The sequence below is a fragment of the Hippoglossus stenolepis genome, chromosome 19 (genome assembly GCF_022539355.2).
Source record: "Hippoglossus stenolepis isolate QCI-W04-F060 chromosome 19, HSTE1.2, whole genome shotgun sequence".
Taxonomy (NCBI): Eukaryota; Metazoa; Chordata; class Actinopteri; order Pleuronectiformes; family Pleuronectidae; genus Hippoglossus; species Hippoglossus stenolepis.
In genome coordinates this window covers 17,722,037-17,976,023 of record NC_061501.1, presented here as the reverse complement: position 1 = coordinate 17,976,023, position 253,987 = coordinate 17,722,037, and the positions used below count along the sequence as shown (strand labels likewise).

Below are 253,987 nucleotides of genomic sequence, written 5' to 3'. Positions count from 1 at the left end.
CTTGTTCAGGTGGAGTTCATCAGCTAATCAGTCTCTTAAGACCATTTGCTGTTGTTTAGCTCGGAAGAGAAGTTGTAATAATGCTGCTTTAGAATAGAACAGAATGGAATAGAGTAGAATCTCATAGTCTCACAAAGTGGAAAGACAGACAATCCTAAAAACAAGCAACGATGACAAACATACAGTCATTAAAACAGGCGACAATAAAACAGGCGCGTGCTCAGGGTAGTGTTGCACGAAAAGAGTTCTCGTCACGTCACTTTTCCGATGTGAAGTGGTGATACGATTTCTAAGGCGTGCCAGATAACTATCCTGTAAACAAGTCAAACATCTACAGGGTGAATTGGAAACAGATTTAATTTGGATGTGAACAACTTTCCTTGAAAATCCCTGATTTCATTTTTATTTCATATCTATTTCACTAACGTCCCATGATCCTTTGCTGCACTTTGTGGTTCGTTAAGATTCATTTTGATGAAAACAGTCTTTCACTCGTTACAACAAGAGGATGTGACCACTAACCCCCTCCCCCTCCTCCCTACCCTGCTGTTTCCACTGCACTTTATGATTCACCCAGTCTAGTGGCACTTGGCTGCATCGACAGACCAAACAGAGACATCCGCACCGACAGGGGGAGGTGGGTGTGGGCGCGACGAGGGGTGGGGGCAGTCGTCCAATGCATAAACATGAGTGAACTGGCACCGTGTGCTGGAGGAGCCACCCTTACTACACACCAGGGCTAAAAGAGAAGTGATGGCACTGTTTGTGTTGGATCCGGTTCAGCCCTGCGTGCTCCAGTGAGCAGCCCTGTCCACTCTCATTGTTCACTTTGCTCTCCGGCCTGTTTACCGCTCCACTAAAACTAAAGACTCCCAATAAAATCCCCTTCCTCCCATTATCCATCGACAGAAACATCAGCATTTCAAAGAGTTATTGTTTTCCGGTTGTGAAATGTGTGCTTTTTGGATTTTTCTGACTGACACCAGTCTGAAGCGAGCGTAGCTGTCACAATCCGACAAAGACGAGTTGTCACCGCGCCTTTGGAATCAAACGTCCCATTGTTGCAGGCACTTCACAATTTGTTTAGAGTGAAATGAATGAACGCACGACACAGAAAGACCACTCTTTGTTATTAGTTCTCAGTTTGCCGGGGAACCAGGCCTCCGCGCCTGATGAAACCCTGTATTGCTACCGCGGTTGGGGATTACGCCGCTGATACATATGGGCGCTTTAATTAAAACCAGTCACTTTCTATTATGCTGCATCTGAGGTTCTTTTCTCAGAGTGTTTATGCATGTGAAAATAAAGCTGTCACCGCCGCTGCCGAGTGCTCTCTAAGCTGACAGCCTCGCTTTGCGGCAGCGTGCTGATCTCCGGGTGCAAAGCTGCAAACATCCGCGGTTCCGCTAACCTTTGTTAACCCCGTTAATTATGGAGGAGCAGCGGTGACTTCCCAGGAGACGCTGGCGTGGAAGTGAACACCGCAGCTCTCCAGGAACATGTTTACTGAGTGTCGAGCAACGATCAAGACGTTAACTAACGTAGGAACAGTGATGATAATGAGCAATTTGCACTCAGATGCCAGTTTATTAGGTACACGTAGATAGTGTCAATCTAATGCTAAACAACAGAAAAGGTTTTGTACTTTGATGGCGCTTGAAATGATGATTTTGTTGTGTTTGGAAATTGTTGATGCTGAATGTGTTTTCTGATGCATTGTTGTGCATGTGAAGACGGGGGGGGAATTAGGCCCCTTTTATTTCCTTTGTGATTCGAAACCCAGCGATGACACTTCTCAGCCGAGGTACAGGAGCAGCTCATTTACTCGGAAATCACTTTAAGAAGTGGCAGCTCCCGAACACAACGATATCTGTGGCGTTCCACGGGGCTGAAGGGGAACAGGGTGAACGAGGCAGCGAGGGGATAAAGAGCATTGTATTTTCCCTTTGAAGGAATTACATCAAACTTCAGCGGCGAAGCAAATGTTTTAAATCCATCCTTAAACTTTTTAAAGTCCGTGTGTGGAAAATGTATTTATCGTTGTGCTCTGATGTTTTGTCTTTATTTTCTAACTTGTTGCTGCTCGTCAGTGTTGGAAAAATGATTGTTTCTTTAATTTCTGCTCATCCAATGGCTGAGAAGACATTAAGGACATTTGGAGACACATAGTTCTTATTATGACTTATTCATAGACTTTATATAAAAATGGACGTAGACTTTAAATCATCAATAACTTTTTCCTCAAGATGCAGTTTTAAAGCTTAAACCCAAACAAGCTGTGACGCTTCCACAATCTTCACAAGCTACTTCCAGAGTCAAAGAACTGAAACACAAGACAGATGATGTCATTTTAAAATGTATCACCTCCCCTCGCAGCACTTATTGCTTTCTTTCCTTGAAACGCACACATAGAGTTATTATTTCAATATCTGGGGAAACAAATATTTACAGACACAAACCCAGACAAGGCAAGTTTATTTGTTTTGCACCTTTCAAACACAAAGACAAGACAAGTTGCTTTTCGTCGGGGACGAAGAAATGTGGAGACAGAGGAAAATAAAACAAAACAGAGGTAAATAAGATCTGAAAACAAAACGTCTCAGATAAAAAAAGTTTGCTTTAGCGATATTTTGTGATTTACCGAGCAACAGACAGTGTTATGTGTCAGAATGTGAGCCCCGCCCCGACTCGTCTGTAGCTCCTGGATGTTACGGCTGCAGGTGACGGACGGGACTGGAAACAGATGCATTAAACATGAAATGCTTCAGCAGCTCAGTTCTCTGCACCAGTCGTTCACACACAGGACGACAATAGGAAGTGAAAACAGAATCAGTCTGCAGGAAATACAGCTGAATCCTTCCAGTAACATCTGCCTCTTACCTCAGCTCGGAAACAATTATCTCACAGTTCTGCTCCTGTTTCCCTGAATAAATCACAGGTATTAAACGTGTGACCCTCCTCGGGTTTAAAAAGTGCTACTGACGAGGCGGAGAAGTGAGTTTGACGGGTTCCACTGGATGTGATTACAGAACAGTTGGTTCTCATAAACAGCAAAATGGGAAAATTGATGCCACTTTGCACGTTATTCACTTTACTTCCACCGGGGAAATGAAAGGTTGCCACTCTGCGGATGTGTTCATGCAACGATTGAGGAAATGTGACTGTAAAACAGGAAAATAAATATATAATCGTTTGCCATTAATTTAAGAGAATCTACTTATTTGTTCTCTGACTGAAAGAGTTAACGGTGATATTTTCTGTTATTTCAGGTAGTTTTTAATCACACTGATGTAAGTTTGGTTTTAATTACTTATTTGATGATATAGAAACAAAACATGTTGAGGTGCCTGGTGAGATACAAATGTGCAATTACTATAAAAAAAAAAGGTTAAGAAAAAGGGATTCTCTGTCTGCAGTCATCATCTCACTCATTCCCTCTTCACATTTATCTATTTGGAGGGACTCCGGCGTGTTGCCTCGCTGTAAAAACCCTGAAAAGTCCTGATAAAGATACAGGATCGAGCTCAGGATCCACATTCAACACGTTCAGCTCAACGAGGATTCAAAGTGCAGCTCTCTAACATCTGCACCGCTGCTTATGGACATGTTGGTGCAAGTAATCTGCCGAAACTACAGCAAACAAAACCCAAAACGAAGGTGCTGTGGCTCGGAGGAGGCAGATGTTCAGACCCAGTAACAACTTACTCATGTGTGAACAATCAACCGAGGGCAAACCACAGCGTTAACTGCTGTGAACACCAGTTGGCCTCATTATCTGTGCTGGAGGTTTGTGTGGGAACCCTCGTTACCGAAGCACCCGGTCCGGACGTGGATCTGCTGAGAGCTTATTGAATTCAGCAGAGCGTCTCTCAGATGCCCTGAGATTTCCTCCCAGCTCCGCAGCCACAGTGAATGATTCGGCGTGGACGAGGCAGATCCCTCGAAAAGATTTGACCACAGATCTGTGAAATTGAGCAGTTTTCTGATGAACACTGGAAAGCTCCCACACAGAGAATGTTCCTCTGCTGAAGCTGCATGAGCCTTTAACGCTGCTGTTTTAATAACGCTGTCTGGGAATATTGGAATTTGTTGATTCCAGTTGAAACACCGATGGGAGCAGCCTCCACTAAACGTTACTATCTTTAAACCATCAACACGATTATTCTCTAATCTTAACTAAGTAATTATTTTGAACCAAAACAATGATCTTTCCCCTCACCGAGACACCAGTAGCTAAATCTAACCAAACATTTACACAGAACTTCAAGAGAAAATCTGGATCGGAAGAAAATAAACATAAAGATGCAATAAATACACCCAAAGTATCTCAGAGAGGAGCCATTATGACGTCATGGTTCAGAAGAAAACATCACTTCTCGTTCACCACATTCTGCAAATGAACAATAAATATTCCTGTCGTCACAGTGAGGCAGAGAATCTCAATCCAATCTCTTTATGTGAAACTCAGCGGATTTCCTCTCTTGCTCGATGCCTTGAGATTATTTATTTGCCTTATGCATCATTTTTCTTTATCTCTCCGATCCTCACTTTGACTTCCTGCACCTGAAGGTTTGTGTCAGGTGGAAACGTGAAGTGTTGAGACACTCGATTTGCTTTGGACTGGATTATTATTCTCATTTACTGATCATCTAATAATAATAATAACTGGAATGGCACCTGGCAGAGAACAAACCTTGAATTCAGTCAAGCTGCCTTGTCTGGATCTTGTTTGGCTCATGTCTCATCCTTCCACCACGTTTTGTGAAAATCTGTGAAGTAAGAGTTGCGTCATTCTGCTGAACAACAAACAAACCAGTTGAAAGGAGCGAACACAAACCTCCCTGGTGAAGGAAGAACTCGTGTGTGACTCTCACGTTGAGTTCAGATGTGACTGCTGTTCACCTGCTTTAGTAGAGAAGTATATTCTCTTCTGTTTGTTTCCTGCAGGTTCATATTTCCATGTTTTCTGGCTGTTTTAATTTCATCTCCTGCTACAGGCAGACGTGATATTGGTTCACGTCAATATTCAAACTGCGAGAGATTGAAAAGAAGATTTGAAGTAGTATGATGGAGAAGCTGAAATAAAAACGTAATGGAGGCAGATTGTGTTTATTTGAACTGTCTCTTTAAAGGCTGGATGAAGAACCCCGATCACAATCGTCATGGTAATGATGTTTTGAAAGTAATAATACATGATTCTTTGTGTAAAGATACAAATAATAACATGCTGTGAATTTGCTGAGGTCCACGTCCACCGAACAAACACAAGCTCTATTGAGAAACAACCCAAATAACATTTCTATTATAATAGGGTGTAATGACGCCTGTGATTATCCTGTGAAATGCCACCTTGGCCACCTCCATTCAACTCCGGCTGAAACGTTCAGACGCTCTGAGCTAATGTAGGTTCCAGCCCAGTCTGGGAATATAACCAGGCAGGGATGGCTTCCCTCAGGGGACTCGTGCCGTACAGCAGGAAAAAAACAAACAAGCGGTGATAAATATTCCACTTATCCATTCTACTTCTGCTTCACAATCCTGAAACAAGAGTCTAAACACGTCCAGATTCCTATTGGTCTTCAAAATGTGAAATGTCTCAGTCCCTTCTCACATCTCTGACCTCCCGGCTCCTTATTCCCCTGCGAGAGACCCGGGGTCGTTTGGCCAGAGGCTGTTGTCTGCCCCCTGATCCAAGACCGAGCGAAGAGGAACTTTCTGCAGTCGCTGCTTCAGTTCTCTGGAATTGTTCTTCCTCCTGCTTCACATTTATTTAACTTTCATTGAAAACCTTCAAGTGTCAAATCAAAATTAAAGATTAAGTTTGTCTCGTTGCTTTTGATTTAATGTTTTCCTTCAATAGAAAGGACTTAAAGTCAGTTGCTTTTGTGTGTAAAGTGCAGTATTAATAAAGTTAAATCAGGCTGAGACGAGGGAAACTTTTGGTATAAAGTATTTTCATGATCATAATTAGACACCGAAAAGAAATGCAGCTGCGATATATTTTATTACTAAACCTGAGACTCTTGAAAAGTATTTTATTCATTCTCATCTATGATAAATCATACTTGACAATAATTTAGGCAGTTTATGCAAAAACTCAAATCTAAATGATGTATTCATACTGATGGGAAAATGGACTGAATGGTTAAATTGTGTAGAATCTAATGACGTGTAGATAAAGTATAATAATAATATAATAATAAAGTCAACACTTAGATCAGTGTTTATTTGTACTGCTGCAAATAAGAGTTAACTGCTGTCTGACTATATGATCTAGTGTTTTATAATAATAATATCAATATTACATATATATATATATATATCACTGTAATCATAAACACAAATACATCAGAAATACCACTTAACAGACTGAAATTGAAAATAAGTAAATTCACGCACGTGCTGTGATGCTGGACTTCTCCAGGACTCACACAGAGACGTGACAGGTTTGTTTTCCTGCTTCGTGTCACAGTGGAGACGTGACACGTGATGTCCACGAACAATTTGATAACAGTAATTATGTTTTCATCCTCAATCTGGGACTCGAGCAGTGACAAGAATCTTTGTCCCGACTCTTCGGTAAACACAGACATGTGATTTAAAAAACAAACAAAGTACGAATCAGAGGCACTTTTCTGGAATAAACTTATTTTTTATTATCAATTAACATAGTCTTTTTTGTGTGATTTTATTTATATATAATATTTGCAATTATTCTTATAACTTATTATTATTATCAGTGTTGGATTGTACCTGTGGATTTTCACATTCTACCGTGGTGCAATCAGATCAAGCTCGTTAACAGCCTCACTAATGACCAATCAGATCGCTGGATAACCACAGTAATAATCCCTGTGTGATCCCGACGGGAACAAAAGAGTTTCACAATCAACTGATCAATACTAAAGATGATAGATTGTTCTCTCACTGATCAGTGGAACTGTTTGAAGCTTCCGGCTCTGATTCGTGTGTCTGCCAACAAATGAATGAATAATAAATAAATGCACAGTAATTATTTTAACTTCACTTTAATTGAACCAAAGACTCTTTGATTCCTGACAGCGCCGCCGTTCTCACTCGGTTATTCTATCGCCGCGGCTCAGAATAACACGAGCAGATGGAAATGAAACACTTCACCAACTCTGATGTCTTTTAATAGAACATTCATGCACACGCTCTTAAATATTATCCCATGATTATAAATGAACATTTCAGTCATGTTGACCTCGTCAGACATGAGTTTGGTCTCCGTCACATGAAAAAGTAAAAATACTCACAATCAGAAATTATTTAAACTTTATTTTTAGCTTTTTGAATTAACAGCTGTTAATTATTTTAAGCGTGTGATTGTATTGTTTATATTTCACCTAATTGATTATCACCCTAATGAAATGTAGCTGCTGGCGTCACCTTGGATTCTATTAACAGCTCCATCTCTTCCATATCCACACGTAGTTCGTAGCTGGATAATATGAGAGGAGAGAGGGAGGTGATACCTTCCCTCACAGTTCAGGTGATCCAGACAATATTAGGCCCAGCGAAGCCATGTAATGAAAAGAAATCCTGGGCATGTCGAGCTCGCCTCAGTCTTCCTCCTCATTTCTTTCTGCCCTCAGTCTCCTCGTCGTGTCCGTTCCCCAAAGCTGAGCTGCGACTGATGCCTTTGTCTTTTCACTCTCGTCCGTGTCAGCAGAGAAATCGATCACACGCGGTCAGGTGATATTTATATGTAAATTTCACCAACACCCGCCAGGATCATCTCAGAATGAAAATATTAATGTGGGATCTCGTTTTTAAAAAGGCGTTTCAGACCTTCAAACAAACTGAAGTGTATTAGTCTCACACTGGAGGGACGAAATCGACGTTAGCTGTTTAGATCACTCGGGTGAAACTAACCAGCCGGCATCGTGATGGATGACCGCACAGGAGCCGATGGTCTGATAACGTCTGGGGGATGAGAGGTATCGAACCACGAGCGCTCCACCGGTTCATGTGTCCGCTTCGGTGGATTCGGCCGCCCGTCTGGTTGGTTCACATTAAAACAGAATCAACGTGTTGGGTTAACATTTCGTACGTTTCACGCCACCGACACACACACAGGCGCTGAAACCAGGGATCACATGAGACAGTGGATTATCTCAGTGAAATACAAACCGAACCCTGATTCAGATCATTAGCTGTGAGAAAACAGGTTTTATTTGATGTAGTTTGGATCAATTGCAGGAAGTTGAGGCGACATAAAACAAATGAATTAATACATTTAATCCCACATGCAGTTTTACGCCTCTGCTGTTGTTTTCTATGAGTTTAAATCATTTGTCTCATTAATCAGTCCTTTAAACTTGACTGTGATACTTTGGTGTCATCTCACACATCGCGACATGTTTGCAACCTGCAGGATTCCTTCCTGCCTCCTTCACCAGTTCACCTGAAGTCACTGGTTTCCTGTGTCACTGTGTCACACTCTTAATTAGTATCTTGTTAAAACCTTGTGTGTTAAACTAAATGAGATTCTGCAGGAAGAAGCTGTGAACTTGAATCTATGACAGATTATGAAATCAGGTTTTTATAACTCATTGGTTTCATATGTATCTTGTATTTAGGTCGGGGGGGAAAGAAATTTGGAGACTTTCCCTTAAACTGTGTGAGAAAACAGCAGCAGACAGAAGCACAAGATCAACTCTAATGACTTTGCCAAAAGCAGCTCCATCGCTGAAATAGAAACTCGCTGAGAGAAAATGAGGAAACTCATGACCCGTGTCAGTTTTCTTCACTGATGAGGAGCGCACTGCACTTACTCAACAACCACCAGGGGGGTGGAGAGAGGAAGGAGAAGAGGTAATGGAAGAAATTATTTAGTAACCATAAAATTGGCCACTTCATTCAGGTGTAAATGCAGACGTTTACAGTGTGATTCTGTTCTGCACGAGGAAACTCTCGTTATCGCTCTGGTTAAAAGGGAGGAAACTAATTCTTGATGCCGAAACCAAGATGGTTTTAAAACCTGAGCAAACAGTGCGTCCTCTGCAAACCACCTCGTTGGAGACACTGGAGGGGAAAAGCAAATGTTTGTGCTGGGATGGGAAGTGACTTATCCCACTAAAACCACCACTCACTTACTTTACAGTGGTTTGTAAACGTTTGCTTCTAGAAACAAATTATTGTTAATCTGTTCTGTACTTGTGTGATTATTGTGACAAGGGTTAATTTAACATCTAGCTCCAGATTAATAACAGTGCGAGTTCTTATTGTCTGAGCAGATGAGGTTGGTCGACATGTTTTCCTGAAGTTTTTGTCAGTGTACTTAACACTCATGTTTAATAAAATTAAAAGAACAAAATGAAAAGTTTGATCGAGAAGACGGAAACATAATCCTGTTTGAAACGAGCACAGCACAGCTCGACCTCCACGACATTAAAACACACAGCAAACAGCTGATTTACCGCTTCTCTTCTCCCCTTCACGTCACTGAAGGGACTCCTGAGGAAATAAGCAGCCCGACACCTTCGTAATGCGGAGGAGAACAACGAGGTGCCTTTGAAAGCTAAGACGGAGACGAACCAACGTGCATAAATCTGTTGTGGGCAGCGGCGCTTCGCCGGCCGCCCCCTGAACGTCAATTTCAGAATCGGATCTTCCCTTTGATGTGACCAAGGTTGTTCGGGGAGAAGAGGGTTGTTAGGCCGGGAGGTAAGATTCAGCCAAGCCCTGTTTCCAAGCAACAAAAATACACTGAGCGTCTGGACCGGTGATGCTGAGTGGGCGGGGGGGAAGAGCGGTAATGAGCAAGGTCACAACATGTGAACTTGTGATAAATCAAGGGATCTAATTGGTGGTGAAGATGTCCTGCAGTCGTACTGAAATGGAGGAAGCTGTGATTAAAGCTTTATTGACCGTCGTATTACGGCACTAACTCGGTACAATATGACCTCATATTTTCTGCGTGGCTGCGTAAAGCGGTTTTGTCAAATGGCCGGTTGTGGTAGAGAAGTTCCCTTTCTGAGAAAAGAATATAGGAGGTGGAAAATATAAACTAAATATGATATAGAACAAAACCAGGGATGAAACGATGTCCCTCTGCTGAGGAGACGAAGCCAGACAAGCACGGCTCTACGATTCATTTCCTGAATGAATCCTCCATCCCTGTGCAGCCAGTGTGGTTATAAAAAGGACTGAGTCACTGTCGACCACTTTAACCTGAGAGTGTGTGTGAAGAGTTATTATCGTCAGGATCTAATCTAAAGCTCTGTGATGCGTCAGGTTAATGTTATATTTGGTTGTTAAATTTCACTTACTGTCCTGCTACTGTTCACATTAATTAACTCTTACATTAGAGCCCATTAGAGAAGTGGAGCTCGGCCACGTCCATCACGTCCCCTTGTCCCTGTCGTGACGGAGTTAAGTTTAGTACTTTCTTAGTTTTGTGGATTTGTGTCTAGTTAGTTCTCCCTGAAGATAAATGATACTTTGAAGACAGGCAGTAAAAGATTGAGAACTTCGGAACAAAACGATTCCTCATATTTAGTTTTGTTTTACTCCCCTTTCCCCCCCGGACCGACGCGGGGGGGGGGGGCCATAACTCAAGTAGAGTAATTTGTTTGTTCTCGCTCTTTGTGACGCCGTCGAGTATCATCTGAATTTAGCGCCGCTCAGCGTCGGTGCATCCACTTCAGTGACGGAGCCGCCGACGAGTTTGAGGCGCGACATGACGACGAAAATGCAGAAAAATCGTTCATCACAACTTTCACTGTGGTTAAAAACTTGTGGACTTCCACCTGAAACTAAGTCATTTTAGTTTATTACCACTACGGAGGCAGTGACAGCCTCGTATATAAAGTCAGCGTAGAGGAAACCTATGATTTCGTGACTTTCTCCTGCCTGGTTGAGCTGTGAACCAGCGTCGACTCCACCAAGACTGACGGGAAAAGATAAAACCCTTCCCGTGCTTTTTGATCCTGCATCAGACCGCCCGTCTGGCTGCACACAGGTATGTGTATTGTATGTGTGGGCTATAAATTCTTTATGTCAGGAGTTTACCATTTTTCATTCTGCCAGCTCTACTTTGGTAAATTCTCCCTTTTCACAGCAAAGCGAGCTAACGCCGACGGACTGATTGTTTCCTGTGGAGACGGCGCTGGGGAGAAGCAAACAAGTACAGGGGCGCTCTACTTTCCACAGTGTTTGTTATTAATTCCCCAAATGGGTTTCATCCTCTACGATACTTTGTCATAAGTCTGTAAACACTTTGTGAAAAGTGGGGCGCCTGCAGTGAAGCACTGGTGGGTTGTTGTGAAGGGTCAGACTGGGTCAAACTTCCTGAGACAATCTGTCATCGCAGAGACAAATCAGACTGGAAATAACTGTGATTTTCTTCTTGAGTTGGAAAAGATTTTGTGTTCGGGATGTGGTTTGTTATCATGAGCATCACAGCAAGGACCTGAACAGAGTTAAACATGAACAGAGTTAAACCCCATCAGACATCGGAAGATATTGTATGTTAATTACAAACAGATGAATTCGTATCAGGGAACCCAAAACAGAATTAATCTCCGTGTTTGTTCCTTTTAAGCGACAAGTTGCACGAGGTCCTGAGAATAGTTTGTAATCACCACATCCTCTCTGGGTGCAGACAGAAATATCCTGTTATCATCACAGATGCAAAGGGTTTTCTCTGTCTCACAGAAACATTGCTACAACAAAGCAAATGTTAATTGTTGTATATAATAAAATAAAGTCTCTATAAAGTCTCTGTGCTCATTAAACCGATTCCCAGTAAAATGTCTTCGTGTAGATTAAATTGCTTGTGAGCCAGCATTTATTGGCCGCCTCCTACTTCCTGTGTACCAGTGAACTAAGTGTCTGCAGTGTGTTTACCTGCAGAACAAGTTGCACCAGCAAATCTCATCATGCATGCATTTGCTTCCGTCTATGCAAAACCACTTTGTAAACCAGTGGAAAAACAACACTCCATTATATTCCGTAGAGTTGGTTTCTTTCTTCTCCAAAGCTTCATGCAAATCATCTCATTGTGCGATAACAAGCAACTGCAGCGTTATCAGCGTGCACGTGTGCCCCGTGCGCTCGGGCTGCCACCTGGGTGTTTTAGGTGTGGATCAGTGCAGGAACACAAGCTTTGCCCGGCGTCACTCGAGCATGGGAGTAAATGGCAGATTATGCATGAAGCCCCTTGCAGCAAAGCAGTAAGACAAGGTGACCCCAGAGAAGGAGGCTGTGTTTGGTAGATATGGAGATCAGTGTGGTCATCCATGACCGCCAGTCTCTGACTCTGCACACGCGCCTTTTTTCCAATTCCAATCTAACGGCTGGATTTAAGAAAGGCTGCATCCACATGTTTGGCATTTTGTTCATACACAGATGGTTATTTGCCTAATGAAGAGAGAGACACATTTAGGATTATAATTATGGTTTAAATCCCACTGAGACAAGCTTTTTGCAGAGAAGCATGTGAGGAATTAAGTTTATTTAAGACCCGTCTACGCACACACGATTAAAACATGTTTACATTCACCGCATTACAGCCGCAATGTTTTCAGTCTGAAATGTTTTTCAAAGTCACGAAGGCCGGAGGCTCCAGTCATGTGCTGCCAATGTGTTTGCCGCATTGAAATGAAAAGGTCGAACTAATGTGGTGCATATGGCAGAATTAAACACGCATTACCGTTTCCAAGTCATTAGCAGAAATACAGTGGGAGTGAAACAGAGAATTTACCTCTGACAACAGCTGGGAAACAATTTCACAGTCATACAGGGGAAATTACAAGAGGTGCATTGAGTCGGTGGAAAGTAGATTTGAACCTGAGTCCAGTGCCGTGTTTGATTATCTGTTTCTTTCTGGACTGTTTCCATGTTTTATCTTTAAGTTATTTACATATTCAGCATTTTAGTGGATTCTTATGTCGTCAAATTCAAGACAATTGAATACAATACATGATACATGATCATAATTATTACTGATATTATCACCATCATGGAGCAGAAACACTATTTTGGACTCAAACCTTGAATAATATGAAAATTAACAGATGAATCGACAACAAAGGTTTCAACATTTGACTTCAAAACACTACATTTCACTGAGTCGAGAACAGAAGTCAGTGGAAATGCTGGAGCCTCTCTCAGAGCAGTGAACAGCGTCGGAGTCTGTACAGTGAACATCATTGAGTGAGATGTTGTGTTTATGCTTTTGGGCAGTTCTGTAAATCTCAGTTAACCATCGACAACACTCAACAGCCGACGTGCAGCTCAAAATAGCAACAAACTTTGCAACAGCCCCTCAACTTTTATTCCTGCCTTTGTTCCGACACCTCTGAGAGATCATTTCTCGTGTTTCTGCTCCCTTAAGATGCCTCCCGAAATCATGTCAGAGTGTTCAAAGCAGCTCCGGCTAATGCTGCCCTATTTCAGTGACAAGACAGGCAGAGGAGAAGTGTTCCGCTCAAAAACAATGAAGCGCCGTGGAGGCACTCTCGATACACTGTCTTTTTGTGGGTTGCAAAGAGTGGATGAGCGTGCAAGAGTGGATTCACTGGCGGCGCGAACAAAGCCGAGCCTCAGTGAAATTTAGACGTGAAGACGGGATCCCCTCACTCGACTGACAACCTTTGATAGTGAGGTTCTTATCCTGCTCTTTTGTTGGCTACTTAGACCGCAGCCCCGCTCAGTCAGACTCTGCCGAGCATCCACACACACACACTGAGAAAAGTTAAACCACTTTCTGATGCGTCATCAAAGTCCTCTCCCAGACCTTCACCTGCCCGACCCCCGTATTAGTCTTGTCTGAAAATCACCTTATTGCAGTGAAACTCACCACAGGCCACCCGCTGACACTCTTCTCACGCAGGAGGGAAAATTAACAACAGTCCACTCTCTGCCTTCAAAAAGCAGCTTTTAAAGCCAAGTAATTATTGATGGAGGTACGAGCCAAGGGCGGTCGCCTCCCCGAGTGAAGTCGGCTCGGGGTACACGGCGTGCTGACCTGCGCCGCTCGCTATTATGCAGCACTTCCATTGTGTGGAAATGGAGGCAAAGTGCTGCCGTGGTTTCTGTTTCAAGATGTGATGACAAGGCCACAGACCCTGGAAGAATTAAATATCTCCAAAGTACAGTTTGCTGAATTAAATTATGAACTCAAACTAAAAAAACATCCAACGGGGCTAAAGGCTCATTTTGCTCACTGTTGCATACATTTATGGAAACAGACTTTACAGACAAGTTTGTGACAGTTAAATCGTTGGAAATGGACGTTTCTCTTTTTGCTTTTAAAGGCAGCATGAATGAGCCTTAAGCATTTAATGTATCAAATGAAATTCATCCCTATAATTGTCTATTTATCTGCTAAATGCTCCATTTCCAGTGTCAGGTAGGTGCAAGCTATTCCCTTAGTTTGCTTTCAACGGGTTGATCAGCTGTTCTACCCGCTGCTGTTAGCGGGGGGGATAGAATGAAACACACAGTGGGTTAAACATGTTGTAAAAAACAAAACTAATGAGTTGAAATTTCATGGAAAAGCTCTTTTTGGTTCTTTCTTCAATTTTTTCTCCTAGTGAGCAATTAAAACGTGGTCCATGTCCCGTGAAGCCAAATCCTGAAAGTAATCACAGTGATTCTCGTGTGTGGAGTAAATAAACTACTCGAAGTTTAGAAGATGAATTGATGATTAACCTGTTTTCAGATAAGAGGCATTTCCTGGATTTCTTTTGTCTCGATGTTCACGTGTTGCAGCTGCAGGATTTAAACTAGTTCTGATACGATCACAGAACGGCAGCTTGTTGTAATTAGTTGTTAAACTCTGGAAACAGAAGCTTTCTCTGTAACACAGCATTTTTATGTGATTATATTCCTCTTCTTCCTGTAAGATGTCAGATGGTTTAGGCTGCATTGGGTTTTTAGCAGCAGCATTTAGGCACTTTGGGAAATACACATATTTAGTGTGTGTGGAAGATGCATGAGAGGAAATGGACTTTTCCTACAAGAATCCCTAAAGCTCACTAATGAGCAAACCTTAACTTGTGTCTTCTACAAACTAAAAGAAAACCAGATGCATTAGAGATGTGTCTGTGTTGATAAATTCCATCATTGTTATAACTGTGAATCAAAGCTACACATCTAAGCTGTCGCTGGTATGTGCATCCTCAGGGCCTTTGTGTTATTTACTCTAAACCGAGAGGCATTAAAGAGATCACAGCACAGAAGGCAGCATGCAGGGACGTATATGATGTTTAACAGAGAGATGATCCATCAGATATCACAGAGAGACTGAAGTATCAGAAACTAAAGTCAACGCTAATTCTGCATTAACTGTAAAGAGGAAAAGACAAAGAAACATTGTCAGAGGAAATCTGTGAATGTTTAAACAGATCTGTGAGGATGCATATGTCTAAAAAGAGGAAGGACACCAATGCATGAAGGCAGGTTCAGATACCTACTGGTTGATATGCTCCATAAAGCCACAGCTCTTCAGGTCTGACCTGAGAACTGTTGCACATCATACCCCCGTCTCTTTAACATCTGCAGGGATCAAAGAAATCCATCCAATAATGATGTCAGTCGAGTGGTTCAGGGATCACCAAAGTTCACAAGGTTTATTCTCTGCAGACGATGGAGTCTCTGGACAAACCTACATGCACGTCCATCAGAGTTGTGATATTTAAATCTGCACCAAAATGGCAGACGATTGATTCACCAACTTATAAACAAACAGGTTTTCATTCATTCCAGTGGAAACTTGATGCAGATCAACTTCTCTGATCATCAGGCAGCTGAACTTCACTCTGCACTTTACAGAAGAGATAAAGCAAAACACTGAACTTTCCTTTCCGTCCTCGTTTTGGAGATTTGCGAGCAAAAAATAAATCTCATTTCCTGGCCATTCTCGAAACCTTTATTGCAAACACGAAATAATTATAATGAAACTTTTGCGAGGACACATCTTGTCATTGTCATGCCGACATGCGATGAGGCAGCTAATGGGATTTTGGAACCCACAGGTCCTGTAATGGCTGCGTCTCCAACAGTTTTGGCGCAGCCAGGAAATTACCTTGCCGTGAGGTCTGTACTCTGCTGAGCTTTGATTTCACAATCAGCAAATCCAGCACCTTTCTGATCTCAGCTCCTCTGAACGATCGCTGCTGCACAGACACGACACTCGACTGGTTTTGTTTGCTTGTTTCACGCTGTTTCAGTGCATAAATGTCAATAATAGAGAAGGTGTTTTTTGGCTTTTATTTAAACTCAAAGTGGTGTTTCATGTCCTTTTCAACTCAAAGGGAGATCAGATAAAGCTCTCACATCATGAAGGGGCCAAACTGATTGTTGGGAGTGGATGAAAATACTATGAACGTGTCTCTTATGCATCTGTTCCTTCCATATTTTGGAACATTTTTCTTTCACCTATTATTTAATGTATAATTTGTCGTAGAAAGATACAAAACTCTCATTCATGGCTAAGCGGCAATTTTTAGATAGTTCACGTCAGGTCTGTTTTGGTGAAATCCTTAATTTTTAAGCACTTATAGCAGTAAAACAATAACCTATCTAGAATTATGCCCCAAAAAATGAGTTGACCAGTGTTAAGAAGCCCAAACAAATCTATAAATCCTCCTCTTCTCTTCATTATTACAAACGTTATCCATAGGAAACTTTCTCCTGTATCCCAGTGTTCAGTATGAGGAACACAATGTTTCCTTCGCCACTCAGGTTTCCTCCGTTCTTCCCTTTTCTCTGGGACGTATTAAATATCTAAATGAACACTGAAACTCTCCACAGAGCTGTTTTGCAAAAGTGAACAAAATTAAAATTCGCCTCACTGTGGACAATAATTATTCACTGAGGGCTTTTCTCTGAATGCCAGCCGCTGCACAAGCGGCCTGAATTCAAGTTGATTCAAATGAAACTGGTGTGCTGCGTTTGTGTGAACGTGCCAAGAACATTTTTTGAGATATATACAAGAGGACATGTTACTGTAAGCTGGAAAACAGGCTTGGCATTCGGTTTCTCTCTCAAGCTCGATTCTAATGTATTCAAGCACCTTAAAATAACATATAGGGGGGTGGACATTATAACATGGAGAGATTATAAAACAATCCTACACAATAACCTCTTACTTCACAAATCTGCAGCTTTGTGAAGTAAGAGGCGTCAGTTTTTCTCATGTCAACATCTGGTGCATTTTGTTGCCGTACAGTTTGTATTAGATTGTATTTCATTGCTCATTCTGTTAGTTGGTCCATGTTCTGTAGGTGGACATGGCTGCCAGTTCCGAGTCCGGCACGCCGCCCCCACAGAACTCCTCGGGGAACGAGGTTGTGAACGTCTTGAAGATCCACAGAACATTTCTGGACTGGATTAGAAAATTCCCCTGACGTGAGCATTGGAAACTGGTCCAGACGTCAAACATCGTAAACGTTAAGTAGTTCTGACCCATTCATCCTCAGCTCTCAGTCGTCATTCCTACGTTATTACTTCCGCCAAAAGGAGGTTACGTTTCCGCCGCTCTCCGTTTGTTTGTGATCGGGATAAATGCTGAAAAACTACACATCAGATTTTCATGAAACTTTCTGGAAGCGAAGGGACTGTTGGGCTTTGGAGGAGGTACCACACCTCCTGACTGTATATTTCACAATTGTGACTCTATCACGTTGAAAAAATCCATCCACAGACATTGACTAACGTTGAAAATCGTCCTCTGTGGCGTCTCCAGAGACACATTATCACCAGCCATGCTGCCACAGCTGGTGGTTAAGGAGCAACACGGCCTTTGACCATGTGAAGGCAGAGTGAGAGAACCCACAACCTCTTCATCTGCACGTCAGCTGACTTAATTGTCATTCAGACATAACAGCCTGCGGTGGAGCATATGGGTCCGGAGGAACACCGTGCAGAAGGTGTCGACACATGGGCGCTTCATGAGCCTAACCAGCAGTAAATCTCACAGGAACCTGGGAAATGTGATTGCACTAAAACTGACAGCTTCCAGGCTTATGGAGAGAATTCAGGTCTGTTTGACCAGCGATTACACAAAGGCACTTCTGAATATCCTTGTGATTGAAAGGAACTGTGTGAATAAACCTGCCTTGTTTTAAGTGTACTGTGTAAAATAGCACATGTATAAAAAGCTGATATAGACGCTGACATCACAGTGAACATCTGTGCTCGATGTGTGTTTGCTTGCGGGGGATCTCCACATGCAGGAACCGATACCCGGGGCAGTGAACACACAACTAATGAGATCTTACCTGCATCGCCTTGGGCTCTGCAGCTGCACGAGACTTCCTGCAAGACTGTGAATTATGTGTGTGTGCACAATATTACACGTGTGAATACGCACAGGGTACCGAACCCATATGTTGGTCATCGTAATTAGAATTTTTAATTGGAGCTGCAGCGTGTTGCAGAAGGGATGCAAGAGGTTTTTGGCAGCAGATTAAAATTAACTCCATTCATCTTTTTTTTAATTTTATTTCCCTGCAAATACACGTTGAAGTTGTTGATTTGACGGAGGAGTGAACGCCGACTGGATCTGTTCCCATTGCAGACAAAAGCCAGATGTTGTGACTCACCAGTGGCAACAGGGTTTTTAGTCTTTATCCATTTAAAAGATAGAATAAGAAGAATATCTCTGTATAAACATGACTCATAATGTGAGTAGGGTAGTAAATGTCTGCTCATTGGATTATTTTAAACCTTAAACAAGAGCTAATGATGATCATGAGTCACCGGCTGCATCTCAGTCATTTAAATCGACTTCCGAAATGATTATCGAGACCGTGAAAGTAAAAGAAACGACTGAAACGCTCACATTTCGTCTTCGTTCAGGACGTATGAGCTAATAAGAAAAAAGTTTTCATTATGACTCGCAGGCACAAAACTAGCGTCAGACTCACTTTTAAATAATAAAAAACTCTTATTCCAGTAGAAACTTGAATGATAATACGAACGCATCACGTCGACAGGAGCGTTACCGACGTCGTCCCGGAGCTTTGTTTTCAAACGTCGAGATAAAATATCCCGCAACAAATTAGAGTTTTTGTTGGACCAGACCGGGACATGACTTAATGTGTCCCTCACACAGACTCGGCGATTCTTCATTTCAAAGAGTGAACCCTGGAGATCTTAAATAATGGAGGAGCTCTTACTATTTCAAAAGGATCTTTTCACGGTTCATTTCACCGAGATACGTCAGAGAGGCGGCGCCGTGTCAAAGACGTACATTTTTTATTAACTTTCATTAACTTGATTGAATAATTCAGCGATCGCTTTGATGAAAGCCAAAATCCTTCCCGTTGCTCTGGTGGTTGTCAGTTTCTTTTCTCACCCTTTGTCTAAATAAGATTCCCCCCCCGAGTGCATTATGCAACACGCATGTGACAAATCAGCTTTTTCATCCTATTGTTTGCCCTATTTTTTTTTTCATTATGCTTTTCATTAATTGTTCAAATGCAAATATTTGATATGTCCATCAATTTCAGATGAAACAAGATTTTTTGTACTAAAGAGAATGAAATAATATTTGTCCGTGTCTTGTTGGGTTGTGTCTTCCAGCTCGGAGGGAGGTGCAGCAGATTTCTCAGAATAACTCTTTTGAAAGATGAGGATCCATTAACTGGTGTTTCCAAACATTCAGCCCGTGTGCTGGTCATTAGAATTTCATACATCCTCTTTATTGGCTCATATTGATTTGTTATGCATTTATATATCCAGGCTTTCTCTTTAAATATAGATTTTTTTCCCCCTCGCGACATATATGATGTATTTTTCTCCCTAATTAATTTCCCGATATGTTTTCTCAGAAATAGAAAGGTGTAAAGTTGAAAGTGTGATGCAATTTATTCATAATAATCTTGTGTCTGTAGCAACCTGCCAATTATTTGAAATGATGTGAAAGTGTTTTGCTGTTCAAGATTTATCCTCTGATTCCTTTTGCATTTATCGAAAATAAACAAATCCAGCTTTATTATTAGTGCAGTGCCCGTTATAAACATCCCAGTTGTCATTAGTGAGTCCTCCTCAAACACTTTTATTTTGTTTAACTTTGTCTTTACTCTACCTAGTTTATCTGCAATGAAGATTTTATAGTAAATGTTGTTTCATGTTTTTCACGCTTTGTTAAAAAGACAAATTGCTGAAAAGGGAGTGACTCTATGAATGTTTAAATTATACAGCTGTAATCTTGAACTACAAAACAGTTGCCGACCAAGCCTGTAATTCATCTGAGGACTTTATTGTCGTTGCTGGATTACGTCTGAGTGTGAAAGTGACGGCTCCTGTATCTGCTGTACGATCCAAACTTGATTCAAAGTTTCCCCCTGTTTTCAGTTTCTCTTCTTTGACACATATTGGCAGGTTGTGTACAGGACAGTGTAGATTGCGTTAGAGAACCTGGTCTGTCCGATCCAATAAACCAGCCAGAGGAGCCTCTGCAGTGGGGGGGGGGTGCATGTGTGAGAGTCCAGCTGTGACCTGGTGCTGCACACAGAACTATTCAGCGTTCGTCTCTAACTTGATTTTTTCTCCAGACCGGTCGGAACGAGCCGGTGTCGTGGCTGCGTCAGTTCACCGGCGGTGTGTGACAGATGGCCCCGCTGCTGATTGAACGGATTCACAAGTGCATTTCTGAAAGGGACAAATGGAGTTTGGAGTTCGACCAACCAGGAGAAAGTTTAAACTGTTTTTCAAAGTCTTGAAAATTGCCATTTTTTCTGTTGTATTTGTTTACAGAGGAAGTTGTTCGTTCAATAGCTGCAGTCATTTCCACCTTAAGTGTAAAGGCTGAACAGAAGTGCTTTCTGCTACACAAACATAATGAGGGTGTAATTAACCTCGGCAACAACACACAATTTAAAATATTTGCAGTAGATCAAATATACATTTCAAAAAAGCAATTTCACCAGCAAGCTTTTCCTTTTTCCTTTTTTTTTAAATACAGAAACTATAAACTAGAGTATCGTCACATTCAACAGCCACTCCTTCACTCCGGCCTAATGAAAAAGAAAAGGGGGAGGCTGAGAAATGAAATGCAATTTTAATTATTTTGCAAACTGCTGAATGGAGCTAAAACAGCGCTCTCATTATCAGGCTGAGTGATGCACGGCGCACGCAGAGCGGCGATCTGCTGCAGTCGCTCACCAGTTGAAACTCTCCGAGCTGTCTGCTTAACGAAGTGCCTGCCGCGGCCCCGCCTCAGTGCTGGGGAAAGGCTCCTGCTTTAATGGATCTTTAACTCACAGCCACCGCTCGGCCCATAACCTCCTAATATCACCGGAGCTCTTAGCGCTGCAGCTTGGTGGAGCATCTGTTTGTGGATGGAAACATGAGGATGTATTAGTTGAGCAGCCTTGAAACAGGAAGCGTTAGAAAAGAAACCATTTTGGTCTTTAATGCTCGACTCGAGGCCAAAGTGATGATTTCTGCGTTTGAGCAGCAGATGATTCCAGATCAAAGGTTTTATAAAGTCGACTTTGATGAGCAGTTCACACACTCACAGTGAAGGATTTCCACCGTGGGGAGAAGTGACTGTGGTCAAATCATGGAGTGTAACTAAAGATGGACGACACATCTCCACTTCCTGCGACAGCACAGACATGAAGCCAAAATGTCGCCTACAAACGCCTCCATCTTGTGCCGGTTGTGTCGTTTGGAGCCGGGTGGATGTCGTCATGTCAGTCTCAGCTGTCAATCATGACATTTCATCAAGTTTTTATATCCTCAGAAAACTTAATTAAACCAAATTTCACTGGAATGATTTGGTAGAAAATAGGATCCAAGCAATTTGTCAAAAATTCACAAAACTAAAAAAATGCATCAAACACATGCTCTTGTTATGTAAAGTATCCGTTAATACTATGATAATACTTTGATTGTGTCATGGAATAATAATATTTATTAAACCTTCCATAACTAGAGACAATTTCCTGTAAGCAACATCTGGAAAAATCTCATCTCTCCATCCACTTACTTCTTCTTATAAAAACTTACTGCATCTTTTTTTTCTGCTTCGATCTAAAGAAAGATTTATTTCCACCGAACCGATTCTCTGTGCTGGATTTTCCCGGACGGTGCTCGAGGTGTTGCTAGGAGATTTGTAAATGCAAATGCAGAGTCTGTATATGAACGTGCTCGCAGAGCTCATGTGGAAATATTAACAAGTGATCTGTGAGGATTCAGCAGCTCTGAGGTCAGATCAATATAAATCTAGTGAACGCAGGAAGTATCCAAACCGCTTCACTGTTTTCACATGAATCTCTCCTTCATTCATCCTCACTAAATATCCCATAATGACAAAGAGAAACAAGATTTGACTAATTTAAAGGAAACTGAAATCCCACATTGAGATAAGTATCCGGAGCCTTTGCTCAGCTGAAGAACCTTCGGCAGCGATTACAGCCTCCAGTCTCCTCGGCTGCGACTTCACAAGCTTTGCACAGCTGGATTTGGGGGATTTTCCGCCATTCTTCACCGCAGATCCTCTCAAACTCGGCAAGGATGGTCGGTGGGCAGCCGTTTCCACGAGTCTCCAGAGATGTTCCGTAGATTTCAGGTCGGGGCTCTGCCTGCGCTCACTCAAGCACAATCACAGTTTTATCTTTGCAGCTTTCAGCAGATCCCGGGCGGCAGCTCTGCAGGAGACCTCGTAGTTTGGTGTTTTACTTTGATATGCACCATCACCCGCGGGACGTTTTGCACACGTGCGTCCCTTTCTACGTCCAATCAGGGGACTTTACCACATGTGGACTGACGCGTGTAGGCTCCACTCTTTGTTCAGGACATTGGGTAAAATAACATGTGCACATGTTCCCTATCTTCCTGCACACACATATGAATATTAAGAGCCTGACTCTGCTGAAAGTGACCTGGACATGAAGAACATGTGATTCTTTTCCTTCTGATTTTAGATTTTGTGTAAATGTGAAAAGAAATATATCACATACAATATAAAATATGAAATGTATAATGTATTTCTTCTCTGCTGGGAGACTTTATCAAATAACACCTTGATTTCAGTCAATTGAATGTGTGGATGGATGTCATGACAACCCCTCAAAAGTGAGGCCAAAGTGTGTTGAGCGCCCCCAGGTGGCTGGTCATGGTACATGTCATTAATCCAGCCTCCTCCATGTTATCTGACAGGACATGGAGCAAACTAAAAAGTCAAATGCATTTTTCTCAAAGATGGTTTCTGTATTTTAGGGGAGTTCTTATCACAAGTATTTCCCAGTAAGTTGGATTTTAAAAATGTGTTGAGACCTCATGATTGACAGCTGAGACTGACTTGCGATTGGTCGAGCGTGTGTGTTGGCGGGACCTCGATACTGCCGGTCCATCCCCTGATTGCTAAAACATAGATTTCGGATTCAAATTTTATCGGATTGTAGCGTTCGTGTCTGGGATGTTTTGGCCTAATTTCTGCATTCATGCTCAAAACTTCAATAAATATCCTTTTGTGTTGTTTTTCGTTTAGTTCCTGAACTCATGGTAAAACCTGCTTTGTGTCTTTGCTGCTCAAATGACGCCTGAGATTAACAAACAATCAGTTTGACAATCTGTGGTTAGTTTACTGTAGAAACAACAAACATGTCTTATTTACCCAAATGAAACACTTTGTGAATTCAGGTGTTTTGTGTGTATTTGCAGAACCTTCGTCGTCAAATTGCAAAAAGAGGTTTTGTTAATTTGCTCGTCTTCGGTCTTTATGCTTGTCTGTTATCTCCAGTTGCAGAGCGTCGAGGTCTCTGGGCAACATTATCCGTCTTCAAACAGAACAGCCCGAGCTTCTAAAATTTGCAAGCCGGGTTAATAATTGATCCGTGAACCAGGTGTGGCTCTTTCTGACTCCGAGCCGATTGCATTTAAATGAAAGAAGAATGAAAGATGTGCATCAATGAGAGATGATGCCCAGCAGCAGCAGAATTTATCAGAAACATCCATGAGACATTTAAAATCAGGCCTCAGTCATTTGCTCATTAAATTTACATCTGGAGAATTAAAAATTGAAGAGGGGAAGACAATGGCCTCGGGGTGAACCTTTACCTTGGCGTGACATCATCAGTGAGCTTCCCCTTGTGCCTGGAGCATGTTTGTATCCCAGAGAGCCTCAAGGAAACGCTGCTGATTCTACATGTGGGAGCGCTTCCTCAAACAGACTCTGTTCTCACCGTTTCATTATTTACCTGATTCCCATCCCGCAAGACAAAATCTTCTTAATCTCAAGCAGAGGCAGCGGAATTTTAAGACGGAGCAGAGGATTTTATCTTCAAATCAGGTTTGTGGTCAATATTTCAGCAGCATTTATTATTTCTTTTACAAAAAAATGTCTCTTCTCCGACAAATTCCAAATGTATTGCACTTAAAAAGGGTTATTTTGATTCCTTTAAGCAAATATCTTTTGCAGAAGAATCAATTAAAGTGAATGAAAAGAGTATTTTTTTTTTATCTATGCATAAGTTGATTTATTAAACATATGTGACCAGGGTGGCTCATACAAAAATTTAGAAATACTGTGGTTACAAAACAAACAAAGGCAGAAGCGTCTGGATGTAGATTTATTTATTTATTTTTCATCAAATGACCAAAAACAAAAGAAATTGAATCCTTCAAAATCTGGGAAGATTTTATTTTTGGCAACATAAGAAATATATATATACTGTATATGTGATATACACAAGACATGTATCATTGTATTCTGTCGTGTTAATTGTATTTTGACCTTTGTAAGTGACCTTTCTGTCCTTGACCTTTAGCAGATATTGTCAGACCAAGACTCTCGGTGACCAGATCAACAAGCAGGATTTTTATCTTGGATATTGAAGCTCTTCCTTTCCTGGTAAATAAGATGAAGATCTGGGCTCCTGCGCACACAGGCATCAGTGAAATGCACAGTATTCAAGCAGACTGCAGTTTTCTCAGGGACATGTGTCTCCTGTGTCTATGTAGGACAGATGTTGTGTTGTTGGTGTTTCCGGCGGCTGCCAGCGCTGCATCGGCTCCGTCCTTGCACACCGAGACAAGGAGGGAAAAGGTCACACACGAGTCCCAGGTGAGAGCGTCAGTGGCAGGCTGCGTTTGTGCAACACACTGATGAAGCGGGGAGGGAAGGAGTCAGACGGAGGGGGAGTCAGACGGAGGGGGAGGAAGGTGGAGGGGGAGGAAGGTGGAGACATGTGGGTGGAGGCGGGAGCTGGTGTGACCTCTCTTGTCCCTGAGAAGCTGCAGTTCACCTTGTAATCCCCCCCACACAACCGCTGAGGGGACGTTCACGCTGCAGCTTCCTGCAGGAATAAAGGCCACAGTGGAAATATCTTGTGCTCAGCGGGTTAAATGAGCGATCGCTGCTCATACATCTGAAATCAGAAACGATCAGAATCCTCACGAGGAGCCCAAAGCCGCAAATAGAGAAGTGCACTGTGCTTGCGTTGCACTTATGGCAAAGGATACTGGGTAATTGTGTTTCGATCAGCTCTGTGTGTGTGTTATTATTCTTGTTTAGTAGAACCTTAAAACTAAAGCGCAGGCTAATGAAAACCCCCTCAAGCTTGCCCGTAGCTAATGATGGGTACTGCACGGTGGGCCGGTATTTATTCAGCCACTTTATTAATGTAAGGGATTATCGTTCATGGAAGCTGCACTGCTTTAGGTTTGTGTTTCATTTAGCTTTTGGTTGAAATTGCAGTTTCCTTTATGAATTTGGACTTTATCAGATCTCAGCTCCTGGCACGAGATGTGACAAAAATAATCTTTAGGAACAGATTCTGTGAATTTGTAAAACCTATAGATCTTAGGGGTCTGAAGTCTTTTGACCGATCACGTTTGGTTCCCCGCAGGTAAACAGTCCATTCACAGAAATGCATCAGCAAGTATCTTGGTATATTGTTTGTTTACAGTCTGACTAGTCGAGTAGAGTCTTGACCTGGATGTCCGCTATCAAGCCCCAATATATTGGCCGTTGCCCCCTGGAGGATAATTCATCGTAAAAGCCGACGGGCTTTGAGTTTGTGGCAAAAACAACATTTCTAGAGTCAACTGCAGGGAAACGCTGAGGAATCCGGCAACATCAAGGTGTTGCAGTGAGATATCAGAAGACCCGGCGAGGTCGATATGCTGTAGTGAGGAGAAATAAGAGAAATCTCTCGCAGCAGATCACATCGGTCTCGAGCGGCGCAACCCCGAGAATCAGCTGAAAGAAAGAAAGAATGTCAGAGCTGGCAACTTGACATCAAAGTGGAATCTCCCCCTCAGATGTTTTTCTCCTTTTACCTCAAAGGCCACAAGATGTTCCTCCTGTTGGAATGAAAAGGAAAGTTGGCTGAAGCTCGCCCAACTATTGGAAAAAGCAACAGAACGCACACGGTGAATCTCAACCCGATCACTCTCCATGAGATTGGATATTGATTCCTCTTCCAAATTGACCACGACGCGATTTCTCTGCAGATGATTAGGTATTTATGCTTCATACTATTATTTCCTTTTCCTCTGTGCCGACCGTCAAAGCATCTGAAATGAGCTCATGGTGTGGAAATCTGCATTAAATATATTCAATACAAGGATTCATATTTTTTTATCTGTTCTCATATTTGTTTGTGAGCCAGAAGCTTTTAAGCACCGTACAGCATCAGTGAATTCAGAGTCTGATGGAGGATTTCAAGCACAGCGCTGCGACCCTGGAGCTTTTCTGATGTTTAAATCTCATTTCTTCAGCCGCAGGAGGATTTACTCTGGACAAAGTAGTGTTGAAAGATGGTCGGTCACTTCAAACGAGGAGCATCCACGAAGCTGCACATGCGTCGGCGCTGAAGAAGTCTCTGTGGAGTAAAGGATGTTTCTGCAGGAGGAAACACCTCAATACCCATAACTTCACTTACTGCAGGTGAGTGATTGTCTGACTGACTGACTGAATAATATTTGCTTTCTTGCATTATTTGATTTACTATATGCAAAAGAAGCCACCCGACGCTGGATATACCTGCCCTTCAGCTGCTTGCATATTATGAGTCATGAAACATTTTGGCAGGTAATTCTAAGAGACCTAAGGTCCATACATTTTTCATAAGATTCATTTTTCCTGCAGCGGCCTGGTGTCTAAACAAAACAAATTGCTCTCCTTCAAACTTTTTTTTTTTTATGCAGTTTTCGAAATCGAAGCACGAGGCTCGTATCTGGTTCCTTGTTTCCACTGAATGGAAAAAAGGAAAATCACAAACACAGGTTTTTTAATATGTGATCAAATATTTGCATTTAAATTAAAATATTAATCCTTTTTTTGTGGTGCACAGACACACAAATTGTTGTCTATTTTGCATAGCTCAGATTTGACTGTAGTTGTGTCTTACAATGTTTGAGGAGGCTGAATATTGATATTTAATTGTACACATGCTCGTCTTTCATCAGTTTAAACTTCCTGATGTGTGTTTTCACCTGTTGTTGTTGGATAATGTATTATACTTGTTGTCTTTTGCTGTTGTGATCATTGAAAGTCACCCAACCGAAGCCGTCTTCATGCTTTTACTTCGCCCATATAATATCTCGTTAACGATAATTTTCTCCGTGATGATAAAGAGCAGTCGCCGCCTCCTGAGCAGATTACATTCTATATGCTACACGCGGCGTGGCTATGCTAATGATCCGTGCTAACTAGCTGCTGGTGGTCATGCAGGTTTCGAGTGCGCTGCGCCCGGAGCTGCAACAGCGAGTGTGTCTAATCAATCATTTAATTGCGCCTGTGGGTAAACAGACATTCATACGAGAAAAAAAAATAAACCTGGCTTTTATTTGCTCATTATTTAAAGAGGTAATTTTGGTTATTCTGTGATTTACGGACTTGATTCTGGTTTTTCAGGTGATTTTTTTGCTGCTCGGATGAAGAGACGGTTTGGGTTTGTAAATAAAGACCAACTTCTTCTTCTGGACTATTTAAATTTACTGCCGCCGGTTAGAAAAAAAGGTGACACCAGACAACACGGGAGACGGAGCCTTAGTTTCTCTTCAATTACCCAAGACCACCTCTCCACCACGTCTCTGCACCGTCACACCAACATTGATGAATATCCTCAAGCTGTTTTTTTGCAATTTACTTTGCTTATTTATTTATTTATTTACCGAGCAGCAGATGCACAGGTATGATGCGTGGGTCTGAATGGAAAATGATGAACGTTAAAACAATCCCAACCCCCCCAGGCAGAAAACCAGGTGGTTTACAGAGTGTGTGATAATAGACATTCATCCAGGTGGCTTCCTCTGCAGGGGAAAACAAAACACAGTTTGACTTTCCCAATAAGTTACAGGGAGATACATCTTTCTTTTCACCTTTTATTTCATTTATTTTTACTGTCATATTACTGCTCTAATGTGACATAGCTCTATATTTATTCCTTTAATTCGAACACTTCCTCCTCGTCTGGCCTCCTTGTCACATTGCATCTCTTACAGTATATTTACTTGTCTCGCTTTGCTGTCAGAACACTGTGTAAACACTGTTTTTAAAAAGTGCTTTATTAATATTTGTTATTCTATCCATTGCTTAAGATCTTACGGAAATTGTCTCGTTTCTTGTACCTATTAATAAAAAACGAGATTTAAGTGCGATAAGATGAAGATGCGAAGAAACTCCCACGTGGAGTTTAGTCGTGGAATGAATAATACACCAGGAGTGGAGTGCACATACATCTACATACAGCTGCATGTAACCATATTCACTCAAAGCGTAACATGGGAAAGATGCTCGTGTTGCTCTTGTGGGGTCAGGTCACTAAGAGGAAAGGTAAACGGGAGGTGAGGTGGAAAGAGGCCATTGTATGAACTCACTTTCACATCCGACTCCCCCCTCACACAGCTTGTGTGTCACACCCCCGTACAAATCTGGTTTAGAATCGCCCGTTGGCACCAAACAGGAAACCTCCAGCCTCGGATTACATATGAAACCTTGGAAAAGAACCGTATCAGATCCCAGTGATGAATAAATAGAAACTAGAAGCTGCTCATTATTCACTTTGGAGCAGTATCTTATTCGGTGGGAAGCCAGTGCACAGCGTGGATTGGTGGGGGAAGGGGGGAATCCCAGGGAATATCAGCCAAGCAGAATGTGGATTTGAAGCAAGGAGCAGGGAGACGGATCCGTGACTTTCCAACTATATCCAATACCCACGATGAATAAATATGGACCCTGGTATTCTTACATTCTATACTTGCTTTCTGCATGAGGAGGTTTACTGTGTACGAACCATGACAGGGACAAGAACATGTTATTACTGGAGAGGAGTTATATATATTCAAGACATTTTCTAGAAGTCTATGTGGAGTGGCCACATATAATGATTAATACAGTATATAGTCATGATAAATACATATATTTAGATTTCTGCATGTTGGACTGTAAAGGCTTTAAAGCATCGTTCAATTTTATAGAAACAATTGAGTAAATAAAACATCCAAATGTATAAAGGTAATAAAAAAATAACTGGTTTTCTAACTGGGGGATACTTTAATGGATCTGGGAGTTAATTTACTAAATAATTAACCACTGGTTTTGATTGGCTGCGGCCATTTTATGAATCTTTCAGTCTCACCACGTTAGCTAATCTGCCGTCGAGATATTTCTCTGTTGAACCAAATGTTGCACCTGCAGCCTGATGGACCAGAGAAGTGACATTTCTATCCCTTGAGCCACGCCACAAGACAAGTCCTGTATTATTTAATACCTTTGAATCCTGGTCAGGTAACATCTCATGTGGGATTTGGACCCTGAGGATGATATGACACCTTTGCGCCGCGACAGTTTTTCCAACATTGCGTCAGGACACAGTCTGTGGGGTGATCTGTGACCAGCATGTCCACGAAGCAGTGTGATGGTGCGTTTCATGCCAGTTCCTTTAAAAGGGAACATCAACTGAGGAGGTGGGGTGGTACCTCCCCTTTGGGACGCCCAGGAGGTTGATTGGTTGACATCTCCAAAAGGCACAGACACTTCAAACCTCAGCACAGATGTGTTTTACCTCATAAAAGGCAAACAGTCTCTGGAACCAAGAACAACAAGCTACAAGAAAAACTGAAATACCAAGAGCACGAATATTAATCTGCAAAGAAACATTGAAAAGCATTTCCTTGTGAGCCAAACAACATCTGTATCTTAACTCTTTCCACTTTAATTTATCATCAACCTGTTGATCTGCAGGACAGTGAGGATGTTCTTAAACGTTTTTTAGAGACTGTAAGAATCCAAGTTTGAACCCGACCCTAACCATCCCGCCTGTATCAGTAAAGCTCACCTTCGGGCACCTTCAACAACCTGCCCTACTTTCATTAATAAGCATTTGCCCCAAACAAACCGGTGCCACGTTCTGCACCGACTCTGGAGACTCGCCACTTGCCTGGTTCAGGCGACAGGAACCAGGCAAGACAGAATTAAAACGTCTACCGAGGTGTTGGAAAGAAATAATCAGGAGCAAGGGGACAGAGGCCCGGGTTGATTTTAGGTCATCGATTGCTGGGAGGTGCAGATGGATGTCGGCTCGTGGTCACGGCTGAAACGAAGGTGAATAGCCAGTGGACCGGTCAACTATTAATTTCCGGGGGCCACGGTACCACCTGCTTGATGATATCCTCCATGTTGGATATTCCCCAGCCGCAGCCGCCACCTGCCCGCTAAGAGGAGCCGCTATGCATAATAAATGAAGTGGCCCACAGCCACACAGGCTGCGGGCCGAGCATCCAAACTGAAATCTCTCTGCAGACCCTGAAAGGCAGAGGATCTCATTCTTTAGGAGAGTGGGAGCTGAGAGTGAAAACGAGACGTCACAGAGATGAGTCCTGCAGCTTTTGGCCCCTGTAGATTGAGCACAGTCAGAAAAAAAGATCTTCTTTCACAAAGATGTTCTTTCTGCAAGACCCCTTAAGTGTATTTTTTTAATTACTTGAGTTTGGCTTTTGGAGTTTTACAATAAAGCTTCTGTTTTCTACGTATTTCTATAGAACATTTAAAACGATATAGTTTTTTTTTCCATTTGTGTGCGACACCTGAACCAGACGCCCACTGTTGATGTTTTAAAATGACAGATTTTATTTCTGCTGTGGAACCGCAGCCGCAGGAAAAATCTCAATCTCAGATAAGAAAGAAAATGCTACACGGAAATGGATCAAGGAATCTAAGGTGCAGGGTGCTATCGCTGTTTTTCTTCCATCTCTACGTTCGCAGAGTCTCACTCATGGAAAAACGTGAACACACACAACACAGCACAATTGCAAAAGTGACAACACAGTCACAATAGCCACGACACAACTACACAAGTCAGGTGATTGGCTCTTTTGACCACAGTGAGAAAATCTGGTAGTTTCATTGTCATCATCCGTTTTTCTCTCTCTTCCGTTGTGGTTTTGTTTCCGTTGTGTGACTTTTAAAATTGTGTTTGTGGCTTTTGCGGTTGTGTTCTGGCCTTTGTAGTTGTGTAGTAGCTTTTGCCATTGTGTTGGGGTTTTCCTGTTTGTGTTGCCTTTGCTATTGCAGTTGTTTTTTGGCTTCTGCTGTATTGGCGGTTGCGTTGTGGCTTTAACGGTTGTGTGGTGGCTTTAGCAGTTGTGTTGTGGGTTTAGCAGTTGTGTGGTGGCTTTGGCGGTTGTGTTGTGGCTTTTGCGTTTTCCGTTAGCTCACTCGATACTGTCCAGGTTCAACAGTCCGACATGCATAATCCATCTTATTGTTTCTGCACTTTATCATCTCATGGTTGTTGCATGTAACTGAGCTGTCAAACGCTGAATGGCGTTCGTTGCATAATAAAGTGCGAGGGGAAAGGATGCGGACGTACACGTCTGCAGATCCGTCTCTGGCAGCGGAGGCTCAGCTTGTGGCCTGTTCCGCGGTGATAAAGAAGATACCGGCGTCACAAAGACTCTCAGTTCTGGCTCCGGCACAAAGATTAACACTCGGCGAAGACGGTCTTTACAAACGCTGCCCAAAAAAATCCTGAGTGAACGCATCTCAACATCTGACAGCGCTTCCTGCGCCGGTCTGGAGAAATGCTGAAAATTTCAGGTGTCACTAAATTTTTTATTTATTTGCATCATGCCGTCGAGCTCGGTCCCGAAAAAAGCTTCTTCAGGAAAACCTGTGATGCCTGAACAGTTCCACTTCTGATAGAAATCCCCTTTGAGCTCCAGGTACTATTTTTGAGGGGTGATTTAAAATGTTAATGGTTTTGGTTTTTGATGGCAGAATAAAATGACGCAGACCAAAAGGAACTGGAGGTTCTTTGTTCTCCACCTTGACAGCTTTATGTTTATTTGATGAGGCTGAACTGAAGTAGAAAGAAACAGAGACTGTGAAGCCGGACTGAGGTTCGTCGATTCCTCTACGACCACGTGATGCAGAGCAGAGCAGATGAGGCTCAAAGCAAATGAAGCAATTCAATTTATATTATTGTTCAACCTTCATGTTCACAAGGATCAGACTCTGTAACAGGATGAAAGATGGATCATGTGAAATGTTTGATCCAAACAAAATCATTCCAGAGACGATGCAAACGTTTTAAGACTTAAGTTTATTATTACAAGTCACTTCACTGATTATGACGCTTTGCTAAGTTTTAGCCTTTTAGCTTCATTTCTTCAAATGTGAGAAACCTGGATGTTTTTCAGAAGCAAAACTTTTTAAACTTCTTCGCCAGCGTCGTTTGAAGGCTGTTTTTGTAATTTTTGGCTGAGAGAGACTTGGCAAAATGTTAAAAGTTAGTTCTTTATTAATCTAAAATATTCAACAACAACAAAAAAAATGAACTCATGATGTATTTCTATGCATTTGTTTTTGTACATATTTCCTTACTTTTATTTAATTTTAATCGATTTTATCAAACTTTACTTGAAGGTGCACAGAACTAAAACTTTAGATTATCTGCCTCTGTATTTAATCAGGTGTATAAAGTTAGTATTTTCTCTGCAGGTTGTATATTTGTCCCTGAAGTTTCTGTAATAGAACTGATTGTTTTTTTCCCGAGCGAGTTCACGGGGTCTCACATTTGAAAAACAAAACTTTTTTTTAATAATGTATCACGACACACTTTCGGATTTTGTCTCCACAAATTCTTTTCTCAAGCAATTTCTCCGTTGTGTTGTTCAGTGAACTGAGGCTCATTTAAATCCACCGCGAGGACACGAAAAAAACAACCCAAAAAAGGAGCAAAGACTTAAATTAGTGCGACCGTCCATCAGCCACGTGGCCCAGATTCAAACCCCCGTGACGGCAAAGCGTCCGACCGTCCTTGAACAAGATGCTAAATCCCTTTGAGGAGCAATCAATGAATTTGCTTCTGTATGGTCTCATTTTTTCTGAAGAAGAAAAACAGCAACAAAAACACCTTTGAAAAATTAATCATCGCCCCCTGGGCATCATCAACATCAACAGAGACATGGAGTTGCACTCTTTAAAAATAAAACGTGTAAAATCTTTCTGATGCACTCTCAACAAAAACATTCACAAAACTAGGAATAAGTGGCTTTTGAGTGTTTTCCTGGTATTTGAGTTTCACGCCATCAACCCTTCCTCCTCGTATAGCAGGTGTCAGCGCGTCTTTTCAAATGGTCGCTTTGTCTCGGTGAAAAGTGTTCATGTGTCGTATCGATGGGGGTGGGGGGTGGGGTGGGGAACTCTACCTGGCTCTTTCATTGTCATCCTGTCATCCACCTGGAACAAACATGTTTGCTCTGAGCAGGATGACCCGCTGTCACCTCTGTCACTCACCAGGAACCACCGAGCTCCCACTGTTCGTTTCAGGAGGAGCGGATGCACCGTGACACTGGAGGGACTTCTGCAAAGAGCTCGCGCTGCCAACACTTTGTGTATTCTGCACAAAAACACAACCCCGGCCCTCGTGTCTCATATACATTGGCTCGGAGCCGGTATATCTCGACTGCGCAGGCCGACTGTTCCGCGCACTGACACTTGGAAGTCAGACCTTCACAGATGGTGGCTCATGTTTAAAGCCTCTGTGCATTACACTGATCCAACTTGGAGAAACTAAGAGAGAAACGTGGAGGCTGTTCTCCCCCGGCAGATGTTTGTCCAAGCTGATTTAAGGTGGTGTTGCATTTGAAATATTAAATCAAACATATTAGATTTTATGTTGTTCGACAGAGGCATTAAAAATGTGCATTTAACTTTTAACACAAGAATCTTATTTTTCCACTGCACCTGTGTTCAACCCCTGAAGCGAATGTTTCTTTCATGAGCTCTTCCAAAAAACCCAGACGCGATTTTTATACCTTCTGACATAAAAAAGGAGGAATACGAGAGAGGCTACAGAGAAACAAAGGACGGAAAATGAAAGACACACATTCTCAGTTAGTGGGTCATATTTACTGACTCGTCTGTTATCCTCATCCAACTTGGGAACACGTTCTTTTGATTCCCAGCCAAACTGCCAATATTATACGGGAACTATAGTTTAATCCAAAAGAGAAACTCCTCAAACATGTCTTTTCTGGATGAGAGGAGGTAGAGGAAGAACGGGTCATTCATTAACCAGAAGGTCAATGGTTCGATCCCCGGCTCCTCCAGTCTGGTGTCGTTGGGCAAGTTATTGAATCTAAAATCGCTCCATGACGGCGTGTGTGAAAAAACAACACGACACAGTATCGCTGTATAAATGTGGACGGGTGAACGTGGCTTGATTTGTAAAGATGCTTTGAGTTGTGGATAGAGACGAGAACTTTTTGTGATTTCACAAGCCAAACTAAAGTTCTTGTTTTCATGTTGGACTTTAAAGAGACATTTGCTCTTATGAATCTGCAGAAGAAAGTTATTTTAGCCTGAATGTCTTAATGACGCCGTCTTGTTTTCAGGGGCCGTGCAGAGAGAAGAGACTGAAAGTGCAACATAAACACAAACACAGCCTCCATAATGGGCTCTTAACTGTTATATAGAACCAGTTATAGGAACAAAGTGGTCTTGTAAATTCTGTTTCAGGCCAAAATAAAAATGCACCTAATTGCACAATGAATCAGGGATGAAATACAGCTGATGTTTGAAGAGGTGAAGTGGAGCCGAGAAACAAATAAATCAGGAGTTTACCACAAATAGTTTAGCAAGAAAAAAAACACAGTAACATTAATATTGTAGTTTGTTTAAAGAAGAAATTGTTCCATGGATGTTGTTTCTCTGGAGGAAGTTTAAACCTCTGACTTTTTGATAACATATTTATTGTTGTGCACACATTAACAAGCCTGGTGTCCTTGCACTAATTACCCGGTGATTACATAATCATTCAGTAAATAGCTTTTCTGTGTGGGAAGTTGTTTATCGCTTCAAATGTGTTAAAAATAATTTCATCATGCACATCAGAATAAATTAAGTCATTTTGAGGTCATTTTTACTGGAGAAGCATGTACAGTGTGAACAGTGTATTATGTTCTGGCCCGTGTACACAACGCAGACCCAGTAGAGGAGCTGGCAGTGGAATGGTGCAGCTCAGTATTCAGCCGCAGCACTGACGATGCTGCTTTCTACCCCCCCTGCAGGAATGATTGATTTACATGGCGAGCCGTGCATTCAGAGCATGTCTCCCTCCACACAGACAGATTTATGATGGAGCAAATGTGCGTAGAGGTAAAAAAAAAAAGTGGAGATACAGAGATGCAGGCGTCGTCGGAAGCTTCGTAAACATCTCGACGATCATAAAAGCTTCAGAGAGAAGTGTGATTACGACTCCGGGCCACTCTGCGTGAAGCCAGTTGTGCTGGGACACATCAGACATCTGGTTAACTGCTAATTCCAGAAATACAGATTGTAATTACTGTGCATGAAGGAGATTAGAAGGGCCCCTCTTCAGGAAACAGTAATGGGACAGTCTCGTAAGGAAGAGAGTCACAAACAAAACACGAGAAGTGTCCTGGCAACAGATTCTTTATTTTCATGGTTACTGAAGTGTCTCTGTTCATAATGGATCATAATTTATACAATAAATAATTAAAATCCAGTGTAGTCGAGCCACCTTTAGCACCAACAGTCACTTTTATAATTTAACACAGTTTTAGTCTTGCATCTTTGCTGGACTTTCAAATAATCTTGTTAAATTTGATGAGGGGTTTTGTAAAATGACTCAATATCAATGCAGAGAAACGTTCAAAATAAAAGTTAAGTAAAACAAAGTGAAATGCAAAAAAGTTGACCAATGTCCAGCATGGTGCTGGTTAAAGAACATTAACATTGGTCCTCAGGGCGGCTTGAGTTGGTTTCTGCCAAATAAATAAAGTTGTCCGGGCGAAAAACTGTTAAACGTCACCTGAAGGCAGCAACAGCGAATCACCAGGCAACCAGCAGACAGGCCGCCGGGCAAACACGATACTGCAATACCTGGTAATACGTGGTCCACAAGATGATAGCTTTGATTCATTATATATATATATATATATATACTTTTTAATTCATAGCTAACTCTGTGAATTTGATTTGTTTTGTCATAATTCAAATGTTTCACATATTTGAAGCCGTTATATGAATTTGTATTTACATCTCAGGGGGATTCAGCCCATGGGAAACGCATGGAAACCATAAGAAACACTAAGTTTTTTAATTCTTTGGACAGTGAGCATGTATAATATATTTTATTATTTTCTTCCAATATGAGCTCCATCACAAATACAAACCCCACAGATCCAATAATAAGACATTTATGTTCTGGTTCATTTCGGTGAATAATCTCAACGCATCGCGTGACGTGACGAAAGCTTCTCCTGAGACGACTTCTCTCTGTGAAGGAACTTCTCATGTTGGCAGCTGAACAAATGCACCCGGAGGGAACTTGTTTCAAAGCTTTTAACCTCGATCCCCAGAAGTCGTGTAACTTGATATCAGCCAACTGCACCAGTTTCCCTCCTGTGATCAGGAGGAGGAGGAGAAGGTCTAAAGTGAGATGGAACAGATAAAGTATTTATAACCAATGACAACATTTGGGTAAAAAGTCTCATTTAGAGAAGACGAGAAGCTTTTAGACCCAATAACCTCATTTGAAAACAGTGACTAGTAAAAAAATAAACTAAAAGCGCTGAACCACTACATATTTTTACCGGTTTACTCTTATTTCACGTGTAAAATGTGCCAAGTTCAGCTTTGACGAAGACGTGAAACTCAATTTGATTAATCGGGATATGAAATACATTCCAAAAATGCTGATCTCACCCCGAGAAGAAGAAGAGTGATTTATATCTACAGTGCAGGGTAGCCATCTTTGCACACTGCAAAATTAATTATCCTCTCTTGATTGTACAATAAAGAGAAAATTGAAACCAGCGCCAAAAAGAAGCGCAGGATGATTTATCACCTGGATGTCTGTTTTTTTTTTTTATATGTGTGCGCCGGGAGAAATGCTTTCACGATGATGCTGCAGGATAAAAACCCCCTTTTCAACTCTATTGAAACATCAGGCCGCTGAAGCCGTGCGGCTAAGTGCAGCGCTCGCGTTGATGTGACAGTTAATTCACACGGTTTGTAGAGTTTATTAAACGTTGCGACGCATTAGGCCTCGGACGGTTTGATGCCGGGGGAGCCCGTGTTCGGCGCCGGCGAAGAGGAGGTCAACTCAACCTGACGATTTTTCTGTTTCGGGAGCAAATTATATGAACAACAACGGATCCTATTGAGCTGGAGCTTTCTGATTCTTACTCTCAACGCTCTCATCACAAAGTCTCATTGGCCCCATTGCCGAGCGGTTTGTGATGCATTTATGCCGTTTGTCTCCTTTGTTTTATTATCCATTATTGTTATTTAGTCTTTTTAAAGCGTCCCCCATCTTTTGTTTTCCTTTCAAAACGTCTCTTGACAAGTCTGTTTCAAGCGCTCTGGGATTGGATCTGACCCAATTGGACTTGTCTTTCACGCCACGCTCTGCATTTAGCTCCTCAAATCAGAGGGAAACAGTTCGTTGAAGGATAATAGCGCGTGAAGATAAACTTCTATCGCTGTTGCAGAGGTTTCACCATCTCTGACTTAAAGCAGGAATTGAGTTGTAGGTTTATTCAGGTCAAGAGTCTGTTTGTACTGTTTCTCCTGAGTCTTCTTCGTGGATGACCCGCAGCCTGTGATACCTGGAAGCAGCTGTAAAAAGAAAACGATAGAGAGAAGTGAAAAAGAGGAGAAGATGGAGCTGGACGCTTCTGATGGATTCAGATTGTTTTTGCCTTAAGGTCAAGTTGCCAAGATGAAGATGCAAACACTAGAAATAGTCAGACTTTGATGTGAAGGCTGGACTTTATACTTTTGAGGTTTTGGTTGTGGAATATAAACACACGTACTGAATAAACTCTCCTCTATGTTTAAAGTTATGATGTATAAACTTCTATTATCAGGAAATAAAAGTGAAGCCTGTTCCTACTTTTCTATTTCTTTTTTATTGATGCTGTCGGGAGAATTTCAACAAATAAAATAAACAGTGTTTCAGAAACAAATTAGCAACTTTCTTTTATTTATTTAAGTTTGCCTTTTTATTATAGCTGATTAGATTTGTGTTGTATTTCAGAATTGGCCTCTGATGATATATATGTGGACGGGAGTGGCAGCCTCATAAAACCTATTCCAAGTTTCTCCTGAATAAAACTATATGAATATTAAAAATACATCTACAATGTTAAACAAGAGCCTGTTCAATGAAATAAAAAAATAATTGAGCCTTGATCTCAGAGGATTTGGAATAAATCTGATACACGATACCGAATTATCTTTGTCAGGTGGGCACAGTGGGCAACTGCGAACAATGATACGCCAATTCAGCTCCATCCTCTTCCTCGGTGCTCCGTCATAAGCAAGTGGCTCACAGAGTCCCGTCTAATTTTCTTCTTTGAACAAATATCCCGCAGTGAGGAGAAGAAAGGCAGAGGCTTTAAAAAGGGTGGATACAGATTCTGCTCTGTGGCTCTGAAATTGTCAGCCCGCTCCAGAATGAAAGCTCGTTCGTCTCTTGACACTTTAATGCGCGTCTCGAACAGGTCTGTCATAAAGCCGCTCTGTGGAATAAAGATGAGAAGCAGCAGAAATCACAATGTAAACACAAAGGAATTATACAGAGGATGCGAGTGTGCACCGCTCCGCCCGCTCGCAGCCTGCGAATGTGATATCCAGCGGAAAAGCAGGGATTAATTTTGAGGGTCAAGCGTCGGGTTTAAAGTCAATATCGTCTGAATATGTAAATCCATGGAAGCGATAAGTTTTATAAAAACAGCCACTTTTGTCCTAACTAACTTTTGAAGTTTAATTCCTCCCAGTCAGAGATGTTGCAGGTCAGTGTTTGAGCCCTGCAGACAGAAACTGATAATAAGCTGAGTGCATATAAAAGTTAAAAGCGCTAAACCCCTTGATGCATTTCTTAAAACAAAGTCAAGTTCATCAGGAGGTTTCGTCTTCACCTCCTCAGTTTGTTTGTTGGTTGTAACCAAGATTACACAAAAACTACTTGACAGGTCAACGAAGTGAACTTCAATCTCTTAAAGTTGAGTTTTTTAACCTTTTCCTTGATTTCTCTAAGTACACAAGGACATATCGTGTAAGATCCAGAATAATAATGCAGAATAAAGTTGAGTTGAATATTGCACCTGACCTAGAAACACTTAAAAAAGATAAAACACTAAAAAGGATATAACAAATAAAAGATGAAAAACTGAAAGTGGCATTAAAACCTACAAACCAGAGTGTAAAATGTGTCAGAGGTTTCATGAGATACATGGTTTGTTTCCTGGTTTCCTGTTCCATGGGGGCATCAGGTGATGTGGTAGTTTGCATTGTTGCCTCACAGTAAGAAGGTTGCTGGTTTGAATCCCGGTTCAACCAGGGTCTCTTTGTGGAGTTTGGGGACTAGATCGATTGGATCTGGTGCAGATCAGAGACGAATCCAGATGTGGTGAATTTAAATGTGTTTTCTTTAGGGCACTTCTGTTCCTGCACAAACAGAATCAATAGTTTCTCCTCTGACCAAAGACGTTCAGGTGCTTTGAGTTCATTCAGGTGAAGTTTGTGTGTAAACTGTACCAGCAGCTTTGAAATAGAATAAAAGAGAGAGTTTGGATCGGTGCAGTTTTGACAGATGCGTCTCTCGTGACACGGGGATTCTTTTTGCATGAAAGGTCAAGTTGCCAAGATGAAGATGCATCGACTTCGCAGAAATAGTAAATCCAAGCTTGAACTTTATTGTTGCTCTGTTTGATTTCAGTGTCACGTTTCTTTTTGTTGCATATCATTCATTTTTTTATTCCTTTCAAATGTTTAGTGTTATTTCTCAGCAGAGAGCGTGTGTAAACTATAAAAACCAAACGTCTCCGGCTGCAGGCTACAACCGAATCACAACTTTAATTCCCCTTGATAAACAAATCATAAGAACTTAATTAAAAGTATAAACAAGCATGCTAAATATAATCTTACTCCTTTATTATTGTGGTTTTAAATAATGATTCGTTTCATTTCCTCAACAACAGTTTGTGGTGAGAGGTGAAGGAGCTGCACACCCACTCATGCATAAACTGATCCGTCTAGAAAATCAAAAACAAATCAATGCACTTTTAGGAGAAGAATTTTAATTGTTCCACTGGATTTGAACATTTTGGTTTCTCTCGAAAATACTGAAGATGAACGAGGGAGAAGCTCAGCAGAGTCTGAATCCTCTGATGTACGTGAGCTGTGAGTAAAGCTGAGAGCCGTCTTTCAATTCTTATCTTCTCACATGACCAAATAAAAGCAATGTACAGTAAATTTGAATCATACATCATGTGACGATAGAGTGGACACCACATTTCTTGAGCAGAGATATCTAAAACACACGATATTTGACTGGGAGACAGCCACAGCAGCTGTCAATCACGTCCCTGCAGCCTCTCTCCGTGCAGCCTCAGTGGAACAACCGGCTCAGTGCAGCGTTTTCTTTTTAACGCCACTTTCAATTAAAGTCCTCCTCATCCAACGTGGGCCTTCCTGCTCCCGGTGCCTGGATGTGCCTGTGTGTTTAAAATACACAAAACCTCGGTGGCTAAACAGCTCTAGTTTTGTTTTGAAATGTCTGTAACTGTGCATTTCCTTTGTGTGTGAAACGAGTGATGACATCAGGGAATAAAAAGCAGAAAAGCAAAAGGAGGGAAAGAAAAGCCAGTAAATCACTGGCTGCTTCAGTGTGGAAAAACAATTACTGATCAGTCGGGTTTAGTGTAGAGTCTCATAAAAAGGATGGATCTGCTTAGCCAAAGAGAAATGTATCTTCCAAATTAAAGAGTTGCCCCGACAGTGGGTATATTTGATTATAAGCTGAAATAATCCTACACCTCATCTAATTCTGTTTGAAATGACTTCACCTTAAATATCCCCCTCACAGGCTGAGAAGCTTCGATGACAAACTGCATTAACATAAAGAAGAAATATCAATATACAGCTGCCACAAATAATGATTTTTTTTGGGGGGGAGGGGTTCGTGTGTCTGAATTTGCACAATTTGTAATTCCCACTGTCCCTTGAAATGTATATTATGCAGTGGGCAGCGAACGCAACCTGCCAGTATGAATAAAACAACCAGTACATGTGCAGACGTGACAAGACAAACATGCTAAGGGGAAAGGTTCAATCACCTTCGCAGGCGGGGAAATGGATTTTGTCCAGCGTTGCGTGTCATGTATGCAGTTCTCTGTCATTGGTGCTGCGGCGTGACCTTTGATGATGTCATCGTCTCGTTACCCTGGAACAGCGGCCCGGAGGGGGGGGGGAGTCTCCGAGCAGCGAGACTCGACTCTGACGGGAACAAAAGGTAAAGATTCCTCAGTTTATAATTACATTTCTTTGTAAGGGCTCATGTGGTTCTGTCCTCAGAAAACCTGCCGAACACAGAGCAAAATGAAAAATGGTCAAAAAGCCGATAAATATTCCACACACACACTAATTTAGATGATTATTCAGAATAATAAGTTGTTTTTACAGGAAACAAATGAACTTTGAAATGTCAAGTATTCGCAGTGTAGAGTATTTATTCTTTTTTAAAAATTTTTTTGCTGGCTCTGGAGAAAAAAACACTATTATAACCCAGAATGGCCCAATTTTCTCATTGCAGCACTCGTTCATGAATCCAAATTTTTATCTAAGCAGCCGGAAAGTTTGGGAACAACAACTTGTATCATCGACACAAAATGGATCCTTTCTCCCTGAGAAGAGGGAAAGAAATGGCACGGTTGATTTGTTGGAGACGTTCGACAGGTGAGTTAATGATTCAGGGCTGACTGATGCTAATTGTGGGTCCTTATGGATCCAGTGACCTGCTGCTCCACAATGCAGACATTTAATCAGAGGCTGATTTACACCAGAGGAGCAAGGTGATGCAATTATCTGTAATCAGCTACCTGGCAGGATTGGAAATGAACTAAAAGGCACTGCTTTACTTTGACGAGTGTCGTTTACTCTGCTTCTTATTGGATAATACACAGATATGATTCATAAACGTTACATCAGTGCAACAGATGTGGTGCTTGGTTGCAATTACACTTATTAAAAAATCGGGAATATTTATTACTGAACATTAGTGAGTTGCAGACAAACTGAACAATGACTATTTCTCCTTTTTAATTTTAAAAATGTCTAAATTAGACAATTTACTTTTGTTATTGTTGATTGGAATCATTAATAATGGACACAACAAAAGAAGGAAGATGAATAAAACTTTGTCTAAAAGTAGATTAAAAAGTTCTTGTCATTACAACTACACCAACTCTCTGTGCTTAAAAAAAAAACAACAAAAGTAATCAAAGGCAGTAAAACAGTTAATATAATTTCACTTTGGGCTCATAAAGACAAGTGATGAGTGAGCCAAACTAATATTTTGGGTGGAACAGTTTTCGTCCTTGTTCCTGTGTCAATAAAGTTTATGGTTTAAGTCGTGAAAAAAAAAAAGTCCAAAGCAAACTCAGGGGATCAACAAATCAAGCGCACCCTTCGTTGGATAAGGAAGTGAAGTTGCTACAGGACGACACGTTGAGTAGCGTTTGTTTTCTGTCAGAGGTTTTTGGAATGAGACGGAGCTTCATGAAACATCTGGACTGAGTTTTACTGAGGAGACAGTTAAAACAAAAAAGAGTGAGCTGCAGGAGGAGTTAAACCACAGATTGAAAACCTACAGCACAGGTATGAGACAAACTCTGGGACAAAAAAAGATAATTAATGTTTATAACGTGAGCAGTGTGTGTGTGTGTGTGTGTGTGTGTGTGTGTGTGTGTGTGTGTGTGTGTGTGTGTGTGTGTGTGTGTGTGTGTGTGTGTGTGTGTGTGTGTGTGTGTGTGTGTGTGTGTGTGTGTGTGTGTGTTGTTACTTGTGAAGTTCTGCAGCCAGATGTTCCTCCCCTGACAGATGTGCTGTCTTTGAGCTGCTGTGCCCAGTTTACAGACATCATTGTGCCGACATCCTCAGGAGTTCATGTCTGAAAACAGCTTCCATGTGTATCTTGTAGTAGATTCTCTTATCTTCCAAAGCTAGACTGCAGTTAAACAGATTTGATTATCATTATTATGATCAGATTGGTTGTGAATATATATATATATAATCCATCTTTTTGCAATTACTGTCCTTATGAGGTCAGCGTTATTTTACCTAGTCCCCTGGGTCGTAACCAAACCAGTCCAATTTACTTTTAAGAGGTGGAAATACAGTTCGTACCAAATAGTGCAGAGAGCGTTTTAACATCTCAAGTCTTTTTACCTTCACAGTAACGAAAAGAGGAATTTTGAATCGCAGTTTTCAGTGATGCAATAATCTTCAACAGTCGGAAAGCAAAGTAATACCTTCACCTAAATGATGCACTTGATACATGAAGGGAAAAAGATTTTTAAAAGTGTTTTGGACGATATAGAAGCTGGTGTGAATTTTACAGGAGACCGAATTAGTCGTGGTTCAGTCACAGTCGCTCTTTAATGGGGTCACGGAAAAGCCCTCAACTCGTAAATTACCATATCAAGCATCAACTCAAAGAGGGAACAGGAACAGAGCCCGAAACGTGGAGATGTGTGATTTGAAGATGTGAAAATGGTGCAAATGCTTTTATTAAAAAGGTTTTTGCTGGTCGAGCTGGTCGAGCTTGAAGAGTGTGACTGTGTTTGAACACGGCGTGGGAGCAGGGGGTGGTCGGGAATTCAGCGTTATATGAGAAGATGGTGAGATTTTCAAACAGCTGTCGTATCAAATTAGTTTCTGGGAAAAGGTTAAAGCCCTGCGCCTATAGTTTTTAAAGAATATCAAATAGTTTGGGACTTTTAGAATCTGTACACGAGGCTTGAAAAGGTGCAACAAGGTGGTGGTTTGAATGCAAATAGACGTCATGGCGAGCAGCTCCAGAACCAGCTCACACGTCAGTGAGCTGTGGGCGAGCAGCGTGCAGCTCTTATGGCGCCTGAGGAGCTTCTGGGCCCGGGTGCTTGCACTTTAAGTGACGACGCAGCGCCGCCCACCAGTAAAATGCAACGAGAGGAAGCCAATGGGATCGTGTGGAGAGGCCAGAGGGGGGGAACTGTCAGGGAGGTTCACATTTTTATTTTACCTCCGTAGAGTCCAGCGCTCGAAATGAGTATTTTGAGTTTTGGGTGTTGCACATGAGCAGAGGGCGCACTAACATGATACGGCTGTTTTGAGTTGAACTAAAACATTAAGATGCTTTATTATCTAAAATAGGAAGATGTACTGCACATGGAGCTGATGAGATATGAAATCAATATTAGTTTTTACCTTAGCTTCTGTGATAATCGTGTTGATATCACATATCTTCTTCACAATAAACCAACAAATCAGTTTAATGTAACAGCAGCAGGGAAAGGAAACGACCTGAGACGATAATGATGGTGTTTCTGAATCAAAATGAAAAACTCGTATTAACACTAATGTCTGCTGCACACAGGAGGTTTATCAAAACTGATTTTAAAAACATTGGAGACGAAGGAGGTGTCGACAAATGAAGCAGATTAATAATCTTTTATCCTCCTTCTTTGAGGTTTCCCCTTTTAATTTGAATTGTGATGACACCAGTGAGAGACCATGCACTTGGCGTGTAAACATGGAGGTGAACTTCCGGCGCCATCGGGTGGTTGCGCTTATTGTGGCATGTGTGCACATTTATGCTGTAGGCAGCCATGTTTTGATACGTAACACGACGGAGCAGTGTTGGGTTGGTGACGCTTCCCAGGCTGATTGGAAATCAGATCGTTCACGTTCGGGCAGCATCGGTGAAAAGAGTTAAGTTTGGATGTTTTTTATTACCGGCAGAGAAATAAAGGAACAGAAAGTCGAATCTCCTGGAGGAAAAACCTCAGAAAGGACGTGGATCTGAATAAATGACGCACGCGACACGACCTTTACCAAACAAACACCGTTTATAAAACAGCTGAGAATGTGTCCGCTCATACAAAGAACAAATATTATCAAATAATTATAATAATATGCCAATTTAGTTGTGCCCTCAATTTACATCATTTTCTTTTTAAATTGGACGCTCCTCTTTAATTCCAGTGTTTTACATTTCATCCCTTTTTCATGAAACCATTTGTCGGGTCTGTTTTGATGTGAGCACGAGGATAAATCATTCATTACACTCCTGGTATTTTATGGTAATTGATAAATCACTGCTGATGATGCTTTTCTGGTACCTGTGATGAATTCCTGATAACGTGGGAGGGTTGAAGAGCCGCAGTGTGGCAGCTGTAACTCAGGTAACAGAGTCAGTCAGCTATTAACCGCAGGGTCGGTGGTATAATCACATCAATTTACATCAGTTTGCGTGAGCTGTCACACGCAGGGACGCTGTCGTATTGTTGTGTTCGCCATCAGTGGCTGTGTTTGACGAATAAAAGCTGGAATATTCTTAATATAAATCAGGATAATAGCTTTACTCATGCCAGAGCTTCTTCTTCTTCTTCTTCTTCGATACAGATCAACAAGTCCATCAAATACCCCCCACGTGTATTCCCCGACATTTTGACTAATGGACAGTAAAAACTTGGGACTTTTCTCGCCGGGGTGCAGGGAGCAGGTGCGACTCACGAGCCACAAGATGCCCATTCCTGAAGAAACACGACGGTTCACAGGTGAAGCAGGAAGCGTCCACGGGCTCGCACCTCGTATCATTAGAGCCAGATGAGCCTCTGCGGGCCGATCTGAGGCCGACAGCTGAGACAGAGCTCCGACCCTTCCCCGCGGTGACTAATGGTTCAGACGGCGCTCACTACATCTCCCGGGCAGAAGTGTGTCACCCGATCCAAAATGCCTCAGGTTGTGCAAACTGGAGGTGCCGGTGGGTCACGTTACCCCCACTCCGATCTGTGAAAACACCATCAATCCTGGATCTATTCTTAGTGGCGTCGCGACAAATACAATAAATAGAGATGCTGCGATACCATTTCTTTCCTCCCGGATTACGATACCTGGACTTTGTGTATCGACAGATACCGAGAACAAATCTGTCCCCAGTGCATTTAATAGAGTGAGAGTTCACCCTGTATGATGATTGCTATCATTGTTGTGTGGCCTGGCTCAGGAAATACATCTCGGAATACACAACACTGAATTTGAAGATTGTTGGTCATGTTTCTTGCTTTCGTTTTCAATTCATTGCATCGATAAAATCTGGTTTCCATAAATTAGCTGCTGCAGTTTGTCGTTACACAACCGTTAATCCCTTCTTCTTCTTCTTCTTCTTCTCTAGAAACAGCACTTTCCAGTGGCAGAAGAGTGCAACCGCTGTTTTGGAGAGGTGAAGAAGAACATCAGCTCTCGTGACTGGAGGTAAAATCAATAACTTCCCATTCCCTATCATCACTATCCAAACGTAAAACATTAGAAAAAAAGTGGAAACAAGGGAATAAATCAAGTAAAATAACCTGTGGGACACGCTAAAATAAAAATATCATATTTAACTGGACATGGATGCATTAAGGCGTTACCGGGACGAGGACACTGCTCAGTCCAGAGTGAACTATCGATGATTTAGGAGGACTCGTCATAAAACCCAGCAGAATGAATTGTAATAACTCATGTGATGACATTGGTAAACATGATAACTGCCGCCATACTGGCCACAACCGCTTTTATATGCATCTCCCCACAAACCCTCCACAAGCGATCCCTCAATTTCATTTTCTTTACTGCGAGTGTTACAGCCTCACGGAGCCACTGCCACGGCCGCAGACTGTTATTTTTGTCGGTGATGTCTTACTCTTGACATGTTTGCGGGGAGGTCAAGCCTCGCAAAGTGGAAAGATTCCCTGCAGAGGCTACACCCACACATCCTCTGCCGCAGACGAGCCAATTCACTCATCTTGTCAACTTCTGGGACAAGTAAAAATTACAAGAACATCTTTCTCGGCCGTGACGGTAATGATGTTCTGACCTTTCTCGAGCTCACGTGGTTTTAGGGACATGGAACCTTGAGGCTTTCCAGAATTGCTTCAGGTCAAACGCTTGGTGTTTTAATATGAATATTGTAATAACAGGAGGTAAACACAAAATGAAAATGCATTAATATGAAAATGTCATGAAATTCAATTAACCAGGATGTTTAAAGTTGGGTTCTGCGCGGCCAGGTTGTCCTTTCACATCCTGCCGTTATCTTAAAGGGTGAGGAAAGTGTTTCCTCGGGGCAACAGGGCTCATTGCTGCAGGCATTCACATGCACACACGTACAATAACTCACACACGGACATAATGTTTATGGATGATACAATCTCGCCATGATTGAGCCATAGGTAAGGAGAAGAGGATTTAGAAAACCTCAATTAGGTGCGGCTTCAGCGCGGGATGATTCTGTGGGGGAGGATTGCATTTGGAGTCGAGGGCTAATGGTTTTTACAATGGGTCACAAATGGAGAGTAGAAGAGGTAGAAAGAGAGGTAGGTCCCGATGCCACTGATTGGCCTCAATCACGGCGGGTGATTGGGAGACAGGATGATGGAGAGTCCTGCTCCGTCCTCACTCATCGTTCCTCCACCTCGTTTAGATTCATTTATTTGCGTCTGGGACGTTCGGCGTCGCGGCTGCGGTGAGTGGATGTAGAGATGAGGACACAATTTAGGTGGCGTTTTGTCGTATTAATGCAGTGTGGGGTAAACGTAGAGCAGCGTCTACGCGGAGAGAAGCACTAGAGGCAAACTGACGAGAGAGGGAGACTTTACAGAGCGAGTTGACGTCAGAGAACGGTCGAAAAGTGCGTCAGGTTTGAGTCAGTATGTGCAGACAGTGACCCTGATAGTGTCCAGGGAGAGAGAGAGAGCATCCAATGAGCGAGTGTGTTGCTCAGCTTCATCTTCTTAACTAGCGGTCGTGATGCAAGTTAATCGTTCTTCTGCGGTTTAACTGTTCTGACTCACATGCAACTTTAATTTGGAAATATAAAGCAAAGATCCGGTGAGATGTTGTGGAGTTAAAAAAATATTTATTTCCCAGAGTGGAAATAAGTGACTTGATACATTTGTTCATCTGTTCAAAATGTTTGTATTTATTTATTTTAGAGATTCACATAAAAGACTCTTGACAATCTTATCTATTAACTAACTAATTAACTAACTTATTCATTAAGTTGAAGGTTGAAGTAGGAGTGAGAAGAAAATGAGAGTTATTATGGGAATTAGGATGAATTGCATTGTTTACTAAATGTTTCTTGATGATAAGTAGTCATTGTAGATTAAATGCTGTGGGTACACAATGCAATAAATACACAATTTAAGATCTAGCACCATGGGCACACATTAGCTGTTACACTGGGGAACAATGGGAATGACTGTAAAAAAACATAAATTACATATTAACTTCACTGAGTAAGAATCAGATCTTCATGTATAAATATTCCTCTGCCAACAAACTCCTGAGAGTTCACTCAGATTGTACTGATACTATAAAAAGATCCACTTGTCGGCAGCGAGACTCGGTGCAAAGCAAATGTCAGTCGGTTCCCGGCCTGTGTTGAGGATTGGCACAGATCCACTGTCTTTATTTATGATGAGGAAACTGAACAACAGCAGGTCGTCAGAATAATATATCTCACAATCGCATTTATTTGGATCAATATTAAAATTAAGTATTAGAAAGACTAAACCATTTATCTCTACTTGTGTAATTTTAAGTAATGTCTATCAATAATGTTATAGCTACCTACATATTCATAGATTATTGGTAAAGCTGATTGTTGTGGTGTCCAACTTAAACAGGCTTTAAATACAAAATTATGGAAAAGGCTGGAGAAATTAACTATAGATCAACGTCATTGAAGAACTTTCCAGTTGGAGCAGAATATGTGAACCATGTGCGAAACACAGAACAAGCCTGAATACCACAAACAGCTGAAAACTGGGCGACCGTCCCGCTCGTCGTAGACAAAAAGGACAAATCCTCTGCAGCCCACAGTTGCATCACATACGTCTTACGCCTTAATTGTTGACACAGCCAAAAACGGCTGAAGTGGCAGTCGGTAATTGCCAGCCTCTGTTCTCACAACATTTCCAAAACCGTGCAAATTAATTTGGCATCACGTCGAACATTTCCCGGATGCATTGAATGACTGTTTCATCATCCTTGAACGCTGCATTCTAATCCAGAGCATCATCACAGTGAGAGCTCTGCTTCTTGTGACGCAAGGTGATATTCAGCTCTAAAATAGGTGCTGCATTATGCTAATGGGCGAGGGCATCATCCATGTAAAACATTATTTCCTAAAACAACCTCGGGGGTTGTTTTACAAGCGCTGCAAGGCCAGAACACACGTGCCTGTGTCGCTGTGCCGGAGTGTGTATCCCTGCTAGCCGTGCATTATCCATTCTGCTGCTGGATTAATGGGGCAATTGATCAACGGCAGACTTGTGTATCCCAGAGAACGGCTGATCACTCACCTACAGCGGGGCCCGACACAGGAGCGCCAATCGGCACTGCAACAGCCAGAATGATTACAGACGCATGGCTGGGCCGAGCAGCAGAGGAGCCGCCGCCGCCACCGCCGACTCCCTCCTCCTCTGACAGATTGACATTGATAGGGGGAAGGAGCTGCGACGGGGAGCAGGGCAGAAGCTGAGGATAGGTTCAACAAGGCAGAAGCCTAACAGGAACGAAACGCAGGCGTAAAGCTCAATCACGGCGCCGAGGGCCTTGCTCCGAGGGAGACGATTGCTCCTCGGCGCCTTCAATATAATGATGTACACCTGAAGAGGCATCACAGTTGATCGTATGGATCGAGACGAAGATAGAACAGTTCGAGTAGAGCGCGGATATGGGACGACTGTTTCCTCTTCTTGTTGTTCGACGTGTGTCCGACCATCTGTCACCTCCCTCTCTTTTTAACGTGAAGAAAGTGTATAAATGATTTTTTGTGTCTCTGGTACATTTATATTCTCACCAGCCCTTTGTATCTACATTAGCTGCCATGTTCTACGGGAGCCCAGAACAGACAAACTAAATCTAAATCAGTTACCCTGTAGGTTTTCCTTCCCACTCAGATAGGGCTGAGGGCTGAGGTGGGGTGGGGGGGATATTGTTCCTTGCAATCTGCCATCTCACTGCTATATGCTAATCCCACAAATGAAATTTTAAATATTTATTCCATTCAAACATTGCGGCGTTCGCCTCATTGTATAACTATTAAAAAAATTAATAAATGAATACTGATTGATGTTTTTTTGTTTTGTTTTGTTTGCAGTTTCTACAGACAGATAATTACAGACAGTACACGGTTGCCGATGGCGTCTGTCGTTAGTACGTCTGTCTGTCGTCGAGTCAGGTTTGCAGCGTCGGCTTTAGCTCTGTTCCTGTCGGCAGATCCATGGAGACTCACTTCCTTCCCGCTGACTTTAAAGATCAGTAGAAGGGGATGTCCTGGGGTCGGCTTGGGATATTTAACTGGTTAGCAAAAGTGGAAGGTGAAAAAACACAGATATCACATCACTATTTCATTTATCTTCTTATAGTTATATCATTAAGTGTTTGCCACAACACATGAACTCAGATTGTAAGTCACTAAAGCTATTGCTCACACAGAAGCTTATAAAACAGAATCCCACTCATCCACCATGTCACAGTTTCTCATTTTCTTTATTCATGTGTTGTCTCGTCCTTTAGCCATTTCTGCTGTGTCCTTGTGCTTCACTTTGCAGCCGTCACTTGTCTACTACATGATAAAATATTGCCCTGAGATGGACGACAGCGAGCTGGAAGGCTCACAGAGCTCGGCCGTAATGCAGCGCGTGTGAGTGCGTTGAGACGTTCGATCAATGCAGGAAACGATCGCTCGCACCAGTTCATTCTGTTCCACTGTATATTAAAGCTTTCACGCTGAGCACGACGGACGCAGTAAGAGCTGCGGTAATGCATCGTAATATAAGTAACACTGAAACGCAAGAGGGGAGAGGATTCAGGCTGCAGATCACAAAGCCTTCAGTCTGGGTTGGGCAGTGGCTGAAATGCAATCTTTAGATTCTCGTTGATGTTCCAGTTTGACTATATTTGCTGCTTAACAAAGAAATTTGGCTAAAACACATCTGCATTCAAGCCACGTTTGAAGAGAAACCGAGGAGACGATGTTTGAGGAGGTTTTAATGGAGATTTACTCGGGGACGTCGGGGGACCAGTGCGGTTTCTGCCAAACTAACTGACGACCAGATCACTCACAGGAAACTGGCACAGCCCAATTCCTTTGTGTGTTGTTTACTAATGCAGCCAGTGTTTGAAGTTGGTTAGTGAATAAGTGGGTTTGCCAGTTTAAAGCTGCAGTCGTCAGTGTGAAATCGTCAAAATGAAAAATCCACGATAGATTCTCCACAGACGTGATCTTTCTTTCAGCTCCACAGATCATTTCAGCCTCTTTCAGCTCATTGTTTTTGGTTCTGGTGCCAGGACGTCCGTCTGTATGTAGCGTGTGAAGGAGGTTCCCAGCCCCACGTGCGTGATATCGCAGCAACAAGTGGAAGTAAAATGATTTGTTTTAAAAGGTACAAGAAAGAAAAGTGAAACCAAGCAGACTAATGCACCTGCGATATATACAGTGGATTCTATGCTTTGATTTGTATCATCAAAGCAGCAGAGTGGTTGAGTTAATGATGCCGGTGCAACATGGGCCTCTGGAGGTAATTTGGCAGAAGTTCTTTGTAATGTTCCAATAAACATCATCTTCTAGAGCTGGAATTCAAGCCAGATATTTGAGCCTCTCAGGGAAACAACTCTCAACTTTTGATTAGTTACCAGTAAGGTCGACTTTGTTCTCTGCAAATATTCCCTTTTTAAATGAATAGAATCAGGTTTATGATTCAAATCATTCATTTATCAAGATAGGATATTCTTCGGGATACAGAGTGGATTTTCTCCGGCTTCCTCCCACAATCCAGAGACGTACAGATTGGGGTCAGGTTAATTGGAGACTCTAAATTGACCGTGGGTGTGAAGGCTGTTTATCTCTGAGTGTCGGCCTTGTGATGCGCTGACAACCTGTCCAGGATGCACCCCCGCCTCCTGCCAAAGGCAGCCGGGATTGGCTCGAGCCCTCCCCTGACCCCTAGAGGATAAGCAGTGTAGATAATGGACGGATGAAAACAACAGATACGATCTGACCAGAAATTGGAGATAGCCGGCTGGTTCTGGGCCACACTTTACTTTTTTAAAGTTTGCAAACATTTGGAAAACACTGACAGACCCACCAAGCGCTCACTGAGCAGTCAAACTGAAACCACAAGTTAATCAGGAACATAACGAGATTTTCTAGATTCCTTTAAAATATCTTTTAATATCACTCAGCTAGGAATTTAGCCAGAGTAACAGTAAAACGCTGGAACAAACCGATTTACCGAGTCTGGAGGGGGCGAGAGTAAATCGTTGAAGGAGGAGTGCTGGGATATTGAAAGCCAGTTACCATAAGGAGTCTCTGGTATTGATTACCTGGTTAAATGGGAGCCTGTTAGCCACAGACAGAGTGTAAACTGATTAGACAAATCTAGATTGACTCTGCGTGTGTGTGTGTCGTGTGTGTGCGTGTGTGTGTGTGTGTGTGTGTGTGTGCTCGGTATAGGAGGAGGAGACAGCAGTCGGACAAACTGAATTTCTCTGAGCTGGAGAATGGCTTCTTACACTATCTATAATACTCCTGTGCTGTGCCGCTGTGCTGCTTCTCATATAGCAGAACCACCCCCTTCCTCTCCACCGCCTCGACACCACCACCATTACTTCCTCTCCGAGTCTCGCAGATACCCTCTGCTCCGCTCGCAGCGCCGGCCCAGCCCGTCAGTGGACTGTGCCATTTGATCCATGCAGAAGATGATTCACGCTCTGCGATCCGAGGAGTAAGAGCGGCCGAGGAATTCCTCTCTCTCTCTCTCTCTCTCTCTCCCCTACTCTCCACATCCATTATTCAGAATCTGTGCCTTCCTCCTCGCTTTTTTTTTTCCTCTGGTCTCCTTCCTCCCACTGCTTTGGCTGCTGCTGTACTCACTATCGGCTGCATCCCAGCTCAGCATCCACAACCTGAGGTATCAGTCGTCTGGGAACCACCCATCTGGAACTCTAATGTCCAGCTGCACAGGTGAGGACAGAGTGCAACTAAGTACTGCTTTGGCTTTGTGACCTTCAGAGTTTGTGGTGTGTTTTTGTGTGTGTGTGTGTGTGTGAAATGCATCTTTGGAAAGTCGTGGCCGATTCGCTTCCTAACTTTCTGCGTAATTTATTTATGTCAGATTGAAATCTGTTTCTATGGCAGCTTCCTAACGCAGCCTGATAGTTTTGACACATTAGAAGGTGTTTGACATGCACTAAAGTTTAATGTCCCCATACAAGTCGCTAATCCCACTTCTCTCCACCTCACACCCATTCTGCAGGCTGCAATTCTTTATTGTGTCATAAAGAGAGAACAGTGAAGTTCAGTCACTGGACTCTTGGTGGAGCTCGAAGGAATCTGGACTAAACAGAAACTCAGTAACACAATAAAACCTCCTCATTTTAATTCTATGTGGGAAAAAACCTTAATGTTTGCAGCTAAAAACCTTAAGATGGCATGATATTTGTGATGCTCGGAGGTATTCATATTTCCAGCTTAAGACGACCGAGCTTTTATTTCGATTTTTGTGCACGCTCCTCTTTCTCCGTCTCGCTCGCGTTCACACATGTCACTATGTGGCCTGAGATTGATATGCGACCCCAGGCTGAGGGAAGCGAATTGATTTGATACACCGTGGCATACCTCCAAGTTGACTTTCTGTTTCATAATGCAGCGGCTGCAGAGCGGTGGCTGCAGGAGAGAACAGAAAAGACAGAGGAAGAGGAAGAGGAGGGGGGTATCATCTGAGCGAGATGGGCTGTTGATGTGCGGCTACGTGAGAACGTGTCGAGGTGAAGCTGGAGTCTGACGCAAGATTGTCAACACAGCTGGATTTCAAAGAGGCAGGTTTCAGAGTGAGGGGCTGTTGAGCTGCTGCAGGAGGAGGCAGGAGGGATGCAACTCCAACAGGGAGGTTCACTGGGGAAAGGAGAAAGCAGATGAGATATAACTCTCATAACACAATTGGTTTGAAACACATTTTTGTTTTTCGGTGAACCGCGTTGTTTTGATTTTATCACACGGTTCGTCCACGGCATGAATTTCATTTGACTGTTTTTCACCGAGTTGGTGAATATGCAGGTTTTTTTCACTCTGGCAACACATTTGGTGATAACGTGTCACAGCTAAGCTGCTAATCTGTATTTTAAGGAGGTGTTAATGCTTTTCACTTCCAAGAATCTGCTGTCAATCACACTGTGTGGGCAGATATCGTCTCTGCTTCCATTTCCTGTTGTGTTTTTCTGCATTGGGGTCGAAGCCAAAGATGATGCCGGAGCTTTCAATTTGTGCCACAGAAATAAGATTTAGCTTCAGCCCAACAACCTGGATGTAATAACACAACTTCAAGTTTCATGAATATTTTCAGCTGTTGCAAACCTTCCAGTTATGTCACAAAGTTAAAATTAGCCTGTGACAATGACGCAGCAATAAAAACAAACTGTTCTTCGGAGCATTTACTGTTCACCTCGATGTTTTAACTCCAACAAAACCAGAAAGCTGTGAAAAATAATGTTGATGATCTTAACAAATGAATTGTCACGTGTTCCGATGGATAAAGTTTGTTTGCATTATTCTTAGAGCTTCTGAACTGATTCCTGCTCCACTGCAGATGCAGAAGAGGAAGACGTGTGACTCAAAGTGGAACCAACCATGACACAAGTGTCTCTGTTTCTGACTAGTTGTCATTTATCTGTCCAGCTCTCAGAAATCGCTGGGACAATACTTTACTGTCATTTGAAGGGCACATAATGAGCACAGCACCAGGATGTGGCAGAACAGTGAGAAGACTTCAGAGTCACATTGATCTTTTAACCCCGTCTCCTAGAAACCTTTGTGAACGAATGAAGAGCTGCATTTATTAATGGTCATTAGTGGATTGGGGCGGGGCAAACATAGTTCAGGACTGTCCCCCCAGAGACCAGGCTTCATATTCACAATCCTGTTTGTAGTTTGGTTTAAGCAACAAGTCTGTTGGTTAATGTCAGGTGACGGTTGTGATTTAGATTAAATATAATAACTTGTTTTGCCTGAAGACGCATATGAATGTTTTTCTTTTGCAGTTTTGCAAGTGGACAGTGTGTGTGTGTGTGTGTGTGTGTGTGTGTGTGTGTGTGTGTGTGTGTGTGTGTGTGTGTGTGTGTGTGTGTGTGTGTGTGTGTGTGTGTGTGTGTGTGTGTGTGTGTGTGTGTGTGTGTGTGTGTGTGTGTGTGTGTGTGTGATAACAAAATCCATTTTATTGTAATGAAAACATCTGATAACCATATTTGTGTTAGGAGACATGTTTTGGCTCTATATTCCATTTTGCAATGTATGAATAAATATCATACAACATACAGGACATACATGCATTCATGTAACATGTTGACAAATTGGCCTTGCTCAGTTGTGTCTATGCAACAAGAGGAGCAGGAAATGTCATTATGTGAATGAATTCATGAAACGCAGGCTGAGGGAGAAGTAATTCATTAACAACAAGCAGAATGCTGCTCTGGTGTGAATGGGGCCATTAGCACCGGCTGGTCTGCATCTGGCTTTTCGGAGTTAACAGGATTTCTTTGTTGCATCTCTTATAAGGCTGTTGATTAAAACAGCCTCCAGCAGGTTGGTGTGATTGCACAGCTGAGACCTGACTCTGGAACACAATAAGCACGACGGTGGCAAAGGTGCATGTTGGTCAAATGTTCTTTGATTCTTTGTTGTTCCTCACGTCACAAGTGTAAAAAGTTGAAAGGAGACCAGACTGAGGTATTTACGCTTTGAAAGAAAATAGCACATGCTAGGTAATCTTGTGTTTTCACATTGTGTTGTATAAAAACACAACTTCCATTGACAGCCATTGGTCGGCAGCGAAGGTCACATGTGTGTCTCATATGTTCCATATGTACAATATACAACCTCAAGTCTCGTTCTTCAGTCTGTGCACAAGAGATTTCCTTCAGTTTGAAACACTTTCCTCTAACATGTCGAGCTGCATTCACAGGAACTGAAACCTCTCTTCTACACCCAGGTGGACGTCTTCTTGACTCGCCCCGTTTTCTTTAAACAAAATGACTTCTATGGATCTCTCTCTGTCGTCTCTTTAATAATAACACCATCAATAAAAAGGATCCTCAGAATGTCTCTTCACTCTCAGCAGCCGGGGCCCAGATTCACCTTAAGAGTTGAGGGCAAACTGATCATTGACTTTTACCGAACGGAGTGATGCACGGTGGTTTCACTTTCGGTTTGGTAGGAAATACATAAGCTGTGTCTCAATTTAGGAACGGCACGACAAGGCCGTCCCATTTCCAAGATGTATCCTTTCATCCCAGATAAACAAGAGCTGCAGCGGGTGGATCCTCACCTGCCAAACCTGTCCCAGGATTCATTGCACCTTAGTTACAAAAAACCGAGGGGTATTAAAACTGAAGGGGATAGTTCTTTCTCTTCTTTAAAACGTTTAAAAAGTATGTTTTAGTTTTTTAGAATTTACTACATACGGAAAACAAATCTGACAGCGTTAAAATTCATGTTCCAGACTAGATTACCTTGCATAGCTCCTTCCCCCGACCTCTTTAATCCAGTATAAATAACAAGGCATTCAAATCCTGAATAATGCAAAAAAAGTAAATACGAAAAAGTGAGAGAATTACAAACCCCTGCATTGTTTTTCACCTCTGAGGTTTCACTCGCTTTAAGAGCAGATAAGAAAAAAAAGACGTCTCCCCGGGGGATCGAGCGTCGTGGCACCGGAGCCTCTGAGTGGGTGGGGGTGGGGGGGTGGGGGGGTGGGGGGGGAAGTGCCTTTAAAAGAAGACTTTGATGGCGTTTCTTCATCATTTGTCTGCTGGAAGTGAAAAGACTAAAGCTGTGTGAGAGCGAGGGGGTGTATAACAAAGCAACAGCGGTTCCAGGCAAACTGAAGACGCTGCCTTCGCTTTGCAGACACCTCCAGCAGCTGAGCCGCGGTGATTCACACACGTTTGCCTCGATTATAGAGGTTAGAACCACCTGCACATCAATGCACACCAGTTTGCTGCGTTTTTTTCTAAATCCAAAGCTTCACATTTTAATGTTTTCCGGTGGGACTTTTAATTAGATGCTTATTATTCCGCTGTGATACATTTCTGGCCGAGCAAACTGACCTCTGATATTTACAGGCTGCGGCCGCTTTGGTCTGATTTCCATTGATCCCCATTGATTCATTCCACATGGGCCGTCTCTCCGAGTGTGTTTACTTTGATCAATGAGTCCAATGGGTAAATACAGACGTCTGCTATCTCCCTCCCACTTGAGCCGGTCCATACTAATCTCCTCATGTGGTCCGAAGGTGATAAGATTTCACTCAGATACCAAATCGTCTGTTTTTCTTTCTTTCGCTTTCTTGTGTCTCACTCTGCTCATTTCTTCTCGAGACGATTGGCACCATTACCATGATTCTCCTGCAGATTCCACAAACGCAAACGTCTGATCCCTGAAACTCACAGCTTCGAGCTACTAGAGCCCGCGATGCCCTAACGTGGCCAGAGGAGCGGATCCTGTTTCCAGACGTTGACTTGCTGAGAGAATCTTTAGAGCAGATCTCCACTGAGCTGTCGGGGGGTGAATTCAAAGCCAAAAGACAGAGTAATATAACTATATTTACACAGACGTGTGCCGGGGGGGCGGACACAAGCAAATGCTGTCGTCTCAAGTGTGTCGACCACAATAGGAAACAAATATTTTGATCTCTGTTTGTTTCATTAACATTTCACAATAAAAAACAAAACAACGTCTCAAACATTGACAGATTGGGCTCATCCATGAACACAGACTTGTGCTTTACAGTATGAAAGCGGCTGCTGCTGCCGTCCACTGGGGGGGACTCCTCTGAAAGTAACAGTTATAAACACAAGTTTTAGTTGAAGAGCTTAATGAGATACTTTAAATAGTCCAGCTCACCGGGGATTTGATTAAACATTCTCTGCAGCACATACTTTAAAAGGTTTGTTATGAAAGTTAATGCGAGGAGGTAGCGTTTCTTTTTATTTCCAACCGCGGCTTCGCTTATGGAACAAAAGACCGTCCCACCACTTATACCCATATAAACTCCTGAAAGTGGATTTAATGATTATTGTAAAAGATTGTTTTTACGACGAAGCCTGAGACGAAGTTTTTTGATCATCTCACTAACATCACAGGGAAATTTAAGATTCTCTAAACAGGCCCTCACTGGAAAATGTGCTCAGTCTGGGTAAGATCACTAAATATTACATGCATATAGTGCATTTATTTTTATATGCTCTAAAATGAAGAAGCGGGTGGGCATGTGGTGCTTAAGCCGGGCTAACAGACCTTAAAGCTCTCATGATAGGCCTCGGCAGCGTGAGGTGAGTTTTACGTTCACCGCTGACATCTCAAATGCTGCAGTGCTGAGATAAAGTCTCCAGTTTTAAATTGCCTCCAATCCTAAATTAGCTCAGAATCTAATAACTAGCTCCGTGATTTCTTTTCTCCACATGAGAAAAGTCATTATCCGGTATCGGCGCGTTGTGTCAGCAGTATTGCCGGCGGTAGCGATGCAGCAGTTTGGCGCGAGGTCAGGGGGCTTTTGACGGCGTCTGGGTTCGTCAGCTGTCAGTCGAGTCTTTTAAACACTGAAAGGGCCACAGGGGCATTCGAAGACCTCGTTCTTTTTTATTTATTTTTATGTCCTCAAATATGTGAAAGAGTGCAGCGAACAACAAACAGCTGCGGTTGCGGTATAATCCGCCCCCTCAGACCGAGCCAGTTCCCTGAAGGTGACATGGGATAAGTGCATCTGTGAACATGGAAATTGAAAAGGCCGCCTCGCTGAAGGTGAAATGCCCCCCCCCCCCGCCCAAAAAAACACGAGTCACTTTCTCTTGTCCTGAAAAATTACGCTCGTGAACACAAGTGCTGAGTGTCACTTTGTTTCCAAGGCAATTTAATTTGTGTAGAGATTTGTTGTGGATCGATGGAACTCCTGAATCGCGTGAAGTCGCCTCGTTCCGAGATATCGACGTGAACAGGAATCGCCACGATGTGAAAAATGAAGGTGTCTGTTTTTCCCACTTGAGAAGAAGACAACTTGTTGTTTTTTTTCCTCCTCGAGGTTTAATCATTCGGTTTAATTTGACTTGTTTTGAGTTTCTAACACATGTAGAGATCATGAGGAATATACGTTTTACACAGATATATTTTTAAATAAATCTCAAACAATCTGGAATTAAAACATTAAAATGTCTTTTCTCTTAAACTGCTATTTGACAGAACAATAATGCTACTGTGGAAAACCTTAACTCCTCCTTTTTGTGGTTTTATTTTCAACATTTTAACTCCGGTAATTTCACAGGACTGCTGCTACAAATCAAACCCAAACGGCCTTGAGTAGGTGGAGGCGGTTGCATATTCACCGGCGGTGTGTGGAGGTGCAGTCTTTAGCCATGACCTATTCTGTTTGGCCAATGGGAGAGAGAAGAGTGCCAGCATGATTAATGGTCACGATTACCTACTCAGAAAATGTGGTTTTCTGGCCCAGCAGCTTCTCTTTTATGACTTAAACCTGGGGCACGATGCTTCATCATGGGAGCAGAGCTGCTGACAGTGTGTGCTGATGAGTTAACGTATCACTGATAGAGTGTTTACCATCGGAAGCTGAAGCCTCCCGTGGATTGTTATGCGGACACCTGTGGTGAAGTTTCAATATTGGTCTCGGGAGTTTGCAGCCGGGCTGATGCTAAATTTCAGTCTGGCTGTGCGTTGGTGGGTGTGTACGAGGGCAAAGCACACTAATTAAATTACAGATTGCGCTGAGCCAATCAGCCGGAGCGGGGGAAGCGCTCTGAGGTTCAAATGCTTCAGAAAATCTCCTCCAATAGCTGATCTGAGTCTCCAGCACCTGCTTCGTACAACAGGCAAGCTGCTGACCAAATAATAATCCCGCAGAGCCTCGAGGGCTGACAACAGCACAAGATTGATACTGTGCATTTACCCAACGCCTCGCTGAGACTCGGGCTTTTTGGCGTGTGCATGCGAGCAGTAAAGCCTGTGGATCTGTGGGAGCTTGTGAGTGTGTTTGTGCTCGGTGTCTGCAGCCCTCTTGCGCTCAGGAGCTCGCAGACGACGCTCCCCAATCATTAACCTGAAGTTAATTTGTGTCACAAACGCCACCGTGGCCCTCGTTACCGCTCGGCACGGCGCCGCCTCGACCAAACAACTCTCCATCTTGCCTGGGAGCCTTCAAAGGTTAGCCTGTCTGAAAGGTTACGGCGCCCTGTGACATTTCCCTTGATGACTTCTTTGGCCCTTTTGTTCCTGATTAATATCAACTAGCTTGTTGTTGCCACTTGGAATTACGGACTAATTAAGCCATAATGAGGGAATTTGTCCTGGATTAAAGTGAACTGTTAATAAGGGAAACCGTGAGTCATGGAAGGTGTCGCCGAGCGTGCGTCTTGACGGGGGAACGAACGCAGTCTGTGATTTTTGTCAAGCTCTTACAGCACCTGACATAAATATTGAGTCACGTTAATTAGAGTGGATAACGGGAGAGGAAAATACATCACATGCTAAATACAAAGTTCCTTTGCTGTTTTTGGCTCGGTGGCAACATTTCTCGAGGTGCAGTCACAGCATCATCCATCACCGAGCTGCTGGAAATATGAGAGTGGCCGATGTTGTTCCAACTGTGCGGGGAGAGAGTTTTGAAAGTGAGAAATCTCCGTGCCTGGCTCGGTCGCAGCTGACTCACCGGTAATGATCAACAACCCTATCGGGGTCCGCAGATACATCACGGTCATTTTTGTTCTCGGGGACCTTAAAATCTCAGTTAGAGCACCTTTTTAAACCCTTTTAAAGATGAAGGCAGCGTCCATTAAATCCGTCAGCTGAAGCTCATACGCGTAAAATGCAGCTGCAAATTCCTGGAGACAAACGGCAATCCTATCTCCAAGAGCAGAGGGACGGGGGCCTGGCTGCACGGATCCGCCGGCTTCAATCACCGACTTGACTGAAATGCAAATAGGAAAAAAACTATATGTGTTTGAAATATATCATGCTAATGAGGCAGAAAACTACCACGTAACTATGCGTGTATGGATCCAGTGTTTTTTATCAGCAAGCCAACATGAAAGTAGAAAGACTTTGCTTTGGCCTGAGGAAGTAAAAGCACCAATGAGAAGAAGATTATGTCGAAACAAAGGCGCGTCGTGTTGCAGCCTCATCACACATGCAACACTTTCCCTGTAAGACATTAAACATCCTGATAGTGGAGTCTCATTCCATTTGCATCCCCAAGTGAAGCTATTTATAAACGCATGTTTTAAGTAGCTCTATACGATGCATCATAAAAACCTTACGAACCGTGCAAATAGCACGTTACTGCACCAAAACAATTCGGCATTAACGTGTTTAGAGAAGTAATTGAGTGTAAACGAGTAGCACATGGAGGAGTAAAACGTGCCGCGCCTCTCGTCCCGCTGCTCCTGCAGGAGTGAAGCCGTCGATTCAGTGCGGGCTCAGCTGTTCGTCCTAATGACGGGCAGCTCCTGTGTCGCTGCCAGGACGCCGACTGCAGCAGCTCAGCTTCGGCTTTCTGGGCTCACGTCGCGGCAGCCGGAGCCGCGGGAGTGATGGAGCCACTGTGCTTGTGTTGTGTGTGTGTGTGTGTGTCTGTGTGTGTTGTAGACACCACCAGTCGTGTTGTGGTCTCACTCCTTCCAGTGCCAGAGGATCCCAGTTGTCTGCTTTGAGACAGATTTGAGACAAGAGGTTCCTGGTTTAAATCCTTGCACTGGAGGGAGTGAGGCATGTGCTCTTGTGCAAGGCATGCATGCTGTAAGAGCTGCTCGGTAGCTTCAAGCCCTGCAGACTGTAGTGGAGATGTTTTTTTTTCACCAAATAGCTTAGAAGTGCAGTGGATGTGTGATTGCATTGCTGGAAAAGAAAGGAATGCAAACTCAGCAAACCTTCCCCAGATTAATAAATATCACTGTGTTGAGTTGTTTGATTCTCGAGCTCGTTCTGCCTCCGAGTGATGTTGGTTCTGGGAAAGTTTGTTTCTCGTGAAGCAGATTAAAACAGTGCAGGTGAAACCAAAGCTGCACCAGAATGTTTTTTGATCATTTGCTCTAGTGTTCGACAAAGACACAAAGAAACAACCAGAAATCATTTTGTTTAAATGATATTTTCTTGATGAAAAGTTAAAGAAATACAACATTATTTGTTCTGTATCAATCATATTCCTCTTGACTCCTCAACACAATGCACAATACGTGATAAAATACATAAATCATTGGATGTAATTGATGAAAACTGTATGGAAACAAACCTGCATTCAGGTCACATGAACACATTGTCGCTCTTTTGCATTTCGTGCCGACGTGTAATCACGCGTGGGATTACACAACAATCATCTTCTCATTTAAGACCCGCTCTCTCGTGCTTTGGTGAAAGCCGAGCCCACACATCATTGGCTTCCACGTCGAGGGCACATCTGAACAGGTTGTGTGCTGGTGAACATATGCGATGACGAGCATGCGGATGTGGAAAAGAAGGCGTAGATGTTGCTTTAATGTACAGGAGCTCGTGGTCCATCTGTCCCGTGTCTGTTTCAGCCACACTACACGGAGCGTGGCGTTCAAGTCTGTTGGCGGCGTCTCACTGTTTGCGTTTCTCTAATCCCACCGTGAAGCGTGAGCACGTCTGCGGGAGTTCGGCTCATCTGGGGCACCATGTTGATTATGTCTATAAACATGGAAGTGTTTTTACTGCACGATAAAGAATGTTTAGCACCCGCCGTTAATTAATGTTATGATCTAGTGTCAGAACACCAACATGCTATAATCAGGCCTTTTCATAAGAGATCACAAATCTCAAAAATGTCGACATGTCAGGAACTGAAACACTTCATTAGTGTGATTATTCTTCCATTCATTTTCCAATCCAGGATTTATCTGATACATGTGCAGTTCCTGTTCTAATCTCCCCTGTTTTGGAATGAGTTGTGATGATGCTGGTTGCAGCTTTTCTCCCAAAGTTACCTGCAGTAGTTGAGTCACTAGAAATAAAATCCTGCTGCTGCACAAAGAGTTTGTTCTTTATTCAAAGTTCAGCAAAACCCCGAACTCATGAAATGTTGAGGAGCTCCAGTTTAATACTGAACATGTCCCGTGTCCAGTTGAAAAGCTTGAGATATGCGAGACACATACAGAATATTATGGATTTAGTCATTTACACTTTGCACACTTCATTGACTTGTAGATCTCATTTTAAATGGATGAAATCTTTGCACGTCCATCTACATTATTTGGTCGATTCATCAAAAATCAAAAGGTGAAACCTCTTATTTACAAAAGTGTTAATCCAGCATTTTGTAGAAGCCTCTTTGGGGTGAGACTACAGCCGTGACTCCTCTGGGTAAGTATCTTGCTCACCTGGATTTCTGTGGTTCAGCCTGGTTAGATCCTCTGGAGCTGCATCAGATTACATGGGGAGCTTCTGTGAACTGTCATCTTCAGGTTCCTCCACAGATATTCTGTAAGGTCTAAGTCTGGGCTTTGTCCGGGCAAAACAGGGGGCAATCAAAGACTTGACCCAAGCCACTCCAGCGTTGTGTTGGCTGTACGCTGCCGGTCACCACCGTAGTAAAAGGTGAGCGGCAGCTTGTGAGTCTCCCTGTCCCTGCTGCTGAGAAGCACCTTTAAAATAACACACAACTTCTACCTTGCTACACTCAAGGGATCATATTTTCATTATGAATTAATAGCAATCGTATACAGTGTTTACATTTAAACACAGCATGAATGAATATGTTATTATTTTCATACGACTCTTCTCCATGTTGTTAAAAACATGAATCTGCTCCTGTGTGTCTCTGTCCATGGTCCTGAATCGTTCAGGCTCCTGTGTGTCTCTGTCCATGGTCCTGAATCTTTCAGGTTCCTGTGTGTCTCTGTCCATGGTCCTGAATCTTTCAGGTTCCTGTGTGTCTCTGTCCATGGTCCTGAATCTTTCAGGTTCCTGTGTGTCTCTGTCCGTGGTCCTGAATCTTTCAGGTTCCTTCTGTGTCTCTGTCCGTGGTCCTGAATCTTTCACACATACTTTCCCCTCTTTGTGTTGTACTGAACTAAATATTAGATTATATACACTGAAAACATGATATTAAACTTTCTTATATTACCATAAGAACCAAACAGATCTGATTTCACACTGTGCAGCCTTTGGGATTTAAAGAGAAATGTTAAAGTTCCACATTGCTGCAGGAAGTCGGTGGTAGAAACAAAATAATACCTGAGGTGCTCGGCGGCGTGTGCACTTCTTTGTGGGGGAAATAATTCAACTAACACCGGCTATTTATTGTTCAAAGAGACTTTCAAACTACTGATGTATGACAGCAAACCTTGTTTCCAGGGCAGAGTGGGGAACCTGCATTTGTCAACATTTAACAATGATGGATTTTAACTTTGAGGGAAAAGTCTTTATTTCAAGACAGATGAACCAGAGATGTTTTTTTGAAACATCGGCTGCTGGTACCTGAGCTCGTACTTTGCAATGTGAAGCGCTTCTATGATCATAACTCACATTTTCCCAGTCGTCTATTTATACGTGTAGGATTAGGTGTTTAAATAACAAATAAACAAATCCACTGTAATTTATAGACAGTTCCTTATTTTTGTTATTGTAGAGCCACACATTTAAAATAATTACAAAGAAAACAGCATCCACTTCAAAGCCTTTTACACTGTACCTTAATTAAGCATCAAACCTCCCGACCCATCTATGAAACCCACTTAACCTTTACAGTAATAACTTTGACACAGTTAAAACCCAACACCATTAGCACAAGTGCACAATCTCTAATGAACCCTGAGCACAGCACAAGCCTCGCGTCGTCTCTCCAACTGAAATCTTGACAAAACCTTATAAATCAGATACTCGCCCTCAAACTGCTGATAACACGTTTCCCTGCTCTGAAGCCATCGCTCTGCGCTTTGACGACACTTTAATTATCGTGACATAAAGTGGAGTCATTATTAGTGGTCCGTGCCTCCGACAAACGTCTGTGACAGACCCACGGACGTGAATGTCAAGGTTATATCAGTGATGATTAAGAGCCGGTCTCAGGCACGATGATCTGTTAGATTTCATTCAAATGTGAGGACAGGAAAATGAGCTGTTGTTGATAAATAAATGGGATTAAAACAATGTCCTTTCCTGACATTCAAAATCCAGTCATCTCCTACCTCAGGCACACTGGGGTTTTACTGCAGGGACCTTTTTTTGTGGGTGATGACTCCAAGGCAGAGGGTCTTTGTCATTTTGAATCATTTCCCAGTTCAATTATTGCCCCCTCAAGTCTTGGAGCAGCCTAAATATTTCTCACTTTATTACTCATAAAGATCCACCGATTGTATTACTCATATCTGGGCAGATTGGATTAGGGCAAAGCCCTTTGACTCTATCACCGCTGATTTCCACGGAAGCAGCAGAAGGAACTTTAATGAATCTCCGTCTTAACCCAAACCCTTGTTATGAGGTGCCTTGATTTGACATGCCAGTGGTAATACATGAGGCGAACGCCCGGACATCTCAGATGAGTAAAGGTGGCAGGTTTTGACCCGAGTCAGTAATTTCTGATTAAGCTCCATCAAGACAAAGTTCTTAATCGGAAAAATTGCCAAAAAGAAATTTGATCGTTTAGAGGAGGTGACTTTGTGAATCAGTGAAGACGTGGCAGTGAATCCTGTGTGTTTTATTAGCTGAAACATTCAGGAGGACGAAGGATTTGAATCACATTCAGTTTGTTAAGAAGAGCATTAAATTAAATTTATAGAAGCACAGACTGATGTGTAGAAACGATTGAGATTGTATAATAATTATGTGTCAAACTACAAAGAAAAGGACCAACTTGGACTGTACCACTATTCATGAAATACTTTATTATTTGTATTAATCCTGTATTTATCCTGGAAGGACCCATTGAGATACATGTATATAAAAGATGGATGACATGACAGCTCCCTGAGAGTGAAGCCAAATCTCCTCTTTTCAAACTACACGTAAAATACATGTCTCAAAGCTGGTGTCTGTCCTTTAGGTTCATTCTGATCACACTGATGAATGTTAAACTGTTTATCTTTTCCTGTGGGTTTGGTTTTAATTGATTATTTGCTGATAAAAACACAAGATGAAGCGATGACAACAAAATTGCAAGATGGCCGCACCTCTATCTGGGATAGTTTAGTCTCTGTAAAACTTTCAGACTTAGACAGAAACACAGAAACATAAAGGAATCACGAAAATAACAAACTCTTGTTAAAAGCAATGACAAAACTTCCCTAAGAAGATGTTTAAACATTCAGAGAGACGGTAACGATTCTAAGTTTAGAAAGTCTTGCAGCTCTTTTCAATCAAATGTGATGCATGAAAGCAAAATGCAGATTTATCTCTTTTAGTAGTTGGGAGATTCAGAAGAAGTTCCTCTGATGCTGCTGTAGCTACAGGGACCAAGTATCAACAGACTGGATAAGTTTTGTGGTAAAGTTTTTACAATAAAAAGCAGAGCATGAGTTTTCCCCTTCTAAGACACAGTGATGCCCATTGAACCATCTTATCTTATTAAGTCTGTGAACACTTTGACTTACACGTGTTTTTGTTAAGAGCTTCTTTTTGTCGTGAACATTTTAATCTTTGAACAACTTTTTCAGGTAATATTAGAATTATTAAAATGTTCCCACTGTTAAAAAAGTACTTTCCCTTCAGAATAAAGCCACAGAGTCACAGTAGAAAACTCAGCATTAACTCGTGTTGTCAGACTTGAAGGCCAATTTATCCGCCTTAGTAGATTCCTACTTGTGTATCCAGCACATAATCCTTTTCATTGTGAGGAAATGTATTCCTCTTACTTACTTATTCCCTCTCACTTATTAGCATTTTTCCGACTGTTCTCATTCCGAGCCTGTCCTCGTTACAAATGAGCGTTTGCTCTGCACCACACATCCAAAATATTCCGGTCTGGTAGGAAGCCGGTGAAATTCCCAAGCTCATCGACGGAGACGCTTCATTATCGAGGATATTTCCATCGTTCACTTGCTGCTTGTTGTCGAACGACTCGTCTGATTCTGACTCGATTCTCTGAACCTAAATGCAGGAAAGTGGAGCCCAACTCTTTATCAGACCGACACCAGTGACTTGACGATTCTTCCCCATGATGCAACGTGGCTGCAACGGGAGTTAAAATTCAGCATGTCTGATGCGGGGGTGAAGTCGGCGCTGCGCGAACCATCAGCCGCCGCTGACCTCCGAGCTCGAGTCTTAATTGGACATGTTTCAACTAATGTTAACGTTAAGAGAATTTACAAATTACGTGTGATGTCGTGTTGGCCTTGATCTCCTCCGTAACGAACGTCTGTGGGTTGATCCGTCACTCGGAACCTTCTGCTCACCACAAAGAACTGAAATGTGAAATCCTGTTGTTAAATTCAAAAGGTTTATAAAGTATTTTACAGTTTTAACGGCTGATGTCAGCGACGGCCATAATCTTTTGCATCAAAGCCAAAGAACAAAAGCATAATGATACTATACCTTCATGCATATACTGAAATAGATTATTTTTGAAGCATGTTTGATAGAAAAGTTGGATTTTAATTGCAAAGGAAAAACATGAGTGTGTTTATTATTTATATGAAGTATTTATTCACAGTCTCTGGAGATTGTTGCTCCGTCATCTTGACCTTGAAACAGTTTGAAGCCGAACGACACAGAGACGACACCGTTCATATCTCTGATGAGCAGTAAAGGTTTGTTTTAATGATTTCAGCTCAGTGTAATCGGTGGTACGTTTTTTTTTTCCAATATCACGTTAAAGAAAGTAAATACACGATGGTTCATATTTTATTCTCAGGACTTTGTACTTTCTTCCCTTTTCCAGAAGTGAAACCTCACTGCGGTGGATTTTTGTTCCCGGGGTACTTACTTTTCAATCTGATAACCCATGAAAATAATTATTTTACCAACTTTCGAGCTGGAGAATGCAGAATTGATTATTCTTTTTTTAGGCAGTGCATTTGTTTATCTCAATGGAGTAGGGAGCAGTCATGGCGACAGCATGTCAATTTCAAGATCAATTGTTGGCGTCTTGCCTCTGGCCTTTGCATTGCATTACCATAGTAATGACTTTTTGACCCTTCCCTTTAAAGTGGAGATCTACATTCCTAGTTGCGGAGACAAATGGTGTCGACCTGAAAGTCATTTGGGCTCCGTCATGAATAATTCTCAGCAGGACCTTGTGTATTCACACCTCAGACATCATAACTGACCGTCGGCTGAATAGTTAAAGTGACTCACGACGGTGGCACTCTATGCACGGCATGCAGAAAGACTAATTTAACAATATTGTTTATCTTAATAAAAGATAGTTTTGGGACAAGCTGCATTAAACCCAATTGCTGAATACTTTCATCTATAATAACACACCAAATGGGTTGTACAAGCCATATTCTGTGATCTGAATCCTTAAAGTAACGATAGTAACCTGCTGATGTATAAATATACAGTATTGAGTACTTCTACTGCAGGTGGGCTAAGCCACCAGCCGTGAATCCTACCTCCCTCCCTCTCCTCTTCATTTCCTAATGTCTCTCTCCCACCAGCTTTAAAACAAAGACATAAAATGGTCAAACATGATTTGTTAAAAAAAGGAGGAGGTGAAGTAAGATTTAAGTGTTTGGGAAACGAGGGCCAGAGATGGATAACAACTCTTTGTCCATAACAATGCCGCTAATGTGCCTGCGAGCGAAGCAGCCGCCCCAGGAAACTAGTGAGCGGCCAGAAGCAGAGGATTGTGGGTTGTGGATGTCCTGGGCACCTTGTTAAGTGTTAATGTCTGTGACTGCATGAATGTAAAATGGATCATTGCTGGAAAGGAACATGCACGCTCAGCAAACCTTCCCCGGATTAACGAAATGCAAACAAGCAGATGGTTGTTTCAGATTTAAAACCCCTTGACGTCTCAACGTTTCACACAATTTGAACACCTTAAAAAAGAAAGAAAAAACCGCTGCCTCTTCATGTATTTCACCCGGTGATGTGCACATACTGCAGATTTCCTTGTAAAAATAATGTCACGTACTGTGCAGCGGTGGCACCGGAGTCGTAACAGAAGGCAGGGGCAGTCGGTTTAGTTTGGCCGGTGGAGGAAAGTGCTCGCTGCGAACGGGGAGCTCTAATTAAAAGATAAATAAATAAATAAACGAATGGATCGCCTATCCACAGATGGCTGAAAACCTGCCATGCAAGATGTCCCTCAGGATAGAGACGCGTCTCTGCTGCCAGGAAGATATTTGGCATTTTAAAAACTGTCAGCGAGCCTCATTTGCTCTCGTCCCGTCCTGCGCTGGCGTCCACGGTCGCATAACTGCACGTCGTTAAGGTAAATCCTGGCTCAGCCGAGTGCTGCCACGCACCAACAGCACTTTGTGACAGATGATGCACTTGAAATGCTTCAAAGACGACATGTTTGTCTACAGCAGAACCATATGTGAGGCTTTAACATACTTGAATACAAATTACCCTTGCTGTTGCGTGAAGTCTGCAACTAGCTCCAGAAATAAAGGCGACTAAATGTTTCAGGGATTTCACAGGTGTACACAACAACATGTGTTTTAGTTTCTTTTAAGAAATAACTATCTATAATCGAGTCGTATCTTTGATCGTCCGTCCCCTGCAGACTTTGTGGTTCGGCTCAACAGCAGCAACGATCAGCAAAATGATTTCCCTGTAATTTTAACCTGTTTAACTGATTATCTGTCTCCACTCTTGACGACGCATTGTCCTCGCCTCTGTTCCACCTGTTGTCGAGAAGCTGCACTTTTCCATCTGTCCAAAGGCATCAGCTCGTGTCACCTTAAACCAGAACGACTGGCCGATTGATTTCCCTCGTACGAATCGATGGCTTCTCATACCTCCAGCTTTGGCAGACGCTGCCGTTGTTTTAGGGAACCGCTCAACTCAAGATTGAAATTCTGTCATTATCTCCTCAGCGTGATGTCAGCTGAATCCTCAGTGAAGTTTGTTCGACGACTAAACAAACACAGTTTACAAAAGATGATGAGTGAGCTAAAAGGCGCACAGAAGATTCAGGGGCTTGAAGTGTATTCAAAGCACATTTCAAATTTAAATCTCAAGTTTGGCTGCTCAGCGTGACTTTGTACTGACTTGAGGTATATTTGCAAAGTACCTTTTGATGGGAGCACGTCTGGCTCAGAGAAAATCAAGAAAAGTAAGTTCCTCGTCCAAGTTCCAGTAGCAGTGGTCAATATGTAGCCACGAAAAACTATCGCATGTAGTTTAAAGGACCAGTGTTTAGGGTTTAAAGAGCTCTAGCAGCAGAAATAAAATTCTTTACACTATTGTTTCATTTGATTTAATGATTAGGACATTTGAATCTTTGTGAGTAATAACATCCCCTCTGCTCAGGTCCTGTTCTTCCTCCAGTTACTCCTCAGAAATCTCGGCTGCTGCTGGAAACATAAAAGCTGTTTATGTCCTGTGGGTCAGAGGTTTCTCTCCCTGCTCGACCCGCACACTGGGCTGCCTAAACGAAGGCTTCCTGAAAGCTTTGATTTACCTCGGCTGTGTGTTGAACTGTCATTCCTAATGGTGCCGTGGCCTGACACAGCCTTGTTTCACAGCCTGTGTGCAGCCGCGTGTAGAATCAGCTGCACTTTGCCGATGGCGAGCAACTCAACTTTTTAGATTTTAAAATTCACCTCTTAGTGATTTGCGAGCGGATTGAAATCGTTGTTCCTTGACAGAAGCTTAAAATCTGACCATGAAGTGTGGTCAAGACTGAGCGAAGGCCCCTGTGGCAATGTTCCACTCCACTAATGAAACCAGATCAGTGAATGGCAATGAATACTTTACTTTTACTCACTCTTAAGTCTGAGAGCACTACACGTAACCCCGGGCCTCTACTCACCGTGTCATTGCTGAGAAAATCCAATTATTCCTCTTGTTTGCAGGAAATATTGAATGAAGTCATTAACGCCACATGTTTAAAAGGAAGTGAGAACTGGCTCAGCACGATATCTTCCAGCTGTGCCTTGATAAATGTTATAAATTTAAATGAGCATAATATCTCACTCCAGCAGAGCAATACGCTGTCATTACAGCTATTATTATATTTAGCTGTAAATGAATAATATCAATACCATGATGTTGGTGCTGAAACAATCCCACCATGAAACGTTTGTAGTCATTTAGGACGGCGATGATCCCGACACCAGATCTTACCGAGTTCACGTTTCTTTTTAAAAGCTGCACTCAGATGGAGGGAAGACGATCAATAACGTACATTATGCACGTGGCTGATAATTGAGGAAGTAAGGATCATCACTTGGACTCGTCGGGACAACAACATATTCATCTGCATGAAGAGTTGCGCTGTTGGTTGATTCACTGCACTCGGAGTCTCTTGAGTGTCGAGGCTCAGTGCGCGATGAGGCTCAATCAATCAATCTGCGAGTTTCTGTGTTTCCAAGACAAAAAGATGAAGAGCACAGTTTGACCAGGGTTCAAAAGAAGTGTCTCTCTCTCTCTGTGTATTATCAAGTGAGAGAAGAGTCGTTATCCCCACGTGAGTGCAGAATAACCTTCTGTTTAGTAGGTTCTGCAAACGACATTTAACACAGTACTGAGGGAAAGAAATCTCACACAGCTGCAGCAGTGATATTATTTGATGCATCGCACTGTTCATAAAGTTTGGGGCTTTTCAAGTTCAGGGCTGTGACGCTTCGTTCCAACAAAAGGAAAAGTAATGACGCTGCAGCATGCATTAATATTTTAGACAATAGTGCTCCTCCGGTTTGTGAAAAAGGCCGTTATTTTCAACGTGAACATTCTGCCATGCACAAAGCCGGATTTATAAAATAATCATTTCCCCAGTTTGATGTGGAGGAACCTGACGGTACCGGAGACTGGACCCTGACCTCAGACACACTCAGCGCCCCTGACATGAAATCTGGAATACAGAGCGTTTGTCAGCCCTGTTGTCCATCATGTGTGTTGGACCTCACTGAAGCTCGTTACCTGGCTGAATGGGAGCGGATATCTGTTCCAGAGACTTGAAACATAAATACATAATATGTATGGTTGAGTCCCGCTGCAGTGGCCGCAGGTTTGATTCCCACCCGGCTGTTTACTGCATGTCTTCCCAACGCTCTCTCCCATCAATAGAGGCAGAGATTCCTCAAAATATCTGACAAAAATACAAAATACACGCATGTTACAGTGTGTGGTAGAAACCAGGAATGGCTTAAATGAAAACCACACTCACCACAGATAAAATACAAAACATACAAAATCATAATCATTTTTAATATTCTTTGTCGTATCACCAATGTCAACATCACTATTCATCCCAAGTTGTGTCAAAAATAGAATAATAAAAACATCAAAGTTTGAATCAGCGTCTTGTTCATTTCGCCGGACGAGGTTGTGCGCCTCCTGAGAACCACCTCAGCGGTTCTGCACCGAGGATTGTCAGCGAAACACAAAACACATTTGACCCGAATAGAAAGCTTCCTCTTTCTAATAGCTCAAACCCAACAAGCTGCCGTATAAACTGCGATAAGTCAAATCCCCGTCAGGGACTTTCCTTCCGGGTCTCACCTTTCGCTTTGATGGATTGTAGCAGTTGAGTTATGATCTGTCAGAGCCCAGAAATTTTTGATTTTTCCTCAGCTGCATCAGGTCGTGCCCTACTGTCGCTGTCTGTGTGAAATATTGATGGCAATTATCTCAGAGGCTGGTTGGTGGCCACACCGAGGTGGCGGCTGACGGGGTGAATTGGGTGACAACATGTTACATCACGTGCCGTTGCCCACGTTAAGGTTTTAAAGCTTCATATAACTTTATTTCTGTTCGGTCTTTGCTGAGGTGCTTTTACACAAGATTCCTCAGAGAACCACTTGTCAATTAAAAAGCTGTGTTTGACTTAGTGAAGGCGACGTCATCTCCTCAGGCTCAGACACTGTTCCTCCTCTGTTCACACCCGGGTGCGTAGATCAGTTTTATTCTGGTAGCACTGGTGTTGCACTGGATATAGCGAAGAATCCTTGACTCCGACAGTCTCTTGAGGAATGTAATGTTTCTGGGACTATGACCATGAGCAGGATTATTTTATTTTGTCCAAAGTAAATTGAGCTTCTGTGAACAGGGGTGCGTCTGGTTCTTTAAGAGCTTTCGAACTGATGCAACTCGATAGAAACAACTCGTCTCATATCTGTAAATATTGACTTCATCTGTTTTAGATCATGGTTGCTTGAATATCTTTTGGGCTAAAGAAACGTGTGATGCCTGATTGTTGTTTTGAGTTGTTTATGTATGCGACACTAATATGAAGAAGAACACGTCTTTGCTGTGGAGATCATGAACGTATCTTTGTCTTTAGCTGGCTTTTGATTTGTGGAATCATTTTTATTCAAAGCAGAAACAATGCTTTTGCATTTCTCTGCCTTTTTGCAGTAGACACAACCATTATCATATAATTATCATCATTTGACCAAAAGCCCACATGTGATAATTACCAAGCAATTAACACATGTTTAAAAACACCATCAGTAAATTACTGAGTAATTAAAACACGCTTGATTCTGTTGGTATGTTTTGATTATATCGAATTAATTTCATATGATAATTCTTCTGCGTGTTGACTCCACGTTGGACAAACACTTAAAAATAGAGAAAGTGACTTGGAAACTAAAGTCTTCCTCCCTCCACTGTCCTCCCTCATCTTCAGCCTGTAACCAGACGGCCATGAGACAGAAACACACACAGACCAGAGGTCAAAACAAAGTAGTAACGCCAGAGGAAACGATTAGAATGACAAAGGAGAATGGCAGAGAGCTGTGGGGAGGAGGACAGCGGAGATGGAGATGCTAAGTAATGGCTCTCTCGTGGATAAAACATAACCTCTGCCTTAAAGAGTGGAGGAAGAGAAAATAGTTAAAGTTAAATAGCATAAAATCAACCATTTTATGTATTTGGGTGTAAGAAGCTGGATATAATCACATTTCCACATATCCCACAGTCATGTAAATCACAACAGTTTCTCCACCGTCTCAATCTCGCGTAAACATATCAAGATATCTAATAACGGCATAAATGGATATCATGTTGCCAGCAGTGGTTTCGTCAGAGTGGGATTCACACATTTCTTTAAGTGGGATTCATGGTTTTTTACATGGAGGCTGTGAAAGTGGAGGTTAAGACACTTCAGGCTGAGAGGAGCTGCCGCCTTTTATCATCATAAGCTCCATATTGCCGCTCGTACTCAGAGAACATAAATGAATCGGTGCGCGCGCAAAAAAAAGCAACAGTACTTTCATTATTAACTGGGGATCTCATAACATTTACGGCGAGGCCAAAGCAAACGCGAGTGCGAACAGAACATCGAAACTCCTTTATATTCAGTTAATGGACACCCTCCATCTACTGCTGGAGACAGGTTAAAAGAAGGTCAGGCATCTATTTTATGCATGTCCAATATGAGTAATAAGGTTATTAGTCCCCTCATGTGACCCAGGAGTAATGAATGTTCAATTGCTTTGCTTTCGAGTGAGTGGAGGAGTTGGTCTGTGAATGACGTTGCATGCTCCTGGCAGAGGGAGAAGGAGACGCACAGGAGCGTGGAGGAGGCTGGAGAAATCAAACCAGAATAAGTGTTTATTTAAGTTGTTGTAAAATAGATGTTTCAAAGGTTTTTATCTGCGTCTGAAACTGACAATCACAGAACAATCTCCACTTTGTGTTCCCTTACTTGCTTCTTCTGGAGGTTTCTACAGTTGATGTGCTAGAGAACAACTGGATCTTGGGACTTTACGTGATGTTAACGTGCACATTTCAAGTTAGTCACTATCAAAGCTTCATGTGGCAACAAACCTCTGCAGGCGCACATCGTATTTACGGAAATTTATTTCCCAGAGCCGTATGTTTAAAAGAATTATGCAGAAAGTGGAAAGTTAGTCACAGAACAATGTAAAATGTAGCATAGATTGAATTGTTAAAATAATCTAAACTGCCGATAATGTAAACGAGCCCCACATGTTTGAATGGTTCACTGGGGAGGGGGCAATATTCTGAGGAAGCACTGCAAGATTTCAAATTTAAGAGGCTGTAACTCAGATTAAAGTCAGACATTTACAAGAAAAGAATGACTGATTTATAAAAAAAAATACTATCCATTCTCATACATTTTTGATTTATAGAGAATTACAGATTTTATTCCCCACAAATTTGCTTCTAAAACCTCAGAAAGTTTTATTTTCTTACGACTTTAATCCCATCAAACTTTAATTCAAACTTTCAAAACACTGGGTCAGGTAATCAAGCTCTAAAACGTGTTTTTATGACTTGACAGTTTCCCTCCTTGATGAATCAGCTGATGCTAATCTGCACTTTCCAAAGTCTCATATTAATGACGTGACACAGTCGCCTGCACCTCAGCTCCACTGCGACATGATGAAGCAACGACCTAACACGTGACCTCTCATTATTGCCTGTATTAGCCGCCCAAGCACAGACTGTTGACATGTGTGGATGACGTAGATGACGAGGGGGGGGAGTCTGTGCAACCGGAGACCAAACAGCCCGAGTGGAGGAATAAATAATATCCTAATCAAGCGTCAAATCTGTGACATTATGCAAACACAGTGGGAGCACATCCCCTATCGTGGCTAAGCAGCATGTCAGCTCCTCCCTCGGAGGAGCGGCGTGGTGGGAGCCGCTGTCTGTCAGGATACAACAACAAGGTCAAGTGGCGTTTAGCAGCGCTGCGCTCCTCGAATGCCAGTAAAACAGAAGCCTCTGCCCGGGCTGCCGACCTTGTCTTGTCTAATGAAATGTAGTGACCATGCGTAACTTCGCAGCCTGTTAAACAGCCGGTGGACTCGGCTGCATGTGAGCGGCAGCCACTGAGATCCCTGCCCACCAGCCTGTGATTTAAAACAGAATCGAGTAACAGCCCGCACCAATCAGTGCGCATGAATAATGTCACGGGCTGAGTGCAGAGATCTGAAATGTGGCGTCGATAATAGACGGTGAAATATCATCTGAATGAGAGTGATGCTGCGGGGAGGGAAGGGGCGTGGCTGAGCACATTTCCATTCTCCTGCTGCAGTGGCCGCACTAATCAGAGATGCTCGACGTGTTAAAGGCTACGAAAACATTGCCACTTGCATATTAACACTGATGAGGGCGGATAATTACTTTAGACCCCATTCAGCACCACAGCCCTCCCTCTTCAATCTCTTATATGACTCAGCAGACACCGGCTGATTCAGCTTGGTGGTCATGTTCACGTTGTGTGTGTCTGTCTGTTAGTTATCAGGATGACAGAAAAACTACTGGACACGTCACCACAGAACTTGGTGGATGTGCTGTGGGGTCAGGAAAGACCTCAGTAAACTTTGGAACAGATCAGAATAAATGGATCCACGAGTTTAGTTTCACTTTCTCTGCAGCGTTTCCCACAGAAAGAGAGAGCTCTGCTTTGCATGCAACTGCAGCTGGAACTATGAGGCCTAACTGTCTGCAGGGACTGTAACAACTTTATGGACGATGGCGCTATTTGCTGCACGAAGCAGCAACCGAGCAAACTTCAAGGTCTCTTGTGTTGTTATGAGAATCGTGAAGTAGTTCGGCGTGTGTGAAACCTCTCTCTTTGCAAAATAATTTAGAAATGATCATATCTATAAACGATCCATCTGTTCTTTGCTGTGTTTCTAGGTTTGACTTGTGAAACAACTTTGGACCGATGTGATGCCATCACTTATTGTGCCAGAGGCTTTTAAACATTTTCTTTCACTATTGTTCTTCAGTTTTCTCTTATTCTTGCCAAGAGTTAGATGAAAAAATCCTTAAAACGCCCAAAGTTCTGTACATTACATGATATTCAGAGGTTGTTTATTTTATTTTCGGACAGAACAACGGCAGATGCTTCCCCCTCCAGTCCCAGCGGAGCTAAGTTGTTCTCATGATCCAGCTTTATGTTTAACAAACCAAAGGAGAGTGATATTGATCTTTTTCAACTCCACCCTAAGCACAAAAATAAACATTTCCCAAAACGTCAAAAATATTCCTTCAAGCTTGTCTGATATTGGGGCGTTTATATGAAAATTCGAAATCTCAATTAGCCAAATGAACGCAGATGGTTTGAAAACTCTTGTCCGGAGGTTTGTGAGGTTTTACTTTCAGGACATGGAACACTGAGCCCATCTGGTCAGAGGTCCCTGAGCTGTGGCCCCTCGTAACTGGTCAGTAATCCTTCCCTTAATGTGGCCTGCTGGCATCTTGTGGTTCTGTGGGATGTACTTTGTTAAACGTGAAATGAAGCTCCACCTCGGGGAGCCGGTGACCAAGCTTAAAGAATTTAATTAATTATGGATTATAAACGGCCTCAATAGAAAAGGCACCACAATCGGATGCTTGAAGACTGACAAAGATTTTAAAAAAGATTATCCTGATTATATTTTAACATGTAAACAGTAAATTGATCAGTTCTTCGTCACAACAAGAAGCAAAATAATCATTACATAATAATATCTGAGGTCATTTATTGAACATGTCGGCTCCCGGTGCCAAATGACGAATGGTGTGCCACTGCTACTGTCACCCTCTGTCTCCGAGGAGCGAGTATCCCCGCGACATGTGCCTCATCTCATTGCAACATTAGCCTTGAAAAGGACTAAAAAATAGTTTGAATGTAATATAATTTAGCCGAGCATGTCAGTCTCGCTGACAGCTGCATCCATCATTGTCATCAAAGGCTACATCAGTGCGGGCCCCAAGGTTTCGCCAAAGGATGCTGGAATTGTGAACGTCTCACTCAGGTGTCTGGAATCATTGTGAGGAGGCAGAGACGAGTTAAGCGAAAGTGGCAGGGAACACCATGCCCTGCTTATTCTGAACAAGGAGCATCTCTCCGACTTGGAACAGCAGCCATCCAGACACACGAGACTTATAGGAAATCCACCGATTTTTATAAAAGGAACTTTGAAAGTTTGGATTCACAAAGCATCGTGAGAAACTTTGACGTTTTTATATATACTGTGGGTGTCCAGGTGAAATGGAATATTCCACTCAGGGAACGGGCTCACGGAGGAAACGGCTCTGTTTGTGTTTTGTTTACTGTTGACATTTAACCTCGGTAATGGCTGAGCGCCCTGGGCTTCAGTGGGAGGCTGTTTTATCATATTTCATTAGCGCAGCTCATTAGGATCAGATGAAGGCCTGGATCAGGGGGTTTTCAGATGAGATTCCTGCCGGCTGGTGTTCTGTGACGTCCCCCCCCAACCTCCAGCTTCAATAAAAAAAAAGAAGAAAAATAAATGGCTAAAAAAAGAGAGAGAGAGAGAGAACATCACAGGCTTTTATCTGCCTTTCATCATGTGGAGGTTGGCAATTTCACAAACCAGTCAATTAGAGTTTATTAAAGCCGTCGCATTGATGCTGTTCCACATCAGGCCGGTTCAGTAAATGTTGTTTATGGTCTGTTTTTATCCAATGAGGGTCGTGACATCATCATCATTGCATGATGAGGATCAAACCGTAATCTGTAAATTAAGATGGATGACCCATCTGCACTTGCCAAACTGTCCCGGATTCGAACGCTGACGTCTTGTGGTCAAGACGGCATTCTGGGTCTGCACAGGAGCAATGACGTCCATCCTGGTTGTCTTCTCACCGAGCTGATCTCCTCCCTTTGAACGGCGTTAACGTGCCCTTCGCCGCTTCGCCAATTCGTGGGACTTTAGTCTTATATTGGTTCCACCTTGAACTAGTTCCTCAGCCCACTGTGAGACACGCGAAAGATTAATGTCACTCCTTTGAAATCTCGGTCCCATAGCAGAGGCACCGGCTCAACCATGAAAATAAATCAAGAGTTTGCCATCTGTCACTGCGCCGTCTGATGTCTTCGGCCAGTATCTCGCCTTAATTTTTTTACCCAAATTGAAAAGAAAAAGGAAAGAGAGAGAGAGAGATGCATCGGGATGGGCCGATATTAACCCGACGCAGCTAGGAGGGTTGTGGTTGTCTCCGTCCGTGTCATCGTGTTAATGAGACAGTTTTTTTCCATGTTTCAAAGGATCTTCGTCCAGCTGCCTCCGTGAAAAGGAGTCGAATCAAAGGCTTATTTAACACTTGAGCGAAGTGCGATTCATTGTCTAATCTCTTTGTACATACAGAGCAGATTTATGGTATTTGTTATAGAATCAAACGTGTATTCATATGAAATCAATAAGCTCCAGGCAAGGATTGTTTTCTAGGAAAGTGCAGGTCCTTGAAAAGGATATTATTAGATTCCTCATCCCTATATTTAGTGATGTATGTGCGTTGAGGATTCTAGTCGATGTGCTTCGACCAGTGGGCTTCATAACTAAAGTTGCACAAAAAGAATATTCTGCATATGATGGAGAAAGTGATAAAAATGTGTGCTTTTACCAGCTGTCTGTTTAATAAACGGGATGAGATGCAAATTTGAGTTGTCACAAATAATCAAGTGCAGCAGGAGGCATCAGCGTGTAGAAGAGAGAGGTGCTTTTACCTCCATATGTTCCAGGAGCTGTAGGCGCCTGCAGGATCTTCGGGCCGCGCCTGCGTTCGCCTGCTTGTTTTGGTTACTTCCGAGATGCATGATGACATTGTACTGCAGAGGGGAAGACGGTGTTTATTTCACCGCTGTGGCTGCACATTACAGACCGGTGGAAAGGCAGCTGCTGACAGTTTTATGGATCCGTGTGAAGGTTCCCCTGCAAACTGAGTGGAGCCGAGGTTTATTTGCTCATACAAGTGAATGGCTGTGATGCCAAACAGAAGTCTTAAATGTGCACAGTGTTTGTCTGCGGCTCTTCTGAGAGATCTGTCTCTCTTTTAGACGAACATCAAAACATCTAGAAAACACTGTTACCCACAGCGTGTGAGTGTGTGCATCCGTGTTATCTCTCTGCAATTCATGTGTGATTGCACTTGTTTGGTTATTAATATTCACATCCATGCATAGCATGTTTCTGTGTCGCAGCCGATGAGATAATCAGTCTGCTCCATGTACGATTATCTGTGAACACGCACAAGCATTTGTACGATAATGTGCGTTTACTTTATGCTGTTTCATGCGGTTTTCTGAGTTTTATTTTGAAAGTGATGTGGCCATTCACACACAACACATCCACATTTCCCCTGCAAGTAGCAGTGCACTAAATTATTAAAGAAGGAGCATTGATTTCATGAATTAGCAAACAAAGGCAAGGCGTTATTGTGTACTTGTTTAGGGGAGAAACTACAGCATCTGTTCTATCAAGGTCCAGAACTCTACACCGGCCTGGTTTCTGTTCACCAATGACAATTATTAATATATAAGAGGTTTAAAAAAAAAAAGGTATCACAAAAAGCCTGGGATGTTGCACAGTTGAAATTAGAACAATTTTCCATTTAATTCAAACCAAATCAATGTCCTGGATCTTGAGATAGTAACGTGGTCACAACATTGAGCGGTTGGAGCCATTTTCCTGTATCAGACACTAATCAAAGAAACCCTGCCCACACATTAAGCCGGGCTCAAGTTGCCTGTAGCACTTTGTAATTCTGTAATAGTCCCTGCTGTGTTCAAGTACTAAATTGCATGGAGAAATCCAAAAGTGTCCCTTCTGAAACCCGACCCCCCCACCCACAAAAAACCCAACACGCTGCAAACCAAGTGGCAGAACATAAAGTAGAATTAGTTTCATATATTCCCCCTGCAACACGTCAGCATAGACCCCAGCACGTCAGCTTTTGTAGATTTACAAGACATTAGCGAGCATGCTATGACGGTCTTAAGAATTAAATGAGTGATTAGAGCGAGTTTACTAATCCGAATTTCACACATATGAGTATTTCTGAAGTGCCGTCTCAAAGTAGCCTGAGGGACCAGATGGTGAATAGCATTTTATTTAGTAAAGAGGGAGCAGGAGAAAGAAGAAGAAGAAGAAGAAGAAGGAGAAGCTTGCAGCAGTCTGAGTTTACTTTAATTCAATTTTGCATATTTTATGAATTGCATTTAGTTCCATGGTTGAGTTTGTTAATGGGAGTAGAGGACGTTTTGGACGGTGTTTGCTCCACGTGAAATGTATGAAATTACAATAAAGCACCATAGCCGCCATTTTTTAGAGTAAAGCTATTGGAATTATATAAACAATTATTGATGAGAGACCTGAGTGTGAAATCCATATCAGTGCAATGGAATGGGAAAATAATTATCTTTAAAATGGTGTTTACAGAGGAAATCAGCTTCAATGTTTGCACATATGATTTATCTATCTATCTATAGCGTTTAAACACAATGCCATTAAAACTCTTTCTACTGAGGTTTTCCTCGTAAAATAAACATTAGAACTCCAGAGGTTTGCAGGTTAAACGAAGGTTAAATGAATAAATGAAAACGGGGTTTGCAGGTTTTCTTTTCACAAGCTTGTTTTTCTTCTTCCTCAGTAGTTTTCATAACGTTTTGATGGTACTGAGGATACTTTGAGAAGAAGGGAACAGAAAAGGTGACCGAGGACGAAGCAGCCATCAACTGCTACGAAACAATAAACCAAAATGCACATCGCATGAACTACTGCATCCGATTCCTCCGCGTTATCCCTCAGGTACGAACACACTCCAGCACCTGAGAAATCAACTCTATGGCTGTGTGAATTGACATTAACAGATGGCGGCATTACTCATTGATTCCCTTTTATTCGTCTATTTACCAGCAAAGACAAAGCAAAGTCACTTTGGCACTTAGACGGAAACCACTTTGGATTGCAGGAGGAGGTCTGTAAACACCTGCAATTAGTCGTACGTGCGTGCTTCCAGCCATTTTTTAAAATGTACCTTTCTACTTCATCCGACAAAACAAGCCTATTAATCTTTTATGTCGTGCATGATGAGGGTTTCTTTTTTTTTTGGGACCATTCTCCACCTGCACTTGCTCGCTGAATCACAGCCTCTCCCCCGCGACGCCATTCATCTTCCCGCCGGTGGTGAAGGTTAAGGACCCGCTCACCTGACCACCACATGTCATTGATCGTGGTGTAACGCGCTGTGTGAATGCATGTCACGCTTTGGCTGCACACTGCAGGTTCAGCTGGCGTGGTGTGAAAACATTTACAGTTTAAGGGCCCGTCGGGAGCCTTGCTTTACAGTGCTGGCTTCAATTCCCCTCGCAGTCTGAATGGAACAGGAGGACTGTGGAGAGAGAGGGAGGGAGAGAGGGAGAGAGAAAGAAAGAGATGCTCAGCCGGCAAGCAAATGCAATTTGTTTTGTCGATCTGATATTTATGGATGACGGTCCACATTGTGTTTTCTAAGTGACCAGACCGGGTCTGTGGGTTTCAACTGTATATTTTTCTGTCATTTTCACAATAACAATGCAAATGTGCAGAGGCGGTTTTTTTTGTGTGTTGACAAAACCAGTCTGCTGGAAGAAGACAGGCACAAGCAAATGTAGTGGAGCTTGTGGATTATTGTGTTTGCACGACTCCATTGTTGCTGAAAAGACAGAAAAAGTAGTGACAATCACAATTTTCTCTCAGTGCCACTTTTCAAGTGTTAGATCTCCATGACACCTGATGTGAAATACACACATTACCTGTTTATCACATGCATCTACAGGTACAGATTAGTAATTGAACATTAATGAATGCACAGATTTTGTTGAATCATTACAGATTACAGTGATCGTACACTCTGTGGTAATCTCTGGTGCTGCCGGTGCTTCTGCTTCCAATATTTCGTCCACTTCACTTGAATCGATGGTGAAAGTAAAGATTGACATTTCAATTCTGTGTTAGACTTCCTGCAATTTAAATCATAGACTCTGTTTTCCTGTGTTCAGACACCCGGAAGAACCATATTTATCTTTAAAGAACAACTAAACCTCCGATTTGGGTTAGTCACTTTCGAATACATCTTACATATCAATGAATAAATACATAAACAAATACAGAAATAACACAAATAAACCTCCAAACAACTGGACACTTCACAATAGATTTGAATTTCTCATTCCCTTTAAACAAATTGCAAATGCTGCGTCTCCGCAAATCACCAGGTACAATTGTCAATTTGCACAATTACCAATTTCTGGTCAAAACTGATGATGTTGCGTTTCAGTTGAGCAGTTGCTGTTAGTCCTCACATGCGCAGCAGTTCATTCAGTTGTCAGAACCTGTCAGGCACTTATGAATAACATTACAGTAATATGGTTTTTTTTGGTTGTGTCGGCTAAATTGGTAAATTGCCTGTCAGGAGAAACCTGAACTCCGTTAATGAACGTTGAGTTTCTACTATCTAATATTCCGTCATGTTCATGAGTCTTGATTCTGACCAAAAATATTCAGAATCACTACAGCTGCTAAACATGGAGAGACCAGGTTGGGTAAATAATGAACAGAGGTGAACGGCTGCCTGAGGAATACAGAGGAGGAGGATCTGTGGAGGTGCAGCGAGGGGAAGACACCACCGAGGAGGAGGAGGAGGAGGAGGAGGAGGAGGCAGAACAGTATAAACACATGATATACAATCGGATTACCTTAAAAAATAATAACAATGAAGTCCTGCAGATTTATGTAACATCAATATTTATAGTCTGAAAATCTTGCTTTTGGAAATGCACGAGTCAGGAACAGCTCAGGAGAATTCATCACCATTCAATACATGCACAGTGCTATTATACGTTAGGTGGATCTAGTAATAGGTGATGTTATTCCACTGTGAGAGATCAATGGCCACTTATATCAACTCAGTAAACATCTCTTTAATAGATAAGTGTTGCAAAAGGCATCAGATGAGCACGAAACAACAGTGAACGACGTCTGAGAGAAACCTTGACAGTGTGAAATCTGCTGTACTCGAAGTAGAGCAGTGGTGTGTACTACACGTAGTATATTGTACTGTGTCATGGGTTTTGTGGGCCTGTGAATGGCTGAAGTAGCAGAGAAGGACAGAGCCGGTTTACTTTGCTGTAACTTCAGGATTTTACGGTGAGGTTGGTTTTAAATCAGGTGTGATCCTGGCACCACATTCTACCGCTCCGGTGGACACGTTCTCCTCCTGTGGACATGTTCTCCTGTGGACACGTTTCCTCCTGTGGACACGTTCTCCTGTGGACATTCTCCGTGATCTCACGTCTCGTGGACACGTTCCCTCCTGTGGACATGTTCTCCTGTGGACACGTTCTCCGTGGACACGTTCTCCTCCTGTGGACACGTTCTCCTCTGCCTGGAGGCGGGAGGTGTGCGATCACCGCTCAGGACCCAATGTCTGTTGCTGTGATGACCTCACAGCAGAACTTTGCAGGTGGCAGCTCGTGGGAAAGAACCACATCAGGTGTGATGTTGGTGGAAATCTGTGGCCAGACAGGAGACATCCAGTGGGAGGGAGTCTCAAGTGAAGTTTTACTGTGTTGACAGTTGTGTATTTTTGTACGGGGTTTAGTTTCACACATTGACATCCACTTATACATAAACAACATTCTAAATATGCAGGGATATTATAGATATTTACACAATATTGAGGGCATACATTTATTTTTTATATGAGTTATGACCTTTTGCAGTGTGGTGCTGTTTGGACAAATGTACCCGGAGCTTAAAGGATGTTAACACGTCTCGGGACATGAGCCAATGAGGCGATTGAGAACAAATTGTAATAAATATGATGCCAAGTGCGTGCTTGAAATGTATGGTCGCCTAGCAACAAGAGCCACTTTTAGCAATGCCATTAGTATGGAAGGCATAGAAGTGATAAGTAGATTTATAGATGGGGATGGCATTGGGGTGAAAGGTTACTGACTAAAGCAAAAGGAACAGTAAGTTGTGCTTACGACGATAATGACAACGATAATTATGATATTCTAAGTTCAGTGAAGCCCGGCTGGTTAGATAGAGAGACGCAGTTTGTCATTTGCTGTGCTCTCTGCGTTACCCTCTCAATAATCACACTTTCCATTCGGGGCCACATTACCATGGCACACACCCTACAGGCTGTCTGATTTCTCAAAGGGCCTTTGCATATTGAATCAAATCTAGTGAAACAGAGCCAGCACAACTTAATGGGAAACGTTGCTCCTCCCGACAGGCAGAAAGGCGGCGTCATCATTTTAGCACATCACACGAGCGGGTCCTCCGCGCGACCACAGAACGTGTTCAGTCACTCGACCCGGAATTGACTAAATGTGCAGACGAATGACATCGTTGACTTGCATTTGAAAGCAGATACAATTGATTGTGAAATGGAATCCGCGACCGCCATTGAGAGAAGTTCACAGTGTCCCTCTGATTGTTTCGTGCTCTTAGATGTTGTCGCTGCACTGATGCGTAATTAATAGGGAGGAGGAGTGAATATAAAAAACCTTAGTGGGACAAACACAGGCCTTGTTCTACTTTTTCGTGCAACTATGCTTCATTTGATTGTCAGATACTTGCCGAGCATCAGGGGAGGGAAGTCAGGCGAGGATTGTGTTTGTGCGTCACTCACACTGGCTCTTAACCTGTTAAAGGTGGAGCTGGGAAATTGTTTTTACCATCTTATTTGTTGAAATTGAAATTCTCCTCACGTCTCGATCGCCATCAACAAACAAAGTTGTCTGAGTTTCCTCGCAGGACTGTAATAAACACGGCTGGTCATTTCGCTCGGCGCAAATGAAAATTGTTCATTGTGTTTTGTTTGTTCCATTCGTTGGATCAGCGTACCTGTCGCATGCGGACGCACCCCCCCCGCCCCCGACACAACACAAGCCCCACTTAAGCACCGACGAGAGCCAGACGTTAGAGAGCGAGTGGTGGATAAGATGGCAGATAAAGTGCAGCTGAAAGTCGCAGGTAAAGACGACGACATCCACAGCAAAACAACAGCGAGGGAAGTTCATGTGCTTTGGGGGTGTAGCTTTGATGGGAGGAGGTGGGATGGGGTGGATGCATATTTTCAAAGTGTAGCTTCCAACCTGATGTTTAATGGTTTCCTGCATTTCCTCGAATGACCCGTACGTTAGGTGTTCAGAAGCCGCCGTAGGTTTTACACTTTGAAGAATGCAACATGTGTCTTTTCTCTGCATCCTGGTCTATCGACGCCTCAGACGCTGGTTAATAACCTCACCTCCACCTCTTTTTGTCTTATTTCCCTCTGTGTCTGACTCGGTGCTCAGCACGATATGAAAAGTCTCCCGGCGCAGAGAAGTGCTTCGCTGTTTGTCATGAACATTCCCCGTAGCTGCTTCTCAAGTGTCTCGCAGTGACGCTTTCCTTCACACGGCACCAAAGAGGCATAAATCGACCAAAGTGAAGATAGAATTTTTTTATTCCCTCAGACTCGGTGTCAGAGCTCTGCTGACATGTTTGAACTTACACTAACAGACAATTTGTGAATCCCCGTAATCTCGTACTCCGAGATGCAGACGTGAAGACATTCAGCAAAGCCCGGATATAAGGGCCGGGTATAAAATGTGAGATATGGAACCTCCTTTCATTCGTGATGTTTCTCACTCGCTGCTGTAAAACGCAGTCGATACTAATGCTGTTTTTACCCACAGACAGGCAGACAGCAACTGGGGCCATAATTGTTTAGCTGTAATGAAATTAATCAAGCAATTAATCAAGTAAGTGAATTACTCGTGGCTGGAATAATAATATTAAATTTAACGGGGCAGAGGGCGGATTATTCTCCAGGACAGTGCACTGCAAATCAATGTGAATGAGTAACAGCATCTTATTCAAAGATTTAGAATTTAAGATGCACGCTGCCTTCAAGTTGTCTTCCTCATCCCACAGTCGAGCTAATGGTCGAGCAAACAAAGACACGGCTCTGATCCCATGTTCGGCTTATCAAACGTGCCCTTTGCGTTTAGCCCATACATTCGCCGGCTGGACTTAACGCAGCACCAGTTGGCATAGTAACGGATAATTGGTGCAAAACTACTGCACGGCCTCTCCTTTTTCACCCAATTACCATGAAGCGTGTTAAGTTTCATTGCTGCTCATCCTCGCTGACTTTCATGGCGGCGTTTTTCTAGTCTGGCTGCAGAATGCATTCGTCACGGGAGGCGACCATCAGCGCAGGAGACGGTTTAAATCTGCCGTGCTGCTGTTGAGGAGAAACATCGTCCTTTTATACAGGGATCAATGTTTGGTTTTTCCGTCTGACTCGCCTCCACCTTCTCTGCTCTGGAGTTTGTGTGTGGGCAGAGCTCAGCTGTAACAGATTACATGTAGAGGAGATGTAAACCTGGATTATATTTAAAAAAAAGGTGTTATTACATTGTCATCAACGTGCACACACCTCGACTGAAGAAGCACTTGATGGGTTTCATTCTGTTTGCTAGATAATGTGGATTTTGTTGGTTTTTTTCAACCAATTGCTCATCAGCTCATTTTCATTTCAAGTAGTTGAAAGTTTAATTAGCAAAATGCAGTTTATTTGCATTGGACATGTATTTAGGTCAAATAATCAATTAATTTGTGGTACTTCAATGTTTAGTCATTAAGGAATTCATGTTTTAATCCAGTGCATTTAGTTACTCATGAAAAGTTGCCATGACTTTTGTTTTCAGTAACTGACGACATTTCAAAGTGAAATGATCCAACCCAGTGTTTGGAGGAGTCAGAAACTTGACTTCACTGCCTCCTAAAAAGATTGAATTCTGTATGACCCTTTTATTTTTACTGCTTCCTTTTGTTTTTCTACTTGTTTGGAGCGTGTGGTAAAAGTCAGATGCCTCTTTGAACCTCGCTTTTCTTCAGGAAACATGTTTTCTGTCTCCTTCTGTCTGAAATCAAACTACCGAGAGACGAAATTAACAAGTTCTTTCTGTCTCTGTCCTCTCTCTGGCACTCTGACTCGTGTTTAGCCTGCTCTTCTCCGCCGCTCCCCGCTGTGCTCTTAAACATTGGCATCTGCGTCTCTGCGGCAGGGTTGGAGGGGGGGGATCAGCTCGGGCCGCTGTGGTGGCGGTCACAGCGAAGCCGCGTGCTCCATGTCAATAAACCCTCAGCTCGGCTTTGAGGCCCCAGGCTGTGAGAGTCTCATCAGACAACACTGGGACCAGAGAAAACCTCAGCAGCTCATGCTAATGTGCTCCGGTTTGGATTCGCTCGGCAGTCGTGTGGTTTTCTGTGCACAAACACCGACTGTAATGATTCTGAGTGCACCGGGGTGGTCCCGCAGAATTAAATCATTATCCGCTGACAAAATGACCACAGGCAGTGGTCAGTCAGCTAATTTAAGAGGTTGGAGATCTTTGTTTTGAGACAACAATCAGAGAACCAGAGGAGCCGTTTGCCTTCCAGAGCTGTTTATGGTGCAGACATAGCTCAGAAAAGAGCAAATCGATGCAGAGCTACTCACCGGCTCCCGTTACCCTAACAGGAGAATTATGATGTGGATCATCTCCGGTGCCACACAGACCCAAAGAGGGTTTCGCCTGCAGGACACGTCGGGATCTCATTTTCTCATTCATCACCAGTGGGCTCCGAACTGCTCAGGTTGCTGAGTAATTCACCCTCTCCACCATGATGGAAACTGTGGCCAGATCTGATTTGAAAACACCGGTTAGTTTCATGTCGAGCGGTGTTTGTTCATGCACGATCATTTACTGGGTGCAGAGAAGCTGCCTGACAAACGAAACCAGTGCAATAAATAATGCATTTTGTATATTACATTACACCCGTTTCTTTTTTTGTTTTTTTCTCAGGCACAAATCAGCTAAAGCTAAACCGACAGACATTATGCACCACTGGAATTAGCGCTACTTACTATTTCCATTCACTTTTTTTCAATGTTTGTATATATTTCAGAGGGCATCAAATCAGAAAACGCTTAAATAAACGCGTCTCTTAATAATTAAGTAGAACGTGTCTCAGTAGAGCACAAACCCCTCCCATCGCTCAACAGAACCCTTAAACTCTCTAAAGCTGCACCACACTGCACACACTCAGATGCCATCGCATTTTCTCACAATATTAAAGAAATTGATTGATTGCTGTTTATGATTACTGGGTCTTATCCTTCCACCAAAATCTGTGGAAATCTTTTGTGTCGTTTTCTTCCCGTAGTTTCCTCTTAACCTAATTAAGAGCCATTTACTGCCGAGATCTGTACAATTTACTGTTAATACCGAACAGTGGCTGTTTCTATGGTTTCAAAAGAATCCAGTTAATTCAGTGCAAATAGGAACTAAAGTACAAACATCACTGTTTACATTCTGCAGCGTTACTCTTCCTGTTTGCAACGACTAGTTCAAACATGTATAAACGATTACATGAACCTGTGGAATTAGTTACAAACAAGAAAACACATGGATTCAAATGTTTTAGTTTAGTATCATTCATCGATAACTTATAATTATTTTCGGGTGCAGCATGTTGTTAGACTATATGAAAGTGAAACACTTGTTATTGGTCATATAGACAATGTTGTGCAGAAAAAGAAAAGCAAACATTAGCACGATAAACATTCATTTATTTAAACGTGGTGTAGCAAAGCAGCCAAAAACAGCCAAAGTAGCTGCAGGACTGCTGGAGGTTAAAGGTTCAGTGTGTATAATTTAGTGACATCTGAAGTTGCATGTTGCAGCTGAATACCCCCTCCCAAACATGACAGACAACCTGTGGACTCGCTCCTGATGTAAATATAAAGCATTTAAATATAAAGGGTCCATTCTAGAGTAAAGAAAACTACAATTTGTTCAATTTAGATGAAACAGATTTTTTTATATCAAATTTACTCTAAATCTTACACATTGAACCTTAAATTGAGCAAACTTTAAAATGCACATTAATAAAGCCCCTTGTTCTTTACTGTGACAGACAAAAAACCCCCACAGGATCTATTTCCCCGCCCCCCCGGAAGGAAAGCAAATAGAGAAGCACGGCAACATTAGTGGCAGCAGCAATAAAGCAATTAGCGAGACCGGAGCCAGAATTAGTGCATCGAGCAAACCGGGAGGAAACCTCTTGATTTAACAAACTGTAAAAACGGCGGCTGGCTGCTTCCGTGTTGTGGCTTGAGATGGCACCGATCGGTAGGAGATGAATTATTAGAACAATCCCACAGAACAGCGGCTCTAATTTAGAGTCGTCCTGCTGAGTTTGTGGCGTGTTTCTCCCCAGCATGAGCAATCCCTCTCTGCCTCTCTCCCACACACACACACACACGTGTTCAGAGTGCGAGGACTGTCATAGGTCCCGGGGCTAAGAAGCTTTCTGATTTACTTTGGTAATCCCAGCTGTAAGTCCCCTTGTGACTGTCAGTGTGCACTGCTGATGCTAAATAAGAGAACAGAGGGGTAAAAATGTAATTACTCTCAATCTTTATTTCGTTTGGAGGTAATTAGCAATGTAACATTACAATCTGGGGAGGATTTGTTTCTTTACGCCACCAATGCAAAATGAAGGACTATTTACTGTACATTTAAGGGCTTAGCAGCAGTGGCCGCTAACTATAACCAATTACACCTGATTAGCCATTTTGTGCGTGCATTATAAAAGCCGCTCGTACTGCTACAGAGCAAAATCTAATTACTGCAGGGTTTTTTTTGTGTAGATGTTTGTTTGGTTATTTTCTATTTTGAGAAGACAAACAAAGTAATGGAATAATACTTGGAGGATTTGTTTTCATTATCGTGATTAACTACCCGTGTTTCCAGCCAACGTGCATGCTAAGAGGTTCATGGTCATTTGGAAGAAGGAACATACTGTATCGTATAAAGAGCTCCTCTCCCCTGGAAGGGACAATCAGGCCCTGCATGTTGGAAATGATGATTGTGAGGCTGGGCTGAGCAGCATGCACTGCCGCGTCTGTGCTGCACGGTAGGGGAGGAGAAAAAAAAATGACTTTCATTAAATTACACTGGAGTTTATACATCAGTGGTGATAAGCACTCTAAAAGGCACAGCCATCACTCCAGCCGCAAGATTGAAGTTTCCCATCTCCCACAATATGAGAAAATAAATGAAATCTTCCATTTGTTTTCTGCAAATGCATATGTAAAAGTAAATGAGATCAGAGGGTATGGAACAGGCAGAGCGGCGAGTGCAGGGGTTCTCGTGAGGGATGTCAGCACGAGCAATGCAGGTGCGTGAGCAGGCTGCTCACCGCGACACAGCCGAGCTTAATAATGAGCGTTATTACAAAGAGCAGATGTTCGGCTCATAATCCCGCCTCTAATTTGATTAGCAAATTGTCAATACACAGCAAAGCTCTTTAGGGAGGCGAGATCGAGCTGCATCAAGCACTAATTTAGCTGCCTGGTAACCAACACAGCTTGTAGCAGCAGGGGCCACAGGGTCACACAGCAAATTTCGAGCAGATGTCATGCAGTGACGCTCGTGTCGTCCAAATACTACGAGAGAGGTGTCGTCACCTCTGCTCGGCATGCAGAGCCACGCTGGGAGCGAGCAGCCGCCGCCCCCTGGATGCAGCGACGGTCCCGACGAGGAGGACGCTGCCGTGCTGCGAGTTGCTGGTCCCGGGGAGAAGTTTTAACCAATTAAATGAAATTGACTTTGCTGTGGTGTGCTTGTCAGTAAACACAACTTGCATTGGATCTTCATCAACACTAATTGCACTTCAAAGAGGCCAAAAGAGTGAAGGATGTGGCGTGACAGCTCAGGACACGGGGCTGTAGGCGGGTTTCCAAGATGTAGTCGAGGGGAGCGAAATAAACTAAAAAAAGCGTGGTGTTTAAAAATCCCGTTTCACACTCACTCACGTTCGTCACCAGAGAGAAAAAGGTGCTTATCTGAAAGGCTCCAAGTGGTTGAAGCAATTTTAACAAACCAGCCTTTGGAATAATAAAATTACAAAATTTGATCGCACTTGGCTTCCAGTCGGACATAGTGAATTTCAGGCGTCTCAATTACGATCCCAAGCTGTGCAAAATTGGAGATTGATGGTTGTTTCCAAAAGCTTTATGACTCAGCTTTGCAGTTTGAAGGGACGACAACAGGATTCTCTCCGTGTCAGGAAAACACAGTTTCCGCTCCAAGTTTGTTGCTCCCATAGTCGCTCCACATAAACCACGTCTGCCCGGAGAAGGCTGAGTGGAATTGATAGAGCCGAGGGTATTTATCGGAGGAGATTCACGACCTGCCATCTGCGGATCACTTTTCAGGGTGAGGGTGTTGTCACTTGGGTCGGACCAGGCTCCTTTAATTTACACTGCATCAGCGCGCTGGGCTGCAGAAGAGAAACGTTACCAATATTCCTGATGTGTTGTAAATCCTAAAAAAGGTCCCGAAGAATGCGATCCCAAGTCCTTCAGGGCCACGGACAAGGACAAAAAACGAATTCCAGACTGAACTTTTGTAGATGAAGAAGTTGGACCTTTCAAACAGCTATATTTCATTCAGGAGAACGATTGTATTAGAACACTAGAAGTAGAGCTCTTACCTCTGTCCTCTAAAATGGGTTCTTCCTTGACTCATTCAATGAAACACTAATGACAACATACCCCTCAAGGCAGAAGTGAAAATTAGAAACGATGAACCAGAGGAATTGGATTTGGTGTTGAGACCCTGGTAGGAGGTACAGCACCATGGAAGTGGACCTTTGACTTAGGTGCTTCATGAAGGAGACTTCTCCAGACACTGGTGGTGATGATGATGATGAGGGATGAAGCACGGAGCTGGGACTTTTCACGATGAGCTTCTAGTTGGATGGTGGGAGAATACTTTTACCTTCAGCAGCTTATAAGGTATTGGCTGAAGGAAAGAATGAGCTTGTGGAGCAGGAACTGCGCTTGTGACTTCTGAGGCTTGTACAAGAAGACTGACTTTACACTCTTTAGAAAAAGATCCCATCAAGCGTAGCTGCAATTACTTATATTATAATAATATTAACAATAGCACGTAAATGTGCCGGTCGACCTTCAGTCACTCAGTGTGACAGGTGTAAATACAGAGAATAAAAATCTGAGAAGTTGGTGAAGTTATTAAACAAAGTGCCGGAGTAATCTTTGCTTGAAAAGTCACTGCAGGAGTCTTATCAACATCCTTTTCATTTATTTATCATTTCCTGTATGAGCTTAGCTCACCTCTGGAATACTCTGATATAAGTGAAGATGAGTTGACCGGGTATTTGATTATGTGCAGCACAAAGGGTCATGTGATCCCTAACAAGGGCATCATGCTGAGAGATAAGAATCTTTGTGTCTGAACTTACAGTTTTACAAGTTAATGTGTGGAATGACTTTGCTGCGGCTGACAGCTCAGATCCATAATGAGGATTCAGCTTTGTTCTGATTGATGCACCGCGACTCTGAATCAAACAATCGCAGATCAAATGGCTGATGTTGTTTGGGAGGTGGCAGGAAAAAAAGCTGTTTGTGTTCGAGTCATTTAACAAGCAATTAGTCATAAAGCTTAAGCCTTGAGCACAATTCAAATGGACTAAATGAGAGCTCGTATTCCTCCTGCATTTTAAAAACACCCTGACGAACTTCTGAGGCGTTTATTTTCACGCCGGAATATGAAAAGACTTGATCCTCCCACAGGAGCAGAGTGGTCTTCATCGGTGGTTTGTGCACCTGCATGGTTGTCAGGTCTGTTTGGAGGAAGGTTGTTGCTCTGCATACAAGACCCTCATCACCGAGCCCCTGATTCAATTTCTATTTCAGAATCATCTCCGAGTGAGGATTACGTGTCACGGCTGTCGGACCAATTTGCAACTTTCTAAAAACAGAAGCAACGCTGAGGTGAGGGAGACAAATATCTCCGCTCGACTCCTGCAGCTGCTGCTCATCACGACCCAACACCAACACGAGAGCACTACAGTTAAAATTAGTTATGTGTTACATGAACATGCAAAAGAAATGAGTTTCCCAATTTGATCAAATTTCCTGTTTCAGTAAAATTGCTGAAAAAGTGGCAGCGACCAGAACAAATTACATTTTAAGTTGATCCTCTTTCATAGGACTTGACATTTGTGTCCGCAGCAGGAACATATCATACCGAACACATCGTAACCACCTCATCGGCCTCTCCATCATCCCCGTGCTTCTCCTTTAACAGCACCTGACAGTTGTGTATCCGAGCCTCGGGTACAGAAGCAGCAGCAGCAGCAGCAGCAGCGAGAGAGAGAGAGAGAGCCTCTGTAAATACCTCACCATGAAAAGCATGCAGCAGCAGCAGCCACCAGGAGCTTTTCAAAGCTACTGCATGAATACAGATGATGGTGATGATGACGATAATGGTGATTGCTGTTATTATAAACTTGCATTTTTTCTCAGCAAACAAACGCTCTGAAGGATTCAGGAGAAGCCGGCGGTGGCGCTGCACTTGATTCTATTCGAGTGTGATTCAAAGCTGCACCGTGATTGCGAGGCCAAACACGCTGGTGGAGGAGGAGGAAGGGAGGGGGGGGGGGGTGGCAACCTTGGTGTGTAATGTGCAGTAATTTTACAGCCCCCCCACCTCCTGCACGAGATCTCAGTGCTTTCATTAAAATAGCTGCCATTTTCATCACAACAGATGCCCCTGCACTCAGCATATGTGCGAGGGCATAAATCCAGATTACCTGCTTCTTGTGTCGCTTCTCTCGCCATCTGCTGTGATTTAAGCAGCGGGCAACACTTGGGTCTTTCCACAGCTCCTCCTCCCCAGCGAACGAGAAGGAAGGCGACGGCTCAGAAATCACTTGGCCACTTCAGCCACTTAACAAAAAGAGCAAAACACAATGAATGACTTGATTTGTATTATTTATTTTTGCAATAATTCTCAATATTTGGCCCCAGTTAATGTGTAATATCATCATTGATCCAAGGGGAATTTGATGATGTTGTGTTGTATTTATTTCAGTGCGCTGGTATAGGATGGTAGTTGGGTCTATATACAGTGGACGGCTCTGCTGTGAATCAAGCAGGGGACGTTTTATGTGTTGGAACAGTATTTCAAACGTTTATTGTTCGGTGTAATAATGATATATGGAAGGTGCAGAGACGCTCAGTGGGGTTAAGGTGAGACACGGCAGGGAGTCTCCTCCAGGATGATATTGTTTTACTTCATTTGAGAAAAGTGTTGAGGGTATAATTGTATAAAAATTAATGATCAAAGATGTGAAGCACGATATAACTTTACATTTTTATTTTATTTTATATACTTAAATAGACTGGAACTCAGTAGAGCACATTACTCCGCCATCTAAATGTATTCATCTAAATCCTGATTTCTTTTAAATTAGATCTAAACCACAATTTGTTTCATGAAGATCCCTGATTTATTTTCTGTAACGAAAATACAGAATAAATGATGTCAAAGGAAGTGGATCCTGAATCCGCCGTTGATATGGAAACACAACAGTGTTGAATGGGTTCTCTCCAGTTTCTTGGAAATCCGTCCAATAGCTTTTGCATAATCCAGTTAACTAGCAAACGGACAAAAACATTGTTTCCTTCTAGGTGGACGTAATCATGTCCATGACCTTGTCTTCAATCATATCTCTCAACCTGGAATCTTTTGAAGGATGAAAAGCCAATTTAACAGACAGCTGCTGGAGTGCCTGTGTTTTAATTCTCCCGACTGTAAACTGTGTCTGATGACGAGCCAGTGAAATCAAAAAGAAAAAAACAATGGCTCCGTATCAAACGGCCTGGAACGCTGGCTCCACGCAGACATGTTGGGATCTCAGCTTCTGTCTCTCCTGGAGACATCACCAGTCCCCAGCTGAGGACTTTCTTTTCTAGTTGGTGAGTCTCTGATGGACGAACGACAAAACCTGATGTGCGATTGTGAGAGAGAATCAAAAAAGTTTTTTGAATGTCAGCTGGAACATCAATACACCTTCGCCCCTCCAAAAAGAAAGAGATCTAATTCGGTCGGTCCAGCTCTCTCTGCTCAGTGCAGCTCCGCGGATTTGGAAGCGTTTGTGTTTCTCGTTTGCCTGTGGGTCATACTTGACACCAGAATTTTATTAAGATTCATACAGCTAATCAACACACTCTCACTTTTAGAGGGGAGGGGAGACGCTTCTCTGTTGCGGCTCCACTTTGTGATTTAGCTTGATGAGATTGGTTTGTTTTCTATTAGATTTCAGGCAGCTCACCAATGAACAAACTCACTTATTCATATTTAACAGGTTTTAACCAAAGCGGAGGTGCTCGATCATTGTCAGGCCACTTCTGTGTCTAGAAACTCTGCCACCTACAGGCAAAGATAATACAAGATGCTTCAATAACAACATTTGTGCCAGTAATGACGGTCACTGTGCTTTTTGTCTGTTAAGTAACTGCTTCAGTGCCTGTTCTAAACTTGGATGTTTGGAATGGGCTGTCTGCTGGTGAAGCTGCTCGGAGGCTTCCCTCTGACACTGTAAAGGTGACCTGCAGTAATCGAGCTGCACAAAGAGCCGTTCACCTGTTTTATCAAAGTTTGGTGAAGCTCGACTCGACGATCTCTGAACTGGAGAATCAGTTGTCGTGAGCAAGCTCTTCCAGTTGCTAAGTTCGACACTGCACTTCCTGGGGAACTTGGGAATACACAGACCGAGTGTGAAGCCGATAAGATGAACGCTTGTGGAGATATGCAAACCACAAACACTTTCTCTGACATAGTGAATTAGACCTTGCATACATCCTTATGGTGATGGTATGATATAATGTAATTTAAAGGTTCATAAGGATTAAGGCGAAGCATCTACCGCAGTGGGTCGCACAGGTTTGGCCTCAGACTTGGTATTTCTGAAACGCTGGAACTGCCGCTCCTGTATCTTTACATCCTGGCTTGGTGCAGCTTTAATTTAGAATCCCAGAGTTTAGTATAAAACTGTCAGCAGCATTTCCCCGAGCCAGGAGGTGTTCTGGATCTGCCAGGGCCCATTGAGGATATGGCACTTTTTCAATGCAGCGCAGGCTGGGGGAGCTCCTGACACCTTGGTAACCCTGGGCACCGTGATGGAGCAGCTCGCCGTGCCAGGTGGACATGCTCATTGTCCGGCTGCCTTATCTCTTCAGGGCCATTCCCGCTGAAGATCACTTGGACCGACAGAGCACGGGAATAGGCATTCCTGCAGAAATGTCTGGAACAGGCGAAGCCTCGGGGAGATTGTTGGCGATGCAAGCGGGCAAAATTTAAGGTGTCTGCACTAAATGCTGTCGGGAGGATTCTAAACTGTGCAACTGAGATTCAAAATCTACTTTATTAATTAGCTCAGCCTGGATGTTTAAAGGAGGCTTCACTGGTAGGTATTTCTAAATGGAGGCTCTCAGCCACGTCCTCTCACGCGCTTCCTGCTCTAATGTATAGTGGTCATGGAACAACTTAAAGCTCCCTTGGGACTGGATCGATGAGACGGCCCGTTTGTGTCCTAACGCATTATATTTGACAAGTGATTCCATATCTCAGGATGGATGGGTATAGGGTGACCCAAGCAGATTGTAGTTTGATGGACGGCAAAATCAGGAAATAAACATTTGTTTATACTTTTATTTTATTGTATTTATTGTATTTCATTGCTGCTTATTAGTACCTCAGTACTTAGTTTCATTCCCTCTCATGTACCTCATGTTTTGCAATATTGTAAATCTTCTTGAACATTGAATTATCTAACACGGTGACAGGACCAGCAGTCGGTCAGAGATACTATCCTGTAACCAGCAGATTACACGTTAACCCTTTGCACCCGTTTAATCTGTGTCGTGCTTGGGATAGTGGGAAAAAAGATTTCAGCGCCGTGGAGATTTATAGAAAAAAGATGTGTTCGGGATTATTTATGAAAGAGCGACCTTCCCATGTTTGTATTCCCAGGTTGAGAAAGGAGGGATTAGCCAGGTATTAACATAAAGCTGGTGAAAGTGCATGGTCCTACACACGCTGCATGTTCTTTTTTTTTTTACACAACAACCCCGCTGCTGCTGCTCATGTGGGACTTTACCATCACTGCTACTGGCAATAACACCGGACGCTGAAGTCAACACTCTCCGCCTCTGTGCCTGGAATGAGAATTTTATTGCACATTATACAGTTTAATGAGGTAAGAGATTAAGATGTTGCCCTCAGACTGCAAGGGCTATATTAGCACATTGGATTCACTATGACTCCGCTCGGCTGCTGCCTCTCGTGGTATTGTTTGGGCTGAGAGTGATGGAGCGGCCGGTGATTAACTCCACAAATCTCCAATTTGATGTAATGCAATCTACTCGTGCAATTTGGAGATATTAGATGTGGGTTTCTCACTGTGTCCAGACAGTGTTTATTTGATTTAAGGCAGATGTAACTATACTACAATGATGTGCTGCGGGCACTTCCTAAAGAATCTGTATTTACGTAGTGCTGTAAAGAGGTTTCTGCCAAAAAGACATACCCCTTAAAAGTAAAAGCATTTTATTTATGACCTTCATATATTTAAATCTAAAGCGTTTGTCTTGAATTAAAGTTAAATACTTTAGGTGTAATCAAATCAGATTGTTGTACAGTTTATCATCAGGATGTTTTTCTGCAACAGCCATTTGATCTCGTTACTTAACCGTGGGTGTCACAGGATTAACTGACTGAAGTCGTAAGGATTGTGACATTAACAACAACACACTTTTTATTATTTCAAAATGTACGATTAATTTATGACCTTTAGATTTTTTTCAATTAAATTTCAAATGCCTTATTATTTTATATTTCCGTACTTTAAATTTAGATCTCGCAACAAAAGAGATGCCGATTATTTTGAAGTAGGAGTTTTCATACCTGTACCGCATCCTGTTATCATTTGTCCTGAGAGTCGAAAGCCGCCTCTAGCAGAGCTGAGTGGAGAGGAGGATTTATTTCAGCTCCCATATTAACCTGTGAGGTAAAGGCCTCTGCCTCCTCAGGTCAGGATGCTGCCCATTGTCTGTGTTGCATCACATCGCTGCAGGGCTGCTATGGGTGGGCAGTATTGATTGTGCTGGCTGTAAAGGAAACTAGCATGGGAGCTCACAACCTAGATGCTGTAATTCTCCCGTCTTGATCTGGATGCTGTCCTGAGAGAGCCTCTGGTTTTTAACTGTGATGTCTAGAGGCCTGAATTTCTTGGAGCAGGGGGGGGCAGCATTGCCCTCTCCTCCTCGGGCCCTTATCCCTGATGTGTGGTTCTCTGCTCTTTCTGACACAGTGAGAAGTGACCTTATAGCTTTCTTGGAATCAGCGTGTTAAAGAACAGCTCTCTTTTGATCAGAGGGGGCTGTGAACCTGACTGGCCTCAAACTCCTGCATCGATTACATGCTATTAAAAGTTTTACGGCCTTTGCGAGTTGGGCTCTTAGGTTAAGATATACAGACGTCTCCAAAGGTCAACTGGAGATGTAAAGGTTTGCAATGAACCCTTTCAGGATATCCATAAACCTACTGGTGGATCCAGCCCACTTTCAGGGAGTTGACGTACAAACGCTTCGTGTCAGGGTGGGTGAGGAGCTTATCCCACCTCCACGCTGCAGCACGCCGGCTGGAGGCCATATTTAGCAGCAGACGCTGACTTGCTTGGCCTCTGCCAGCGAGACACACAAGCTGGATTACCTGGTGATACGCCCCTGATTCTCTAATGCCAGATCTGTCTCGCACAGATTAGCGCAGAGGAAATCAACCGGATGCGAGGCCCAAGAGTGACACGTCTTAACTGCACCACCACCACCTCTCTGTTTGTCCGGGTCCTTTTCTTCAACCACTGAAACTAGCTCCTAGTAAATAGCTGCTGGAGCCAGTAGCTTTTAAAATATTCATCAAGCTATTTCCAGCTTCTCCAAACATTGCTCTCATTAGATAATGATTTTTTCCCCACGAGCAGAGGAAAGAAGGAGGAGGTTGTTTGTTGGGTTTCGCCAGAACAAAAGCACAAGAAATGTCATTTTCACATGGTTGCTTCAGCTGGTTTGATCCATACATGGACAGTTTAAGTAGGTTTAAAAGTGAGTCCACAAAATGTATATTATCCATGTGAAGTTTGCATGTTCTCCCCATGTTTTCTGCATCTACTCTGGCTTCCTCCCACAGTCCAAAGACATGCAGGTATGGTTGTTTGCCCTGTGATAGGCTGGCAACCTGTCCAGGATGTACACTTGCCTCTTGCCCACTGGGTGCATGGATGGATGCTGTTAATTGTGAATCTCAGAAACAGTTGTAGCACCAAGTTATAACTTCTATAACCTCACTACAGTGATATTGAAGCATTATATCTTGTTATATAGATAAAAGATGGCAGGTTACATACAGTACGACAGACCTTTTATTCCACTCTCTGCTGCAGACTGTCCACCACACATAACATGCACATGCAGAAGCTGACATATACTAATTTGAATAAAGCTCGTGATCTGAGCGTGATCAGTCAGATGTTTACAGTTTCCCTCTAATGATTAAACACATCAGTTCGTTTTTTTCTGGCGCTTTGTCTTCCACTGCAAAGGAATAAAAAAATGAGCAGCTGTCAAGCCCAGCGCTCATTTATGATCTGTCATTTATGTTAACACCCGGCAGATGTCGGGTCAGACCATTATCATGATAGTGTGTTGATGAATATGAAAAAATATATATTTTAAACACATTTATAAAGAATAGTATTTAAAGCTGGTGAGTCACGGTACTGCACATTATCGAAGAAAAAACTGCACCTGATACTGGAAAAACTCCACCTTAGATATAATACTTAATATTCTGATCATTAAGACTTTGGTTATCTCGTCCTGAAACATTTCCCCAGATGCGCCTGAGTCACAGACAATGTGCCGCATTGGCCAAACTTCTGGTTTTGCTTGTGTATGTAATGCATGTTCCACGAATTCAGAGTGTACGTCAGTGTTATAGAACATAATGAGCGCTGCCTGCTGAGGAACACACTGTGTGGGAGACTAGAAGCTGAAGCAGGACCCGCATACAGATCAAGAGGCTTGCAACATTTGAGAACAGTCTCACTTCTCAGTGGGAGAGCGTCTTGTTGTTCGCAGATTATGGAGCCTCGCTCTCAAAGGGAAAATATAGGGCCAAAGCTGCCGTATAACAGGGAGTATATAGGATTCTGTCTGTGCAGTTACACTATAGATTCAAACCCAACCCCAGTAAAAAATATATACATACTTAAGGGTTCAAATTAGTACTTTTATTCCAATAATAAAGACAAGGTTAGTGTTGTGGAGCAGCCGTGGATAAAGGCGACAAGTCCTCCAACCTGGATGAACGTGTAAATCTAAAACCTCTGGCTTAACGAAGCTTGGTCACCATAGTAACAACAATAAACACACAGGGTTGGTAATCCAGTACATCCCGACCCCCAACTGCTCGATGCCAACTTTACTTTACGTGACTCTCTCTCGCTAACTTCTGGCTGTTCTCTCTGCTCATTCGACGTGGTGATTCCTCCTGGTTTTTAGCTGTAACTCATGACTTTGTTACGTTCACGCTATGAGCACATACTAAGCACAAGGTCAGAGAGCACAGCTGGTCTTCACGCTGCAGGTTCCGTGGGGTTCGTTCAACCAACATTTGGGCCGTAACCCCAGGGACCAGCCAGCTGTCACACAAACTGCTGTATCATACTGGCACTGCAGGTCTGGTGAGTGGTGTGGATTGTCAAGATGGTGCGACGTGTTTGTGGAGGAGCGGAGACGGTTGTTTACCTGTAATTGGAGGGCAAATCACTGTGTGTGACCTCTGAACTTCAGACATCCACACTATTCTCTTCCAGCATTAGCGATGAGGTTTATTATTTTGCAGGGGAATTAGTTTTTATTATCAAATCTGCCTGCGAATCAGAAATGATTGCATCTGCAGCCAAAAACTCCTGCGTCACAATCTGCAGTTTTTCTCTTTGTCAACGACTTTTTAGATCAATGCTCTAATGAGCACAATCATTTGCATTTCCAGGTTTTGAATGTACTTCCTTCCGCAACCAGATTAATCACCAGGACCTTATTTAGTATAAACCGCTGTGAGTAAATAGGAGAATAAACTTCTGTTCCCATGTATTTTCTTTATTTTTCTGTCTCAGGGTTGTGCTTGTGGGTTGTGCAGGTGATGAAACCTGTCGCCGCAGGTAGGCAAGTAAAAGAAGCACCCGAAACAAATCGTTTACAAGCAGGAGGCAGTTTTTCTGCTGGTTACTCAGTAGTTTGAGTTTGTTGGAGTTCAAAATGAGGCAGGTCGGTCTAATGTGAACATTTCATTGAGGCAGAGCTGCTTTGTTGGCAGAATTAATCTAATTAGTCAAGTTTCTTATTCAGGAAATTTGAAAGTGGAGCCTCTCATAAACACTGATTAGAATATTTAAAACTATATTCATACAAAAGTTAGGTTAGCCCCAAAAATAATGTTTTTTGACATTACTCAGCAAGAACATTGTGTTTCCAGGTGTTGCTTTGTTTAGTGTTTCTTTGACTGCTGAGAGTATTGAGTGATTTTCTCTGTGTGATCATTTTCCGTCCCCACCTGCGTCCCTCTGGTCTCAGAGTCCAAGACAATTTGAGTGACACAGGTGTCTGTACGATGCCTCCTCTTTACGCGAATGACATCTGACATTGTTGGTTTCCACTCAGCAGTTACGAATGTCAGACATTTAGGTGGTGTTGCTGCAGAAAAACACGCTTGTCACTTCATGTTTTATCAAATGCTCCGGACTCAGCATAATGAGAGAGAAGCTCTTAAAGCCACTGCCAACATCGAGCTTGTGCCCGTCCCAGCGACGCCTTTAAACCAAACTCTGTTTAACCATCTGAGAGGGTGTAAAGGACATTGAAAATGACCCTGAGGTCTTTTATCGTTCATATAGTTCTGTTGCTGAGTGTGTGACACAAGCTGAAGGGGGAGCTGACTGGGACTTCAGCGGTAAAAGGACATTATTCTAATTGCTCCCTTGAATGTTACATTCGCCCCATGTGTCCCTGCAATTCTAAGAAGAGATTGCAATTCCATCCGTCACTAAATGTTACCTTCATTTTTTTGTGGTACGTAACAGCCGCTAAAAGCCTCAGAGTGCTTATTTTGCTGTGGGTTATCGTCTTCAATGTACCGAGCTGCATTTTCCAACACCTTAAAGAAAGTACATAACATTTGACTCAGACGTTTGGTGTAATACTGTGGAGAAACTGTCTATATCTGCCATCCCGGTTTGAAATCAGTACATTTCTGCATTTCGTAGCGATAAACTACGTTCCCAGTGTATACAGGTGCAATATAACATCTAATTCGCCAATCTCATATTTCTATCAAGCGAGGTTAAGGGGAAAAAATTGTAGTCCGGTGAAGCTGAACTGCAGCCGGAGCCCGTGGCAAACACTGTCTGCTGGAGAGTGGAACCTCTTGACCCGTGACTTTCCACAAAGTCCATCTATAAATATTTCTGCACCTTTTTCCTCATGTATGTCCCTGAAGAACCTTCTGTCTCCCTACTGAGCGTCTAACAGATGTGTAAACACATTTAAGGATCTTGCTCTATCTGCCCCTGCGCCCTCGCATGCACGGTCAATCATAAAATATGGTTTACACTGAATACCGTTGGGTGTTTGTTTGAGTTGAGCAACCGTGTGCGTATTTGATACAAGTGTGATTGAGAAGCAGATATAGAGGGATAAAGGATGAGGTGGAAAGCAACAGGATTAGAAACCCAGTGGCTGTGTCCCATTCAAAGGCTGCATTCAAAAGTTGGATCCTTCTCTGTTCAGGTAGCTGAGGTGCAGTGAGTGCATCTGCCCAAAGAAGCTAAAGATGCAATGTTAAGAGCTGGTAACGTAAATAGGACAAATCCTGTGAAAACCAGACTGTCTCATTTGTGCAGACTAATTAAACTGGGTTTGCTTTTTGACCCAGTTTCCAAGATGGACCAAATGTCGGGTTTGTTGTGATTCATTTGTCGTGCAGTGAGCAGGGGGTCGCTGGGAGTGACTAAGTGATCCTGACTGTGGTCGGCCATCTTTCGGCTCTGGTACAACTAAAGCAGAATCAGGAACTGGCAACATAAATTATCATGTGGTAAGAAAACATGGAGGCCAGGACAATAGCCTGTCTGGTTCATACGTGTATGAGCAGCCAGGTTGGTCCATAGTTGGAATTTCACATTTCTAAAACTGCACAGTGTTTCCACAGGGATAGAGAATCCTAAACAAAGTTGGCCCCTTCATGTTCAGACGAGTCTTTCTCTGCGTGAAGCTGTAAAAGATGAATCACGACCATCTGAGCTGCGCTTACTTTTTATTGTGTACGTTTATGTAACATGTTATTTGTCTGTGTACCAGAGCCACAGTAACAGGTGATGAATAACTCCATCTCCCTGGTTCACTGTGCATCCTTGGCTGAGCCCTGTAAAAGTAATTGTCAGTCAGTAAATCTGTCACCTTCATCTCTTCAACTGGGTGGAAATTTACGACAGGATTCCGACGGGTGATTTCAGTTCGACTGTCCTCTCAAGCTCATGAGCGAAAGCGTGTGTTGATTGCTCGTTTGGTCTTTTCCTGAACGTGGTTATTGTCTAACGAAGGAAGCATCCTCCTGAGCGAGCCACGACACATGCAGTAGATATGTGAGTGTGTGGGGGGGGGTTACCTCTCAGGCATGTGCATTTCGACATGGAGGAGTCATGCAGTCACGGATACACCCACGTCCGCCGGCTCTCCCTCGATGCTGTTGACCCAAGCCCTAACTTCTACCTTCTTAATGCATCAGATGCTAACCATCATACGCCATGCAGTCTCTCATCCAGCTATTATTATGGATGATTCAGTGCCTTGTGGTCGCTGTGCCTGCCATCGTATTAAAGCCCCGACTTGGATTTCATCCGCAGCTGCATTGCTCAGACCCAGCATTGATCACATCAATGATTCAACGGGCAAAGTGAGTCACAAGCAGCCACGGAATGACAATAATAATAAACAAGCACACTATCATTAATAGTATTTAAATTCAGGCAGCTGTTTTATTTCTATTTTGACGCTGGATGCCAAGTGGATCCTTTCAGAGGCCAGATGGGGTTTTGTGCCGTTTGCTGGAACTGTGACTTCCAAGGAAAGTGACTGAGTCCTCTGCACAAACAGCAAGTTTGTCCAATTCCATCATTGCTCCGATAACTACTGCACCGTGTCAACAGTCCTCCAGTAGCTCAGGGAAGTTCTTGAGTGTTTTTTTGAAGGTGACTGACCTAAAAAACGAAAAAAAACACTCTAGACCCACTTTATTTGAGATGATGGGGGTGTAACGGAGCTCCACCTTCTTGACCTTTAAGAGCACAAAGCAGTCAATTGTACCGCACTGTGAAACAAATACTTTTATTTATATTCCATATTTATTTAATACATAGAATATGGCGTGAAATATATATATATTTTTTTATACATTTCTAGTTTTAAAATTATTTGGATTGTGTGGTTTTCTTTTCTAAATATTTTTGAGCATGGTTAGAGGGAGCCTGTGTTTCCCAAGAATTGAACTGCCAGTAACTGCTCTATGTAATTGTTGTGCACATGACAAATAAAGTCTTGAAGAAAACCAGCAGCGCTCTGATTTGTAACACGTGTGAACATCCCGGGGCCGAGCTGTCGGGCTCATCCATGTTCAGTGGCTGTCCCACTGAGAGACTGTGGTTCAGTCTTCCACATGACCACAAACACTCATGTCGGACGTATGCGAGTCTCATTATGGTGCAAATCCACAGCACAGTTTATTGTTGTCTGGGTGACGGACAGTGGGGGGTCTTTGCTGTTAGTGGGAGGTTATATTTGTACATGAGAAGTTTCCTGTTCTTTGTGCATTCGCTGTGTTGTCAGTCTCCTGATGGCAGGCCCGCAGGTAGTGTTACCTCTCTGCAGTATATCAGGGTGGAGTTGAAATGGAATTGACTGTGTGGGAGTTTTATGTTGATTCAGTTTTTAGTCATTTATAACCTCATTGTTTGGGTTATTGATGTCATTTATATAGTTTTAATAATATCGCTGTTGCATTGTGTTTATTTGTCTTGTATAACCTTGATTTATACAACAGGGCTTTCAGCAGATTGATAGAGTAACAAAGACACAATAAAAACAGAATGAAGAATCATTAATAGAAGAGAAAACAGATAATAAAACGGGGACAAGCTCAGTGACGGCATCACAGTTGCAAATCCAGTCGATCAAACTCGCGTGTCAGTAAGATTGACTGTGTGAAACATCTATGATAATGCCGTATTTTGATCATTTTCGAAAAGTAAGCCTCTAAATTAATGTTAAACTTCCCTGAATTTGCTTCATTCCTGTAAAAGTCAGTGTCGTGTTTCCGCTCGTTCGGTCCCTGCGTGAAACAAACTCTGTGAGAGTCCTGATTGGTTTCAACGGGCCTGTAACTGAGATCCTTATGCATGGGAGGACAAAGATCCTCGGGGCGCTGCCAGAGGCAGAAGCACACAGCGGTGAAGAGTTTCCAACATTAACCTGCTAAACATGTATAGTTTGTGACATACCGTTATAATTTTATTATCTGCCTGCAAATGTGCCATTATTCATGTGGGCACGGCTGCGAGAAAGCCAAGTCGTGCACCTGCAATGTCAACCAAACATGCTTCACACCACAGTAACTGTCTAATGGTGTATATCACACCATGAAATGTTAAATAATTCATTCACAGCTACGTTTCCGTCTTGTCAAACAGAAAGTGTGACTGGGAAACAGGTATTTTCCGCCCACAAATCAATGGCAAAGGATTTTTTACAGAAACAACAATGTGACCTTTCATTCGTGAGTAAGAAAGTGAAAAACAACACCACGGCCGAACATGCATGTTTTTAAAAGTCAATAAAAATTCAGATTCTTCTCTCAGAGGTGTGTGATATTCAGACCCTTGAGGATGGACGTGCACTGAGCGATTTTTTGAAATGTTGGGCTTGAATTCCAGACGTAAATCGTCTGAGAAGGAAAGCCAAAGATTTATGTGTTCAAACTCTACGAACCCTCGGAATATGAGGTTTGCTTTCACAATGCTGTCTTCACCAAATGTTCCATTCTGTGTGTGGACGACATTTCTCTCTGGTCCGTCGGTCATGACAGGAGGAGGAGGAGGAAATATCGAACAGGCAGGAATGCGCTGACGCTGCAGCATGACCAACCTGGCCTCCGTGTCTTCTGTCCATGTTAATGCATCGAGTCGCCTGATCTCCTGTACGCGACAAACAATACATGACGAAGATGAACTCTGGTGCGACTCTAAAACTGGCTCATATTGTACAGTACATGTCCATCTTTACTTTGGTAACATTACTTGTAAATAATAATTTACGACAAATACGTGAACTGGTAGCTAGGAATGTCTGGTATGTGGACACCAAAACAAAAGAAGGACACCGGAACATGACACCTAAATGTTTAATTTGCCATTTCCCAATTTTGCTTTCCTCCACCAATCTGGAGTCTTTACAAATCTTTCCACTTGCAGGGCTTTTGGAACCCGGTCTCAGGGATTTACTCCCATTCAGTCACAAACGCATTAGTCAGATTGGCCCCTGGTAAGGACAGTGTCTTAATCCACTTTATTCAAAATGTGTTTGTTGGAGCTCAGCTCAGGGTTCAGTGTAACCCAGTAAAGTTCTCTCTTAAGGTGGGTGAACAGTTTCTTTGTGGGAACAGTTTAGGGACGACCCCTGCATGGAGCCAAGGCCATTAGGTTGGAGGAACACGATTGTCTGAAATGTCATTGAAAAGCCATTTTATTTCCCCGGATCTATCGTGCAGAAATAATGAAAAGACACAACTGTAACCATAGATCTGATTTCCCATTCCTGCAGTTTGTTAATGATCCCCACCTCGCTCGGCGTGCAGGTGTGTAGCAGGGACAGCCCCTAACTGCGGATGAAAATAACAGTGTCTTCAGTGTCAGTTCTTTACAGAGTCTCCGCTGATTGGAGCTTAGCAACATGTGGAAACCATCCTGCTGGTGGAGGTGAAGAAGGGAAAGGAGGACAAAGAGAAAAAACAGCATTCCAGGAATATGTGTTTTTCGCTTGCTGCTCAAAGACGCCCTCATCAAGGTTGTCATAGTGTTTCTGAGAATCCCACAGAGAAACCTTTGACCCCTTGGTTAAGCCTCAAGGTATGATGGGAATGCTGGACCACGACTTATTGTTCATCAGAGAGAATTTCAAGGTCACTATAAACCATCAATATTCTGCTTTTCCTCCCCTCATGTGTGCACACTGCTCAGTACTGTTGCTTTTTACACACCGACGCATATAAATAACTCATAATGCATCACTTATTTTGACTTCTGCAGACTGTCTGCGACTTTTTATTTATTGATTATTCATTGAAGTCATTTACAATGCAGAGCTGCTAAATATTCTCCGGCTCCAGCCTCTCAAAAGCGAAGATTTTTTTTATTTCCCTCATCTAATATGTCTTTGTAAATTGATTATCATTTTACTTACGGACAAAACAACCTATTTGAAAACACCATGTTGGACTCTGGGGAAATGTGTCGGCCATTTTTCATCCTTGTGTCCTGAAAATAATAGTTATTCTGTACTAAATGGTCTTTGGCCGCTCTGGTTGTGAAAGAAATGAATTACGTTCACTGGCAGTGTTTTGTTCTGAATCCAAAATGGTTTATTCTTCAAGCACACAACAACGTGGTGGGGAGTATTGTTGTATTAAATTAGTGATGCTTAATGTTTTCTAGTCTCCTTTTCTCACCATTTTCCGTCTGTTTGTGATGTGTTGATGCTCCGGAGCTTCTTCACAATTATCCCTCGTCATTAGTGAGTCGTCCTCAGACGCTTCTACAATTTACTGTCACTTTTTATTGTTTGTGTGCAGATATTTTAACAGTCTATGCTGCACAGCGGAGTTTGATAACACTGAATTCATCCTACCTGGTTTATCTGCAGTAAAGATTTTATAGCTTCATCACCGTTTTCACGTGTGGTTAATATACAAGTTTAAATTATTGACTTTAATGCTGTTATTTTTTCATGCATTGCCTGTCAGCTATTTCAGAGTATGTCATACAAATTCAGACAGTCCCAAATTCACAATCTTTCAAAATAAAAGCTCTGTAATTGAACTACACGGTGAAATAAAAACCAAATTCTAAAGATGATCTAGTGGCGATTTTCACCTGTGGTGTGACCCACTTGTCCACTGCTCTAGTTTATCTGAAGACATGTTCAACTCACTGTTCAACATTTATTCTAATCTTATTAACATTGAACATTTTGCACATCCAAATCTCACCAGTATCATCGCTGCACTTGCCCGAGCCACTAAGAATACAAATGCTGAGGGTGAAGTTGATAAATTGAATGGTTTGCAAGTTGTGTTCCACATACAGATGGACGTTTGTGGAATTTGTAGATTTTATAGACAGAATCAACAGACACAACAAGTATTAATAAAATATAGTAGTTGCAGTCAGAGTTCAAAACAATGAGCAGTTGATTTACAAGAGCTTCCTTTACTTTGATGTGAGTAGAAACATCTTGACCCACTTCTGTAATTGTAGCTCCTGTTTTTCATCAGCTCTATTGCCCATTAAGAATTAAACCTCTCGACACCGTCTCTCTGCTCACACCATTGGAAGTATTAACTGTGTTTTCCTTTTTGTCCGTTTTTTTAAACTGCCACATTTCCAAATGCACAGCTAATGTCACGTCAGGTGTGATTTGCAGTCACGGTGAGCGTCTCTCATGGTTTTGTCACTTCCATTGTGTGTAAATAAGCTTCATGTCAACTTCCCCCTCGTGTACAACAGATTGAGTGTTGACATTTCCCCCTCCCCTCGCCCTGCACCGCTGCTGTTTGGACTGTGAATCACATCCTGGTATTTCATAATTAATGAGAATATGAAGTTTTCTATTTCAAACCAATATACACTTCTCAAAAAGGGTAACGACTGCACGAAGCATTGTGCATGAGACACACAATCGGGCTTCGAGAGGCTGCATATTCTTCTGCAGGGCGCCTGATGCATTCTAACGAGGGAACAACGTGAGTTCAGAGTCGGCAGCGAAAGCAACTATTTGTTTGATTCCTGTGCAGCAATTTGTTTTGGCTGGGTAAGTGCTCGGGGATAACAGTACTCACAGTAGTCTCCGCAGAGGGAGGAGTGGTATATGGATTTTTAATGGCAGGGGGGCGCGGTGTAACCTTGATGCTCATCAACCAAATAAATTAGATGTGTGTTGCGGGAGGCAAACAAACTCCCAGTCCAACCCGGCTGATACCAGTCTCCCAGCGCCAGCGGACCCCAATGCCGCCGCCATTTGTCTGTGTCCACGGCCAGTTCCCGTGCACACACCCACCCAAACCAGCAGCTTGAAATGAGATTCAGTCAAGTGCATAATCCCTCAGTTCTGCTTAGAGGTGATTAATTGGCCAAATGTCTCTTATACATGGAGGGTCCATAGAACCAGTTGGCGCCGTTTAAAAACGTAAAAAGGGGAAAACACCCACACTGGATACGTGGTACACCACAAAAACCTCCTCCCGGTTGTTAATCGCTTTCAACCTCGTCCACAGAACACATTGTAATCTCAGGGTATCGTTAAAGGCTCTTCAGCAATTAGCCCCCCCGGGCAAAATGATTTACTGACCTGTCATTAAAAACCCGTCAACGGAAACGGACATCATGCAGAGAAATGGCCCGGTGGATCGATACCGGAGGAACCCTTCCAGCACTGTGCAGCTTGTTGTTGGGGAGAAGCATTTGTGTTAACAGAGCTTCACACTCAAACATGCAAGGGAGTTCTCCAGGCCCCTCTTTAATAAACCATCAGTGGGATCCGTGCATTTTTCACCATAACAACCTTTTCACGACTAGTTTACATTTTCCCAAATCATTGTGAACTTCATTGTGTGTGTTTTTATTTTATCTCTTCATGTGATTGGTGCAGTGGTTCGTCTATCTGCAGTATATAGGATGTTTCCAGTGTGACACACACGCGTTGGCTTGAAGAAATTGGATATCTCTGTTCTGAACATAGACAAACGGCCCGTGAATCACCTAAGTGCTGCTAACCACAGGCAAGAAATGACATTTGCACAGTGGCATAGGGAATAGTGCACGATGAACGGAGCTGCACGGTAACAGTGGATTCAGCAGGAACAGACTGCAGCAGTAACACACGCTGGGAAATTCTGGTTCATTCCAGCCACCGTTGTTCAAACTGTCAGATCGCTAATTTCAGAGACTATGCTTGTGAATGTAGCAGGTAGCAAACTACTGTGGTTTCAGGCCACCGTGGTCATCTGATGGGGTGGCACGGTGGCACGGTGGCACAGCACGGCAAAGAGGTTCCCTGGTTTGAACTCCAGCTCGCCCGAGGCCCTGAATGTTCTGTTTGCGTGGGGTTTTGTCCTGGTACTCTGGCTGCCCTGCGCAGTCCAGACGGATTGGGGTTAGGTTCATTGGAGACTTTGAATTGTCTCTATGTGTCTCAGCCCTAAAATAAGATGAGGACCTGTCCATGATGCTGCCTCTCGACCTGTATCAGCTGTGATTGGCTCCAACTCCCCCCGTGACGGGATGATATTACAGGATAATAGTAGAGGCTACAAAATGTTGGTCAAATATATGTTAGTTAGTTAGTAGTTTAATCTCTCTCTCTCTCTGTCTCTCTCTCTCTCTAGGTCTAGCAGTAGCGGCGCTGCAGCATCACTCACATGATCATGAAGCCACAGCCGCTCGGTGAGGTGCACGTCCAACACAGGTGAGGTAAGAGGTTCATCAATTTATCCCTGCTCCTATCATCGCTGGTGGAGTTCGCTGTTCACTTCGGGCCACAGGGAAATGCCCCGGTGCTCCCGACGGGCAGCTTGCCACCGGACACACTGAGGTTCATCAGTCAGCATTTGCCACAATAATCAGCCCAACCTCGCTCAGCCAAGGCTAACGCTGTTAATCCGGATTTAACGATGCTTTCCAAGGTGCTGGGAACAAATCTGAAAGCAGGCACTGGCAGGAAAACTCATTTTAGACATAAGAGACTCAAATGAAAACTGAACCTCAGACACTGTTCTAATCTTCAACACCAAAATATTGAATTAGATGATTTTGCCAAACTGATAATGTTGTAGTATAGTAAAGTATTGGCACATGATGCCTGTGGTAATTGGCTAAGGTATGGTAACCATTAGGCATGAAAATATGGTGATGATTTGAAAAACACAGCCACTAGTTGACCCTTAATATTTAGCAACATGCTAAACCCACAATGTACTAAATTGAATGGAAGTGAATTGGTTCCTTTGATTTCCTCCAGATGGGTGGAAACTTGACGTTGGGCACAAAACCAAGACACCAGCTTTTTTTTCCTGTAAAAGCCAGTTGTTCACCTGTAGCTCATTTCTGAGAAGGAATAAAATCCAGCATTAACATCTGGCAGTTCTATAAAATGTGAATCTCAGGGAGTGTTCTTCTGTTTTGGTTTTGCGTCGTTACTTTTTGTCTTTAACACACCGAGCACATCCGCTTTGAGGGGTTTTTGAAGCTGCGTCCCAACTCTGCATGGCAGCAGGAACCCGACCTGGATGATGTATGAAGCTGGAGGCAGAGTGCTGAGGAGCCCCTGACGTCTTTTAGACCGCTGCCTCTTCACGTCCAACCCCCCAACTCTCATCTTGTTGCTCGCCTCCGATGCCTAATCTGTCTCCTTAGCAAGCACACTTTAGTTTATAGACCTCCAACTCCCTCTCCTCCTCCCCTCGTCTATGACGCATCACCCTGCATTCTCTTCATGTCTCCTCTGCGGCCTAATTGATGGGTGAACACTAACAAGTTGCCCTCCCTCCATCTCTCCATCGTGTCCCGGTCCTGAAGGGCCTCTCTCCCTCACTCCCACGCTGCCCAGCGCTCCATCCTCCACCCCCACCAGCCCCTTTCACTGCTCTGTTCATTATTCATCAAGTTTCCCTTTGGATCCAGGGAGAGCAGAAGCATGGCTGAATAGGCAGACTCAACAGCTGGCCCCAGGGTACCTGAGCGATGGGAGTGTGTGTGTGTGTGTGTGTGGAAGGGAGGCAGAGGTGGAGAGAGAGCGAGTGACTGACTGACTAATTGATTGACAGAAACAAAAAGGGGGTGAAAAGGGAAAGAGTGAAAGTCAAGAAATAAGAGCGACCTGCCGAAGACGGGTTTCAAAACAAGGCAATTGGGCTCGGACGCTAGGAAACACGGAGCAGCCGAGCTGAGGCGTCGGATGCAGAAGGTGACTGTCTTGAAACCAAGAAAAAATAAATGTCAGAGGTTTAAAACACCACTTATATGTAAACAGAATAGCTTTAGTACATACTAGAGACTTTATAACCAATATTACACAACTACGATATTATATTTTCTGAATCAGGACACATTCAGCGTGCATTATTGTTTAAAATAACATGTGTGGTAGGAAAACCTGCAGCTTAACATCTGATTCAAGACAGCAGGTGATTGTCTGATCAGAATTATGTCTCAGGAATCTTATTTTTACAGCACATTTACTGGCCAATCAGAAACAAGTGTTTTCCTGGTCATGGTCCTTCCATCCATTATACATCATCTTATCCATCAGCAGTTGAGAGAAGTTGTGCAGGCTGGAACTTTACTGCAAGCTACACACTCCAAAGTGAAAGCAAACAATTTAAATGAAATATATATTTGGACCTAAAAACACTCTCAAAAGTAAATGGCACCAGAAACTTTTGCACAAATTTCAAACCTGCTTTTTCCAATTATCGATCCAATCATAACAAACCTCTGCTCTGTAGAGAAGTGGTTTCTCATCAGTCGGACACATATTGAATTGTAGCAGTTGGAATGTGCTGTATGCAACATCTGTCCGCTGCAAAATAGTTTATCCAGTCAAATCGAAGAGTAATCAGGGTAATTTCTTAAACATAATATTAAGAGTTTAACTAAAAGATGCTGTGGCAGAAGCAGCCTGAGTTAGTTAAATCATAGACTGTAGATAAACATGAAAGACATGATATTGCCTCCTTGTGGTCGGCTGCAGTATAGGTCGTAAAACTCAACTCCTCCATGTTAGCAGATGGGACATGGATCAAACTAAAAAGTCAAATTACACATCAAATAAATTTAACACAATGATGGTTTCCTATCCTTTTCTGATATGTTTGGTTATAATTAGTTATTTGAGGCTATAAAAACAGGGCGGAGTGTCATGATTGACAGGTCAGACTGGCTCATGATTGGTCGAGCGCTTGTGTTACGGGACCTTGAAGCTTATATGTCCAGCCAAGATGGCAGCAACTGTGTCTGATCAATTTTGGCTTGATTTTTGTATAATGGGAGGAAGCGAAGACGTGCTTACAATAAAAGGCATATTTTATTACATCGTTTTTTCCTCTTCATTCAGTCTGGTCTCACTAAATCACTTTGCTGTGGCTCATGTCGACACTCCTCTCTTATTGTGGCATGAAGGTGAACACGGAGCTGTTCAAAATAAGGTCTCGCACACACTGTGATATTGCTCGTCCTCGCCACAGTGTGATTGTGAGTCTGTGCTTTGGGTCCCCAGTCAGATTATGACCAGACAGTGAAAATCATTGAAATGCCCCAGGGGAACCGACCCTGTGACAGGCTGTCAGTGACACCAGATGTGTTCGACACTCGGGGAAGGAAAGTGTTTTTATAGATGCATACATGGCTGCAGATACAGTTTTGAATCTTAGAGGCCACTGCGAAACATTTTGGAAACAAACGACTCGGTGCATCATTTGCGCACCTCGACTGCGGACTCACCTTTATTTAAACTTAATATATAAAAGAAAAAAAAAAAAGCTTTCAGTTACTTATGATTATGAGAACAAATCCCAATGAGAAACCATATCCACGTTTGCGCCCCTGTGTCCTCTGTCTTTAGAAATGTAAATCTGAGTATTAGGTTTGACCTCGTGAACTTAGAACACATGTTCAAATCTCCCAAAAAGCTCAAACTACTTTGCATAAATGATCTTTAGAGCTTTACTCGTGCAGGGAAGGGCCACACGAGTAAATTTAACTTTGTGAATCTTCATATTATTTTTCCCCTGGATCCTGCTGCTTAGATGTTGACCTCCCTCCTCTACCTCCTCTTAACTCAGCGGAGTAATTGGGAGCCGCACTTTGCTGATGGCGCTATTAAGATTGTGAAGGATGAAAGTAACGCTCAACTCTTCCTGACTCTCGACCAGTGAGATACCTCGTATTTAAAACACGAAAAAAGATTTGGTTGGAAGACTCACTCTGAATATTTCAATGGATTTGGAAACCAGAACTAGAAAAATAAATAACTGATGTCTCATACAGGTGTAGGCCTCCAGACATGTGAAACCACCAATCTGGGCTTCAATTATATTTGTTCCTCAAACACAAACTTCAAAATAAAGTAGCTGAGGCTCAACATTGCCCCTAGGTTTAGTTCCCTACATGTTATTAATGGTTTTAAATGAAATATTCATATCCTTAACCTTGACCCATGACCCACATGAGCTGATTACAGATACAAATGTTCAGAAAATGTCCAGACAATTGCTTCCGGACATTATCCAGACTTTACCTTTCAAATAAGAAGAACACAGCAGGAGATTGTTCACAACAACAGGAAAGTGAAGGGTGACATGTTGCTTGTGGTTAATTATTTGGTGGATTCTCACATGGCCCCACTACAAGACTCCACAAGACTACAAGAAAACAGCGACATCTTGAAATCACTATTCATATTGAACTGTGTGTTTTTAAAACTAAAAAGTGTTGAATATTCCCATATTTGACGCTCATGATTCAGGACAAAAAAAAAAAAACTGAGTTTAACGCTCAAGGCTGAAAAAGTTTAACACATTTATTTCCAAGTTTTGTTGCTGAAATGAGAAACAGAAGAAAAAATTAGTGCAACATTTAGAGCAGTTTTAAGTCCCAACAGGCTCTCATGCTTGGATGAGTCAAACTTTTATGGCTAATTAAAGTTACATTCCTCTTGTTTTGAAGCACATTTCCTCTCCCTCTTGCAGAGCAGTTCTCTGCACAGTCACCGGTGCTCTGAATCCTACTGGGACAGTCAGGGAAGGTGTTTGTCTCTGAGAGAAAATGAGATGGGGATAACATATCGCTCCCTGATCCCTATCTTCTATAATCACGTGTTAACAGAGAAAGGCAGGAGCAGGAGGAGGAGAGGGAGATAATGGAGAGAAGGAGGTGGAGGTGGAGGGGAGGCACAGGGAGGCCGGTCCGGGCCGAGGATTGATGTGAGAACCGACCAATCCGCTGCCTGCCTCGGCCTGAGCCGCCGCAGTAGCCGGGCAGGATTGGAGGATGCTTCGGCAGGGAGAGATCCGCGCACACGCACTGCATGGGCTCGGCTCGTCCTGCCTGCCGCGCACACACACGCATACACACGCACTGGGGGGGAGGAAGGGGGTGAGTATCGGCTTCTCGGCGAGCAGCGCAGTCCAGCTCTGCCCCGGAGAGGATGACAGCGGCGGGAGGAGAGGAGTGAAAACAGGGACGATGGACCAGGAGCAAAAAGACGAGAGGATGAGGAACAAACTCAAACACGCGCACGCTTTTCGCCGTTGAATCTGCTGGCGCGTGAGGGCAGTGCGCGAGGACAGGTAAGACGGATGAGTAAGTTTGTTAAATGCATCATCCTGCAAGTTTTTTTTAATTTTTCGCCCGTGCGTAAGGATGGTCCGTGGCGCGGGCGTGTGCCACAGCCTTTTGATGGACTTGTGTTTGATGCAACTGGGAAACAAATAGGAGTCTCGTGCGCGTTTGCGTTTCAGCCTCGTGAACATTTGGCACCAGGGAGGCGAAGTAGAAGTGCGCGCACTTTCCCTCGGTCAGGTCTTTGGCTGCACGGAGCGCGTATTGGTTCCATTCGGGCTCCGGCGCGCCTCGCTCCTGTCTCCCGGGGGTGTCGGTGCCCACGGCGGCTCGGTGGAGTTGTGCACGACAGGCAGGGGCTGCTGGAGCAGAGTGGGAGTTGGGGGACTATCCGATTCCTGCGCTGCGTGTTGCCGCACCAGTGTAGCCAGACTGAAATTTACGCGCACTGCAGGAAACAGGAGTCCACTCATTGACTGCAGCCGAGCTTTTCTATCGCTGCACCAAAACGCACAGACGCGTTTTGAGTGAATGCCTCAGTCATTGCAATCTGTGAAATGCTTTGACAGTTGTGTGTGTGTGTGTGTGTGTGTCTGTGTGTGTGTTTGTGTGTTTGTGCCAAGATGCGTGAGCCAAGTGCCAGATGCTCAGCTGTCCCTGTTAATGTTGCTTTGATTGGCTTCTGGTGAGCACAGGGAGAGGGGGGGCTGAATGGCTGCCAGTCTCGAGCAGTGCGTTTGTTATTTTGCAAGGTGCTCACCTTCTCTGATGTGTTTGCAAAATGTTTAAGAGGAAGATGTCAAGTGTCATGTGACTCAGTGGCGTGTTGTTGGGCCACAGTGCGCGTGGGGAAGAACAAGCTGTGAACATTTCACAGAGAAGCTCCAGCAGGCTGCTGCTGCTGCTCTGGGCTGTGGCAGCGATGCAGTAAATGTTATTTACACGTATGATGGGAAAATCTGTGCTGAGGGAGAAGTTCGGATGTTTTTCTGTTTCCTTGAATTGGGGCCTGGGGAAGATATTGGTTCTATTCCTTTTGGTTTTAGAGATGTATCTGTGTATCAGTGGACAGCAAGAGGCGATGATCAGTTCATCCCTCACTTGTTTCCTTTGGGTAGCCTCACGTCCATCACATTGTTCCATAAGAAACAGAGGGTATTAGATTACAAGGGGGAAATCCCCAAATGTTCACAGATGCACATATTTGATATTTTCCCCTTTGATTTATTACCTTGAATGATTCATCAACTGTTCAGGCAACGGTTGGTTAGTTCCACCACTCGTCTGAACACCAGGAAATGAAGTGACAGACAATATGTAACAAGCATAACAGGCCGACGGGCAGGCCCCTCTGCTGAAAACCCATCACGTCAATCTTCCCCCACGTACGAGCCATTTACCAGACGCTTTCCCTCGCATGTTTAATGTGCGGCGCCACGAGACGACTGACCCAAACTTTCAATTTAAATCACAAAGCAGTTACAGAAGCGGCCTGTGTTGACGTTCTGACCTCCATGGACGTGGTTCTCTAAATTTTCCAAAGTGGAAAATAGGAGCTGCAACGACAAAGAATTAAAAACTGCGAAAGCTCAGTGGAGTAGGGATGTTGGCCTTCACTCAACTGGGGTGGCATGAGATGAGTTTTCTTTCCTTTATACATTTTAGTAGTTTTTATTAAAGATGACAAAAACCAATCACAAGTTAGCAAAGCTGAAATAGGCCTTGGAATGTGCTTAGTCCGGTAAATGGCTTAAATGTTAAGTTGTGATTGATTGTTTGGCTCCTCCGCTGGTCAGATAGTCTAACACCAACTTAATTAAAAGGCTGAATCATTTAACCTACTGGAAGTTTTTATCTGGTTCTTCTTGCACCCCCGACTTGCAGGCTTCCCTTGGAGTTACCCATCTATCCTCACAGGGTCAGCAGATGCCCGGCAGTCAACCGAAGTGAACTGCAGATGGTCTGAAAGGATAAAGATGCTCCTTGATATAACAACATGTGTGTTTGCAGGCCTGTGGATGTTTTCCCCTTTGAAAAGGGCACGGAGCTAATTACATTATTAATCTCTGTAAACACAGAAATGGTCTGTTTCACTTCCAGACTGTGGTGGTTGAATATCCCTGCGTGATGCAGACACAGCACTATGGGCATAAAGGCCAAACTGTACATGTTGATCACTGGATTATCTGATTTGACACCAGTTGGATGAACTCTACCCTGAAGTGTTGTGTCAACTCAACTGTGAGCGACTGTGCAATTATCAGTCAGTCGTGGCAGCATGTCTGCAGCTGAGGAAAGCGTCTTACACGCTGCATAATGCCGAGCATCATTAGTCAAGCTGGGCTTAGTTCTCGACCACACATTGTGGCTGTTTGGATTCTGAAAAGCCAAATTCAGATTTCCTTTTTGACCAGACTGGCCAATCAAGGCTGAAAATGGACATCTATGATGGGGATTAATTATCAGGGGCGTGATAACCAGCGTGATAACCAGCTGGAGCTCAACATATTAACATCACACAGCAAAGCTTTCTCCAGATCTATCTCAAAACCACAAGACATCATGGTCCAAGCAGAAAATGGCTCACTGCAGGTGGCTACAGGGGGATGGAGGCCGTAATGTTTTTTAAACGTATCACTAGAAGTCCAGAAAGGGAAAAAGAACAGTGGCTCATTGTCCCAACAGCGCAGTCAAAGGGCCATTCAACAGATAAATCATGCTTTCATCCAAACATTAACAGTCTCTTCACAGGCCGCAAACTGAAAACTGGTCATTCACTGGCTGCGTCTGCCAAGAGAGGGACCGACAATTTAGGGCTTTTTTTCGGCGAGTAGCTTTGAAAAAAGGCGACTGGCGATGATCAGTCTCATCAGCGATGCCATCTTCTTCCAAATCCAGGAATGAGACAAGGTGAAATAATCCCCTGCTTCTAATGCAGCGCTGTGATGGGATTCGGTGGCGTTTAGAGATAAATGACGCATCGAATTTTTGTCATTAGATTTCTTATCAGACATGCTTCTCTGGTGGGAGTGTGGACGAACACACACACACACGAACACACACATGAACACACACACACACACACACACACACACACACACACCGTGTCTCAGATTGAGGATAAACAGAGTTAAATAAAAAATAACTTCAAGGATCAACCTTTATGTTTTGACCAAATTATTTCTACACATTATTGCTTCGGAACAGAAAAATAAACCTTGGAGGAAATCTCTCTTTAACCTAATTGTATTTCTGCCTCGTCACTGCTCCTCCAATCTGCAGTGAATCAGCCTCACTGAAAACCTACAGCTGCACAGAATTAGACATTATTCACATAATGGATCTTGAAAGAAGTTAATTGTTTCTGCAGCCTTTCATAAGGGAATCATAGAAATGGAGAACTTCTGTGTCTAAGACTCAAATATTCAATGTTTAGACATTAACAAGGTCGTTTTCATAACACTCCTGTATGACCTATAGTTAAACTGACAATTAGTAATTGTTACAGCTGGAAAATGTTCAAGACTTATTGTGAATTATCAATGCAGTTGATCTGTCACCATCATGTACATCCAGATAGAAGTGATCAGACACACTCTTGTCCTTCAATGTGGACATTTCAAATGTCATCTAAATATCAATACTCAGCATTTTCCATTGCTATACCTTGCCCATTATATCTCCTTCTTGAGAATCGAGCATTGAAGCAATCTAGAACACATTTCCACAAACCAATAGAAAAAAACAACAAACTAGATCCATTTCTTGATTATCTTGAGTTGTGACTGACTCCGGAGACGCTTTGAAATCCTATTTGAGTGTTCAGACTTATTGGAAATGCAGTTCCAACCATCTTGGATCTGATTTTCAAGTATCTTGTGTTTTGTTGCAGTTCAGTTTGTCTAACATCAACCTGGAGACGATGTGGACATGCGCACACAGAGGACAGATTTGAGCTGGCAGTCTGAACAAGGCCTTTCACAGACCATATGGTCCCATGGACTTAAATAGGCTGCCAGACGACCGGTAACGGCCAATCAGGAGTCACGTGGTCAGAGCCAGAGGGTGTTTTCCATGAACTCATCAGCCAGGGAGGTGGCGTGGAGGCACATGGTAATCAGTCTGAAAATGATAACACCTTTGGAGGCATTTCACTTGTCTTGGAGGAGGAAAAACGTTAATCAGCAAAACCTCGTCCTGATTTAATCCACACTTACCAAACATATTAATACACAGAGGAGAATAAAGTCCTCTCTGGCCTGTTATCATCTCCATTCTTTTTTCTTTTGACTTTCATTGCTTACAGTGGGGCGCAGAGCGCTCTGTGGCATTATTGCACTGTGGGTTTCTTCAGTGAGAGCAACATTAGAATGATTCATCTCCTGCCCTCACTGGCAGTGACGAATGGGCGGCAAAGCATTTCCTTAAAAAAAACAAAAAAACAACCCCAGCATTATAAAAAGGAAGTTTGATCATGGCGGAGCATTTTTATGAGACTGCAGCATTTTGACCTCAGCAAAACACAATAAATGACGAAGTCGGCCGCGTTAAAACCCAGAAAATGTCGTAATTCTTCATGAATCATAAATATCCAGTTTGTGATGGCTTCATCCATGATAAATATACGACGATGTTTTTCAAAGATGTGACGACTGACTTCAATATACGTGTCATTTATGATAAGTAGATCAACGTGTCCTACATTTGAACAACACGTCGCACTGCTCTGCTGGAGATGAGTCTGATTTAACACAAAAATTAAAAATAAAAAAACAGGCTTAGTTTAAATTAGTTTTGCAGGGATGCTTGATCTAAATGCAGACAAGAAAAAAAAATATGCAGTGGCTTTAAAGTTTGATGTAGCAGAAAAATGTGTTAAGTGAAAAAAAAAAAAGGAATGAAATTGCTGCTGCAGTGGGACACAGATAAGAATATTCCCTATCTGCATATTTGTCCATAGTTTGAGAGTGTCTCTGCAAGCCCATGAAGACAAAGCTGTTTGATTGCCAATATGCTGCATGAATAGTTAATGTCCTATTAGGGAGGGGGGTGGATTTCCATGTCACGTTTGTGAGTGTTTGCTCAGAGACTTTTCCTTGTTTTAAATAGCTTCTTAAGGACGAACCGTCATTATGTAATCGCTGTGCGTGTCTGCCTGGGATCCTGCAGGCGGCCTCTGAGTATTTATTTTGTTCCCTGCTTAAAAGCGTCGGGCTTGTGGATTTGCCTTTTGGTCACATTCGGGAGGTTTCAGCTTCTTCAAGGAGGCGCCTGTGTTTTTATTCACCTGGGCACATCCTTCATCATACTTATCCCCCCTCTAGATTTACATTCTGAGCTTTAGGCATTTCGCTAACACTTTCATACCCGGCGATGTACACAGAATAAATAGACATGTTGATACAAAACTCAGATTAAACTTGTTTTCTTGAGCTATATTTCAAAAAGTTGCAAAAGAAATCTAAAAAAAAGTAATTACTTTCACTCAATATTTCTTAATAAGATATGTTGCCTGATTCCTCTTTGTGTCAACAACGGGTGGTTTTATGAGCAGTAGTTTAAGATAACTCCTCACATGAATTATTTATAATATTACACAACTGCTGTGCTACATTAACTACCTTTTTAAATATTGCTCTCAATGGACTCTAATACAAAAGCCTTAGAGTGTGCTGTCATGTCAGTAGCGTCGGTGTCCCGGTGCAAAGAAGAAACCCTGATGTGTCTCACTGATAAAACATTAGTGTGCTGTGGGCCTGTCAGAGCTGCTCAGCCTTCACGTGCATCTCCGGGATGTGGAAATGTGAGATAGATGTTAATTGGACCATGTCAACGATTTATGAGAGTGATCGGGGGGGGAGGGGCGTGAGCTGGACAGGGCGTCCCTACTGATTCACAGATCTGAGGTGGATGAGAGGCGAGCCCGGGGGGAGGGGGGGCTGCGTGGACGACAGCGGGAATTTTAATAACACGTCTTAAAAAATGTCTGCAAAAGCTTTGGGGTCAATAATGAATTTTATTAAAAAAACACAGCAATAGTTGACCTAAATATGGTGACATTCTTTTAGTGTATGTGCAGGATAGAGAATAATGCGAACACGCATCTTTTCCATTCGCACATTTACTACATTTCACAATGAACGGAAATCGCTGTTTAATTCAGGCAGTGGCTCCGTCGCTGTGAGTGTTCCAGCTGGGTCGTGTCGTGTGCGAGCAGATTTCCTTAGAACCGTCTCCAGAACTGTGATTGAACCATTCACTTTGTAACAACATCTGGCCGCTTCCCTGCCCCGAGTACTCTGCTGGTGAGCTCGGGCACTGCTGCCAAACCATCAAGCCTCGTGCCAAAGTGTCAAGCAGCTCTCTGTGTGCGGAAAATGAATTTGAACAGAGTCAGAAAACCTGGGTCAGAAGCCATCATTTTTAATCTAGACAAGCAGTCGCTACTAAAACCAGTGTTTATTTATGTTTATGGGGATAAAACCACTTGTTTGAATGACATTGATAGTGTGGATGTGGATGTGGTTGGAGATCTATCGCTCATAAATTCCAGAAAGAGCAATTTAATCCTGTTCTAGCTTGTTTGTAAAACACAAATACAAACTCTCCACATCATTAAGAATCCATTTTCCTCCGATTGCCAGGTCTTAGACTTCTAGGACGTTAACAACATGCAACATCATAAGTTTTCACACATTTGTTGATTTGAAAAGTCAATTGATTTATGAGTTAACTGACGGATACAATCTTTAATTGTGTAAGTACATACTAAGGCAAGTATTCACAATATTCACACTTGTCAGACAAGGTTTTCTTAGTCTTTGATGCCATCAAATTGAATTTGTTGTAGATTTATGGCTTTTCAAAGGCGACGGGAGCTTGTGATTGAGTTAAATTCAATTCAGGACAGTTCATTTGTCCAAATAAGGCGTTGAGTCCTGAAACAAAGCACACAAACAGACAGTAGACAACACACCTACACACATCAACAATCCAAAAATACACACATTCGAAAGAGTTAAAATACTCGGGAGTGCGAGAATACACGAGGATCTGCCAGAGTGAGTCAGCCGGTCCAGCGCCGGCAGACGAGTCCAACGCCACAGAGGCACAGGCAGTGAAGTCAAATTCACAAATGCAGTTATAAAGTTCATAAACAAGTCAGACTGACCATTTCTTCTATTACGGCTGCTCACAGTTCTTATGGCTCCTGGAACTCAACCAAACACAGTTTAATTTTGATTAACCATCAACTGAAAGAAGTCAGAGACGGGCATTTTATCGACTAGACATTTCAATTTGAATTCACTAGATCCTGATTTTTATTTGGAAGAAAACAAATCCTGGATCTGCCTCCTGATCCGTATCTGCACCAAAATGTAATGGGCTCTTTTATGACCAATATCACATCCTTATACCAAGTTCTGTCGTGATGTGTCTCGTAGTTTTTGTGTGATCCTGCTGACTAACAAACAAATTCAAATTAAAACACTAACTCCTTGTCAGAGATTGTCAAGAGATCAATGAATATGAGTTTGTTTAATGTCACTGCACTTATTCAGAGGACCCAGTACTCAAATCTCTCCTCAAAACAATCTGTTAAAGTACGACAGTGAAAGACTAAAGACGGAACCAGAAGACGAACCGGTGATTTGGAGAAACAGAAATGTGAGAGAATCACAATCTGAGTCCGAAGTGAGAAAGTCGTGATTCTCACTTTGGCCAGAAACAGGTTTCTGTGAATAGCTGATTGTCTTTGTTTTTCTCACGATGCTGCAGCAGGTTTTACATTTTGACAGTGTTGGTAAAAATACATCGAGAGAAATATAAAAACTGTGTGAGTGTGAAAACACGACTCCCCCGGCCCACACAACATACTGTGTTTTCTCCTCACACTTCCCCCGCGACTATTCATCCTTCCCCTTCTTCTCTCCCTGTCGTCTGCATCACCAGCTTTTTCTTTATTTGGACAATGAGGTGGCATATTCCCCCCCCCCACACACACACTCTCTTTCCCACGAGCCTCTGTTGGCACCTGAAGAGCAGCGTGGCGAGCATCTGCGAAGCCCCCAAATCTCCTGCACTTCAACCTCTCATGAGGGAATCTACCTGGCAGCGGGAAAGCAAGCTTATCTGTGTATGAAATGCTAATGTGAATAGCCTCAGCCCTACTTTGTGGATGAGAGCACAGGGGCCCTCTCCTTGTTGTAAGACCCACCTGCTCTGTGTGTTTCAGCATGTGCGAAAAGTGTGAAGCCTGCCAAACTGCCTCGGCCCCGAATTTAGACTTCGCAGACATGAAGAGAACCAAGTGCTGCAGGGGATATGAATACATTTTCATTCTCAATCCACCTGGTCGCTTTTTTCCTCTTGTTCCGTTCGGCGCCGGGCGACCTCAATCCCGAAAGCACTAGAGGCCCGCCCAAGTGGCGCGGAAAGGATTAGTCACTTCATTGATTTGTGGAAATTTATCAACAATTGCTACAACTCATTAATCATTGAAGTCATTTATTAAGACAATGCGCCTATTAAATTAGAGGATTTTGTGATCTTTATTGTTTTTAGATGGCTGCAAAATTATTTCATGTCTTCATGGGTAACCATTTGTAAACAAGTGGCCCAACCTGAGTCCCTATATAAGTAAATGACCTGATTTATACTGTCACTAGCCCTAAAATGAGGGGGAACATTTACTATCCAACAGTGAAGCCTTTCTGGAACAAGGACAAGATGGTGAATATGTTTGAAAGTCTTCTGCACTAGCTGGATGTTAGGTTGACAACCACCAGCGGATGTTAGGGACTTCTCATCACTTGTGTACCTTCACGTCATCAGGTGATTCAGCCTTTTTATCACAAGACCCCCTCTGCTAAGACAGGCCCACCACAGACGGAACAGACTTGGGTGTGTCCTTAAACACTTGGGGCCCAGTTGGGGTCTTTCCTCCTGATCCAGAGCCGTTGACTGCAGCGCTGTGCTCGGCTTGTCTGTGGATTCACAGATCTCCAAGCAACCCGATGGTGGATTGTGCAATAGAAATATCTAATGTAATAGAAATATCCAAGATAGGAATGTTGCCACCTTGCACCAGTGATGTAATTTGGAGTTTCCACGTTCCATCACGAACATGGAGGAGGTGAGGCTGCGTTCAGCCACCAGGGGAATCGAGACGCTTTGGACTTACTTTAGGAAGACATCATGTGATCTATCTTGAAATACAATCTTTGTTTACGACAATTTGTTCGAGAGAAGAATTTATGTGGATAATCAAAAACCAATCAAAATTAAGTGTGGAACTAAAGTAACTTTTGATTAATTACTTTTTAAGTAATAAAATGTGCCAAAACATCTAAAATTGTCCTAAAAGTGGTTTACAAGAAAACCAAGCAATTAGCTTACTCGTTCAAAAGTTTCACATTTCATGACATTACATTTTACAGAACAATGAATTCATTAACTCAATAAATAAATCAAAAGATAAATCCATAAATGATGAATAATCTCGAGTTGGAGCGCTGCATCCCAGCGTTTGCCGTTTGCCTCGTGCACGTCACTTTGACCGACCCGTGTCTGGATGCTGTGCGGCAGCGTTTCGCGGTCGGAGCGGAGAGATGATGGTGAGGAGGATGATGATGATGATGATGCAAGTTGAAAAAGCGCGTCCTCTCTCTCCCTGCAGTGGCCGGCAGATGGGTGCTGTCTGCTCCATCCTGTGTGATGAGAGCTCAAGAATTCAGCCATTAAACACACAACAGATGGGACATTTTCCTTCTTCCGCCCAGCTCTCATTAAGCAGCCAAACAACATATAGCGGGGATGTCGAGCGCGGGCTTGTTTTTCTAATTTGAAGGGGGAAAAAAATTGAGGATGAACTCCTCCCTGACAAAAATAATTAAGGTTGTTTAACTTGGCATGTAAACACGAGGAGATGAACCCATCGGAGGCTCTCATCTTGGAAACCTTTGGCTCGGCCAAGCTGTGTGAGGTGCGCTGCGTTTTGGGTTTGTGGTAATCAAAGCTGAGCGTGAAGACAGATGGCGTTTGGACGGTAGCGCGCTGGAAGGACAAGTTGCTGTTGACTTTGGGAGACATGGTGGGAGGGGGTGACTGACACACCATCCTGCCCACAGACTCAGTGGGAGTCATTACTGCAATGGGCCTAATTACCTTCCGGCCTAATCTGTGTTTAAAAGCCTGCTGCTTATTGCTTTTAATTACCCACAAGTGTATTGAGAAAGACAGAAATGCAAGGTTGGAGAATTTGTCTGTTGTGTTTCAGGATTTTTGTTTGTCCACGAGGGAGATGTTACAATCTTGACATATTTTTAATTTTAGATCTTGAAGAGTTAGTAACTTTGGTGTAGTTCTGTATTTCCTTGAGTGTTTATATATATATATATATATATATATAAATAAATATACTGTATACAATATTATATTGGTTTTATTCGATAGATGCTTTTTTCAAACATAGCGTCTATGTTTGCTGATATATTCCAACATGAAAACCTATAATTTGCAAGATTGTTTATTTTCTTATTTCAAGTTCTACATATTTAGATATACTTGTTTTCTTTTTATGTATAGTTATTTATGATTTCTCCTCAAGCCTCAATGACAGGTGTTTGTTATAAGAGTTTGATTGCAACAAATTGTCGTTGGGGCTGTAGTTTACACCGAGGCCTTCAACTGTCCTCATACCCGGGAGCACAAGTGTGTTTGACAGCCTGACTTTTCCATTTTCATTTAAAATGTCACCCAGACATTTGTATTGTCTGAAGCCTTAAAGCTAAATTATTTTCACTTTCAAGGCGAGAAGACAGCGCTGAGTCCCAGCTCCTCAGATGTCTATTTGACAAGGAGACAAGTCGAGGGTAGTGGGGGTCGTGATTATTAGACGACCTCAAAGTTGTTTTCTGTCGAACGTCCTGGGTTATGCAACGTGATGAAAGTCGTATTTTTTGCAGGTGTTGGAATACAGAGCTCGAGTTAACTTTGGAGTGAGAGGAAAAAAAAAATCCATCATTTGCTGCTGGGAAGGTGCTTAAATTGAGGTATAATGTGTTTTTCGTTAAATGGAGTGGAGTTGTAGTGTAGAGCAGGAGCAGGTAGGAAATGAGATTGGTGCCATTAGTTTTGGGTGGTGGGGGGGGGGGGCTTGAAGGTGAAGCGAACGTGTGACGAGTTGCTGGTTCATATTTCAGACGAGCAGCTGCAGCAAACCGCAGATCTGCTCCCCTCACATTTTTCGAGAACGTCATTAATATTCTCGTCATTAATGATTTATCAGGTGAGCAGGGATCCACTATTAATCACAGTGTTAGTTTTAATGTCCTGACCGTCCTGATCCGTGGATATAACAGCGATCGATACCGTCCATGTAGCAGTTATATTTACCAAGAACTTAGAAACCTCCATAGTAACAAGGTGTTTAAATGTTTGCATTAGCTAATACACTCACACAGAGGATATACTCTAAAGTTAGTTAATCCCTCAGACTCTGGGTTTGTGGACACGTTCAGGTACGAGGAGGCTGCTGCAGCGATGGTGGCTCCTGCAAGCCGTGACTGAGGGAATAGACGAACAGCCGTGACGCCAGGGTTCTGCACCTGAAACGTTTCAGATCTGACGCTAAGTGATAGTAACTATAGTAACAGCATGAGACCCTGTACTCAGATAAGAGTCAGTGCTCTATTGGTCCTTACCTCCACCCAGGATGTTGTGTTTCCGACCCTGTATGTAAAAACTACTGCATGGATTACTACGAAACTAGGTGGAAAGATGAGGTGTGCTAATCTGGATCAGGATTAAGGAATCACTTGAGGATGTACTGCAAACAAATTGGCACGTTTAGGGGACTGACTTCTATAAGTGTGCACAATTAGATGTAGCCTGGGCCTTGGTGTCACTCGAGTTTCCTAACACATATATTTAAAATTACAAAATGCCTTCCATCCTTTCCAGGGAAGATCTCTGTTCATCCAACATTCATCAACAACACATTTTCTGTTGTTTCCCGGGATGCAGTTAGTTTCCGGTCCAAAAATATCCTCAAGGTGAAACAAGGGTTTTAACACCAGCACAAAAACTGTGATCCCGACAGACAGCTTCCATCAGTGGAAGCTATTTTAATGTGGCTGTGTGGACAAAACCTTCATCGCATCCTCTGTGGGGGATATGAACCTGACGAGATCTGAATCATATGAAAAACGAAAGGTGATCATACCCAGCTGTGTATCTCACGAACCTCACACAGAGATGACAGCTGAAAAAAGACAGTATTTGTGGAGCCACTTAAAACAATCCAGTCCATCAGTCGTGATTCACTGTGCGTTTCCTCCTAAGATGGGAAATGCCACAGTCTGCCGGGCTAAGCCACCTGAATCGCTGGCACCGCTCTCCAACCTGTTTTGTCTCCTCCAATTTCACGGAACCTCCAGGGTGTGCCACACATTCAGGGGATTGTCTGGCTCGAGAAGCTGATCAGACTAATCTGCTTCCTTTCACAAACAACGAGTCGGGTCAGATCTCCCAAGAAGGACTCCGGGCGAGAGGAGCTCGATACAGAACAGGTACAGATCAATCACAGCTCTGACAAACTGATATGACTGTCAGTGAACCAGGGAAGGAATGCATGAGGCATTTAGTTCCAAAGCACATATACAATGCAAACCATGAATATTTAATACTATCACCGGACATTGTTTAGATGCAGGAACATTTGTTGGGTCTAAAATCCAAATAAGATCAAAATAATGATCAAAACCAACCAAATGATGATTCTCTGTGCAAATATGACTGATTCAGACTGATAATGAAAACTAACTCTGCAGGTTTATGTCGATATTCACTGGAACAAATGCTTGTGCAGAGCTCTGAACTGAAAGTGAGCGAGTGATTCAGAATAAAATCCTCTTCTGTGATATGTGTGATATTTTTACAGCAATATGTCCGTCTAACAATCCAGGAAATCTCAGTCTGTATGTGGCTCGCCTCTCAAAAACCAAAACCAAGCGCAGGGTTGAATTTGGTGCGATTTGGACGGATGTGATGAGTTCAATATGAATATATACTTTGACTAAACAGGCAGTAGTGGTGCCGCAGCTTCAGGGTCCAGCAGCAGGTCTTTACTTGCTGCGGCTCAATGGGAAACCTGCATCCAGCATCACCACAGGTCAAGGTTCATTGCACACAGGCAGGTTTAGAACGGGCACTGCACTCGTAATCTGTTTGTAGCTAATCCTGCAAAGTAAACACCAGGGTACGTCATTACATCACAGCAGAAAGCATATAAAACTATAGTCGTGAAATAATGGCAAATCTCTGATGGAAGACAAATGTACACATGTTGATTTACTGTGTTTAATCATATTGGACAAAATCCTGTTTTCCCCGTTGCAGTCCGTGAACTCCAAAATGTGTAAAACCATCTCGCCTACGATAAGAAATGCATTTTCTTATGGTTGTAGAGAAGAGAGCAGAACATGCAGGATTGGTCTTGAAGCTCGTTTTCCTTTTAGCTGCACGCAGAGCTGCGTCTGATTCAGCAGAAAACACACATCCGTGCTCAGGCCTCAGGAACATTTCACAGAGCGGCTGCAGACAAACACGGCGCATTTTGCCGTGTCACTAATTTTCTCCTCTGCTGTTTGTATTTTCCTGTACTTACTTTAATCCTCTTGTTTACTCACCGTTGCTCAGCGAAACATTACCCGAGACTACAGGCAACGCACCCGCCCCGCGACCGGGTGGAAACATATTTGTATTTGTTCTTTTTCGGACGAGGTGCACAGTCAACAGAGTCTTTGTGCCGTGGCTGTCTCTCCTCCTGGCTGCTCCTCTTTGTGCCTGACGACAGACAGAGGTTCAGCGATATGTGCTTTGACCTGCCCCGGTCCTGCGCTATCTGCTGTTTGACATCGGCACAGAGCTGATGCTGTGAAATCGAATGCAGTGGGTGAGCGTGCAGCAGGAGGCCAAAACATTAGCTATTAGCAGCGAGTGACGGGAGCCCGTTCCAACCTGCATCTCCGCCGCTCGCTCGACATCGCTCCCTCTCTCGCCGTGTTTCGTTTTACTTTATCTTTCTGGCTTTTTAAGTGTTTCACCTCCCGCTGTGCCATCAGTGGCTGCGGCTACGTGCGAGAACTGCTGACTATCCTCCAGCTAAAGTCTTATTCCACTTGGGATTGTTTACATCACCGTGTTGATTCCCTGAGATTGACTTTTTCCGTCACAGTATTTCTGTCTATGTGGTTTGTCTGCAGAAACAAGTATATAAAACAATGAAACACAGCAAATAGATTCTGAAATTATAGATTCTGATTGTTTTTGTCAGCTAATCAGTCAATTAATAAATTTAGTAAAATCCACATTACTTCATTTTTTATCAAAGCTCTTCACTCTACAAGTCACTCTATTACACACCATCCACACACAGCTGGCACAGTCGTCAGGGGCAGCATCTTGCTCAAGGACACTTCATGCAGACAAGAGGAGCGGGGGATTCAAACCACCCACCTTCTGGTTACTGGCAGGAGAAATTACTGTAGTGGTTGGGGACAGTTGGTGCTCGACTGCATATTTACTGCAGCAAAACAGTGGGAAAGATCTAGCGTCGAAACAATGTCGTCCATTTATATGTCTTTATTAGTTTTTGTTGAAAATTACTATAATTTCTCACATGTATTAACAGTATATGTAAAAGCAGAACCAACCAAACCATCAGAATTGCATGTAAACGCAGCCATCTTGTGTGCATCCTGCCAAAAATCCTAGTGGCTGCCGCTGTGCATAACCCATCCTGTTAAACGCTGCACATATACAAACATGCCGTGGGCAGCAGGCTGCTCAAAACAATATCATCAACATAAAAGGGGCAAATTATTTCCATTGACAGAGCCAGATGCTGTTGATTTCATGGCTCCCTGAAATGTATTTTGCTTAGAATCAGCATGATAATCAGACAATTAGGAGACTGATTGAAGAGAGCCCCAGGAGGCAAAAGTGAAACCACTGAAAAAAAGATATTCTCATTCTGACACACACACCGCCTGACTCACTCGGGTACCTACAATTTTCTCGCCAGTGCTTTGACTTTGCAGGGAAATTGGTTCCAAATGTAGAATCAAGATTTTATTGAATCATAAGAAATGATTTTTGAAGAAAAGGCGTAAAAGAACTCCGCTCTCTCGTCTCTGCAGGGCATGATATCGTTCCCTCAGCCACAGGGGGATGTGGGTGTAGCTGTACCTATGCAGATGAGGATCTTTCTCCAGATTACACGTGTTCAGTGTCTGCCTGCGTGTTTATCCTCCGCTGCTTTAATCCAAGTGGAGGTGGAACAGACTTTGCGCAGCCGGAGCCAGCAGCAGGTGTTGTCCATTACGACGGCTGCACTTAGTCAACAACAAATATAGTTGAGCTGGATAATTTGCATAGAGAAGATATATAAAACATGGGGATTAGTCAGGGGGTTCTAAACACATCTTAATCCATATATATGTACAAATATTTATATTCACACAAAATAAAAGAGAATCAGTGATTATCCCTCAAAGTGTGCGACAGTGGTAAGTTGCATTAGCGTCTGGTTTTAAGGTTTCGCTCTAATGTTGTCACATGCATTGTGAGCAGCGGCCTTTGAAGTCTGTCAGCTCTTATATCCTATTAAGTATCAAATACATGTGTTTGTCCTTTCGGTAATCCCCACGAAGCTGCCACTCTGCAGCACTTTGAACGGCCGACCCACTCTCCTGCTGCGAGTCGCCATTCCACCGTGTATTTACTTCATCTTCTTATTATGATTATTTAGAAGAAAGGGGCCTAAATGTGTGTTGATTTTTATAATTTATGACTTTGTGTTATTATTCAGTGGTTATTAAGTGGTTTCCTTTTAAAAGAAGCTTTACACGTATACTCCACCACACTGGATGGCGTCAGCACTGGTTTAACTTGTCCTTCATGTCGTCACCATAAGACCGTGTCATGTTTTTACCCTTTGCATTTAGCCAAGAGACTATCTAACCTCTTATTAGCACATTGCTGTGGCCGTAGAGATCATGTGGAGATCAGAATCCAGGTCACAGGTTCCCCAGCTCATCTGGAGCACTGGGCTGCACCTGAGACCTCAGCTGGTGGGAATCAGCGAAAAGAGATTGTTGTTGGTCCGTTGTTATTCACCCCACTTACTCTGTGACTCCCACTATCCTTTGGTTCGATGTACCAGGTTTTGTTTTTAGTGGTTGAAACGTAACATTTCCTTTATCCATTTCATCGAGGATCCTTTGGGTTCTGAAGAGTTTGAGCCTGATTTAGAAATGTAAAATCGTTACTGCTTCAGCAGATTAGGGAAGGAATTAACTATTTGGATTTTGAATTAGTTGGTTTAGAAGAACACATTTTCCAAAAATAAATCCAACTTCTTGGTCGGACCAGTCAGTCGGTGTCGTGGTCATCCTGAACGATATGTTAGTATCAGTCATGTCTCTGTAGCTTTGAAGATTAATAGTCAAAATCAAATATTTGTTGCTGCTCAAATTGTTTTGCCTGAAAATAAATTAAATCTTTGTGTTTTTATTAACCTCTTAACAATGGACGGTGCTGCTGCTTCAAGCAGACAAGACAACAGGAGGCAGTGGAAAACTCTGCAGCTACTTCAGGGGACCGTGATGTCCCCAGAAGTAGCTGCACACTGAAATAAAAAAAGAAAGGAACGAGCGACGAGAGGAATCTCGGTCCACTGAGGGGTCTGATGTTTTCATCTGTGACTTTCAGGGGGAGCCCTTGTAAGAGCAATGGGTAGATGTGTTTATCACACAGTCAACACGGCTGAAAGCTCTTTGAGAGGAGAATATTCTGTCACCCAGCAGGTGCGACTTGTTTTAAAGTGTAATCACCAGAGCCTGGTGGAATTGTGTCGCAGTGTTCTGTGTGCCTTTTACTAGCGATGCAATTTCCACCTCGACGTGGTCTCTTCTTAAGGAAGATGTCTAATCTTCCCGCATAGCAACTTTAATGAGACTCTGAGTCGTTGTTAAATCACATTGAAAGGCGTCTCAGAGCAGCAAGGTCAAATGATGCAATTTTCTCTCATCAGAAAAGGAAAATAAGTGAACAGCGAGCAGCGATGTCACACTTCAGCAGCACTTAAATAACATCTAACTCTCCATAATGCCTCCGCGGAGTTGCAGGGGTGCAATGCACGTTTTAATGCAAAGGCGGCGCCGGACGAGCTTCCCTTGAGTGCTCGCTAACACAGGAACCCGACAAAGCTCGCAGTTATTCTTTTACTACTTCAATGCCACCTTCAATATACAATTTTGATTTAGAAAAACTGTGTCCCTCTGTCTTTTCCATCCCAGTGCGTTCTAAAAATCACCCTCCGCTCCACGTCTGAGTGGCTTGATGTCTGCGCTTATCATAGTAAATGTATTTCTTCCTGCCACACTTATTATTCACCGTGCTGAGGCGCACACTGAGCCTCGCAGTCGGCCCCGCTTGTGTTAAAACATACAAATGCAACCCTTTTTTTTTTTTCCCCTCCTTCCCCAGATCTGTTTTAATGAAGCCAGCTCATCCTTTGAGTTTCAGGGCCAACGCTGCTCTGCTCTGATACGTGACTCTGACCTCACGTGGCTGCATCCCTCACCAAACAGGGATGTGACCTCATAGGCATGGACGGCCCTTTAATAGCAATAACTCCTTCAAGTCCAAACTAGTTTGTGTCATCTGCATAATGGGGGGGGAAAAAATGGCTGGAATACTGAAGCAGGGGATTTTTTTCGACAGTTTGAAGTGCACATCCTCATCTGAAAGGATTCATGAGTTGCAATTTAATTGGAGGGAATTAGCGGACATTTAGCTTCTTATATCCGTCACATTAATCTCTAACTGTGCGTTTCTCTCTCTCCCCTTGTCTCTCTCCCAGGAAATCCAGAATGGCTCCAGGGATTAACCTCTGCTCTCGGTAGAACTACCCAGAAGTTCACGTCCGTGTTTTTTTTTGCGGAGCATCTCACAGCCTGGGAAATTCCATAATGTAAACGCATCGTGCGCTTTTCTTGCTTTTTTGATAAACCTTCGGCTTTTGGGCCATGAACCTTAGAGGAGCTACCGGAACCACGGTTTTCCTCGTTTGGATTTAGATCCCTCTTTATCCTGGACTACATCACGGGCCTGCAGCGGTGGCTAGTGGTGGTGGCTGTGGCGGTGGTGGCGGGAGGACCTCTCCACCTCGGAATACAGGGATAACTTTACAAAAGCGCGCGCCGCCATGAGGATATCCGCCACCTCCTGTATCTGTCCCTTTCTGGTGTGCCTCTGCTTCATCCAGAGGTGCTATGGTGCGAGCCCCCACGCCCCCTCCAGGGTGCCGTCCAGAAACCAGACCAGACTGGCCAACGGGGAGACGGAGGTGCACCACAGACCGAAGCGTGGCTGGATCTGGAACCAGTTCTTCGTTTTAGAAGAACACATGGGACCGAAAGCACAGTATGTGGGAAAGGTAGGATTTTACTGACTGCAATTGCAACAAAAAACCAAAAAATCTTTTGATTCCCATGCAGGGAACTTGCTTTTGAACAGCTCTCTCCTCTTGTTTATTGAGAAGTGGGTTACAGCAGGAACAAGCTGTTCCATTGAGGTAGATTGCCACGTTGGCATTGTACATGCTTTTTCCTCCTCTGATGTGGAAATGCTGTTCTCATTTGTCAAGGTGTTTGTGTTTCTCTTCCTGTCATTACAAAGTCCGACCGAATTCCTCTCATGACAATGTCCAAGAAAATGTTTAATTCTCTGTAATTAAGGGGCCTCTCAGCATGTCTGCCACTCTGGGAAGCCGACGACGCACGAGTGGATTACGATTGAAAGTGAGAGTAGCCCTTACATCAAGCTATCTTTGAACCGAAATATTAGATTTGGTTTCTCTTTGGGAAATGGTCCCAGATTTGATCTCTTTGTAGAAAACGAACCAGCACTGAAAGAAATCGAACAGTGGTCCAATAGGGACATAGTGTCTCATAGTTGGAATTTCTTTTCTGACTGTAATTTCAGCGTCACTCCGGAGTGACTGGCGACAGAAAGCGGTGGGTGTTCTCCGTGTTTCTGCAGAGGTGACGGTGCAGCGTGGTTGTTGGCCGTGGTGACTTTTCTGTTAGCTCCACAATAAGCCACAGGGAGCTGGTTAAGTCCTCTGCTTGCAGATTGCCTGCCCCTTATCTCCCGAAATGTGAAAATGTATTTCTCCGCTGCAGTGATCATTATTCCAGGCACTCAGGCACAGACTAATCCCCTCAACTGCACTCAGAGAGAAAGAGAATGAGAAAAGGCAGGACGCCCCTCTGACTCCACGTATGTCTGTATTTCAACAACTGTGCCGTTTGAAGGGGAAAATGAAAGAAGAAGGGATGACATGCACGGGGAGAAAAAAGGTGCGAGGGAGGAAAGAAAAACACACAACGAGAGCAAATCACCTCATAGGTCTGTTTTTCAATAAACCTTCGCCAATGTCCTCGTGAGCCTGACAAAGCGGCAACGAAAAGGCTATTTACTGGTGAGGCATGTTTTTGCTAATATTATTTGACGCATGAATGAGCCGTAAAATCCCACAGCGCCAACAAAAACAATCCCTCAGCGTGTGTACGAGACAATGTGTCCCGAGTATTAGACAACACAGAGATTCCTATTTTTTTTTTTTTTCAGTTTACCGACTGCACTAACGGTAACAGACGTGGTTATTCCAACATTAAATTCATCCACTGCTTTGAAGTTCAGGTTGTTTGGTTTGCCGGCTGCTCGGCTGATCTGCTCCTCTCCTACCTTAAGGGTGTTGTTGTTCTCTTGTGTGTGTGTGTGTCCTCTGTGTGTGTGTGTGTCTCTGTGTGTGTGTGTGTGTGTGTGTGTGTGTGTGATGGGGATGCTGCTGCTGCTGCTGCTGCTGATGAATGCAGAGTAAACATAAACAGCTAATCCTGGATGATAATAAAGCACTGAGAAGAAACATAAACATTATTAAGGAATCAATTTGACATGCATGTTTAAAGAGATGAGGTCTCCAGATGGTTCGCACAAAAAAACATTTAATTATGTGGGTTGGGACTGGTGTGCTGTGTCCTAATGTGGCCAGGAGACAGAATGACCCTTAATTAGACGAAGACAAGACAGGAGAGGAGGAGGAGGAGGAGGAGAAGAAGGAGGAGGAGGAGGATTAATGCACTCTGCTCGCACTGCGCTGTATTGTTTTTGTACGTCCTCCCTTTGCTTGATTAAAAACTCTGGACATTAGCGAGCTGCAAATGGACATCACCACTACAGGGATAATTGCTTTCATCAGAAAAAATATGAGATTTTAAAACAGACTTTTCATGATAAGATATGAACAGAATACAGAATAATAGAATTCTAATGTTGGCTTTGCAAGGTCAAACACGACACTTTGATACCACAATATATAAGACATGGGAAGGCTACGTGCACTTTTAACCGATCCTCTCGCATAAAGGAACTTCTGGGAATAAGTGAAGCGGCCAGTCTGTCAAGAACATTTTTAATCCCCCCGAGGTGTCCCATAATCCCCAGTGACACCTTTCTGGGGGGGCTGATGCATTTGGGAAATGACAGCTTTGTGCATGAGTGAGACGCAAATGCTCGGCAGGGGACAGGGCTCGTCCAGATACCAGACAGGAGACAACCCACTCTCCCAATGGGAGGTGTGGATGTCTTCACGTCAGTCAGCTCAGCGTGGCGCTTTGAGGGGTTTCCGGCAGGTTACAGACAGGATTGTAATTTTCAGAAGACGCATGCAAATCCGCCAAACTCTGCCTGAGTGTGAGCTGCGGTGAACTGTCTGCGGCTGTTTGTTGAACGGAACCAGATCCTCGGTCAGAAATCCACGAACTGAACCATCTTCTGGTTTCTGTTCTGCTGCTGAGATGTAGTGGGATTTGACAGAATGGGTGCTGCACACCAGGAGGAACATCCTCTTGTCTTATCCTGTGTTAATTTGCAGAGCAAAGTTGCAACCTCTAAGAAAAAGGTACCTGAATGTTTTATTCTCGCATCTAAAAATGGATTGCGCTGTGACAGAATCAGGCAACTGTCTTGTTGTATTTACAGTAATAACTCAACAGTGGGAGAGGAAGATGAAACAAAAAACAGAACTGAAGTTTTTTTACATAAAAGTGCTTCTCAGCCATGAAGGAAACAAGTGCATGCAAACTGGATTATTCTCAGTTTTAAACCACTCTGGTGTCACATGAAATAAGAAGTTTTTGGAAAGAGGAGCATCCTGAAAACGGTGGAAATACCAACCAATGGAAAAAAGCGTTACGACGATGAGATGTGCACATATGTGAGGAAGAGTGTCATTGTTTACATGTGGGCCTACAAGCGAAGCTCTCGTTTAATTACTCTTTTGATTAATGTGGTAATTAAGAAAAATACTTAGCGAAGCCTGTGGCACTTTCCCAGAGCTCAAAGCCTTGTCTTCAAATTGCACGAGACTGCTGTGGTGCAAATTGTCTGTAAAATCCTCGGCACTCATGCAATCACACAAATGCATACAGGGTAGATACAGTACAGAAGAATAAAATACTTTATTATTCGTAGTATTCCAGCAGAAAATCCACAAATCATTGGCCCCTCTGTTGCTTACATAAGAAAGTCCGATCCATCCAATATAGCAAACGGCTACACCTTAGAAAGAGTCAAGGTCAATATCGACCTTCTGGCAACCTCGAGTGACCACAAGCAACAAATCACGGAGAAAAGACACCGGATCTGAGGCGTGTGCGTTTTGTGCAACGTGCTGAGGAACCGTGAACAGCCGGCGTGTGGTATTTTTAGAGCGATGCAGTTTCAAGGCCGACAGAGAAGCAGAGACACTTAACACAGTGAATAAATGATACACCTCCACGCTTTATGCTAATTCACCCTGTCAGTCCGAAAAACGGAAGAAATTATATTCAGAATTATGTCGGAAGAGAAAAACAAAAGTGAATCCTCACATTTAAGAAGCTGCAAACAGATTTATTTACTTCATGTTTTCTGGTTTTAGTCGTTTTAAAGACTTCTTGAGACTGCTGTTCACAACTGGACAATTATCACACAGGGGAACTTTGCACTGGAGAACATCTGCAGCTACATCTGGAAACGAAGTTCTCTGCTCATGAGGAGTTTAAAACCTTCACCCAGGAGCAAAATTGAATCTGTAAAGTAGAAATATATCATAATTTGATATTTATCATCATGGCAGATACTCTTATTGAATACTCAGCCAATATATAACAAACCCAAATCCATTATGCCAAAGAAATGTAATTGAGGCTTTATATATCACAATTTAACCGTAACTTTTAGTAAGACAGTGTTTAAATATATAGTATAAGTAACTATAAGTTACGTTATAAGTAATATTAAGGCCCAATACTGATAAGTCTGTGAGGTTCATATTGGTTGACAGATAATCTATAATGGTTTTGCCACTATCGGAACCAAACAGTGAATTTGGTGATTATTAAACCAAAACATCAGCTGAAAGACACTAAAAACCCTTTTACAACCTCGTAGAGAAGAAGCTGCAGACTTGAATCTTTAAACAATGAATGACGATCAGAATGATTCACTGAGTAATTCTTTCAACACCACACATGTACGGTCAGATTATAGAAACGTATCTGTGCTGCTGCGTCCTTGATACAGTCACACTTCTCCGGAACAAAGGAGAAACCACAAAGCTGAGCCAGGTGAATTACAGTTTAGTGTCCTTCGCTCCCACAACTGCAGGAGGGAAAAACACACACACACACACACACACACACACACACACGTCAGCTGTGTGTTCAGGAGCGTGCGTCATTTCCAAAGTGCGTTCCTCTGTCTTCTGGCTGAAATGTTCAAACAAATTAGCGCCGTTTAGACACTTGAGAATAAACCTTTCCTCTCCACTCGCTGGCAGAGAAACGTCATGTTTTCCCAAAAGCCGATCTGCTGACGCTTCCATGCCTGTCTCATACTAATGTTAAATCTTAGCAGCAGTTAGAGGCAGAGCCATTAAAACCAGTGTCGAGAGTTGCATCCGCAAACTCTAATAATCTCATTACTGTACATCAAGAAATCAACCATCCTGCTGGGAAGAGTACAATTCATTCCACGTCCCCCTCCTCCTCATCCTCTGCAGATGTCAAAATAGAGGACAACTATTAGGGCGGATCTCTGTGATGTGCATCAGTGGCACGTCTCCAGCTCTTCCCCCTCATCACTGTCTGTTGATGTATGGTCATTAGGCTGGTGTTCCATCATCAGGGTTTACTGTGACTGTAACAAATCAATCGAGGAGAAGGGGGTGCTCAGAGGAGTTGATTGGTGATATGTGGTGATAATCAGACAATCAAGCATGCCCACATAAAAAGTGATTAAGTCCTCTCGAGTGAAGTATAAGAGCTGAGATTTAATCAAAAAAACGAACCCACCCCCCTTCACTAATTGCAAATATGAAGCCAAGGCACTGATCATCAGCTCGGGCACGTCTTCTGCTCGTTTCTCCTTCTCCTCCGCTCCCCACGCCGTGCACACTGTTGATGGAGTAAACGCTCCGCTCCCTGACTCCCACCGCCAGCTCCCGTTTAAGCATCGGCGAGGCCTTAGTCCGACATCACAGAGATGCAGCTCTGATGAATCTTTCAGGGGGAAAACAACTGAAAGTAAGACGTCACCGCAGCTTGTCCGCTCGCTGCATGGTGTCTGATCGCGAAAGTTGTGAAAGCACAACCCAGAACACGCAGATAAACAAAGAGAGGCTATTTGTAGCGTGTGCACGGGGCTGCAGGAGCTCAGTGCACATCATCCTAAGAAGACACGTGCGCCAACACACACGCAAACCAGACGAACGTGTAGTAAACACACACACACAGCTCGTAATGAGTGGACATAACCGCGGCAAAGCGGCGTCCTCTCAGAGCAAACGAGGCTGGCGAGGCACATACATTATGTGGATCTGAACGGTGAACACCACCGAGCGATTACAAAGGGCATTCAGCGGTAATGCAGTCCAACCAGGCACATACATTATCAGGATCTGCACAACGAAAAGGACAAAGCCATTTAAGGAGAGAAAACAAGTGGAGGTGCAAAATAGATGAAGGTCAAGCTGTGTAGCAGCTAATACTGCATCAGGGTGGCACTCAGCCGAGCGTGTCTGCAGCCGGGGCTGTGTGTAATCATGGAGATTGTGTTACACGTCATGTAGTCCTGAATCCAAAAGTTGGTATTTTCCCTGCTCTGTTGAAATCCTCCAGCAGTTTCAGGAGTTCTCTTGCCTCCACCTGAAATGGAACACAAGTTTATTTGAGCTGCAGCCGCCTCTGAGCATTTTGGATGATGATCACGGCGCCGCGTGGTCAGACAGCTCCGTCTGTGTGCAGCATGAAAATAAAATGATTTGGCAGAGTAATTGGCACGATTGTTATGTCTAAATCAGGAGTTAATGCTGCTGCATATTGTTTTTTCTGGCCGCTGAATGGAGTCGAATGTTTCAGCTGCTGCTGGGTGAACAGGTTCAGTGGTAATTATGTAAATTAGTTGTCACGCATTGATATTTGGTCCAGTTTACTTCACTTAATTTATTTTAATGCGACTAAAACATTTAAAAAATGCAGCAGTACTTCATTTAGAATTCATAAATTCCAATATAGATTGTTTATTTGTCTTCATTTATGTATTAATATTTACTAATTAACCAACTTAGCCATATTTATAAGCTGGTAATAATAATAATAACATCCCATTTTAAATCTGTATTTACTAAGTAAGACATTCAAAGTTAGTGAAAACATGAATATGTAATGACTCTAGTGGGCAGTTCATTTCCAATGTGTGGCAGCTTGTTTAGATCATTTCACACAAATACAAATATATATACATTAAATATTAAATATATGTGTATGTTGCAGTAGAAACCAGTAATGGCTTATATGAAAACATACAAGAGAAAATTGGACATATACTAGTTTATTTTTATAGCAGCATGTATTTATAGTACTTTTAAACCTTGTTATGTTGTACTTTGATCATTTTGTAGTAAAGGTACATTTACTTATTCGTATCAGTGTGAATTCCACTCTCAAAATATAATTTTCCATCAACTCTGACTCACTGGATGTGAAACTAACTATGATCACATGTTACAGCTCTGGTCTGATGACGCTCGTGACCCTGCAGCTGTATTATATTTACCCAGCACTGGCACCCAGGTTTAAAAACACCAGTTAAATGTTGCTGAGATCGCGTTGGGTCGGTGGATTTCTCTCGGGTTAAAAGGATTCTTTTCCTCCTCAAATCTCCTCTCTCTCTTCCTAATTGACTTAGACACCTGACAAGTGGTACAACACAGCCAAAGATAAACTGTCGGGCTGTAAGCACCAATTAGCTTGTGAACACAGTTTAAGGCCACTTTTCACAATGAGCCACACGGAGCCAGAGAAAACGCTGAAACCGCGCAGGTTGCTGACAAAACAAAGTCAAGATACACTTTTGGCGGCTGCTCCTCCGGGCGATGTGATGAAATTATAAGTGAGGTTCACCTTGAGATTGTGGAGTGTTTTTTCGCCGGCGACTCTAAAGCCCCCAGACTCTGCTGATCTCTTTAAAGTCCTCAGAAATGCATTGCCAGCTGCCCGCCCGCCAGCCACATGCCAGTCATCTATTCCACTAGTCTTTAATAAGGTCGCCCATGAAACCGGGAGATAAAGACAATCCCTTGTTGTGATATCTTGTGGAGGGAAAGGATTCCTCTAAGTCTGTGCGGGGAGACGACAAAACAACAAGGTGTCCGAGGTCCTAATTCACCTTCATCGACTTGATCAGATATTTCCATTCTTCGTTGATTGTATTGGCCGGACACTAAGGTCCTGATGTTAAAGCTCATATCTGCAGTTTAACTAAATTACCACACACTACCTACTACAGGCGGGAGAGTCATTACATTCTCTGTATGATCAAAATTGATGAAGTATAAATAAAATATCCCGGAGCTGAAAAACGCAGCAGCAGCAGAGAAATTGAGCCTCGTGTTTAAAACCATGTGACATAAATTCACCCGGAGCCCGTTTCTGTACATATCAGCTTTGACTAAGTCGTGACTTATAAACTGCCCCCCCCCAAAAAAATCTGCCACGACAGAGGTCCCTGTCCAACTGAGTTCTTGTCCCCCCTCCTCTCATCTCTTTGCTGTCCTCTGGCATCCAACAGTCACAGATGGTTAGTAAACATCAGAGCGGTGTGCGGTCCTCTTACAGCCGGGGGAGTATATCAAGTATCTATCAATATTAGATCTATAAACTTGTATCAATACCTCAGGATCTTGTCTTTACCCTTATATTTACTATTCGTTATTTTACTGGATAATTGGAGACTTCATTGTCTGTAGGCTTGAATGATTTGACCGATGGATGTATGGATCTTCTATAAAATGGTGAAAGATATTTGTACTAAATCCAAACACGACATCTACAGATATTTGTTTTGACCAGATAATCAGTTGATGATAAAATACGGTGCAGCTGCCAAAAGATAATATTGCCTTCTACAAATATTATAGATTCTACATCAGTTTATTGGCAAAGAATATCATGGCAGTGACCGTGTTGCCTGAGCGACACAACCTCAGATCAGAGAAAGTCCATGAAGTTCAATTGTGACTCATTGCTCTGAGTGCAGGTAATAACTGACTGGGACCTGAGCAGATGTGCAAAGTGCTGCTGAAGAGCCGAGGTCCTGTGGAATATTGGCAGTGCACATTATCCGGATCAAATTGCTATGTTTAATATATAATATACAGTTGGTGGAAAAATACAATTAACGATAAGAGGTTTATATCGGAGCTATATCGAGTTTTACAAGCAACTGCTGACGTGTAAACCTTCCTCACAAAAGATCTCAGAAGACTCGCGACCAAGAAGTGTTGATTTGCATAAAGCTGGAAGTGATTTCAAAGAGTTTAAATATTCATCAGTCCACAGTTATGGAGACAAACTTGGAATAAAAGGGAAAAAAAGATTTTGGTCTGTGGCTCCTCTCCCTGGAAGTGGGCGTCCGGTTAAGATGACTCCAGAGGCCTCACGCAGAAACGCTCAGCGAGGTTAAAAACAGCCCGAGCAGCAACGTCAGGCTCAAGATAATAATAACTGGAGCTGGTTGATGCCAATCACGTTTCACGGAGCGTGGAAGAAGACGCCTCTCCTTCAAAAACACGTCACATGTGTCACCTTAACCCTCGACAATGTAACTGTGGATTGATGAAACTAGGGTTGAATAGTTTGTGTAGTATAAATGGAAATATCATCCAAATCAGGCGGTGGGATGGAAGGAGCGTCGTGATTTGGGGCTAGTTTACTTCCTCTGGACCTGGGCTGCTGTCCATCATCACGGGGGGAAATGAATTGTCAAATTTATGCTGCAGTAAACATAGAAATAAATGTAATACAGAATGATTTCTAACAAAGGAATCCGGCCTTTCGGGGGGTGACCCTATCAGACCCTGAGCCCTAACCCAATAGAGAAACTAGAGAGTGACCTCAGAGAGCCGTTCACAGCAAATGTCATCAGAGTCTGTCTGAGCTGAAGCTGTTCCACAGGAGGAATGGTCCAATTCCTCTTGAACATTGTGCAGATCCGATCTGCAGCGAGCACCAGCTCTTATTTGAGGTTATCGCTGCCAGAGGAGGTTCAGACAGATATTACATCCAAAGGGTTCTGCAGCACTGCAGATGTTCAGGTCTGTTCAATAAAGAAGATTGTAAGTGTGCTGTTAATGTTACAAGCACATTGTGATCGTCTGCTTATGAAGATCAGATCATAAACCAGCTCATTCCGAAGGGTTTACATTCGTCACATACAAGTTCCTGGAAATCCATTCATCAATAAAGAATATACATCATGCAAGACAGCAAATAGATAAATACATAGAATAATTACTAAAGGCAGCACTATGTAACTTTTACTGAGCAGCATGTGGTGATTCATTATGTCGGTCCAAAAGATTTATTTGTTTTGGTGAAGAGATAAAACCCTGATTGAATAGTCCCACTCGCTGAAAGTGGATATTACCCAAAGATCCCCGGCTTCCTGAACCACAAGAGCTGCAGCTGTAACACATCCACCAAACTCTGTTTAGAATCCTTCATGTTTTAAAAAAGTTTCCTGCTGAATATTGGAGATAAACTCAGCTTTACTCTTCAACTTGGTACCCACTCACCAAGGTTACATAGACCAGGCGTCCAGGGTGAGGAGTTGGAATGAGAGAGGAGACATTCTCCATATTCACAGAAAACTATCAGACTGGTTCTGAAGCTGCTATTTCAAGGAAAGAAAGTTGCATAGTGTTGCTTTAACAAGATTTTGATCCACCGAGAAGTACATGATGAAGGCTGGACATAGTTTGTGTATCATGACAACACAATGGACCACAACGTGGTGTTATTGGATTGTTCTTATTATTATAACACAGCAGCTCCACCTGGAAACACTCGTGATCCAGCTGCATCCTTATCGCTCAGCAACTCCTCCCTCATTCCAACCTCCTGTATCTTCATATTGTTCCGCTCTCTGCTGCTCTTTCAGCCCGTGATGTTTGTGTAATGGCCCGCAACCTGTTGACACTTTTATCACCCATAGATTTGGGCAGGCAGCAGTCGCCATATGCATCATTGCTTCGCACTTTGCCGATCTTGATTTATTGGCTCCTGCGGAGGAAGACATCGGCTAAATTAGAACTCTGACCGGAGGCAAAATTCCATTTATGGGCCGCAGCTCGTGGAGCGCTGCCGGACTGAAGTGGATTCATCCTCGTCGTAGTTGTGGAAGCGAACTGCCCTTACGTACCAACTTGTGCTCTCTGTATTGAAATGATTCCGTTTATAGGCAGGTTTGGAATGATCAAACTATTTGAACCAATATTTCCCGGTGCAGAAATGGGCCGGGCCGTGTCAACAAAGTAATTGGGCCGGCACACAGCGGCCACAGACACGCAAACACGGCCTGATTTCTTCCTTGGGTGGCCGTCTTTCCTTTTGCTTCAATTCAGCAACTGATTAACTACCTGATTCAACAGGGTCTTTGACTCCGTGTGTAATTACAGGCTTGATATTTTCCACGCAGAGGACAGTCTGCTCTCATCGAGACTCGCAATCAACAGAGGCTTTCTAATTAATCATGTATCTGCGAGTCCAGGCTTTGATTAGACGTGGCCTGAGGACCTTGGGTGTTCAACCTGTTAAATAACGTGTCTCTGTGTATGGCCGTGCATTTCATTTAAAAACATTTTATTTTATAAATTCATACGTCTTTGGTTGTACTCAATATTAAATGAATGGTAAATGCACCCTGGCTGTAGGGAGCGGAGCCACGGGGTCGGCGAGGTAACACAAGCTAATTCAATGACTTGTTCCACTGCACATGTCTCCTAATGGACTTTATAGGTATACACGTTTTCTAGTCATGTCGTATCTCAGCTGTGTGATGGAGGTCTGGTTCAGAATTTGCAGGGGGCTGACATCCCGATTAATTATGTAACAAACGGACAGAAAGGAAAAGCACAACGCTCTTTGGTCGATAAAAGGCTCAGTGTTTAATGGTCTAAATAAAGCCGGGCAATATGGTGATTAATTGATTCTAAATTTGGGTTAGTGTAAAAGTAGACTGTGTCCCAATTCAGCAGCGGCGCCGCTCAGATGGATTCATGAAGGAGTCACGGCGGGTAGTGTGCCAGTTGTGTTTTGTAAAGGAAAACAGCATCTAAATCATTATGCGTAATTTAGATGGAGAAAAATATTATATTATATTATATCAATGAATCACAAGATTAATTCAGTTACTGTTTCTGTTGACTTATTAGGCTTTGTTGAAACGGCACATCTACGGCTGAGGATTGAGAAATTGGGTTGGATGTAAAACATTGACTCACATAGATGAGGACGGCTGCAATTTATTACACGACCTAAAAACATATTTAAATTTAATGTGAATATTTTGAAAGATTTGGCTCAACCTGTAGCTGCTGTTTCTATTTTTACGTTATTTGTTTTGATCTACCCACCCACAATCACCTCCAGTCAGGTAACAGATCATTTGGCTTCTGTAGAGTTTTCTGGGTTTTTTCACACCTTCCTTGTTTGATGCAGACTTTTCTGAACACATATAACATGTGAGAGCTTCCTAAAATTAACTGGTTAATTCATTTTCTTTATAAAACAGAAAGACCACTTTTCTCTATACACTTTATTCCTAAAGGTTAACAAATACAATCGTCTAATTGACAACACGCCAACATCAGACACCAAAATTAACGAGATAAGATGTAAACACTGTCATGAAAACTTGTGGAAATGCCCTAAGATGTATATTTTACTGTATATAAACAAATTGGCATTCAACAGAAAATAAGAGTTTCAATTTGACTTTATTCATCTTTGTTCTCCTCCCCTGATACATCTGGGCGCTTTGCTAACAAGTCTTCCATGATCATCCACATATATCCACACATATATCATAATGGGAGAAAGAACATATCAGCTACATACAAGCGATGAATTATTCATTTGCTGCACGTGTATTGCATAAATCCTGCTGGAGACCAGACTGAGGTGTGCTGTGGAATTCAAAGGTTGCATTCACAGCTCATTGATGTGCACCTGCAAATATGAAACACAAAAAAACCACCAGTATGTAAAGTCTTGCGTATGCACAGTGAAAATGGATCTGTTGTGTTCAGCGGTGAAAAAAAAAAACTGTATTTCTTCACATGTTTTATTCATGGGTGAAAAATTGAATTGTTCAAACGATGGCGGTGCCCTGGTTTCAAGATTCCGTGGTATTGTTAAATATATTTGAAAGTTTAAAACTGCAACCCCAGCTGAGCGATTGGCATGAAAGTCTTAATCCTCTCGGTATCAATTATGGCTGAACAAGTGGCTCGGTCTGTCCTTTATTCCTCCCTCGCCTGGTGAGAAAGACGGCAGCGCTCTGCCATCTTTAACCGTCTTGTAAGGATTTACCCCAAAACTTTAATCTCTAAAGATGCATTTCTTCTGCGATGCTCGGGTACAGTCGAGCCTGAGAGCAGAATATTCAATGTAGTAATGACTGATTTGGATGTTGGGAGTTTTTAGAAGCTGAAGAATAGTCTGAGCAGCACAGTACTGCTGCAAAGGATAGTTCTATATAAACTATAGTATATTTTAAATACACTTTGTAGATTATATCAGTGTATAGGAGATAAACTTGACGCTAACAGTGCTGACAATGCCAGGTCGGGCATTGGCGAGTGTGCACATCTGATACCACATCTTTAAAGAACATTAGTTTTAAAACTGCAATTTTTCTTTTTTCAGAAATGAACTTGTAAACTTCCGGTAGTGTAGCGTTATCGAAACATCTGTAATGTCCTCGTCTGGAATCAGGTTGCAACTGATATTGATCCAAAAGATGTTAAATATGAAATGAGGTAAAAAATACAGGGTCTAAAAACATAATGTTTGATGTTTTCTTTGTAGCTATTTAAAATAAACCTATTATTACCTTTTATGATAATGAGTCCACCACTTGTTTCTGCACTAATATGCACATAAATGTAGTCGAAGTCCTTTCACCTGCAGCTGTTTCCCACCAGTTCACTACAACCAATTTAAATGTGAAAGCCACGAATCATCCTCTGAAACCGTGAATCAAAAACAACCCTGACAAGTTATTTTTGCTCTGTACTCACACACCCTCTCTCTCTCTCTCTCTCTCTCTCTCTGTGGTTTTTCCTCGCAGCTTCACTCGAACTCGGATAAAGGTGATGGATCCGTCAGGTACATCCTGAGCGGGGAAGGAGCCGGGACTATATTTGTCATTGACGAGGTGACAGGAGATATTCATGCCACTAAGAGCCTGGACCGGGAAAGGAAAACGCATTATGTCCTGCATGCACAAGCCTTGGACCGCTACACAGAGGAGGCCCTGGAACCAAAGTCGGAATTCATCATCAAAGTGCAAGACATCAATGACAATGCACCCACATTTCCAGATGGACCCATTGAGGCGTCGGTGCCTGAGATGTCTGAAGTGGGTGAGTAGTGCTGCATGTAAACGGACCCTCACATGATCGCTTTCCTCATTCTGGCTTTAATTGAACTGGTTGAGTGTTGTTTTCTTATTGATTCCTAGATATTCTCCATGTTTATAATAAAGGTATTTGTAGCCAGACCTGCGACTTTACATCCTGGGTACGCTTATGTGTGAACTCATGAGCGAGAGCAGCTGCAGGATGTTTCTGAAGAAGGTATTAGTGGTGCACACAGGGATCAAACATGTTATTAACCTGAGCGGCACTGGTTTGTCCCTCCTGTGATAGTGTTCTGCAGAACGGCTGATCTTCGGTAAGCCCGCCGGGTCCTGTTCTTCATCTTTGTTTTGCCGGCGCTGTGGCGGTTTCCCGGGTGGGCAGGTCTTTATAAAGCACTCAATAGTGCCTCCACAGCAATCCCTGCTGCCACGGAGACAGTGGAGTCCTCCACATCGCGGTGGAAAGAAAAGCCTCTATCCACCTCCTCGGAGACAGCCGCTGCCCGGCCTCATGCAAGCAGCCATGTATTTTTCATTTTCTTTTCTTCTGCTGTTCTGTTTTTAGCTCGGGTGAACAAAAGCCACCCTCTTCGCCACCCGTCTCAGCGCAGTGGCTCAAAAATACAACTCAAATATTTCACAGAGCCTCCTAAAAACACACAGGTTGTCCAAAGCGGTGGCCAAACTGCTGTCAGTGGGATTTTTTACCTCCAATGCACTAGAAGATAGTGAATCTGTGGCGCTAGACAGCTTGTTGAAAACATTCAATTTATATCCCCGTGTGTGTGTGTGTGTGTGTGTGTGTGTGTGTGTGTGTGTGTGTGTGTGTGTGTGTGTGTGTGTGAAATAATTCCCGTCAGCTGCTGAAAAGGAAGTAGAAGTAGTTATTAAAGAAAACGAACGGCAGCGTCACTTTCTGGCAGCGAGAAGATGTAAATGTGCGAAACCCGATTAGATATGCAAACCCCAATAGACCTGTAGGCGCCCCCTTTATAAACAGTCGATATCTCCCTGGTTGCGCTCATGAATATTCATCGGCGCACAGGCCTGACACACATACAGCTTTAGTAGTCGGTGTATTGGTTTCTAACTTGGATGTGTCAAGTGTATGTCTTAATTTGTTCAGGGAGTGCTGCATGTGAATATTATATTTTAGGTGGTGCTGCTACTGTAAGACAGAAACATATCTTCCTGTATTAAATGGCTCATAACACTATTACTCGCCCATGAAGCTGAAGATAACGAGAGGTGCATCCTATTATTTAAAAGTCCAGTAATCGGTGCGTTGACATCCGTCGTGCGGCTCCAGCCAGACTGCTCGTTTCAAAAGTTTCCCGTGTTGGCTGCAAACTTTATCGTGGGTTGCACCAAAAAGAATCAATCAGCGCTGATGACCCGTGGGAGGAAATCAAGGACTGTGAAGGGGAAAATAATTAGCCCCCCCCACCCCCCCACCCCACCCCTCGCTTGCTGTGCCCATTAGAGTAACTCCTTTTCGGTTCGGTGTCTGCGGCGTCAAATCGGCTGTAACAATCAACTGTCCTCACACTCCACAGCACTAATCCTCCAGCATTTGTCAATACTTGTGCTCCCAAGTGCAGGAAGGGGCCTGACTGGGAGTGTGGCAGCTAATTGGTTGTGATGTTATTCCCCCCCTGTTTGAATTGATCAGCTGGACACGTGCCTGGTGATCTGACGTTTGAAAAAAAACCTTCTACACCATCATATTTTCTGAGTGCGAGATGAAAGCTCCATCAGTTTAGCACCATTGTATGTGTCCCAGTTGATGAGCTGGAGTGAGTGGACGTGCTGGAGATAGAGGCTCTGCTTTCCTGTCAACTATTCCACCTCTGGGAACATCTCCGTTTGATGGTGGCGGCTTGTTTAGATAATGAATTATGAATAATTGGATGTTACTTGGAGCTAATGTGCACGTGGATAAGAGTCGAACACTCTGCAAATGAATTCAAATGGAGATCCAGGGTTTATTTATTTATCTCCCCTTGTTCTCCTCTCAAGAAGACGCTGCCATCCATCATACCACACCAATCAATTGTGTTTTATTCCCCCCACACGCCCATATTTTCTAAAATGAACTTATTACACACTTTGTTTTGCTTTTCTGAAGACAGGCCACTTGTCTACGTATCGACGTCTTTAAGATGACGTCTTATTCCAGCCCATTGAGTCCGAGGCAACACCTCTCAAACATAATGCTGCTTCGTTAGCGAGGAAATACTTTCTTTTCTTTTCAACACTGGATGAAAGCGGTGATGAAACGATCCTTTGGCTCCGACTGAGGGACGAACACGAGAACCCGCTGATTTTTAAAACACCTTCCGTCACCAGCCTTGATCCCTGTAAAGAGAACATTAGGTTCCGTGGTCATGGCGATGAGTTCACCGATGTCAGCGGTGATAGATGGATTGAAACCTGAAGGAGGTGATGAGAGTCGATGATTCATAGTATGTGACAGGGTTTATAATAGAGAGGAGGATCTGTCAAAGTCGAACCGTGTGCATATTTCATGTTTTTGCAAGAAAGTTAGTAATTTCGTAGTATTTGATGTTTGTGTGATTATTTTCAAAAAGGACTAAACTCCACACTAATGACGAGGTGTCTCCCTGTCTGCTGTTTCAACCTTGAAGTGAACGAATCCTTAAGACTTTGAACCTTTCAAACTAAACGAAAAGAGTTTATCTCTGCTCCTACAGGGTCTAATCATGGTTTCTGTACATGTTTGGTGTTAAACTCCATTAAAGGTTTGTCTAATATTCAATAATGACAGGAATAAGCACCAGCAGAGGTTTCAAGCTACTTCTTACGAGACAGAATAGTCTTGATAGATTGTCACTTTGTGAGAACCTGTGACTAATCATGGTCACAGAAGTCTGTGGTACAACCCTCACCCTTAAAACTCCTGAGAACAAACTCCCAGCCGAGTCTTATTGTGTTTATGAAACATATTTTGCACGGATACTCATGAGAGCTCAGCCTTCAGCGTATTGAACCATCAGACATATTAAAGACGCACCCATCACCTCGATTGTTCCACAAATAAAGAGCTTGAGTACTTCAGTTGAAGTGCATTGCATCTCTTAGAAGAATGTGTCTGTATGCTGAGATTTATATTGCTGCAATCACATTAATATGAAATACTACTGATAAAAAAAAAAAGGTGACACACATTCATACTTAAGATGTGACAACAGACCAATTCAAAGTTCATCAATTAAACGACGCTCTGACTAATGAGCTTTCCCAGACAGATGATTCGGAACCAGCGCAGCCTCCAAAGCCAAACACAGAAATGATTAAGTTCAAATAATTCCCCGTGCAATTCTTTCCCTGCGCAAGTTTGACAGAGACTCAAACTGCCCGAGCATACTGTGGAGTACACGGCTCATTATGGGCTGGCATTTCACTCTGCTCCTTCAGGTTCCCCCCACGGAAAAATATAAAATAAAGTCAAATCTGGCGGGACACAGTGGAGCAAGTTTCACATAATTTTAATTTAGTTTAATCCCCAAAAGGAAAACAGCAACTCGCATGTCCAGAAGATTTACAGGCCCCCCCCCGAAAATATATGTCTCCTAACATTAGCACACTGTGAATTCTTACATATACTAATCCATTATATAAGCTTGTAGTGCAATTACAATGCACTCATTGTGCAATTAGAATGGGTTAATGAAGCCTGTAATGCTGTTTGAGCAACACTTGATGTGTTAAATTGAACCACAGTGGTTCGTACACAGTATTTTTAAATAACAGTGTAAATAATGAGCCATCGCTGCAAGTTTTTAGATAATTGGTCGATGTTGTCGTGATTTTTGCAAAGACACAACTTGGACTCGAAGCATTTTCCCATTAAAGCGAAAAACTTCTATGTAAAATGTCCAGTGATGATCTTTCCTTCGACATAGGTCATTGCACATTGCAATTAGCTCGTACACAAAACTCCATCATTACATGTAATTATTTAATAATGTGATTTTTAATGAAGGCTTCATCATGTTGTCACTGATGAAATCTGATGTTTACATGAGGGCAACATGTCATCTCGGTACGTAGGCACCATGGTATACGTAATACCAGTCGCTAAAGCAAAGTGGGTCTGCAGGTTTGAGCTGTCGTTAGTTGTTTGAACTAAATGTGGGGATTCATCTTAAAGCTGCTGCAGATTTTGTGCACAGAATTCCTCCTTGGACCTAAAATCACGATTTCTTGGAGATTTTTCTAACACATTTCCATAATACGATAAAATTGCATCACTTACTTTACTGTCATTTGCATTAAAAAGCCTTTGAGACAAAGAGAGAGAGAGAGAGCGAGAGAGGGCGATTACCAGGGAATCATTTTTATGTTTTCTTTTCTTTCAGGCACGTCTGTGTTGCAAGTCATCGCGCTGGACGCCGACGACCCCACCTACGGAAACAGTGCCAGAATAGTCTACAGTATTCTACAAGGACAGCCATATTTCTCCGTTGACCCCAAAACAGGTGTGTTGTTATGATTACATGCATTTATCCACAAAGTGAGCGCTCGTAGACACTCGCAGCCATGGCAACTGCGACTGTAAAATGTGTGCAATAACTTTCTCGTAATTTCTGTTGTTGATCTCCTAAAGCGAATGTGTAAATCACGCTGTCAAATCTGTCCAGCATATGTTTCCCACCGCCGACATCCTGTTCTGTTATTGCAGCACGTCAGACACCATAAAAGCTCAAGCAGCCACAGTAGAGTTACGGACTACTCGTAGAAACTGCTGTGTTGTTGAGCACGCAACCCACTCGGTGCACCATAACTAACTCCTCAGGGGTCAGAGGAGACATTTGTGGAGAGGTCTTCGGAAAAACCATTGTTTCCTGCCGTCTGAGAGGAGAAAGCCATAACGGGGCAGTACTCAGTGTTTTTAAAATCCATCTTCCTTTGTGTGTGGGTCCGCTATTAGATCTATTAATTGTTAATAAACCCTTTAAAGTGCAAGACAAAAATGTGCAGCGAGCGAGTAAGTATCTGTTTGTTTCTCTTTGTCTTTACAACGTGAGCTTGTAGTTGAGGCTTTGCCTGCTTGCCTCTGCTGCTGCTGCTGCTGGTTAACGTGAACAACAATCCACTTGTATGAATTGATTCATTGCTGTCTGGAACAACTATTGGCCCCTGTGAGACTGTGCCGCCCATGTAAAACATGAAGTCTTTGCTGAATGAGCAACACAAATGAATTGCTGAATATTTTGGCTTCACCTCCAGGGAAAAGGCGGGCGGGGATTGATGGAGCTATTTCTCAGCGGTGCGTTGAAGCCGAAGCGATGCGAACTGGACGTCCTCACGCAACGCGAGCTCAGGCTCCTGTCGCTGAAAGTTATTTTAAATCACATTTTGACTGTAAGCAATATTCTAGCGTGATGTTATTCCCATGCACTGGGCTGTTGGACACATCACATGGCTTGTTTTGCCGGAGCTGACTCTGCATCTTGTCTGCATTATAATTCAGCGCGGGGCGTGCAGAGGAGGAGGAGGAGGGACATGATCGAAGGCCGAGCCAGCTGCACTCCCTGCACAGCGCCATGCCTCCCACACATTCTAATTTATATAAGTCGGCTGCTGTTTTCGCCACTGGCAAACCAGCCTCCCTCCCTCAAATTAGGGCAGGGAACTCCAGTGGTCAGTGGAAAATGAGCAAGTGGAGGAAGTTGTACTAGCAGGCGATCTTCATTATGCTGAGCCGAGGTCTTGGAGCAGTCGTGCTGGCATCCTGCCACAGTGGAGCATCGCTTTCCGGGGGAAGCGGAGGCTGCTCCTGCGTCTGTCTCCCAGTGCAGTAGCTTGCTTACACCTCCTTATAGCCACATGCACCTGGCTCCCACCCTGCTCAGACTGCAGAGACACCAGCACGGGGAGCTTGTGTTTAGTGAGCAGATTAACAGAGCACACACACACACACACACACACAACACCTTTCATTTTGACCTTGGTCTGGTGGCCTGACACAGCAGCGACTGATTCTACAAGAGCCAGGAGCTGGAGGGTTTGAGGACAGAGGGTAATGGCAGCATTTGGCCCCCCCGACATATGGCTCTGGAGGAATCCCTAAAGGAGCGTCTCAGACTTGACCCAAATCCTCGGGCAGGCAACAACGTGAACCGCCGTCTTTCTGGCTTGGCGGTTTGTGATAACGTCGTCTCAAACCTGCCAACAGCCGGAATGACAAATGAGCCACATTTACAGGATGTAGCATTGATTAAACCTTGGAACATGAAGGAGTTCATTGAACAGGCCGCCTCGGTAAAGAAATCGTGAACTTGTGAAACTTAGTAAATTCTTTGTTGCCTTGCAGCTCTGAAATTGAATCATTGTATCGTAACGACCTTATTTAAACTCTGGAACATCTGTGAGTCATGATACAAGATGTTTTGATTTTATATCTTTCATTAACCGGAGAAGCTGAATGGCTGTGAGGCGAAAAAAAAAATGTTCTAGAACCGAAGCATTGTTTGAAAACGACCTCGTAAAACTTGAGGGTTTCCTGAAACACTTGACATTCACTGAAACATGAAGTGAAAACCATGTGAGGGCGTAAACTTTTGTCTTTTATCGAGAGTCATTGACATCGCCTTGGAAACGGCATATGGTTGGAAACAACAAGTACATTTGTTAACATTTCAAAAACTTGCAGTTGAAAAAAATGTCCCATAATTCAACCAACCTCCTGACACAAATTAATAGAATCACTATGAATTTTATTGGACTTCTAATGACAGAAAAATAAAACACATCTGGCCAAACACAAGCTGGAATTACACACATTATTTTTATTAAAGCCAATCTCCATAAATGAGTATAACATTTGTTTTATATTCATAACTTTTTTCTTTATTATTGTGCCTAATTTGGGCCTCTACCAATCAATTGAACATTATGTATTTTAAAGTCAGACGTGTTAATATGAAAGTGATGTCACTTATAAATGAGTTTTATTTCTTTATTGACTAATTAACCCCGAGAACGAGATTAAGGTTCGTCAGCTGCTTTGTCTCCACCAGGAAATAAGATTCAGTCATGGATGTAATATTCTAACTGACGAAGAAACAGTGGTGACTGTGGCAGCATATTGGTTTTATTGATTTAATTATTGAAAAAGTATTAATCAAGGCTCCTTTAATAAAGGAGGTGAGGAGCAAATGTCAAAGTAAAGGTCCTGACTGAGGCAAAACACTCACATTGGATCGACACTGACGATCACACGACTATTTGCTAAGAAATGGAAATTCTCTCAACCAGCTTTCACCGGGATGTGTTTATGAGGAAATGGCTGAAATCCAAGAGCAGAACACAGCAGCGAAAGACAGGAATAGATTTAAAAGGTTTAATGTACAACTTCTCAGACAGGATGAATCGATACTGGGAATGTTCTCTGATTCTGGTAAAGTTAGAGGATCCAGCAAATTTAACCCAAGGAAGCTGGATCCAGTAAAATGAGGGTTGCAGACAGGAAGAGGACAGATTCAGGCAGAGTAACATGAAACCTTTCTAAGATAAGTAGAGTAATATACAGAATGTACTTCTACCACAAGGTGAGCGACAGTCTCAGTCTTATTTGGTCTTCATATACTTCTATACTATACTTATACGTCTGGTGGTTTTGATTAGAAAATTGAGCTCCGGTGTGTGGGAGTATTTGCAGGAGATAAGGGACCTGGAGTCCATATTCCAGAACCAGAACCAGATCCAGAATCTGGTTTTATTGCCATGCAGGTTTACACGTACAAGGAATTTACTGTGGTGTATTTGTGCAAATATAAATAGGAATACTATGAGCACCAGAGGAGGGATTGTGCAATATGTTGTTAAGATGAGATGCTTCACCTTGTCTCAAATTGCAGTTTGGTTCTGTCCTCAATCAGACACTCAGAAGAGCTTGTGTATGTAGCTATATAACCTAAATACTGTTTTCAAAAATGCAACTCAAAATCAACCAAGCACGGGCATATTTGTACAAAATTCAAAATGAGAGGTGCAATTTAGAGAGGTACGATCATTTTTAGTTGAAACTGCTGATTTTCATTCTCACCACACTGAGGCCCATTGATTATGTCCCATTCAAAACAGGTGAAAAGCCCAAATCATTGCAATCCGAGGCTCCCTCTCTACCTCGAGGCGCTGCAAGTCCGGTTTTAATATATTCATCACCGATGGAGCTGCGATTCATTTGTGATCTAGCAGAAACGGTTTTGAAGGAAAGATTTAACACCTATTGGCTTTGATGCTCAAGAGTTGGATCAGAAGATCAATACCACTTTTAAGTCAGTATGCAAATTGCAAAGTTAGGGCGAGCAGAAGTTAAAATTAGCACCAGGAAACACTCGCTGCCAAGGTAAATAAAAATAACTTGGATACGAGAGCCTGAAGAACTCGTTAATAAGTTATCAATAACGTGCACAAAAACAACAATTTTGGTTACAGATGATGTGTTTATCGTACAATCAAGATAAAATGTGTAAGTAAACTTGTATTACTCATGACTAGCTCACCCAGAATTCCAAGCTTTATATTGAACAACTCATCTAAGCCAACTCTGCACAGAACTGTGTTTACCCAAATATCAAACTATTCCTTTGAAACATTTTTACAAAGCCGCCATTAAAGCAAATCCTGGCAAGGTGTCCGTTAGGGAAGGATCCCGGATCTGCTGCCTGCTGCTCCTGTCGGACTTGAACAAGAGCAGGTGCACAAGGACAACAGAGAGACTGACAGACAGACTGAACCTCGATCTGCTCACCGAATATGAAACACACAGCATAAAAGTAAAGATGCACATTTCCCCTGGTTTTCCAGCTCTGTCACTTTTTTTGTCTGAGCAATATTAGGAAATATAACCAGTCCTGTAATGTGCTGAGCTTAGTGTCATGCTAACCGCGTTAAGAATGTTCACTGCAATGGATTTGATTACATGCTTTGCAAATTTCAAAACTGCAAGCCTGGCAGATTTAATAAGAGCTTTCTGTATCTCAGCAGAAGCACATCTCAGACCGTGGCTGCATTTATCCTTTTTATAGTTGGGTCATAACTCCTGTCTTTCCCATCACTGCCGTGCATCTGTCACTTACCCGCAGAGACACTGAGGGTGTTCCTCCTGAGTCTCATAGTCGAATGCCCTCCAACACCCCCACCTCACATCTGTGCTCGCACACACACACACACACACACACACATAGAGGCGAGGCCACACCGCACTGCACAACCCCTTAAGTCCCTGTTGCATCCTAAATAGGCTAATTTCTCTGCTGATCTGGGATTTGGGAGAGTTTATTGAAGGAGCTGACACAGATCAAGATGTTTCACGGGGGGGTGGATTAAGTCTCACTGCTGGGTGGATCGATGGAGGAGCTGTCACTTTGTCAATCAGCTGCACTGTAGCCCTGAGCAGTCCGGCCAACTCCTCTCAATCAGATATATAATCCAATATACGAAAAGAAGAATATTTAGAAAGTAAAATAGAAGTGTACGGATATTATTTCTGTGATTTTTACGGCTGCTGCTGTTGATGATATCTACTTTTTCTCCAGAAAATACTCCAGGAGTGCAGACATACAGGGATAGCATCGTATTGGATGGGGCAAAAAAAACCCCATCCAAGATTCCTGAAGCTGGAGATTGAAGAGCGCTTTAGTAATCTCCTATAATCCTTTTTGTTCACCCAGGAGATTGTCCTCCTTTAGAAGTTTCCAAGCCAGACAAAGAGGTGGATAGTGTGATGGTATCAACTCTAATAGACTGGGGAGGTTGAGGAAAAGGCTAACCACCTCACTGTGTCAAATGGGCCCAGGTTCAAGGAATCAGCTCCTTTCTCAATTATTTTCTAAATTAACCGACGAGCTCCGCAGAGATTCGGTCTCGGGAGGTGTTTTCGGCTCAGAGATGGTCAGGAGAGCGAGTTCAGGGGTGAGACTTTCCTGTCAAAGCACTGACAAACCTTTCAGGTGCCGGCACATCCCAAAGAATACCCCTGTGGCCTTTTCGGTGTAGTTAAAAGACATTAATTTAAGAATGAAAGCCGGTGAGTGATTGTACGTCGGCAGAATCCCATCGGTCTTCCTACCTGGTGTTTAGTTTGCTGAATGGTCAGAAACAGCAGATCCATCGTGCTGCTGTGGACGACAGTGGGAATCTTATAGAGTGTGTTCATTGTTTTCTGAAGCCGCTGCTGTGACATATTGCTCAGGAGCGATGTGCCTTCAGGTGTAAAGGGTTAATAAGAGACTCGAAAGGTCAGATCATCCGTCGTAGAGTTGTTTTTAATGGAAACTTTGGCCATTTGCGAAGGTCTGTGTGTTTTTTTCCGGACACCAGGTTAAGTAATGCTAAGACTGCAGTTAATAACGAAGGATTTCCCATAGAGCCGGCATCATTAGAGGAAAGTGGCTGCGAGCACTTTGAGAAACCGAGAAAAGCAGCGGAACAACACTGAGTCCTGGCATTTGGGGAAAAAAAGTGTGGCAAGAAATAGATGCTTCTGATTTTTGGAAATCGTTCACCGAGCATGTGGCGTTAATGTCTGTTCTCAGGCGATTGATTTTATTATTTCATTTTTCTTGCAACAAGGACACAGATATTCCAGGATGTTTATACAGAGGACACATAGTCACATCTCGGCAGCTTGGAAATCCCAGAGAATCCCAATTCATCCCCAATAGTGGTGTTAATTATTTACCTGCACTTAACTCGTGGTTGTGACGTTTCCATCAGGGCAGCGTAGTGACGATCTGTCTCATCAACTCAGCAGGAACAGTCTGTCGCTGTCTGCTCGGCATCTGAAAAGGAATAATGCAGTGAGGTCGGTCAACTCCATTTAATTACGTTTAACTGGAACCGGAGATGAATTATGGAACCACATTCTAACACCAAACAAATCTAAATGCAGCTTTAACTGACACGCATTAACAGAGAGGAAGCTACCTGGCAGGCAAAGTAAATGTATTGACTTTGCCATCCTTTTGGAATAAAGCCCTGCGACACATCAGAGTGTGTGTGTGTAGCTCGCTGCCCCACTTAACGGTTGTTCTTTTGCGAGCAGAACTAATGCGCACAAAATGACAGCACAGAAGAAGTAGACGCTATCAGAGCTGGTACATTAAACAAGCCTGAACCGCCGCAATGTAGCCGAGAGAATCTCCGGAGGAAGGGTCTGAATCTGTTCTCTCTTTACGTCACAACTTCTTTCACTTTGCATTTCTGTGTCGCCTTCGGGAGGAATTTAAGGATATTGTTCGCATTTTACTTTCTTAACCAGTCGTCCCCGTCCTTTTTTATAGAAGTAGTACCAACTCTAAGATATGTATGAAAAGGAGAAGGAATCAGTTGGTGTGTTTTCTCAGCTGAATCATAGATTTAAATTGGCTGCAGAATTATACGACATCAAGTGAACTTCTCCTGCTGGTGCACTTTCTTCTTTTACTTTATTTGTGTATGATAATTAGATGATTCCATTCTGCTCCATCATGCTGTTTAGACTATATTTGATCTCTTTGTTGATTCGCTGGTGACGAGTCCTCGGATGGGACCTCGGCTCTGTGTAACAGACGATGTGTAACAGACGATCCCCCGGATCTTCATACCGTTGGCTTCCTCGCTCCTTGACCCACTTTTAATGATTATTCTGCCCGAGGCGAGTGGATTAGTTTCTGTCTATAGAGTCATGAAGAAAGAAGGAAGCAAATTACCTTTTGTAAAACACAACGATACCTGCCTCGCCGGTGAAATTAGGAAATCGTGAAAACTGCATTAATTTTGCTCCAAAATTAAGTTTGTTATATTTAAGCGGTGGAGGTTTGAATTAGAAAATTAGCCACTAATGGAATAACGGGTACAAAAGATAATTTACTCAGTCTGATTGAGAGCTTAACGATGCAATTGAGAAATATAAATATAACCTGTATTATTAATAGTTTGTCCAATGCAATTACTTTGCTAAAATGTTTGCTTTAAATCCAGCAGCCACTGGATGTGGCTGCTGGATTTAAGTGTGTTAAAGTAGGGATTTTACTTCCTTGGTTATTTTATTCATATCTATTCATATGTCTTTCTATGTTGGTGCTGTTTGTAGTAATAACCATCTGGATGTGTCCGAGGTTTGTGATATTTACTAGCAAATGTAAAACTGCAAAGATAATGTAAAAACTGCAGTACCTCCCTATCTTCACATGCTGGGCTCATATTACCACCATCTCCTTTCCTGCTGTGTGGTGTGAGAACAACTCCAACAAATACACAGAAACATTAGCAGTAATTTAGAGTCATGTGTTTGTCCACCTGGAGAATCTTAGTCTAGTAGTTTCTTTCCTTTTAGCTCAGTGTTTGGTTTCCACCATTTCCTAAGGGAAATATCTGGTGCAGGGCCGGTGGCGTAAATGTTCAATTGCATGATCCTAACGGTTCAGGATTTAGTGTTATTAGTTCCTTTTTGCTCAAACCAGGATTAGAGAGCGATTTGACACAAGGAACTCATACTAACCGTTTGATTATCTCTGTTCTTTTGTCAATGTAAACCACTTCAGAAAATAATCCTACAAAAAGGAATTGATTCATTTTCTTAAGCCACTTGCTGTGATTTCCACTCACACAACACGAGGTAACAGCAGAGTCCACGGTCACGTGGTGATCAATGCCGTGTCACGTCCTCCCGGGTCTCGCCGCTCCCGCTCAACCGCTGTGCGTTATTACAGGGTTCACAAGTTCACAGGAACACAAGTTCAATGGTTGCCAGAGGGTCTTGGCTCCGGGGAAAAGGGAGATTTACACTGAACACTGATGTAACAAATGGAACATATTAAATCAGGCTCCCATGTGTTGATGTGCTTTCAGGAGCTGAGGTGGGGAATTAACCCTCTGGCACAGAAATAGACACACAAAACTAATATATACTAACAGACATGCACACAAAGACACAAAGACAAACACACAAAGCCAAGACATGCACCTATTATATTCAATAAATCACCGACCACCCAGCAACACAGGAAGCAAACACAGTGTCCCTCTCTTTGGGCTTGTTTCCCTGTCGCAGTTTACCCGTGCACACAGTTTCTCTGCAGTGGCCCAACGTGCAGCCATATATCACTTAGCATTGTGAAAGTTCACGGCTGTGTTTGCTGTGTTATTGTAGTAATAAATGTGATTGAATGGGCGACTTAGAAAGTTTGCAATCTGCTCCGATCCAAGGTTGCATAGTCATTTTAAACGTGATAAAAATAAATAAATAAGAAGAGTCGAGGCTTTACCTTGACAATGAATGAGAATCAAAGATGAAAGAGACACATCTGTACAGTGCTAAAGGAAAGTCTGACTCGGTGCTGCGGGAGTCGTCCATAACTGAGAGGTTTCTTGTTGGAGAAATATTAAAACAGTAACATCTTGACAGCGATAAGCGTTTTCTTTATTTCCACCCTCTCAACAACAATTTCTTTGTGTCTTAATCTAGATGTATATTTTCACTTTGCTTCGCCACTGACTTGCTTTGTTCCTTCTCAGAAGACTATTATTAGTCTCTGTTTCCCACTGACTGGTTATTCTTTCTATGCTGATGTTTGTTTTTACTTCAACCGTGCAGGAATCATCAGGACTGCCTTAGCTGATATGGACCGGGAAGCCAGGGAACACTACACGGTTGTCATTCAAGCCAAAGACATGGCAGGCCAGGTCGGGGGCCTCTCCGGCTCCACCACCATCAACATCACTCTGACAGACGTCAACGACAACCCACCCCAGTTTCCCCAAAGTATGTAGAGCGCTGCAGGAAGAGCACATTCCATATCATGAATGCTGCATCATAATAGTTGACTGTCGCATGTTGGAAAAAGTGGCAAAATCCCATTGGAAAATTAGATTTATAGAAGTTCTTTAGTTGTTGTTGATCATTACCTCTGTTCCATAAGTCTCCTCTGTTATTGTACCAGACACGGACCGATTTAGATAATTGTCTGTGGCCACTTCCTCAGGACGGATGGAAATCAGAATAAATAACCAGACTCATCTGCAAGAGCGAATAAACATTATCTTGCCGACTAGCTTTCCCCGGCAAATCTGTGTTGGAACTTAAAAAGTCAGATTGGTGCTTCCCCAGTAACAAAGGTCCCAATACATTTGCACATAAAATGTTTTTTTCACAGTGCAATCTCTGGTTTTGCAGCTTCAATGAAAAGAAGCACCTGAATATGTCATTATTTGCAGAGAGAAAATTATTTTAAATGTTTGTTCATGCATATATTGATTAACCATTTATCAGTCTTAGATTCTTGTGGGGAGCAACTCACAGATTATTGAGACCTCCCCTCATTCAGCATTTCTCACTATGATGCATTACACTTAATTACCGTGTGGCTCACTCGTCTAATATTGCAGTTAAATTAGCAAAATTAGACGAGCATTCATCCGAACCCTCTGGTTTGCAGACTGAATCTTCCCCATTTTCATGATAAATGTAAGCAATGATTTAGTTGTGCTTCTTTGCCTTTGAAAGTGCCTCATCAAACACAATCGCCCTCAGTCCAGGGTTTTTCATTTTGTGCTGCGGCTGGAAAAACTATTTCAAAACCATCAACATTTTCTGAATAATCGTCCGCCTCCGAGTTTGATCTGCTCCATTGCAGCGCTATCTACCTCAGCTTAGCATTTAGCTTCAATTGAACCACTGCAGAGTATTTTAATGACGTTCCCTCCGGAACAAAGGGTGACAGATTCAAATTGCCTAACTAAGCCCTTTTTAGGATGACATTCAGAAAACGATGTGGAGCAGATCAGTCTGTGTTTCAAACTGTTTTTTTTTTTTTTCATACTACTTTCTCTAAATGGCTACACATCAATTTTTTCCTCCACAGAAAATTACCAGCTGTACGTCCCTGAATCCGCTCAAGTAGGTAAACCTGTAGGGAAGATCAAAGCCAACGATGAGGACCTTGGTGTCAACGCAGACATCAAGTACAGCATCATTAACTCAGAGGGGGCCAACACGTTTTTCATATCCACCGACCGGGACACGAGGGAGGGAATCCTCAGCCTCAAAAAGGTAACAACACGCTCTCATCAACTCAGAAACACGATCTTTGGGAAATGTATTAGAAAAATGTGCAGGGGAATGTCTGTTGGTGTTTGGATCCAGACTTAAAAGGGTGAAATGTGGAGTTTTGACCTCTAGTGGTGCTGTAGAATCCATCTGCATTAATGCACTGAGAAATCCAGCAGAGCTTCAGTAAATGAGGAGAACAAGGAGGAGACCAGCTGTTGTGCAAGTTTCAATTTATTTAGAAATAAGACTTTCTCAAGGGTTTATGCAGCAGGAAATGACAAATGAGTTTTTAACAATGACAACTCTGCATTTCTTGTCAACACACATTAGCTGATCATGCAGATTTGCAGCAAACTATCACTTGCACGGTTCAAATGAAGTGTAACTAATCACACGTCCCCGTGGTCCCTTTTCCCAACAGCTCCTGAACTACGAGAGGAAGAAGACCTACACGCTCCACATCGAGGGGACGAATACACATGTGGATCCTCGTTTTTCCTTTCTGGGCTCTTTCAAAGATACCGCCACCCTTAAAATAACTGTGGGAGACGTGGACGAAGCCCCAGTCTTTTCTATGGATTATTATATCATGGATGTGTATGAGAACACACCGAGAGGCACGGAGGTGGGCGCCGTCACGGCTCGAGACCCCGACAGCAGGAACAGCCCTGTCAGGTAGGACGCTAACCGCCAAATGTACATGTTCGTTCAAAAGGGAAATGATTACAAATGGCGAGAAGCAGAGCTGCTCAGTAGGTGCACGGTCACATCGGTTATGCATCACTGCACAGAGCTGTTCCAAGATGTGTCCGGTTAAGTAACGTCGGTGGAAAAGTAAAAGGGCAAAGAGAGAGTGGTTGCTAATAGTGTGATGCTAATTTTAGGACTCTACACTCGTTCAGCTGTGACCAGCAGCCACTGTATGACACTTAGTCATCTAATTGGTTTCCAGAAAAGTTGAAAAGGTTTTTGCAGTCTTCACCAGATGGATGAATATATGCAGTATATGTATTTGTATTTATATAGTAATACTTATCTTATATTCTGACCATATTTGACTCGTATTCAGCTGCTTATTTATGCATCTTTGGAGGTTTTATGTATTTCTTGGCAGTCAAATCAGTGAAATCTCTCCTGCTGCAAAACAACGGAGGTGCTGTGGTTCCGCCCACTGAGATTTAAGTCAACTAATGAGATTATTTCTGCCTCCATGGAATGTTTGTCTTCCTGAATCTCCCGTGTGTCATATCTCTGCAGAAAAGCTTTCAAAGACGACTTGACACGATAGTTTGAATAGATTTCATCGATTTGCACATTTGAAATAATGCACGGTGCATTTCTAGAATCATGCAGAAGCCTTTGTTTTGTATCTCTGAGCACCACATGACCAATAAGAGTATGATTTCTGGTAACTTTGAACTTTGAATAATGTAAAGCAGATTCACTGCCCTGTGCTAATTAGTCTCTGGTTTGTTCAGGACACTGTTCTGCATTCGTCCCCAAATGATTCTCCTCCAACAAAATCTGCAAAACGCAAAATGAATCTGTCTCATTTTTTTTTGCATCATCAGATATATCGTTATTTTGTTGGCAAGCCTGTGAAGTAACCCGAGGCGATACAACAGCTTAGCACATCTGTATGCACTCTAAACACATGCTTGTGTACTGCTGAAAAGAGATTGATATTAGCCTCGGGCGGCGGACTAATCTCATATCTTTGCTCTGCACAGGTACATCGTTTCATGACATTACGCTCAACTCCGCACCGCCTGTGTTAATTTAAACTGAAACTCCTCATGAGATTGTGTATTGCTGATATTTTAATAAGAAGCGTTTGCTGTTTTCGTGGTGTAGGATCAGAGTTTAAAGCCCCTGCACACCCACGCAGGTTTTACTTTAATTACTGTGACTGATGAGACCTGGTCAGGCTGAAAACGGGTGGAACTACAGTGGGAATTTATGATGTCACACAACTGTACCAACAGGAATAATAACAGGTCAACCAGGGGAGCTGCGAAATTAACAAGAGTGGAGCTGTGGAGCTGTGGAGCTGTCAGTCACAGCCAATCTGTGCTGATGAGAGGTCTAATCAGAAAGGACCTGTGTGGGTGGACTATAGGTGTGCAGAGACTTTAAAGTCGTGCCATCGGCTGCAGAGCTGCAGGAAGCTCAGACATGTGTTATATAATACTGCCCCCTATGTTTTACAGAGGTGAGATCTGCGCCTCTTCGTGAATGATGCACAATTTGAAATGGCAGTGAACACGTGGGGTTAAGAAGCTTCTTTGATTTTAGGACTTTGTGAAAGATTTGTAGTAAACAAGACGGTAATCTCCATATGAAAGGGTTTCCCTTCATCTCCTGGTGGGATACCTCCTCTTCGTCCATTCCTTCAGTACATCACTGGCAATGTTCACGGCACAAAGACGGAGGCACCGGGAGGTATTTTCAAACGACATCCACATGAACCCGGGCAACAAAAAACAAGCTAAACCACTGTGCCACCGCTCCGTGTGCCGGCGTGAGAACGCAGAATGCAGCCGGGATCAGTGCTCGGCTCGCTTTGATCTTCAGAAGTCGGCCCATGCATGCGTTGGAATCAACATGTCATTGAAGTGACACGTCAAATGCTGCTGTGAAATTGACGTCTAAATATCCAATCAGAGCTGTGATGGCTCATTACCTCTGGTTGCTCTCACACATTATTATCATGATCACCGGAAACTTCTCATCCTGTTTGTGTTAACTACGACTTTTATCTTTAGTAGTTAATTCTGTAATGTATGACATGATAGCAGATTTAAAAAATAAGGTACAACTCAAAGAAAGTAATCATTATAATGTGTTAATATCTTATACGTTGTGTTGTTCTCTGCAGGAACGTGAAAATATACCATAAAAGAGCAAAATACACAAGTAGCTGCAACGTTTTTCAGCCGAGCCAAAAAATAACTTTTACAGCTGAAAGCCTTTGTGCTGTTATGACCTTCAGCATTTAATAAATCACGACAACATACACTTGTAAAGCAATCTGTGCTTAAAAATGGGTTTATTATTTCAAATCAATGCAATCCTGGCATTAATATCCCTTAATACTATTTTCCGTCTTCCATACCCATTTAAAAAAGTCAACTTAGAGTCTATTATGCTCAGGAGAATGGAAACTGGTCATTAAGAGATGAATTAGAAAATGTACGTCAATGCTCATTTTGTGCTTGAAGTCATGAGAGGCGCCGCTGAAGTCCTTTCTGCTTTGTATTCCACTGGCTGCTTTGCTTCGCGCTTGATGACAGCATTGCTAGAAAACCTATTACAACAGTGTAAACATTGCCTGCAGGACAAATCGTCTTCTGTCATTAAATATTGAAGATAATTGCTCGACTTAGAAACGGCGTACTTCACAACATTCTGTCAAAGAACTCAAGTCCGTTTAAAAGCAGCTGGAAATTATTCTTTTCATGTATGTGCATTAGAGGTAGTACGAGACTTTCAAAATGGAAGCATTCAGAACATTCCCCTTCGGCTTCTTTCATTTCACCGCGCGGTTTTGATTTCTGATCATTAATGTGAGTTTTATTTTATAGTTTGATTCATTTTTTTTATATGGAAGTAAATGGATATTTGTTTTTTTTTTAACTCCTCGGTAGAATTGGTGAAACGTTGAGTGCCTGCATGGAGATGAGCATTTAACGAAGCTGACTGCTCGGCGTCTGATGAGCGATACCACTTGTATCTTGCATCATGCGCGGCTCCAGAAGGAGCTTTCAGAAGTTTGAAGAAACAACTTTGATATCATCAGATATTTGGAGTTGGCGCCTGGCAGAATGCTAACTACTATCAGAAAGCCTGTGTTCCTAAGTTCAGGCGTCGGGTTTGAAAGACGCTGGTTGCATCGGGGGAAACGAAGGTCATAGAACTTTTGGACTTTGTGCATTTTATATGTGTTTCTTATGAGCACACTATTTTAGTTTGAATACTAATACCAGACATCCAGATACTGATCCATATTAAAGGGCTCTGCATGAATACATTGTAGGTCGGCTGTGGTTGGAATCAAATCTTTGAATTTGCAGTTACAGTTCGATCCATATCTATCATGGACGTCTCGACAAAAATTTAAATACACCTCAATGTCAAAATCTCTCTTTTGCATTTTCAACTTTTTGACCACAAAGATTAAATATTTCCGTCTTTAAAAGAGTTTGGAAAATACAGTAGTTATTATTGTGGAATATCATCTCTTCTGTGTTTATATATAGGCAAACTGTATTAGGGATTATATATATATATGTGTCAGTAGCAGTGTGTGTGTGTGTTGATTTGTAGGTCAAAGGAAAAGTAGATATTGGCAAAATGTGGTTGTTACATATGATCGTCTTTTCAAAAGCATTACAATCCTCATTATCCCTTGTAATGCAGATTTAAAAACACAAAATGAAATGTGGTCCATTAAATCAGCTTTTTCAACACTTTTAACTTGAAAGTCTTGATATCTTTAAACCGGCATATCAATCATTAACCTTCTTACTCGGAACCGCTAACCGTAGCCTGCAGATTCTCCTCTTTCATCTTGTCCCTCATCTTCTTTGTGTCCACCACTGCATTTTTTTTAAATAATCCACCTGAAGTGGACACATTGGATAATAGCCTCCTTCCCCCGACAGGTATTTCATGGACAGCGAAGAAGAAGGGAAGAGGTACTTCAGAATCGACGAGAGCACCGGAGTCGTGCGGACGACGCAGCCTCTGGACAGAGAAGAAATGCCTTGGCACAACATCACGGTGATGGCCTCGGAGGTTGGTAGGTACCGAGGATACTTTCCCATTAAGCAAACGTTTACAAGTGGACGAGTAGCTGCTGTGCACCTGCTGCGTGTGTCTGCTCCTGTGAGAGTGTTGGTGAGATGGAGGTGTTTCCTTTGAATGTCCTGACACTTAGACTCAGCACTTAAATCTGCAGAAAGATTCAAGTTTCATCATCGTCTTGGGCAGTTTAAGAAAGTTTAGAAGGTTGAAGATGTTTCTGTGTAAATAGCAACTTTTTGTGTAGTTGTAAACCTTCAATTTCAGGCAGTTTATCTCATAATATCTCGTGTTCATCCTGCTCCATCACCTACTGACATGTGCATGTGGTACATCTCTCCAATGATTGACATCTGGAACACTGTAATGCAGCTGCTTGAAAGGCCGTTCAAAGAGTGCAAGACATTGAACAACGTGTAAATGCCACTGTTCTACCCAGAAGGTTTTTTTTTCTTCTGCTTTCCTACAAGATAACGAGACACCATGAGGGGATCATATAGTCCGAGAGAAGAGGGCAGGTTCAAATTCATGGAGTGTAAAACTGGAGTCAAAATCAATATCAACAAAAGAAAAGGTTCAGTAAAAACGGAACAACTGTGTGAGGCTGTGCTGCCCCCCCCCCGCCCGTCTCCGATAACTACTGAATAAAATGTGAAGCACAGAGTCGGCAGATATTCACTTTAATGTGTTGATCAAAGACACTTCAGCGGGACACTGTAAAGGTTGATGGACACACGTTCACTGTCCAGAACACCGAGGTAACAAAACTGTATTTACTGGCTGTCACCTGCAGCAGTTTTCAGATCTTTACTGGTCATTGTTCAAACTTTATCCTTGACCAGTCCTCTAAACTTTTATTTAAGGGAGTATGACAGTAACTTCGTACAACCAATTTCTGAAAACACAAATGTTTTACTATCATGCTTTTTCACAGTCACAGTGTAATTTTTGTTTAATTAAATGTATAAAATGCATTATTCATTTCAGAAATGTTGCACAAATATCCCCCTGCAAAGAGTAAAACAAAGCTTACAGCAAGAAAAACACATTTGTTTGGTAATTTTAAAGTCTTTAATCATTTTGAATAAATAATATGGTCAAGTTCCAATCTTCATCAGTGGATTAAATTTGCACAAATGTCCAATTTGAGGAAAAAAACAATGTTTTAATAGAATTATTAACTGTAACCAAAGACCAAAGACATCAGATGAGTTAATAGTGAGATTAACAATCAAAGTCTGCAGAAAAACTGGGATGAATGAGTTTATTTAGCATTTTGATTAGAATGCATTCAAATAGCTTCGTGCTATTTTCCTTATAATTACCTAAAGAAAATCAAATTAGTCCCAATTGTTTCAATGTCCTCTCCTACATTGGAAATTAATTAGAGTCAATGCAGGCCCCGCTAACTTCAAGAATGGCTATCAGGTAACTTGGGTAATTTGTAATCACAATTAGACGAATCTCCTGCCAACCGGCGAAGGTGCTGAATGCTAATGTGTCTTTATCTCCTCACCTCTCCTTAGTATTCAGGGCTACGGTTACATGCCAAGACGCCGTCCAAAGGCACAATGATACAGTTTTTACCTCTTTTAAACATTCTCAAATGAACAAGGACACAGTGCTTCAGACACAAAGCGCTCGGATGCACAGTTGACTGCCAGCCACCCTGAAAAGACTTTTTGTTTTTTCTATCAAATCCTGTGAAAAACCTTAAAAGATATGGACGTAATCAGCAGTGGGGGGGAAATAAGACAAGTTCCAGGCACCAAATACTGAAAATGTTCCTAAATTCCATAGAAAGTAAGTCATTTGTTTGACAATGGAAGTAAAGGAAGCCAGGAAAGTTCCATCCATCTGCCCATTATCTATGCAGCTTATCCTTTGAGGGTTGCAGAGGGGAGCTGGAGCCAAACCCTGGACAGGTTGCAAGTCCACCACAGGGTCCAGCACACAAAGACAAACAACCAGTCACCCTCACATGTTTTAAGCCTCCGGTCTATTTGGAGTCTCCAGTCAACATAACCCCAATTTGCACGACTTTGAACAGAGGGAGGAAGCCGGAGAAAAACCCACACAGACACGGGGAGAACATGCAAACTACACACAGAGAAAGATCCGGGCTAAACCAGGCCTTACAATTCTTACGTCCAGGCCTTATGTGTGTGAAGAGACACTGTTGGAAGACACTGTGTCCCTGCACCCTCTCGTCCATCATTAGGACAACAGACAAATAACAAAAGGAAGAAGGTTGTTGGTCCTGCAGCACGAGGATGATTCACAGAATTAGAGGAGAACCAGCCTGCAAGGAATTTCTGCAACAGACAAATATTAATTAAAAAAAGGCAATAACTCTCATTTGTCATAATTTGCCTTGTCGACACTGTAAATGTAAACTGCTGCTGTTTTTTTCTATGTTTCATTTTATAAACACTGGAAATTTTAATAACAGCTGGAACATTCTAGACGCTCTAAACCTTTTGACCTTTTCGACACAAGATGACGTAACTAAAAAGCCTTAAACATTAATTTAGAAGAAAGACTGCTGCACCTGCACGGCTCCTTTCTGCTCAAGGAGGGTCTTGCTGAGTGAGCATGCTATATCTCTCAGTGCTGCCCTGCACACTGCAAAATATACTCGCTCCTGGAAGCCACCCAGTAAATCTCCTCCTCCTCTGCTGGGGACCGAGGGACCCCGCTGGGTGAGAGTTAACCGCCTTGCATAGGGGCTCCGTCCCATTCCATAAAGCAAAACCATAGTTCAAGTGTTAAATTATTTTCTTGTACTGCTCCACGAGAAAAGACTTAGGCGGTGTAATACATTAGAGCTGCACACACCAACTGGGACGTACACAACGCCGCACAAAGATGATCAAATGTGCTTTAATACACAAAATTGCCATCTGCAACTCTGCGTCCCTCAGTGCTTTTATAGTGACGCAGTCTAAGACAAAGCCCATAGACAGTCCAACGCGAGGAGCACAGTGTGTCCCAGTTTAAAATTACAGCGCTGATGCTCCACTTTGTTATTACGGCTCACATTTGACTTTCATCTTCTCTCTCTCTCTCTCTCTCTCTCTCTCTCTCTCTCTCTCTCTCTCTCTGCTACAGACAACCCCAGCCTCCTCAGTCACGTCCCCGTTAACGTCCAGGTCCTGGACGTGAACGACAACCCGCCAGAAATAGCCACCGACGAGGAGGTCATCGTGTGTGAGAGCTCGAGGCCGGGACAGGTGAGCGTCGAGTACTCCCCCGAGAGAGAAACATGCGTAACACCTGTGTGTGTGTGTGTGTGTGTGTGTGTGTGTGTGTGTGTGTGTGTGGCGCTGTGTTTGTTTTCCCCTCTCACCTCACACGTTCAAATCTCTCCACACCTCCGAGGGAACGTGTTGCGAGCTCATTCCTCCCTCTGAATACATGCATTCTGTGTCTGAGCTATTATTTCCCTCAGACGTCCGGGTTGCTCACTGAGAGCTGTGTAGACGTCGCAGTGAGCTGCTTAATCATCCCTCATTCAAAATGAGTATCTCATCAGCAAACCATGACAATTCTGAACCGAAGCTCATTCCAATTTGCTGTCTGCAGTCTTTGATTCATTTGAATTGAGAAGGGGTTTTTGAGATATAGAGCAATCAGCAGCTGGAAATGGCCAAAAGACGGTTTCAGTGAAAAGGATGATGGGAGTAAAAACTGGGGAGACGCAGCTAAATACATTTTTAATAGATTCAAGCTAGTGGAAGAAAAGTTTGAATTAAAGTTTACGTTCTGTTTAAGTTACGGTTGCTGTGTAGCCTCAGGATTCGTGGCCCAGTGGGATTAAGTGGGAAGAATGATAATGTGTTGAATGAGAGAGTGGCACCATTCAGACGATGAGATGTGAGGAAGAATAGAGCAGCTCATTAATGTTGTAAAATCTGTTTGCATCTCAACGCTCGTACCACCGTGCTCTGTGTTTTTCTAATTAGTTGCCAAGTGTCAATCCAAATCCACAGTTCCCATTAAAAGTTAAATCACTGTTTTAATCATAGGTCTTTTAAACTGCAGGTGAACAGAGCTACACAGCATTCAAATATTATCCATTAATTCAAATGATGAGTGCTTTTAATAAACATTCACACAATCAAGATTAGTGGTTGTAATTTTGAACAGAAGGTGGAGGTAAAAAATAAAATGATTTGTTTTTCAGTCAGATTTTGGGATCTGAGGAAATCTTGTTTGTCATCAATCGACTGTGATTCTTTAATGATCCTAATGGTGCTTTAACATCACTGATCGTCTCCACAACAAGAATATGTGTTCATACTGTTTCCTTTCTTCACTTTGTCTCTGTAGCATCACGTGAGATAATCTGAGTTTCCTGGATTCCTAAACAAGCGCTTTAATGCCTTGAAGAGCTGCTCCAGCTAATATAAAAAGGCTCCGTCAACATTTAATAATTCTCAATGATTTATCAGTTATAGCTCGGCATTTAGGTGCAAACCCTATAATCCACCTAAGTGTACAGAGCACCAAAAGATCAATGACATCTTAGATAATTGCGGGAACACTCTCATAATCTTCAAAACCAGAAATTACATTATGGAGAATGAGTTTCCACTTAGAAACCAACAAAGACGTGATGGTTTCTCAGGCATCTCTAAGCTGCGGCCGACTCCAAGCATCCCATAATGCTGCTTCCTACAGAAGAAGTGTTTTTCTTTCTTTATCGATGGAAAACTCCATCACCCAAGCACAAACAAAGCCCATGGTATCACTGCACAGTTAAACACAAAGGCTTGTGCGAGAGTGTACCAGCGGCACAGCGATGCCTGGAAATCTCACATGGAAGATAAGACGTCCCCGTGGTGACGGGGGATATTAGGTCATTTTTCTCTCACCAGCGGCTCCATCCCCGCGCTCACTGTGCCTTTTACCAATTAAGGATAACAAGTTGACATAAGTGGCAGCGAGGTGGCCCTGAGAGCTCCCCCGTCATTGTTAGATGCCAGCCAAATGCCAAACGCTCTGGAAGCCCAGTGCCCCAACCAGCCACTCTCTGTCGGGAAGGGTGGAGGGAAAGATGTTACAGGAACAGTTGGCGTTGGGTCAGCAGAGAACTCTGACTCTGCACGATTATTGTCAACAAATCACGGAACGACTGAATCGACCCCTTGTCCTGGTTGTAATTAGAGGGGATCATGTGGGGATGTAATGATGGAGGTGTTGTCTTCAGGAAGTAAATCCGTCCTCTTGTCTCCTGGACAACAGGTGATCCAGACCGTCACAGCGGTGGATAAGGACGACTTTGCCAACGGACAGCGGTTTTCCTTTGCTCTGCCAAGCCAGCTGCCGGTGAATCCCAACTTCACCCTGAAGGACAATGAAGGTAATTAAAGTGATCAATATGTTTGCTTGCATTTCTTATGAGCTTTGCCCTCCGCCTCCGGGGCAGCGCTCCATCCTCATCGCTCACACTCCCCAGATCCAATAAGCCGCGGTGATCTCCTCATCCCTCGGAGGTGCGATGAAAATATGCGTCAAATGGGCAAAGCAGAGATCTCACTGGGATCCACTGGGAGCTGTGTCCTCGTCGAACAGTAGAGTCGTAGAGGTTTGCGCATTCTGTTGTCGAAAGGATTACCCAGTTTGCTGCCCCCCCCACCCCGCGTGCATTATTCTGATCCAGCGCGGGTCCAACAGTGGGCGTTACCATGGCAACCGTCTCCGTCTCAGGTGAATGCTGAGCCGGGGGTTGGTCTGCAATCACAGGTTGTTGTTTGTTTTTTTTAAGCTCTCAGCCAGAATATCTCACCGTTGCCCACTGAGAAGAGGAGTTCACGGCTCTCCAGACGAATCTCTGAGCCAGAGAGCGGCAGGGAAACAGATAGAGAGAGAGAGAGCGAGAGAGAGAGAGAGAGAGAGAGAGAGAGCGAGAGAGAGGAGGAAAGAAAAACCTCTATGTGATATTAGGAGATAAGTCAGTTTGGCCCTCGGACCGGTCGCTTTCCACCACAAGCCTTCCCGGGCCCACTTCAAGTACACGGAGCTGCAGAGGCAAGTGGCAGCGAGAGACGCTCCTCGCCCTCTGCCACCCGCCGCTCGTAACGGCGAGATTGAATCAAGCAAGGATCGACTGCATCACTGCCGCACGTATCTCCTCAAGGACAATAAATGAACATTTTTTAAAAGTGCAAATCTGTTATACATAATTTATTGCGTAGTAGTTTGCCTCAGTTTTACACATATTGACCCAGTAGAGCTGTTGGAAGTGAAATGGAAGTGTGATGTGTGTGTTTCCGAGGAGGAGACGACGGAATAATTACTTCACTTTCTCAAGCTTGATCGTGAATCGTTTGTCTCGGGTTGGATTCTTCAGTGTTCTGTTGCAACAGAGTCTTTTTAAAAGATTCAGAGCTCGGTTGAAAACACCTGGTCCAACAATTACTTTCCCTTTTTCATCCCAAATAAATGAGGATTGGTCGTTTTGCATCAGTTTACAGGTGTGAATCTGTTGTTTATGTGTGAAATGCACCGCGGTGCACCGCTTCGTGCCAAACCTCTCGTGCTGATTCGCCATATGCTACGTGAGGGAATCACAGTGTGGAATTGAAGGGGAGTTAATAAAGGTAATAACAACAATCTGGTCCCAGTGATGCAGCCATTCTTTGCTAGTGTTGTGTAATAATGTGAGATATGAACAATATATTGTAAATAATAACGTCCTCCATGGCCACAAATTAGATATTATGGATGTTTTGTGCCTGATGCTGATATTAGGGAGTCAACAAATTAAAAAATTGCTTGTGTTTCCTAGAATCTCCCCAATATGGATTTTGAGAAGCTGATGCAATATTAGGGAGTAAAATATTTCTTAAAACGATATTTTACAGATAAAATGATACTATACACTATAATCTGCCATTTGAGGACAGGCATCTCCGGAGAGGTCTGCTTGCATCATGCAGACTTGAGGTCTTCCTTGTCCTCTGTCCTCAAAAACTACATTTCAAATCCCCCAAAAAACTGAAATCTGAAAATATCTCCCACTCATTTCAAAGTGTTTTTGTCAAAACATTTCTCACAGCGAAGCCATCTGCCTGCGAAATATCCCGAAAACATTCAGGAAGCCAACCTTCTTTCTTGAAGGATTGATAGGAATATGTTTTTGTTCTTCTTTTGATGCAAAGCTGTTTGAGTAATAGTACCTTTCAATTTGTTTTTTATCACCTGCTGCTTACCATCCCACAGGCTCTTGTTCTTGTCAAACTATATGCGAGATAATCCCGTGTGGGACGGGCCGATTATGTGTCGCGACACGGAAATAAAAAATGTGTCATATTTTAATCTTTTGTTGCCGAGAACCTGAAGGAAACAAAGGGAATTTGTTCATTATGTGAGCCACAGAGTGGGATAAGTTAGGGATGAGCAGAAGGAGAAAAGAAGCAATGCAACAAAGATTCTTCTTTTCACCCTGAAAAACCTTTCTTTCATCCTGAGCTGTAGCACAGGAGTGGGATTTAAACAAGTGGGATTCCAACAACCACAACAAAAAACATTCTAACATAAAGGGACCCTTGTATTTCCTTGTGCAGCATCCTTCCCTTCAACCAGGGAAGCTGTTAAAAGAGCATGCTCTGATTTAGAGGATGGTTAGTTGAGCAGGGGAGAAGGGAGGCAGCTGCCCGGCAAAGCCTGTGACCACAGAGCAGCTCCGCTGGAGCAGCTAAATACCAAAGGCACATTCAAGATAGTTGTTAGACTCCAGAGGCGGTCGTGAATTGAACAAATACTTTTTTTTAAGACATGCACCAAACATTTGCTGAAGTTGTCCAGAACACAAATTACCCAGATGCAAATGGGGACATTTTTCAGAGCTTTTCCCGTCGGTCTCCTCTTAAAAACTCTGGACAATGTTCGAGTGAGCCCATTTGAGAGTAAAATATTATCCTGAGGATTCACTTGTGGGACGCAAAACGGAAAAAGAATACAAATATCTCAAGATTAGAAACAGATGAGCCGATTCGAGAGCTTTTAGCTTTTATTATTGTTCTACCTCTGCCCTCTCGCGTGAATTGTTTTGCTTATACTGTTACCTGCCCACCTTGAATAACTCTGTAGTATTTTTAACTCCTGCAGTCTCATCTGCACGATTCCCTCTCGTAAAGAAAAGCCGCTGCACCCATCTCCAGTCACTCTGAGGCTGAGGCGTCAGAAGAGTCTCATAGCGTTCGACTGCCACTGTGTATTAGAGGTTATTCTCTGTGTTCATGATATCTGGGTGTGAGAGAGAGAGAGAGAGAGGCACAATGCACCATACTGTTGACTCCTGCGTCTGATAATTAAAGTAAGCTCTTCACACTCGAAGCAGCTTCGCTCATCGCTGTTGTAGCAGACCAACAGTTGGTAGCTGCTCTGTGCCAGCGTCTAATGCCTCCCTCTGTTGTTGTGCAGCTGACGAAAATCCCCCTCAGTCACTCACATAACTAACTCTCCGGTGACCTCGTTTCCTGCTCAGTTAGAGTTTGCTCGCTGTGGATCATCACGGAACTCAAATCTATTTTCGTGGCTCGACGCTCGGTTGCGATACGGCAATTTAGCAACTGTGACTTTTAAAAGAACCCGTTAACCGAAGCTTTTTTTGGCTCATTGCAACCACATCAGATTCCTTGAAGCTGTGATCTCGTTACAATTGGTGTTTTTCCTGCAGAGACACATAACAGCTCTGTAGAAAACACAGATCTCACCTTAGAATTAGATCGAGGCCTTTTACCTATTGGTTTGCAGAGATCAAACTCGTCTCCTTTCGGTCGTCAAAAAGATGTTTACCTCTCCCTTTCCAAAAGAAATCTCTGTCCATGTGACCTTCGTTGTACAAAATATCTCCGACCCGATGAGAACACAAAGAGAAATCAAACATCCATGAGATATAACAGAGGAACGCTGCTGTCTACGTCACATCGGGCGACGCAGACGTCTGTGGAGTTCAATTTAGCCGTTTTACACGTTCACCCGGATAAACAGGAGCCAGAGTTTTTGAAAATCTGCACTTTGGAAAGCGTTTGTTGAAATCTCTGTTTTAGAGGAAAACGTCCATTTTGCTAAATATCCACGTTAATATGAAGTGCAAGATGTTCTGTATTAAATGCAGGTCAAACTCCTGCAGAATACAATGCTTCTTAAAAGCTGGAAACCAAGGCAGATGCTTCTGCTCAGCAGCTGTTTAGCAGCTTTGTGACAAACCTGTTCTGCTTAAATGCCTTTAAATATATTCACCTTGACTGCTCCCACTTTACAAGGCCGCTTTCATCTCGTCAGCGGTCACATTGCGATGACATTTGTTTCTAAAAAGGCAATTAAACCGAGGCTATGATCTCCAAATAACCCACATACGTAAATAGATCAATTGATTTCTGAAGGCATCTTCTTGCAGGAGACCTCATAATAGTACAGTTAATCAGCTGTGTTGAAACAGGAGCTGTCAAGTCATTGATATGTGGGACATTTAATTAGCTTTTGTGTCATTCACACTTCACTCGCACTGGGTGTGATACAGCGAGTTTCACGAAAGCCTGTAATCTGCTGAAACAGCAGGATCTGCGTGAAGGGGATCTGTCCGTCCCGCGCTCGCTTTGTCAAACAACACAGAGCTGGAATTTATCACAATCTCACTCGGAGATGTTTGATTTAGATTCTCCTGTTATCCAAGCAAAGCTCAGGTGTTTACCAGGTCATCAGGATTTAAGAAAAAGGAAAATATTGTTTTTGCACGAACATTGTTTAACAGCTCGGACGTGGCTGCTGAGGTGCTGCATGAATAATTTGTTTCTGCACAACAGAGGAACATGATGATACGCTCTTTCCAGCAGAAGCATCAAGTACACAAAACACAGCCTAATGAAGCAAACATACAAAATGGTGACAGCTACTCTCTTCCTTGTTAACAATCAGCCCGTCCACTATCTGTTGTCACCGCCGGGCTTGTTTTGCTAAGCTGAGCCTTACTGAGTCAGACTAATCCCTATTGAATCAGAGGGCTTCTTTTAAAGGAGATCGTTATGTTTGTCTCCTGATTGTTATTCTGCACAAGATGCTTATTATTCCTGGACAAAATGATATTAGTATTTGTACAAAGCTGAGCCACTGATCAATAGTCAAAGCTGCCCTTTATGAACACCGGGAGGTTTAGGGATATCTGCTCCTGCTGCCCTGCCGGGTACAGAAGGTTCACGCAGCTAAATGATTACAGCGTAATTTTGCTAATATGGACTAAATACAGGCTACATCCTAAAGTGTGACAGCATTTTTTTAAAAGTGCCGTTTTCAGCCAGAAAGTTTTGGCAGAACGTTAAGAATTAATTGCTGGTGCCGATGCTAATGGGGGGTCGACATTGTTCAGCTCATTTCAAGTGACGTCATTTATCTGACAATAGCCTGCTAATGTATTTCATTACAGGATGTGAAGAGGGCTCGTAACACAATACTACGCTTATTTATAGACACCGTTTGCCCATAGTTTCTAAGTCCAGGGTCGTTCTGAGTGGAGACTTATGTTCTCCCCGTGTTTGTGGTGGTTTCTCATGACATGCAGGTTGGGTTCCGGTTAATGGAGACTCTCTTAAGGAGTGAATGTGAGAGCGAATGGTCGTTTGTCTCTGTATGTTGGTTTATCTCTGTGATGCAGTGGCGACCTGTCGAGGGGGAGCCCCGCCCCTCGTCCCCAATGTCCACTCTGATTGGCTCCCCCTGCAACCCTCAACAAGATAAGCGGTATTGACAATGGACGGACATATTGTCTATTTGAATGAACCCATCCACTTTCAAGCCAATACTCTGGATCCCTGATCTTTATTCACGAGTGAGTTCACCGACTCAATAGAGCCATACAATCATAACGAACCTTTTCCAAATATAGAGATATAGATGTAGTTTTAAATACCCAACGCTCCTTATATCCTCAAAGTGTGACCCAGTGTACAGAGCAGTGTAGAGTACACAGCTTGTGCTGCTCCAAGAGGCATCCGGAGAGAGAGTTCGTGCTGACTCCCATCAGTGGCACCTACACACACGCACCCAGGTTCACCAGGTGCATGTGTAGGCAAGTGTGAAGTCTGCAGGGATGTGTGTGTGTGTTGTGGATCTATTTCAGGTTTTCGTGATGCACAGAATCTGCACGATGAGACATGAGATATTTGCATTCATCATATGGAAAATACCTTTATTATTACTACTGTAAACCGGGGAGGACCTGTTTAAATGCCCTCAGTGTTAGGTTAACTCATAATCATTTAACCTTTAAAACCCAATGGAGAGTTGAATGTGACCCTTTAGATCTGTGGGAATTGGGTGTGAAAGGCCAACTGTTCCCACCTCAGTCCCACACATCTGCCAGTAAAGTTTAATCTGATGCTGTGAAAGCTAACCTACCTCTAACCGGAGAGGGAGAAACAGGGATGAGCATAAGTTATGCACGAGTCGTGTAGGTGATACTGATGCTAATGCTTATGGAAAACGTGAGGCCATTTGCCAGTTAGTGGTTCATGCTCTGCTCTAATGAACCCAGTGCTAGGGGACTTCTGCAAGGTTGTTTAGAGCATAACACACATGCATATTAATACATGTGCATTTTCCTATGTGATAGAAAACCAGGCACCAGGAGGAGGAAAAAAAGGGGGAGAGGAAAATTGCTTGCTCGTGATTTGCAAAATGACATTTTCAATGAAGCGTGAAATGCTCTTAAAAGCATATTTTCCTTCCTGGGGGGGTCACCTGCATTCCACCGCGAGCTGCCACAACACGGTTAAACTGTGGCTACGCTCACTCGTGCTGTTTCTGCTCTTGCGTGGAAATGCCACGTGGCTGCAGATGGCCCCCAGACTCGCCGCGGCGTTAATCAACAGGCGCGCGGCTCTTTGCCAGCCACCTGCGACAGGAGGCGGGTTTAATGTGGAATTAGCATGACATAATGGATGTGCACTTCCTCATTGTGGTCGGTACAAGGACCCGTGCGGCTGTGACGGTGAAACAACACGTACACACGGGTTGTTTCTCTCTCTCCCTCCTCCTCAGCTTCCATCTCCTCTGCTCTCTCTCTCTCTCTCTTTTTGGCACAAACGCAGCCTCCACTCCCCCTCCTCCCCCTCCACTCCTCATCTCTTCCAACTCCCCATCTCTTCCTTGTTATTTACATATTTCACTCTCCACTCCCTCTCCACTCCCCCCTTCCTTCCCCCCTTCCCCCCACCCATCTGCTTGCTGATACGGTGATACTGCGAGTCTGACTTAATAAAGCTTGAAGTACATGTTGTCATTCCAACTGTCGATCATTATAATTATTCCGAGATGGAGCGGAGATTGGAGTGGGAGGCGAGGTCTCAGAGCAGCGGCATGAAAGCTCAGCGCGGCGGCGGAGGTGTTTTTTTTTTCTTTTTTTCCTGCCGGGTGGAAAGGAAAATGGTTGCCCTGTGCACGATTCAGCATTTTTTGGGGGAACTTAAAATATCGTGTTTATATACGTCAGCATGCAGTCTGTCATCTGCAAGTTTCTACTTAGGAAACCAAATTAGTCATTCAGGTACTTGAATCACAGAGGCACATAGTTTAGGTTGTGATTTTTCTACTCAAAATAGAAAATGTGCACACGTTCAGTCTGTGGTATGTTTGTGCTTTTCATCCATGAACAGGATATATGTATACAGCTGCATAAGAGAGGAAGTAAATGCCAGATAAGGACGTCAATGTACATTCTGTTGTTGTGCATAACCTGTCTGCTCAGAGCTTTTTCATCACAGTCTCAGATGAAGCAACAAAGAAAGCACAGACATCACAATTTGCACAATAAGCTTATTCTGAAGCCACATTTTACAAGTATATACACGTGTTGGAGCGGTTTGTTTATCCACCTCCTCGTCTTTGCTGTCTCTCGCCATAACACCTTCCTCTGGAGCGCTCTGCCTTATATTCGCCTTTTCTTCTCTATGAAGTCAGCCTTTTTTATTTTGGTTTATCTACATGACATGTTCCATTACGAGAGGTGTTCCTGCAGAAGCCAAGGTGAGCTGCTCTTTTTGCGGCGCGTTTGAAATAGTAAACGTACACTTTTTAAATTAATTATCCCAGGCACAAAGAAATCTAGCGGCAAAAAAAACCCAGAAAAATAAATAAAACTCCAGCTCACAATGGTAAATGTTATGAATCCTTGTTTGTGTGACAATTCGTACCTTTAATCTAAATGACTGTGGGTAAATATGTAATTGCAGGCTTCAGTGGAAGAGTGATGCTGTTACCATTCAAAGAAAACCATCAATTAGCGTTTTTAGCTAAGGGGTCTAATTTTCCCTCGCACTTTGTTTTCATTGCAGACAGCACAGCCAGCATCATAGCGAGGCGGAGGCGTTTCAACCACCTGACCCAGGAGCTGTACGAGCTGCCCATTGTGGTGTGGGACGGCGGGGAGCCGTCGCTGAGCGGAACCAGCACCTTGACCCTGCGGGTGTGCCCGTGCCAGCGCCACGGCAGGATCCGGATGTGCCAAGGCGAAGCGTTCCTCTCCTCAGCGGGCCTCAGCACCGGGGCTCTGATCGCCATCCTGCTGTGCATCATCATCCTGCTGGGTAAGTTGGGACAACCGCTGTGGGGACTGCAGCAGGGGGTGGGAGCTGCCCGGGGCCAAATATCCTGAGGGCTTGGACGGAGGAGATGGACCATGGAGGAGAAGGGAAGGGTTTGAAAGGGTTTGACAAGGGCAGGGGAGGAGAGAGGGATGAATAGACATGCAAGGACACAGGTAGAATTCAGAATGAGGTAAGAGGATGTCGGCGAGGGCAAGGATAGAAGAAAAACCGAAGGGCAGAAGAGAAGAGGGACAGAAGGAGGAGGCTGGAGGAGAGGCGACGAGAAAGAAGGCAGTGAGGTCAAAGAAGCGAGGAACGGCGACTACAGGGTCAGTGCGATTGAGAAAGGAGGCGCATACAACTGAAGGAATACTCAGAGTAACCCCACAGCGACTGGAGAGAGGAGCCGCAGTCTGAGAGCGCTTCATGTTCCAACAGGCAGCTCGAATCACAAAACCAGATTAGACCTCGAATCACATTTGTCGACGATTTGAAATTCAATTCAAATCCGCTCTGTTGCGATGCAGCATGAATCCTCCTCCCGCTGCGTGGCAAGTGTTTGACATCGCATGTTGTGACTACGAGAGCGGAGGACAAGCGTGGAGGAATGTGGTGACAGCCAACACAGATACCACACTTGTTGATTTCATGTGTGACGGACGCGTCGCGCACCTTGAATACAAAACGTCAGAAACACGGTGGAATAAACAGGGCTACCTCCGTGGTACCAGTCCGCTACCACAGCGCCCACGAGGCATGTCACCGAGTGTGCAGGCCTTGTTACTATGGCAGCCAGTCTTTGAGGTGATGGCAAATTATTATATACACACACACACAAACGTGGAATGTGGAAAATAGTGAATTAGAAAATGGCTGAAATGTGGCAAACCAAACCGCAGCAAAACAGGACTGGACGCAAACCGTCTAATAACACGGCTGCACCGCCGCTGCTGTCCCTTCCTCTCTTTAGTGATTGTCTGTGGATATTAGTGCGTGAAGGTTATGCATATTCATGCTGCCTGTCTGCCTCCTCCACGCCAAAGCCTCTGGCTGAGTCGAACAAAAGGCCATCGCCACTGTTTGGAGCAAACGCTCGAGTGAGAGACACACACGCTGAATCACTAATCATCAGCACGCGGAAAATAGTTAGGAGGAAGAGAAACAGCGAGGGACTGGAGCTGATCACACCTAAATATATATTTTGTCAAGGGTTTGAACTGTGTTGCATTCGGGGGTTCACACTTTCCAGTTGCACACAGTGGAGCTGCCGGACAGAGGTTTGGTAACACAACACCTCGGGAGATGTGAGATATGTCGCAGTCGGAATAAATCAGATTCCAGCTCATGTAACAGCCATTTATTTGACTTTCCTGCATCGTTTCCCATAGTTCACCATCCATGGTGTAGATGTATGTACAGCGAGGATGTGGGTGTCCTGGAGGTGCACATGCATGAGTAGTAACTGCAATAGTCCCTGTTTAAAACCCACTGGGGACCTATGCTACACACCTCCCTGTTCCCCGGGGGTTTTCATCTCTGCTCCACCAGGTTCAGTGTTGAACCTCAGGGTCTCACATGGGATCTGTTCCTGGTTACATTACCTGTATAGTGACATCTAATACAGTGGTTTATTATGAAAGGGTTTGTATTAACTCGTAAATTAGAGAGAAGGAGTTACTGATACAACTTGTTCTTCACTGAGGTTGTTTAAGTCCGTGGCATCGCATGTTAATGTCAGGGGTGAATGGTGTGGTCATAGATAATGGGAGGAAATGTGTAGTATTTAGTAAATGTTAAGTTTAATCTTGAATTTATGAAAAAATATATGAAATATGTTGTTATTTAACATGATTGAAAGGACCCAGGTCCATTCCTCCTCTTTGTACTTGTCACTGTGATTTGTTTGTGTCTGATGGTTTTTTCCGTGCGTCCAATTAATGTTGGTATTTTATCTCTGCCCTCTAATAAGCCGTCCTCATTAAGCCGGCAGCAGAACCGAAAGGGATTCAAACTACCAGTGAACTGACTTAGTTGATAACATCGGCCTTTTAACTTCGCTTAAATAACATAAGATATAAATACTTTGCATTGGATTTTACTTATTGAGTTCAAGGGACTAATTGGGTTAAATGAAGAATTTTGAAAAAAGAATAAAAATGTATTTCTGGACTCAGAAAGTTTGAATTATGAGTTTTGCTCTCTTTCAGCCTTGAGAAGTTACAAGTTGTGACTGGATTTTTGGACTAGACGCATTATTTTTACATTCCAGACACTCTCCCAGTGTAGTGTTCAATAACCAGGGTATGAATGCAGCATAAATAAGATTCCTGCAATGGTCACTGCAGCTAATAGATATTTGGAGCCATGAGTGGAGCCATTAGATCCCAGCTGGCCTTGTCTTGGCAAATGAAACGACCTGAATGGACCATTGAGGGAGCATTAATGGAGAGAGTGCATTACAATGTGGTGTTTACTGTGAATGGGAGCAAATACAAGTAGATCACAAGCTGAGGAAAAGTAAAATAGCATAGAGTAATAATAAATGGTGCATTATCCAAATCCCAAAAATATCCAAAATAGGCAAAAGGAAGTCAATAAAAAAGTAAAAACAAGTTCTTGATTTCATCTTTGCATTGTGTGATGTGTTGCTTTAAACATCTCTCAAACAAATAGCTTCCTTCACCCTCTCTCACCATAGTAATCACATGCAGGGACAGTCTGTGGACATTTCATTAAAAACACCAGCGTGGAACTGCACCGATAAATGAAATATATGTAGATTGTCGTGGAAATTACCTGAATATCATCAGTAAGAAACACAGAGTGTAGCTTCGCTGCAGCAGATGAGTGTAAAGTTCTATATTGTACAGTAAAGTGGGATTTTCGCTTGCACAAGCAGAGACTGAGGATTCCTGAATAACAGTAAAACCAACCTTTTTAAAACCGTGACAGATTTACGGTCAATATCAGGAAGCACTCAGCCTCATATACGGTATATGGGACCTATAGAATACTGCAGTGCTGGAGAGAACGGATGAACTCACCCCACTGGAATATAATGAACGAAACCAGTATAAAAAACAGTTTTTAGTTTATAATAGTGAAATCATATTCCTCCAAATTCCACAGAATCATGTCTTTTTGTTTTATTTCTATATCATCTACATCTGATTTATCATGTTCTTATATCAACAACGTTTTCAGTGTCTAATGCTAAATAAGTAAATCTGTGCATAGTAAATAAGTCATAGGAAACATTCAGGTATTATCTGTATGTTTTATTACCAGGTGAAACTTTTTGATATTCAATAAACGTTACAAAAAGACCTGTGCATCAATCCAGACAATTCTTTACCCACAATTACTTTATTACCTCCGACAAGTATGTTTTCACCTATTTCCCAGGAATAATTCTTGAATCTAAATGCAAAAAAAACGGCACATTTAGAGGCTGATATCAATGATTGTGAACAACTCGGTTCAGCGTGATTAAATTTAAGGAGACTGCTGGGTCTTGGCGGAGCTGTGAACTCCTCTTAGTGCTATTATGGGAATACTTGGGTTCCGAGCACAACTGCTGGCTCGTACGTGTCAATATCTTCCTCATACACAAGGCTGGATTATCAGTCAGGCAAATTGTAAAGCCGCCCCATGGACGCAGACTCTTAAGGGTCCCACAGGATCAGCTCTTTTGTCGGTAATCCTGTGTTTTCTGCCCGAGTCTGCATTGACACTCGGTGGGTGTCACTGCACAGTTACAAGGCTGCGTTCAGAACACAAGCAAGCTGTTTTTTTGTCCTTTTCATTTCTGTCCCCAGCAGGCAAATCTGTCCTTGATTACATCCATTAAAACACTGGAGTTAATTCGGCTTCTCAGTTGTGGTCCATGTTATTCAGTGCTGCCACATTTTGAATAGCATCCCTCTCTCTCCAGGCCGAGTGTATCGCAAGTGGAGTCTCTGGTGCTCGAGCTCGTGCACCTTCAGTCTAAATTTAAATCTTTTAAAGTGCATTATAGTCTGTTTGCAGCTGCCAGAGTCGCCACAGTATGTACATAAAAATGGATCACTTGTGTAAGTACAGTAGATCAGCCAAATGCATCATCGCATCCTGGGAGTCATGTAAGCTGAAACCTCCAGCTCCTCTTAATCTACCACCTCCACCACCTCCCTGTCTGTCTGTCAGCTTCTCACCTCACATGTGTTATAAGGTGCCTCCTTCTCCTTCCTTTGAATCTTCTTCCTGCTTCTAACACTCAGTGCGACTTCATTATGAAGCCCATCAGGCCTCTCTGCAGGAACACTGATCTGTGTGGCTCCACTCTGCTGATGGAGCATAATGAACTCCTTTTGGATATTACACTGCTGTAAAAATGTGCATCCCATGCTGACAGCGTTTTTATTAAATGGATGTTGGTGTTAACAACTTGCAGAGGGGTCATCGTTAACCCAAAGTCGCATAACTCTCATTAGCTGTTGGAACAAGTTCCAAGCTATCTCATCAAATATTACTTGGCTCCATGATTTCATTAACAGTTGGAAAAGTTATCTCAGACCGTGAGCTACTTATCGGCAGAGTTTTTGCAGCCGTGCCATATTTCCTTTGATGTGGCTCAACTGGCACAAGCAAAGATGAGGCGATTACACGAGAGGCACCTCCGCACGATTTCTCTCCCGACTTGACGTCGGATGCGCAGGCGGAATCGGCTCCTGGGATGATGATGATAATGTTCACATTGTCGTCATCTCAAGAGCTCGCATTCAAAGAACCATCACAGCCTCGATGCTAATGTCGGCTAATGTGGGTATTGATTTACTGCTCCGCGACGCCCGGCCAGTTTTAGTGTCCTGATGGAAGATTGGATAGATAAGCACATAAAACGGGCTCGTGTTCATTTGGTTTGCTGTTTACGAACCACTACATGTTTGTCTGTCATGAGCGATGAATTAACAACAACACACACACACACACACACACACACACACACGCATTGGAATTAACATAAAAGAAATGGCTGAGCGCAGTAACAACATTCAGTTGTTCCCATTATGTGTCATTGTTGTTTTAAGCGGTTTGTTGATCTAATCATTGAAAAGTCAGACTCTGATTTTATCATGTTTTCCAGAATTATATTTAGAAAATAACTGATTATGGTTCTTTTTTGTGGCTTCATCCTATTTTTAGTTCTGCAAAATAACGTTTGTCCCTCTGTCTTGCAGCCATTGTGGTTCTCTTCATCACCCTGAGGCGGAGCAAGAAGGAGCCCCTCGTCATCTCCGAGGAGGACATCCGAGAAAACGTCGTCACCTACGACGACGAGGGCGGCGGCGAGGAGGACACCGAGGCCTTCGACATCATCGCCCTCCGCAACCCAGCAGCCGCCGAGGAGCTCAAGTTCCGGCGGGACATTCGCCCGGAGTCGCGGAAACACTGCGTCCCGCCCCGCAGCCGCCGGAGCCCGTCGGTGGAGCTGGACGAACAGGACGTGCACAAATTCATCAAGCAGAAATTGGTAGAGGCCGACATGGACACCAGCGTGCCGCCCTACGACTCGCTCCAGACCTACGCCTACGAGGGCCAGGGCTCACCCACGGGGACCGTCAGTCCTTTAGACTCTGCCGGGACGCAATCGGAGCAGGATTATAACTACCTGGACGACTGGGGGCCCGAGTTCCACAAACTGGCAGAACTCTACGCAGAGGCAGAATCCGACGTGACGACCTAGTGTGTGATTTCACTCCTGTTCAAACCAAATCTGTTTGAAATCTGTTTTGCATCAAGTTTTCAGTGAACAATACAAACAAACACGAGATGCTTTCAAACTGGTCTGGTGGATTTCTGTCGTTGAGCCGCAGACACTGCTCGGTTTTTCCTTTTCGTCGCGTCGGATCATGGTTTCGTTCATCTGGAAGCATTGAATCAGATTTTAAAGATGGAAGAACAACAATATGGGGAAAAAGGAAAATGATATTTTCCTCGGTGTATATTTTTTATTGCTCAATAAAGTCCTGAAATCCATGAGTGGATATGTGAAAAAAAAAAATGGTTCTTTGTCTTCTTCCCCCGAGAGTAGCGCTGCGTGCAGTAAAGATTACAGAGGTGGGAAGTTCATGATTCACCGAGCAGAGGATGATGCCGAGCTACAACACAACCGAGAGTCACATGAATATAAGTTTAGTGTCGGTAGTTTTTTCTGGCAAATTTTAGGAAAATCAGCCGTTTGTGGAAATAAGTAACTTACTTTCATGTTAGTTTCGAAAAAGGTGACGTTACCCGGAATGAATCAAACACAACTTTAAGTTGAAATTCATCACAACTGAACCAATCAAACAAAAAATTAGTTTTCTCTCCAGGGTCTCCTCATGGTCAACTGTCCAATTTACTGGGTGTGTGAGGGTCTGTCCATAGGAGCTGGTCTCTCTGCACTGGTTTATTCATCTGCTTGTGTGTGAGGCTTTTAGCAAATGGGACCAGTGGACCCACGTCCCAAATCGAGTTCTCCAGAACTAACTCGTATTCACCAACACTGGAGAACTGATCAGTATCAGTATGGAGGATTTCTTAGTGTTAACTATTGTTCTGGAGTGACAGACTCAAAACCAGCCAATTCAGTTTCTTCACTCTAATACATTAGTGCTGGTTATGTCCCATTTTATAATGATGTTTAGATTTCTTTTTGTTGCAGTTGCAGTACCTTTGTGTGCCTGCAGGATTATTCGAAAAACTACTCAATCCAATTTCATGAATTCCATGAACCCCCCCCAAAAATGTGTTGAATTTCTCCAGAGATTGGGATTAAAGGGCAGATCCAGGAATGTTTTGTTCACTTTCTCCAAGAAAGAATGCATCAAGGGAAAATTGGTACTGTCGAGTACTGCTATCTCTTCAAAACTCATATGTATATATATATATATATATCTGATGTAGGACCTAATACAGGGAATAAGCTGATAAAGTGGCCAATAGAACAAAGTGGAGGTATGCACACGTCCTACTTTGTTCAGTGATTGTTCAAGGTACATAAGTCTTGTTCTCTATGAAGATTCTTCATGTGAATACACAGAGACATGTTAATTGTCACATGTGACTTCCTCTCTAATCGCTCCTTCTTTATTTGGAGTCATGTCTGGTATGTTCCAGTCAAAGTGCCACCAGTGACATCTTTACGACGCAGAATGCAAGAAGCTTCGCTCACATCCATTAGAGAACAAAGCCTCGCCTCACATTCATCACTGACTCTATCACACAGACAAGAAAAGCCAAACTTCAGAGTGGTGTCATTTGGGCGAGCTGGGAGTGGAAGCTGCTTTCATTTTGTGCCATCGAGCAAATTTGTAAAAAAAACGGGGTCACGTCTGGAAAGTTCAATGGCTGCCACTCGTCATTAACATCTCATTTAGCAACTAAACTCCTCAGTTGTTTCCGTGTGATGAAGAACAAAAAAGCACTCGGGCACCGACTTCAGAACTCGAACACAAACGGGATCAATCTCACTCGGTGATGAGTTGTCTCCACCTCGTCGTCGTTGTCGAGTTTGGTTCAGAAATGCAGACGATTAAAATAAATAAAAACAAGGGAGGGTGATGAGTGTTTCACAGCCTGCACTCACTCCTCCGGAATTCAACACACACACCCTTGTTTTCTTGCTCATTTATTCCCTCTGCTCACACATTGATGTTTGTCTTTTCCACAATTGGATCGAAGCGAGGAGACGAGCAGGGAGTTGTTGATAGATCCCACGAAGCCAAAGGCAAACGTAGAAGAAACTTCAACTGACTTTCAGTGACTGTCTCTTTGCTTTTCCTTCAATTTGAGCCATTTTGAAATATTTGATTATCGGACGATCGCTGCAGCCGTCACTCAAACCCACAGGATTTATCATCCTTGTCCTTTTCATCTGTTATTTTTATGCCTCTGCGCCGGAGACTACTGTGGCTGGTGGCATTATGTTTCTGGGTTTGTCTGGAGTTCGATTAACTGAATGAACAAATGAATTTTTAAGATAATACAAGAAAATTCTGAGTGCTACCTCTGATCACTGCAGAGAGCCAAGAGGTGTGGCGTCCGTGCGCGCCGCCATCTTGTCGTAAATCATTTAAACTGATTGTCGTGGTCGAAAGGTTAAAGGTCAAGATCCCTGTGACTTCACGTCCATCTCATTCTAGTCAACATGGAATCTCAGGAACGCCTGCAGGAAATTTCATTACACGCCTGAGCTGTGTCTCAATTCAGGGGCGACATCTTTTCACAGATGTGGTGTCTGTCACTGAAGCACAATGGATCCTGGGAAAGGTTGTTCTGGGAAGGATCCACCTGTTGGAGCCCTCGTTTCACTGGGATGTAGGGACGCATTTGTCGGCCTAATTTGAAGGAGCCTTTGAAATTGCTCATCCTAGTCGCACAAAGTCTTCAGGTCATATATTGTACGAGTCTGGTTCCTCGTGGATGTAAACTGCAGCTTTCACTGCGGAGACATAACAACAACAAGGCAGTAATTCTAGTTTCCTCCAAATCTTCATTCTGCTGTTGTGGTTGCCAAGGGAAACGCAGCCCAGAAGAAAGCTGCGACTTTCTGATGACTCCCGGCCTCTTAAAGCGTCAAAACTTCTTTCCCCAGGCTACAAATATTCCAGCGCCTGCCCCGGAGGGTTGTGTTGGTTCACACGTAGAAACGGGAACATTTTTAAAAGTAGCTTTGGAAAACCAGGGGCCCCGTCTCTGCAAGATTGATGTTAGTTTTCATGCAACTGGTGAGGGCTGCAAAAGTTTTTTAAATTCTCAGCCGAGGCACAAAAATACAAGACCTGCAATTATCCTGTTTCTGTGACCTGCACCGGCTCCGTGATTCATTTGGTATGTGATTCCTGGAGGAGCTTTTTCACGAGAATGAGAAGTTTTAATGAAACATAAAACCAGAGGAAATTGAAATGTGCTAAATTTTTACCAAACAAATTAAACAAAATATTAGAAAAAGATGATCACACACAATCTGGCAGTAAAATGAGAGAAAACTGACAACTTTCATTAATTTCTTCAGACGAAATTTTTTTTTTTTTCTTTTAATCAAATGTTAGTTTTCTGTTTAATATGATATCGAAATGAATATATTTGTATTTCTGACAGTTAGTGGATGAAAAAGGTGATTTGATAAATATAATGTTTTCTTTGATTTTATCTTAGAAAGAAAAACTAAATATCTGTTGCTTTATGAATAATTCATATTTCCAGGGCATCTTCTCAGACATGATATTTCCTGTATTTTCCACATTGCAGCAAATCGATTTTACAGTGGGAGCTGAACAGAAAGTTAAGTTTGCTGCTTTATTTTGGGTCCAATCAATCAATATTTAATGTTAATGTAAAAACTCATATTTTAAAAGCCCAACACAAACTGGAGCAGCCTCGGAGCAGGAAATCATTTGCTCCATCTGAACGATTTAGTTGCCTGATTAGCTGGTTTTACTACGTGTCATTAGGGATCCTGTTCGACTGGAAGGCGCCGAGTACGACCCGTGGTGAACACTGTGGTCTGTGCACTCCCCTGTAGCAACGCCGCACCAGACTAATGACAGGAAATCCACATCACTTCCACAGCTGATGCAGCGACGTGTTATCGTGTGTTCTTATCTCGTCCATATAGGCGCTCAGTCCTGTGTGGAAGATACATCTTGTGGAGGAGGACAACAGGAAAAAAAATAAGTCTGGAGTCAATTAATTAGTGTCACGTGTGTTTAATTACTTCGTTTAAACCGAGAATCAATTCAATAAGAAGGTGGACGTGGTGTAAACTTTCCAAAACATGCACCAAATTGCATTTATGTGCAAAAGAGAATGGTGAGATAAGTGTTAGACGCCGAGAGGTTTACATGGATTAAACCATCACTCCCTGAATAAAGATTTCTTCTTTATGGAGCCACAATCTATCAGAGCTGCGCCCATATGTTCCCGAGATAAGGCAGGGGTAATATCTCACGGGCCGTGTGAGGATATGTTGGGGAAATGGCTCCCGAGGTTTTATCTTTTGTCAAAAGCAGCAGAGTGGATTCTCGTTTTTGAAAACACTATTGTTGGTTCCTGTGATGTTTTTCCCGTCTCCTGGATCCCGTGCATCGTACAGTAGAGTTTGTTTACACCAGCTTTAATTGCACTTTGCATATCAGGTCAAGGATGCAGGAGTTTGTGCCTCTGACTGGCTGAGGAGTGAGGTGCGTGTGTGCAGAGGTAGTTCGTTATTTTTTTATTTTGCAGCGGGTTGTGTAAGACCTGAGGGCCGGTCGAGCCAGCTGCTGCTACTTCTCACACCGTTTGAGGTCAGAGGCTTCTAAGAAGGTTTGAAGCTTTCACAGAGAGTGTGATTTAATGGAGGGCGGCTTTGCATATTATAAATGTTCATGACTCTGGAGTGTGTGAAGGTGAATTGGAAATAAAAGATCAAAGAGCCTTAAAAATCCTTTCAAATTCAAGCTTGCGATCATTAAAGTTGTTTTAGCTGAAAGTGTGTGTGTGTGTGGGGGGTTGCAGGTTTGTTTGTGGAAAAAGTTGGAATTTCAACGTTTAAAATGCAAAATAACCACATCTTTTTCTTCAAACAACTGTGTGTCTGTGAATCTGGGCTTTGAAAATGACACAATTACATAATTCAGAATTCTGGAGCTTTTCCTTCATGTCGATCAGGGGAAAAATGCAGCTTCACATTTGTTGATGAGAATTTGTTTCCACTCCAAAACTTCACCTCTGCAGTTACACAGAATATCCAGCGACACTGGAGGATAAATGTAAAAAAAAAACGTGGTTCAATCAACAGCATCAGTTTGAGAGCTGACCTACATAGTCTGAGCCGAGGAGCGGGGACGAGCTGCTGCTGACTTTCTTCACCGGCCTGTGACTAATATGAAGCTACATCAGGAAACTGAAACCTCCACGAGAATATGGAAACAGATTCATGGGCCGTTTTAATGCACATGGAGCATAGAGGCTGTATTATCAGGTTTGTTATATTTGCTCCTTGAATTGTAATGATTCATATAAGAAGGCTAACAATCACTTTTTAACAAATTTAGATTTTTAAACTCACCTGTTAATGGTTATGTTAAATAATATTAGACAAAACCAATATTTAACTGTGTTAAAATGTGTGTATGAACTGTGGGGTTCAAAATTAGAAATAGCTACAGGAGTTTTTTTTATTAAAGGGTTAGTTTCAACTCGCGTCGAACTTAATTTCGTCCGTGACATCATAAAGAAGTTTGGAGGTGCTGGACCTGGCAGCTCAATAAGGGAGCACAGAGATTTGTAGGCGGCTCCTGTTGGGATATTAAAGAAACTTCTGGTAAAGACGAGACATTCTGCAGGAAACTCTGAAAACCAAAACGTCGCTCTCGGAGAAAACAAGCCAGTAACACAACTCGTTGGCGTTGTGTTGACGCCGTCGTCCATCAGGCCGAGCTGCAGCTTGTTACCGACCATGTGCTGTGTGACGACCTCTCGCCGACCTCACACACCACACCACCCTGATGAGGTGCAGACAGCCAGTGGTGTCAGGTGAATACAGCTCGATACACTGGGGGGGGGGAGCTGTGTGATAATTTTGATGGATATGCATTGTGGCTCATTTCTGTGATCTAATTGATCCCGAACAGCTCAAACAACTTTCAGGATCAACCTTTGACTGATGCCACAAATAAATCGAACCTGTTCCGAAAACAAAGATTTTGGTCCCTGTTGTATTTGTCCTCCAGTGGATAATTAATTTGATTAGATATATTCGAATAATCACATTTTCCAGCATCAATATGAACGTAGGCATCACGATGCTCCAAAATGATCCAGATCAGATGAGAACTTGTTCTTAAAGTACAAATAATCTTTAATATCTCGTCTTCTGAACTCGATGGATGAGAAATGTTGCTAATTCCTGAGCGACGGCAGCAGCGAGCATCTCTCACAGCTTCTCTGCTAATGAGAACCTGGTCACACCTCCGTCAACAACCTCCCACAAACAAAGGAAATGATTAGTGTGCGGAAAACAAACATTAACAATTCATCCGCGCGCCCCGGAACTCCCCGCTGCTCCGACAGGCGGAAATCAAAACAGCTTAAATGATTAAACGTGAAATAAGCCACATGAAATCACTAATGTATAAGAGCATAATAACTCCCAGTGCCCGGTGGTGAAACGTCGTACTGCACTGATTTCAAATGAGGTGCGCTTGATAACTTCAGGCCTCTCGTGGGCGAAATGTGGACGAGTCAGCGCAGCGAGTCTGATCAGTGTTCATCCGATTGATTCAATTAAACAACTGTAATCAGAGGCTCCTGCTTAATACCCACAAACCTTTACAGCAGCTCCGAACCTCGACAGCCACACCGGGGAAAACACTCACGTGACGTACCAGATTAATTATTTATGCAGTAAATCACGCGTGGAATAATTCACACAGCAGATTATCTGTGACATCGGGGGTTTTGATAGATGTAAAGAAGCCCGGGGCTCGGCCTGGAATTATTCATTTGATGGGACGAAGCACTAATTTGTGCTCAGACATGATAAAGAACTTCAGGAATTTCTCCTGTAGAAAGAATTTAATTTAATATCAGAATAATTCACATTCCTGTAAATCCCTGAAAAGTAAAACGTTTAAAATGTAATGTTTGATTGATTTACACATTCGAAAATAATCATTAAGTCAAATACAATTTTTGTATGTATTTTTACACTGTAAAACATAATAAATTGGATTTACTGTGAAGTCTGGTAGCAAATGTAAACTATAATAAACACTGTGCAGAATAATAACACTGTTGATCAGAGACAACTTTCTTGCAATTTTAAAAGTTTAACTCAAATGCCCAATAATGCAAAATGGCTGAAATACACACAAACACACACGAGCATGAATTAACATGATTTTCTCTGAATTTAAAACGATTTATTGTTCAGGTCCAATTCAGTGGTTCAGCCCATAAACAATTTCTCCAGCTCTTATCTGCTCTTTTTGCAAAACCCATAGGAATTGAGTCTGTTGTGCTCCAGTATTGATTTAAGTCCAAACCACAGGCTCTTACTGTATAGTTGGAGGATGTTAACTAATTTAGGAAGCGCCGGGTCAAGGCTGAACAACAGTGTAATGGCCCCCGAACAGCCGATCCACTAGAACGGCTGTGTTGCACACATGTTTTGGAGACACTGGGGAGATCCTCTTTCACCATCAACCACAAATGAGCTTCACCGCAGCATCTAATGGCAGATAACACCGAGCCCCACTCCTGCATGAAGGGAAAGATAGCTGCTGAGTTCTCCTTGAATCCCGGCCTAGTTGGAAAATGGAAAAAAATAGAAATAAGAAGGTTTGATCGTGGGCCCATTTATCTCCGGCGAAGGGAGGCGGGGATGGCAGCGTCTCCCCGTGTTCATCACTGACAGGTTTTCTGGGGATGCCAGGTGTGCTCATTTGTCTTTGAAATAATTGGAAATTAACGGGATAATGAGATCTGTGGGGAAACGCCGATGAGTGTTTCTGACATTCAGCTGAATGAGGGACAGAATATATAAACCGCTTTGATTTGCCTCCACAAGGGACGAAAAACACAGACTCCTCTCGAACTGATGCGTGTGAAAGGAGAGCGCCGCAGGATTAAACACTCGACAACAACTATAGACGATAACAGACTCTTGTGGCCGTGTTGCATGGGTCAATTTCTTCCTCGTGAGCTTTCTGACAAATTCTTTGGTTGGTTGGAAAGTCGAAACGTTGGTGTAACATCTAGTCGAGCGTCACTTTCCGCTGCTGCTCCTCTTCACTGCTGCTGCTTCTTCTTCATGTCCTGCCAGCTACTTAACGGTTAATTGCCTTCACCTGGAGTCCCAGGAGCGAATCAGTCAGCGAGAAGAGAAGTCCAATAAAAACCAACAGGCCCCCGAGCTCTGCAGACTGTCATTAAGGGTGGTGCTCTGCGCCGGCTGGAACCACCGGCTGCCACTCACTTTCTCTAAGCGCTGGCAAATCTCTGGGAAGGAGCACGATGCCATTTCCAAGGAGGATTCGAAATCACAAATATGTGCATCAATGAAACAATATACTTTATTGTAGTTAGGAATTATTTTTCCTTCTGGAAAATGTCTCCAGAGTTCAGTGCAAAATAGCAAAAAAGTAAATTACAAGCACAGGACACCCTCTCCGTTCTATTTGTATTATTTCTACTTCTATAGGTAGAAACTGCCAATATTAAAGTAATTTACACTCCCCTATCTTACCTTTAAACTAGCTTTGCACTGGGATGATATATGCAGAGTTGAGAAGTGCAGCAGGGACATGCACAGGAAGGATGTGTGAAAATAACAACATGCCAAAGGTAATGCAAAGGACCCCTGTTCACTGCAGTCTCCTGATTATGCATATGTAAACATGTAGGGGCTCATGATTACTCCATATTATCGTCGATCTGGAGATAGGAAGAAGAAGAAGCCTCGAGGGACGAGCTTCTGCCACTGATCCTGTTTGGTTTGCGTGTCTAACAACACTCACACACACGCGTTGCATCTTAAAGCTAAAGAGCCGCTTCCGAAATGAACGAGAACGACGACAGATGAAAACATTAACATGTACGGAGATTAAGACGGAACTTCAAACAGGTGGGGGCAGGAGTGTTTACAAAACCCGATTTGAGGATTTTTTTTCAGGAGGCTTCTTTTCCGCTCGAGGCGTCTGTCACGGGAACATCACACAAACAATGTTCTCACAGCGACTTCAAGCGCTCGTTTATTTTTGCAAAAAACCTCACAATGAAATGAACAAACTAGTCCAAAGGAAAAACAGACACGGACAATGGATTGCTACTTTTCTACAGTTGGGAGATTTCCCTGTGGAGAACTGGCTACGATTATTTTCATTATCCTTGTGAGGAACACAATTGGTTCTCCTGACTCAGATTCCAACGCTCGGGGGAAATGTTTGGCGACCCACATGTGAGGATGACATATTGAAATCACACGGCGCCGTTGAATCTCGTCCCAGTTCTTCAAAAGCTAATATGGCTGCCTCGTAGCGCAGCCGCGTCCCAGCTGACTCCACGAATCTCAGAGGGAAGTTTATTTAATATGATGCTCGAGAAGGAAGAAACAAATAAATGAAACCTTGCAACACAACACATTTATTATCCCCCCCGCCATATCCTCTCATATCCAGAGCGGAGATTTTTTTTTTTACAACCAAAACAAGTGTAGAGATCTTTTTACATTTCACAGAGTCCACATTTTTCATGAATGAGGAGGTTTCAACTATGGCCTCGAGGCAAATTTGACCCAAAGTAAATAAGCACTAAATAGTTTGTTTGACATTAAGCAGGAATAAACAAAACTACTAAAACTACGGGACGATTTATTTGTCTTTAATATTGTGAGATTTCTTTTAAAAACATTTTTACCAATTTCCCAGGAAATGATTCCTGGATCTTGATGAAAGAAATCATGCATATTTAGGGGACTGACATTGATGAGTGCAATTTGATCAGTTGGTTGAATTTAAAGAAGCTGTTGGACCTTGACAGTGATACAAGTTCTTCTGAGTGCTATTAATTATACAAGTTATTTGTTAAAAACCATCACGTAAGCACTAAACATGGACGTTAACCAGGGTGGGAAACATCAGAATAAAGCAATAATGGTTATTTCCCCTCACGGCCTCAGTCATGTTAGTTTATAATGTGTTTTAGTGCTGCATACAGTATTAACAAACACATATTGGAGTCCTCGGGGCCTGAGGGTCCAGGGACGGACGCTGGTGACTCAGTGGGGAGCTTAGAGTCGGTTACATAAACTGGAAATAGGTCTGAGTCATCATGGGAAATGAGGATTGGAAGCCCAAAAAACATATTTTAAAATGTGTGGGTGCGGCGGTGGACAACTCAATTTGTAGCTCTAAATTAATAAAAATAAATTAGACATGTAAAAATGCTAATATAATTCGCCTGTGGTCTTTAATTTCACTTTACCCATTTTTCCAAGTGCAAGGCTTCACGACATCACAAAATAACAAGTTGCAAAGTGTTGACCCGACACTGCTGAGTTGTTAACACTCAACACACATTTATTTTTCCTTCTTAAAGCAAACAGATTATGGAAGAGAAGGAACAAGACGTCAGAGATGGTGGACGGAGAGAAAGCTGCCAGACGCACGTCTCAACGCAGCTGATGTGTTTTTCTGGTTTCACGTCATTCAGTGGATTTCAGGCTGTGTGATAATCGGAGTGATAAACATCTTCCCTGGTCTGATGACTTCATTAGAGGCTGTTTCCTCTGCTGCACGGTACCCCCGCTGCAGGACGGAGGCCCCCCCGCTCAGAACCCTGCTGAGACACTCATCCCTCATCGAGTGCCATCAAACACATGCAGTCGATTCCCTTCTATTCATACACACCAAAGAAAGACGCTTTGAGGTGGAATGGGTTTTGAAAATGGCCAAAAACTGAGACACCAGCTCAAAGACGTGGGTCGATTATTTCATAGTGTAGATCTAACTATCTATCTATATCTATATATAAAATATTTTCTGTGCAAAACCTGAATCCATTCTGTTAGTGGTTGTTTACCGGATGATTTATAACTTTACTGTGTTTTTTATGACTGACATAATAATAATAATAAATTCATATTTCTATTCTGTATTATTTCTCTGCTGGTGTCACGTCAGGGTTTTGTTGGAAAGCCGATCCTCTTCCACTTGGCTGAAACCACCACGAAAGCGACTCTTTTATTACTGCCAACATTCATTAAGTAAGACTGGTAGCGTTCTATGCCTTCGCCATCTGGGCTATATGAATAACATCCACATTTCACAGCTGGTGCTCGGTGGCTGTTCTGTACGTACGCTCGGGTAGATGCATCAGAGAAACAAACAAACCCAAGAAAACACAAACTGTGTTTATTCAAGCAGCAGAATCGGAATATTCCAGGTCTGTAAAGCCGGATATACAACGTTACACTAAGCCTCTTTACTGTAGTGTTTCCTCTTATATTCAGATTCAGTACAAATTGGTGCTTCTTCTGGTTTTGGAGTGGGTGCTCTGTTTTCACATTGTTGTTTATCTGAGTCGCTGTTTAGTTTTAAAGAGGGAATATTAGGACTTTTTACTTTTAATTAATATACAGTGGCCTTGTGATGACAAGCGAGACACAAATGAGTTTGTCCTCCGTGGAAAAAGCCGTTCAACACGACCCACAGTTACATAAGGGAACGCTCGCTGTTAATTATAAAGGGAACAAAGCAGGAAAAGGAGGTGATGGTAGAACCTTGGGAGGAGGAAAAAACACAAGGCTCTTATATAGTAGTTTGTTTCCCTATGAAAACCTATTGTCTGTGTTTGTTTCTTTTTAAAAACAACTGTTCTACAACCTGAATCGTATTTATAACTGGAACCATGACGATAAATCTCCTCTAACTTGGACAAAATACTCTTTTTAACCCAGATTTTCATTTATGTGCATAGAAAACCATTTCTACATGATGGTAAACCTGACGATAACAGTCGTGTATTCCTGGTGACGGTGCATGTGCTGTATCTGAGGGGCAAATGACCCTGAGATGACATCGGTAGAGCGGTTGCACAACAGATTATGATGCTGGTGAACTTTTGATGCCACTTTTCTGCTCAACTTGGACAGTGAACGTGAACTTCCTGCAGGAATCATGTGTTTGGCTCAACCCGACTCTGATGAGAAGGACTGGAAAAACAATAGTGTCACGTCGGGAGCAAGGGCGAGGACCCAAATGCAGACGCCACGCGGCAAGGACGGTATAATGTGTGGAATTTAATAAAGCAAGAAGGCAAAAGTGCACACGCCGACAAAACTTAGGCAGGAAGAAATGAAAGCACTTGGAAAATAAAACACGAGGGAAATGCAAAGGTTTTAAAATACAGATCAGAGAGAGAGTATTTACACAAAGTAATGAGAGTTGAACTTTGGGACAAGAGAAAGAAAAAAATCTGACAAAGACAGGATATAAACCAAGAGAGAGATGCAAGGAATGTAGTTTCAGAGTAAAACAGGAAATGATTCACTCAAAATGCAAAGACAAATCAAAAGTCCCCCCCCATAAAACCAACTTCAAAAAATCCCAAATACTAAAACGTCTCTTAAAAAGTACAAAGTATCATAAGTCACTCAGGATAAGAACATTGGATAAATTAATAAATAATTGTCTTGAATATTAATGCATGTGTCTGTGAATGACAGAAATATAATGAGGTCCTTTAAAAGACATCAATGCAAAATAGTTTCAGATTCTTTCGAGACGTAGCTCTGACACAAACTCTTTACCTGTGTGTGTGTGTGTGTGTGTGTGTGTCTGTGTGTGTGTGTGTGTGCGTTACACCTTTACACTCCATCATATCTCTTTGAAGTCATCACAGCTCAGAGTTATTACCATATCCATACAGAAAATTGATCCAGTAACGAGTAGAGAAAGAAACGCCGTACTCCTGCCGAGTTCAAACGCAGTGGTACGCTAACAGCTCCGAGCTCCCCCCTCTACAGCACTAATGTGTTCACACACCCATGGGGCCTCGTTGCAGCGAGATTGAAAGCCCCAGCAGTGACTCCTGGCCGGGCACTTACGTAAATGGAAAAAGGGCCTATGGTCACACTTTGTCGGCGTGTAGCGTCTTAATGGAGCTGCGATGATGAGAGGTGGAGGGGGGGGGCGGGAGCATTCATCACCCGAGCCCCTGTTGCCCGACTCATCACCGCGTGTGAAATCACCTGCAGCCCAGAGCCAGGTTCAGTTCTGAGTGTTGATAGAGGATCACGCTGTGCACGTGGAAATGGAATTAGACACAAAAGAAACATGTTCACATATATTTAACGGCTTCGTAGCCAAATATTCTGCATCTTACACTTCGGAATTGTGCTGTAAATGTATTTCTTGTCCTGTTTTTATCACCAAACACATTCTTTATATATTGTTAGGAGGTAATTACGGATTAGGATGAAACTTGATGGAAGGATGCAGTGTGGGCCAAGAAAGAATCAATGGAATTTTGGTGCAATTTCGGATCAGGGGCTGGATCCAGGATTTCTGAGAATATAATTCATGGATAGTGATGAAAAGAAATTAGGTGATTGATATTTATATTTAAAATTAATTTAGTGCTGATCCAAATAAAAATAAAGTGAATTTAAACAAGGTTTCATGAGGTGACTGCGTTTCTAGTGTTTGATTGATTGTTTGTTAGTTTGCAGGATTACTCAAAAACTGCAGAACCAATTTCCATGAGAAGTTTGCTGATGGGCGAAGTTTGACCCAAGGGATTAACTTCTGGAGCGGATCACTTTCTTTAACAAGGTGAGATAGTTAATATCATTGAATTACTTCCTGCATCACGAAGCTGTTCTTAAAGATTTCCCTTGATTTTGCTGGTGCACTTGTCTGTTCACATCATATTATTTGTGTTACTCCACAGGAATCCCTTCACCTGTGTACAGTGGATGTGCAGCGTGTCCACATGCAGGTGCAACATGAGATAAAAGAGATATAACATGAGAACAACATCTTCTCTTGTTGCACCACTGGTGGTGAAAATCTCACCTTTTTTGGGGAAACACAGCTGCAGATGAGAATCTGTGTGATACGAGTAGTAAATAACGAATTTCACACTGTTTGTTGCAACCATCAATTCACTGTTATCACACGAACAGAACGTGGTTATAAATAAATAATCCATATTCACACAGGCCTCGCGTTGCACCACTTTCATGTGCCGGCACCCTGCAAACTGCATGCAACCTCTGTAAGTGTGTTTTTGATATAAATGAAATTGTCTCGTCAATTCAAAGAGACAAAGCAGAGCAGAGCGAAACCCTCGTGTTGGCAGCACAGGAACACAAATGTTACCACACTGACAACACAGACGGTTGAGTTATGTGAATCCAAAGCCCCCTAACGCTCTAATAGCAGCTCGGCTTGCCAACATTTCACTGAAACACACGTTTGTACGGAGCATTTACATCTGTCAGTGTTTTTTATATCATTTCTGAGCATTCCTTATTTGTATCCGAGGGCAGAGGCTCTCACACTCCATTATTTCCGACAGGCTGTTCAATTTTATGGCGGACGGGCGATCAGGTGGCCGCATTGTGTTGCATTTACGTGCGGTTGTCGCGACACGATGCCTCATTAGACCTTTAGCGCCCCGGCGTGCCGCAGTCCCATCCAAACACAATAGCCCATCTTATTATATCTGTCTCTCGCCCACCTGACCGCTCCGTGGAGAGCACTGGCAGCCACAGTCAAGCTGTTCGAGATCACGGGCGCCTGGGACCTTTTGTGCATTGTAACATCTGCACGCTGGCTGCCTGCGACAAGGTCTGGCGCCGCCATCGCTCTCTCTCTCTCTCTCTCTCTCTCTCTCTCTCTCTCTCTCTCTCTCTCTCTCTCACCTAAGTCCCTGAACTCTCTCTGCTCTGCTCTCCCTCTGATGTCTCTCCTCTCCTTCCTTCCTTCCTCTCAACACTCGTACCTGAGCTATATATAACTGCTGATTCACCAACCTCACCTGGAATTACTCAACCTTTTATTTTTTTTTCTCATTATTATTTTTCACCCTCACTCTTTTATTTATTCCTTTTGGCTATGAAGGCTTTTTTTATTTCCGTCTCTTTGCTTCTCAGCCCTAATGCACTTTCGGGCCTTCCTGTCTGGATGTACCCCCGCCTCCCTATGCAAGCATGTCTCTCATCTTTAAATCCTCGCCGCTCCCTTTTTTAGCTGTCACACATACAGTATGCCTGCACACACACACCCTCTTCCTGCGTGTCCTCTATCACCCTGCCTGCGAAGCTAAAGCTGTCTGGCACCCCACCTGCACCGTCCTTCGAGAGCGCTGACTTACGGTACAGTATATTCTGCCGTGCAATGCGGCACGGGGGGAAAGACGGTTTTCTAACGAGAGACGGAAAGACTGTCATCGAGCGTGTTACTGAGCAGCTTACGATGAATCAACTAATCCCATATTTCAGCAAAGTCTTCATGCTCAACTGCATTGATTCCTTTTTCGAGAATGACAAGTAAGTGATTAAAATAAGAGGAGAAGAAATAGTCTGAAAAACATTTTTTTTTTTTTAAAAAGTAAGTTTTGAAAGACGCCAAAATCCGCCAAGGTCAAACATAGTTTTGATTAATGAGCTGTTAATGGGTTTGAACACCAGAGAAGGTAAATTATAGCAACGAGTGCAGACACTCAATCACATTTAACCGAAGTTACAGCGGCGGAAATCAGATTTGTTGTGACACACCCCTGCCGACAGAACCGGTAACCTGGCAGGAAGACGGATCGCCGGGCCTCGGCGACAAATGGCGAGTAACTTGTAACTATTTGTGTCTAGTTGAAAAAAAGCTAATGACAACAATTTATGATGTCATGATACAGATTAATATGCAAAATGCAAAGAAAAATACATAATAAACAGAGTACTGTAGTCAATTAATTATCTGTTTACAGAATTAGAGCAAATCCAGACCAATAATACCAAGTGCATTAATAAAAACAGAGATTTGATTGTGTGGTTGCAGTAATAATATCTCTCTCTCTCTCTCTCTGGGTGTGGTTCTTGGGTCAATAGCAGAGTTAGTTTGTCGATCTTAGAAAATAATCCACCTGGTGCGACTCTGTGTATTTTGTTCAACAACATATTGGTTTTTGCAATCTGTTGCAGCAAAAGTCCAACTGGTTCAATGTTTTTCCTCAAACAGTCAAGTGTTTTCTCACCTGATCCTTTGCATCTGGACCCCTGCTGCGTCTCATTGGAGTTAATGAGGAAAGTGCATTTAAATGATGCTTCCTTATTATGATTTGATGTTGTTTTTGCAGATTTATGATAAATTCGTAATCTTGCATCACCATCACTTAACCAATGCATCACTCTGACTGCCCAGAAACCACAGGTGTATATATTAGCTATGTAGCTGACTCTGATTCAAACGGATGTGTTGTGCGTGGCCCCTGTTAAAAATAAATAACTGATAAGTAACGTCGGCTGTTCCATAGCTTTATAAAGACAAATGTGATGAAACAAACTCCACATTTAAGAGACTAAAAGCTGATGAAAGTGATGTTAATCCAAAACAGTTCTTGTCAAATTCCCGCTAATATCTAACTGTACGTTATGTGGCTCATGCATGGATGTGGGGGGGGTGGGGGGGGTGTATTTGTTTTGCTCTTGAGTCCAAGTATCAGTCAATCCCCAGAAACACTTACCCAACTTTTTAAATGATCCAGACAGAGAAGCTGCCCGAGGCACTCACTCCGTCCTCGAGCTACAAACCGAGGTGAACATTAGTGATCTAACCCGTTTGTACTCTGCTCATTGGTCCTCACTACACCTCTCTCTGCCTCCATCCTCATCGACTTACATATATATTATTTGTCAATTGACCTTCACCCTCGTCTCCTCTGCACTTGGATGTTCACAGTACAACACGACACTGTGTCAGCATCCAGGATTGATCCCAGAAAGCGTCACATCACTAAGATTCAGGCTCTTTCAGGCACAATTAGCAGAATGTGTCCTGCCACTGACGTGAACCTGAGGCTGACACCGATGACATGAAGCAGACCTGAGCTTGTTTGCACTTCAGCGGCGACGTTATCAACCAGAGCACATAGTGGCAGCAGCTTCCCTGTGTACTCCCTGTCACTGTGCTGCAGATTCTAAATGTGTACGCTCTCCGCTGCCTGTCATCCTACTTTCCGCACACTCCGTGATTAATGAGTCATTGAGTCTTCGATGGGTGGGGGGGGGCATCTCAGCTCGTGTCAGTGACACTGTGTGTGTGCTTGCACTCCCAGCACTCCATCACAGGCTGCTCACCGTTTTTCCCATCTACGCCGGCTGCACAGTCCAAACATCACAGTCCGGTGGAAGGAGCCGCCTGCAGAAGACGTCCCCGCCAATTACCAACTCGGAAGGGGGTCGTTAGAAAAACACACCACTCCCACATGCAAGGAGCCAAATTAATAACATCAAGCGTGCATGGTGAGAGGAGAAAGGTCGATTCATCTCACTTTCTTCTGTCTGGTAATGGCACCCAGTGTCTAGTGGTAATAGCCTCTCTGTGCCATGCAGAGAGCAGTCACATGTTAATGAATTCTTCCATTTGCATGCACAAGCAGCTTGTGAGGGTCTATCAAAGCAAATTGCTTTATCTGGAATGAACACGACCCTACCAATGACAGGGGTTTGTAAATAAGCCATTATCCTTCTCAGACATAATTACACTGTTTATGTCAGTGTGTCGCGCGGCCTCGTCTAGACATCTACCTGAGTGTAATTGATAAACTTAGCATGGGTGTACACAGGGAGCAGAGGTTGCTGTGCTGAGAGCCTGGTGAGCGATCTTATCAATGAGGGTGTAAGGTGAGGGGGGGGGGTGCACACAGGCTGCCATGGCAACACTAATGTAAGTGCATGTACAATATTTTCCAGTTTGATTTCAGATGCTGTTTTGAATGACGTGCACTTTGATTTAATTTGGTTATGGAGGCTTGTTTTTCATCCCCTGATTGTGAGTCACACAGTTTTGGTGCAATTTACATTTTCTTTGCATGAACGAAATTAAATAAACACTCACATCAGATCTCTCTGCAGTTTTTACTATTTAAAACATTTACTGTACACAAACATGGACTGTTGTGATGTCACGTGAGGAGCTGCCTCCTCCACGGACTTTTTTTTTTTTAACTTTTGCAGAACTTTTTCATTCACACACGAAAACAGCTACAACACACCAGAGCAAAGCATAAGAATATCTTTCCCTTGAAGCGTTGCTGCAGGCTGTGCACAGATTATATGAACATACCAGTATAACTAAAGTCTCTACAGCAACCCGGTTATAGCAGGACTCTTCCTTGTACATCATTATTGTGTGTGTGTGTGTGTGTGTGTGTGTGAGAGAGAGAGAACAGGGATCCATCGCAGTATGGCCTCCTGAATACACACACACACACACACACACACACACACACACACACACACACACACACACACACACACACACACACACACACAGGATGAATTGCAGTTTGTGAAATTCTGCAGGTGTGAGTGAAAACCTTCCTCAGTACGAAAGCTTCCCTTCTTCTTTCTGTCATGCAGAAAGAAGAATAAATGTCTATTTGTGTCTTCAGACAGAAAAGCTATTATTCATTATTTAATACAATATTTGATGTGCTTTGCAGACAAGTCGGCAACAACTGTGAAATAGAAAATCTGCCTTTTCGGAGCGTCGGACAAAGCACATACGTCTTTTAAAATAATCTTCTTTTACTCTTGGTGCCAAGTGAAAGATGAGAAAGAAAGGAGGAGGAGGATGGTTTGCAAGAAAAGAAGAAAGAGGTGAAGAATGAAGAATAAACATCCAGCGTCCAATCTGTGGCTCCAAATAACCACAATGCATTGCAGCCCCGGCTTGAATCTGAAATGCAATATCCAATTCAGTGTTTAAACTTCAAACAGCCACATATGGCTCGTCATAGCTTTTGTTTTCTTTCTATTCACACTTTTTCTTGTCTAGAATAAAAAGACACTTTCCTCTGGGGTTTGTAAACCAAAGCACCTTAACACAAAACTCATCACACATCACGGATTTATCTGTAAAAAGTGGAATTTGCTTCTAACATCAGCCTAAATGCAGCGACTCATCCAATTTAATTTTACTTTTGGTGAAACGTGTTACAAGAAAACGTTATCCCCTTTCTTTATCCGGCATTATCCATTAAGACGATTTGCTGAGGTGCGCCCTGCTCCTTACAAGTGAAGAGCTCACAGTGTTGCCGCACATCCAGATGCTCTCGCAGATCCTATTACAAGCCTGTAGCTGCACAACAAAACCCTTCGGTGGATTAACCTGAGTGAAACCTGACTAAGTGAGCAGCAAGGAGCGTGCACGCGGCGGCGGGCGTGGCGTGGGCTGTTTACACGTGTTCGCAGGCGAGCTGAACGAATGGAACGACTCATTGCATTATCAGGTGAGTGTCAAGGTGGGGGCACGCGGCGGGTCGAAGGGACCCTGACTGAGCTGGTGTGCTAATCAGCAGGATATCACTCAGAGGCGTCACCGCTAATTAGATGTTCCCGGCTTGTTGGTATATTCTGACTGGCACTCCTGGAAACTGTAAATAGCCAGATCGCAACACGGTGAATGTTTGTCGGGTTCTGAGGAGGCTGTTGGGTGGAGGAGGGGGCATGATGGGTATTAGCTGGTGTGTACACGCACGGGGCGGAGAGGGAGCCAATTTCTTTCCCTCAAATGTCGTCCTGAATTAATAACTCCCTCAAGTTGAGTGCCGTTCCTCACTTTGTTGGCTGTGTAATTGGAGGCTTGTGCACAATCATCCACGATGGGAAATTGCTATCTGTGGAGCAACTCCTGCACTTCTGATGTGGAATGTCCCTGTTCTGCTTTGGTCTCTTTGTTGTCACCGTTGAAATGTCCAATTAGTCGCTTTCACCCTTTTTTTTAATGTAATTACAAAGCTTGTGTGATTCCAGCGCTGACGAACATTTTCACAATGAGAGAAATATCTTCTGTTTCGGGGGATGATGTCGTAACTATTGGTGTTTTGTTTTTTTTCCTCACTATAAAAGATCTTTGTTAGACGTCATCCTCAGAAATAAAAGACCATCCAGTCATCGCTCATTCAATTCCACTGCCTCTGCACTGAAATCAACATGGCACTCTGCCACACAAACATCTGTGTTCACCGTGCAGATGTTTCTTCTGCGATCTCTCTGACGAGCGAGAGCAACACAACACATCTGTGTAAAGGACAAAAGAAAAAGTGGCTTACAAGCGGCTGAGAACAGAGATTATGGGTCAGAATCCAGAATCCTAGCAGGCAATTAAAAACACGAGTATGCAAAGCAGGGCGCCGGATGTTGTCTGTGGGAAATGAAGTGAGGGGAAGAGCACGCACACGCTGCCTTTGTGTTATAAACAAAGTGATAATACCCTGGTTGTGCTTCACCTGCATTTAATGTCTGTGCAGGCAGCCAGATATGCTAATGTCACGCGTATGTGAGGAGTATGAACAATTGCTCAGCCAAGCCCTTCTCCCTCGGGGGGGAGTGTGCTTGAGTGGTGTTCGACTTCCTAGTTTCTGCAAACTGTTTCTGCAGCCAGGGTGCAGTGAGCATTCTGAACTAGTGGGTAATTAAATGCAAAAATGGGATTAGCGGCGTGCACTCCATTCCCTGTTTCCGTGTGGTTCTGACAACACGATACGGGGCCCGGTAAAGCCGGGGATAAAGAGAGCTGCTGTGTAGCGCCGCACTGCAGATTACATAAGATTAGGACACACGCACATTTGTGCAAATAATTACCGACCTCTTCTTTTTCCAATCGATCCCTCAACCTTCTTGTTACCGAGCTTCACCCCTTCTTACCGTCTGCTCCAACAGGAGAAAGTGGTAATAATGTGAGGTCACTTCTATGCTCAGGCTGCACCATCACATCTGGAGCTTGGTGAGCGTCGCTCGTCTAAATCTACAGAAAACAGAACGCTGACTTTGTCCTCTTTTCTTTCTTCCATCTCAATTGGCCTCGAATAACCTCAAACTGCAGAGGAGGACACGAGTACTTTTAAATTAGCATGAAATTCCTTTATTACAAACCTTTCTCTTGTAGCACATCAAAGACTGCGGCGTATGAGGCGGCGTGTTCTAGATGTGGCCGATACCAGCTGCGTATCCTTGTGAAAAGGTTATCAGCCCAAATGAAAGGTATCCTCTTACTTCTTTTTGATTAGATCATAATGTAATTGACACACTTAGCAATTGGGAACCTCTTGATTCGGGCACAGTGCACGACGTGCTGCAGTTCATCAGATGCACTAAAACAAATGAGCCTTCTCGTAGATGGGCCATTCTGATAGAATTACTTCTGGAGGGTTATTTAAATTGCACGCTGCTGGACCATGAAAACCACTTATCTATTTTAATTATTGCCCTCCATGGTCTGACTGGGGCTGACCATGACTTTTAACCTTGGATGACTTTGTTTGTCTCACACCCACGTAGAACGGAACAAGGTCAGATTCCATTACTGAATATCAATGGTTGGTCCTGCATTTGCTTGTATTCCTCTGGACTAGAGATGAAATAATAGGATGAAAGTCATATATACTTGATGTTGTTCTTACTTAAGAGGAGGAGAGTCGTGGTGCAGCTCTCATGCAGGCAGCCACACCTCAAAGCTTGAAGTACAATCTTCTACCTTCCTGTTTGGGCTGTTTCTTCTTGAGGATTGTCTCCATCTTTGCAAGGACGGCACCTAATCGTCATTAAGGTCTTAGAAGATAAACTAAGTCAGAAATTCCCCCACAAACACAACGCACACTGACCTCGTCCCTTTTGCAAATACCACACAACGCCACTACCGCAAAGTCTGATGGGAAACGGACGCAGCAACAATGGATGCATGTCTATAAATAAGGTGTGGTTTTTTTTCAGATTCCAGTTGTGTGAAGCAAAGTGCAGACGAGAGGACTGAAGTCGTCAAAGCATATAATCAGTAATCAAAATCCATGCTGGCCATAATAGCCTTGGCCTGCTGGTAGATTGAATCTGAATGTGCCATAATGGGTGCATTTGGAAAGCTTTTCACAGTGTTTAATCACCTCGGGTAATTAAGACCACACTCTTTAAACGTACAGAGACATTTCACCGCTTACAGTCGAGACGCGACGCCGGAGAAGGGTCACATTCGTTTCAATGGATTAATCGTTTTTCTCACTTTTGAAAAACTTGTTCTACAACTTTGAGTCACTGTGGATTATCATCTTTGTTATTTGTGTGTTTTATTACGATAATTATTCCATTGTTCATAATAGATAATGTGTGCAAAGTTTTTCAAACAGTAGATTAATAACATTTTACTAGTAATTATGGCACTTTTGTGACATGGACTGTAACTTTCCTCTATTTTTTAAATGTGCTGCTCACTGATTAATAGGAGAATATTGTAACTTTTGCATTAATACAAAATTGTAAGTTCTGCTAAAATATCCCACTTCATCAATTAGTGAAAAGTTAAGATTGTTCCCTGACACAATGGGGAAATTGTTCCTTGCTGGTGGCTGCAGAGATTAACCACTAATTAATTGGCTCAAGTGTCAGGCTGCATCAAAAAGAAAAGTTCTTTCCGGGGCTTTATAAATGATTAGCATAGTAATCATCTTAAACTTGAGCTTTCAGGTGATAACAGTCGTGGCCCTCGAGTCTGAAACGTCCTCCCGGGCCACGGGACGTCCTGGGCTCGTGGGCAGCGATGACAGTGAACAGCTGACTGCGTCTCTAAACTGGGTTTAGTTCATTTCTCTACCTTGTTCTCATGCTTCCTGCTCGTTCCAGGTCTGAGTGCTACTCTGCACCACGTAATTTGATAAACGAATGGCAGCACCGAGGGCGATGTTTTTTTTTTTATTTGCAGAAGGGAACCCACCAACCTGTCCTGCTGTGATTGCCGTTTTGAATGTGCACTCGTTGGAGAATGCATAATCCAAAGTGTTTATTCTCATTATGCAACATCGTGATGTAGCTGCCGCACGTTGCAATCGTGTTTTCCGTTTTGTGCTCGCTGGTAGAACCAACACATTACAAACTGGGTGACGCGGCGCCCGAGAGCCGCGGCATCTGCTCGGCCTCGATTCCTAAAAGCTTTTTAAGGATTAGATAATCTCATCCCGGAGTCTTACACTCGGATTAAGATCATCATCGCCTTCAGATGCTTTTTAGCCACTCTCACGGCACGACTCCAGGGATATCTATCCCTCAAGTTGTCCGGACTGAAATGTCGCAACAACTATTTTACCACTTTGTTCATTTAAGTTTCATTTGGTGGGGACAGACGCAGTATGTTCTGAGAATTGCACAACAACTATCCAATGAGGTGAGTCAGAATTTAGAGCTGCAGTTTATTTCCCAAGAAGAAACTTTAAAACAAGACATAAAACATGTTTATGTAGAGATAAACTTTGTGTTTGACTTTATAAAAGCAGTAATATGACACAAATGTAGCCCATACTTCTTTATGCACATAAACAGAATTGAACACGATAGTAAACATTACATTTGCTAAACATTTGCATTAAACCAAAGCACCAACGTTGCAAATGTGGATCCTGCAACTCCTGCAACTCCTCAGCACAATGTGAGACCCTGTTTCAGTAACATGGGCCAGAAACGACGGCTAAAGCGAATATCAACGATAGGAAAGTGCAGAAATCTCATTCCTCTCTTTAAATAATCTCACTAGTTTTCCCCGCAAGAGTCATTAATTGATCTGGATTCACACCCACAGTAAAACCACCTTCAGGTATCAGTTCTCCTGGAAAATCAGCCTCATTGCTATGCTGTTTCTCTCTCAAGTGCCTTTGTGCTCGTGTTTATGAGTTCGCTCACACTCACTGCTCCCTGTGGATCTGGCAGCTACAAAATTTTAAGTTCTGTGAATGTGATTCACGGCACTCAAGGCCAAAAACAATTACTGTACATCCTCAGCTTCTCTGCAGGAATTGGGGAAAAAAGAAAAGATTCGTAGAAGAAACTTAAACCCCCCCCCTCCCGCGTGCGCCAAGGTCAGTGCACAACAGGCTGAGCGCTGCTTTCTGGAGGGCAATACCGCCATGTCCTTCCAATATAAAGCTTGAATTAAAAACCCATTCGGGCGGCCACAATTGCATCCTCCCACATTATCAGCTCCCCGGCGTGATGAGTGACCCTGTGGTCGTCACCCCGGACCGCGGAGACCATCGATCCTGCCGTCACGGTGTCTGGCAGCGTTTCGCCCGCTGCTACTGCATTTATTGCCACTGCATCCCCTCGGAGGAGCGCTTTAATGAGCGATGTGGGCAATAAAGCTGTGACATGAACACACACTCTGACCACGAGGAGCCGGTGATCATACGATGTGAGTCACCGGAGAGAAGGAATCCTTTGTAGTCGCCGGGTAATGAAGCCGTGGCAGAGACGGAGTCGAGAGGCAGAGGGAGTGTAAACCTCCAGACTCCAGGAAATCAGTCGCCCAGTGAACTCGGCCCTCCCTCTGATTGGAGGGCAGTAAGCCAGGTGAATGATGGGATTGTGGGGTGGGGGGAGGTCAATTTATAGCTGTGGCTTTTTTCAGTCACAACATTGGTGATGGAAACTGCCCACTTCACGTTTCAGCTCTCGTTAATCAGACGTTCCGAGGTGGACGCACAATATCAGCATAAAAGCTAACCAAAAATGTTCCCCGCACCGAAACATAATGATACAGCTGCTGAAACAATCAAACCCACGCTCACAGGTTTGAGTCTGAGCGATCACTGCTGGACACAAGACGTCTCCTGCTTCACTGAAGACCTGTGTCAATGTGCTACTGTGGGCCGGGTGGACCACTAAGGCCAAACCCCAATGAGACGGTGCAGGATTTCCACTATCGGCGTCAGCAGAACTGGAACTGAAATGCAAAAGCTCAAAGTAAAATGACGTTTGCAGATATTTCAGAGGGAAGGATTCAGTCATAGAATGTCTCTGGCGTGGTCATTGTGTTTGGGGTGCTGTGCCACGTGGAGTGGCCGGACACGGTGGCGTAACTGTGGGTGAAGCTCTCAGTGACTAACGGAGAACAGGAAGCCAGTTACTGAACCAACAGGCAGACGAGATCCAGGCAGGAAGGAATCATGATGTGTTTTAAATTAGCTTTAAACAACCACTTTCAACACATTACCTCCACTTGAAGTTGAAGTTTCTAAATGTCACTAAATGATGAATATTTACCACATCTTTGCGTTGTATGTGCATTCTCCCTGTTTCAGTCTGTCTGCACATATACTGTATTTTAAATAACCAACGACCCTTAAATCCCATCGCGGACATCACTACACTCCATGAGTCACAGAACTTTATCAGTCGGTCAGTGGCGTCACTTTGCCGTCAGTGGTCTGTGTGAACCCAACCTGAGGGATCTTAACAAGAACATTCATTTTAACTGCACGTAGTGACAACTAGTGGCCGGGAATATTGCCCCCATATAACCACACAGCCGCTTTAATAATACATGTGCTGGTTGCATTAGGTACCGTGCACGAAGGTAAATGAGAGAAATGCTCCGACGTTCATCATGTTCAATTTCATACTGCTCATTGCTTCGAGTGCAGCCCGGTTTCAACCCGGGCTGGAGTATAATACATCATTAGGATCCCCTCAGCGCCGCGGCGCCGGAGCTGCAGGCCCGACGCTGAACCTGCAGACAGATGCAATCACAGCAATTTGAGGAGAAACAGGTGTTTCATTCGAACAATTTCAAACACTGGAACTCAAGTTGATTGGAATATTTCACAATCACGGACGGAAATAGAAAAGCCGGGACGTGGAATTACAAGCGGACGCTCGCTAAATAATTTGATTACAACACACTCGAGCGAAATGTAGGAGAGTAATAAGGCAGATACGGGCGTGTGCCGTCCTAATTAACCAATTAAGCACGTCTGAATAATTAATGTGTTGTGTTTTCTTCGCTTTGCATAGCTTCACATAAATTAACAAGCATCAGGCCCTTTTCCTGTGCTCAGGCCGCGTCCTGAGATTCTGATGTGGAAGTTGTCCAGATTAATTTGTCCATCACAGGGATCAGTCTCTGCACATCTGACAGGTTTTTAAAGGGCAGTGAAAAGGTACAAGGAGCTGCAGCAAACAGGGTCAATTTGTACCAGCGGGTAAAACTGAAGATGAAGACACGCTGACGTACAGCTGGTTTAAAACTTTCTTCTTGATTTTATTCACGGGGGGAAAAAAAGCTTCCTCATTTAAGAAACTATACTCACGTAAATACAGTACAATATAGAAGTTAATATAATTTAAATGGCTGAAAAATACATAGAGTGACAATTTAATCAACTGCCTTCATCCTCTAGAGTTCCCACGTTGGTCTAACAGGTGTTAATCTGTGTGTGAAGGGCTCAGACAATTCAATTTCCCACTCTCAAGAATGTGATAATTGCCGGTGGGGGAGCTCTGAGCGAAGTTACCACCTTTAATATGTAAATGATAATCACCAGGGCCACACACACACACACACACACACACACACACACACACACACACACACACACACACACACACACACACACACACACACACTCTCTCTTACACACACTTAAAAAGCAATTACGATCTATACATTTAAAAGTGTGTTTGGTTTTGTTTTTCTTTGTCTTATATGAAAGAACTACCACATTCTTTATTTCTCTCAGGGAGAAAAATGCAGTAACTTTTATTTTCTTCAAACACGACATTGTGTCCCTTGATGTTCGTGACAGAAAGTCTGTAAAAATCCCGTTTGACGAGGCTCCTCTCTGCAGGTTTTCAGCTGACAAACGCCACCGCAGCATTTACACTGACATTTCCGAGGTGTCGCGCGGCGTTTGATTGATGTGACTCACGTCTGCACATCACTACCACTGGAGAACTTGTGATTAGCAGGGATACAGAATGATTTTCAAACACACACAGCGCACATTACATCAATTTAGAGATATTGGTATCAATCACGTCTGATGATTTTCTAAAATAATCTGCAAATGATGTGCACCGCATGTTTTTGAAGCTGGACTGGTTTGAGAGTTTGCCTGTGAGATTGAATGATGTAACACATACATAAGTACATATAAGTACTATTTTTACATAAAGTACTTGTGCACAAATCAGTTCTGAAGCTCCAAGTATGTGATTCCCCGCCTCACGATTTATGTTCTGTGCCGATGCACAAAGTAACATGATTATTACATGTGAGGGAAACTGAAAGCGTGTGGTTTACCGTGTTCAGGAGCCGCGCCCGGTTACAGCTCTGCAATAACATTTTCATTTTAACTATCGATCTCACCCATCACTCGTGTCTTTTGTGGTTTCAGCTCGTTTCAAGAGGGGACTTGAGCCAAACCACACGTTTACATCACCTCCTAAATGCTGCTATCGGCTGAAAACTCTTTATTGATTTTACATCGAATAGAAAGGCTTTAAGATCCAGAGAGATTCTGACCCTTCCTCTGTCTCCATGGATTTCATATTAGGCTGTAGCACCATTAAAGAACTCCTGCTGAGACGCTGCAGAATCACATGAATACATGAATGAATCTATGTCTCTCTATCCATCTGTCTCTCCTTCACTTTTCACAAGAACCACTCATCCAGTTGACTTCATACTTGGCGGGTTTCGTTGCAGAGGATCCGGCGAAGTGGAGTTTCTCATATGAGCGCTTCTCCAGAAAAATGACAGATTCATGAAGTTGCCACAAACCACGTTTAAGACAAAACCTTTGATGATGTAAATGGCATCAGGACCCAGGGAGGATTTGAACTGTGACAGTGAACTGAGACAGTTTCTGCTCAGTCTCACCTGCACTTTAACGGGTGAAACGAGAGGCTTTAATGAGCTGCTGGTTTACAGGAATGTAAAAGATGTGAAAGTATTTGCACCTGTAATTAGCAGCAATGTTTAATTTCTCAAAACCTCAAACTAAAATGTTTGTTTAATTCATGCAAGTCTTAAAAAATCTTTTTTTTACTTTTTAAGCTCTCGGATTCAAAAGTACAATTTAAGACGTTTTAAGACCATAATGAATGAAATTTAAGACGCGTGTCAAGTTTGACAAATATGAAGGAATATCAAAGTCCCAGAATGACTTACATCTCCTCATAACTGAAGCCGAGTAGAGAAAAACCCTCAATGTGTCATGTTATCTCAGAAACTGCAGGATGACACAGCCGAGTGTGTGTCGTTGTGAAAGAACTACACAAAGACACGCAAACCAAACAGGCTGCAAAAACACAACTTGTAAAAAACGTAATTTTAAAGTGCAATGGAAGAACGTTGACATAATGGAGACTTACCTGAACATATTCAAGTCCTGACATGTATTATTTTATAGATAGATAGATAGATAGACAGATAGATAGATAGATAGATAGATAGATAGATAGACAGACAGATAGATAGATAGATAGATAGATAGATAGATAGATAGATAGATAGATAGATAGATAGATAGATAGATATAGATAGATAGATAGATAGATGATAGATAGATAGATAGATAGATAGATAGATAGATAGATAGACAGACAGACAGATAGATAGATAGATAGATAGATAGATATATAGATAGATAGATAGATAGATAGATAGATAGATAGATATATAGATAGATAGATAGATAGATGGATAGATAGATTGTGGCCGTGCACCGTGTTTGTCGTCATCGCCGACCCACACAGAAACAGGTGTGGAGGCCGCGGGTGCGAGGTGTCAATCCCTGAGTTAAACGCTTTAACTCTGCGGCAGAGGCGAGGAGTGTCACGCACATCTGCAATGCGACCCCCTGTAATAACTTGCTAATTAAAAAATGGCATGCACAATTAGAGCTCAAAATTCATGATCCAATAAAGTCAGAGCATCAAGCATGATATTATCTCCCTCTACAGGAAAAGGGCAAAGGACACATATATTACCCATAGCACAGTAATTATGAAGATGAGAACAGCCCAGCATTTTAATAAAGCCGAGACCAGAGTGCATTAATATAAAAGATGATCTTTGCTAAGTCTCCACATGGGTGGGTGGAATGCTCTCTGTTTTGTTCTGTGGTTTTTTTTGCGTCCCCTGGAGAAATCACCACACAATCAGAGCCGTGATGATGTGAAAACACAGGCCGGTAACACGTCGGCCAAAACAACTGAGCGGAGCGGCCGAGTTCAGAGAAGAATAAACATCTGAATTGGATTGATATAGCTCGGGCAATCAGAGAGAGAGGCCGGGACCGGAGTTTGTGTGGCGAGCTAACCGAGGAAATGCATCACTTCCCGCTCTCGGAGAAGCTACGTCGGCTTACTCAGTGTTTCCAATTGGCCGAGCACAAAGTATTCATCCCCAATAGATTTAGTGCGAGGGAATTGCCTGCAGGTATGTGATCTCCCTGAAATTGCTTTGTTTTGAGGGTGGATTTCCCCCCCGGCTCACACGCCTCGGCTCGTGCACGACTCGTGTAGTGTTTGTGTTTGTCCGGCGTCGCGGAGATTTTCTCCCCTCAATTGAAAACAACAACCAAAAAAATTGCACGGGTAATTTCAAATAAAACAGTCTGTCCACGGATATAAGGAAAACATGCATTTGAGGTGTTTTTACGTTTGTTACCCCTGATATATATTGTTCACGTTAAAGTGGCTTCGGCCACCTGAGACCCTGAATGTACGTTTGTGTGCATAAACATTTGTTTACTTGGAAGTCTAGCAAGTCGACCCTGGAAAAATAACGCTGCTCAGAGGGAGTATTATTCTAAAGTCTTATCAAGGTCTTGGCAAACGGACGTTGCCCACGCCTGCTTCTTACAAGAAACATTTGGCGGCAGAGAAAAGTCACATGCAGCATCTATGAGAGTAAAGATTATATCGTACATAGAAAAGCAAGTTGTATCCAAACATTAAATAATCTAAGATAATTTATCCTTTAAATCCTGTAGTGTTCATTTGATTTGTGAAGACATTAGGTGTGGGCGTTGCCTCGCTAACGATCCCCTCCCTGTATAAACCTAATGTGGATAATATATTCCCAGAAGAGGAGACATTGCACATCATCCCTCAAGTCTCAGTTCTGGAGGGATTCAGACGGAGATTAACAAAAAGCAGAATCCACTAAACCCCTGGAATAGTTACACATCACATTGTTTGTCAGCGACAGCCGCTGCGAGGACGAGATAAAAGACAATCGTGCAACCGAGCAAGAGACATTGATGCAATAAGTACGAGTTGAAGACACATCACCTGCTGTTTATTTGAGGTCTGATGACTCAGATTACATCCGATCAGGGAGTGTGAACACAGATGTGTCCTCAAAATACATCCCAAACTTTTACACTTCCCAAACTTTGATTAAGACGATTGATTTTATTTTTATATTCTTTCAGTCACAGCAGCTCCTCGTCCCGCACTCTCTGTCTCACACAAACACTTTGACAACGGATCCATGTGTCATAGTGAACTTGTTAAAAACGGAAATGATGTCTGTGTTTATTGGCACTTGGAGCAGAAGTGAGAGAGTTTCACCAACTGAGAAACTGTTCAGGTGTGAACTGAATTCTGAAACTGAAACTGTATTCTGAGCTGCACGATTACTGGTGGGTGTATCCTTGGCTGGTTGTTGGGATATGTGTGTATATAAATATGTGTGTGTGTGTGTATATACTGCTTATTAAACTGCAGTGTTGATTGGTACTCTCAGATTTGTTAAATACCAAAGCTGCACCGTGTGGGTGTGGATTTGTTGAAAAGGCAGTTTTCATGGAGCTGACAGGCAACCGAGGACGAATGGTCCCTAGATGAGGTGAGAGATATCTTACTTCCTTTGCATTTAAGAGAAAACTTTTATTATTTGCATTATTCTCTTGGAAAAAATAAACAGTAATCGCTACGATGTCAATGTTGGAACTCATCGGATGAATTAGCCTCTGGGGCCAGTATTCTGGGGCTTCTGGTGATGTCCACGTTCTCACTCCACAGGGAGGAACACCACATACGTGTAGATTTGTCCGGGATCATATTCCCGATGGCAGGTTACTTCAGTGCTGCCGGTTGCACAACAGAGAAATGCAGCCCGTCTCTCAGCGTGGTCTGTGTGCGGTAACAACACTCTGATGTCGAGGTCTGTGTGAAAGAAAACAGCTCCAACACAGACTTTGGCTTATTTTCTAACAGCGAAACACGAGGCCTGGGGCCCGAGACCTTGTTATTTTAGCAGAACTAAACCGACCTTGCTGGTGTGAGTGAGTTTCAAAACCAGAGAGCCGTCGTTCTTTCTCTCCTCGCACACGCTGAACACGAGTAGCTCACAATTCTCCGCCTTTCAGCATCACGCGTCTTGAATAAAGTTTCCGCCGCACAACAAATTCCCACAGCAGCCGGGACATTTTAAATACCTGCTCTCTGACAGGGTCAAACTGAATTCAATAGAAATGAAGGAAATGTTCTTCCCCCTATCTTCTTATCACACCGCGGAGTCTCGTCTTCCTTTCAGCTGCCTGGTTGGCGACCAGGAGAACTGAGCTTGAATATCATCATCTCGGGGGAAGATAATGTGAAACCCAGGGGAGTCCAGAGACAATGCACCTCACAATCATCCTTTGCTGAGAATCCGCGCTGTTCTCTTTTTCATCTTCTTCAGCCGAGGCCGTCAAACAACAATTTGCCACTTACCTCGCTATAGAATATGGGAGGCGACAGTGCAGGAGGAACGAGTGTTTTATCTCCTGAACAAACGGCATCGACAGACATCTGCTGGTATTTTAAAGCAACGTTTACCGACGACGACGAGAGCGGCAGCTACCGGCTGTTGCTCATGTGTCGTTTGATTTGGTAGTTTTCTAAATCCTCCTGATAGTTTGCCAAACTCAGATGACACTTTCTGACACAGACAGATCTGCAGCTGTTCTTTGTGCCGCATTGAAACTGATAATGTCTCTTTGCTGTTTGTCCTCACGTTACAGTCTGATTACAGTCGATACTGCAGCAGCCATATGTTCTAAACACAGCAGTTACAATGCACTGTTTGTGTAAATGACATCCCAAGATGCTCTGCAGACTGACAGTTAATTAGATCCGATATAACGATCTTTATAATAAGTTAAAGAAGTCAAAACTAACCAAATCCATATGTGCATTCATCAGATATACTGCTTATAGGGTATCAGGGGGTCTGGGGTCAATGCTTTTATAACTGTGACGTTAGACTATACTGTCAAGTCAAAGATCAAAATCAGCCACAATTAACTCGAAACTCTGCCACGTGATCGTGAGTAAAACCAAAATCGCACGTACGTTAAAATGTTGCCTGTTAGTTTTGATTTGAAAGTTCTTCTCTTAGTTCCTGAGGCCCCACACGGTCTTACACCAGACGACTCATGAGCCATGCCGGTGCTTTATGGAGCAGAAAAGGCCCCTCAGATCCTCGGGTTCGTCTCTTTTAACTTTTCCACGGGGCGGAACCAAGTGATTTGGTGACGCTGCTTCCAGCCGCTACGCTCCGAGTCGCTGGAACACAACCTCCACGGGATCTGAGAGGAGCTCCACATGTTGGTATTCCTGAAATATGAAAAAACAGCTTTTATGTTGTGATTTTTTATATATATAATCTTATACTTCATTATTTATATCATTTATCTCATTCTCATCTTCCTATTTGATTTTGTTTTGCTAAAATTTTGATTATGTATATTTTACCATCATATATACTCATTTATTTATTGTTGTCTTTTCTATTATTGATTACTTTGGTATGCATTAGTCTTTTAGCTTTTTTTAATTGAAAGGTTTGATTGATTGATTGAAATAAACACAGGATGATGCAGGATAAAGGTTCTGTCTCCTTGTTATGAAATAAAAGCAGGAGAAGGGACCCGTCGTTTTCTTGATTGAACTTCAACTAAACCGTCTATAACAGTTTAGAGATATCCAAGGGTGGATTTTCCTTTGAAGCACTTTGACTGTGTTCTTATCCGCAGCGAACTACAATTAGCCGGAGCAGGTGGAGGTTCGACATTTTGCCGGAGCACTCTGCTAATGGCTGAGTGGTGCTGGGCCTCCTCAGCTCCCACGGAGATTCAACCTGTGACCTCTGCAGGAAGCCCCCTGCCGAGCGAAGAGTAAAGCAGCAGTGCTTATAGCTAAACCCCGTCACTCAACCGTATCGTTCACATCCTTCACCCTCGCAGCCCAGCGGAGGCTCCTCAGCATGTCAAACTCCAGCTCCTCACTGGCTCATTTATCGCTGCGGTGTAAAGTCTCTTGGACCCCTGCTCCCGCCGCGCCGCTGCTCGCCCCAGCCTTGTTTTTGCTCTGTAACCAGCCAGATAATTCAACACTCATGACTTATTCATCGCACAAACAAACACAATTCCAAACAGTTGCTCGGCAAACGCTCCTCAAACACTTTCCTTGCCGCTACTTCCTCTGCCGCCGTCGCTGCTCGCTTAATTGGAAATCCTCGCTCCGAGTGTCATTTGGTCTGGGCTCAAGATTCAAATCTGCAATTAGCCCACGAGTGTTAGCGGTGGCTATAGCGACTCCTCCCGTCGTGAGACATGAAAGATATTCTCCGCCAGCAAGGTCAGGGCGGCGTTCCAGCTCCCTCTGTCTTTTTACACCAGGTGGGTGTGAATACAAAACTCAAGCTTTCACACTTTGTGCATGTAAAAGAGACGTAATTGTTTACTCTGTGTGCACAGTGGGACGGCTGGGAGGGCCCATCCTTATAATGTAATGAATGCTGCGGCAGAGACGGGGAGAAGAGAGGCCTGTTTGCCCTGGTTCCCCGGAGGGAGGCTGTATTCATGCCTGATGGATGCTCATGCTTTTGTTCTCAGGCTAACGGTGACGTTTTTCTACCGTCTAGCTGCCGTCTGTATTTATGAGACTGCAGCTCTCTCTCTCTCTCCTTTCTGCTACTTTAAATGAAATGAAAATATACCTGGCAGACTTTTCCAACTTCAGGAGCAGGAACTGTGTGCGGCATTTAATTCTGCGATTTGAGATGTAATATGTGGTTTAGTCGGAGTTCTAACAAGTTTTATGAGTGAAATTTATCCCCTGTGCTGGAAGGAAAGTGTAACGAGGATATCTTGTCATTAAAATGCAATACAAGCACAAATACATACCATAGCCGGCCTTGAGCCGCCTGGTGTTCTGCCATAATCACATCATATATTTCAGTACACAAGTATTTCTACAGAGACGCATTTTATGCCGTTCTTGCTCTGTGTTGCACTATGTTTAATTCAAATTTAATGAATGGTTATCAGATTTATATTCTTATATACTTTACATGAGTCTTAACAGGTTTAATACATATTCCCCCAGGTTTAGGGAGACAACAGGCAGAAACTTATTTGGTCTGTTGGAAGTGCGACTGCAAAGCAACATATTCTTCTCCAAGAAGACACAACGTATTGTAGATATTTCTATCAGCTTTGGCTTCATTGCTTTTAATGAGATATGTGTGAATAGCTGATATCTGTAATAGATAGAAATATTCAAAAATATCTATATTAGACAGATGAGTTGATAGGCAGGGGAGAGTGACGACAGGCTGTGACCAAAAAGTAATCATTACAGCCAAAACCTGGGTTTCCACTATCAAGATCTCTACTGGCTGATTAGAGACTGTGATGGCTTGACACTGACATTTACCAGGGATTTCTTCTATTTCCATTCGTGAGAAAATACAATTTGACCTTTAAATACTCAATTGAACCTGCAGAAAGGGATAAAATCAGTCATGTGGCGAGCGGGAGAATGGGATATGACAGCTGGTTAGAAAGAGGAACATCATTAGTCGCTCGTGGCGCGTCAGAGAGATTTGTCCGCAGCCTGATAGCCCCGCTGTCACAGAGGCAATGTCACTGAGCAGATGACACCACATTATAGCAGCACATAGGAGGAATTAATTAACATGATCTTATTGTCATCTCGACACGAAAAGTAGGAAAAGAGAAGAACATTCAAATGGGCCCAGATCAGTAACTCGCTGACAGAGTACCCTTTAAATGCCTCTGAATTCTTCTATCTCCACTGTCATTTCATAAATGGCATCATTTGTCCAAAGTGCCATGTATGACTATGAAGGCAGCAGGGCCCCCCCCCCCCAGGTTTGGTGTGTTAAGGCCATCAGAGAGTCAATTGTGACATTTAACAAGTTGCGCAGTCGGCGTCTCAGGCTCGTCCAGATGTTTCGCGGCACAAGCGATCTACGCTCATGACCAAAAGCACAGTGTAAAAAAGATGCAAATGATCAGCATCAAAGGGGGGGGGAAGATAGATCCATGCCCCTCGGGGTTGAATTCACGCTCAAATGCCAACAGCATGTATCTCTCACCGCTTTTAACAGAATGAGGGCAGCGGCGCTTTCAACAGTTCCTTTTGGTAGATGGAGCCCTGCTGCGGCAACATGCTGCTGTCTGTCGGCTCGCCTTGTTTCTTATACCCCTCCGATGTCAATGTGCTGCCGACCGGCTCAGGTAGACATCCCATTCCTCAAGAGGAAAGAAATATGAATATGAATAAAGCAGCTGCAGGATGAGGGCGATGCGATCCGGGTCCAAATTCTTTCAACTGAACATTTTTCTGATTTTGTGGCGAAGTGGTTAGGACTTAAAAAGTTGTATATAATGTGCATAACAGGAATAGTTGAGGAGATGGATACTTTGGTGATTAAAGTGACAAAACAGACCAAATCCATGGATCTTCACCGATTAGAGCTGCAGCGGGATTCCTGGTGATTGAGCTGGAACGACCAATCAGACGACTGGTTCCCTGAATCACAGAAATGTGTGTGAATAAGTGAAGTGGAAGAGTGTGAAGCCCTTCGCTCGGCTGATTAAACTAGAAGCACAAAAAGGAAAGATCTAAGTGACGCATCGCTTTCCTGATCTTCCTGAGGGAAGCATGCAATCGATATGCATGTAAGAAAAGCAAAACAAGGAACTGAAAGACACTGACGTTAGGGTCAGTAGATCTGAGAGGAACTGGGCTCAGAGCAGCTTTAAGATTTCTGTGATTTGCCTTTGGGTTGTGTTGGATTTTCTTTTACTGTGAGATTAGGCACATGTAACCATAAGATTAGTTTAAAACCACATCGTGAAATAGGTTTCGCTTCAAATTTCTGCTTCAGAATTAAAGATTTTCATTTGTAAGCTTGAAATCCTGCCACATTGAAATCCTTCATGATTCTTCCTGCTAGATGCTTGAATAACTTCGGTACCGACAGCAAAGAGAGCACGATAACCCATCTATCGTGATCCCAGGCTTCAGTAGCACCGGTCAGTATTTCTCCATATGAGCCTCAAACATCTGGCTGCGGTTAACAAGCAGGACAAGTTGGCCCTTTCTTATTAGCTTCAGGTCGGACATGGTTGAGGATAGACTGTCAGACGTGTTTTACCAAAGCCCAAGTGGTGGAAAGTTCTGCTTCCTCCTGACTCCAGCGAGCGTGGAGAGATCTGTCAATTGCTTATTCAAATGGAAGACTGGGTCGGGCGGCTGCTGCTGCTCGGAGAGAAATGTGTTATCTTAACAAGTCATTGAGATTTGTCTGGATAAAAGACGGAGCCATGCTCTCTGGAGCTGTCCATAATTATAAGTTAAAAATCAGGAAATAGAAATTCCATTGAGCTTTTTATTAGATTGTTGGACGGCATACGATCTCAATTTTCTACAAAATTACCAGAGGATTTGTCCTGATATAATCTGGCTTTATTATATCACCTCATATTGATGTAATTTAAAAAATGTTGGTCTCTTGGGAGGAACAATCGTGTCTGTTACTTGTTTCCAGTCAGAATTGACGCTCTGGTGGTGAAATGTCTGGTCCAGTGCGTCCAGCTCCCGGCTGTGGGAAATTCTCCTGCTTATCACGATCAGAGACTCGTGACATTTCGGCGCCGAGGCCACGGCGAAGGGAAGGAGCGGCTGATTCCAGGAGTTGGCAGCGAGGACATTTTGAGACTTTAGCTCCTGTAGGCTTATTTGACATAAGCTCTAATCGCACAGGATCAATTACGAACTACCTGGGATCATGCGGCGAATTCTAATGACTGCTGAGATTGTTAAGAGGTTTTAATCTTGCACAAATCACCTGTGCTTGTATAGCTCCAGCCCAGTGGCAAAGACAAATGTCTCCTGAGAATAAAATGAACTCCTGATTTGTTCACGGTTTCACCTCCTCCTATGGAAATCTGTACCTTTCTGCCATCGTTATAAATGGAGAAACTCAAGGAATCGCACGGGGTCACATTATCGCCCGGTGTTTCGCAACACAACGAGGTTTGGGCGGAGTAATTCATTAATCAAATGAGATTCCTCCATAATGCCATTCCCGTGCTAATAGGGTTACGTCAGGCGCTGCCAAGGTACAAGCAAGAACAGGCCACCACCACCGTGGGGTAAATTTAACCACGTCAGCAAAATAAGTATAAGGAAATTGTGACATTGCTCCTCTGATGGGGGTGTTGAGGAACCGAAACCCTTAGTGCACATTGAATAAGACGACCGTCCGTCCCCAGGTGCTCGGGCTGATATGCTGACTCTCGGGTACGGCAGGTGATAGCAGCTCAGAAGCAGGAGGAATGAGAAAGTGAGTACAGATCCGGTGAATCCTTGTAACTGAGTGCGACACTTTACCTGAAATGTGCCCCGGTGGAGCGTTTAGATGACAACATTAGAGTGCGTGTGCTTTTTCCTGAGCAGCTTTGAGGGAAAGGAAACTGCACCTGAATGGGTGGGAGTTGCTTAAGACTCTTTATGAGAAAAAAAAACGAAGTACACGAAGGATTAAAAGAATAATATAACAACAGAAAAAAGATCTGCCCTCTGCTGAGCCAATTAAAAGAGGATGACACTCAATGCCAGATTCAAAAACAGAATAATCTCTTGACACTCAGCTAATCTCAGTCTCGGAAAAATGCCTTTTAATTTTGATGGCATTGACATCAAAATAATTGGGATATTGATAAAATGACAAAGACCAGGGTCACCCAGGTGAGAAGGATATTCCCTTTTAATCATGAACTGCACCAGACATCCCTCTCATCTGTCTCTTATCTATTGTATCTACAATTTGCACGTACGACAACGTCCGTCTGCTCTTTGTGTTCAAGAAGAATGTCACGGATTCTATTAAACATATCCAGGAGCAACTTTGAGTAAAGTTCTTGGAAAGTGTACTGCTTTAGTAGAAGAAGTATTTGCAACTTTACCAGAAAGACAAGATGCCGCCTTCACATTCCTTTTGGCCAGGAAGCACAGACAAGGTGTGACAGCATGACTGTGGGAGAGCGTGCCAGCTCGAGCTAATGTTAGACAGCAGTGCTGTTTCACACCGCCTCACACGCTGCCAACGACCCGCTGAGCAATCCACCGAGCTGAGTGCTGAGCTACAGTCACCTCAGCAAGTGATGCATTAATTTAGGGAGAGTTTATCTCGACGTGACCACAACTCAGCTCGTGCAATTATGACGACGGTAAACAAATGAGATTCCATACGGCGATGCACTGTCATATCTGAGATCGTTTTTCAACACAGCGGCGTCCCACAGGGCTCTGCCACACACACATGAGGTCATTGATTACAGCTAAGCATTCATTATAAGCACGTCATTATCCCGCCCGAGACGTCCCTGCAGCCAGATGTTTATCACTCCTCATGTCACTGGATCCAAAAGTGCTTAAACACACAGCAGCTTGTAATTGGGTCGCTCTTTTCCTTCCGCCGAACAATAAGGGAGGACTTATTTTTAACATTTGGTTTAAATTTAATTGTTGTAATGCATTAGTTTTAATATAAATGTATATTAGGGGTCCCCGAGGGAGGCAGGAGACATGGAGGTGAGTGGTAAATGATGGTTAAGACCACAGACGGACACATTTTCTCCTCCACTGCACAAACACGAAGCCTTCTTGCACTTTTGGAGTCTGTGCAGTACTGATGGTGGGTATATACACGATCAACCAACCAACCACGATCAGCTGCTTATCATGACCCTGTTGTTAAAGCATCAAATGACATGTTAAAGCCAGCGTACGTACTCCTGGGGCCTGTTTGGTTAAAACTCTGACATGAGGGAATCTAACCTTCTACCTGCAGGTTTTCTTTAACCCCAACTTTCTCTTTGTCTTTATGCCGAGCCTAAAGAAGCTGTCTGATATCGCACGTCATTTCCTCGTCCACATCCATTGGAGCATGTTGCAGACGTTTACGTTGAGAAGTTTAAAACCTGACTGGCGATGAATGTTTTAAAATGGCTGCTCTTGATATTTTGGCATTCAAGTCCTGCTTCCCTGCTTAAATCATGTAATTTTCATTGTTTTGATTTCAGCTCCAGGAGAAAAGACCGCAGAGGACGTGGAATCAAGACAAGGAGTCAAAACAAAATATAACAGCATATGCTCAAGAATCTGCATCCTGCCTGTTGCTTGTTTTCAACACAGTTGTTGGTTACGTCTGTGCTTTCCGTCTGAATCTAGGCTTTCCCCCAAACACCAATTATTTTGGCTTTTTTTTTGGTCTCCTTCCATTGTTTGTCTTCTGGGCATCCGCGCTAACACTGTAACAGCCGCGCTGCCAAGGGTGCAAGGAAATCATGACATTTTTCTCAGGTTAATTAGGTAAGATTTATGTACTGTCATGGCGACGCTGGCACATTTGCATGCCCCGGGATCCAATTTTGCACCACACTCGCAGATCAGAAACGAAAACAAATGTGTGCCCCATGCATGTTTATGCTTTTCTTGTAAATCAGATCTGTGCCGCGGGGGACATTACGCATCAGAATTGGGACTCTTTCAATTGCAAGCATGAATGTGGCTGTCGTTATATTAGTTTACACACTGTCACAGTTGGCATAGAGACAAAAAAGAAAAAAAGGATGGAGTAAACACATCAATATTCATGTCTGCATTCGGCATTCATCCGTTTTCTGTGCAGTGACGCCACTTGGAAGCCGCCTGTCTTTCAGCGATGGAGGGGCCCGGCCGTATTTGGACTAAAGCTGAACCCTGAGGCAGCACGACTCAAAGAAGACAGTGAATTACATCCCACCAGCTGCCGTGCTTCTGCAGGCTCTGTCTGTTCACTTATGGAGACGTACTTATGGAAAGAAGCTGGGTTACGACCCGGCAAAGAGAAACTGAAGCATGAGGATAGTGATGGTGACAGAGGTCAATGAATCCTGGAAATCTACAAGCAAAGTGAAAGAAAAAAAAAATCTAAATTCCATGCACTTAGAGTCGGTGCAGCTGCTAGAATCATGACGTTCAACTTTTTCTTTATTTTGTATTTCATAAAGTTTGCAGTGTTGAATCTTTAAACGTGGGTTGAGAGTATTAGCATGCATTTGCATCGGCAGCGGGCATCAATATTCATTTCATTGTGCCAGTCTGTCATGAAAAGACGGAGGAAGAGTTCCTTCTTTGTGTCTCTGTTCGCGGGTGGAACATCGGCACCAGGAAGAAGAGCGGCTCTTAAGTTGCTGTAATTGTGACTGGTTAGCGAAGGGCAAAGTGTTTAGCCTGTGAGAATTTAGTTTGGATGTTATTTGCTTTCTCTTGTTGTGCTGGCGTCTCACTGGCACGAGCCCTGCGGGATTCTGATGAATATTTCAGCGAGAAAATTCCTTTGCTGGTCCGTCTCTTCACAATGAATACAAATTAACAAAGTGTGAAATCCTGCCGCCTGCTAAACTTAGGAAATTATGACTTTCAACGGGGCTGACACTGGCCATCTGCTCTGCGAGAGGAACACTACCTGTGGCTGTTGATCGCTGCTCGGCAGATGCATTAGACAAAAAAAACTACAAAGTCTTTGTACTTTTTCTTTCCTTCTCAGTTTCTGGGCTCTCGCAGCAGAGTCGGATATTTCATTCGGGGCCGACACATCATATCAGAGGGAAGACTGAGATTCTTCAATTACTGTTAGTGAGCCGTAATACAGAGGGAGAATTGGGCACCGAGAAAGAGAAATAGGTTTCACTTCAACAGTCTCAGATTGGCTAACACACTTCCACAGTGATGTTCAATACGCCCGTATCCTTCTAAAGAACGGTCTTGCCCCAGTTTTACTTTTTGAAGAAGTGCCCTTAACTGCCTTCGCACAAAAAAAAAAACTATTTCCCATTGAAAAGCGTTTTTTCCTCTCTTGTAGGTAGTTCCTGCACACGAGGCCCTGATATGTTGAAGAGTATAAACTGGATATGAGATATGAGCTCTTTGATATCTGATGAGTGAAGCTCCATCCGATCTGCAGGGGTCACATCGTCCCATTAATTGCTTCTATCGCTGTACATATGTGAAACAGCTGGGAATAAAACCCTAAAGAGAATCATGTGTGTACAAATATGTGTTGGAGGTAGTCCCCCCCCCCCACACAACCCAAACAAAACTATAACCAAAATATTTCCTCCCCTTCTCTTATCGGCCGGCACCAAGGCAGGTGAGTCATTAGCGTTCCCTGGCCACCGCCGGATTAAGAGCTTTGCAGGTTAAAAAACGTGCCGTAATCAAATTATTCAAATGACCCTCACTCGGCTTCGACCTTCATGGTCGCCATTTTGGAGACAATTACACCGAGCGAGTTGCGCCTGAAACCATTTCATATCAGAGGGAAAAGGGAGAGCGAGAGAAAGAAGAGAGGATCTGTGAGAGGGGCAGGGGAGGCACGAGATACCAAACACAAAATGTCTAAATGGGGAGTTAATTAAAATTCCTCGCTCAAAGACATATTTCTTTCCCCCCGGTCGAGGATAAGGCGAGTGCTCGTGCTGTGAAAGGAAAATATGATATCTTTTGGCTTATTGCCCTCGCAGCAGGCTCGCTGTGACCCGGCCAACTCGAAACTCGTCAGATGAATGTCTCCTTCAGAGCGTCAGCGCTTATCCACCTGCAAGTTTAAGTGTCAGGGAATTTTATGACTTATACATTTACAGTTAGATTATTATTTTTTATGTTTTGTTCTAGCAGTTGCCATCCCGCTCCTGCCGTTGGGATACGATGACCCTTGTCTCCATTCTTAATAAAATAACAATCTTTTAATACATTCCAGTGACCGAGACTTATTATCTACTAACTCCAGAGATCTTTCTGTGTGTCTGTGGATTCCCGGTGTCGAGAACCGTTCTCCTTCTCCTTCCTTACCTGCTCTCTCATGGACCAGGGAAGTGCTGCGTCAAGTTTGATGAGATTTTGAAGCACGACATGTTCAATATTAATAAACTTTTAATAAACTGTAATAATAGTGCAGTCAGAGAGGGCGGGGGGAAGTCGGTGGATCGAGTTCAATTCAGTTTATTTCGCTGACAACAGAAGCACAACAGCTTGATTGCAGATAAACCAGGTAGGATGATTGAAAAAAGTTTTCCATCTTCGCTCCAGCTTTTTGGTTTAACTGGTTTAAGTGCAGCCTACTATTGATTTCCACGTCATCAGAGAGTCTGCATCTTGCAATGAGTGACACAACGAGGAACGACCCTCGGGATTTACCCTGAAACCTTTAGTGTTTTGTGCTGCTCCTGATCAAACTTGTCATTGAGTGCAAAACCCAGACAGGAAGCTGGCTTGTGCAGTGAGTTTGTTGCAACACCGACTATTTTTATCTCTTCATCTGCACATATTTTATTACCAGTTACCAAAAAAGTTGAGTGTACTGTATGTGTGTGTGTGTGTGTGTGTGTGTGTGTGTGTGTGTGTGTGTGTTTCCCGATGTGATTGCTTTGTGATACTCCGAGCACTTGGGGGAAATTTAAGAACCGATCCGCGGTACATCTCATCATTTCTGAGCAGCGCTCCTGTTGGCCTCCAGGTAATTAGCGCTGGGCCGAGTGGGGGGAAGCCAGCGTGGGCCTTCATCGCCAGACGTGATAAATATTGACTTAGTCATACTCTTTCTTCTGCAGAGTTAATTAAAGCCAGGACTGTTTATATTTTCTCGGGCTGCCAACTTGAATTTGATGCCCTGTATTAATAAACGCCCACCGTCCTCGCTGTGTGCACGAGAGCCACCCCCGCCCACGTCAAGGGGAAATCATCAGAAAGTGTGCGATTGTTTGCAATAATTATAAGAGATTACAAGGAAGTCAGTGTGGCAAGTCCTGATTTATTTAGAGTGCAAGACTGCAGGTTAAAATTAGAATCGAGCTGTTATCAGGCATGAACTCTGGAGATTGTCTGTCTAGTGGGGTTCAGAGTTTCTCCAAAGTTCGCCTTTCCAGGAGTTTCTCTGGTCATGTGTGTTTTCAGCACATCGACATCAGCACAGGCTCTTATCACCACAAGTTTATCTGTATTCTCACATGGGCTCATTCGGACATTATCCGGAGAACGTCCGCAGCGACTTACTCCGACATTAGTGTTTTCCCAGATAATTTCTGGAGATTATCCAGAGTCTAGTGAATGTCTGACCGCAGTATCAGCTCCATCATGCAATCCTGAGAGCAGAGCGGAGGAACGGGGAAAATGAAATGCACAGAGTATTGTTATTGACTGGCCGGCACGGAGCCCTGACCTCAACCTCTTCCAGCCCCCGTGGGGACGCCGGTGGCGAGCGCGCCCTTACCTCCTGACATCAGTGGCTAACCTCACTAATGCTCGTGTGGCTGAATGTGAGCAAATCCCCGCAGCCACACAGAAGAGTGGAGGCTGTTACAGCAGCAAATCAATGCCCATTGTTTTGACACGAGATGACACGCTGGTGTAATGTTTGGGCACTCACGTAGTTTATCATGTTCTTCGTATTAAATGTCTAAACACATAAAATTAACACACTGAGCAAAGTCTGAGTGATTTATCCAAGTGTCGTAAACGTGTTCTCTTGTAAAAAAAACACCCACAAACATACAGGAGTCATTGAGACGCTTCATTGTTCCACAGCTGGTCTGTTTCATTTTATTTTATTTAACTAGTAAAAACGTTTTACAACCATCACAGAGATTTTAAATCTGTGTTATAGGTGACTTGTTCACAGGGAAAGAAACGTGTTGATGCTTGTTTGGTGCCTCCACACGACGATCACTACTCTGGCGTCATCGGCACAAGATGGCAGCGTTCATTTCCAGGATATTTTAGCTTCATTTCTGTTATCGGGAGGATGTGGAGACACGTCATCCATCTCTATGTAAAGTCTCTGTTTAAATATTCATATGTTCTTTAATGTTTGCAATCAAAACAGATCATTTCACAGAACGAGGATAACTTACCGTTCACGTGCGAACAAGCCTGAGCTGTGTTTTGTGTGTTTGCTGCATGTCAGGGTTTGTTGTGCGATTGATTTTAATGTCAGAATACTCAGATGCTGCTGACATGTTGTGCACAGAAAACGATGAGTGCTAAATTCGCCCTCTTTGTTCTCCGTGTTGAGACAGAGAGGTGAACGTCTTTTAACCCTGCAAACTGGCATCCACACAAAATGAACGGGGGCTCGGCGGCCCTGTGCAGCTACAGTAGAAATCCGCCGGAGTAGACGAGGAAGTGCGTTCAAACAAATCGTGAAGCTACCAGACAGCAGAACACGGTTGCTTTGTTTCCCCTCGGGATCATCAAACTGCACTTCTTCACGTCTCTGTTTGTTGTCGCCGGGTAATTGAGTTGCTCTGCTGTCACGGTGTGACTCATCAGCGGCTCATTATTCCAGCTGCCGCCGGAGGAAGAGGCAACAACGTCACCCGTGTTCGAGTGTGGTCATTATAACGGCCGCGTACCTGGAGACGAACACAGGGAGAGGAGAAATCTGCGGACGCTGTCAGGAAGGCAGCCACTCCCGAGTCATAAATGATGAACTCATGCGTGGCTAAAATATTCATCAAAAACATGATACTATGTTCTCTCCTCTGCATTCATAATTCAGAGGGTCAAGTGATTTTCTCAATCCGCAGAGTCGAGCCAGAGGGTTTTTCGAAAGGCGGCTTTTCAAAGGTGAGTAATGTCTCATAATTCAGGGTTTATGTTCCAAACCAAACCCTCACTTTTAAATTACAGAAAAATATAAAATAAAACCGCTCTCCACATCGGCTTCAAATGAAAGCTTTAACTGTGTGAAATCAGAAGGACATTTACAATAAAAGCCCGGGAATAAATGTGTGTGTGTGATCCAGGAACTTTGTCGGATAAGTGGATGAATCTCGTAAAATAATCCATTTACCATTTTAAATATTAATGTCACATTATTAGAATATCGGAGCGTGCATCTCTCTCCAGTGCTTAAGTAGGGTGTGGAGCGTTTAGCGCTGTTCACTTCATGTTTGTGTCTCGTCTGAGACAAAGTCGCTCTCGTCCTCTGCCGACATATGGAGGGATCCCGCCTTCACGTCTCATGTGTGAGGACGCTGCTGTCAGCAAACACAAACTTACACTCTGCATATATGCATATTAAATCTGTGAAATGCATATCCTCTGCTCGGCCCTATATATATATATATATAACAGTTTCCTACACAAATCTGTTAAATAAACAACCAAGCTGTGCATTTAAGATTATTTTTGTTTATATTTTAAGATTATTTTCTTCTCATCAGGCAGAGCAAACAGTCAAGAGTCTCTGCAGACGCTCCTCTTCAATCAACCAATCAACCAATCAAATCAATCAATCAATCAATCAAATAGACTTTATTGTCCTCATGGGTAAATCTGTCTCAGGCCAAAGTGCCACAGCAGCTGCAGAACAGTACATTCTACAACACAGAGAAACACTTCACAAGGACATTTCATGTAAGACCCAGAATAGTAAAGCAGAATAAAAGGCAGTTGAATGTTGCACCTGCACAAAAAACACTTCAAATGATAAAACACATGTTTTTCTACCTCAGTGCGTTTCTGCTCCCTCTTTGATGAGCAAGAGAAAACACTCTGTACATCTCCTTCATGTCCATAACATGTATGAACAGAGTCCACATGGAAGTGCACCATGTTGAAAATGTATTGAAATGCTAAAAATACATTCGAGGAACAGGAAGGAACATCCAGTGATTCGGACTCGGCTCGTACATTAGATTCTCTTTAAATGTTGATGCCATTACTGGTTCCATTTCCACCCTCCAACATTTACAGTTTACTTTACACCACCTCCCTCTGGCCTCCTCAAAATCCCCACCGCCCCACCACCAGCTTCCTCATCCCCTTTAGTCATGCGTCATATATTCCTCCCCTCTGCAGAGTGATTCATTTTTCATTTGATCTGGACACTGGAAACTGAGCTAAATCCCCGGAGAGGTTCGCCTGCCTGTCCCCTCAGAAAACTCCATCTCACTGGCGGCAGATGCTGCTAAAGGGCTGCAGCCATTTCCCAGCATATTTAATTTATACTGCAGATCCCAATTGGGACTAAGTGCTGGATGAGTGACGCCTCCCGTCTAAATTGTGTGTCAGTGGCCATCAGCGCTTTATTTCCTGACGCCGCTGCACGTGCACGTTATCTTGTTTGATGTGGAGGGCGAGCGTTCGTGAAAGGTTCGGCCCCTGCAGTCTATTACCTGATAGCAAAGATGTGGAGATAATGGAAGGGAGCAATTAAGATTAATGTGAGGATGCTGGACAAGATGTGTGATTAACTGTGTCTCAGTCCTCTGCCTTCGCCGACAGGAGCGAGACGAACAAATAAGAGCGTCTTGTTTGTCAGGATACAGCAGCACTGGTGAGGGGGAATCCTCCAGAGCTCCCACTGTTGGCAGGGTTTTATGTTTGCTTCTACAAATGCACCAGTCCCCGAATGATATGCAGCCGCCAGACACTTAGATCAGTCATAGAATAACACCATCAAACATTCAATCATGCTTGAATGTATTTTTAATATTGAATGTCAGAGTTATGATAAAGAGTGACTGGGATCTCCGTTCCTGGCTCTGGCAGTGCCAGGCACTTCAGGTAATGGATATTAAAGTCTACACAGGGGAAATATCCCCGTACCTAAAGCCGAATACAAAAGTCTCTCTCCTTCCTTTTCTCTTTCCTCCCTCTCCTCTCTCGATACATTAATAATGACAACATTACTCAAACGAAGTCACAAAAAAAATCCACATATTGTGACGTCTCCCACGCCTGCGGTGATGTTACTCCTGAGACAGGCCGCCAGCCACCTGCAGGAATTCTCCCTTGATCAACCGCGGGACAGGCGCCTTTGATACTGCCCACCCTCACGTATCCCTGCACCCCCCCACCCACCTCCCCCCACATTTCACCACTACTGACAATACCAGATGGCATGAAATCCCCGGAGAGAAATCAAAAAGAGGGAGAGGTGCAGGGGGGAAAAAGTGCCTTTGTTAACCCGATGGCTGGCAGGAGGCTGGGATCGTGTTGTTGGAGTCGACCCGCGAGCTAAATGAGATAACGAGCGTGATCATTCCAGTGGCAGGGGAGGAACTGGACCTTGGCCATTCAGGGCATGCTCACATTTGCCTGGCATGCACCAGCCCATTAGAGAAAGAGAAAGTGAGCAACTATCCTGCACAATCCCACACAGCTTCTCTCTGCGAGGGGTTTTCTCTACTTACTGCAACTTCTCATTAGAGAGGGGCCTGCAGAAGAAGACTGGTTTAGCACTCCCTGTTCTCGCTGCCCTTGTTTGGCTCTTGCAAGTGATCAAGAGGTGTTTATTGGAGTGGTGAGGAAGGGAGGAAGAGGAGTGAACCAACAACAAGAGAGAAGTCCAGCTCTGTTTGAACAGCCGTGGCTCCAGAGTCACGCTGCTAAACGGCCAACTTTCAAAAAGCCTGAAGGAATCATATATATGTCAGCATCGAGAAACATTATGGAAGAGTCATCTGGACAGAGCAACTTTGATCGATTTCCCTTAAAGGGGAAATCCTTTATTTTTCACATTGTTTATAAATGTAGGCGTAAAACATACAACTTTTGGAATCAGGGAAAAAATTCACTTTTCTGACATTTCGTGGACTTTGGCAGTTGAAACAGGAAACGAGATGACCACGGATTTTAAATTACCATGATGCCAACGTGATGAGGTGAAGCCGTGAATGATGCATTCAGTGTTTTACGTTGGCTGAATCTTTGCAATGTTCCAAACTAAAGTAAAAACAAGGATAAACTAGCTTAGTGACGCAGTGATTTAAACATAACTAGGGATGAAATGTTTCCTCTAAGGACACAGGTTTAAAGAATAGTTAGATCTGGGATTGCAGTGACTTTAACATGCACATTTTATTAACGTTTATAGATATATACATATATATATAATGGCAGCTCCTCCTCAGTGTAGAGTGTAGTAGAGTTAGCAGAGGCATGAGCGGGATGAAGCGCTTCTTATCCAGCAGGACTGGTGGAAACTCACAGGACAAGGAAACAGACTGTGGGATCAAACGAAACCGACACGAACAGGGACAGAGAGAGGAAATAGAAAAGAGCGGAAGGCTCGACAAGGAATCAAAAAGCTGTATGAGCGAGCCATAGGCCGGCGCCGGTGGGTCAACCGCTTGCTCTCTTGGCTTGCTTTAAAATCACACCGCGGAAATGAGAGAGAAATGGGGAAACGAAGAGACAGCGAAAGGGAGGAAGTGAAGGGATGGGTGGTGCATGCAGGTGACAGGCTGCCAGGGGAAAAGAGGAGCAGGGCTCGGGCGATGCCCCGCAAGGTGAGAGGCCTCGTCTGACACAGCAGCAGAGATATGGGAGCTGACAGGTCGAGGGTGGGGAGGAGGAAAAGGAGGAGGGGAGGATTCCTGCTGAGGACGGGGCCAACAACTCAGACATGACACCTCCAAAAGCTAATTTAGCGCCGCTGAAAGATGATGCGTCGGGCTTTCTGCACCTCGCCCTGCTGCTTCCAACGGAGACACTGACATAATTACACTTCCACACAGGACGACTCAAAGCCCGCGGCAGGACTTTATTTTTCTGGGCATTTGCGTAATCCTTTATGTTGAAAGGTTTTTCTAAAACACAGGACTGTCAACACACTGAATTTAATGTGCATCAGGAGTATTAGACGAAGTTTATTTTCCCACAGTGACGTCCCTCCGGTGACTTAGCTCGTCCTCGCACTCACGACGGCGGCGGTATTTCATTAATAGATCACGAATTAAGGGCATTTGTTAATCAGACCCCTCGCCGAAGTGTCACTCCTCCCTGTGGACGATCTGAATCCTCGTTCCTCTTCCTCGCTCTCCCTCACTTTATCTCTCTCCTGCTTTCTTTTTTCCGCCACCGTCACCTTGAATCTGTGGAATTGGCGCTCCCTGGGGAGGCAGGGTGCAGGATGCAGGGTAATGAATTGGACCACCGGGGTCACGGCGCCACCGTCACCTCTTCCCATGCACGGTAATGAGCCAAGGTCAACAGAGAGGAGGCGCGGGGCAGAAACCCGGAGATACAACATGGCGCTGCAACGCTGCCGCTTCCCAGCAAACCTCATTAACTGGGCTCCAACCCCAACCAGCACCCTGGCCTTTGTGCACGCTCCTATCTGGAGGTGAGGAGGATTAAACCTGATTTAATTAGTGTAGCTATTAGTGCTTTCCACAAAACTATTGACTGGTGACCAGGGGGAGAAACAGAACTGGTACCCACGTAAAAGGAAAAAGACATTTTAAGCAAGTAGAAGTAAAATGCTAAATGCTATAATTGATACATGATAAAACTACTTAATTAAAGCCAATCTTTAGGCTTCCAGGCCTAAATGCACTTGTATTTCAATGCATATACACAATTCCAGATGAGCACTGCAGCACAAACAGCCAATTAATTCCTGTCAGGCACTTTGGACTCACACAGTGGACTTGAAATTTCAATTATTAGCTGAACTCAGAGGTTGCATAGACTTTACGTCGGACCGTTTAGCTTCATTAACGAAACAGCAGGAAATGTAGAGATGTAAACAAACCGACAGCAGCCATCAAACAGACAAAATGCTGATCTCTCATTGGACAAATCCAATTCATCTGTGTCAGACTCGTCTCCGACTACAAGCTCATCTTGTTTTTGACCACAGGGAAAATAAAATGAGATCGTGGACATGGTTTGCATCAACCCTCTCGAATCAAACATCCTAACACTTACACCAAACAGCTGCTTTAGTTTGTTTTAAACGTGATAAACGCTTCTCAAACCCCTTTATACTTTCTTTCTCCGGAGATCACTGCGCTTCTGTTTAGTTCTGTTATAACAACTTTCTGGACAGTTAATGATTTCTCCTTCACAATACAAGAAATACAAAAAAGACGTCTGTAAAGTCCGGGGAGGGCACTTTAATCCAGGCAAAGATATTCACGCCCGCCCATACTTTCCTTTACCTTAAGAGTCCCGCAGCTCTGACAGATATCGTTCATACTTCAAAATGAAAAGCGGCAGCGAGAACACAGGAGACCACATTTCCTCACGCCTCTCTTCTCCTCCAGCTCGACACTTCTTCACAGATGGAGTTAAATTATGCAGCACAAACTGTCTGGATATAATGTTCACAGAGTGAGGGGGGGGGGAGCGAGTCATACTTTGCATCTGGGCCAGAAAAATGTATTTGACACAGGGATGAAGTGAATTCACCACGCCATCTACTGTAAGGAGACACGTCCCATGAGCACAGGAGCAGGGACGCCGGGTTTCGACCACGTGACCTCTCGTCCCCGTCTCCTTTTTTTTCCCCAGATCAGCTGATCACCGTGAGCCGCCACGATCCAGTACAACCTCCTCATTTCAAAAAAGGGAGAGGAGCCACAATGTGAGGATTTGAAATTCAAACCACTTTGATATGCATTTCGATCACATGCTCATGTTGCAGTTTTCTCTCTCTCTCTCTCTGTCTCCTATCAGAGGACAGGCAGCGGGCGGCGTGCGGCTCCGATAGCCTCTCAACGAGCGTGAGGGGGTTTCACACGGCTGAAAAGTTGAAGAACAATGGCCGAAAGACCCGGCGATTATCTCCTAAATGTCATGTTTCCCTGAATGAGCCGCAGCGGTGACTCTTTCTCCCCGTGATGGCCACCGATAGCGGCACACCAAATCTCAGCCCCCCGGAGCACATTTGCATTCTAATAAGCCGCCGACTCTCTGTTAGTTACTCTGCTCTTTTTCTCAATTTTTTTTTCGTCAAAGTTTTTCAGACAGAAAACAAATTGCATCTCAAGCCCGAACAGAGAGGTAACAATCTGCAGAGCAAGTCGCTCACTCCGAGGAGCTGACATTTGATTTCATACTTCGCTGGTGGCTCGTGGCTGCACAGACACTCTGCTCTGTATTCCACACGGCCAGGAATTAAGTGCCTTGTCATGCTAAACAAAGATACGTGCAGAGTCATAATGGTTCTGCTCGATTTAAAGTGACGTGCCTTCAGCAGGTGGAAATAACTGGAAACTGTCAGGTGCAGCAGGCGGAAGAAAATAAGTGCTCTGATATCTTAAGGTTTGGTGGAGTAGGGTTCGGGAACACGTCAGGAAATCATATACATGTGTGCTATGATATTCAAAGTCCTCTAAAATGCTGCAGAAGGGGCAAACTCACATATCTTCATCCTTTAGTATATTTTAACTCTGTGCTAAATGGTCTTACAGAACCACCGTGGTGTTTAGGTACTGACTGTGGTGAAAATACCAGTAACAAGTTCAACCCCACAGATCTTCTTTGGCAAGTTGTTCATTAAAAAATGTGCAACAAGTCACAGAAACACAATTTCATGGATATTTCAACATAAAAGCATGAATGGACACGGTGCAGTGCACAGGAGCTTCATTTATTGTAATGCTGCAGCATTTAAGACCCCAAACATCTATTTACAGGACACGCAGGTGTTTTTAACTTCTTCTTTCATTTGTTGGTTGGTTTGTTTGGTTGGTTTATCAGCAGGATTACGCCAAAACTACTGAACGATTCCCATGACATTTGGTGAAAGGCTGGGACCTCGGCCAAGAAAGAACTCATTTCAATTCTGCACGGATCAAGGATTTCTTTTTTTTTATTACATGATTTTTGACATTTCACCAGTTTCCCAAGGAATAATTCAAGGATCTTGGTAAAAAAAAAGGAGCTGGTATCTTTGAGTGTCTGTAATTTGGTGGGTTTGGGAGTGTCGGGCCTGATGAGTGACATTAAGACTCTTTAAGACTGTGTTTGATTGACAGCTCCATCATTCTCCTGCTCAACCTGTTGTGAACCTTTAGCCTTTTTATTGGCACATAGATTTTGGTGACCTCATGTTAACCACAGTAACAAGTACTTAATGTAATGGGAGAAAGTGGTAAATGTTTAGCTACATGAAGAGTTTCCTTGTTCTAATTTTTGAGGAAAAAATACTGTTTCTGACCCAAATATAGATTATCAACCATAACCCTTTGAACAAGGAGGAAAAGTTTAACAAAATATCCTCTAACCCAAACAAAATAATTACCTCATCTCAACTCCTGCTGTTGGGGGTGCGTTATTATTAAAATACTTGTGGGGAATATGAAACACGTTTTGTCTTCCAGGCACGAGAACCCTTTTCCTGGTAATTATTACCTATTTGCACATGTAATTGATTCCATACTCCAACAACTCCACAACACTCCTGTGGCTTTGATGATTTCAACATCCACACACACACACTGATGCTCTACGACATTTTGGGGATGAGACAAAACGTGTAAAAGCTTCTTTGGATTGACATCCTGAGTTGGTGCTACATCACCTCCTAAAATATCTCCTCGCAGCTCCTTTCTAACGAGCCGGCTCCTGCTTACCTGCTCTCTCCTGCAGCTGTTTTACTGCCCTGCCTGCGTTTTCCTCCGCTCCACCACCACCACCACCACCACCTCCGCCTCAGCACCCATCTGCAGACTCCCAGGGAACTCTGGGTAATTTGCATTGATCACTCCCTGTGCTCTCGTTTGCTGCCCAGCGTGCTTCATGAGGAGTGATGAGTTGCAGGGACTCGGTGTCAAAATACACCTCCTCAGTCCGTCAGCTGTTCTCAGTCATTGTTATGTGCAGAGAGGTGAAGATTTACGTGACCTGGTTCCGCTGTCGCTTAACGACTCTTTCAGACAACAGAGGCTACGATGAGGACAACAACACATTCTCCTGAGTTTTGTCTCTAACGCTGATTAACAGCCAGGAGGCTCCAGCTGCTGACAGATGCACAGACTGCAGATACCGATGGACGACATGACGGCGCCACAGAAGTAAAGCCTTATCCCCCGGCCTCTGCCATGTTAGTGGACGGGACATGGACAAACCGAAAAGTTACAGATCACACCGATATACGTCCAAGTTGGGTTTTAATTGGTCATTTGATGATATAAAAATGAAAGACTGCTGAGACTGATTTGCCATCGTGTGATCTTCAAGAGCCTGTAGAGTGCACTCATTGTTTCCCATGATGCATCATTAAAAACAGGGTACAAGCGATGCTCACTAACCGAGCAATATATCTACCATCATGCATTGCGCTCGCAGCGACGAGATGGCTGCTCCCAGGATATTTTAGTTTAATTCTCATACAAAGGGGAGATGCATCTTTATTTGCCGTCCGTGGACCGAGGGTGTGAGGCCTCTCCCACCGCTGGATCATAATGTAGCTGCTGTTTTAAAGTAATCTGTCTACATGAGCATTGATCAAGTGTTGCACAGGAAGTGACTGAGTAATTACTGCTCACAATGATTATTGATGATTCATTTCTCAAGCTTGTTATGTGCAGGATGAGGGGGGGGTGAACTCCTGGTCATTCGTTGAGTAAATAAAAGCCGGTGGTCTCCTATATGTTAATTATGCAGCGGTTCACTGTGGGATCTGGAAAAAAGTTTACTTTCCATACACATCGTATTAGGTGAACAATGGTTTGTAATTGCAACAGCAAATTATTGTGTGATCGCTGGAGCCGTCTCCGGAGCCACTGTGAGGCAATTAATTATAAATTCCTGTTTGTTATAGTGATTCCAGACAAAAATAGGGCGAGCACGCTCATAAATATTTAATCAAGCAACCAGGAAATTGTGGTGACAGTAATTACTGATGGACGGCAAAGCACTGTATCAGTGTCTGAGTCAGGAAAACAGTTTCTGTTCACCATCTGGTGATAATACAACACGGAGCATGTGAGGGAGTGAGATGTGATGAGTGAAGAACAACACAGGTTCCTCTAATGTAAATAGATTGTTTACTGTGAGTGTTTCTGTACATTTTGAATTAAGTGGCAATATTGTAAATATGTAACTGGTGGGGGGGGGTTGTTAAGACGTTATCCCAGAGAAATAAAACAACACTGTAATCTAAAACTTATTTCTTAGTCTAGATTGAGGGGAAGGATGCATGAACATTTTTTAAAAAGGTTTATCAGCACAGGAAATATTGAAATTATATTAAAACCTTAAATAGCTTTAAATTAGGACATGTTAAACCAGAGGTTCTCAACTCTTTACAATGAACTACAAATAATTGGCCTCTCAACTATATTCTAATTCTAACAGTTATTTAATAATATGGTGTAGTTGTGATGTTATATAGAAATAATCATTTCTAATTCAACTTCAAATTAAAGGATAATTTTATTGCACAACTCTGTTTTTGTTTGAATTTGTCAGTTTTTTCTTATTGGTTACATCAATAAAGATGTTTCCCCACAAATCTACTGATGAGATGAAATAAAGTCGTTTGTCTCCTGACACCTCGGCAGAAAGATTTACATATCGACCGGTGCTTCTGTGACAGATAAGTCATCAATGCCACCAATGCATGATGATCATTTGATTTCCCAATTTGCAGAAGTGGTTTGAGTTTCAAATAATGGATGAGCCTTATTAATCCGACCTGCAAGCAAAGTGATGCAGAACTCATGATGTGTGTCTTTAACTAAAACCACTCAAACTTTGCACTTTGGGCTCTGGAAAAACCAAAAGGTTCAGACTATTTGTTTATTTGAGGAGTCGTCTTGTTGTACACAGGGTTTGGGGGAAGTGTGTTGCCAAGGAAATCAGGGATGTTCACTTCTTTCTAAGTTCTGAAGTTCCCATTTTCATTTTTCAAACTTGATGCCTCCACACGATCGCCTGAGGCAGTTCACCAGTTCTCACACAGCTCTGCAGACACCAAAGATATAAGAACAAAAGTTTTTTACAAAGTACCAGTCTACTACCAAAGACCTGCAACCAGGCTTTGTGTAGAATCAGTGGGATTCCACCTTTAAACCACCAGTTTGTGAAACACATCCCAGTCTCCAGTGGTCAAACCGATGTTTTGTTCGCTCAACAACACCAGCAGCTGAGGCAGCGAAAAATAAAAACAAAAAACAGGATTGTCAGAACAGCGAGGATCAGCTCCTGTAAACCTGCAGAGAATAAAAACTAATTTTTATATGAAGTATCAACCTGCCAGTGCTCTGCCGTACGGCTGAGGTGGGTGTGGGGGGGTGGAGGGGTTGGAAGGTAAATGCCCTGCTGTTCCGAATCCAAACCTGTCGACACTGCAAGAAAAAACATTTTATAGTTTACAACAGGGCCCATTACCCGTCGCAGTGGGAAAGCCACACAATGCGACATGGCACACTTGGCACATCCCCATGGCAGAAAGGGAAAAGTTAAAAAAAAAAAATTTAAAAAAACAATTTAAATATGCAGACTCCGGTGACACAGTTGCGAAGATTATGCAAAAAGAAGTGTCGGTGTCACACCAGGTATCAACAGCTAACATGTGCACAACACGTGCACACATTAAAGGGATAGTTCACCCCAAAAATTAATATTCAGCGTTGCAGCCAAATCCAATACAACTGAAGTAACTGCAGACCACTTGTTCAAAGAAACTCAAATGCCTCCATTCTGCTCCTGTGGTGTCATCCCAGTGTTATTCAGACATATTTATACCTTCCAATATTAAAAGTCTCCTCTATTCTGCCACGTGTCCCTTTGAGAGTTGCTTTCACTCAAAGCTGCCGGTTAAACCAAACAGCCTTTTAATTCTTTGCTTTCCTCTCATATATATATATATATATAAATATATATATATGAATAATGATCACAGGGTCCCTGCAGTGCTTCTTCACACACGTGCTCATCCCGCTGCAGCACAGACGTGTCAGTTCCGGTGGATCAGAGCATGAACTTAACGTGTATCAGTGTAGAAAAGATAATGTACCAGCTATGTGGATAATATGATAATATGATAACATTCCGGTCTGCGCTCATAATATCTTGGTCTGACAAAGCTCTTCTCTCTCTCTCTCTCTCTCTCTCTCTCTCTCTCTCTCTCTCTCTCTCTCTCTGCTGCTTTCATCTCGCCGGGCGCTCAGAAGCCGGAACAGAACAGAGGATAAATAAATAATAAAAAAAAACAGAAAAAATCAATGAGCCACATCTAGACAGACACAGGCTATTTTCACCCAGATTGTTATTCTCGGTTGGTATTTACAAAACTTCCAAAGACCGAGACTATGAGCCCAATTATGGTTAGCCTGTTAAACCCTTTGCCATTGATTTCTCTTCAGGCTCCGTGTGCCAGTCCTGATGTGGGTGTGCTGAGCTGGAGTCGGTTTCCCCCGAAAGACTCTGAAATGGAAAGCCTTGTTTCAGCCTGCGTGCACCAAATTAGATTGCGTCCTTGTGTCAAGGGGAGTTGTTTGTTTTTGTCGAGTTTCTCTTTGTGGAAAGGTCAAACGAGCCGGCCTGCAGGAGCGTCCCGAGCAGCCTTTTGTCACACATTATTTATGGGTGTTCCACAACAGATGGGCACGGCAGAGGCCCCGGTTGAGCCGAGGACGCGAGGCAGCTCCGTCTCTGCCAAGTGGCACTTTGGGGAGGGTTAAAGCAGGAGTGTTAAAAAGAGGGGAATGTATGAGAACGCACTGAAAAGATCAAGTTTCTTTGCTCTTAAGTAGAAAACTAAAATACAATACTGGCACAGAAAAAAAAAGAAGACAGTCTGGCACCGCAGATGCTGACGACATGTTTTCTTTTCCTTCTCCTGCAGCTGCGAGGGAGGTGGAATAAATCAGTGTCAAAGTCGGAGCTAATGTGGAGCACGTGATGGTCAGTGACAGCATGAGCGATGACTGTATTATTGAGCTATAAACTGCAGTGCCAATTTGACAATAGTAATGGTTTGCTTCCTGGACAGATTTCCGTCAGGCGTGAAAGGAACCAATATGTCAAACTGGGCGATATCTACAGGATGTGGTGCCGGAAACCAAACGAAAGTGGGGCCGGAGATTCTCTGGTTTCAAGGTTTGAGATTTAAAATGGAGACCAATCAGTTGATGCAGGCAAATGAGATGAAAAAGAAAAGTTTCTTTTATTTAGGTGAATGATTCTAATTATCTGCCAACATCAATTTCCAGCCAATCATGTTAATCTACTGTTTGTATTATACAAATTTCAACTTGTGCATATTTGTTTTTTTTTAATAATTGGCTCAGTTATAACAGGATGGTTAATAACTTTAACTTTTCAAGAGCACACACAGTAAATACACTGTCTCCCACTCCCTAAACATTTCAGTTTTTCAATAAAAACAAAACTGATTACATTAACATAATTCATTCACTGTGAGCTGTAAACTCAAACGCTGTTTCATAGAAATCTATATTTAATTTGCAGTGGTAAATTGTTTTTGAGAGAAACATAAAGCCGCGCGGATTAAATTTTTAATCAACATAATTGAGAAGTTAATCAATCTCCCAAGAACTCGCACAATTTTCATATTTCAAAGTTTCTGGAATAAAAACATTCATTTGTTTGTTATATTAAAGCAACAAAAGCACGATTAATACTTTTATGTTCAGCAACTGTAGTTCCTTCAAATGCATGAGGGGATGACTTTAATTTTTCAGTTTCTAAGCTGCAAACGTCAAGTAGCACGGCTTGAATTAGTGAAACAAACTTTCAAGATGTATATTTCAATGAAATAACAACAACTTTTTATTTTCAGTGGCAAAAAACTAAATTTTACCCTTGACCTCTGAACTTGTTCTACTTTATCCAGATGTTTTTTAATGACCACAGTGTTCTTACTTACACGAGGCAAGAAGGGGCGTGGACAGCATGTCTAAACAGGAAGTCTGCGGACCAAGTTAAACATGTCTTCCTGTCCTTTAAGATACCACATCAACCAGTGGCCCACAAACCAAAATCACCACCAGTTCATTTTGATGGTGACAACAGGCACAGTCACAACACCTGATTCTCCAGTTCAGGATTCTCTTTGTGCAGCAGCAGTGGCGTCAGGGTTCTGCACCAGGTATCTCTTTGGCGTGGCTCAATTACTGCATTATTACTCATGTTCCTATGAGGTTTTATGGAAAAAATATCCCACGTACAAGTGAGGCTGCTCAGTATCTGTGCGTATGTCAAAAGGTCCGAGCCAACTAGAAAACTAAGTGGTACTTGAGGTGAAATAAAACCATCATTCCTCTCTGCCGGCCTGCTACATTGAATTAAAAGGCCGGGTGGTGTCTTTTCATCCCGGAGAAGCAGGTCGAGAGCTTCCCACACGACGACTCCCTCGGCTTCTTAGCCTTTGAACTGCCACCGCAGTGAATGGCCTCCGGTATCTTTAGAGCGGCGAGGGGGCTCGATAACGGAAGCGGGGATCATGGAGGGAGTGGAGAGATTGAGATATAAACCATACTGGGTTGCATGTTAGGAGGGCGATAAATGACATAAATCCTGCGTGCCAGTCAACATGCGATAACAGGTTATGGTGGGAAATAAAAAAAAGGGGGGAAAAAAGACCCGGGCGCGAAAAGGCCCAGAGAATAAAGATAATTATTTTTGATAAGGAGGAAATGGGAAAAGGGTAAGTTGATAAGCGCCGGCAGGGTGACTGAGCGCTGTTGACACTGCATAGCCTGAGACTGCTGCTGCTGCTACCTGCTGCCTGGGTCCAGCTGCCTGGGTCCTGCTCTGTTTGTGTTTGTCCTTTTTTAAAACAATCATTTTGCAAGAATCAGGTATTTTTCCATCAATAAAAGACGAGTGGTTATTGTGCAGAACTGCTTGCGTGGACTGTTAGAAGAGATTCAATTTGTAGCTCTGAAAACAAGCAGTAACAAGGAGAACAAAAGGTCAACGTGCCCTGACGACATTATAATCTTTTTCTGAATCTGAAAAAAAGTGGAAATAAAAAAGATAAGGAGAAATAAATAAAGGCTATAAATATTCAAATCATCTTTAGAAAAGAATTGAGATCTCTCCCTAGTGGTTGGCTGCGGTATAGGTCATGAACCCCACCTCCTCCATGTTAGCATACTGTACACATCTACATGTTAGGACATCTTTATCCACATTGATGCACGTTCAAGTGTTTCAGAAGTGTCTGCAGAAGTAAATATTTCCTGCCTCTCCCTCTGCACTGTCGGGATAAAGTGAAAATTATTGAAAGCTTGGTTTTTCAGTAATTTTCCCTTTTTTCTGGCAGACGTGAGTCATGCTGACATGCACCACATGGTCAGAGCAGACTGCCACAGGAACCAGGAAACAAACAATCCTCTCTAGAGACAACCACAGAAGGAAAATGGCAACAAAATGCTCGTGAGAATCTGCAGATGCCGTAAGAATGAACAACTAAACCTTCAAGTTAAATGCACAGGTCATGTTCCAGGATCCATTTGATCCTCATGAATACTTCAGTTTGTAAATATCGTGTTATGGTCTTGACCTGGTCTGCAGTAAAACAGCGGGGTTGCATAGATTTGACCGTCTTCCTCGTGTCAACATGTCGCACCGGAGCGACTCGAGACGCCGCACGACGCCTTTAAGTCAACCGGTGGAACTTCATCAATCACGACAAAGCCGTAATCAAACGGCAGAATTATGAAAAATGGAGCCTGTCACCAGAACGTGCTGCGGTGGGAGGGGATGCTGGGAAACCACCTCCACTTCATCAAAGACATTTCCTCTCTCGGGATTTTTTAGGATTCAATACTCGATTAAATTACTGATTCAAATGCAAATCTCCTGCCGTGCATCCCCATCATGAATGAACTGTACATGAGTGACAGAAGTGGATCTGGAAAAGGATGGAGCGTAGTAAACAACTTCACCTCGAGCTCGGCCTTGTTGAGATACAACTATAAATCACTAAAGCTGCTTGTTCTCTTTTTTTCCTCCAGACAGCAGCTTTTATCAGCGTGCTGAGCTCAGCAGTTTGTAAACTGAAGCTCCGCACTCCCGATGAAATTAGCGAAGAACAATCTCGTAAATGAAATGATTTTTCGAACCTACAGTACAGATATACAGGCAATTCATGTATCAGCAGACTCATGCTGGTAGTTAGCCTCTGTGCCTGTGGATAATTCTCCTGATTCATAAAGTCTGCAGATATTGGAGAGACTCACCGCTGCCGTTTTTCTTCTAAGTTGCACAATTTTCATTGCCCACGAGTGTAACGTCTGCAGATGAGGTTATTGACCCGTGTTTTCATTGCAGCAGGATCACTCAAAAACTATAAATATTGTGGAGGAATGACTCAAATTAAATTTTGGAACAGATCTGGACAAACGGGCAGAATTCTGGGATTTATTTTCACTTTCTCTAACATGTTGAGATACGTGTGAAAAATATATTTTAAAAGAAAATCATTTCATCGTATGGTTTTGCTGCTACTGTCGTGATAAACATGGATACGAGTCGGTAGAGTTTTGCTTATTTGCTGGTAAAGTACACACATAACATCAGTTCTGTGAAAAGGCATTCATCCTTTTAATCATGATATATATCTGTCTTTTTATTTCAAAGTTCTCCTAATGATAGAAGATGTGAACACGTGAACACAGACCTGAGAAGAGCTCTAAGTAGTCACCTGTGTGGTGCAGGTGATGAGTTCTTCATTCACACCCAGACCGCATCGCCGCCTCCTCCTGCTGCAGCCGATCGGTACATATTCACCACGTTTCCCCTCAACAGGCTCCAATTCAAACCCGCCACTTAAAACTACAAGTGACAGCCAGCCCGGAGTTCTTTTGGCGACAATCCGTTCTCTTTTGAGAGTATTTTCGTCTAGACCGCGGTGACACGCTCACGACAGGAAAAAACCTCACGCCGATCCAATCTCTGCTCCAATTACCGCAGATCTCACAATAAAAGGCACAGAGCACAAAAGAGGGGACATTATGTTTCATTTCTCCCCTGAGCTCTGAGCTTTTCTTCCTCTAATATGCCGAACAACTTCACAAGAAAGAAAAAAGTCAGGAGTCGATCGTGTTGGACAATGATTCACCCCGGGAAGCAACACTTAGGCCAGAAAATTTATGTTTTTTTGTCAGGGTCTGATTTTTACACCATTTTTCTCTCTCGGGACTAAATGAAAACCTTTTTTCATATCATCCCTGAAATGTTTCCAGAGCTGCTGGATAATGTCCTGAAGTTATCAGGAGCGGCTGTGTGTGAGAACGCAAATGTCCGAGTCATTTGCTTTGCACGTTCTCTGGAGTTTCTCCTGTCACGTGCACTGACGATGTTTTCCAACCTGCAACGGACGTAAAACTGACAAAAACAGAGGAGTCATCTCATGTAGAAGACAAGAACAAAGATGTTAACTTGGAAAGACGAGGAGATTCAAAAGCTTTTGGTGATGAGAACAAAACCAAAACACTTGAATCTATATTTTGAACACAACCACAACTTCTCCTAAGGTACAACTAGCTCCCCTTTTTCTGTTCAGCAGTGTTTTCTGGATGCACCCTGATCTGGATTACCATTAGATAAAGTACCACCATTTGAAGTTCGTGCCAGAAGAGAGAGAGAGAAAAATATCATTTTATTTCGGTCTGAATCCAAGTGTTAGTCAGTGGCGCTTCAAAGGGTCTATATCCCCGTTCTTTCACAGCCTTTTCTCACAGTAAAACATGCTTTACTGAAATCAGGGGAGATTAGAGTGGCTTTAACAGAGTCAACTTCAAAGTGAGCATAGGGGGAGGGGGATACTTCGATGATAACGGGGATGCACTTATAAACTGGTATTAGTTTACACGTTGTACAGCAGGAAGTATATTTAGGACTGATTAAATTCCCCAACTCTCTTTTGGGTATAAACACCCCCCCCACCCCCAAACTTACTTTGTGTCCTGTGGCAACCTCCAGAAATCGGAGAGGAAGAAGCAGGACTCCAGCTGAGAAGAGCCAACCAGTGTTTTGAATATCAAGACCTCGGCTGCGGGAAGTTTCCAAACTGAATGAAATGAGCTGGAAGAATCCACGCGGCGGCCTGGTCGAAGGCGTGAAATGCAAAGGAAAGGTGCGTCAACGCTTCCTCTAACAGAGGATTCACTGGACAGTTGTTTACGGGAGGAAAGGAGATGTGAGACAAGCAGAGGGAAAAGTTATCTCTGCAAAATATCCACATTTATTACTGTGGACAGGGGTCAAGTTCAGGAGAAGTTGACATCAGGTCAGCGAACAGAGATAATTATTTTTGCAATACATACCCTCTGCGATTAGATTCATGCCAAAGATGCTCTGGAGAAGAACTTATTATATAAATATAATTATTATTTTTTGCTTCCCCCCTATGGGCGTCAAATAATCGACCGAAAGCCGAGCGGATCTAAACGTGTTCACTGAAAAACCCTGAACTCAAGGGCACAAGGAAAAGTCGATATAAAAAGAAGTGGTGACAAAACCAAATAAAGATTTTTTCTGGTCATTATGATGAATAATCCAACGCAGCAATTTTTTTCAAAGTCTGCAGGAATCCGTCTGCACGAGAACAAGCGATGAGACGGAGAATTAAAGAAGCAAACGTGACCCTGATACCTTCAGACTCAAATGACTGACACAGACTTAAAGTGATACCAGTATTATCAACTTAATCTTTCCTGCTCCTCATCACACAGCCCTGGATATCCAACACATCGATGTGCAGGATTTGACTGATCCAGAGTTTGGAGCACAGCTTAGATTCATGATGACGGTGGCGCAATTTCAGGGAGAAATAAACCAACCTGAACAGAAAACCCCACTAAGATAAAAGGGGAAGATGAGATTCCTTCCATGATCGTCCCCACACTGACACACATTCTGTGGTAATCACCGGTTCCCTGTGTCCAAAACTTCACGGATCCTTTTGACGACTTCAGGTTTCCATTCATTTAAACCTTCTTCTCCCAGAATTTTGAAGTGTAGGAGAAATTACTTTTATTTCAACTAAAGTTTTAAGGCTCCAAGACGCTGACGATCATAAGATATGATGAGAAGCTTCAGAGCTCGTGAATATCTGGTTCTCGAGTTGAGTTTGTTTTATAAAAAGACAGATTTGAGAGGTGATCTTTAAAATTGTTGTTCATTAATGTCCAAAAAATCATGTTTCCTGGGGTCGACGTGTCAACATGACCTTTAACCAGGCTTCATTTTCTTTGTTTGTCTGTTACAAACCAACCCGTGGACGTGTGTGTAAAAACTATTGAAGTGTGGACTTGGTAACCGGTGCTTTCCAGCCCCTGATGGCATCGCAGCAACATCCTGAGAGCTGCTGATGCTTCTTATTTGTCCCTAATACCTAATGTCATCTTGTGTTTAATCTGTTGTTCCCCTACGTTTACATACTGTCACACTGAATCTCTATCAGGCGGCCCTATCAGCTCGCAGTGTCGATTAACTGATTAACATCAATTGGGAGCTTCCAGCGGACGGGAGGCAGCTGCGCTCTGACTTTATCAAAGAGAGGAAAAAAATGTCTCGCCTCATCAGCTGCGCTCAGGAGAAGCTGAAGGTGCGAATGCCGAGCGCCACCGGCCCGCTCCTGGTCCAGAGAGGAGTCTGGGAGGGAGGCCAGGGGAATGTGGCGGCGTCGCCGGGCGCCAGCTGCTCACAGACCCAAGTCACGGGTGTGAGCTCACCTGGACAATTAGCTCGGGAGTTTCATCAGCCAAGCTCACCGGAGCTTCCTTCTCATTAGGAAGCTGCACCTCCACCAGTGTGGAGTGAGAGCAGCTGGAGGGTTTTTTCGATTAAATACCTATTTAGATGAAATCCTTAGATAGGTCTTTATATAGATCGATAGTGGAGAGCTTGATAAATGGATAGATAGCTAAATTTATAGATTCACATCTGAATAGAAAGGAGCTAGAGATAGATGGACCTCATTAGATCGATTAGATGGATAGATAGATAGATAGATAGATAGATAGATAGATAGATAGATAGATATGTTGTTTTTATAGCCAATGCATATGTGACTTTGTCCCCACAACATGAATAGTAATAAACACACACACACACACACACACACACACACACACACACACACACACACACACACACACACACACACACACACACACACACACACACACACACACACACACACACACACACACACACACACAGAGTGAGCTGCCCAGTGCCATCACATCCTCGACGTTTTGTTTTGCCAGATCTTTCCCGTCACCACAGCCAGCGATCAAACCATCCTGGCCAGCAGCGAACCAATGAGCCACCAGCACATTAGGGAGTTTGGATGCATTCAAGTGCACAACTTATTTACCGTATTTCACTGTTTCTTTCTGATCTAATATGATTATATTGTTCCTTTCGGTTGGATTGGGATCCCCCCTGTGTTTACACAAAGCTTTGAGTCACAGTGTGTATCACTCAAACCAAATTGAGCCTCTTGAAACTTTGGTTTATTTACCAAGAATTTTTTACTCTGTTGTGCTGAAAGTATAAATATGGTTTTCAATACATTTCACTTGGTTTATTCCCTAAATGTACTGTCAGAATATCATATCCGATATGTTTACTCTGTAAAACCTCTGGAGCATCAGTTCATATCATATAAATCCAAAGTAAACTATTCAAGCTATTAAAGATTTTTAAATATATAAAAAATCAGGATGATGACAAAAGGAAACACTGGATTAAACTGAAGAACTTCATCAAGAGTGAATCTCATTCAGTTAAGAACCGAATTAGAATCTACGTTTATATATCTTCTAAGTGATGAAAACCTGATTCACTCATTTCAGGCCACTACATCGGTTCTGCTCCTGGTCGGGTTCCTAGAAAGAAGATGTGCAACAGGTGAAACATACATTCATATAAATTCAGGGTTATGCCAGAACCCAGTTGATCAGGTCTGGTCCGGTGAGCAGCTCTGCAGGGTCGGTCGGGTGCAGGTTTGCAAAAATCGACCCGTGCAGGGCTATAAATTAATAAAGCTTAAGTATGGGAACAATATTTTCTACAAGTGGACATTTGCCCACCAGGGGGGGACGTGTGTTCTTCTGGGTCCACGAGCACCTCTGGTCGTTAAACACCACAGAGAGAAAAGGTAGAAAACCAATCTGCAGCTCGGTGAAACCTCCAAACAGACAAACGGCATCAGGGACGAGTCGGAAAATTCATTCTGCCCCTTTTTCTCCTTTTTAACTTCTTTCCACTGCGAGTGCGATTCCGTTTGTGTGCCCGCATACATTAGGCTTCAACATCCATCTCCACTGGCACCACTTGTGTGGCGCAGGGGAACACCAGCTGTGCCCCCCCATCTGCTGCCGAGATAGGCCCAAGCATTTAGACCCCCGAAACTCTGGGAGAAAAACAACAGCAGGCTAAGAGGCAGGGATTACAGCTTGTGTGTGTCTGGCTGTCTGTTTGAAGGTTGTGTGTAGGTCTTTGATATGTTTATGTGTGTGTGTGCGTGTGTTTGTCTTTTTCCTTTCTTCCACTGTATTATGAGTTTGGACACAAGTAGCCGGGGGCACCTCGGCTCACATTCCATCTGCAGCCGTCGGTAGCGTGTAGCCGCAACCCACTCTGATCGCAGACGTTTTAATGAAGAGCATAGAAGCAGCCTTGAGGCCCCTGCGCTGTGTACATGGTCGTTCTGTGTGTGTCGCGTC

General features: G+C 43.1%; 1 protein-coding gene across 4 annotated transcripts; it reads left to right on the top strand.

Annotated features, from left to right (window-relative positions):
* The first annotated feature begins 53,193 nt into the window (after window positions 1–53,193).
* On the top strand, window positions 53,194–188,664 carry LOC118098936 (cadherin-18). Of its 4 annotated transcripts, none has more exons than XM_035143196.2 (13): window positions 53,194–53,528; window positions 112,126–112,210; window positions 135,006–135,581; window positions 148,883–149,177; window positions 153,556–153,675; window positions 162,783–162,950; window positions 164,050–164,237; window positions 164,659–164,912; window positions 168,902–169,038; window positions 172,152–172,273; window positions 174,288–174,405; window positions 182,378–182,629; window positions 187,849–188,664. In XM_035143196.2, the coding sequence occupies exons 3-13, from the start codon at window positions 135,351–135,353 to the stop codon at window positions 188,352–188,354; spliced, it is 2,391 nt and encodes a 796-aa protein (XP_034999087.1). In that variant the 5' UTR covers window positions 53,194–53,528; window positions 112,126–112,210; window positions 135,006–135,350; the 3' UTR covers window positions 188,355–188,664. The 4 variants fall into 4 exon arrangements, with proteins under 4 accessions (XP_034999087.1, XP_034999085.1, XP_034999086.1 ...); XM_035143194.2 differs by lacking the exon at window positions 53,194–53,528 and adding an exon at window positions 98,430–98,557 and having other exon boundaries at window positions 112,126–112,205; XM_035143195.2 differs by lacking the exon at window positions 53,194–53,528 and adding an exon at window positions 98,430–98,557.
* The last annotated feature ends 65,323 nt before the right edge of the window (window positions 188,665–253,987 follow it).

What these genes read in the sequence shown, in the direction of transcription:
- LOC118098936 (XM_035143196.2), top strand. Translation starts at nt 135,351, where the DNA reads ATGAGGATATCCGCCACCTCCTGTATCTGTCCCTTTCTGGTGTGCCTC. An exon ending in GAATCCTCAGCCTCAAAAAG is followed by an intron (nt 164,238 to 164,658) that starts GTAACAACACGC and finishes TTTTCCCAACAG; the next exon opens with CTCCTGAACTACGAGAGGAA. An exon ending in GTGCATCATCATCCTGCTGG is followed by an intron (nt 182,630 to 187,848) that starts GTAAGTTGGGAC and finishes TCTGTCTTGCAG; the next exon opens with CCATTGTGGTTCTCTTCATC.